At 48.2% G+C, this 236,100-nt stretch overlaps 1 protein-coding gene across 3 annotated transcripts; it reads right to left on the bottom strand.

The window, feature by feature from the left end:
- Window positions 1-87,921: 87,921 nt before the first annotated feature.
- LOC134936567 (volume-regulated anion channel subunit LRRC8C-like) lies at window positions 87,922-211,987 on the bottom strand. 3 transcript variants are annotated; one of them, XM_063931653.1, is made up of 4 exons: window positions 211,789-211,987; window positions 196,167-196,343; window positions 136,539-138,839; window positions 87,922-88,128 (listed from the first exon to the last, which is right to left on the bottom strand). In XM_063931653.1, exons 2-4 carry the CDS (start codon window positions 196,302-196,304, stop codon window positions 88,120-88,122), a joined length of 2,448 nt encoding a protein of 815 aa, XP_063787723.1. In that variant the 5' UTR covers window positions 196,305-196,343; window positions 211,789-211,987; the 3' UTR covers window positions 87,922-88,119. The 3 variants fall into 3 exon arrangements, with proteins under 3 accessions (XP_063787723.1, XP_063787722.1, XP_063787724.1); XM_063931652.1 differs by having other exon boundaries at window positions 196,167-196,347; XM_063931654.1 differs by lacking the exon at window positions 211,789-211,987 and adding an exon at window positions 185,378-185,417 and having other exon boundaries at window positions 196,167-196,319.
- Window positions 211,988-236,100: the final 24,113 nt, after the last annotated feature.

The following is a 236,100-nucleotide window of genomic DNA, read 5'->3' on the forward strand; positions in this document are numbered from 1 at the left end:
TTTTGCTGTCACCCTTTAATTCCTGCATGTTAGGTGCCACTCTCACTATCAGAGTGACAGTGGTATAGGGAGAGCGTGCGGTGATGTAGGGCTGTAACTAGGGGAGGCAGAGGCGGATTGGCCATAGGGTTCACATGGAAGATTCCCGGTGGGCCTGTTTTGTTTGAGGACATGTGGTCCTTTTTATAGACCTAATGAACAAGATACAAAATAATTTGCATATATGAAAATTACTTTGCCACTTAGCCTGTGATTGCAGATGATCTAGTGTATGCTCTGTCTGCCTGCTTGGCTGACATATAAGATTGAGTGAATAGTGATTGGGATACGGATGGTCTAATAAGCAAGAAAATATATCTTTCTAAACAATGATATACACTGCTCAAAAAAATAAAGGGAACACTAAAATAACACATCCTAGATCTGAATGAATGAAATATTCTTATTAAATACTTTGTTCTTTACATAGTTGAATGTGCTGACAACAAAATCACACAAAAATTATCAATGGAAATCAAATTTATTAACCCATGGAGGTCTGGATTTGGAGTCACCCTCAAAATTAAAGTGGAAAAACACACTACAGGCTGATCCAACTTTGATGTAATGTCCTTAAAACAAGTCAAAATGAGGCTCAGTAGTGTGTGTGGCCTCCACATGCCTGTATGACCTCCCTACAACCCACACAAGTGGCTCAGGTAGTGCAGCTCATGCCATCAATGCGAGCTGTGGAAAGAAGGTTTGCTGTGTCTGTCAGCGTAGTGTCCAGAGCATGGAGGCGCTACCAGGAGACAGGCCAGTACATCAGGAGACGTGGAGGAGGTCGTAGGAGGGCAACAACCCAGCAGCAGGACCGCTACCTCCGCCTTTGTGCAAGGAGGAACAGGAGAAACACTGCCAGAGCCCTGCAAAATGACCTCCAGCAAGCCACAAATGTGCATGTGTCTACTCAAACGATCAGAAACAGACTCCATGAGGGTGGTGTGAGGGCCCGACGCCCACAGGTGGGGGTTGTGCTTACAGCCCAACACTGTGCAGGACGTTTGGTATTTGCCAGAGAACACCAAGATTGCAAATTCGCCACTGGCGCCCTGTGCTCTTCACAGATGAATGCAGGTTCTCACTGAGCACATGTGACAGTCGTGACAGAGTCTGGAGACGCCAAGGAGAACGTTCTGCTGCCTGCAACATCCTCCAGCATGACAGGTTTGGCAGTGGGTCAGTAATGGTGTGGGGTGGCATTTCTTTGGGGGGCCGCACAGCCCTCCATGTGCTCGCCAGAGGTAGCCTGACTGCCATTAGGTACCGAGATGAGATCCTCAGACCCCTTGTCAGACCATATGCTGGTGCGGTTGGCCCTGGGTTTCTCCTAATGCAAGACAATGCTAGACCTCATGTGGCTGGAATGTGTCAGCAGTTCCTGCAAGACGAAGGCATTGATGCTATGGATTGGCCCACCCGTTCCCCAGACCTGAATCCAATTGAGCACATCTGGGACATCATGTCTCGTTCCATCCACCAATGCCACGTTGCACCACAGACTGTCCAGGAGTTGGCGGATGCTTTAGTCCAGGTCTGGGAGGAGATCCCTCAGGAGACCATCCGCCACCTCATCAGGAGCATGCCCAGGCATTGTAGGGAGGTCATACAGGCACGAGGAGGCCACAGACACTACTGAGCATCATTTTGACTTGTTTTAAGGACATTACATCAAAGTTGGATCAGCCTGTAGTGTGTTTTTCCACTTTAATTTTGAGGGTGACTCCAAATCCAGACCTCCATGGGTTAATAAATTTGATTTCCATTGATAATTTTTGTGTGATTTTGTTGTCAGCACATTCAACTATGTAAAGAACAAAGTATTTAATAAGAATTTCTCTATCGTCCTAGTGGATGCTGGGGTTCCTGAAAGGACCATGGGGAATAGCGGCTCCGCAGGAGACAGGGCACAAAAAGTAAAGCTTTTCCAGATCAGGTGGTGTGCACTGGCTCCTCCCCCTATGACCCTCCTCCAGACTCCAGTTAGATTTTTGTGCCCGGCCGAGAAGGGTGCAATCTAGGTGGCTCTCCTAAAGAGCTGCTTAGAAAAAGTTTAGCTTAGGTTTTTTATTTTACAGTGAGTCCTGCTGGCAACAGGATCACTGCAACGAGGGACTGAGGGGAGAAGAAGTGAACTCACCTGCGTGCAGGATGGATTGGCTTCTTGGCTACTGGACATCAGCTCCAGAGGGACGATCACAGGTACAGCCTGGATGGTCACCGGAGCCGCGCCGCCGGCCCCCTTGCAGATGCTGAAGTCAGAAGAGGTCCAGAATCGGCGGCTGAAGACTCCTGCAGTCTTCTAAAGGTAGCGCACAGCACTGCAGCTGTGCGCCATTTTCCTCTCAGCACACTTCACACGCAGTCACTGAGGGTGCAGGGCGCTGGGGGGGGGCGCCCTGGGAGGCAAATGTAACCTATATAAAGGCTAAAAATACCTCACATATAGCCCCCAGAGGCTATATGGAGATATTTAACCCCTGCCTGGATTCACTAAATAGCGGGAGACGAGCCCGCCGGAAAAGGGGCGGGGCCTATCTCCTCAGCACACGGCGCCATTTCCTCTCACAGCTCCGCTGGTCAGGACGGCTCCCAGGTCTCTCCCCTGCACTGCACTACAGAAACAGGGTAAAACAGAGAGGGGGGGCAAATTTATGGCGATATTTTGATATATATAAAGCAGCTATAAGGGAGCACTTATTATAAGGCTATCCCTGTTATATATAGCGCTTTTGGTGTGTGCTGGCAAACTCTCCCTCTGTCTCCCCAAAGGGCTAGTGGGTCCTGTCTTCGTTAGGAGCATTCCCTGTGTGTCTGCTGTGTGTCGGTACGTGTGTGTCGACATGTATGAGGACGATATTGGTGTGGAGGCGGAGCAATTGCCAAATATGAGGATGTCACCCCCTAGGGAGTCGACACCAGAATGGATGCCTTTATTTATGGAACTACGGGATAGTGTCAACACGCTAAAGCAGTCGTTTGACGACATGAGACGGCCGGACAATCAATTAGTGCCTGTCCAGGCGACTCAAACACCGTCAGGGGCTGTGAAACGCCCTTTGCCTCAGTCGGTCGACACAGACCCAGACACAGGCACTGACTCCAGTGGTGACGGTGACGAATCAACCGTATTTTCCAGTAGGGCCACACGTTATATGATTTTGGCAATGAAGGAGGCGTTACATTTAGCTGATACTACAGGTACCACTAAACAGGGTATTATGTGGGGTGTGAAAAAACTACCTATAGTTTTTCCTGAATCAGAAGAATTAAATGACGTGTGTAATGAAGCGTGGGTTGCCCCTGATAAAAAGCTGATAATTTCAAAGAAATTATTGGCATTATACCCTTTCCCGCCAGAGGTTAGGGAGCGCTGGGAAACACCTCCTAGGGTGGACAAGGCGCTAACACGCTTATCTAAACAAGTGGCGTTACCCTCTCCTGAGACGGCCGCACTTAAAGATCCATCAGATAGGAGGATGGAAAATATCCAAAAAAGTATATACACACATGCAGGTGTTATACTACGACCAGCTATAGCGACTGCCTGGATGTGCAGTGCTGGGGTAGTTTGGTCAGAGTCCCTGATTGAAAATATTGATACCCTGGACAGGGACAATATTTTACTGTCGTTAGAACAAATAAAGGATGCATTTCTTTATATGCGTGATGCACAGAGGGATATCTGCACACTGGCATCACGGGTAAGTGCTATGTCCATTTCGGCCAGAAGAGCTTTATGGACGCGACAGTGGACAGGCGATGCGGATTCAAAACGACATATGGAAGTTTTGCCGTATAAAGGGGAGGAGTTATTTGGAGTCGGTCTATCAGATTTGGTGGCCACGGCTACAGCCGGGAAATCCACCTTTCTACCTCAAGTCACTCCCCAACAGAAAAAGGCACCGACTTTTCAACCGCAGCCCTTTCGTTCCTTTAAAAATAAGAGAGCAAAGGGCTATTCATATCTGCCACGAGGCAGAGGTCGAGGGAAGAGACAGCAACAGGCAGCTCCTTCCCAGGAACAGAAGCCTTCCCCGGCTTCTACAAAAGCCTCAGCATGACGCTGGGGCTTCTCAAGCGGACTCGGGGACGGTGGGTGGTCGTCTCAAAAATTACAGCGCGCAGTGGGCTCACTCGCAGGTAGATCCCTGGATCCTGCAGATAATATCTCAGGGGTACAGGTTGGAATTAGAGACAGATCCACCTCGCCGTTTCCTGAAGTCTGCTTTACCAACGTCCCCCTCCGAAAGGGAGACGGTTTTGGAAGCCATTCACAAGCTGTACTCTCAGCAGGTGATAGTCAAGGTACCTCTTCTACAACAAGGGAAGGGGTATTATTCCACTCTTTTTGTGGTACCGAAGCCGGATGGCTCGGTAAGGCCTATTCTAAATCTGAAGTCCTTGAACCTGTACATAAAGATGTTCAAGTTCAAGATGGAGTCACTCAGAGCAGTGATAGCGAACCTGGAAGAGGGGGACTTTATGGTATCCTTGGACATCAAGGATGCGTATCTCCACGTTCCAATTTACCCCTCACACCAGGGGTACCTCAGGTTCGTTGTACAAAACTGTCACTATCAGTTTCAGACGCTGCCGTTCGGATTGTCCACGGCACCTCGGGTCTTTACAAAGGTAATGGCCGAGATGATGATTCTGCTTCGAAGAAAAGGCATATTAATTATCCCATACTTGGACGATCTCCTAATAAGGGCAAGGTCCAGAGAACAGCTAGAGATGGGATTAGCACTGTCTCAAGAAGTGCTAAAACAGCACGGGTGGATTCTGAATATTCCAAAATCCCAGTTAATGCCGACAACTCGTCTGCTGTTCCTAGGGATGATTCTGGACACGGTTCAGAAAAAGGTTTTTCTCCCGGAGGAAAAAGCCAAGGAGTTATCCGAGCTTGTCAGGAACCTCCTAAAACCAGGAAAAGTGTCTGTACATCAATGCACAAGAGTCCTGGGAAAAATGGTGGCTTCTTACGAAGCAATTCCATTCGGCAGATTCCACGCAAGAATTTTCCAAAGGGATCTGTTGGACAAATGGTCAGGGTCGCATCTTCAGATGCACCTGCGGATAACCCTGTCTCCAAGGACAAGGGTGTCTCTTCTGTGGTGGTTGCAGAGTGCTCATCTATTGGAGGGCCGCAGATTCGGCATACAGGATTGGATCCTGGTGACCATGGACGCCAGCCTGAGAGGCTGGGGAGCAGTCACACAAGGAAGAAACTTCCAGGGAGTATGGACGAGCCTGGAAACGTCTCTTCACATAAACATTCTGGAACTAAGAGCAATATACAATGCTCTAAGCCAGGCAGAACCTCTGCTTCAGGGAAAACCGGTGTTGATCCAGTCGGACAACATCACGGCAGTCGCCCATGTGAACAGACAGGGCGGCACAAGAAGCAGGAGTGCAATGGCAGAAGCTGCAAGGATTCTTCGCTGGGCAGAGAATCATGTGATAGCACTGTCAGCAGTGTTCATCCCGGGAGTGGACAACTGGGAAGCAGACTTCCTCAGCAGACACGATCTTCACCCGGGAGAGTGGGGACTTCATCCAGAAGTCTTCCACTTGCTGGTAACCCGTTGGGAAAGACCAATGGTGGACATGATGGCGTCTCGCCTCAACAAAAAACTGGACAGGTATTGCGCCAGGTCAAGAGATCCGCAGGCAATAGCTGTGGACGCGCTGGTAACGCCTTGGGTGTACCAGTCGGTGTATGTGTTTCCTCCTCTGCCTCTCATACCAAAAGTATTGAGAATTATACGGCAAAGAGGCGTAAGGACGATACTAGTGGTTCCGGATTGGCCAAGAAGGACTTGGTACCCGGAACTTCAAGAGATGATCACGGAAGATCCGTGGCCTCTACCTCTAAGGAGGGACTTGCTTCAGCAGGGTCCCTGTCTGTTTCAAGACTTACCGCGGCTGCGTTTGACGGCATGGCGGTTGAACGCCGGATCCTAAAGGAAAAAGGCATGCCGGAAGAAGTCATTCCTACTTTGATTAAAGCAAGGAAGGAAGTAACCGTGCAACATTATCACCGAATTTGGCGAAAATATGTTGCGTGGTGCGAAGATCGGAGTGCTCCGACGGAGGAATTTCAACTGGGTCGATTCCTACATTTCCTGCAATCAGGATTGTCTATGGGTCTCAAATTGGGATCTATTAAGGTTCAAATTTCGGCCCTGTCGATTTTCTTTCAAAAAGAATTGGCTTCAGTCCCTGAAGTCCAGACCTTTGTTAAGGGAGTGCTACATATACAGCCTCCTGTGGTGCCTCCAGTGGCACCGTGGGATCTCAATGTGGTTTTGGACTTTCTAAAATCTCATTGGTTTGAACCACTAAAGAAGGTGGATTTGAAATATCTCACATGGAAAGTGACCATGCTTCTAGCCCTGGCTTCGGCCAGGAGAGTGTCAGAACTGGCAGCTTTATCTTACAAAAGCCCATATCTGATTTTCCATTCGGACAGGGCAGAACTGCGGACTCGTCCGCATTTTCTCCCTAAGGTGGTGTCAGCATTTCATCTGAACCAGCCTATTGTAGTGCCTGCGGCTACAAGTGACTTGGAGGACTCCAAGTTACTGGACGTTGTCAGAGCATTAAAAATATATATTGCAAGGACAGCTGGAGTCAGAAAATCTGACTCGTTGTTTATATTGTATGCACCCAACAAAGATGGGTGCTCCTGCGTCTAAGCAGACGATTGCTCGTTGGATCTGTAGCACAATCCAACTTGCACATTCTGTGGCAGGCCTGCCACAGCCTAAATCTGTAAAGGCCCACTCCACAAGGAAGGTGGGCTCATCTTGGGCGGCTGCCCGAGGGGTCTCGGCATTACAACTTTGCCGAGCAGCTACGTGGTCAGGGGAGAACACGTTTGTAAAATTTTACAAATTTGATACTCTGGCTAAGGAGGACCTGGAGTTCTCTCATTCGGTGCTGCAGAGTCATCCGCACTCTCCCGCCCGTTTGGGAGCTTTGGTATAATCCCCATGGTCCTTTCAGGAACCCCAGCATCCACTAGGACGATAGAGAAAATAAGATTTTACTTACCGATAAATCTATTTCTCGGAGTCCGTAGTGGATGCTGGGCGCCCATCCCAAGTGCGGATTATCTGCAATAATTGTACATAGTTATTGTTAACTAATTCGGGTTATTGTTGAAGGAAGCCATCTTTCAGAGGCTCCGCTGTTATCATACTGTTAACTGGGTTTAGATCACAAGTTGTACGGTGTGATTGGTGTGGCTGGTATGAGTCTTACCCGGGATTCAAAATCCTCCCTTATTGTGTACGCTCGTCCGGGCACAGTACCTAACTGGAGTCTGGAGGAGGGTCATAGGGGGAGGAGCCAGTGCACACCACCTGATCTGGAAAAGCTTTACTTTTTGTGCCCTGTCTCCTGCGGAGCCGCTATTCCCCATGGTCCTTTCAGGAACCCCAGCATCCACTACGGACTCCGAGAAATAGATTTATCGGTAAGTAAAATCTTATTATTTCATTCATTCAGATCTAGGATGTGTTATTTTAGTGTTTCCTTTATTTTTTTGAGCAGTGTAGTTTCCTAAATTCTGAAGGTGTATCATATAATGTGCTCATAATATTTAATTTTATTTCTTTTTAACTTCCCCCTTGATGCTGGACATGACCACTATCTGGAAAGTCTTGGGGGGAGGGTGCTGCTGCCATGGCCCATGGCTAGACCTTACACCTCTGGTGCTACCCATGTGGGGCCACTAGTACAAATTTTTCCAGAGCTGCTTTTTGTTCCCAATCCGCCCCTGAGGGGAGGGGAGGGGGTTCGATGGCGCTGTTCATCTCCTGACTGCCCCTGTCTCCTACCCTGACCCCTTCTGTCACCAACACCTATAGAACATTCATGATCTCAACCTGGGATTTCTTTGTTATTCATACCCCTTTTACACTCGCAGGCTTGGGTCATTCCCGGGAATGTGTCCCGGGACACATTCCCGGGAATGACCCTTTTACATTAGCGGCCCGTCCCGGCATATTGCCGGGTTGGTGACGTCACCGCTGACTCTACCGGAGGCGGTGCTTGGAGATAATCTTCTCCAAGCACCGCCTCCTCCTATGCAGAGAACGGGTGCCGGGTCGCCTTGACACGGTATTCCCGTTCACATTGCACAGCTTCCCGGGATGGTCCCGGATTCAACCCAGCTCAGCACACATCTCTCCCCAAATCGGCCCGTGAATACGGCCCTTAAGAATCATAGCTGAGCTCTAATAGCAACATTTGTTGCTAGTGCTTGCATAAAGAGTAACCCATACTGAATACAATATTTACAAAGGCTGACTGCCAAGAATTATAGCTGAGTTCCAATAGCAACATTTGTTGCGAATGCTTGTATAAAGAGTAACACATACTGAATACAATATTTAACAGTCATTACTACATATATTTCTCATACGTCCTAGAGGATGCTGGGGATGCTTCAAGAACCATGGGGTATAGATGGGATCCGCAGGAGACATGGGCACTTTAAGACTTTAAAAGGGGTGTGAACTGGCTCCTCCCTCTATGTCCCTCCTCCAGACTCCAGTTACATTCTGTGCCCAGTGAGACTGGATGCACACTGAGGAGCTCTCCAGAGTTTCTCAGAAAAAATACTTTTTGTTAGGTTTATTATTTTGAGGGAGCCTGTTGCCACATCGTGGGACTGAGGGGAGAGAAGCAGACCTACTTCTGTGAGTTTCAAGGCTCTGCTTCTTAGGCTACTGGACACCATTAGCTCCAGAGGGTCTGATCGCTAGGTATGCCTAGATGCTCGTTCCCGGAGCCGCGCCGTCAACCCCCTTGCAGAGCCAGGAGACAGAAGACGGGTGAGTAAAAGAAGATCAGAAGACTTCAGTGATGGCAGAAGACTGCTTTTGAGGTGCCGCGCTGCGCGCCATGCTCCCACATACAGAACGGCACTGCAGGGCGCAGGGGGGGGCGCCCTGAGCAGCATAAATCCTCAAATAGCGACTGGCAAGAGTGTATAAAGTGCCTGGGCACTAATTACAGACCCCCGCCAGTATAAAAATGTGAAATGAAGTGGGACTGAAGCGCCCCATTAAGGGGGCGTGGCTTAGCCCTCACAGCTCTGACCAGCGCCATTTTCTCTTTACAGAAGCTGCAGAGACGCTGAGCCTGGCCTACCACACTACTGTACAAGTAACAGGGTGTAAAACGGGGGGGGGGGGAGGCACAAGAGATTTGGTGCTAATTTGTTGAAATTAAAAGCGCTAGTAGGTCTGGGCAGTATATTACTCGCTTCAGAACCGGGACAGGCGCAGGGTTGTGAGCTGGCAGAACTCCCTCTGTGTTTCTCTAACAGGCTGTGTTGTGGGTCTGTCTCCTATAGCCCCAGTGTGGTTGTGGGTGTCGATACGCGTGTGTCGACATGTCTGAGGCTGAGTGCTCTTCCCAGGAGGAGGCTGGAGTGGGGACAGAAAAGGCTGTGGGAGTGACCGTGTCGGCACCGCCGACGGCTGATTGGGTAAATATGTTGAGTGTTTTGAATGCAAATGTGGCTCGGTTGACTAAGAGATTAGATAAATCTGAGTCTAAGAACCAGACATGGAGGAAATCCATGGAGGATGCACAAGCTCAGACCCCTTCGGGGTCACAGAAACGTACATTTACCCAGATAGCAGATACAGATACCGACACGGACTCTGATTCCAGTGTCGACTATAGTGATGCCAGATTAAATCCTAAACTGGCTAAGAGCATTCAGTACATGATTGTGGCGATAAAAGAAGTATTACATATCACAGAAGACCCTGCTGTTCCTGATACTAGGGTCTGTATGTACAAAGGTAAGAAACCGGAGGTAACGTTTCCTCCCTCTCATGAACTGAATGCTCTTTTTGAAAAGGCTTGGGAAAATCCTAACAAGAAGGTACAGGTTCCCAAAAGAATTCCAGTGGCATATCCGTTTCCTTCTGGGGACAGGGAAAAGTGGGAGTAAACCCCCACGGTGGACAAAGCTCTATCGCGTCTGTCCAAAAAGGTGGCGCTTCCGTCTCCTGACACGGCAGCCCTAAAGGATCCTGCGGATCGTAAGCAGGAAAATACACTAAAATCCATTTATGTCGAAGACTTCCGGTGGGCGGGGCATCCAGCATGGCCGCATTTTAACTGAGCTCCTGGCAGTGGCTTCTATATCAGCATCCATCCAGCTCAATTTGGCTGAAGAATAAGAACTTTCTGTTATAGTGCAGAGATCTCTCTGCAAGGATCATTTTGTGACCACTCTTGTCTAGGAGCATCTCTATTACACCGAAGTCCGGCCACCGTTACTGATGGCCCTCGTGGCAGCTTGAGGCGCCGCGGATGGAAAACTCCTGAAGCTGCCGCACCTATCCGGCACATACTACCCCCCTGGCCCGTTTACACCCTGCCTGTATATTACCGTACCTCCTGCCTTCCAGGTTGTGGCAACTGTGGTACGGGGAGAGCGGCTGCTGGCGGCGCGGTGCGCACCCCTTCGGCCCTTACTCGCCCCCTGCCTGCGCTCGGCATTGCAGGGACGGAGGAGGCGACTTGGACCCGGAGACGCAGCGGCCGGGACTGGCGTTGTGAGCGCACTGCGGTGCGCGGATCTGAGGAGGTGCTGGACGTAACCGGCGGTGGAGAGGCAGCTCCGGGATCGTGGTGGCCGCGGTCGGCGGTGACCCGCAGTGTCTGCGTCGTGGAGGGAGTACAGGGAACTCTGCCCTGAGAATGATCGCAGCTGGACTGCTGCACGTTGGGAGCGATCGTGACTGCTCCTCTCCTCTATCCCTCACATTGGAGCTTACAGCCTGACACTGCTCAGCTTACATTGCCGAGGGAGATCCTGGAAGCTGTTCTATCTCGACCCCTGTGCCTTCACTGGCCCGCAGCGATACCCCAAGACATCTTCTGAACTTGGCTGATTGAGGCTGGGACAGTCGGATCTCCTTTACCAACGCTCCAGGTACTAACACTGTTTGTCTCCCCCACCACTTTTTACTAACAATCTCCCCTTTTCCTCTCTTACATTACCCCATACTTGGTTCCTTTCCCCCTTATGTGTGATCCTTTCCCCCCCTTGCAGTATACTCCTCCCCTCCCTGATGGAAGTTACCCTTGCTTACTCCCCTCTTTTTCTCCTTCTATTATATACCTACCATATGCACTGACAGTGTGTTTAGGTGCCTTCTACAAACACTGCGTGGCACCGGCTGCTGCTGCTCCGGCAAATCCTATTCTCAGAAGAGGACTTTCCACTTTGTCTATTTGACTGCCGACCACAGGCCTTATTTGCAGTCTCTGACTCATTATTACGTATCCTAATTTTATCCCACTATCTGCTGGTTCCCTTTGGAACTTATCTGTGCTGTTTGTTATATTTCACATTTTATCGAATGTCGTATTTTATTTATTTCTTCCTGCGGAGAATTTTATGTGACGTTTATTATTTTGTATACACCAAGGTTTCTATGTGATATATCTCTGTTCTTCTCATATGGGAACTTCTTTGTGACGTTTGTTATTTTCCTTCTTCGACGAATTCTGTGTGATATAACTTTCTTCTTTCCTTCATTTGCTGAGACTTGTATGTAACGTTTGTTATTTTCATTCGATAATTCTATTCTGTATTGCTTGACATTTCAAATTGTATTCAGATATATGTTTACGCCCCAGTTGGGGACTGCTGTGGCTTGTTGCCGGGGCCATCCTGAGTGCTTTTCCGCAGGTTACAGTATGTTCTAAATAATTTGATCTGGTTTCGCACTTCCGCCCGAGCTTCATATGTAATTACCTCTGTTTTACTATCATTGCCTATACCTGTGGGATCAGTACCTAAAAGTGACACTAACTGTTCCACGTCTCATTCCCTGGGGTATGGACAAATACCTCGACAAAGCCATGCCCCCGAAACAATCCAACACCTCCTATAAAGCAGGGAAGGGGAAAGACGTTCCCCCTAAATCAGGTCCACCCTCCCCAACTGGACATGGGTCGGAATCACCTAGCTTACCTAGTGATAAGGCGATTTGACGACCTACAGGCCCGCTTAGAAACGGGTTTAGCTCGCATAGACTCTCATGCGACGCGTATTTCCGCGTTGGAAATGAGAATGGGTGACACTGAGGACTTAGTCCAAACCTGTCAGGAGGGAGTATCATCCCAATGTAAATATATACAACAACTGCAGGATAAAGTTGAGGACCTGGGAAAAAGATCTCATAGGAATAACCTTAGATTTATAGGTATTCCAGAGTCCTTGACGGGCCCAGCCCTCTCCTCCTATCTTTCTGTAGACCTCCCAGCCTCGTTGGGAATCATAGATGATATTGAACTCCCACATATCGAAAGAGCTCATAGGCTGGGAGCGATGCAGGACGGGACACGGAAGCGTTCCCGGCCAGTCATCGCCCGCTACTTAGACTACAGGGCCAAGGAACAAGTTCTCACAGCTTACCGTAAAACTAGAGAATTGTTAGTCAAGGGCCACAAGATCTTGATATTTCGAGACTTCTCGGCAACAGTGGCTCAGAAAAGAAAGGAATTTTCTGACGTTTGTTCCTATTTACATAGTAAAAATATCCGATTCGCCTTGCTGTATCCAACCAAACTGCGGGTCTCAGAGAATGGAAATCAAATGTTTTACACAGACCCGGAGGTGGCGAGGTCTCACTTTCTGACTCATAGATCCCCATCAAGGTCGCCTATTAATTAGGATATCAGGCGGTGGGGTGCAATGGGTTGTTCGGTTCGGGTACTCCCGCCTCGGGCGGATGTGTGTTAACCTGCCTTATATTTCTTTTTCTCTTACGTCCTAGAGGATGCTGGGGACTCCGTAAGGACCATGGGGTATAGACGGGCTCCGCAGGAGACATGGGCACCTAAAAAGAACTTTTCCTAAGGGTGTGCACTGGCTCCTCCCTCTATGCCCCTCCTCCAGACTTCTGTTAGATTCTGTGCCCAGAGGAGAAAGGGTACACTGCAGAGAGCTCTCCTGAGTTTTCTGTAGAAAAATAATTTTGTTAGGTTTTTTATTTTCAGGGAGTCCTGTTGGCAACAGGCTCCCTGCATCGTGGGACCGAGGGGAGAGAAGCAGACCTACTTAACTGATAGGCTCTGCTTCTTAGGCTACTGGACACCATTAGCTCCAGAGGGAGTCGGAACACAGGTCTCACCCTGGGGTTCGTCCCGGAGCCGCGCCGCCGTCCTCCTCACAGATGCCGGAAGATAGAAGCCGGGTGAGTATCAGAAGATAGAAGACATCTCAGGCGGCAGAAGACTTCAGATCTTCGTGAGGTAAGGCGCGCAGCGGTACGCTGCGCGCCATTGCTCCCAGACACAACACACAGAGGCAGCACTGATGGGTGCAGGGCGCAGGGGGGGGGCGCCCTGGGCAGCAATAATCCTCAATTTTGGGCACAATAGAGTATGATTAGGCTGCGGAGGCAGTAAATCACAGATCCCCCGCCATTTTATTACAATTGCACTGGGACCGAAGCCCGCCGTTGAGGGGGCGGAGCTTGATCCTCAGCACTAACCAGCGCCATTTTCTCCACAGAAGCTGCATGAGAACGCTGGCTCCCCGGTCTCGCCCCTGCTGAACACTTCACAGGCTGGAAAAAGAGGAGGGGGGGGCACATTGGTAACGCAGTGAGTTGGAATTTGGATAGTATATAAAAAAGCGCTATCTGGTCAGTTTGTTTTTCCAGTGTTATTTGAGCGCTGGGTGTGTGCTGGCATACTCTCTCTCTGTCTCTCCAAGGGCCTGGTTGGGGATTTGTCCCGTTATAGGTATATCCCTGTGTGTGTGGGGTGTCGATACGTGCGTGTCAACATGTCTGAGGCGGAAGGCTTCTCCAAGGAGGAGGTGGAGCAAATGAGTGGTGTGTCCCCGTCGGTTGTGCCGACTCAGGAATGGATGGACATGTGGCATATGTTGAATGCAAGTGTGGCTTCTTTACATAAGAGGCTTGATAAGGCTGAATCAGGGGAGGCATCAGGGGGTCAATCCTCGGATTGGACCGACTCACAGGTCCCGTCGGGGTCTCAAAAACGTCCCTTGGCACAAATTGTGGACACTACTACCGACACGGGGGTTTATTTACTAAGGTCCCGATTTTGACCGAGATGCCGTTTTTTCTTCAAAGTGTCATCTCGGTAATTTACTAAGCAAAAATCACGGCAGTGCTGAGGGCATTCGTAATATTTTGGAAGTCCTAGGAAAAAATCACGAATCAATACACCATCGGTCAAATACGCCTGCAATTTGGTAGAAATCGGGAATTTACTAAAAAGTGCAAATCACAAACACTGCCGACAATAGCCAAACACTGCCGTGCAGAAATACAATTCGTAAAAAAGTGCTAAAAAAAAACAGACCTGCTTTTTTATCTTGTGTTTGGATAGGCATGCAGGGATCCATGAGATCCGTGCATGTTTATCAATGGGAAGGGGATGGGAAAGTGTTCATTTTTTGAAAAAAAAATTGCCTGGGGTCCCCCCTCCTAAGCAAAACCAGCTTCGGGCTCTTTGAGCCAGTCCTGGTTGCAAAAATATGGGGGGGAAATTGACAGGGGTTCCCCCATATTTAAACAACCAGCACCGGGCTCTGCGCCTGGTCCTGGTTCCAAAAATACGGGGGACAAAAAGCGTAGGGGTCCCCCATATTTCTGAAACCAGCACCGGGCTCCACTAGCCAGATACATAATGCCACAGCCGGGGGACACTTTTATATAGCTCCCGGCGGCCCTGGCTTTACATAACCAACTAGTTACCCCTGGCCGGGGTACCCTGGAGGAGTGGGGACCCCTTCAATCAAGGCCCCCCCCCCCTCCAGCCACCCAAGGACCAGGGGTGAAGCCCGAGGCTGTCCCCCCATCCATGGGCTGCGGATGGGAGGCTGATAGCCATTGTGTAAAAAAAATTATATTGTTTTTAGTAGCAGTACTACAAGTCCCAGCAAGCCTCCCCCGCAAGCTGGTACTTGGAGAACCACAAGTACCAGCATGCGGAGGAAAACCGGGCCTGCTGGTACCTGTAGTACTACTACTAAAAAAATACCCTAATAAAAACATAAGACACACACCTTGAAAGTATAACTTTAATGCATACATACAGACCTCCATATACACATACTTACCTTATATTCACACGAGGGTCGGTCCTCTTCTCCATGTAGAATCCATGGTGTACCTGTGGAAAAAATTATACTCACATACTCCAGTGTAGAAGCCTCTTCTTCTTTTAATCCATTTGTAATCCAGGTACTTGTCAAAATAAAAAACCGAACACCCGACCTCGCACTGAAAGGGGCCCCATGTTTTCACATGGGACCCCTTTCCCCGAATGCCAGAAACCCCCTCTGACTTATGTCTAAGAGGGTTTCTTCAGCCAATCAGGGAGCGCCACGTTGTGGCACCCTCCTGATTGGCTGTGTGCTCCTGTAGTGTATGACAGGCGGCACACGGCAGTGTTACAATGTAGCGCCTATGCGCTCCATTGTAACCAATGGTGGGAACTTTGTGGTCAGCGGTTGACCGAAAGTAACCTCACCGCTGACCACAAAGTTCCCACCATTGGTTATAATGGAGCGCATAGGCGCTACATTGTAACACTGCCGTGTGCCGCCTGTCAGACAGTACAGGAGCACACAGCCGATCAGGAGGATGCCACAACGTGGCGTTCCCTGATTGGCTGATGGAACCCACTTAGACACAAGTCAGAGGGGGTTCCTGGCATTCGGGGAAAGGGGTCCCATGTGAAAACATGGGGGCCCTTTCAGTTCGAGGTCGGGTGTCCGTTTTTTTATTTTGACAAGTACGTGGATTACAAATGGATTACAAGCAGAAGAGCCTTCTACCCTGGATTTTGTGAGTATAATTTTTTTCAACCGGTACACCATGGATTCTACATGGAGAAGAGGACCGACCCTCGTGTGAACATAAGGTAAGTATGTGTATATGGTGGTGTGGATGTATGTATTAAAGTTATACTTTCAAGGTGTGTGTCTTATGTCTTTATTGGGGTATTTTTTTAGTAGTAGTACTACAGGTACCAGCGGGCCCGGTTTTCCGCCGCATGCTGGTACTTCTGGTTCTCCAAGTACCAGCTTGCGGGGGAGGCTTGCTGGGACTTGTAGTACTGCTACTAAAAACAATATTCAACACTTTCAACAAAGGCTATCAGCCCCCCATCCGCAGCCCTTGGATGGGAGGGACAGCCTCGGGCTTCACCCCTGGCCCTTGGGTGGCTGGAGGGGGGGGACCCCTTGATTGAAGGGGTTCCCACTCCTCCAGGGTACCCCAGCCAGGGGTGACTAGTTGGGTATTTAATGCCACGGCCGCAGGGCGCTGCATAAAAGTGACCCCCGGCTGTGGCATTATCTGTCCAGCTAGGGGAGCCCGGTGCTGGTTTAAAAAATACGGGGGACCCCTACGCTTTTTGTCCCCCGTATTTTTGGAACCAGGACCAGGCGCAGAGCCCGGTGCTGGTTGTTTAAATATGGGGGAACCCCTGTCAATTTTTTCCCCATATTTTTGCAACCAGGACCGGCTCAAAGAGCCCGAGGCTGGTTTGGCTTAGGAGGGGGGACCCCATGCAATTTTTTTTCTCTATCGTCCTAGTGGATGCTGGGGTTCCTGAAAGGACCATGGGGAATAGCGGCTCCGCAGGAGACAGGGCACAAAAAGTAAAGCTTTAGGATCAGGTGGTGTGCACTGGCTCCTCCCCCTATGACCCTCCTCCAAGCCAGTTAGATTTTGTGCCCGGCCGAGAAGGGTGCAATCTAGGTGGCTCTCCTAAAGAGCTGCTTAGGAAAGTTTAGCTTAGGTTTTTTATTTTACAGTGAGTCCTGCTGGCAACAGGATCACTGCAACGAGGGACTTAGGGGAGAAGAAGTGAACTCACCTGCGTGCAGGATGGATTGGCTTCTTGGCTACTGGACATCAGCTCCAGAGGGACGATCACAGGTACAGCCTGGATGGTCACCGGAGCCTTGCCGCCGGCCCCCTTGCAGATGCTGAAGTAAGAAGAGGTCCAGAATCGGCGGCAGAAGACTCCTCAGTCTTCTAAAGGTAGCGCACAGCACTGCAGCTGTGCGCCATTTTCCTCTCAGCACACTTCACACGGCAGTCACTGAGGGTGCAGGGCGCTGGGAGGGGGGCGCCCTGGGAGGCAAATGAATACCTATTTTGGCTAAAAATACCTCACATATAGCCTCCGGAGGCTATATGGAGATATTTAACCCCTGCCAGAATCCGTTAAGAGCGGGAGACGAGGCCGCCGAAAAAGGGGCGGGGCCTATCTCCTCAGCACACAGCGCCATTTTCCCTCACAGAAAGGCTGGAGGGAAGGCTCCCAGGCTCTCCCCTGCACTGCACTACAGAAACAGGGTTAAAACAGAGAGGGGGGGCACTAATTTGGCGATATGCTTATATATATATTAAGATGCTATAAGGGAAAACACTTATATAAGGTTGTCCCTATATAATTATAGCGTTTTTGGTGTGTGCTGGCAAACTCTCCCTCTGTCTCTCCAAAGGGCTAGTGGGTCCTGTCCTCTATCAGAGCATTCCCTGTGTGTGTGCTGTGTGTCGGTACGTGTGTGTCGACAGGTAGGAGGACGAGGTTGGTGAGGAGGCGGAGCAATTGCCTGTAATGGTGATGTCACTCTCTAGGGAGTCGACACCGGAATGGATGGCTTATTTAGGAAATTACGTGATAATGTCAACACGCTGCAAGGTCGGTTGACGACATGAGACGGCCGACAAACAATTAGTACGGTCCAGACGTCTCAAAAACACCGTCAAGGGTTTTAAAACGCCCGTTTACTTTAGTCGGTCGACACAGACACAGACAGGGACACTGAATCCAGTGTCGACGGTGAATAAACAAACGTATTCCTTATTAGGGCCACACGTTAAAGGCAATGAAGGAGGTGTTACGTATTTCTGATACTACAAGTACCACAAAAGAGGGTATTATGTGGGATGTGAAAAAACTACCATAGTTTTTCCTGAATCAGATAAATTAAATAAAGTGTGTGATGATGCGTGGGTTCCCCCCGATAGAAAATTATGGGCGGTATACCCTTTCCCGCCAGAAGTTAGGGCGCGTTGGGAAACACCCCTTAAGGTGGATAAGGCGCTCACACGCTTATCAAAACAAGTGGCGGTACCGTCTATAGATAGGGCCGTCCTCAAGGACCAGCTGACAAGGCTGGAAAATATAATAAAAAGTATATACACACATACTGGTGTTATACTGCGGCCAGCGATCGCCTCAGCCTGGATGTGCAGAGCTAGGGTGGCTTGGTCGGATTCCCTGACTAAAAATATTGATACCCTTGACAGGGACAGTATTTTATTGACTATAGAGCATTTCTATATATGCGAGATGCACAGAGGGATATTTGCACTCTGGCATCATGAATAAACGCGATGTCCATAACTGCCAGAAGATGTTATGGACACGACAGTGGTCAGGTGATGCAGATTCCAAACGGCACAGTATGGCCGTATAAAGGAAGAGGACTTGTTTGGGGTCGGTCCATCGGACCTGGTGGTCACGGCAACTGCTGGAAAATCCACCGGTTTTTACCCTAAGTCACATCTCTGCAGAAAAAGACACCGTCTTTTCAGCCTCAGTCCTCTCGTCCCTATAAGATCATATCTGCCCAGGGATAGAGGAAAGGGAAGAAGACTGCAACAGGCAGCCTATTCCCAGGAACAGAAGCGTTCCACCGCGTCTGACAAGTTCTCAGCATGGCGCTGAGACCGTACAGGACCCCTGGATCCTACAAGTAGTATCCCGGGGGTACAGATGGGAATGTCGAGACGTTTCCCCTTCGCAGGCTCCTGAAGTCTGCTTTACCAAGTCTCCCTCCGACAAGGAGGTAGTATGGGAAAAAATTCACAAGCTGTGTTCCCAGCAGGTGACAATTAAATTACCCCTCCTACTACAGAAAAGGGGTATTATTCCACACTATATTGTGGTACTGAAGCCAGAAGGCTAGGTGAGACTTATTCTAAAAAAATTTTTTTGAACACTTACAAAGGTTCAAATTAAGATGAAGTCACTCAGAGCAGTGATAACGAACCAGGAAGAAGGGGACTATATAGTGTCCCGGGACATCAGGGATGCTTACCTCTATGTCCCAAATTTGCCCTTCTCACTAAGGGTACCTCAGGTTCGTGGTGCAGAACTGTCACTATCAGTTTCAGACGCTGCCGTTTGGATTGTCCACGGCACCCCGGGGTCTTTACCAAGGTAATGGCCGAATTGATGATTCTTCTTCGAAGAAAAGGCATCTTAATTATCCCTTACTTGGACGATCTCCTGATAGGGGCATAGTCCAGGGAACAGTTGGAGGTCGGAGTAGCACTATCTCGGATACTGCTACAATCAGCACGGGTGGATTCTAAATATTCCAAAATCGCAGCTGATCCCGACGACACGTCTGCTGTGCCTAGGGATGATTCTGGACACAGTCCAGAAAAAGGTGTTTCTCCCGGAAGAGAAAGCCAGGGAGTTATCCGAGCAAGTCAGGAACCTCCTAAAAACAGTGCATCATTGCACAAGGGTCCTGGTAAAAATGGTGGCTTCCTACGAAGCAATTCCATTCGGCAGATTTCACGTAAGAACTTTTCAGTGGGATCTGCTGGACAAATGGTCCGGATCGCATCTTCAGATGCATCAGCGGATAACCCAATATCCAAGGACAAGGGTGTCTCTCCTGTGGTGGTTATAGAGTGCTCATCTTCTAGAGGGCCGCAGATTCGGCATTCAGGATTGGATGCTGGTAACCACGGAGCCCAGCCTGAGAGGCTGGGGAGCAGTCACACAAGGGAAAAATTTCCAGGGAGTGTGATCAAGTATGGAGACTTTTCTCCACATAAATATACTGGAGCTAAGGGTAAATTTATAATGCTCTAAGCTTAGCAAGACCTCTGCTTCAAGGTCAGCCGGTATTGATCCAGTGGGAAAAACATCACGGCAGTCGCCCACGTAAACAGACAGGGCGACACAAGAAGCAGGAGGGCAATGGCAGAAACTGCAAGGACTTTTCGCTGGGCGGAAAATCATGTGATAACACTGTCAGCAGTTTTTCATCCCGGGAATGGAAACTGGGAAGCAGACTTCCTCAGCACGACCTCCACCCGGGAGAGTGGAAACTTCATTGAGAAGTTTTTTCCACATGATTGTAAACCGTTGGGAAATACCAAAGGTGGACATGATGGCGTCCCGTCTGAACAAAAAACGGGACAGGTATTGCGCCAGGTCAAGGGACCCTCAGGCAATAGATGTGGACGTTCTGGTAACACCGTGGGTGTACCAGTTGGTGTATGTGTTCCCTCCTCTGCTTCTCATACCTAAGGTGCTGAGAATTATAAGACGTAGAGGAGTAAGAACTATACTCATGGCTCCGGATTGGCCAAGAAGGACTTGGTACCCGGAACTTCAAGAGATGCTTACAGAGGTCTTATGGCCTCTGCCGCTAAGAAGGGACTTGCTTCAGCAAGTACCATGTCTGTTCCAAGACTTACCGCAGCTGCGTTTGTCGGCATGGCGATGGAAAGCCGGATCCTAAGGGAAAAAAGGCATTCCGGAAGAGGTCATTCCTACCCTGGTCAAAGCCAGAAAGGAGGTGACCGCACAACATTATCACCACGTGTGGCGAAAATTTGTTGCGTGGTGTGAGGCCAGGAAGGCCCCACAAAGAAATTTCAACTCGGTCGTTTCCTGCATTTCCTGCAAACAGGAGTGTCTATGGGCCTCAAATTGGGGTCCATTAAGGTTCAAATTCGGCCCTGTAAATTTTCTTCCAGAAAGAATTGGCTTCAGTTCCTGAAGTCCAGAAGTTTGTCAAGGGAGTATTGCATATACAAACCCCTTTTTTGTGCCTCCAGTGGCACTGTGGGATCTCAACGTAGTTCTGGGATTTCTCAAATCACATTGGTTTAAAACCAGTCAAATATGTGGATTTGCAGCATCTCACATAAAAAGTGACCATGCTCTTGGCCCTGGCCTGGACCAGGCGAGTGTCAAATTGGTGGTTTTTTCTCAAAAAAGCCCATATCTGTTTGTCCATTCGGACAGGGCAGAGCTGCGGACTCGTCCCCAGTTCTCTCCCTAAGGTGGTGTCAGTGTTTCACCTGAACCAGCTTATTGTGGTGCCTTGCACCTACTAGGGACTTGGAGGACTCCAAGTTGCTAGAAGTTGTCAGGGCCCTGAAAATATATTCCAGGACAGCTGGAGTCAGAAAATCTGACTCGCTGTTTATACTGTATGCACCCAACAAGTTGGGTGCGCCTGCTTCTAAGCAGTCGATTGCTCGTTGGATTTGTAACACAATTCAACTTGCACATTCTGAGGCAGGCCTGCCACAGTCTAAATCGGTTAAGGCCCATTCCACAAGGAAGGTGGGCTCATCTTGGGCGGCTGCCCGAGAGGTCTCGGCATTACAACTCTGCCGAGCAGCTACGTGGTCAGGGGAGAACACGTTTGTAAAATTCTACAAATTTGATATCCTGGCAAAAGAGGACCTGGAGTTCTCTCATTCGGTGCTGCAGAGTCATCCGCACTCTCCCGCCCGTTTGGGAGCTTTGGTATAATCCCCATGGTCCTTTCAGGAACCCCAGCATCCACTAGGACGATAGAGAAAATAAGAATTTACTTACCGATAATTCTATTTCTCGGAGTCCGTAGTGGATGCTGGGCGCCCATCCCAAGTGCGGATTATCTGCAATACTTGTACATAGTTACAAAAATCGGGTTATTATTGTTGTGAGCCATCTTTTCAGAGGCTCCGCTGTTATCATACTGTTAACTGGGTTTAGATCACAAGTTGTACGGTGTGATTGGTGTGGCTGGTATGAGTCTTACCCGGGATTCAAAATTCCTCCCTTATTGTGTACGCTCGTCCGGGCACAGTACCTAACTGGCTTGGAGGAGGGTCATAGGGGGAGGAGCCAGTGCACACCACCTGATCCTAAAGCTTTACTTTTTGTGCCCTGTCTCCTGCGGAGCCGCTATTCCCCATGGTCCTTTCAGGAACCCCAGCATCCACTACGGACTCCGAGAAATAGAATTATCGGTAAGTAAATTCTTATTTTTAAGTTTAAACATTTTTTTTTTTTTTACAAGGTGCACAATGAAGCCCAGCACGGATCTCTCAGATCCGGCCGAGATTCATTGTATTAAAGTCGGCAGTGTTTTACAAGTCACTCACGTAAAACACTGCCAAAAAAAAAACCGAATGACATCGACATCGGTAAAACGGAAAATGCAGAATACGACAGCTTAGTAAATTAGCCGTAATAAATTCAAAAAGTTGCAAATTTACACTTGCGATGTCATTCGTGATTGAACTTTGACCTCAAACGGGAAAATACGAATCTTAGTAAATTTACCCCACGGTCTCTGATTCCAGTGTCGACTATGATGAAGTAAAATTGCACCCTAAGGTGACAAAAAGCATTCAGTGTATGATTGTGGCAATAAGGGATGTGTTGCATATTGCTGATGAACCCTCTGTTCCAGACACGAGGGTACACATGTTTAAGGGAAAGAAACAGATTATAAATTTTCTCACATCTCATGAACTAAATGAGTTCTTTGAAAAGGCTTGGGAAACTCCGGAAAAGAGACCGCAGATCCCCAAATGAATTTATATGGCATACCCCTTCCCTAAACAGGACAGGGTGCGTTGGGAATCACCTCCCACTGTGGACAAGGCCTTAACGCGCCTGTCCAAGAAAGTGGCACTACCGTCTCCAGGCACAGCGACCCTCAAGGATCCTGCGGATCGCAGGCAGGAGACTACTTTAAAGTCTATTTATTCGCATGCTGGAGCTGTGCTAAGACCGACAATTGCGTCGGCATGGGTGTGTAGCGCAATTTCAGCATGGACAGATGATCTAACGGCTGAATTTGGTACCATGGATAGAGATACTGTATTGTTAATTCTAGCCCATATTAAAGATGCAGTCTTATTTATGAGAGATGCTCAAAGGGATATTGGATTGCTGGCTTCCAGAGCCAATGCCATGTCTATCTCAGCGAGACGATCCTTATGGACTCGCCAATGGACGGGTGATGCGGATTCAAAAAAGCATATGGAAGTCCTACCCTATAAGGGAGACATATTGTTTGGGGATGGGCTGACGGACCTGGTTTCCACAGCTACCGCAGGTAAATCAAATTTTTTACCATTTATTCCCCAACAGCAAAAGAAAATACCACCGTATCAGATGCAGTCCTTTCGATCGCAAAAGTCCAGAAGAGGTCGGGGGTCCTCCTTCCTTGCCAGAGGTAAGGCTAGAGGGAAAAGAGCACCCGCTTCGGACGGTGCCCAGGAACAAAAGTCCTCCCCGGCTACTACAAAATCCTCGGCATGACGCTGGGGCTCCCCTGCGGGACTCCGCACCGGTGGGGGCACGTCTTCGACTTTTCAGCCAGGCCTGGGTCAGCTCAGACCTGAATCCTTGGGTGTTGGAAATAGTTTCCCAGGGTTACAAACTGGAATTCGAGGAGGTGCCCCCGCGCCGATTTTTCAAGTCGGCATTACCAGCTTCTACACCAGATCGGAATGTAGTGTTAGCTGCAATTCAAACGCTGTGTCTACAGCAAGTAATTATCAGGGTTCCCTTGAACCTGCAGGGAAGAGGCTACTACTCAACACTCTTTGTGGTCCCGAAACCGGACGGTTCGGTAAGACCTATTTTGAATCTAAAATCCCTAAACCTGTACATGAAAAGATTCAAATTCAAGATGGAATCGCTCAGGGCGATTATAGCCAGTATAGAGAAGGAGGGGGAGTTTACGGTATCACTGGACATAAAGGATGCGTACCTTCATGTCCCCATATATCCCTCCCGTCAGGAGTACCTGAGATTCGCTGTACAGGATTGTCATTACCAATTTCAGACGTTGCCGTTTGGGCTTTCCACCGCCCCAAGGATTTTCACCAAGATAATGGCGGAAATGATGGTGGTCCTGCGCAAGCATGGAGTCACAATTATCCCATACTTGGACGATCTCCTGATAAAGGTGAGATCAAGAGAGAAATTGCTGAGCAGTGTAACGCTCTCTCTGAGAGTGCTCCAGCAACACGGTTGGATTCTGAATCTACCGAAGTCACAGTTGATTCCGACAACTCAACTAACGTTCCTAGGTATGATACTGGATACGGAACAAATTAAGGTTTTTCTCCCGTTGGAAAAAGCCCAGGACATCCAGAACATGGGCCCTCATTCCGAGTTGTTCGCTCGGTATTTTTCATCGCATCGCAGTGAAAATCCGCTTAGTGCGCATGCGCAATGTTCGCACTGCGACTGCGCCAAGTAACTTTACTATGAAGAAAGTATTTTTACTCACGGCTTTTTCTTCGCTCCGGCGATCGTAATGTGATTGACAGGAAATGGGTGTTACTGGGCGGAAACACGGCGTTTCAGGGGCGTGTGGCTGAAAACGCTACCGTTTCCGGAAAAAACGCAGGAGTGGCCGGAGAAACGGTGGGAGTGCCTGGGCGAACGCTGGGTGTGTTTGTGACGTCAACCAGGAACGACAAGCACTGAACTGATCGCACAGGCAGAGTAAGTCTGGAGCTACTCTGAAACTGCTAAGTAGTTAGTAATCGCAATATTGCGAATACATCGTTCGCAATTTTAAGAAGCTAAGATTCACTCCCAGTAGGCGGCGGCTTAGCGTGTGTAACTCTGCTAAATTCGCCTTGCGACCGATCAACTCGGAATGAGGGCCATGGTCAGAGACCTGCTAAAACCGAAAAGGGTGTCAGTTCATCAATGCACTCGAGTTCTGGGAAAAATGGTGGCGGCCTACGAGGCCATCCCCTTCGGCAGGTTCCATGCGAGGACGTTTCAATGGGACCTTCTGGACAAATGGTCCGGGTCGCTTCTGCACTTACATCGGAAAATAACTCTGTCCCCAGGGTCCAGGGTGTCTCTCCTATGGTGGCTGCAAAGTGCTCACCTGCTGGAGGGTCGCAGGTTCGGAATTCAGGACTGGATCCTGGTAACCACGGACGCGAGCCTCCGAGGGTGGGGAGCAGTCACCCAAGGAAGACATTTTCAGGGACTGTGGTCAGACCAGGAGTCCTGTCTACACATCAATGTGTTGGAACTCAGAGCCATATACAATGGCCTTCAACAAGCGGAGAGTCTTCTTCGAAACCTACCAGTTCTGATTCAATCAGACAATGTCACAGCAGTGGCTCATGTGAACCGCCAAGGCGGGACAAGAAGCAGAGTCGCGATGGCGGAGGCCACAAGGATTCTTCGCTGGGCGGAAAATCACGTAAGCGCTCTGTCGGCGGTCTTCATTCCGGGAGTGGACAACTGGGAAGCAGACTTCCTCAGCAGACACGATCTCCATCCAGGAGAGTGGGGACTTCATCAAGAAGTCTTTGCAGACATAACACGTCTTTGGGGAATTCCTCAAATAGACATGATGGCGTCACGCCTCAACATAAAGCTTCGGAGGTATTGTGCCAGGTCTCGGGACCCTCAGGCAGTAGCAGTAGACGCCCTGGTAACGCCGTGGGTGTTCCACTCGGTCTACGTGTTTCCTCCTCTTCCTCTCATCACAAAAGTGTTGAGGATCATAAGGCGAAGAAGAGTACAGACGATACTTGTTGTTCCAGACTGGCCTCGAAGGGCCTGGTACTCAGATTTTCAAGAGATGCTCACAGGAGATTCCTGGCCTCTCCCTCTGAGGGAGGACTTGTTGCAACAGGAGCCCTGTATATTCCAAGACTTACCGCGGTTACGTTTGACGGCATGGCGGTTGAACGCCGAATCCTAGCGGAGAAGGGGATTCCGGAGGAGGTCATCCCTACTTTAATAAAGGCTAGGAAGGAGGTGACGGTAAAACATTATCACCGTATCTGGCGAAAGTATGTGTCTTGGTGTGAAACCAAGAACGCGCCTACGCAAGATTTTCATCTGGGGCGTTTTCTCCACTTCCTGCAGACAGGAGTGGATATGGGACTGAAATTAGGTTCTGTTAAGGTACAAATTTCGGCCCTTTCGATTTTCTTTCAGAAGGAATTGGCTTCTCTTCCAGAAGTCCAGACGTTTGTAAAGGGAGTGCTGCACATCCAGCCTCCTTATGTGCCTCCAGTGGCACCGTGGGACCTGAACGTGGTGTTGCAGTTCCTAAAATCACACTGGTTTGAACCACTTAACAAGGTTGAGTTGAAATTTCTTACCTGGAAGGTGGTCATGTTGTTGGCCTTGGCATAGACAAGGCGAGTGTCAGAATTGGCGGCCTTGTCTCACAAGAGCCCCTACTTGATTTTTCATGTGGATAGAGCGGAATTGAGGACACGCCCTCAATTTTTGCCTAAGGTGGTTTCTTCATTCCATCTGAACCAACCTATCGTGGTGCCTGTGGCTCCGAGTGACTTGGAGGATTCCAGGTCCCTGGACGTAGTCAGGGCTTTGAAGATTTATGTAGCCAGAACGGCTAGACTTAGGAAAACAGAAGCACTGTATGTCCTGTATGCTGCTAATAAGATTGGCGCACCTGCTTCGAAGCAGACTATTGCTCGCTGGATCTAATACGATTCAGCAGGCTCATTCTACGGCTGGATTGCCGGTTCCAAATTCGGTTAAGGCCCATTCCACTAGGAAGGTGGGCTCTTCTTGGGCGGCTGCCCGAGGCGTCTCGGCATTACAGCTTTGCCGCGCGGCGACTTGGTCGGGGTCAAACACCTTTGCTAAATTCTACAAGTTTGATACCCTGGCTGATGAGGACCTAGCTTTTGTTCAGTCGGTGCTGCAGAGTCATTCGCACTCTCCCGCCCGATTGGGAGCTTTGGTATAAACCCCATGGTCCTTACGGAGTCCCCAGCATCCTCTAGGACGTAAGAGAAAATAAGATTTTAAACCTACCGATAAATCTATTTCTCCTAGTCCGTAGAGGATGCTGGGCGCCCGTCCCAGTGCGGAAACTCTTCAAGACTTGTATATAGTTTTTGCCTACATAAGGGTTATATTACAGTTGGAATCGGTCTTGGACCGTCACTGTTGTTGTTCATACGGTTAACTGGTTATGTATGTTCCAGGTTACATGGTGTGATTGGTGTGGGCTGGTATGAATCTTGCCCTTGGATTTTTAAATCCTGCCTTGTATTGTCCATCTCCTCTGGGCACAGTTCTCTAACTGAGGTCTGGAGGAGGGGCATAGAGGGAGGAGCCAATGCACACCCATAGAAAAAGTTCTTTTTAGGTGCCCATGTTTCTGCGGAGCCCTTCTATACCCCATTGTCCTTACGGAGTCCCCAGCATCTTCTACGGACTAGGAGAAATAGATTTACCGGTAGGTTTAAAATCTTATTTTTTTTTATTCTAGTTGATACTGTAATTTACTATAAGTATCCAGTCTTACTAATTTTGTAACTATTTTGTTAGTGTTCAGTGTGAGCACCACTAGACCTAGTTGGTGCCCACAGTGGTTTTGGTTGTTAGGAAAATGTTAGAAAATAGAGTTATGAGTCATTATGGTTCACTATTGATATCTCAAATACTAAGATGGTGCTATGCATTTCATGTTACACTGGTGTTTATGCTGTTGAAACCAATGCTATCCTGGGGACCTTGGGTTAGGAGGGGAGCCACCACTGTCCGGTTGAATTTATTGCTTACCTGTCAAATATCTCACTGCCCTGTGGGGCTTGGGTAGCTATGCCGTCAGCAGTTTCTTCCTCATCTGAGGTAATACCCCCAAAACCAATACAATTCATTTCTTGGAATGTAGGAGGGCATAATTCCCCAGTCAAGCGACGACGTGTGGTCACGCACCTTAAACGCTTTCACCCGGATGTGATTTTCTTACAGGAAACACACTGGCTGATGGGCGAGGAAAATGTATTGAAAGCTCCATGGCTTGGTTCTTGTATCGCTGCTCCTTTTCGCACGAAAGCCAGAGGGGTAGCCATACTTTTTCAAAAAAAATCTCCCTGTTACTGTTTTGACAGAAATTATTGATCCCGAAGGCAGATATATCATAATGGATATAGAGCTTTTTCATTCTAAATTCACCCTTGTCAACTTATATACCCCGAATATTAATACACACATTTATTCAGGACATCACCCACATTCTTCTAGGCAGAACTAACTATTCCCTGATAGTGGGTGGAGACTATAACATGGTGGACGACCCTACAGTTGACAGATCGCTGACTATGTCAAGAACCACTGACTCCCAGAGCAGACACTTGTTGGCATTTCGAGACTCCTTAGACCTCTCTGACCCATGGAGATTGCTACACCCAACTGACATGACGCACACCCATTTGTCGCTGGCACATGGAATATTGTCTCGTATTGACAAGTTCTTAATCGCCGATGACTTGATGTCCCAGATTGCTGGGGTGGATATACTTGACATATTGATCTCTGATCATGCCCCGTCACTCTGGCACTAACCCATCCCCATATGCATTCGACAGATCGTATTTGGCGATTCCCACAATACCTGGCAGACTCAGAGGACTTTAAACTATATCTCACATACCATTGGACCAATTACGTTGACGAAAATATAGATTACTGGGATAGACCCGACATTTTTTGGAATGCCTCTAAGGCAGTGATGAGGGGTCACATTATTAGTTATGTCACCCGGAAAAAAAGGGATTCCAAAATGGAATACACTGAGTTAAAAGCAACCATGTCCATGGCCTTTCGAACATATACTTCTAATCCAACGGAGACTACCCTCACTGAATACAAACAGACTAGGCGCCTGCTTGAAACTTATTTAGCTACCCAGGCGAAACACTCCTTAGACTTTACCAAAAATAAATTCTATAGATGGGGCAATAAGGCTGGCAGATTACTGGCAGTCGTTTCCCGACCTCCCAAAAAACAGCACGTTATAACCGCTATACACCACCCCAGGTCCGGTCATGTTATCACTAAATCTCAAGAAATAGTGGAACAATTTCAATCCTATTTTCAATCCTTGTTTCGATCGGCACAAATAGATACTGATATACAAACACAGTTGCTCACAGATGAGGTACTGCCCCCCCTGACTAGGGACCAGAGAGAAGCCCTTGTGGGACACATAATGGCGGAGGAAATGAACACTGCTATCTCCAATTTACCTCATGGTAAGTCTCCAGGTCCAGATGGCCTGTCGGGAGATTACTACCGCATGTTACAGGCCCATATTGTCCCCGCCTTATTGGAATTGTTTCATGCCATACATGAGAGGAGTTCTCCATCTCCTCTCTTTAATGAAGCATTTATTACACTTATCCCTAAACCTGGTAGGGACACCAATTTTCTTTCCTCATACAGACCAATTAGTCTCTTAAATGTCGACTATAAACTATTGGCCAAGATAATGGCGACGCGGCTTCAATCCATTCTCCCTGATATCCTCACCATGACACAAATGGGTTTTGTGACTGGCAGACATGCGGTTAAAGCAATCCGCATGGCACTAGCGGCGGTGGCGGCGTCCCAGTCTCCATGTACAGACTCAAATATGCTTCTTAGCCTCGATGCCAATAAGGCCTATGATATGGTCTTGTGGCCACATTTGTTTGCTGTGTTGGAGAGAAGGGGGTTTGACACAGGCTTTATTAACTATATACGATATATCTACAACAATCCATCTGCCTCTCTGTTAATTAATGGGATCAGGGGCCAATGGTTCTTTTTAGAAAGGGGCACCCGTCAAGGATGCCCTCTATCGCCGCTGCTATTTAATTTGGCCCTCGACCCGTTGCTTAGGACACTACAGGATTGGTCTGTTTTTAGGGGTATAAAAGTGGGTGGTCAGGAAATCAAATTATCTGCTTTCGCTAACGATATCCTCCTTTATATATCTGACCCCGAACATTCCCTTACTTTGATCCTAGACAAGATCCAATTATTTGGCCACATTTCGGGTTTTAGTATTCATATGGACAAATCTAAAGCTTTATTGCTTTATGGCAATGTGACGTGTCCAAGCTGGACCTCACACTTTCCCCTACACTGGGTGTCCACATATATTATATATTTGGGTATTATGGTGCCACGCTATATTTCTGAACTATATAAACTCAACGTAAATAAGGCCATACATACTTTAACTGATGATATTAAGAGATGGGAACGTCTTCCACTGTCATATCTAGGCAGGGCTAACCTGCTAAAAATGGTGGCTATACCACGCATACTATACCCATTGCAAACGCTTCCCATACTGCTGACCAAGCAGGACGCACAACTGATTAACAAACTTATTAGAACCTTTATATGGAAGGGGGGCCGAGCACGTATTGCTTTGCGTAAACTTGCTCAGCCTAAATCTAATGGAGGTATCAACTTTCCAGATGTAGTAGTCTATAATCATGCTGCACTTCTGAGACATTTAAGAGATTGGCTGCAAAACAGTTCTATCTATACGAATACATCCCTCGAACAGGGCTTCCTATCGACTGTAGCTTTGACATGTTTGCTTCACCAACATGACTGGGAAATACCTGACCATGTTAGGTCTAACCCTCTCCTGTGGTCTACTAGGAAAATGTGGCACATACTGCGTCATGGTGCGAAATTGAATCCATACCACTCCTTACACCTACCCCTAATTAAAAATCAAGAATTTTTAGACGGCATGGCTGCCCACCCCTTCAAAATGGGGAGGGAGGATGGTATAACATCGATTCATTTACTGGTATCTGTATAAGACCACCGTCTGCTCACTCTTTCAGAAGTTTCAACGAGACATGCAATGGTCGCTTCGTCTCCCCTTCCATTTCTGCAAACACAATTCTACGTCAGGCATGTTCTTACACATTTTGCGGAAGGGGACTGGACCAACCCTCTAGATAGCCTCTTACTACAACCTGTACCGAGCCACAAGGCCATTTCCATACACTATACTTTCTTGAGAAAAATATTAGATCACGCTACTGTGACAGGTGGCATGTCCACATGGTTAGCTCACTTTCCTGAACTGACCATACCAACTATGGAAAAAGCACTACTTTAATCCTGAAAGGTCCTCCCAGCAAGCATGTATACTGAATTATTTCTTAATGTGTATCTTAACACTTATCTATCCCCGTTGCGACGCTTCCATATGGGAGCGACGGAAATACATTCTTGCCCAAAATGCCACCAGAGTGAGGCTGATACTTTCCATTGCTTGTGGGCATGTCCGATTGTGCAATATTTTTGGCATCTCATTAGGAGATACGCGGAGGCTAACTTAATAACCTATGTGCCCTTTACCCCCGAATGGGCAGTTTTGGGTATCATTGATCCTACTCTTCGCATGAAATCAGAATGTAAAAAATAAGAATTTACTTACCGATAATTCTATTTCTCGTAGTCCGTAGTGGATGCTGGGGACTCCGTAAGGACCATGGGGAATAGCGGCTCCGCAGGAGACTGGGCACATCTAAAGAAAGCTTTAGGACTATCTGGTGTGCACTGGCTCCTCCCCCTATGACCCTCCTCCAAGCCTCAGTTAGGATACTGTGCCCGGACGAGCGTACACAATAAGGAAGGATTTTGAATCCCGGGTAAGACTCATACCAGCCACACCAATCACACTGTACAACTTGTGATCTGAACCCAGTTAACAGCATGATAACAGAGGAGCCTCTAGAAAAGATGGCTCACTACAGCAATAACCCGATTTTTTGGTAACAATAACTATGTACCAGTATTGCAGACAATCCGCACTTGGGATGGGCGCCCAGCATCCACTACGGACTACGAGAAATAGAATTATCGGTAAGTAAATTCTTATTTTCTCTAACGTCCTAAGTGGATGCTGGGGACTCCGTAAGGACCATGGGGATTATACCAAAGCTCCCAAACGGGCGGGAGAGTGCGGATGACTCTGCAGCACCAATTGAGAGAACTCCAGGTCCTCCTCAGCCAGGGTATCAATTTTGTAGAATTTTACAAACGTATTTGCTCCTGACCAAGTAGCTGCTCGGCAAAGTTGTAAAGCCGAGACCCCTCGGGCAGCCGCCCAAGATGAGCCCACCTTCCTTGTGGAGTGGGCATTTACAGATTTTTGGCTGTGGCAGGCCTGCCACAGAATGTGCAAGCTGAATTGTACTACAAATCCAACGAGCAATAGTCTGCTTAGAAGCAGGAGCACCCAGCTTGTTGGGTGCATACAGGATAAACAGTGAGTCAGATTTTCTGACTCCAGCCGTCCTGGAAACATATATTTTCAGGGCCCTGACAACGTCTAGCAACTTGGAGTCCTCCAAGTCCCTAGTAGCCGCAGGCACCACAATAGGTTGGTTCAGGTGAAACGCTGAAACCACCTTAGGGAGAAACTGAGGACGAGTCCTCAATTCCGCCCTGTCCGAATGGAAAATCAGATAAGGGCTTTTACAGGATAAAGCCGCCAATTCTGACACGCGCCTGGCCCAGGCCAGGGCCAACAGCATGACCACTTTCCATGTGAGATATTTTAACTCCACAGATTTAAGTGGTTCAAACCAATGTGACTTTTGGAACCCAAAAAACTACATTGAGATCCCAAAGTGCCACTGGAGGCACAAAAGGAGGCTGTATATGCAGTACCCCTTTTACAAACGTCTGAACTTCAGGGACTGAAGCTAGTTCTTTTTGGAAGAAAATTGACAGGGCCGAAATTTGAACCTTAATGGACCCCAATTTCAGGCCCATAGACACTCCTGTTTGCAGGAAATGTAGGAATCGACCCAGTTGAATTTCCTCCGTCGGGCCTTACTGGCCTCGCACCACGCAACATATTTTCGCCAAATGCGGTGATAATGTTTTGCGGTTACATCCTTCCTGGCTTTGATCAGGATAGGGATGACTTCATCCGGAATGCCTTTTTTTCCTTCAGGATCCGGCGTTCAACCGCCATGCCGTCAAACGCAGCCGCGGTAAGTCTTGGAACAGACAGGGTCCTTGTTGGAGCAGGTCCCTTCTTAGAGGTAGAGGCCACGGATCCTCCGTGAGCATCTCTTGAAGTTCCGGTTACCAAGTCCTTCTTGGCCAATCCGGAGCCACGAATATAGTGCTTACTCCTCTCCATCTTATCAATCTCAGTACCTTGGGTATGAGAGGCAGAGGAGGGAATACACTGACTGGTACACCCACGGTGTTACCAGAGCGTCTACAGCTATTGCCTGAGGGTCCCTTGACCTGGCGCAATACCTGTCGAGTTTTTCCCAACGGTTTATAATCATGTGGAAGACTTCTGGGTGAAGTCCCCACTCTCCCGGGTGGAGGTCGTGCTGAGGAAGTCTGCTTCCCAGTTGTCCACTCCCGGAATGAATACTGCTGACAGTGCTATCACATGATTTTCCGCCCAGCGAAGAATCTTTGCAGCTTCTGCCATTGCCCTCCTGCTTCTTGTGCCACCCTGTCTGTTTACGTGGGTGACTGCCGTGATGTTGTCCGACTGGATCAACACCGGCTGACCTTGAAGCAGAGGTCTTGCTAAGCTTAGAGCATTGTAAATGGCCCTTAGCTTCAGGATATTTATGTGAAGTGATGTCTCCAGGCTTGACCATAAGCCCTGGATATTCCTTCCCTGTGTGACTGCTCCCCAGCCTCGCAGGCTGGCATCCGTGGTCACCAGGACCCAGTCCTGAATGCCGAATCTGCGGCCCTCTAGAAGATGAGCACTCTGCAACCACCACAGGAGGGACACCCTTGTCCTTGGTGACAGGGTTATCCGCTGATGCATCTGAAGATGCGACCCGGACCATTTGTCCAGCAGGTCCCACTGGAAAGTTCTTGCGTGGAATCTGCCGAATGGGATTGCTTCGTAGGAAGCCACCATTTTACCCAGAACCCTTGTGCATTGATGCACTGAGACTTGGCTCGGTTTTAGGAGGTTCCTGACTAGCTCGGATAACTCCCTGTCTTTCCCCTCCGGGAGAAACACCTTTTTCTGGACTGTGTCCAGGATCATCCCTAGGAACCGAAGACAAGTCGTCGGAACCAGCTGCGATTTTGGAATATTGAGAATCCAATCGTGCTGCCGCAACACTACCTGAGATAGTGCTACACTGACCTCCAACTGTTCCCTGGATCTTACCCTTATCAGGGAATCGTCCAAGTAAGGGATAACTAAAATTCCCTTCCTTCGAAGGAATATCATCATTTCGGCCATTACCTTGGTAAAGACCCGGGGTGCCGTGGACCATCCATACGGCAGCGTCTGAACTGATAGTGACAGTTCTGTACCATAAACCTGAGGTACCCTTGGTGAGAAGGGTAAATTTTGACATGAAGGTAAGCATCCTTGATGTCCCGAGACATCATGTAGTCCCCTTCTTCCAGGTTCGCAATCACTGCTCTGAGTGACTCAATCTTGAATTTAAACCTCTGTATGTAAGTGTTCAAAGATTTTAGATTTAGAATCGGTCTCACCGAGCCGTCCGGCTTCGGTACCACAACAGTGTGGAATAATACCCCGTTCCCTGTTGCAGGAGGGGTACCTTGATTATCACCTGCTGGGAATACAGCTTGTGAATGGCTTCCAAAACTGTCTCCCTGTCAGAAGGAGACATCGGTAAAGCCGACTTTAGGAAAACGGCGAGGGGGAGACGTCTCGAATTCTAATTTGTACCCCTGAGATATCACCTGAAGGATCCAGGGGTCTACTTGCGAGTGAGCTCACTGCGCGCTGAAATTCATTGAGACGGGCCCCCCACCGTGCCTGATTCTGCTTGTAAAGCCCCAGCGTCATACTGAGGGCTTGGCAGAGGCGGGAGAGGGTTTCTGTTCCTGGGAACTGGCTGATTTCTGCAGCCTTTTTCCTCTCCCTCTGTCACGGGGCAGAAATGAGGAACATTTTGCCCGCTTGTCCACGAAAAGACTGCGCCTGATAATACGGCGTCTTCTCATGTTGAGAGGCGACCTGGGGTACAAACGTGGATTTCCCAGCTGTTGCCGTGGCCACCAGGTCTGAAAGACCGACCCCAAATAACTCCTCCCCTTATTAAGGCAATACTTCCAAATGCCGTTTGGAATACGCATCACCTGACCACTGACGTGTCCATAACCCTCTACTGGTAGAAATGGACAACGCACTTAGACTTGATGCCAGTCGGCAAATATTCCGCTGTGCATCACGCATATATAGAAATGCATCTTTTAAATGCTCTATAGGCAAAAATATACTGTCCCTATCTAGGGTATCAATATTTTCAGTCAGGGAATCCGACCACGCCAACCCAGCACTGCACATCCAGGCTAAGGCGATTGCTGGTCGCAGTATAACACCAGTATGTGTGTAAATACATTTTAGGATACCCTCCTGCTTTCTATCAGCAGGATCCTTAAGGGCGGCCATCTCAGGAGAGGGTAGAGCCCTTACAAGCGTGTGAGCGCTTTATCCACCCTAGGGGGTGTTTCCCAACGCACCCTAACCTCTGGCGGGAAAGGATATAATGCCAATAACATTTTAGAAATTATCAGTTGTTATCGGGGGAAAACCACGCATCATCACACACCTCATTTAATTTCTCAGATTCAGGAAAACTACAGGTAGTTTGTCCTCACCGAACATAATACCCCTTTTTGGTGGTACTCGTATTATCAGAAATGTGTAAAACATTTTTCATTGCCTCAATCATGTAACGTGTGGCCCTACTGGAAGTCACATTTGTCTCTTCACCGTCGACACTGGAGTCAGTATCCGTGTCGGCGTCTATATCTGCCATCTGAGGTAACGGGCGCTTTAGAGCCCCTGACGGCCTATGAGACGTCTGGACAGGCACAAGCTGAGTAGCCGGCTGTCTCATGTCAACCACTGTCTTTTATACAGAGCTGACACTGTCACGTAATTCCTTCCAACAGTTCATCCACTCAGGTGTCGACCCCCTAGGGGGTGACATCACTATTACAGGCAATCTGCTCCGTCTCCACATCATTTTTCTCCTCATACATGTCGACACAAACGTACCGACATACAGCACACACACAGGGAATGCTCTGATAGAGGACAGGACCTCACTAGCCCTTTGGGGAGACAGAGGGAGAGTTTGCCAGCACACACCAAAGCGCTATATATATACAGGGCATACTTGCCTACCTGACCCTCTCCATGAGGGAGAAAATGCTATGTTCCTGGACTTTCTGGTAATGTATGATTGCCATCACCTGTGGTGAAACACCTTTCTTATCAATTAACTAGCTCGCCACAGGTGATGGCAATCATACATTACCTGGAAAGTCCAGGAACAGAGCATTTTCTCCCTCATGGAGAGGGTCAGGTAGGCAAGTATGATACAGGGATAACCTTATATAAGTGTTTTTCCCCTTATAGCTGCTGTATTGTTAATACTGCGCCTAATTAGTGCCCCCCTCTCTTTTTTAACCCTTTCTGTAGTGTAGTGACTGCAGGGGAGAGCCAAGGGAGCTTCCCTCCAACTGAGCTGTGAGGGAAAATGGCGCCAGTGTGCTGAGGAGATAGGCTCCGCCCCTTTTTCACAGACTTTTCTCCTGCTTTTTTATGGATTCTGGCAGGGGTTAAAATTCATCCATATAGCCCTGGGGGCTATATGTGATGTATTTTCGCCAGCCAAGGTGTTTTTATTGCTGCTCAGGGCGCCCCCCCCTAGCGCCCTGCACCCTCAGTGACCGAAGTGTGAAGTGTGCTGAGGAGCAATGGCGCACAGCTGCAGTGCTGTGCGCTACCTTGGTGAAGACAGGATGTCTTCTGCCGCCGATTTTCCGGACCTCTTCTGTCTTCTGGCTCTGTAAGGGGGCCGGCGGCGCGGCTCTGGGACCCATCCATGGCTGGGCCTGTGATCGTCCCTCTGGAGCTAATGTCCAGTAGCCTAAGAAGCCCAATCCACTCTGCACGCAGGTGAGTTCGCTTCTTCTCCCCTTAGTCCCTCGATGCAGTGAGCCTGTTGCCAGCAGGTCTCACTGAAAATAAAAAACCTAAACTAAAACTTTCACTAAGAAGCTCAGGAGAGCCCCTAGTGTGCACCCTTCTCGTTCGGGCACAGAGATCTAACTGAGGCTTGGAGGAGGGTCATAGGGGGAGGAGCCAGTGCACACCAGATAGTCCTAAAGCTTTCTTTAGATGTGCCCAGTCTCCTGCGGAGCCGCTATTCCCCATGGTCCTTACGGAGTCCCCAGCATCCACTTAGGACGTTAGAGAAAAATGCTGATAGCCTTAAGTGCGGCAGGAAAAAAGACGATACTACAGGGATGGATAGATAGTATGCCACCACAGATACCATTATTTTTGAATAAACTACATCATATTTTCAGGATGGACTGGGTGGAGGCTATTGTAGATAGAGGTAAACAAGTGGATCGATTTTTTAATCTCTGGGAATCCTATATCTCCACTTTGCCCCTTAATACGCGACTACACATTCATAACAGTCTCAAGAACACAACATGATACCTAACTAGATTGGCTACAGGACCAACCTATATCTTTGGTCTAAGAACGGACGATTGTGGCGGCTTCCCTCACGGTCACCTATACTTTGTATAATATCATCAATGTACTGAATGATTGATTACTCACAATGCTAAAGTCTTTATTGTTAGAAAACAAGGAATTTGATGTACAACTTCCAGTCATAACCCCCTTGTATTATTAAATTTATTTCTATGTACGTTTTATCCTATACTGTGATGTCCATCATGTCTCAATAAAAATTTTGTCGGTTGGTGCTGCAGAGTCATCCGCACTCTCCCGCCCGTTCTAGAGCTTTGGTATAAACCCCATGGTTCTTGAAGCATCCCCAGCATCCTCTAGGATGTATGAGAAAATAGGATTTTAATACCTACCGGTAAATTCTTTTCTCTTAGTCCGTAGAGGATGCTGGGCGCGCGTCCCAGTGCCGGCTGTATCTGCAGTTTGGTTTTGGTTACACTCATGTTGAGTTAAGTATAGTCAGTCTGTGGGTGATGTTGGTCATGCCGTTGCATGCGTTGTTGTTGAATGCCATGTTGTACGGCGTGTTTGAGGTGTGAGCTGGTATGTATCTCACCTTAGTTTAAAAATTAAATAAATCCTTTTCCTCGAAATGTCCATCTCCCTGGGCACAGTTCCTATAACTGGAGTCTGGAGGAGGGGCATAGAGGGAGGAGCCAGTTCACACCACTTTTAAAGTCTTAAAGTGCCCATGTCTCCTGCGGATCCCGTCTATACCCCATGGTTCTTGAAGCATCCCCAGCATCCTCTACGGACTAAGAGAAAAGGATGTATTAAAATCCTATTACCGTATTTGCCGGCGTATAAGACGACTGGGCGTATAAGACGACCCCCCAACATTTCCACTCAAAACATAGAGTTTGTTATGTACTCGCCATATAAGACTACCCCTGCCGTCTCCCTGTCACTAGCAGCTGTCTGGTCCGCCCTTGAATCCATATTATGGATACCTGTAGTACCAGTATTAACCCACCACATAAAGTTGTAAGCCCCCCTCACCTGCAGCTTCCCTGCAGTGCTGCCGCTGTCCCCCCTGCCTAAGCCGCTGTCCCCCCCCCCCCCTTCTTATGCATACCTTGATACTCCAAATCTCTTATACTGTAAGAGACATGTCAGTGCTGCCGCTGTCCGCTGTCCTCCCTGCCTAACCGCCTGTCACTGATGAATGTCGGCTCCTGCTCAGTGACATGAGCCGGGTGCTGCACTGTAACAATACGTGCAGCACCTGGCTCCTGTCCCTGTGTAGGAGCCGGACTTCACACAGCTTCACCCGCCGGCAGCGCCGTACACTCACCGTACACTCACACAGGTGAGATAGAGGCACTTCACAGGGGAAGTGGGGGGGGCAGCCAACATCATCTTCTTAACCCCCTGGATTGCTGAAAACGGGGGTCCGCCCGTGAGGCCACGCCCCCTTATGCTAGGCCACGCCCCTGTTTCGCGACTTCCCGCACCGGGTGTATAAGACGACTTCCCGCCCGGCGTATAAGACGACCCCCGGCGTATAAGACGACCCCCCGCTTGGAGGCATGTTTTTCAGGGCGAAAAAGTCGTCTTATACGCCGGCAAATACGGTATTTCTGTACATAGAAAGTAGACACAATAAAGACGCTAAGGCCGTATTTTTTTTAAAACAAGCTATATCTTTATTTTTCTCTTTAAGTCTCACATTGTCTGTATCTTATCACAAATATATATGTTTTTTACCAATATTTCGCATAAGTGTTGTTTTGTATAGTGTCATATACCATCCACTTTTAAGTGTATAAATAAACGTTATATTTTAATTTAAAGTGCACCCAAACAGATCACTTTCTCTTTCCCTTTTGTTCGTATATACAGATGGGTCCACGTTATTTTGGCTAGTTTGCTGCGCCTAGGCTCAACATGGTTTATTAACATGAACCCTTCATCTATTGTTCTCAGTTGCAATACAATACAGAGAACAATTCAGCAGGGGATTAAGTCATTACAGCAGGGGATTAAGTCCGAATGTCCAGTCTCAATTAATCCTATTAAAGGTCAAGATAAACATGGACCCATCTGTATATATACATATATATATATATATATATATATATATATACATTACATATATATATTTATATGTGGGAAGGGGCATCATAGCATGGGCTTTCTCTGGGATCAATCTTGTCATGTCCCTTCCCCATGAGGCAAGCGCCTTATGTCCCTATTGGGAAAAAAGAGGGGCCACCAAAAAGTCTAGTTACGTCTCTGTGGTGATGTAAGGGTCTATGGGGGTAATTCCAAGTTGATCGCAGCAGGAAATTTTTTAGCAGTTGGGCAAAACCATGTGCACTGCAGGGGAGGCAGATTTAACATGTGCAGAGAGAGTTAGATTTGGGTGGGGTGTGTTCAAACTGAAATCTAAATTGCAGTGTAAAAATAAAGCAGCCAGTATTTACCCTGCACAGAAATAAAATAACCCACCCAAATCTAACTCTTTCTGCACATGTTATATCTGCCTCCCCTGCAGTGCACATGGTTTTGCCCAACTGCTAAAAAAAATCCTGCTGCAATCAACTTGGAATTACCCCCTATATACTAATGGCTGAGATTTAAGGATCTGTTCATGTAGGAGTGAAAAGCTCAGTGATTACAGAGATTTTCATTGCTCTCCCCCATTCAGGGGTTACGTCAGAGATCTCAGATTTCCCCTGCGGTGCCTCTGATCAGTGGGAATATCACTTCCCTGTTTGTACACTAGTATGCGCTTCCCTATGTACAGTGGTGTCCAAAATTGCAGACACTTTTTGAAATTTGAATTTCTTTCAATTTCGAATGCTTATAAAAACTGTTACACTTCATGCAGTGCAATGATTCATATATCAAATGAAAGGAAATTTAACGCTAAATTCAACACAATGGCCCTCATTCCGAGTTGATCGGTCGCAAGGCGAATTTAGCAGAGTTACACACGCTAAGCCGCCGCCTACTGGGAGTGAATCTTAGCTTCTTAAAATTGCGACCGATGTATTCGCAATATTGCGATTACTAACTACTTAGCAGTTTCAGAGTAGCTCCAGACTTACTCTGCCTGTGCGATCAGTTCAGTGCTTGTCGTTCCTGTTTGACGTCACAAACACACCCAGCGTTCGCCCAGGCACTCCCACCGTTTCTCCGGCCACTCCTGCGTTTTTTCCGGAAACGGTAGCGTTTTCAGCCACACGCCCCTGAAACGCCGTGTTTCCGCCCAGTAACACCCATTTCCTGTCAATCACATTACGATCGCCGGAGCGAAGAAAAAGCCGTGAGTAACAATACTTTCTTCATAGTAAAGTTACTTGGCGCAGTCGCAGTGCGAACATTGCGCATGCGTACTAAGCGGATTTTCACTGCGATGCGATGAAAAATACCGAGCGAACAACTCGGAATGAGGGCCCATAAACAAAGGTCAAATATTTGCATTACAAGGGAAGTTATGCAGTGAAAACAACACTTAGGGTGAAAATCCCTGTGTACTTATGATGTCACTGTCTTATCAGTTAGTACAGGCATGTCCAAACTGCAGCCCTCCAGCTGTTGTGAAACTACATATCCCAGCATACCCTGACACAGTTTTGCTATCAGCGAATGCTTAAGCTGTGTAGGGCATGCTGGGATGTGTAGTTTCTCAACAACTGGAGGGCCGCAGTTTGGACATGCCTGAGTTAGTATTTAGTTGGGTATCCTTTATTTTTCAAGACAGCAGCACAGCGACGTGGCATTGAGCCAACCAATGTTTGGAGCTCTTCCTTCTTTTGTAATGTGGTGCCATGAGACAATTATAGCCTCAATTCTCTTTTATTGGATGAACGCCTAAGATGTAACAGTTTTTTCAAACAAAACCACATATGTTCTATGCATGCTTGCCTACTTTTGAAAACTAGTTTCAGGGAGATTCCAGGCAGCAGAATACGCCACGCAAAGCGTGGCGCGCCTTTGAGGGGGGGAAGGGGGTAGTGGCATGCTTCGCCCAAAGTGCGTGTTGAGGACTACCTATTAGCGTATTTATTGACACTCAGGGGCAGTGGCATAACTAGTAATTTTCCTCCCCCAAGACAAAAGGGGCGTGGCTTTGTTGAAATGGGCGTGGTTTCTCATAAAGGGGCGTGGCATTGCAGGAAAATACTACCTTATACCCCAGTTTTGCAACCTGCACGCCCAGACGTTGGCCACCACAGGAAAGAAAAATAATCCTGATTCATGCCCCTTACATTATTTGTCATTTTTCCTCCTTATAGTAATGCCCAGTATACATTATGCCACATACTGCAATGGCCCTTAGACATTATGCCACACACAATAATGCACATGACACAATATGCACACACCATAATGCCCCCGACACATTATGCCACACACCGTAATGCCTGTGACACATTATGCCACACACCGTAATGCCTGTGACACATTATGACAGGAATCGCAATGCCCGTTATACATTATGCTACACACTGCAATGCCCCTGATACATTATAGCACATACAATGCCTGTGACACATTATGACACACACCGCAATGACCCTGAGACATTATACCACAATGCCCGTGATATAGTATACCACACACCGTAATGCCTGACACATTATGACACACACCGCAATGTCCGTGATACATTATGCCACACACTGCAATGACCCTGAGACATTATACCACATACCACAATGCCCGTGATATAGTATACAACACACCGTAATGCCTGTGACATATACCGCAATGCCCGTTACACCCTATGCCACACACCGCAATGCCCGTTATACATTATGCCACACTGCAATGCCCCTGAGACATTATACCACATACCACAATGCCCGTGATATAGAATACCACACACCGTAATGCCTGTGACACATACCGCAATGCCCGTTATACCCTATGCCACACACTGCAATGCCCGTTATACATTATACCACACTGCAATGCCCCTGAGACATTATACCACATACAACAATGCCCGTGATATAGTATGACACACACCGTAATGCCTGTGACACATTATGACACACACCGCAATGCCCATTACACATTAAGTCCTACAGTAAGGCTTCTAATTACTTTTCTCTGACGTCCTAGTGGATGCTGGGAACTCCGAAAGGACCATGGGGAATAGCGGCTCCGCAGGAGACTGGGCACAACTAAAGAAAGCTTTTAGGTCACCTGGTGTGCACTGGCTCCTCCCACTATGACCCTCCTCCAAGCCTCAGTTAGATTTTGTGCCCGGCCGAGGTTGGATGCACACTAGGGGCTCTCCTGAGCTTCTAAAAAGAAAGTATATAATTAGGTTTTTTATTTTACAGTGAGACCTGCTGGCAACAGGCTCACTGCAGCGAGGGACTAAGGGGAGAAGAAGCGAACCTACCTGCTTGCAGCTAGCTTGGGCTTCTTAGGCTACTGGACACCATTAGCTCCAGAGGGATCGACCGCATGGAACTGGCCTTGGTGTTCGGTCCCGGAGCCGCACCGCCGTCCCCCTTACAGAGCCAGAAGCAAGAAGAGGTCCGGAAAATCGGCGGCAGAAGACATCAGTCTTCACCAAGGTAGCGCACAGCACTGCAGCTGTGCGCCATTGCTCCTCATACACACTTCACACTCCGGTCACTGAGGGTGCAGGGCGCTAGGGGGGGGCGCCATGAGCAGCAATAAAAACACCTTGGCTGGCAAAAATACCACAATATATAGCCCCAGAGGCTATATATGTGATAATTACCCCTGCCAGAATCCATAAAAAAGCGGGAGAATAGTCCGCGAAAAAGGGGCGGAGCTATCTCCTTCAGCACACTGGCGCCATTTCTCCCTCACAGCTCCGCTGGAAGGAAGCTCCCTGGCTCTCCCCTGCAGTCTACACTACAGAAAAGGGTAAAAAAGAGAGGGGTGGCACTAAATTTAGGCGCAGTATATATAACAGCAGCTATAGGGGACATAATTCAGTTAGTCCCTGCATTATATAGCGCTCTGGTGTGTGCTGGCATACTCTCACTCTGTCTCCCTAAAGGGCTTTTGTGGGTCCTGTCCTCTGTTAGAGCATTCCCTGTGTGTGTGCGGTGTGTCGGTACGGCTGTGTCGACATGTTTGATGAGGATAATGATGTGGAGGCGGAGCAGATGCCTATAGAAGGGATGTCACCCCCTGCGGGGCAGACACCTGAGTGGATGGACTTATGGAAGGAATTGCGTGCACGTGTCGACTCCTTACACAAAAAATTTGACGACATGCCAAATGCGGGACAGCCGGCTTCTCAGCTCGTGCCTGTCCAGGCGTCTCAAAGGCCATCGGGGGCTCTAAAACGCCCGCTACCTCAGATGGCAGACGCGGATGTCGACACGGATACTGACACCAGTGTCGACGACGATGAGTCTAGTCTAATGTACACTAAGGCCATTCGTTGCATGATTGAAGCAATGAAAGAGGTGTTACAAATTTCTGATATAAACCCAGGTACCACTAAAAAGGGTATTATGTTTGGGGAGAAAAAACTACCCGTAGTTTTTCCCCCATCAGAAGAATTAAATGAAGTGTGTGAAGAAGCGTGGCCTTTCCCTGATAAAAGATTGGTAATCTCTAAGAAGTTACTAATGGCGTTCCTTTTCCCGCCAGAGGATAGGTCACGTTGGGAGACACCCCCTAGGGTGGATAAAGCGCTCACACGTTTGTCTAAAAAGGTGGCACTACCGTCTCCGGATACGGCCGCCCTCAAGGAACCTGCTGATAGAAAGCAGGAGGCGATCCTGAAGTCTGTATATACACACTCAGGCATTATACTTAGACCAGCTATTGCGTCAGCATGGATGTGCAGTGCTGCCGCTGCGTGGTCAGATTCCCTGTCAGAAAATATTGACACCCTAGACAGGGACACTATTCTGCTAACCATAGAGCATATAAAAGACTCAGTCTTATACATGAGAGATGCACAGAGGGAGATCTGCCGGCTGGCATCTAAAATAAGTGCATTGTCCATTTCTGCTAGGAGAGGCTTATGGACTCGCCAGTGGACAGGGGATGCAGATTCAAAAAGGCACATGGAAGTTTTGCCTTATAAGGGTGAGGAGTTATTTGGGGATGGTCTCTCGGACCTAGTTTCCACAGCAACTGCTGGGAAGTCAGCATTTTTACCCCATGTTCCCTCACAGCCTAAAAAAGTCCGCCGCATGACGGTGGGGCTCCACAGGCGGAGCCAGGTACGGTGGGGGGCCGCCTCAAAAATTTCAGCAATCAGTGGGCTCGCTCACAGGTGGATCCCTGGATCCTGCAAATAGTATCTCAAGGGTACAAACTGGAATTCGAGGCGTCTCCACCCCACCGGTTCCTAAAATCTGCCTTGCCGATTACTCCTTCAGACAGGGAGGCTGTGCTAGCGGCAATTCACAAGCTGTATTCCCAGCAGGTGATAATCAAGGTGCCCCTACTTCAACAAGGACGGGGTTACTATTCCACACTGTTTGTGGTACCGAAACCGGACGGTTCGGTGAGACCCATTTTAAATTTGAAATCCTTGAACACATACATAAAAAAAATTCAAGTTCAAGATGGAATCGCTCAGGGCGGTTATTGCAAGCCTGGACGAGGGGGATTACATGGTATCCCTGGACATCAAGGATGCTTACCTGCATGTCCCCATTTACTATCCTCACCAGGAGTACCTCAGATTTGTGGTACAGGATTGCCATTACCAATTCCAGACGCTGCCGTTTGGACTCTCCACGGCACCGAGGGTGTTTACCAAGGTAATGGCGGAAATGATGATACTCCTTCGAAGAAAGGGAGTTTTAATTATCCCGTACTTGGACGATCTCCTAATAAAGGCGAGGTCCAAGGAGCAGTTGTTGGTGGGAGTAGCACTATCTCAGGAGGTGCTACACCAGCACGGTTGGATTCTGAATATTCCAAAATCACAGCTGGTTCCGACGACACGTCTACTGTTCCTGGGTATGATTCTGGATACAGTCCAGAAAAAAGTGTTTCTCCCGGAGGAGAAAGCCAAGGAGCTGTCATCTCTAGTCAGAGACCTCCTGAAACCAAAACAGGTATCGGTGCATCACTGCACGTGGGTCCTGGGAAAGATGGTGGCTTCTTACGAAGCAATTCCTTTCGGCAGGTTCCATGCCAGAATCTTTCAGTGGGACCTGTTGGACCAATGGTCCGGATCGCATCTTCAGATGCATCGCCTAATAACCCTGTCTCCAAGAACCAGGGTGTCTCTGCTGTGGTGGCTGCAGAGTGCTCATCTTCTAGAGGGCCGCAGATTCGGCATACAGGACTGGGTCCTGGTGACCACGGATGCCAGCCTTCGAGGCTGGGGGGCAGTCACACAGGGAAGAAACTTCCAAGGACTATGGTCGAGTCAGGAGACTTCCCTACACATAAATATTCTGGAACTAAGGGCCATTTACAATGCCCTAAGTCAGGCAAAATCCCTGCTTCTACACCAGCCGGTACTGATCCAGTCAGACAACATCACGGCAGTCGCCCATGTAAATCGACAGGGCGGCACAAGAAGCAGGATGGCAATGGCAGAAGCCACAAGGATTCTCCGATGGGCGGAAAATCACGTACTAGCACTGTCAGCAGTGTTCATTCCGGGAGTGGACAACTGGGAAGCAGACTTTCTCAGCAGGCACGACCTCCACCCGGGAGAGTGGGGACTTCATCCAGAAGTCTTCACGCTGATTGTAAATCGATGGGAACGGCCACAGGTGGACATGATGGCGTCCCGCCTAAACAAAAAACTAGAGAGATACTGCGCCAGGTCAAGGGACCCTCAGGCGATAGCTGTGGACGCTCTAGTGACACCGTGGGTGTACCAGTCAGTTTATGTGTTCCCTCCTCTGCCTCTCATACCAAGGGTACTGAGAATAATAAGAAAACGAGGAGTAAGAACAATACTCGTGGTTCCGGATTGGCCAAGACGAGCGTGGTACCCGGAACTTCAAGAGATGATCTCAGAGGACCCATGGCCTCTGCCGCTCAGACAGGACCTGCTGCAGCAGGGGCCCTGTCTGTTCCAAGACTTACCGCGGCTGCGTTTGACGGCATGGCGGTTGAACGCCGGATCCTGAAGGAAAAGGGCATTCCGGAGGAAGTCATTCCTACGCTGATTAAAGCCAGGAAAGATGTAACTGCAAAGCATTATCACCGCATATGGCGGAAATATGTTGCTTGGTGTGAGGCCAAAAAGGCCCCGACAGAGGAATTTCAACTAGGTCGATTTCTGCATTTCCTACAAGCAGGAGTGACTATGGGCCTGAAATTAGGCTCCATTAAGGTACAGATCTCGGCTGTCGATTTTCTTCCAGAAAGAACTAGCTTCACTACCTGAAGTTCAGACGTTTGTGAAAGGAGTGCTGCATATTCAGCACCCGTTTGTGCCTCCAGTGGCACCTTAGGATCTCAACGTGGTGTTGAGTTTTTTAAAATCACATTGGTTTGAGCCACTTGAAACCGTGGATCTAAAATATCTCACGTGGAAAGTGGTCATGTTATTGGCCTTGGCTTCAGCCAGGCGTGTGTCAGAATTGGCAGCTTTGTCATGTAACAGCCCTTATCTGATTTTCCATATGGATAGGGCGGAATTGAGGACTCGTCCCCAGTTTCTCCCTAAGGTGGTATCAGCTTTTCACTTGAACCAACCTATTGTGGTGCCTGCGGCTACTAGGGACTTGGAGGATTCCAGGTTACTAGACGTAGTCAGGGCCTTGAAAATTTATGTTTCCAGGACGGCTAGAGTCAGGAAAACTGACTCGCTATTTATCCTGTATGCACCCAACAAACTGGGTGCTCCTGCTTCTAAGCAGACTATTGCTCGCTGGATTTGTAGCACAATTCAGCTGGCGCATTCTGCGGCTGGACTGCCGCATCCTAAATCAGTAAAAGCCCATTCCACAAGGAAGGTGGGCTCATCTTGGGCGGCTGCCCGAGGGGTCTCGGCTTTACAACTTTGCCGAGCTGCTACTTGGTCAGGGGCAAACACGTTTGCAAAATTCTACAAATTTGATACCCTGGCTGAGGAGGACCTTGAGTTCTCTCATTCGGTGCTGCAGAGTCATCCGCACTCTCCCGCCCGTTTGGGAGCTTTGGTATAATCCCCATGGTCCTTTCGGAGTTCCCAGCATCCACTAGGACGTCAGAGAAAATAAGATTTTACTCACCGGTAAATCTATTTCTCGTAGTTCGTAGTGGATGCTGGGCGCCCATCCCAAGTGCGGATTGTCTGCAATACTTGTACATAGTTATTGTTAACTAAAGGGTTATTGTTGAGCCATCTGTTGAGAGGCTCAGTTGTTTTCATACTGTTAAACTGGGTATAGTATCACGAGTTATACGGTGTGATTGGTGTGGCTGGTAGGAGTCTTACCCGGGATTCAAAATCCTTCCTTATTATGTCAGCTCGTCCGGGCACAGTGTCCTAACTGAGGCTTGGAGGAGGGTCATAGTGGGAGGAGCCAGTGCACACCAGGTGACCTAAAAGCTTTCTTTAGTTGTGCCCAGTCTCCTGCGGAGCCGCTATTCCCCATGGTCCTTTCGGAGTTCCCAGCATCCACTACGGACTACGAGAAATAGATTTACCGGTGAGTAAAATCTTATTTTAAATTACCTGGTCGTTGCCAGGGGTTTCATGCTCTTGGTTCCATGCACGGTGCCAGGGGTTTTCATGCTCAGGGTGTCATGCTCGTTGCCAGGGGTTTCATGCACTGGGGGTCATGCTCGTTGCCAGGGGTTTCATGCTCTTGGTTCCATGCTCGTTGCCAGGGGTTTCATGCACTGGGTGTCATGCTCGTTGCTAGGGGGTAATGGTTGTTGCTAGGGCTGTGTTCCCAGTGCCACATACGCCCCAAGTGCCAGGTACACACATGCCCCCAATGCCAAATATGCCCCCCCCCAAGGGCCAGGTACACATATACCCCTCAGTGTCACATATGCCCCCTCAGTGCCACATATGCCCCCCAAGTGCCAAATAAGTTCCCCCTCCCCAGTGCCAGGTACAGCTCCCCCCCCCCCCCCCCCCGCTGATTTGTGAAGGAGGGACACGGAGAGCACAGCGCGCGCCTCTTCTGTGTCTCTCCTGCGTCTCCGGCGTGTCTGTTGAATGAAGTGCCGGTTCGTGAGCCAATCAGAGCTCACGAACGGGCACTTCATTTAATAGACCCGCCGGAGACGCAGGAGGGACACAGGAGAGGCGCGCGCTGTGCCCTCCGTGTCCCTCCTTCACAGCAGCGGCTAGGAAAGGATGGAGACAGCAGACTGACATGCAGACGGCTTGTCCGCATGTCTATCTGCTCTAAATCAGTGGCGGCGCCCCCCGCAGCCCTGCGCCTCCAAGCCACCGCGAGGGCTGCGGGGGCAGTAGTTACGCCACTGCTCAGGGGTGTGTCCTGCAATGACAGGTGAAAATTTGTACTAAAAGCAGCAAAAAATAAAAAATAAAAATAGGGTAATACTATAGGTACACTAGAGTAATAATACAGGTGCACTAAATTATGATACCGTGTACATTTCTGAGAAGAAACGGACAGTATATTACACCCAGTACACACAGCATATAATACATTATATTATACACAGCCCCCCTCCCCATATTGTACCCAGTACCATATTACATTACATTATGGCCCTCATTCCGAGTTGATCGGTCGCAAGGCGAATTTAGCAGAGTTACACACGCTAAGCCTACGCCTACTGGGAGTGAATCTTAGCTTCTTAAAATTGCGACCGATGTATTCGCAATATTGCGATTACTAACTACTTAGCAGTTTCAGAGTAGCTCCAGACTTACTCTGCCTGTGCGATCAGTTCAGTGCTTGTCGTTCCTGGTTGACGTCACAAACACACCCAGCGTTCGCCCAGGCACTCCCACCGTTTCTCCGGCCACTCCTGCGTTTTTTCCGGAAACGGTAGCGTTTTCAGCCACACGCCCCTGAAACGCCGTGTTTCCGCCCAGTAACACCCATTTCCTGTCAATCACATTACGTTCGCCGGAGCGATGAAAAAGCCGTGAGTAAAATTACTTTCAACATAGCAAAGTTACTTGGCGCAGTCGCAGTGCGAACATTGCGCATGCGTACTAAGCGAATTTTCATTGCGATGCGATGAAAACTACCGAGCGAACAACTCGGAATGAGGGCCTATATACAGCCTCACTCCCCCATATTACAGCCAGTACACCCGGTACCACATAACATTACATTATACATAGCCCCAGTCAGTGCCTTAAATAGACATTTTTTTTTAGCACTGTGTGCAAGAAACAGCATCGGTACCACCCTATAAAAAAAACTGGGCAAGTGTGTGCCGTAGGCGCGTGTGTGCCAAAAATGTAGGGGCGTGGCTTCATGGGGAAGTGGCGTGGCCACAGAGCTCCCTTTTGCAGATTACTGCAGGCAGAACTCCATTTTACGGCTCCCGGACCGCCAGCTAATGAGAAGCTGCCACTTGGCAGCTTCTCATTGGCTGGCGGTCTGCGAGCCGTGATTGGCTCACGCCAGATTTTAAAAAGCCGCCCCTATTTTTGATTGGTGCTGCAGCCGGTCCGCGAGCCGGGATTGGCTGGCGGCCGCTGCCACCATTACAATGCAGCAGGGACCTGATGCTGTGGCTGGGCGGAGACGGAACTGGTTCCGCCTGCAATTAGAGGTGACACAGTCCCCACAATATTACACCGAGCAGCACATTACATTTCACACAGCCCCCCCCCATCACAGATAGTACACAGCACCATATTACATTATATTATACACCGCACAACCCCCCCCCCCTTCCCCTAATATTACACCCGGTAGCACATTACATATCACACAGCTCCCCCCCCCCCCCCTATCACAGATAGTACACAGCACCATACTACATTATATTATACACAGCACAACCCCCCCCCCCCTAAAAACATACCCTCCAACATTTTACACTGAAAAATCGGTACAAATCAGAAAAGGGGGCGTTGCCACGGGGTAAAGGGGGCGTGGTCGCACCCCTTTTCCTATGGTAGATGCTAGAATCAAGTGGGCTAAGGGACCTTTTCCGTAAGGGGGAGGAGTTACGACGCAAGGGGGAGGAGCTAGGCCAGCGTGATAGTTCCTCTACTATCCACGCCACCAACTATTACCTTTAGTAATTAGGTGGTGAGCGAAGCGGAGCGAAGCGGAGCGGAGCGAGCCACCGTGCCCGAAGCGTGGCGAGCGAAGCGAGCCCGCGAGGGTACTTTTCGAGTACCCTGTTCGCCCGTAGCTCCTCCCCCTGGTGACGTAGCTCCTCCCCTCAATACGTCACAAGGTCCCTTCAGCCCCTCCGATATAGAACCAACCCTTTTCCTATACTTTCAATGGAAGTTTGGAGGCCAAAAATCGGTACAGACCATGAAAAAAAGGTACTGTACCTATTAAAAAGGTACAGTTGGAGGGTATGTAATATTACACCCGGTAGCACATTACATATCACACTGCCCGCCCTCCCCCTTATTACAGAAAGTACCATGTAACATTACATAATGCACAGTACACACTCCCTTCCCCTGACCACACTATACACATCCCCCCTTTCTCATAAACACCCCCAGCACATACAGCACCCACCTGGCTATGGCTGCTCCTTCCTATGAACTTAGAGCAGGGGCCGGGACAGTGTGGTGGAGGGAGGCAGCAGCACTGTGCAGGAACATGAGGAGGAGATGGGTTGTGTGTTACACGCAGCACTGAGTGTGGTGGGCGGGGCCAGCAGCAGTGAAGCAGAGCATTGGATGTCAGCAGACCAGCTGCTCTGCTGTTCCGCTCAGGCTGCCGGCTCTGTGTGCACACTGGACAGCAGGAGTCAGGACGGCCACCACGGACGGCTGTGACCTCTTACGTGCAGGCCCCGCCCCCCGCATTTCCGGACTCGCGCATGCGCAGTCCGGCTTAACAGGGAGCTCGTTTAAAAAGCGGGAGGGCAGGCAAGGTTTGCGGGGCAGCGGGAGGCTCATTGAAAAATCGGGAGCCTCCCGCTGAATCCGGGAGGGTAGGCAAGTCTGGTTCTATGGGGTTCAGGTCTTTAAATACCCAAAATAAAACACTATATATGTGTATTACAACCGCCATCTTTAAACACCCTAACATGGTATTAATATAAATATAGACTGCATTTAGGTATCCATATGAAAAATATATAATATTAATATCTCACTATCCTTTAATATGAATAATATATTTCTCTAACGTCCTAAGTGGATGCTGGGGACTCCGTAAGGACCATGGGGAATAGCGGCTCCGCAGGAGACTGGGCACATCTAAAGAAAGCTTTAGGACTATCTGGTGTGCACTGGCTCCTCCCCCTATGACCCTCCTCCAAGCCTCAGTTAGATCTCTGTGCCCGAACGAGAAGGGTGCACACTAGGGGCTCTCCTGAGCTTCTTAGTGAAAGTTTTAGTTTAGGTTTTTTATTTTCAGTGAGACCTGCTGGCAACAGGCTCACTGCATCGAGGGACTAAGGGGAGAAGAAGCGAACTCACCTGCGTGCAGAGTGGATTGGGCTTCTTAGGCTACTGGACATTAGCTCCAGAGGGACGATCACAGGCCCAGCTTGGATGGGTCCCAGAGCCGCGCCGCCGGCCCCCTTACAGAGCCAGAAGGCAGAAGAGGTCCGGAAAATCGGCGGCAGAAGACGTCCTGTTTTTAACAAGGTAGCGCACAGCACTGCAGCTGTGCGCCATTGCTCTCAGCACACTTCACACTCCGGTCACTGAGGGTGCAGGGCGCTGGGGGGGGCGCCCTGAGACGCAATAATAAACACCTTGGATGGCAAAAAATGCATCACATATAGCTCCTGGGCTATATGGATGCATTTAACCCCTGCCAAAATACATAAAAAAACGGGAGATAAGGAGCCTATCTCCTCAGCACACTGGCGCCATTTTCCCTCACAGCTCCGTTGGAGGGAAGCTCCCTGGCTCTCCCCTGCAGTCACTACACTACAGAAAGGGTTAAAAAAGAGAGGGGGGCACAAATTAGGCGCAGTATTAACTATACAGCAGCTATAAGGGGAAAAACACTTAAATAAGGTTATCCCTGTATATATATAGCGCTCTGGTGTGTGCTGGCAAACTCTCCCTCTGTCTCCCCAAAGGGCTAGTGGGGTCCTGTCCTCTATCAGAGCATTCCCTGTGTGTGTGCTGTATGTCGGTACTTTTGTGTCGACATGTATGAGGAGAAAAATGATGTGGAGACGGAGCAGATTGCCTGTAATAGTAATGTCACCCCCTAGGGGGTCGACACCTGAGTGGATGAACTGTTGGAAGAAATTACGTGACAGTGTCAGCTCTGTATAAAAGACAGTGGTTGACATGAGACAGCCGGCTACTCAGCTTGTGCCTGTCCAGACGTCTCATAGGCCGTCAGGGGCTATAAAGCGCCCGTTACCTCAGATGGCAGATATAGACGCTGACACGGATACTGACTCCAGTGTCGACGGTGAAGAGACAAATGTGACTTCCAGTAGGGCCACACGTTACATGATTGAGGCAATGAAAAATGTTTTACACATTTCTGATAATACGAGTACCACCAAAAAGGGGTATTATGTTCGGTGAGGAAAAACTACCTGTAGTTTTCCTGAATCTGAGAAATTAAATGAGGTGTGTGATGATGCGTGGGTTTCCCCCGATAACAACTGATAATTTCTAAAATGTTATTGGCATTATATCCTTTCCCGCCAGAGGTTAGGGTGCGTTGGGAAACACCCCCTAGGGTGGATAAAGCACTCACACGCTTGTAAGGGCTCTATCCTCTCCTGAGATGGCCGCCCTTAAGGATCCTGCTGATAGAAAGCAGGAGGGTATCCTAAAATGTATTTACACACATACTGGTGTTATACTGCGACCAGCAATCGCCTCAGCCTGGATGTGCAGTGCTGGGTTGGCATGGTCGGATTCCCTGACTGAAAATATTGATACCCTAGATAGGGACAGTATATTTTTGCCTATAGAGCATTTAAAAGATGCATTTCTATATATGCGTGATGCACAGCGGAATATTTGCCGACTGGCATCAAGTCTAAGTGCGTTGTCCATTTCTACCAGTAGAGGGTTATGGACACGTCAGTGGTCAGGTGATGCGTATTCCAAACGGCATTTGGAAGTATTGCCTTATTAAGGGGAGGAGTTATTTGGGGTCGGTCTTTCAGACCTGGTGGCCACGGCAACAGCTGGGAAATCCACGTTTGTACCCCAGGTCGCCTCTCAACATGAGAAGACGCCGTATTATCAGGCGCAGTCTTTTCGTGGATAAGCGGCCAAAAGGTTCCTCATTTCTGCCCCGTGACAGAGGGAGAGGAAAAAGGCTGCAGAAATCAGCCAGTTCCCAGGAACAGAAACCCTCTCCCGCCTCTGCCAAGCCCTCAGTATACGCTGGGGCTTTACACGCAGAATCAGGCACGGTGGGGGGCCCGTCTCAATGAATTTCAGCGCGCAGTGGGCTCACTCGCAAGTAGACCCCTGGATCCTTCAGGTGATATCTCAGGGGTACAAATTAGAATTTGAGACGTCTCCCCCTCGCCGTTTCCTAAAGTCGGCTTTACCGATGTCTCCTTCTGACAGGGAGACAGTTTTGGAAGCCATTCACAAGCTGTATTCCCAGCAGGTGATAATCAAGATACCCCTCCTGCAACAGGGAACGGGGTATTATTCCACACTGTTGTGGTACCGAAGCCGGACGGCTCGGTGAGACCGATTCTAAATCTAAAATCTTTGAACACTTACATACAGAGGTTCAAATTCAAGATTGAGTCACTCAGAGCAGTGATTGCGAACCTGGAAGAAGGACTACATGATGTCTCGGGACATCAAGGATACTTACCTTCATGTTAAAATTTACCCTTCTCACCAAGGGTACCTCAGGTTTATGGTACAGAACTGTCACTATCAGTTCAGACGCTGCCGTATGGATGGTCCACGGCACCCCCGGTCTTTACCAAGGTAATGGCCGAAATGATGATATTCCTTCAAAGGAAGGGAATTTTAGTTATCCCTTACTTGGACAATTCCCTGATAAGGGTAAGATCCAGGGAACAGTTGGAGGTCGGTGTAGCACTATCTCAGGTAGTGTTGCTGCAGCACGGTTGGATTCTCAATATTCCAAAATCGCAGCTGGTTCCGACGACTTGTCTTCTGTTCCTAGGGATGATCCTGGACACAGTCCAGAAAAAGGTGTTTCTCCCGGAGGAGAAAGCCAGGGAGTTATCCGAGCTAGTCAGGAGAACCTCCTAAAACCGAGCCAAGTCTCAGTGCATCAATGCACAAGGGTTCTGGGTAAAATGGTGGCTTCCTACGAAGCAATCCCATTCGGCAGATTCCACGCAAGAACTTTCCAGTGGGACCTGCTGGACAAATGGTCCGGGTCGCATCTTCAGATGCATCAGCGGATAACCCTGTCACCAAGGACAAGGGTGTCCCTCCTGTGGTGGTTGCAGAGTGCTCATCTTCTAGAGGGCCGCAGATTCGGCATTCAGGACTGGGTCCTGGTAACCACGGATGCCAGCCTGCGAGGCTGGGGAGCAGTCACACAGGGAAGGAATATCCAGGACTTATGGTCAAGCCTGGAGACATCACTTCATAAATATCCTGAAGCTAAGGGACATTTACAATGCTCTAAGCTTAGCAAGACCTCTGCTTCAAGGTCAGCCGGTGTTGATCCAGTCGGACAACATCACGGCAGTCACCCACATAAACAGGGTGGCACAAGAAGCAGGAGGGCAATGGCAGAAGCTGCAAGGATTCTTCGCTGGGCGGAAAATCATGTGATAGCACTGTCAGCAGTATTTATTCCGGGAGTGGACAACTGGGAAGCAGACTTCCTCAGCACGACCTCCACCCGGGAGAGTGGGGACTTCACCCAGAAGTCTTCCACATGATTATAAACCGTTGGGAAAAACTCGACAGGTATTGCGCCAGGTCCAGGGACCCTCAGGCAATAGCTGTAGACGCTCTGGTAACACCGTGGGTGTACCAGTCAGGGTATGTGTTCCCTCCTCTGCCTCTCATACCCAAGGTACTGAGATTGATAAGATGGAGAGGAGTAAGCACCATATTCGTGGCTCCGGATTGGCCAAGAAGGATTTGGTAACCGGAACTTCAAGAGATGCTCACGGAGGATCCGTGGCCTCTACCTCTAAGAAGGGACCTGCTCCAGCAAGGACCCTGTCTGTTCCAAGATTTACTGCAGCTGCGTTTGACGGCATGGCGGTTGAACGCCGGATCCTGAAGGAAAAAAGGCATTCCGGATGAAGTCATCCCTATCCTGATCAAAGCCAGGAAGGATGTTACCGCAAAAACATTATCACCGCAATTGGCGAAAATATGTTGCGTGGTGCGAGGCCAGTAAGGCCCGACGGTGGCAATTCAACTGGGTCGATTCCTACATTTCCTGCAAACAGGAGTGTCTATGGGCCTGAAATTGGGGTCCATTAAGGTTCAAATTTCGGCCCTGTCAATTTTCTTCCAAAAAGAGCTAGCTTCAGTCCCTGAAGTTCAGACGTTTGTAAAAGGGGTACTGCATATACAGCCTCCTTTTGTGCCTCCAGTGGCACTTTGGGATCTCAATGTAGTTTTGGGTTCCAAAAGTCACATTGGTTTGAACCACTTAAATCTGTGGAGTTAAAATATCTCACATAGAAAGTGGTCATGCTGTTGGCCCTGGCCTGGGCCAGGCGCGTGTCAGAATTGGCGGCTTTATCCTGAAAAAGCCCTTATCTGATGTTCCATTCGGACAGGGCGGAATTGAGGACTCGTCCTCAGTTTTTCCCTAAGGTGGTTTCAGCGTTTCACCTGAACCAACCTATTTGTGGTGCCTGCGGCTACTAGGGACTTGGAGGACTCCAAGTTGCTAGACGTTGTCAGGGCCCTGAAAATATATGTTTCCAGGACGGCTGGAGTCAGGAAATCTGACTCGCTGTTTATCCTGTATGCGCCCAACAAGCTGGGTGCTCCTGCTTCTATGCAGACTATTGCTCGTTGGATTTGTAGTACAATTCAGCTTGCACATTCTGTGGCAGGCCTGCCACAGCCAAAAATCTGTAAATGCCCACTCCACAAGGAAGGTGGGCTCATCTTGGGCGGCTGCCCGAGGGGTCTCGGCATTACAACTTTGCCGAGCAGCTACTTGGTCAGGAGCAAATACGTTTGTAAAATTCTACAAAATTGATATCCTGGCTGAGGAGGACCTGGAGTTCTCTCATTTGGTGCTGCAGAGTCATCCGCACTCTCCCGCCCGTTTGGGAGCTTTGGTATAATCCCCATGGTCCTTACGGAGTTCCCAGCATCCACTTAGGACGTTAGAGAAAATAAGAATTTACTTACCGATAATTCTATTTCTCATAGTCCGTAGTGGATGCTGGGCGCCCATCCCAAGTGCGGATTGTCTGCAATACTTGTACATAGTTATTGTTACAAAAATCGGGTTATTATTGTTGTGAGCCATCTTTCAGAGGCTCCTCTGTTATCATGCTGTTAACTGGGTTCAGATCACAGGTTATACGGTGTGATTGGTGTGGCTGGTATGAGTCTTACCCGGGATTCAAAATCCTTCCTTATTGTGTACGCTCGTCCGGGCACAGTATCCTAACTGAGGCTTGGAGGAGGGTCATAGGGGGAGGAGCCAGTGCACACCAGATAGTCCTAAAGCTTTCTTTAGATGTGCCCAGTCTCCTGCGGAGCCGCTATTCCCCATGGTCCTTACGGAGTCCCCAGCATCCACTACGGACTATGAGAAATAGAATTATCGGTAAGTAAATTCTTATTATTACCTGTAACATAGATAGTATATATGAGTATGTGGTGCTAATTAAAAAGCACTATCTAAACTTTAAAAAAACTTCAACAAAATGCCCTAAAAAAACTCAATGGGAAAAAGAAGAGGGGGGAGGGAGGAAAAAAAGAACGGAAAAGCCAGGGTTTCTGAGTCATATGTTTTTCACTTGTTTCTGTACTTATTTTTTGCTTTCTCTTACGTCCTAGAGGATGCTGGGGTCCACGTTAGTACCATGGGGTATAGACGGGTCCACCAGGAGCCATTGGCACTTTTAGAGTTTGAGAGTGTGGGCTGGCTCCTCCCCCTATGCCCCTCACACCAGACTCAGTTTAGAAAATGTGCCCGGAGGAGCCGGTCACAGCTAGTGGAGCTCTACAGAGCTTTTATAGTTAAAGTTATTTTTAGAGTTTATTTTTTTACAGGAGGCTGTTGGCAACAGCCTGCCTGCAACGAGGGACTAAGAGGGGGAGCAGTGTCCACCCTGCGGGGTCTGAGCCACTGTCTCCGCTGACTGGACACTGAGCTCCAGAGGGGTAGGATCGTTCTCCGCCACAGGGGACCGCTCACCCCAGCAGCATGTCGCCAACCCCTTACAGTGCTGAAGAGTGGTGAGTGAGACACCGACCCCCCGTAGCAAGCGGGGGGCCGGTGTGAAGATGGCGGCAATGGGGAGGGAGCGCAGTATTAACTGCACTCCTGTGAAGGTTCAGAGGCACATGGTGCGGCGCTGAGAGGGGCACCCTGAGCCAGCGCTTACCCCTACACTGGTCCACAAGGCTGTCGGGGTCCGCGGATCTCATTCAGCAAGTTTTACCTCAGGCTAGTATAATCTATGAAGAGCGGGAAGACAGCACCATTAAGGGGGTGGAGCTTCTCCTCAGAGCGGAACCAGCAGTGTTCCAGCGCCATTTTCCTGACTGCACAGCGCTGGATGGAAGAACAGGTCCCTCCACAGCAGCTCCAACTGTCAGTACACGGTACCAGGGGGCTGTAGAAGGGGGAGGGGAGGCTGTAAACCGACTGTGTCTCCTATTAAGGGACACAGTCTGCGCTGACAAGGGGTCTCCCTTTGCTGAAAGCGCTGTGGTTGGATTGGCTCCGATCTCTGTGTCTCTCTTGCCATTCTTGGGGGGGAACTCTGTCTGCCCCCACCTGTGTGTGTGTGGAGTATTTGATGGTCTCCTTTAGCTATGTCTAGGGACACTGTGTCATATGCTGCGGAGGATATGTCCTCCCAGGATGATCCCATTCCATGTAATCAGGATAGCACTGGTTTTGCACAGATTCCAGCAAGGGAACCAGAGTGGTTTCCCTCTATCAAATCTTGGATTTCTCAGATTTCTGACAGGGTTGCAAGTAATGAATCTGCAACCCAGGTATTACAGAGCTCTATGGCAGTATGGCCTGGTTCTGGTACCTCAGGACGCCCCGTTATATACCCCCACAAACGTGCGCTTGTGCATGTCACACAAGACGACATGGATACCGATTCTGACACCACAGATGGTGATGGGGATGTGTTGCGGGGGTCCGCATCTCTTGCAAAGGGGGTGCAATTGTTGATAGAGGCTATCAGGGATGTGTTAAATGTTAATGATACCACACCTGAGCAGGTTGAGGAGCCTTTTTTTCACTGAAAATAAAAAATCCTCGCTAACCTTCCCTGCGTCAAAGGAATTGAATGCTATATTTGAAAAAGCATTGGTAAACCCTGAGAAAAAATTCCAGATCCCTAAAAGGGTCCAGGTGGCGTTTCCTTTCCCTGTGGAGGATAGGAAAAAATGGGAAAACCTGCCGATTGTTGACGCCTCTGTGTCCAGACTCTCAAAGAAGGTGGGTTTACCTGTTCCAGGATCTACCGCCTTAAAGCAGCCGGCTGATAGGAAAATTGATAACACGCTTAAATCAATGTATACTGCTTCAGGAGCCATATTACATCCCACTATTGCTACTGCATGGATTGCAAAGGCAATCATAAAGTGGTCGGCTACCTTACTAGAGGATTTGGATACGATGGATAGGGATGACGTTGCATTGTATTTACGCAACATACATGATTCTGCAGGTTTTATGGTAGAATCCATGAAAGGCCTGGGTTCCATGGCAGTGGGAATATCTTCCATGTCTGTTTCAGCTCGTCGGGGACTGTGGCTGTGCCAGTGGTCGGCCGACGCGGAATCCAGAAGAAGTGTGGATTCTCTACCCTATACAGGTCAGGCTCTCTTTGGGGAAGCTCTACATGCGTGGATATCCACTGCTCCAGCGGGTAAGTCTCCGTTTCTTCCCTCAGCAACACCTGCTCCAAAGAAATCTTTCTCTTCATCTGCAACGCAGTCCTTTCGGCTTAACAAGCCTAGAAAGGCCAGAACTTCCAATACCTTCTTTAGGGGAGCTCGGGTTAAGTCCAATAAACCTGCCGCTGCAGGTTCCCAGGAACAAAAGCCTGCTTCGGGTACGCCAAAGTCCTCCGCATGACGGTGGACTGCACGCCCCGGTGGTGGGGCCAGTCATAGCAAGACTCAGACACTTCAGTCATGTCTGGGTATCGTCCGGCCTGGATCCCTGGGTGGTAGATGTTGTGTCTCAGGGATACAGGCTGGACTTTCAAAGTCTCCCTCCTCATTGCTTTTTCAAGTCAGGCTTGCCAACTCTGTTGGAGGACAGCACTGTATTACAAGACGCTGTCCAAAAGCTGTTAGAGGCACAGGTCATTGTGCCAGTACCACCTCACATGCTGAACAATGGTTACTATTCGAACCTTTTTGTGGTACCAAAACCGGATGGTTTGGTCAGGCCCATTCTGAACCTAAAATCAATGAACCCCTTTCTAAAGGAGTTCAAGTTCAAGATGGAGTCTCTCAGGGCGGTGATATCACGTCTGGAAGAAGGGGAATTCCTGGTATCCCTGGATATCAAGGATGCGTACCTCCACAGTCCGATCTGGCTGCCGCATCAGGCTTATCTCCGCTTGTCATTTCCAGTTCCAGGCACTGCCATTCAGCCTCTCCACAGCACCGAGGGTGTTTACCAAGGTGATGGCGGAAAGGATGATTCTCCTCCGCAAGCAGGGTGTGAACATCATTCCATATCTGGATGACCTGCTGATAAAGGCATCGTCCAAGGAGACGCTGCGGCAGTCCATTGTTCTCACAACGCGACTGCTCCAGAGTCACGGTTGAAATCTGAACTTTCCAAAGTCACATTTGGAACCAACCTAGAGGTTGTCATTTCTGGGAATGATCCTGGATACGGAAGTGCAGAGGGTGTTTCTTCCGCAGGAAAAGGCGTTGGTGATACAAGCCATAGTCCAGGATGTCCTGAAGCCACCCCGGGTGTCGGTTCATCAATGCATTCGCCTATTGGGAAAGATGGTGGCCTCATACAAGGCTCTCCAGTACGGGAGGTTCCACGCTCGGACCTTCCAACTGGATCTCCTGGACAAGTGGTCGGGATCTCACCTCCACATCCACCAGAGAATTCGTCTGTCGCCAAAGGCCAGAATTTCACTCCTCTGGTGGCTCCAATTGCCTCACCTTCTGGAGGAACGCAGATTCGGTATTCAGGCCTGGGTCCTTCTAACCACAGATGCGAGCCTTCGGGGCTGGGGATCAGTCACTCAAGGAGTAACCTTCCGAGGACGGTGGTCAAGCCTGGAAGCCGGCCTGCCCATCAACATCCTGAAACTAAGAGCCGTCTACAGCGGTCTTCTTCAGGCGGCCCCTCTTCTGAGAAATCGTCCCATTCAAGTGCAGTTGGACAACGTAACAACAGTGGCTTACATAAACTGACAAGGTGGAATGAAGAGCAGAGCGGCAATGTCAGAGGTGACAAGAATACTTCTCTGGACAGAAAAGCACGCATTAGCGCTGTCAGCCATCTTCATTCCGGGAGTAGACAACTGGGAAGCAGACTTCCTCTCCATCCAGGAGAGTGGGGACTCCATCCAGAGGTGTTCAAGGAAATAACAGATCTTTGGGGTTTACCCCAAATAGACATGATGGCCTCTCGTCTCAACAAGAAGCTTCGACGTTATTGTTCCAGGTCGAGGGACCCATAGGCAGTGGCAGTGAACGCTCTGGTGTCTCCGTAGGTGTTCCAGTCAGTGTACGTGTTTCCACCACTGCCACTCATCCCAAGAATCCTAAAGCTCATAAGGAGAACAAGGGTTCAAGCAATCCTCATTGCCCCAGACTGGCCAAGAAGGGCTTGGTACGCAGACCTTCTGAATCTACTGCAAGAAGAGCCGAGGCCTCTTCCTCTTCGGGGGGACCTGCTGCAGCAGGGGCCGTTCGCCTATCAAGACTTACTGTGGCTACGTTTGACGGCATGGAAGTTGAGCGCCTAACTCTTGCTCGGAAGGGCATTCCGAAGAAGGTTATTCCTACCCTCATACAGGCTAGGAAAGGGGTAACGTCTAAACATTACCATTGTATTTGGAAAAAATATGTCTCTTGGTGCGAGTCCAAGAAGTTTCCTATAGTGGAGTTTCAACTGGGACGTTTCCTCCTCTTCCTGCAAGCAGGAGTGGATATGGGCTTGAGTTTGGGTTCTGTGAAGGTCCAGATTTCAGCCCTATCCATTTTCTTTCAGAAACAATTGGCTGCCCTCCCTGAGATACAGACCTTTTTGAAGGGAGTTCTGCATATCCAACCTCCCTTTGTACCGCCTACAGCGCCTTGGGACCTTAACGTGGTGTTGCAGATCCTCCGGTCAGATTGGTTTGAACCTCTACAGGAGGTAGAGATCAAATTTCTTACATGCAAGGCAGTCACATTGTTGGCCTTGGCTTCTGCTAGATGTGTGTCCGAGCTGGGGGCTTTATCCTGTAAAAGCCCTTACTTGATCTTCCACGAAGATAGAGCTGAGCTTCGGACTCGTCCGCAGTTTCTTCCGAAGGTTGTGTCGCAATTTCATATCAACCAACCTATTGTGGTGCCAGTGGTTCCTGACTCCTCAATTACATCAAAGTCCTTGGATGTTGTAAGGGCTCTGAAGATATATGTAAAGAGAACTTCTCGTCACAGAAAGTCGGACTCTCTGTTTGTCCTCTATGATCACAAGAAAATTGTGTGTCCTGCTTCTAAACAGACTATTTCTCGCTGGATTAGGTTCACTAGCCAGCACGCTTATTCTACGGAAGGCTGCCGTGTCCAAAATCTGTTAAGGCCCACTCTACTCGTAAGGTGGGATCTTCCTGGGCGGCTTCCCGGGGTGTCTCGGCAGTGCAACTTTGCCGAGTTGCAACTTGGTCTGGGTCGAACACGTTTGCAAAGTTTTACAAGTTCGATACTTTGGCCTCTGATAATCTGAACTTCAGTCAATCAGTTCTGCAGGAAGAGAAAATAGGATTTTGGTTACCTACCGGTAAATCCTTTTCTCGTAGTCCGTAGAGGATGCTGGGCGCCTGCCCAGCGCTTCGTTCTCCTGCAAATGTTATTTGGTTTAGTACAACTTCGTTTTAGTTGAGTACTGCATTGTTACTTGGTAAGTAATGTATCAGCTGTTGCTGAGTAGTTCAAGTTAGTTGACTTGACGTGCCTTGTATGTGTGAGCTGGTATGAATCTCACCACTATCTGTATATAATCCTTCTCTCAAAGTATGTCGTCTCCTCGAGCACAGTTTCTAGACTGAGTCTGGTGGGAGGGGCATAGAGGGAGGAGCCAGCCGACACTCTCAAACTCTTAAAATGGCAATGGCTCCTGGTGGACCCGTCTATACCCCATGGTACTAATCTGGACCCCAGCATCCTCTACGGACTACGAGAAAAGGATTTACCGGTAGGTAACCAAAATCCTATTTAAATATTTTCCCTCATTCCATTGGATGTGGAAGATGTGGAATCCCTGGCTTTTCAGTTCTTTTTTCCTCCCTTCCCCCCTCCTTTTTTTCCCCTATTGAGTTTTTTAGGGCATTTTGTTGAGGTTTTTTAAAGTGTAGATAGTGCTTTTTAATTAGGACCAAATACTAATATATACTATCTATGTTACAGGTAATATATATTATTCATATTAAAGGATATTGAGATATTAAAATATTTCTCTTACGTCCTAGAGGATACTGGGGTCCATTTAGTCCATATCCTGCAATCTGACGCTGATGGGTCAGACTTGGAGGAGGGTGAGGTAGAGGGGGGGATGTGGCTCTTCACAGGGAATGGAGGCTATCAGAGATGTTCTGCATATTCCTGATAAGGTGTCAGAGGAGAGTGAGGAATCTTATTTTAATGTAAAGAAGACGTCCTCAGTTACTTTTCCTGTGTCAAAGGAATTGAATACCCTGTTTGAAGAACCATAGGTTAATCCTGATGAGAAGTTTCAGATCCCTAAAAGGTTGCTCTCATCTTTTCCCTTTCCTCTGGAGGATAGGAAAAAATGGGAAAATCCACCGATAGTGAACGCATCAGTCTCTAGGCTGTCACGTAAAATTGTATTGTCTGTTCCTGGTGCAGCCTCCCTAAAAGACACGGCTGATCGTAAAATTGAGACTACACTCAAATCATTGTACACAGCTGCTGGGGTGACCCAAAGACCCACTATTGCATGTGCGTGGATCACTAAAGCTATTGCGAAATGGTCAGGTAACCTAATTAAGGGATTAGATTCTGCGTACTTTATGCTGGAAGCCATAAAGGAAATAGGCATGCTTAACACACGCACCACCGCTATGGTAGTGTCGGCACGCTGGGGCTTGTGGCTACGCCAGTGGACTGCTGACGCAGACTCCAGGGAAGGCGTGGAAGGCCTACCATTCACAGGAGAGGCCTTGTTTGGAGATGAACTAGACAAATGGATCTCCACAGCTACTGCGGATAAGTCTATGTATCTACCTTCCGCAGCCCCCACGACCAAGAAGACTTATTCGGGCTTCTAAGTTACAGTCCTTTTGGATGGCCAAGTTCAAGGGCAAATCCAGATGTGCTTCTGCGTCCTTCAGCGGTGCAAGTGGTAAACCACGCAAACCAGCAACTGCAGGTGCTCAGGAACAGCTCAGGCTCTGCTTCCTCAAAGACTTCAGCATGATGGTGGACCAAAATGCCTGGAAGGCTGTCAGGTGGGAAACTGACTACAATTCTTCAGTCAGATCTGGTCAAATTCGTGCCAGAATCCCTGGGTCATAGATCTTATTTCCCAGGGCTACTGACTGGAGTTCCAAAAGCTCCCACCTCACAGATTCTTCAAATCAGGCTTGCCTATTTCTCAAGAGGCAAGTATAACTTTAAAGCAGGCCATCTAAAAACTGGTACAGACTCAGGTCATTGTTCCAGTTCCACCTCATCTACTAAACAAGGGGTACTATTCCAACTTGTTCGTAGTACTGAAGCCGGACGGTTTGGTAAGACCGATTCTGTACCTCGAGTCTTTGAACCTGTACTTACGAGTGTTCAAATCCAAGATGGAGTCTCTGAAAGTGGCGATCTCAGATCTGGGGGAGGGGGAATTCCTAGTGTCTCTGGATATCAAGGATGCGTACCTTCATATTACGATCTGGCCGCCTCATCAGGCTTATCTACGGTTTGCACTGCAGGGCTGTCACTACCAGCTCCAGGCCCTGCCATTTGGTCTCTCCACGGCACTGAGGGTGTTCACCAAGCTGATGGAAGAGATGATGTTTCTACTCCGCAAACAGGGAATGAACATAATTCTGTACTTGGACGATCTCCTAATAAAAGCACCGTTCAGGGAGAAGTTGCTGGACAGCATTGCTCTCTCAACCAAACTCCTCAAGGATCATGGGTAGATTTTGAACCTTCCAAAATCTCACCTAGAGCCAACATGGAGGCTCCCATTCCTCAGAATGATACTGGACACGAAGTCACAAAAGGTGTTCCTTCCTTGGAAAAGGCATTGGTAATCCAGTCGATGGTTCGGGATGTCCTGAAGCCAACCCGGGTGTTGGTGCATCTGTGCATTCGCCTTCTGGGGAAAATGATGGCCTCTTACGAGGCACTTCAATACGGAAGGTTTCACACAAGACCCTTCCAGCTCAATCTGTTGGACAAATGGTCCGGATCCCATCTTTACATGTACCAGAGGATCCGTCTGTCACCAAAGGCCAGGATCTCCCTACTGTGGTGGCTTCAGTCTTCTCACCTCGTCGCAGGACGGAGGTTAAGAAATCAGAACTGCGTTCTGTTAACCACAGATGCAAGCCTCAGAGGTTGGGGAGCAGTCACTCAGGGGTGCAGTTTCAGGGAAGATGGTCAAGTCAGGAAGTCATCCTTCCAATCAACATTCTGGAACTCAGGCTATATACAACGCCCTTCTGCAGGTCTCGCATCTTCTTCAAGATCAGGCAGTTCAGGTCCAGTCAGACAATGTGACGGCAGTAACGTACATAAACTGACAGGGCGGAACGAAAAGCAGAGCAGCAATGTCAGACGTTTCAAGAATTCTCTGGGCAGAAAGAAACGCTGTGGCGCTGTCAGCGGTCTTCATTCCGGGATTAGACAACTGGGAAGCAGACTTTCTTAGCAGATACGACCTGCACCCGGGGGAGTGGGGTCTTCACCCAGAAGTGTTCAGGTGCTTGACAAGTCGATGGGGATATCCACAGATCGACATGATGGCCTCTCGTCTCAACAAGAAACTCAGGCGGTATTGTTCCAGGTCAAGAGACCCACAGGTGGTGGCGATAGACGCCCTGACGACTCCATGGGTCTATCAGATGGTGAACATGTTTCCACCACTTCCCCTGATCCCAAGAATTCTAAAACGAATGAAAAGGGAAAAGGTTCAAGCAATACTAATTGCTCCGGACTGGCCAAGAAGGGCCTGGTATGTGGACCTTCTTGAGATGCTCCTCGAAGTTCCGTGGCCTTTATCTCTTCCCGAGGATCTTCTGTAACAAGGCCCGTTCGTCTATCAGGACTTACCGCTGCTACGTTTGACGGCATGGAAGTTGAACGGCTGATTCTGGCCAAGAGAGGGATCCCTAACAAGGTTATCCCGACTATGATCCAAGCCAGGAAGGGGGTAACGACTAAGCATTACCATCGTATTTGGAAGAAATACTTCTCTTGGTGTGAGAGCAGAAATTCTGCAGTGGAATTTCATCTGGGACGTTTCCTGCTTTTTCTGCAGGCAGGCGTAGATGTGGGCCTGCGTCTGGGCTCCATAAAAGTCCAGATTTCGGTCTGGTCCATTTAAAAAAACAAACAATTGGCTTCTCTCCCTGATGTCTAGACGTTCTTGAAGGGTGTTCTGCACATCCAATCTCCCTTTGTGCCCCCCACGTCACCTTGGGATCTCAATGTGGTTCTGCAGTTCCTCCAATCGGACTGGTTTGAACTGTTACAAGAGGTGGACGTAAAATTTGTTACGTGGAAGACCGTCACACTGTTGGCCTTGGCTTCAGCAAGACGTGTGTCGGTGCTGGGGGCTTTGTCTCACAAGAGTCCCTATTTAAATTTTTATGAAGACAGAACTGAACTCAGAACTCGTCAGCACTTTCTTCCTAAAGTGGTGTCCGCATTTCACATCAACCAATCTATAGTGGTTCCGGTTGTCACCGACACCTCTGCTACTTCAAAGTCTTTGGATGTTGTGAGGGCTTTGAAGGTGTATGTGAAAAGAACAGCTCGTCACAGAAAGACAGACTCGCTGGTTGTTCTTTATGATCCCAATAAGATTGGGTGTCCTGCTTCAAAGCAGTCAATTGCTCGCTGGATCAGACTTACTATCCAGCATGCTTAGTCCACGGAAAGTTTGCCATGTCCAAAATCTGTACAAGCCCACTCGACTAGGTCGGTGGGTTCTTCCTGGGCGGCTGCCTGGGATGTCTCTGCTTTACAGCTCTGCCGAGCAGCTACTTGGTCAGGTTCGAAAACGCTTTCTAAGTTGCTCTACAAGTTCGATACTTTGGCCTCTGAGTACCTTCAGTTTGGTCAGTCAGTTATGCAGGAACCTCAGCACTCTCCCACCCGGTTTGGGAGCTTTGGTACATCCCCATGGTACTAAATAGACCCCAGTATCCTCTAGGACATAAGAGAAAATAGGATTTTAATTACCTACCGGCAAATCCTTTTCTCGTAGTCCGTAGAGGATTTATGGGTGCCCACCGAGTGCTTCGTTCGTCCTGCACTGTTACTTGGTTAAGTAATGTTGGTTCAGCCGTTGCTGTTCCTGTTTCAAGTTTGGTTAGCTTGGCTTTCCTCTTGTTGTGTGTGCTGGTTCGGAATCTCACCACTATCCTTATCTATCCTTCTCTCAAAGTATGTCTGTCTCCTCGGGCACAGTTTCCTAGACTGAGTCTGGTAGGAGGGGCATAGAGGGAGGAGCCAGCCCACACTATCAAATTCTTAAAGTGCCCATGGCTCCTAGTGGACCAATCTATACCCCATGGTACTAAATGGACCCCAGTATCCGCTACGGACTATGAGAAAAGGATTTACTGGTAGGTAATTAAAATCCTATATTTTTGTACCTACGTTAAATCATTTTCTCTGAATCACAATGATGGGGGGGGGGGGGAGCAACATAATCTTTCACATATCAAACAGCTACAATGTGACGTACTGACAGCTGCTCAGCTGAGACACTACACCGACCACAAGGCACTCGCCTATCTGGTAGAATGTGCTTTTGCATTGTAAGAAATTTAAACGTGGGGCACCCTTCCCATGTATTTGTCTGTCTTTCAATAAAGCTTCTGCCCTCTCTTCCTTACCTTTATCATGCCCATTAATCTTTGTTAGAAATGTTCTATTAATTCAGTGATTAATGAATAGTGCCGTACATGACGTAAACCTAGCAGTCATTACATTATAACTACTAACAGGTGAAGTGAATAACATTGATTATCTTGTTACAATGGTACCTGTCATTGGGTGGGATATATTAGGCAGAAGGTGAACAGCCAGTGCATACAGTTGATGTGGAAGCAGGAAAAATGGTCACATGTAACAATTAGAGAGACTTTGACAAGAGCACAAGAGCCAAACTGTGATGTCTAGGTGACTGGGTCAGAGTATGTCCATAACGGGAATCTGGTCTTGTGGGATGTTCTAGGTATGCAGTCGTTAGTGCCTACCAAAAGGTGCCCAAGGAAGGACAACCAGTGATATGGTCATGGGCGCCCAAGGCACATTGATGCATGTGGGGAACAAAGGCTTACCCATTTGTTCCGATCCAACTTAATAACTACTGTAGCACAAATTGCTGAAAAAGTTATTGCTAGCTATGATAGACAGCTGTCACAAGACAGAGTGCATTGTAGCTTGCTGTGTCTAAGGCTACATAGCCACAGACTTGCCTAAGCTGACCCCTGTCCACCACCGAAAAGGGCCTACAGTGGGCACGTGAGCTTCAGAAGTGCATCATGGAACAATGGAAGAAAATAGCCTGGTCTGAGGAATTACGTTTTCATTTTCATCAAATGGATGGCTGGGTGCATTACCTAGGGAAGAGATGCACTATGGAAAGAAGGCAAGCAGACAAGGCCGGCTCTACCATTAGGCGGCTGCCTAGAGGCGCAGGCCCCTGGAGGGCGCCACTGAATTCATCTAGCAAAAAACTGAAGGATATCTCTATATGCGGCCTCCTTTTACACTGTGCTGGCTGCTGCTGCTGTGAGTCTAATCAGGTGCAGTTGCTGCTATCAAGCTATCCCAAAATAGGGGTACATGTACTAAGATGTGAGTTCTAGTTAAGATGGAATGTTGCCCATAGCAACCAATCAGATTCCAGGTATTATCTTCTAGAAGGTTCTAGATAAATGTGAAGTAGAATCTGATTGGTTGCTATGGGCAACATCCCATCTTAAATAGATCTCCCATCTTAGTAAATTTACCCCATAGTGTCTCAGCGCTTCCTCTGTACCGACATGTGTAACATCAAGTCATGTGAAGGCACATAGGAGGCGAATGTAAGTATGGCTCCTGAGGGGCACCCCCATTAGGACATTAACTTGAAGCTTGCCTTCTGCCAGGGACCACAGACCTTGGTGTGACTGTTAAACCAGCGCCGTAACTACCTGTGTGCCAGGTGTGCCTGGCACACAGCACAGTTACCCTGAGGGCGCACGGCCAGTGGCTTGTAATGAGTCAAATTGACCCATTACAAGCCGCCAGTTTTTTGCCGTGTGCCGCGCTGGAGGAGAGCAGCAGCGCCGGAGGCATAGAAGGAGGAGGAGGGAGGGGGACTGGAGCTGCAGCAGCGCTATGTCATTGGTAGTAGCGCCGCTGCAGCACTCCCCTCTCCTTCCGTATTGGCTATCCGGCGCTGCTGTGAATGCTGGGATGTGGTTCCTTCATCCCAGCATTCACAGCGGCGGGCAGCCAATGCGGAAGGAGAGGGGGCTGCTGCAGCGGCGCTACTACCAATGACATAGCGCTGCTGCGGCTCCAGTCCCCCTCCCTCCTCCTCCTTCTACCCCGCGGCTGCCCGGGATCTCTGCCAGCATGAGGAGCCTGACTGCCAGCGGGGAGTGATGGTAAGTATCTCTCTCTCTCTCTCTCTCTCTCTTTCTTTCTTTCTTTCCTTCTTTCTTTCTTTCTCTCTTTCTCTCTCTCTCTTTCTCTCTTCTGCCACAATGTGTAAAAAGGGGGACTGGCTGCCGTAATGTCTAAAAAGGTGGACGCTGTCTGCCGTAATGTGTAAAAAGGGGGATGCTGTCTGCCATAATGTGTAAAAAGGGGGATGCTGTCTTCCGTAATGTGTAAAAAGGGGGACGCTGTCTGCCGTAATGTGTATAAGAGGACGCTGTTTGCCATAATGTGTAAAAAGGGAGAGGCTCTCTGCCGTAATGTGTAAAAAGGGGGGCGCTGGCTGCTGTAATGTGTAATAAGGGGGATGCTGTCTGCCGTAATGTGTAATAAGAGGACGCTGTCTGCCGTAATGTGTAAAAAGGGGGATGCTGTCTGCCGTAATGTGTAAAAAAGGGGACGCTGTCTGCCGTAATGTGTAAAAAGGGGAACTGTCTGCTGTAATGTGTAAAAAGAGATGCTGTCTGCCGTAACGTGTAAAAAGGAAGACGCTGTCTGCCGTAATGTGTAAAAAGGGGGACGCTGTCTGCCGTAATGTGTAAAAAGGGGGACGCTGTCTGCCGTAATGTGTAAAAAGGGGGACTGTCTGCCGTATTGTGTAAAAAGGGGGACGCTGTCTGCCGTAATGTGTAAAAAGGGGATGCTGTCTGCGGTAATGTGTAAAATGGGGGACGCTGTCTGCCGTAATGTTTAAAAAGGGGACGCTGTCTTCCATAATGTGTAAAAAGGGGGACGGTGTCCGCCGTAAAGTGTAAAAAGGGGGATGCTGTCTGCCGTAATGTGTAATAAGAGGGACACTCTCTTCCGTAATGTGTAATAAGAGGACTCTGTCTGCCGTAATGTGTAAAAAGGGGGACTGTCTGCCGTAATGTGTAAAAAGGGGGACTGTCTGTCGTAACGTGTAAAAAGGGGACGCTGTCTGCCGTAATGTATAATAAGGGGGACACTGTCTGCCGTAATGTGTAACAAGAGGACGCTGTCTGCCATAATGTGTAAAGAGGGGGACTCTGTCTGCCGTAATGTGTAAAAAGGAGGACTGTCTGCCGTAAAGTGTAAAACGGGGACGCTGTCTGCCGTAATATGTAAAAAGGGAGAGGTTGTCTGCCGTAATGTGTAAAAAGGGGGACGCTGGCTGCCGTAATGTGTAATAAGGGGGACGCTGTCTGCCGTAATGTGTAATAAGAGGACGCTGTCTGCCGTAATGTGTAAAAAGGGGGATGCTGTCTGCCGTAATGTGTAAAAAAGGGGACGCTGTCTGCCGTAATGTGTAAAAAGGGGACCTGTCTGCCGTAACGTGTAAAAAGGGATGCTGTCTGCCGTAACGTGTAAAAAGGAAGACGCTGTCTACCGTAATGTGTAAAATGGGGGACGCTGTCTGCCGTAATGTGTAAAAAGGGGGACTGTCTGCCGTATTGTGTAAAAAGGGGGATGCTGTCTGCCGTAATGTGTAAAAAGGGGATGCTGTCTGCCGTAATGTTTAAAAAGGGGACGCTGTCTTCCATAATGTGTAAAAAGAGGGACGTTGTCTGCCGTAAAGTGTAAAAAGGGGGATGCTGTCTGCTGTAATGTGTAATAAGGGGGACACTGTCTGCCGTAATGTGTAATAAGAGGACGCTGTCTGCCGTAAAATGTGTAAAAAGGGGACGCTGTCTGCCGTAATGTGTAAAAAAGGGGACTCTGTCTGCCGTAATGTGTAAAAAGGGGGACTGTCTGCCGTAATGTGTAAAAAGGGGACTGTCTGCTGTAACGTGTAAAAAGGGGACACTGTCTGCCGTAATGTATAATAAGGGGGACACTGTCTGCCGTAATGTGTAATAAGAGGACGCTGTCTGCCATAATGTGTAAAGAGGGTGACGCTGTCTGTCGTAATGTGTAAAAAAGGGGACGCTGTCTGCCGTAATGTGTAAAAAGGAGGACTGTCTGCCGTAAAGTGTAAAAAGGGGACGCTGTCTGCCATAATATGTAAAAAGGGGGACGCTGTCTGCTGTAATGTGTAAAAAGGGTCTCTACCTGGTGTAGTGGTGCTACTGTGCAGCATAATTTGAATAATGGAGACTACTGTGCATCGTAGTATGAATTGGTATTATTTTGTGGCCACGCCCCTATATATTTTCTGCGCGCACTGCCCCTGTCTTACATAGGGGGGGAGCGCCAACCTGTCCGGGATTCCACAGCGAGAATAACCAGTCTACTAGCCGAGCCTCACCTGCATTCACCCTCCTTGCTGCCCGTCTGCCTGCGCTCACTCCCCGATCCTGCTGTGTAGCAGCAGCATGTTCGTCGCCGGTGCTCCGAATTTCTTCTGTTATCCGCTGACCACTTGGGTGTTATAGTTCTCCTTAATGACATTCAGTCAGTAGGGGTTCGAGCGCAGTTAGGTACCACATTGTATTTTGCATTGTGTATCTTTATTTCTCTTACGTCCTAGAGGATGCTGGGGACTCCGTAAGGACCATGGGGTATAGACAGGCTCCGCAGGAGACATGGGCACCTAAAAGAACTTTCTAGTATGGTGTGCACTGGCTCCTCCCTCTATGCCCCTCCTCCAGACCTCAGTTAGATCTTGTGCCCAGAGGAGATAGGGTGCATTACAGGGAGCTCTCCTGAGTTTTCTGTGAAAAGAATTTTGTTAGGTTTTTTATTTTCAGGGAGCTCTGCTGGCAACAGACTCCCTGCATCGTGGGACTGAGGGGAGAGAAGCAGACCCACTTCTTAAGAGTTTAAGGTCTCTGCTTCTTAGGCTACTGGACACCATTAGCTCCAGAGGGAGTCGGAACACAGGTCTCACCCTGGGGTTCGTCCCGGGGCCGCGCCGTCATCCTCCTCACAGATGCCTGAAAAAAGAAGCCGGGTGAGTATTAGAAAAGAAAGAAGACGTCAGACGGCAGAAGACTTCAGATCTTCCTGAGGTAAGCGCGCAGCAGTAAGCTGCGCGCCATTGCTCCCACATAACACACACACACATGGCACTGATGGGTGCAGGGCGCAGGGGGGCGCCCTGGGCAGCAATAAACCTCGTTTTGGCACAAAAGGATGTTATTAGGCTGCTGAGGCAGTAAATAAACGATTCCCTGCCATTATTTTCAGATACAGAACGGGACCAAAGCCCGCCGCTGGAGGGGGCGGAGCTTGATCCCTCAGCACTAACCAGCGCCATTTTCTCCACAGAAGCTGCAGAGAACGCTGGCTCCCCGCACTCTCCCCTGCTGAAGAGCTCAGAGGGCTGAAAAAAGAGAGGGGGGCACATAATTGGCGCAGTGAGTGGGGGAAATCAATTTATATATATATATAAAAGCGCTGTCTGGGTTTTCCTGGGTCAGTTTGGCGCTGGTGTGTGCTGGCATACTCTCTCTCTGTCTCTCCAAAGGGACTTCTTTAGGGAATTGTCCCCTTATAGTTATATCCCAGTGTATGTGGGGTGTCGGTACGTGTGTGTCGGCATGTCTGAAGCGGAAGGCTTATCCAAAGAGGAGGTGGAACAGATGAGTGGAGTGTCACAGTCGGCAGTGCCGACTCAGGATTGGATGGATATGTGTCATATGTTAAATGCAAGTGTAGCTTCACTACATAAAAGGCTGGACAAAGCAGAGTCCAGGGTGTCGACAGGTGTTCTATCTACGGATGGCACAGACTCACAGGACCCGTCGGGGTCTCAGAAACGTCCCTTCTCACAAATAGGGGACACAGATACCGACACGGACTCTGATTCCAGTGTCGACTATGATGAAGCAAGATTGCACCCCAGGGTGACAAAAAGTATTCAGTGCATGATTATTGCAATAAAAGATGTGTTACATATCACTGATGAGCCCTCGGTGCCCGACACGAGGATACACATGTTTAAGGGAAGAAACAGGTTATCAATTTTCCTCCTTCCCATGAACTAAATGAGTTATGTGAAAAAGCTTGGGAAACTCCAGATAAGAAGCTGCAGAGTCCCAAAAGGGTTCTTATGGCTTATCCTTTCCCTACACAGGACAGGGTACATTGGGAATCCTCTCTCACAGTGGACAAAGCCTTAACACGCCCTTCCAAGAGGCGCTACCGTCCCCTGACACAGCGGCCCTCAAGGACCCTGCGGACCGCAGGCAGGAGACTACATTAAAGTCTATTTACACACATACTAGTACTTTGCTTAGACCGGCAATTGCGTCGGCATGGGTATGTAGTGCAGTAGCAGCGTGGACAGATACCCTGTCAGCTGACCTTAATACCCTTGATAGGGATACAATGATGTTAACATTAGCTCATATTAAGGACGCAGTCTTATATATGAGGGACGCTCAAAGAGGCATTGGATTACTGGGTTCGAGAGCCAATGCTATGGCTATTTCGGCAAGAAGAGCCTTATGGATCCGCCAATGGACGGGGGATGCAGAATCAAAAAGGCATATGGAGGTTTTACCTTACAAAGGTGATGTATTGTTTGGGGACGGCCTCGCGGACCTGGTCTCCACAGCTACCGTGGGTAAGTCTACCTTTTTACTTTTTGTTCCCCAACAGCAAAAGAAACCCCCACAATATCAGATGCAGTCCTTTCGGTCGCACAGATCCAGAAGAGGTCGGGGCTCCTCTTTCCTCGCCAGAGGTAAGGGTAGAGGCAAGAGGACACCTGCTGCGGCTAGTTCCCAAGAGCAGAAGTCCTCCCCGGCTTCCGCTAAGTCCACCGCATGACGCTGGGGCTCCCCTGCGGGAGTCCGCACAGGTGAGAGCACGCCTTCGACTATTCAGCCAAGTCTGGGTTCAGTCAGACGTGGACCCTTGGGTGATAGAAATAGTCTCCCAGGGTTACAAGCTGGAATTCGAAGAGGTGCCCCACGTCGATTTTTCAAGTCGACCTTACCAGCTTCTACCCCAGAACGGGAAGTAGTGCTGGCTGCAATTCAAATGCTGTGTCAACAGCGAGTGATTATCAGGGTTCCCCTGAGCCAACAGGGAAAAGGGTATTATTCAACCCTATTTGTGGTCCCGAAGCCGGATGGTTCGGTCAGGCCCATTTCTCTAACGTCCTAAGTGGATGCTGGGGACTCCGTCAGGACCATGGGGAATAGCGGCTCCGCAGGAGACAGGGCACAAAAATAAAGCTTTAGGATCAGGTGGTGTGTACTGGCTCCTCCCCCTATGACCCTCCTCCAAGCCTCAGTTAGGTTTTTGTGCCCGTCCGAGCAGGGTGCAATCTAGGTGGCTCTCCTAAAGAGCTGCTTAGAAAAAGTTTTTTAGGTTTTTTATTTTCAGTGAGTCCTGCTGGCAACAGGCTCACTGCATCGAGGGACTTAGGGGAGAGAATTTCAACTCACCTGCGTGCAGGATGGATTGGATTCTTAGGCTACTGGACACCATTAGCTCCAGAGGGAGTCGGAACACAGGTCTCGCCCTGGGGTTCGTCCCGGAGCCGCGCCGCCGACCCCCCTTACAGATGCTGAAGATTGAAGGTCCGGAAACAGGCGGCAGAAGGCTCTTCAGTCTTCATGAAGGTAGCGCACAGCACTGCAGCTGTGCGCCATTGTTGTCACACACTTCACACCAGACGGTCACGGAGGGTGCAGGGCGCTGCTGGGGGCGCCCTGGGCCGCAATATATAATACCTTTTATGGCAAAAGAATACATCACATATAGCCATTGAGGCTATATGTATGTATTTAACCCATGCCAAATGTCTAAAACTCCGGGAGAAAAGCCCGCCGGAATAGGGGGCGGGGCTTATTCTCCTCAGCACACAGCGCCATTTTCCTGCTCAGCTCCGCTGTGAGGAAGGCTCCCAGGACTCTCCCCTGCACTGCACTACAGAAACAGGGTAAAACAGAGAGGGGGGGCATATTTTGGCGATATTTTTATATATTTAAGCGGCTATAAGGAACAACACTTATATAGGGTTGTTCCCATATATATTATAGCGCTTGGGTGTGTGCTGGCAAACTCTCCCTCTGTCTCCCCAAAGGGCTAGTGGGGTCCTGTCTTCGATAAGAGCATTCCCTGTGTGTCTGCTGTGTGTCGGTACGTGTGTGTCGACATGTATGAGGACGATGTTGGCGTGGAGGCAGAGCAATTGCCGATAATGGTGATGTCACCCCCCAGGGAGTCGACACCGGAATGGATGGCTTTGTTTATGGAATTACGTGATAATGTCAGCACATTACAAAAATCAGTTGACGACATGAGACGGCCGGCAAACCAGTTAGTACCTGCCCAGGCGTCTCAGACACCGTCAGGGGCTGTAAAGCGCCCTTTACCTCAGTCGGTCGACACAGACCCAGACACAGACACTGAATCTAGTGTCGACGGTGATGAAACAAACGTATTTTCAAGTAGGGCCACACGTTATATGATCACGGCAATGAAGGAGGCTTTGCATATCTCTGATACTACAAGTACCACAAAAAGGGGTATTATGTGGGGGGTGAAAAAACTACCTGTAGTTTTTCCTGAATCAGAGGAATTAAATGATGTATGTGATGAAGCGTGGGTTAACCCAGATAGAAAAATGCTAATTTCAAAAAAGTTATTAGCATTATACCATTTCCCGCCAGAGGTTAGGGCGCGCTGGGAAACACCCCCTAGGGTGGATAAGGCGCTCACACGCTTATCAAAACAAGTGGCGTTACCGTCTCCTGATACGGCCGCCCTCAAGGATCCAGCAGATAGGAGGCTGGAAACTACCTTAAAAAGTATATACACACATACTGGGGTTATACTGCGACCAGCCATCGCCTCAGCCTGGATGTGCAGTGCTGGGGTCGTCTGGTTGGATTCCCTGACTGAAAATATTGATACCCTGGATAGGGACAGTATTTTATTGACTATAGAGCAATTAAAGGATGCTTTCCTTTATGTGCGAGATGCGCAGAGAGATATTTGCACTCTGGCATCGAGAGTAAATGCGATGTCCATATCTGCCAGAAGGAGTTTATGGACGCGACAGTGGTCAGGTGATGCGGATTCCAAACGACATATGGAAGTATTGCCGTATAAAGGGGAGGAATTATTTGGCGTCGGTCTATCGGATCTGGTGGCTACGGCAACTGCCGGAAAATCCACTTTTTTACCTCAGACCCCCTCCCAACAGAAAAAGACACCGTCTTTTCAGCCGCAGTCCTTTCGTTCCTATAAGAACAAGCGGACAAAAGGACAGTCATATCTGCCTCGGGGCAGAGGAAAGGGTACGAGAGGGCAGCAAGCAGCCCCTGCCCAGGAACAGAAGCCCTCCCAGGGTTCTGCAAAGCCCTCAGCATGACGCTGGGGCCTTACAAGCGGACTCAGGAACGGTGGGGGGTCGACTCAAGAATTTCAGCGCACAGTGGGCTTGCTCACAGGTGGACCCCTGGATTCTGCAGGTAGTATCTCAGGGTTACAGGTTGGAATTCGAGAAGTCTCCCCCTCGCCGGTTCCTAAAGTCTGCTTTGCCAACGTCTCCCTCAGACAGGGCGACGGTATTGGAAGCCATTCACAAGCTGTTTGCTCAGCAGGTGATAGTCAAGGTACCCCTCCTACAACAGGGAAAGGGGTATTACTCCACGCTATTTGTGGTACCGAAGCCGGACGGCTCGGTAAGACCTATTCTAAATCTCACATCTTTGAACCTGTACATACAAAAATTCAAGTTCAAGATGGAGTCACTCAGAGCAGTGATAGCGAATCTGGAAGAAGGGGACTTTATGGTGTCCCTGGACATAAAGGACGCTTACCTGCATGTCCCAATTTGCCCTTCACATCAAGGGTACCTCAGGTTCGTGGTGCAAAACTGTCATTATCAGTTTCAGACGCTGCCGTTTGGATTGTCCACGGCACCTCGGGTCTTTACCAAGGTAATGGCCGAAATGATGATCCTTCTACGAAGAAGAGGCGTAATTATCCCTTACTTGGACGATCTCCTGATAAGGGCAAGATCCAGAGAACAGCTGGAAGACGGAGTAGCACTAACCCAACTAGTGCTGCAACAACACGGGTGGATTCTGAATTTTCCAAAATCTCAGTTGACCCCGACGACACGTCTGCTATTCCTGGGAATGATTCTGGACACGGTTCAGAAAAAGGTGTTTCTTCCGGAGGAGAAAGCCAGGGAGTTATCCGAACTTGTCAGGAACCTCCTAAAACCAGGGACAGTGTCTGTGCATCAATGCACAAGAGTCCTGGGAAAGATGGTGGCTTCTTACGAAGCGATTCCATTCGGCAGATTCCACGCACGAACTTTTCAGTGGGATCTGCTGGACAAATGGTCCGGATCGCATCTGCAGATGCATCAGCGGATAACCTTATCGCCACGGACAAGGGTGTCTCTTCTGTGGTGGTTGCAGAGTGCTCATCTGTTAGAGGGCCGCAGATTCGGCTTACAGGACTGGGTCCTGGTGACCACGGATGCCAGTCTGAGAGGCTGGGGAGCGGTCACACAAGGAAGAAACTTCCAGGGAGTATGGTCAAGCCTGGAGATGTCTCTTCACATAAATATACTGGAGCTAAGAGCGATTTACAATGCTCTAAGTCTGGCAAAACCCCTGCTTCAGGGTCAGCCGGTGTTGATCCAGTCGGACAACATCACGGCAGTCGCCCACGTAAACAGACAGGGCGGCACAAGAAGCAGGAGGGCAATGGCAGAAGCTGCAAGGATTCTTCGCTGGGCGGAAGATCATGTGATAGCACTGTCAGCAGTATTCATTCCGGGAGTGGACAACTGGGAAGCAGACTTCCTCAGCAGACACGATTTACACCCGGGAGAGTGGGGACTTCATCCAGAAGTCTTCCACATGATTGTGAACCGTTGGGAAAAACCAATGGTGGATATGATGGCGTCCCGCCTCAACAAAAAACTGGACAGGTATTGCGCCAGGTCAAGAGATCCTCAGGCAATAGCTGTGGACGCTCTGGTAACACCGTGGGTGTTCCAGTCAGTGTATGTGTTCCCTCCTCTGCCTCTCATACCAAAAGTACTGAGAATTATACGGCAAAGGGGAGTAAGAACGATACTAGTGGCTCCGGATTGGCCAAGAAGAACTTGGTACCCGGAACTTCAAGAGATGCTCACGGAGGATCCGTGGCCTCTACCTCTAAGACGGGACCTGCTTCAGCAGGGACCGTGTCTATTCCAAGACTTACCGCGGCTGCGTTTGACGGCATGGCGGTTGAACGCCGAATTCTAAAGGAAAAAGGCATTCCGGAAGTGGTCATTCCTACACTGGTAAAGGCCAGGAAGGAGGTGACTGCACAACATTATCACCGCATTTGGAGGAAATATGTTGCGTGGTGTGAGGCCAGGAAGGCCCCCACGGAGGAATTTCAACTGGGTCGATTCCTACATTTCCTGCAAACAGGATTGTCTATGGGCCTCAAATTGGGGTCCATTAAGGTTCAAATTTCGGCCCTGTCGATTTTCTTCCAGAAAGAATTGGCTTCAGTTCCTGAAGTCCAGACTTTTGTAAAAGGAGTACTACATATACAGCCCCCGGTTGTGCCCCCAGTGGCACCGTGGGATCTTAATGTAGTCTTGGATTTTCTCAAATCCCATTGGTTTGAGCCGCTCAAATCGGTGGAGCTGAAGTATCTCACATGGAAAGTAACCATGCTACTGGCCCTGGCTTCAGCCAGGAGAGTATCAGAATTGGCGGCTTTATCATATAAGAGCCCATATCTGATTTTCCATACGGACAGGGCAGAACTGCGGACGCGTCCTCATTTTCTGCCTAAGGTGGTGTCAGCGTTTCACCTGAACCAGCCTATTGTGGTGCCTGCGGCTACTAACGAGTTGGAGGATTCCAAGTTGTTGGACGTGGTCCGGGCATTGAAAATATATATTTCAAGAACGGCGGGAGTCAGAAAGTCTGACTCACTGCTTATATTGTATGCACCCAACAAGATGGGTGCTCCTGCTTCTAAGCAGACGATTGCTCGTTGGATTTGTAGCACAATTCAACTTGCACATTCTGTGGCAGGCTTGCCACAACCTAAATCTGTCAAGGCCCATTCCACAAGGAAAGTGGGCTCATCCTGGGCGGCTGCCCGGGGAGTCTCGGCATTACAACTCTGCCGAGCTGCTACTTGGTCAGGGACAAATACGTTTGCAAAATTCTACAAATTTGATACCCTGGCTGAGGAGGACCTTGAGTTCTCTCATTCGGTGCTGCAGAGTCATCCGCACTCTCCCGCCCGTTTGGGAGCTTTGGTATAATCCCCATGGTCCTGACGGAGTCCCCAGCATCCACTTAGGACGTTAGAGAAAATAAGAATTTACTTACCGATAATTCTATTTCTCGTAGTCCGTAGTGGATGCTGGGCGCCCATCCCAAGTGCGGATTGTCTGCAATACTTGTACATAGTTATTGTTACAAAAAAATCGGGTTGTTATTTGTTGTGAGCCGTCTGTTCAGAGGCTCCTAAGTTTGTCATACTGTTAACTGGGTTCAGATCACAAGTTATACGGTGTGATTGGTGTGGCTGGTATGAGTCTTACCCGGGGTTCAATATCCTTCCTTATTGTGTACGCTCGTCCGGGCACAGTATCCTAACTGAGGCTTGGAGGAGGGTCATAGGGGGAGGAGCCAGTACACACCACCTGATCCTAAAGCTTTATTTTTGTGCCCTGTCTCCTGCGGAGCCGCTGTTCCCCATGGTCCTGACGGAGTCCCCAGCATCCACTACGGACTACGAGAAATAGAATTATCGGTAAGTAAATTCTTATTTTTAAATCTAAAATCCCTAGACCTGTACTTGAAAAGATTCAAATTCAAGATGGAATCGCTCCGAGCGGTGATAGCCTGCCTGGAAGGGGGGGATTTTATGGTGTCACTGGACATAAAGGATGCTTACCTTCATGTCCCCATATATCCCTCTCATCAGGAGTACCTGAGATTCGCGGTACAGGATGGTCATTATCAGTTTCAGAAAATGATGGTGATCCTGCGCAAGCAAGGAGTCACGATTGTCCCATACTTGGACGATCTCCTGATAAAAGCGAGGTCAAGACAACTACTGGAGAACGTGTCACTCTCTCAGAGAGTGCTTCAGCAACAGAGTTGGATTCTCAATCTGCCAAAGTCACAGTTGGTTCCGACAACTCGACTGACGTTCCTAGGCATGATACTGGACATGGAACAAAAGAAAGTTTTCCTCACGTGGGGAAAAGTCCAGGACCTCCAGAGCATGGTCCGAGACCTGCTAAAGCCGAAAAGAGTGTCAGTTCATCAATGCACTCGGGTTCTGGGGAAAATGGTGGCAACTTACGAGGCCATTCCCTTCGGCAGGTTCCATGCAAGGACGTTTCAATGGGATCTTCTGGACAAATAGTCCGAGTCCCATCTACAATTATCAAAAAATAACACTGTCCCCCAGGGCCAGGGTGTCTCTTCTATGGTGGCTGCAAAGTGCTCACCTTCTAGAGGGTCGCAGGTTCGGCATTCAGGACTGAATCCTGGTAACCACGGACGCGAGCCTCCGAGGATGGGGAGCAGTAACCCTAGGAAGAAATTTTCACGGACTGTGGTCAGACCAGGAGTCCTGTCTACACATCAACGTGTTGGAACTAAGGGCCATATACAATGGCCTTCGACAAGCGGAGGGTCTTCTTCGCAACCTACCGGTTCTGATTAAATCGGACAATGTTACAGCAGTGGCTCATGTGAACCGCCAAGGCGGGACAAAAAGCACAGTCGCAATGATGGAAGCCACCAGGATTCTTCGCTGGGCGGAAAATCACGTAAGCGCTCTGTCAGCATTCCGGAGCAGACTTCCTCAGCAGACACGATCTCCATCCAGGAGAGTGAAGACTTCATCAAGCAGAGATAACGGGTCTCGGGGGAGTTCCTCAAATAGACATGATGGCATCATGCCTCAACAAGAAGCTGCAGAGGTATTCTGCCAGGTCCCGGGACCCTCAGGCAACAGCAGTAGACGCTCTGGTAACACCATGGGTATTCCAGTTGGTCTATGTGTTTCCTCCTCTTCCTCTCATCACAAAAGTGTTGAGGATCATAAAACGTAAAAGAGTACAGACAATTCTCATTGTTCCAGACTGGCCTCGAAGGGCCTGGTACTCAGATCTTCAGGAGATGCTCACAGAAGATCCTGGGCCTCTTCCTCTGAGAGAGGACCTGTTACAGCAGGGGCCCTGTCTGTTCTAAGACTTACCGCGGTTACGTTTGATGGCAGGGTGGTTGAACGTCGGATCCTAGCTGAGAAGGGTATTCCGGAGGAGGTCATACCTACTCTAATAAAGGCTAGGAAGGAGGTGACGGCAAAACATTATCACCGTATCTGGCGGAAATATGCCTCTTGGTGTGAAACCAAGAATGCTCCTACGGAAGATTTCCATCTGGGTCGTTTTTCTCCTCTTCCTACAGACAGGAGTGGATATGGGCCTAAAGTTAGGATCTGTTAAAGTACAGATTTTGGCCCTGTCGATATTCTTTCAGAAGGAATTGGCTTCTCTTCCAGAAGTCCAGATTTTTGCCTCCTTTTGTGCCCCCAGGGACACCATGGGACCTGAACGTGGTGTTACAGTTCCTTAAATCACACTGGTTTGAACCCCTTCAAACGGTGGAGTTGAAGTTCTCACCTGGAAGGTGGTCATGTTGTTAGCCTTGGCATCTGCAAGGCGTGTGTCAGAATTGGGGGCCTTGTCTCACAAGAGCCTTTACTTGATTTTTCATGTGGATAGAGCAGAAGTGAGGACTCGTCCTCAATTTTTACCTAATGTGGTGTCTTCATTTCATATGAAACAACCTATAGTGGTGCCTGTGGCTACGAGTGACTTGGAGGATTCCAGGTCCCTGGATGTAGTCGGGGCCTTAAAGATTATGTAGCCAGGACGGCTAGAATTCGGAAAACAGAAGCATTGTTTGTCCTGTATGCTGCCAACAAGATTGGCACGCCTGCTTCGAAGCAGACTATTGCGCGCTGGATCTGTAACACGACTCAGCAGGCTTATGTTACGGCTGGATTGCCGTTACCGCATTCAGTAAAGGCCCATTCCACTAGGAAGGTGGGCTCTTCTTGGGCGGCTGCCCGGGACGTCTCGGCATTACAGCTTTGCCGAGCAGCGACTTGGTCGGGTTCAAACACTTTTGCAAAATTCTACATGTTTGATACCCTGGCTGATGAGGACCTAGCATTTGCTCAGTCGGTGCTTCAGAGTCATCCGCACTCTCCCGCCCGATTGGGAGCTTTGGTATAAACCCCATGGTCCTTACAGAGTCCCCAGCATCCTCTAGGACGTAAGAGAAAATAAGATTTTAAACCTACCGGTAAATCTTTTTCTCCTAGTCCGTAGAGGATGCTGGGCGCCCGTCCCAGTGCGGAAAATCTGCAAGACTTCTATATAGTTTATTGCTTACATAAGGGTTATGTTACAGTTAGAATCGGTCTTGGACCGATACTGTCGTTTGTTCATACTGTTAACTGGTTATGTGTATTCCAGGTTATATGGTATGATTGGTGTGGGCTGGTATGAATCTTGCCCTTAGATTAACAAAATCCTTTCATCGTATTGTCCATCTCCTCTGGGCACAGTTCTCTAACTGAGGTCTGGAGGAGGGGCATAGAGGGAGGAGCCAGTGCACACCATACTAGAAAGTTCTTTTAGGTGCCCATGTCTCCTGTGGAGCCCGTCTATACCCCATGGTCCTTACGGAGTCCCCAGTATCCTCTACGGACTAGGAGAAAAAGATTTACCGGTAGGTTTAAAATCTTATTTTATAGCTTGTCCATTGGAAGAAACACCCTCTGCTGTCGCATGTCAAACAGTGGACCTAGGAAGACTAGTCAGAGTAGGAACCAAATTCCATTATGTTCTTGTGGCCGATTAGATACAAATTCCCATAGCCATGTTCCAAAATTTTGTGGGACTCCTTCCTAGATGAGTGGTGGCATTGCAGCAAAGGGAGGACCAATTTTATATTAGTGTCCATGTTTTTGAAAATTGATGCTTTCCAAAAACACATAAGGGTGTGCTGTATGGTTGTCCATATATTTTTAACCATATAGGGGTAAATGTAGTAGCCTACAACTTGCAGGCATCAGTGAGTCTGGCCGTTGTTTAAAGTGGCAATCATTTAAGAGGCAAAAGCAGGTTGTTTTTGCCTTTTAAATTATTGCACTTTAAAACATCAGGCAGTCTGGCCAGGATGTAGCTGATGCCTGAAAGTTGCAGAGTGGACCTGATTCAGGTCCTGATGTTACTGCGGTGCATGCCGCAAAGTACTGATGTTTGGTACTTTGCACATTCACCAGACCAGTTTCCCAAAACTGAGGTGTGTCACCGCAGTTGTGGTGGAGTGCCGAGGCCAGGATCTCCATTTCTTGATCACCTTGTTACATCTGTGGCAGCTGGCTTGTATAACCCCATAGGTCACGCAACCAGCCGATCATGTTGCAGATGATACGATGCTGTATCCTAGGATGCAGCTTGGTTTACATGCAGGAAATGTGATGCCTGTTTCTGCTGTGTTTACAGAGCACACAGGAAAATTACACAATTAGCAATGGTTGATCAAGGAGCCTGAGTCTGATTTGTACACAATGCCAAAGTACACACAATTAAGCGATTATCGGCAGACTATCGCACTGCCCATGCACCAAGGTACCTTTGCGATGCCTATCACAGTGAGTATTTAAACGCAGATTGATTGATTGATAGGTAGGTACCATTTAGGGGAGATAATAGGGAGTGGTGGCAAAAACACAGGTGTGTCAGTCATTTGTTTTTTTTGGGGGGTGGTTCTGGCTTCAGTTGCCATCATGTATGTAGAGAAACTTGGTGACAGCATTGCTACTGCCGCAGCCAGTTTGAGTGACCACAGACTCTATCAGGTATTTAATGCTCCTCGTATCTGCGTTGATGCTGTGTATTTGTACTGTAATAAAAGCACTGGGAAATTTATAAATGGGAGATATGTTTGTACTAGGTTTCTGACCTATATGTCTGTTTCTGCAAAACAGACTTGGTTGGATTTTGGGCTTTAGTGGTTGGATTTTGGGCTCTAGTAAACGACAGTTAAGGGTTCCTGGGGGTATGGATGGAGAGAGACGGTGCGCTCCATCCATTAGGCCCATTTTAAGTTTTTAGCCTGAGAGGAGGCTAATTAGTACCTGTACCTGTATCCTACCATATCCTACCACCGACCATGGGACCACTTTACTACTCAAGCTCCTACCACCAGCACCTGAATACCTCTTACTGCTGTGTTTGCATAGTCACACTGCTGACACACCTGATGTCGGTGATCGCCCACTGGTAATTAACCAGACCTTGCATCGGTAGCTGACAGAGAGCTTGGAGATGCCCAATTCAGGCAAAGAATGGGACTGAATGTGTTGCAATCCTGTGTGTCGCAAGCTGAAGAATCAGTTGTCTTGAAGGCAAGATGTTTATGGCTCCAATAGTGTTTAAAGAAGACTCATTCCCTTGTGCATGGGGGATACAGCATACAAGATGTTACAGCAGTTACATTTTTTTATGTCGCAGAAAGTATATACAAATCAGTGCTCACAGCCCTCTGTATCTTACTCCAACATACAGTACCACAGGAAGTAGCTCCGCATTGTTGTCTTTACCCAATCAAGTTAAGTACATGTGCCTTGCATGCCCAAGGCATGATCACCTTTAACATTGTCCCCTGTGATCACCTTTAACATTGTCCCCAATGGATCATTCATCTGTGCCTTGGCCCACCAGTGGTATTAGGAACAGCCCAGGTTCCGACTTGCTTGAGGTTAGGAAAAAGTTCCCTCCAAAACTACTTCCAGGAATTTGCTAAGGGATCAAGCCTGCTACTAATCCTGAATCCAAGCTTCAGAGATGGGCCACCAAGCTCCCCAGCCAGAGTCTTCTGCCCACGAGTTTTAAATCTATCATCTTATTAATCTTGCTTTTTTTTTAACAGATGCCTGTTGTCTAACTGAAGTTGAGACTGTGCTGCCATTGAACATAATCAACTTTCTTTTCAGGGAAGGCATACATCCTTCCTATACCCTTTGTGAAAGGAGGTCTGACAAAGGAAACTATATTACACACAGGAACAGATGTCATATTTCTTCTGTAGAGGACAGTGAAATGATAAGAGTCTTTAAAACTTGAAATAGTTTATGAAATAGGCCTGTTATATTAGCCTAAATCAAATTGTACAGAAATATTGGTAATAATATTCCTATAGTACAAGTTGTAATTTATTTCCTGTTTTACTACCCGTTAAAAATAATTTTGGTAATGTGTAACGGTACATGTCATCACTGTTTCCTATTTTGTTTTCTTGTTATTGTTTGTTCTGTTCTGTAAAATCAATAACTACCACTTGATTTAAAAAAAAATAAATTGCAAGGAAAATAAATTTTTATGATCATCCAAGAATAAATTAATCAGAATTCTATAATTTTTTGCCTTATGCATTAATGAAAATTAATTCTTGAAAGTCCTTCATTTAGTATGAATTATCCAATTATCCTTTGACTATGTGTTATAAAAAATCTGCGCATATATAGAAATATACAAATTCAAATACTCCCCTGGTGGGTAAATTGATATCTAATGGTAATTTTTGTTTATAAAAAGAGAATTTGAACTAAACATTAAAATACTTATAAGGGCAATCAAAATCCCATTATTTTTTCTTTCATAGCCTTTTAAAGTATACTGTAAGGTTCACTTTAATAAAAAAAGGGACATGATAACTCATCTGTCTTAGGTTGAAAACTTATTGAACCCATTTTTTTTTATTGAGCCCTCCAAAAAATAAGTATCAATTTAAGGAATGTATAATTACTCTCAGAGTCAGACAAGATTGATGAAACTTTTTTTTCTGAAGTGTCCATCTTTTGATTGACAAAGGGTCAACATTTCAAAGTAATATGTGGATTAGGCACTGGGGTATATTTACCAAAAGGTTAATTTTGAACTATTTCAGATCAATTAAAAGCAATTTTCATTGATGTTGGGCTACACACTTTGACTAACATTTAAAAATGAATATAAAAAAATCATGTTGGTAAATGTGTGTTTTATCCCTGTAAGCCCATTATAGATTTTAATTGATCAAAATTGACCTTTAGTAAATATACCCGCGAGAAGGGAATCTTTTTCCAGATACACCTCACAAAAAAATGAAACATCAGGCGAGGCATTTCCAAGTAATTTTTTTTTAAACTTTGACCCTCTATATCTCAAAAATGATGAGGCCTAGGGAAGAAAAAATGTACTTGTGTTTGTAGCTATGTGGTGGTATTTGGCCCTCCAAATAAATTCAGTTTGTGAAATTTTCCCTAGACAGATACCTTTGTTATGTTTCTTTACTATTAAATGCATAACTTTTCCAACTGTGCAAGCTAGTGTATAACTAGCCCTTTGGATGTCGCCGTCCGTTCATCCCATTGTTATGTTTTTGGAAGAGTAATGGACCATGTCACCTTCAAACTAAAACTATCCTCACAAGTGGTGGTACAGACTTGAACTCTTCCCAAATTGGGCAAAGGGGCATATTTAAGTTTACCCCACAGCTACTTGATGTCTGATAACCATGCAGCTTGGGAAAAGGCTATTCAATTAAATAGCCTTTCCCCGTGCCCAAAATCAGGGATTACCACATGGAAACTCACTGATTCTGTGCAAAAACTGAGGAAACAATGAGTTTCCCTGCTCCTGAACCCAAGATTTTGCCTAATTCTCAATGATGTTTCCTCACTGCTCCTGAAGCTGCAAGGAAAAGTACACCCTCGTGGGATTCACATGTGATTGAATGCTCGCTAATTGGATAGGGCCATGTGGTTAATATGCCCAATAGATGTCAAAAGTGGATAGATCCAGGTGCTCGGTGGGCAGGCTGAACAAATTAATGAAATATTTCTTGACAGCTATGTGGTGTGTATGTGCAGCCCTGGCCCAAACCAAAGCTTATTAATGCATTAGGTAATCCTTGTGAACTCATGCACATGGTCCGGCCAATTTGATATAAAAAAACACCCTAACTGACTGACCATCAATATGGCCACACATATGCCAAAATCATTAAGTAGTTAACAGAAGTTATGTTGCAAATCCTTTAGTCATTGGCTGTATGCTATGTACCAGATGTAGACACACTCATTGTGGCTACATCTAGGTGCATTTGTATCTAATTTTCTGCAGCCACGTACACTTCTAAGATGTTATGGGCAACACAACCACCTGTCTCTTTTAGAAGCTTTAGTAAATTGACCTCAAGTATCATGAATAATAAACTACATATATATTCATTTGTTTTTATTCTACTGAAAGAAATTACTGGTTTGAGATTTAAAACACAAGTAAACTATATACAGAAAGATCAGTTTCAGAGGTTTTTTTAGGCAAATAGAAATCAAATGTTGAGTTTGAACGTCTCGGTGTCTATAGTCTGCATTGCTTCTTCTGTGTGGAGTGAGATATTCTTCTGACTTCTGATTGCTAAGCACTCTGTAAAGAAATGAAGGTTTAGAAGCGGTTTTGCTATGGTGCTCTTCTCATATCATTAGCTTTCTTTAACTGCTGACTCTTAGGTGTATATATTTACTATTGGGCGGTTTGACAAAGCTGCTAAGACCGCTGTTTTTGCAACCCGCAATAGTAATTAATGCTAAAATGCCCTGATTTAGCATTATAATTATTTACTATTGCCCTTTGAAATACATTAGTCAAAGATGCCGATAACTGGCGGCTTTGTAAACCCAACAGACAGTAAATCTACCCTGTAGTCATTTTTATAGTCTGTCTTTATCTTTCTCATCACCCTCTTCATTACAAATATCAAATGCTAGCAGCTATTTAGTAAAGAGATCCTAATTATTCAAACATAATGGTGGCCTTGTCACTGGGATGATACATTATATTACAGTGGCTTATTCTTTCCCTTAGTACACAGTTAATGAAACCCTTGTTCCAACAGGCCATGTTTAAAAGTGAATTTCACCTTATGACCATCAGTCTATAGCAGCCAAGGGTAAGCGCCTCCCCTGTACCTAGAACACTCCAGTGTGGGAACTAGGGGCTTAAAACTGACACCCAGAGGGCCAGGAGAGACTTGAAATGGTATCAGCTAGGGACTACTGTATTGTGCTGGACTGTTGCTGTTACAGAGGAAGAACAAAGTGAGTGTAGTGCAGAACTTCCACGTTGTTACATTCTCCATGGTTATATTACCCTCTAAATCACTGCCCCAACTTATTAGTTTCTCTTGGACCCTACACAAAAGGAACCTCTCAGCATATGTCAATGGTTGTGCCATTGTTATGTGTTTGACCTAAAATAACAATGGTATTCCCACTTACCAGGCCTGTAAATTTCTGTATAAAAATCCGTGAGTCCGGGGCGACATCAGGCTACAATGGGGGAGTGACCATCATCATTATTAGTGCGCATTTGTGCTAGCCCTGTACTGTGTGCAAAATATCCGCCTGAAATCGCCGGATCTCTGCATATGCTCAACTCTGAATAGTCCGCCATTCAGCAGAGATGCATGTATATGCCTTGGGTGCCCTCTAAAGCATGCACAGATGCAGCTGCTTTGTGTGTTACTGATTCAGGCCTTTAGCATTTAAAAGGTGCATTGCATTTGTATTGGGTATACTACTTTCAGTCACAGCAGTGTAGCACCTGTTAATGTATTTGAAAAACACCAGTTCCATACTTACCCTTTCCACACCTCCATTCTCACATTGCCGTTGGGTGTGGTATATTTTATCTTGCCTAACCCTAACCTCCTCTCTCGTAGCTTAACCCTCCCACTACTGCCTATAACCCTCCCCTAGTGCCAAACTCAGTGGTTCTCAAACTTTTTTGAATCACAGCAGCCTAGAAAATCACAATTTTTTTCCCGGGGATCCCGGAATTTTGACCAAAAATTGCCCGGAATTCAATCCCGGGATTGGAGTTTTCAATCCCGGGGATTTCGGGATTGGCCATTTTCCTTTGTTTTTTCTAACTGGGCAGCGTTGAGCGTCCTCAGGAGGCTCAGACACTGCCCTGATCCCCCTTCCCAGCTCCCCTTGCACCCAAGTCAGCTTGATGACAGCCGCACGGATCTCACATGAGCAAGTGGACTCTCCCACCTACTCATCCAGAGGATTGTGAGTTGGCTGAGCTGTGCGAGGGGGGTAGAGGAACATTACAAACAAGTTAATTTACAGAGAACAAGCCAATCCCGGGAATCCTGGGATTGATCATTTCTCAATCCCAATTCCCAGGATTTAAAAAATGGCCTGGGATTGGCCACACTAACGGCACCCCTAGGCCAAAAGTTTCTTATTTAGAAATAAAGAAAAAAATAATTAATTCAAGTAAATTGTGTTTATATGTCATCCTTAGGTCAGTTATGTGGTGAGGGACAGGATTTGCTTCTGTTTGCCCACATATTTTATGACTGGCAGCCACAAACACTGTTTTTGCCTATTACATTGACCATAAATAATTTGAATTGGTCCTGGAACACCAATCCAAGGCACCCCTGCAAGAGCCTCGTGGCACGCCAGGGTGATATGGCACACAGTTTGAGAACCACTGGCCTAACTCTAACCTCCCATAGCCTAACCCTAACCCTCCCTAGTGTCTAACCCTATTTCTCCCCCTAGCGCTTATCCCTTCACCTAGTGCCTAAGCCTAACCTCCCCACTGTAACCTAACCCTCTTCCTGGTGCCTAACCCTAACTTTCCGTAGCCTAACCCTCCCTGTAGTACTTGTCATGGACCCCGGCCACCCCACTCCCCGGATACACCAATTTCAGAGTTGCGCCAGTGCCGGGCGAATCAACGCCGCCACCAGCAATGATTTTTCAATGTACTGCGGACGTTGCAGGTGTCCTTAGCTTTACCTGTAACCACAAATCTCAATATCTCATGAAAAAATAGGTAACATGGACTTCGCTTGGCTTGGATTCAAGAACACAGCAGTCAGAACTAAAATTATATTTTTATTATAATTAAGAAATATATTCGGGATTACAAGGGTAAAAAGATTACAAAGAATATAAGGAGTTTTAGAAAAGATTAACAGGTTACTAGCAATCTCAATAAACAAAAAGGGAATAAAGAAAATCAGAACCTAATTACTCTTACGTAGTGCATTAGTCCTGTGTGAGGAAGCTTCACAAGAAAGTAGACATTCATTCAGGCATTACAATATAGGAAAAAGGGTGCAGGTGCACCATACACCATTAAAATAATAACAACCGTAATATTCAAGGTTCCTGGCATATATTGGCCAGTATATGAGCCTGCCCACCTACTTTACAGTGACCCCGTTGGACAGGTCCCTAACACTATAGGGGTTCCCCTCTGGGGCGCAGAGCACCCCCAAACTACCCCAGCCATACCACCCCAGGGCATCACACAGAAAAGGGATAGAAGTGAGAGATCAGTGCTAGGCAAATGAAAGAGGCTGAGAGTGTTAAAGACAAAAAAACGGAGGACAGCAGTAAGGTGTCAGAGTGTTAGAAAGTGAGGTTAGCTGATCAGTGTTACAACTGACAAGTGTAAAAGATATGTGAAAAATGCTACATAAATGTAAAACAAACACAAGGTGATATCTGTGTTAAAAATAAATGCCCCAGGGGCGTGGCCACGGCGCTGAGCGAGTAGGAAGCAGGTTGGTGGAGCTCCCCGGACGGATAAATCCTGAACCCATCCTGGGGCCCCTTCTGAGGCTCAAACCCGGCCGGCATAGAGCGCTGTCTGTGGGGTGGCGGCGGGCATCATTTGCGGCCCTGTTCCGGAGCTCCCAGCCCGCGCCAGCGGCCGCCCGACTCCTGGGCCTAGGCCGCCAGAGGATCCCCGGGCTCAATTTGCACTACACAGCCGCGGGCGCGCGCGCACGCACGGACCCGTGGCGATCGCCGGGATTTGGCTACCCCTGTGCCTGGGTTGAGCGGCGCCCCTCACCTGTGTCCGCTGGTTGATTCTCCCGGCCGCTTCTGCCCCCCTGGAGCCTGGAATCGTGCTCCTTGTACAGGGAACGGAGAGACTGCATGATCCGTCGGCCATCTTGGCTGCAGCTTTCATCACATATCCTGCCTGTGTGACTCTATGCATTTGTGGGGACTGCAGGGCTGAGGGATCTGCTCTGGGCATGGACTGTCCTGTCCTCGTGGAACACTATATATCATACATTATCATATCGACCCGGGCCCCTTTGGCCCCCCCCTCCGCTGTACTCTCCTGTTGGATGCCCTGGAGTGCTGCTGACATTATACCTCCTCCCCTCTGCTGTGCTTTCTGACACTGAATACGGGGACCTTGAGTGCTACCTGAGCCTTGCTATCATGGTGAAGGGTGGCCAGAGTGCGGCGGCGGCTAAATTGGAGAAGTATGCCCGTCAACCGGCTGCTCAGTCGACTCCCCCGGCTGGGGTCGACTCAGGCGCGGACGTGCAGCCACCTCCTCCTTCCATTCAGCAGGTCCTGGAGGCCATAGCGGCCAGTGAACAGCGTCTGTCGGACAAAATGGAGAAGGTGCAGTGTGACCTATCCTTATTACGCCAGGATGTTCAGCGGGTCCGAGAGAGGGTGGGAGAAACGGAGACGCGGGTCTCTAATTTGGAAGACCTCAGCGGCCCCCTCCAACGATCTGTTTCTGCAGTCACACAGCAAGTCTCTACACTGCAAACTAAACTCCTGGATATGGAGGGACGACTTCGCAGAAACAACGTAAGATTTGTGGGCTTGCCTGAGAAGGAGGAAGGGGCATATCCTGAGGACTTCCTGGAATCCTGGTTGAAAGAAGCATATGGCGCTGAATCCTTTACATCCCAGTTTGCAGTGGAGCGGGCGCATCGGGTACCGTTCCGGCCTCTGCCCCCAGGCGCCCCTCCGCCGACATTTATAGCCAAGTTTTTACACTATAAAGACCGAGACTCTGTTCTGCGCCTGGGTCGCACGAAGGGCCCCCTGGTTCGAAATGGTGTCCGGGAGTCAGCATTTCCAGATTTCGCTGCGGATGTCCAAAAAGACCGGGCCCAGTTTCTGCCTGTCAAGCGGCGACTTCGCGACCTGAATCTCCCCTATTCGATGCTGTTCCCCTCTCGGCTGCGTGTGGTGGCGGACGGGGAAACTAAGTTCTTCAACACTCCGAGGAAGGCGGCGGCCTGGCTGGACAGATATGCTCCGGGTGCCCGCCAGCTGGCTCCGGACTGACGCCCAGCTACCTTTCTCCATGGGCCATCAATACGCAAGTATACGTCCGGGGAGTTTCCCCTGGTCATGGTTGTTCTGGACATTGTTGAGCAGTGACTTTACATACAGTATTAAGGGTTTCTTTCCCTTTGGGTCTGTTTGCTGCGTATAGCACTGTCGTAGGCTTTCTTGGGCTACCAGAGTTGGTGGTTTGTTAGGGATATGTGTATGCCACAGTTCGGGGAGGTATACGGGGAGGGGGGATGTTGTGGGGATGCTGTTTATTTTTCTGGCATGTTTTTATTTCTGTTTTGTATTGTTTTCTGTTTTTCATATGATGGCCTATTCTTATGCGAGGTGAGGTTGTGCTATTTAAGGGGTTATGGGTTCCGGGGCAGCACTTTACAGGGGCGGGTGGGAGCCCGGACAATGCGGTTGCTTGGGCTATCACAAGGCGCTGCGTCTCAGTATATGCATGGTGCGACATGTCTGCTTTAAAGATTTTGGCATGGAACGTCCGGGGCATTAATAATAAAGTAAAGCGGTCCCTGGTATTTAAAATTATTAAGAAATATGGCCCGGACGTCATCTGTTTGAGCGAAACTCATTTGGAGGGAAATAGGCTGTTGTCGCTCCGTAGGCCTTGGGTGGGCTGGGCGTATCATTCCTCTCACTCCTCCTCTTCCAGGGGAGTATCGGTAATGATACGGAGAACCGTACAGTTTGAATTGATCACGGTAAACACTGATCCATACGGCAGGTTTGTGTTTATGGAATGTAAGCTGAACTCCCGTGCTTTATTCATTTTGTCTATCTACATCCCCCCCCCCCCCCCCCCCGTTTTCATATGATGTCCTGCAGAAAGCTGCATCGTTTATTGCTTCATCCCCCCATATTCCTGTTATATGTCTGGGGGATTTTAATAACGTGCTGGATGTCTCCCTGGATAGATGGAGGTCCTCTCGAGATCCGGGGGCGGGAGGTGGCCAGTCGACTTCTCCCTCTAAGTTCGCGGATGTTATAGATAGCATGCAGTGGGTGGATGTTTGGAGAGTTCGGCACCCTACACTTAGACAGTACTCATGCTTCTCTGGTACGCATGGTACATTTTCCAGAATCGACCTGGCCCTGGTCTCGCCCGAGCTTCTACCTAGTGTAACGGAGGCGCGAGGGGTGTCTGACCACTCGCCCCTGTTGTTGTCTTTTGATGTGGAGTGCCGGAGGGGACAGTCTTACTGGAGGTTGCATCCATCCTGGTTGATTCAGTTAGGAGAATGCCCAGAGATACAGTCCAGGTGGGAGGGCTTTTTTGCGGATAATGTGGGCTCAGCCCCGGTACATGTTGTCTGGGACACATTCAAAGCATATCTGCGTGGTACGCTGATTGGTAAAATTGCTACCCGTAAGTTAGAGTACAGAGCGACGGAGCGACAGCTAGAGTATGACTATAGGGATTTAGAAACCAGATATTTGGCGGAGGGCACCTCCGCACTAAAGGTACGGTGGTTGTTAGCTAAGGAGGCTTGGCTGGCTTGCCTCGCAGACAAAAATGCACGATCCCTTTTGTTCAGGGCAACCAATATATATATGCAGGCGGACAGGCCAGGTAGTCTATTAGCTCATTTGGTGCACTATGACCGCCCTGGGAATACGATAGTGCAGATGTCTGGCCCCGACGGCTACATTGTGAGCAATACCCCTGACATGGTACAGCTGTTCCTGTCGTACTTTAGGGAGATCTATGATTCTCAGATGCCGTGCTCCGAGGGAGACTTAGATTTATACTTGTCTAATATAGCCCTTTCGAAGCTTCCCCCTGAGGCTAGGGACTCTCTAGACGCGCCCTTGACTTTAGAAGAAGTGACTGCGGCGATAGGAATGTGTCCCGGTGGTAAGTCTCCGGGAAGTGATGGTATTCCCACCGAGCTGTACAAACAGTATGTGCAGTTCTTTGGCCCAAAACTGCTTGAGACGTACACGGATATATTTGCCACCAACCAACTTCCTCCCTCAATGTCCGAGGCCGTTATTATAGTACTGCCAAAGCCCGGCAAGGACCCCGAATTGAAGTAGTCTTATAGACCAATCTCCCTTATCCCTACCGATGCCAAGATCCTGGCAAAAATCCTCGCGGTTCGGCTCAACCTGGTTATCCAAACTGTAATACATCGGGATCAATCTGGCTTCATGCCGGGGAAATTCACGTCCATCAATTTGCACAGGCTCTATACTGTATTACAGGCTCCACATGATTTCCCCTCGGACGCGGTTGTAGTTTCGCTGGATGCGGCTAAGGCCTTCGACAGTGTTGAATGGTCCTACTTGTGGGGAGTCATGAAATATATGGGCTTTGGTCCTAATTTCATACAATGGATCAAACTACTCTATCAGAACCCACGTGCCAGGATCTTGGTCAACGGCTATATATCCTTCTCCTTCACCTTGACTAGGGGCACCAGACAGGGATGCCCCCTTTACCCCGCCTTATTTGCCATAGCCATCGAACCCATGGCTTGTCTGGTGAGGTCGCACTCGGACATTGGGGGAGTTGTTACAGGCCCCTGCACTGATAAAATAGCCCTTTATGCGGATGACCTGTTGTTGTTCTTACATGACTATGCCGTGGATATGCCTGTAGTGCTGCAGGTCATAGAGACCTTTGGCGGCTTCTCAGGTCTCTGTATAAACTGGTCCAAATCATTTATAATGCCCATTATGGGTTCTCCTCCCCAGGTACCGAAGATACCCCTGCCGCTGTGCTGGACAAGCCAGTTTAAATACCTGGGGATCCAGGTTACTAATGACCCCTCGGACTTTATACCCTTGAACCTTGACCCTCTTGTACACATGATTGTACGCAAGTCGAGGGCCTGGTGTAAACTCCCACTTACAATGACGGGTAGGGTTAGCCTTATTAAAATGATAGTTTTGCCCAAGCTACTGTATGTTTTTTCACAATCCCCTGTGTACGTCTTTCCGGCCTTCTTTAAGAAATTAAACAGTATATTGACATCACTGATATGGGCCAATAAAAGGCCTAGAATAAAGTTGACTACCCTTACTAGACAAAAGGCAGACGGGGCCTTGGCTTTGCCTCACTTCCAGCTGTACTACTATGCGGCCCAGCTAGCTCACATTGGCATTTGGGTACGGGGTGGAGAGGAGGCTGATTTATGTCGGGCGTTTCTAAGGTGCTATTACCCGGACCTTTCCCCGGCGCAGATTCTTGTGGGAGGAAGCGCTTCCCGGCTGTCTCCTCCTATTATTTTTCAGGCCATGAAGATCTGGCTGGCCTTGACAGGTATGTTTGGATATGATGGTATGGACCCGGATACTCCTCTTTGGCACTCCGCATCGCTTTGTGAGATGGGGTCCTTGGAGGGTGTGGGGGGGTGTGGGCCCCATACTCGGTGACTTCCATATCCCAGCTGTATAGCGACGGTGCTCTGAAATCCTTTCAGCACTTAAAAGAGGAGTTTGGTCTCCCAAACTCTTACTTTTACAGATATTTACAGCTCCGTCACGCCTTACAATCACAGTTCGGGGATTCACCCCCGGCGCTCCTCCCCTTCTCCATCAAGATCTTTTTATGTGCATTGGGTCGGGTCAAGGTGATCTCCTTCACCTACTCGTACCTTCTTGCAACAATACATGCAGACCCGCTCTCGACCCTTCGGGAACGTTGGGAGCATGATTTAGGCCCTATAGATGTGGAGGAGTGGGGGGTCGCACTGGGGAATTCGAGCCAGGTCACCAAATCACTGCGGTTCCAACAAATTCAACTCTTTGTACTACACAGATCGTATATGACGCCGAGCAGGTTGGCCAGATTCGGGGCCGGTGGCGCTGCCACTTGTCCTAAATGTGGGACTGCTGGCGGATCATTCTTGCATCTAGTGTGGGAGTGTCCGTCCTTGCAGGTGTTTTGGGCTGGGGTCGGGTCGATACTGGAACATACGGGGGTACCGAGAGTCATGCTGACTCCGGGATTCTGCATTTTGGGGGTGGGAGGGCCTGATTCTGGGCTTCGATGGGAGGGATTGTATGCTCGTAGCATTTGCGCCCTTGCTAAGGTATGCATAGCGCGGACATGGATGGCCCCACATTCTCCTACGATGTCTGCATTTAAAGCCTTGGTGAATGACACCGTACTGAAAGATCGGTATGTCTATATGAAAAATAATGCTCTCTCTAAATACGGGAAAATATGGTCCTTCTAGGTCAATTCTATATACTCCTCCCCTGCCCTCAAGCTTTGAGACATTTTGCACCTTCACGGTGGCCTGGTTATATGGGACTTGTGTAAATGGCCTGGGCCCCTCCTCCCGTATTGGTATGTACATTATGCGGATTCTGTACCTCACCTCGCACGACTACGAGACTATAGGCTTGATGGTATTGATTTGTTTTATTCTGCTGATGTTTTTTGTTTATTATTTATTATTTATTTTGTTTTATTTCTTTTGATAATTATTGTTATTTTAGGCACCCTTGTTCGGTGCGCTAGGCCATGTTTGGCCTTATAGTTGGGGGGTTAATTGAGCTAGATTGGGGAGAAATTTGAAAATGTTTTACGAACGTGTTGATATTTACCTTCAGACTTCAGAAAAACTGTTTTTGTGGGTTGTTATTGAGATAGCCTTATGTCTGCCGGTCATGCTTAAACCTATGTGTATATGGTGTGGCGGGACTATGTAAATTGTATAAGTTGTATAATGTCACCCGGATTTCCCGGTATACACTGAAATGTCTGTAATTCTTCAATTTTTGTTGAATAAAAATACTCTATTAAAAAATAAATAAATAAATAAATAAATGCCCCAAAGTGGTACAGCCAGAGCAATCCAGGGAGTTCCACACCCCAAAAGTTCAGCCCAAACTGACTTTGAATATAATTGAAAGGATCTTACCTGTGCCTTGTGTGCAGTCAGCATGTGCTGGTTCCCTGTTTAAAAGCCTGAGAGGCAGTGGGTGGGGTGCTAATACAGAAATGAGGGTGTCCACTCCCAAGCCCTCAGGTGTGTATACACACACACATAATATAGACTATATTTTGGAGAGGGGGCCTGGACTGCTCACCCTTGCTTCTTATAATGGGATGTGCTACCTTGCTGGGACTTAGTACAGGTTGAGTATCCCATTTCCAAATATTCCGAAATACGGAATATTCCGAAATACGGACTTTTTTGAGTGAGAGTGAGATAGTGAAACCTTTGTTTTTTGATGGCTCAATGTACACAAACTTTGTTTAATACACAAAGTTATTAAAAATATTGTATTAAATGACCCTCAGGCTGTGTGTATAAGGTGTATATGAAACATAAATGAATTGTGTGAATGTAGACACACTTTGTATAATGCACAAAGTTATAAAAAATATTGGCTACAATTACTTTCAGGCTGTGTGTATAAGGTGTATATGAAAGATAAATGCATTCTGTGCTTAGATTTAGGTCCCATCACCATGATATCTCATTATGGTTTGCAATTATTCCAAAATACGGAAAAATCCGATATCCAAAACGTCTCTGGTCCCAAGCATTTTGGATAAGGGATACTCAACCTGTACTACAATATAGGAAAAAGGGTGCAGGTGCACCATACACCATTAAAATTATAACCTTGTACCCTTTCCTAATGCCCTTTCCTGATGTGGCTGCCTGCCCCTCACCCACACAGGCTCTGAGGTGGGGGCACCTTACACTGCAGGGAGGAAGGGAGGAGGAGGGGGGTTGGTTTGCTGGGAGCCACCTTCTCGACCTGTAGGGAATCCTGTCAGCTCATTATCTCTGATACCACAGACATTTTCAGAACTATTAATGATACCAGTATTCAACACAGTATTATCATCAGGAGCATGTTTCCCCACAGAAATTTCACGCTGAGTGAAAATAACGATCCACCTTTTACCTGGCTCCTGCTGGTCGCCATCATTGAGGCACATGGTGCTCCAACCAATCTCTGACCCTTGATTATTTGTTGAACTGACACCAGACAGCTCATTATTATCACAGACGCTTGAAAAAATAGGGTTATCACATATCGTTGCATCAGTAATGACATCACCATCATTCATGCAGGTGGAGTGCGTTCACCCCAAACCAGTTTCAAGTACTTCACTCTTAGGCAAGTTGGGTAACACACATATGGGGACAGGGTCCCCTATCCCCACCTCGTGGTAAGATGCCTGTGGAAAGACAGGGTTACATCCTATCACAATTATCAGGGTGGCACGCAGAGCCGGATTAACAATTGGGCGGGTGGAGCTGCAGCTCCAGGCCCCCTATTGTAAATAGGCCCACAGGACGCTGAACAACACCACAACCTGTCTGAAACTCTGCCGGCCTTGTCTCCCCCGAATCCGCCCAAGGCTCCACCTCTCCCATCTAAGGTTGCTTACCTCAGTTATGGACTGGGCTGCAGGGTGAATCCCCAGTGTTGCCCCCCCCCACACACCCAACCCCCGCTTTGTAACTCTGCCCACTAGCATCGGGGGCAGGGTCGGCTGGTGATTGACCCAGGAGAAGCTGTATACAGTACAGCACTCAGTGCTTCAGCTGCTGTGCAGCGCCCAGTTAACTTCTCTTCTGTAACACTGAGGAGATTCCTGATCAGTGTAGGAACTCCTCAGCAGTGTCTGCTGTGCTCCTATTGGCTGAGAGACGCACCACACACAGTCACTCAGCCTGTCAGCCTATCGGAGCACGGACACCAAACCCTCCCCCTCGCACACACTGACTGTCCAGACATGAGGATGCTAGATGAAATTGCGGGAAGAACAGAAGTTCAGGATGAGCGTGGATAATAATGGTTAGTCAAGCGTCAGTGTCAAACACTATATATGTGTTTAGTACTGTAAGTGTAATAAATCACTTTTATAAGTGTGATCTCCCTCACCCAAAACCTGCATGTTCCTTTCTATACTCTGGATGTAGCAATTCCCCCTGTAACCCCTGTTCTACAGTATGTAAGGTATATGTGTATATAGGTTGGCACTCGATATCCTGGCTGTCGGGATCCCGGCGCTCAGCATACCGGCGCCGGGATACCGACAACTATTTTCCCTCTTGGGGTGTCCACGAGCTCTTTTGCACTTGCCCCACTGCCGGCATTCCAGCGGTTGGGATACCGGCACCGGTATGCTAGGCGCCGGGATCCCGACAGCAGGGCAAGCGTAGTAGACCCTATCCATACTATGTATACAGTATGTTCACTGTATGTTATGTATGTGTATTCTATGTCTGTGTACAGTAGTATGCTATGTATATGTTATATACAGTATATATTAGAGATGACTGGGTCCAGCTTTCTCAGAACCGAGCCCACCGGAACGTAGGGGATCCAGGGCGATCTGAGCAACCACTCGGATGTTCATGCCTGCCCTTGGGATTCTGCTGTCGGATCTTGAGGTTTTGCCTCGGGTGCCAGTCCCATTGAATTCAATGGACTGACCGCTGATTGGCTGTCATGGCTCTCAGCTAATCATCACGTCCCCATAGACTTCAATGAGGCAAGCTGGCGGTCCCCTTACACTGCCGACACTCCCGCCCACACTGCCAACACTCCCACACTGCTGGCACCACCGGCACTCTCGCACCCCATGCACTGAGGACATCACCAGCACCCCCACAATGCCAACACCTCCACAGAGAGGACACAGCCCGCATCCCCTCACTGCCGACACAGCCAGTACCATGCACAGAGGACTCAGCTGGTATCCCCGCACTGCAGACACAGCTGGCACCCCCGCACTGCCGACATCTCCGGCACTCCCACACAGAGGAGACAGCTGGCATCCCCACACTGCTGACACTGTATTTCACTCACATTATATCTGACCCACACTGTATCCGACCTGCACTGCCTGTACCTGCACTGTATCCAACCCATGCTGTATCCGACCCGTACTGTATCCAACCTGCACTGTATCTGACCTGCACTGTCTGTAACCCACACTGTTTCCAACCTGCACTGCATCTGACCTGCACTGTCTGTAACCTGCACAGACCCCCAACTGTATCCGACCTATACTGTATCCGACCAGCACTGTAACCTGCACTGGATCCAACTCGCACTGTATCTAACCTGCACTTTATTCGACCTGCAGGTGTGGAACACTGTTTTTATCGTTGGGGCGATTTGGGGGAACTGCTCAACAAAAAGGCTGATTGATCGGGGCTTTACATGGGTGCAGAGTGCCAGTCATCAGTGACCCAGGGCCCCCAGGAGGGAGGTACAAATCGGGCACTGTGAATAGGCATGTGATGGGGGCCTGTGCACTTGTGTAGGGGGCATCCACTTCTGCTGTTGCTATTTTACACATGGTTTAGGTTTTCTTTGCTGTTTGTTAACTACTACTACTTTAGAGCAATGAAATTCCACTTATGATTCTTAGTAAATTTCTGTGTTGTCTTATTTTCTATTGAAAGTACTTGCGAGGTGGTTTGATTGTTTATTTCTAATACATTACTAATTTGCAAAAATGTTTAAACAGAAATAACTGCCGCGTGTTTGTGCTGCTGCTCCTCTGCTAAGTTTAGCCTCTCACATGATGGTCTTATTTAAACTACTACATACAGCAAGGCATAGGTAGCCTATGGCATTTTTCAGGGTACTCTATAGAGCTTTGTATTGTCCCTTCCTTTAGATGCCCACTTCACCAGTGCTGTAACAAGGTATTGTTACGTTCTGTGTAAGGTTCCAGTGCCAATGACACCTCTGCCGACTCCAGTAGGTAAACACTGCATGCAATACCTGTGATCCAGGTACCCTCACCCTTACACCCTGTCCCTGCATACTAGTACCCTCACTGCTACACCCTGTCCATGCATCCAGGTATTGTCATCCCTACACTCTGTCCTTTCACCCAGAGACTTTCACTCCTACCCAGTGTCCCTTCATCCAGAGACCTGCTCACACCCATAGCAGCACCCAGTCCAATATTCTCCTTGACTGCCTATTCCTCAGACCTCCATTCACATCCTCACTCCTATCTCCTCAGAGTCATCTCCTCTCAGTCTTACCCTGCACTGCCCTGTGTCACACACCCTGGCTGTGATGTCCTCTGTACAGTATTTTATGGTGGTCGCTGGAGTACTTTCTATAATATGGCATTTGTTGCAATGTTCTTTGTAGTGTATGTAGGTCACTTTATATGCTTGGTATATTATATGGTGATCACTGTGATGCTCTCTCTATTATAATTTGGTCACTGTAACGCTCTCTTTTTTATGTTGCAGTCACTGTGATGCTCTCTGTATTATATGGTGTTCACTGCAATGCTCGCTGTATTATATGGTGGTCACAGTGATGCTCACTGTATCATATGGCGGTCACTGATGGCTCTGTATTATATGGTGGTCACAAACTTTTTCTTGTTATAGCTCCATTATTACAGTAAGTTGATGAAGGTAGACACTAGCTCTGACCTCCATGGAGGTAGCTACAGCCATGGCACATGTCACACTCCCTATGTAGACCACACCCATACCGCACTGGTCACACCCTCGCAGCACTTGTCACACCTCCTGCCGAGGCACACAATAGGCCCTTCATAAATTTTAGCTCCAGGCCCATGTGGAACTTAGGGAAGAAACTTAGTGTTTAGGGTGCGCTATCAATAGCAGCTGGTATGGGGGTGGTAAGTCCCCCTGAATACTTAGAAGAACAACAGAAATTTACCAGCGCTTGCTGTTATGAACTAAATGAAAAAAAATGAATATCTGAACGGTTTATATAAAAAGAATGTACATTTATTAAATAAACAATTGTTAAAAAGAATTTAGTGGCCACATATAGACCTGCATAAAATGATGTTATATGGGATATTCCGTCCGTGCTGGCAAGGATTCACTGATTTCACTCTAATAAATTGGATTTCACTGGAAAGTACCTCATTAATCGGTTATTTGCACGTTCCGATGATTTAGCAGTGGGTTAATCTCAGTGGTCAGTGTGCAGTAGGTCCACCTTGTGGGGAATCACAGAGTTCATCCGGTTCCAATTGTATCCACAGTGGGTAAGGCACAAAAAAGCAATTCCAAAGTTAAGAGTGACCAAGTGTGCCAGCGTAGGTAGTAGATCCCAACAGGCAGGTGAATGTGGAGCAGGCTCAACGCGTTTCGCTGGTGTCTCAAGTCCAGCTTCCTCAGGAGCATATGTGTGATGGTTATCAGGTAAGCCATTTTATACTCTATTGAGTGGTGTAATTGATCGCACCTGACACACAACTTTAAAAATAAGAATAAACCGTTCAGAATAATGTAGTGCTAATAACATAAGGGGAATTCCCATTGGTCCCAATAATAGAAAGTACATGCAAATTCAAATAAATAACTTAAATAACAGATTTCTTTTATATTTATATGGGTATTATGTATTGTATATCTCCGATCATGTGACCAATGGGGTCACATGATCGGAGATTGCCCAATCATATCGAGAAGGACAATTTCATCATATTTAGAGCGGTCACGTGACAAGTATAGCGTGACCGAACCTTATTTGTACCGTGATGGATTCAATGTAGTATATACGGTCACGTGGTTATTCTTATTTTTAAAGTTGTGTGTCAGGTGCGATCAATTACACCACTCAATAGAGTATAAAATGGCTTACCTGATAACCATCACACATATGCTCCTTAGGAAGCTGGACTTGAGACACCAGCGAAACGCGTTGAGCCTGCTCCACATTCACCTGCCGGTTGGGATCTACTACCTACGCTGGCACACTTGGTCACTCTTAACTTTGGAATTGCTTTTTTGTGCCTTACTCACTGTGGATACAATTGGAACCGGATGAACTCTGTGATTCCCCACAAGGTGGACCTACTGCACACTGACCACTGAGATTAACCCACTGCTAAATCATCGGAACGTGCAAATAACCGATTAATGAGGTACTTTCCAGTGAAATCCAATTTATTAGAGTGAATCCTAGCCAGCACGGACGGAATATCCCATATAACATCATTTTATGCAGGTCTATATGTGGCCACTAAATTCTTTTTAACAATTGTTTTTAAATATGTTTATTTAATAAATGTACATTCTTTTTATATAAACCGTTCAGAGATTCATTTTTTCATTTAGTTCATAACAGCAAGCTCTGGTAAATTTCTGTTGTTCTTCCATGTGGAACTTAATCTGGCACTGGTGGCACGGGACACATTGTTGCATACAGCATTCAACCCAACTATTGATACAGGTGGAACATAATCTGCTAACTGCATCCCACACAACTCTATGGCCCTCATTCCGAGTTGTTCGCTCACTAGCTGCTTTTAGCAGCATTGCACACGCTAGGCCGCCGCCTTCTGGGAGTGAATCTTAGCTTAGCAGAATAGCGAACGAAAAATTAGCAAAACTGCTACTAAATAATTCTTAGCAGTTTCTGAGTAGCTCCAGACCTACTCCTAGATTGCGATCACCTCGGTCCGTTTAGTTCCTGTTTTGACGTCACAAACACGCCCTGCGTTCGGCCAGCCACTCCCTCGTTTCTCCAGCCACTCCCGCGTTTTTCCCTGGCACGCCTGCGTTTTTTAGCAAACGCCGTGAAAACGCTGAGTTGCCTCCCAGAAACACCCACTTCCTGTCAATCACACTACGATCACTCGAGCGTTGAAAAAACTTTGCTCGAGCTTGTGTAAATCTACTAAGTTCTTAGTAAAATAACTAAGCGCGAGCGCTCTGCGTACCATGCGCATGCGCAATTAGCAGCAAATCGCAGCATAGCGAAAATCGGCAACGAGCGAACAACTCGGAATGACCCCCTATATCAGAGCATGCACTTTTTGACAGAATAGATTCGGCCATGTGTAACGATAAAGAGTTATTTTCCAGATCACACAGGTTTGCATCACCCTTAAAATCACATACATTTGTAACAAGATGCCAATCAGCAGGTGTCACCTGAGGAAAAGAAGGGTTAGTTCCTGCAGCAACACATTTCATATCACTGATACTATCACAAGTCTCTGTCACAGTACAAAATGCAAAATGTTCACGGAGCACTACGTTTTTACCCAGAGTCACTTCTGTGCAAGATCCAGCAGTATCACATATGTCTGGAGCAGAGTCACAAGGTTCAATACATAAACAGAAATAGCAGGAATAACAGTTTCAGGAACATAATGGGAGATCACATGTCCACAGTCAGTATATAAGAACCCATCTGTGCGCATATCTGCAGACACTCCCACCTCTCTCCTCGACAGTCTCCTCAATAATTCTGTCCTTTTTTGCCACAAACTCTGCACGTCTTGTGGTAGTATGCTGCTCGCACCCTCAACTGCTCCTAGCAGGGTAAGCTGCGCCACAGGGGACGATATCTCAATAGCATAGTCCACACTGCCTGTAGCTTGTGGGGGTACCTTTTCCTCCTTGGGCACCTCGGCGGGCTGGGCTGTTACTTCTTCAGTTGCTGAAAGAAGCTGCAGTAAGGTTTGTCACTCTGCTTCCACGCGGCGACACTGATCTTGTCAGAATGGGGTATCGTCACTGCACGCCAGGCCTGGCAGTTGACACTCTTTAGTTAATTCCTCCATGCTCATCATGGTAAGTAGTTCATCTGTGTTTGGGTCATCGTTCCAACTTTGGTTCTCTGGTGATGTATTGAATTGCCGTTCTGCTGCCTCCCTGGCTGACTCATGTTCTGCAGTCTCCCTGGGTCTGGCAGTTGTCAGACCTAAGTTTGGTATCTGTTGTACTGTACAAAGCCAGCTGATTCTCCAAAACACAGTGGGCATTTGCTTGGCTGCCTCCGTCCAGTTGCAACACAGGGGAATCTTCTGACCAGGGCTTGCTAACAGGAGAGTTTCTGCCTGCAGACTGACATTTGAGCCTGGCCAGCTCCAGCTGGTATAGGCAGTCAGCCTGCCTTTCCTCCCTGACAGCCTTTACGTTCCAGAGCTGATTGGCATTCGGCATGGAACTGTTGCACCAGCTGCATAAGGGTTGCCATGCCTGGATATGTCTTCATATATTTAAGCACACTCTGTAAATACTTATCCAGGTCAGCATCTTCACTGTTGTTGTAAGAGGTGCCTGACCTCCGCTGGGTATTTGCAGTACTGTCCAAGTTCCCATAGTCAGTCATGCTAGGGACTTGTTTCCGGCAAGGTTTAATGGTGAGCTCCCTGATCTCATGGTGTCGCGAGCAATCACTTTCTTGTCGCGGTGCCATTTGTAGCTTGCATTCTCTCTCAGCTTGTCAATTTGCAGAACTCGTTTCTGCCATAGAACTCTTCCTCTGCACCAGGTGTGCAGCACTGGCAAGCTTCATCTCTCTCTCTCCTCTCGTGCACTGGAACACTTTCTCCCTGCCCAGCATGCAGCTCTGACAGTTTCCAGGAATGGGGGGATAAGATCCAAATTTGTGGCAGCCACTGCAGGCCTCACATCGATAACATAGTCCACATCAGAATCCAGCATCGCACTGTCACATCCCACAGTACATAACAGTCCAGTGTGTAATACATCTCCTACTGCCTCAGCAGCCCAGGCCGATGCATCATTCCCACGCACAGGTTTGCAGCCATCATGATGCTCTGTATCTTTTCCATACTTGATAGCAGTCGTAAATATTTATCCAAGGCCATATGCACAGGTCTCACATCGATAACAGAAGTCCACATCAGAATCCAGCATGGCACGATTACTTCCCACAGTACATAACAGCAGGGGTGTATCTACCCATTGGCCAGGATGGCACTCGCCAGGGGCACCAGGCAAGGAGGGGGCGCCGCCTGGCAGTGCCACCCGCGGCCAAATGGTAGAAAAGTAGTACTATCAGATTGTACCTGGTGAGATTCTGTTACTGCTGGAGCTGCGCCGGTGTCCGGCAGCACAGCACTTGTAATCGTACTCAAAATAATCTACAGCTCCCAGCAGCCCTTGTTGCTGGGAGCTCCCGGCAGCAAGGGTTACTGGGAACTGTAGTTTATTTTGAGTATGATTACAAGTACGGCGCTGCCGGACACTAGTCTGATCACTAGTGCAGTGCGGTGCTGCCAGACACTAGTCTGATCACTAGTGCAGTGCGGTGCTGATGGACACGCTGGCGGTAACAGACTCTCATCAGGTACACAGCAATTGTTATATAGCACAGTGCTGTAGATCTATTTGTTGTTGAAGATAATAAAAAAGTGGCAGTGTTTGGGAGAAGGGACTGTAGTACCTGGAAAACTACACGATTTTCATGCATGTTAGATGTAAGTAAGTAGTAAGTAAGCGAAAACTTTAACTTGTTGAGTGCATTAAAGAAAATAACGAGTTTTATGGTAAGAACTTACCTTTGTTAAAACTCTTTCTGCGAGGTACACTGGGCTCCACAAGGAATGGACAATGGGGTGTAGAGTAGGATCTTGATCCGAGGCACCAACAGGCTCAAAGCTTTGACTGTTCCCAGAATGCATAGCGCTGCCTCCTATATCACCCCGCCTCCCTGCACAGGATCCCAGTTTTTAGTTAACCAGTCCAATGCAGTAGCAGGAAAAGAGACAACAACGGTTAGTAGCCACAACACCACATTCTCACGACAGGAGATGTGTCAGCGGCTAATGCCATACCAACCCAAAGAAGCTAAGTGCGTCAGGGTGGGCGCCTTGTGGAGCCCAGTGTACCTCGCAGAAAGAGTTTTAACAAAGGTAAGTTCTTACCATAAAACTCGTTTTCTGCTGCGGGGTACACTGGGCTCCACAAGGAATGGACAATGGGGATGTCCTAAAGCAGTTCCTTATGGGAGGGGACGCACTATAGCGGGCACAAGAACCCGGCGTCCAAAGGAAGCATCCTGGGAAGCGGCAGTATCGAAGGCATAGAACCTTATGAACATGTTCACAGAGGACCACGTAGCCGCCTTGCACAATTGTTCAAGGGTCGCACCACGTTGGGCCGCCCAAGAAGGTCCAACAGACCGAGTAGAATGGGCCTTAATGTGATCAGGAGCAGAGAAACCAGCCTTCACATAAGCATGTGCAATCACCATTCTAATCCATCTGGCCAGAGTTTGCTTGTGAGCAGGCCAGCCACATTTGTGAAACCCAAACACAACAAAAAGAGAATCAGATTTCCTAATAGGAGCAGTTCTCTTCACATAGATACGGAGAGCCCATACCACATCCAAAGACCGCTCTTTCGGAGACAGATCAGGAGAAACAAGTGCCGGAACTACAATCTCCTGGTTAAGGTGGAACGAAGAAACCACCTTAGGTAGATAGCCGGGACGAGTTCTAAGAACCGCCCAGTCACGGTGAAAAATCAGATATGGGGAGCTACAGGACAAAGCACCCAAATCCGACACACGTCTAGCTGAAGCAATAGCCAGCAGAAACACCACCTTAAGGGAAAGCCACTTAAGGTCAGCTGAACCAAGAGGTTCAAACGGAGACTCTTGTAACGCCTCCAAAACCACCGACAAGTCCCAAGGAGCCACAGGCGGGACATAGGGAGGTTGGATACGCAACACACCCTGAGTAAAGGTATGCACATCAGGTAAGGTCGCAATTTTTCTCTGAAACCACACCAAGGCAGATATTTGAACCTTGAGGGAGGCCAGACGCAGGCCTAATTCCAGGCCCTGTTGAAGAAAGGCCAACAACTTGGCTATATTAAATTTGGAAGCGTCATAATCGCTAGATGCGCACCAAACAAAGTAAGAATGCCAGACCCTATAGTAAATCCGAGCCGAAGCCGGTTTCCGGGCCCGCAACATTGTTTGAATGACCGCCTCAGAAAACCCTTTAGCCCTTAAGACGGAAGCTTCAAGAGCCACGCCGTAAAAGACAGCCGGGCTAGGTCCTGGTAGACACAGGAGCCCTGAACGAGGAGGTCTGGGCGTTGTGGAAGTAGAATTGGACGCTCTGACGATAGGCCGTGCAGGTCTGAGAACCAGTGCCGTCTGGGCCAAGCTGGAGCTATGAGAAGCAGAATTCCTTTTTCTTGCTTGAACTTCCGAATTACCCTGGGCAGGAGTGACACTGGAGGGAACACGTACGGCAGCCGAAACCTCCACGGTACCGCCAGCGCATCCACGAATGCTGCTTGAGGACCTTGTGATTGTGTCGAGATGCCATCAGATCTACGTCTGGAAGGCCAAACCTTTCCACTATGAGTTGAAACACTTCTGGATGAAGGCCCCACTCGCCGGCATGTACGTCCTGACGACTGAGAAAGTCCGCTTCCCAATTCAGGACTCCCGGAATGAATATTGCCTATATGGCCAGTAGATGGCATTCTGCCCACTGTAGAATCCGTGAGACTTCCTTCATTGCTAGGCGGCTTCAAGTGCCGCCTTGATGATTTATGTAAGCCACTGTGGTGGCGTTGTCCGACTGTACTTGAACAGGACGGTTCTGAATTAAATGCTGGGCTAGGTTCAATGCATTGAAGACCGCCCGCAACTCCAGAATATTGATTGAGAGGAGGAACTCCTCCTTGGTCCACCGACCCTGAAGGGAGTGTTGCTCCAGCACCGCGTCCCAACCTCTTAGACTGGCATCTGTTGTCAACAGGACCCAGTTGGATATCCAGAACGGATGGCCCCTGCACAGTTGTTGGTCCCGGAGTCACCAGAGCAGCGACAGACGGACCTCCGGAGTCAATGAGATCATTTGAGACCTGATCCGGTGAGGCAGGCCGTCCCATTTGGCTAGAATCAGCCTCTGGAGAGAGCGGAAATTGAGCGTCCTCCACCATGTCGAATGCTGACACCATGAGGCCCAGCACCTGCATCGCCGAATGTATCGACACTTGCAGACGAGGTAGGAAGCAACGAATTCTGTCCTGAAGTTTCAGGACTTTCTCCTGAGACAGGAACAACCGCTGGTTGTGAGTGTCCAATAGTGCTCCCAGATGCACCATGCTCTGAGCAGGGATCAGGGATGACTTCTTCCAGTTGATGAGCCACCCGTGGGCTTGCAGAAACCGGACCGTCACATCTAGATGACGCAGGAGAAGTTCTGGGGAATTGCCAGGATTAACAAGTCGTCCAAATACGGCAGTATCCTGACCCCTTGACGGCGGAGTACCACCGTCATCACCGCCATGACTTTTGTAAAGACTCGCGGAGCCGTTGTTAAACCAAAAGGTAACGCCCGAAACTGGTAATGGCAGTTGCAAATCGCAAATCTCAGGTATTGCTGATGAGACACTGCTATTGGAATATGCAGGTAAGCATCCTTTATATCCAGGGAGACCATGAAATACCCAGGTTCTAAGGCCAGAACTAAAGAGCGAAGGGTTTCCATCCGGAACTTGGAAACCTTCACAAACCTGTTCAATGCCTTGAGGTTGAGAATGGGCCGGGAGGACCCATTCGGTTTCGGGACTAGAAACACCAGAAAATAGTACCCCCGGCCCCTCTGAGCAAGGGGCACCTGTACTACGACTCCTGTATCCAGGAGGGTCTGTACCACCGAATGTAAAGTGTTTGCCTTTGTCTTGTCCAACGGGACATCTGTCTGGCAAAATCGATGAGGGGGTCGGTTTTTGAAGGCTATGGCGTAACCTCGAGTGACGACTTCCCGTACCCAGGCATCTGAAGTGGTCTTCAACCATTCCTGGGTATACCCTAGAAGCTGGCCTCCCACCCTGGGATCCCCCAGAGGGAGGCCCGCCCCGTCATGCGGCCGGCTTATCTGTCTTGGAAGCTGGCTGACGGGCCGCCCAGGCTCTTTTGGGCTTAGGCTTACCAGGTTTGGAAGTGCGGGCCTGCTTGTTGTACGCCTGACCTTTTGCTTTACCTGAAGGACGAAAGGGGCTAAAGGAAGTACCTTTAGCCTTCAACACAGAAAAAGCAGTACTTGGCAGACAGGCAGTTTTGGCAGTAGCCAAGTCAGCCACAATCTTATTTAAATCCTCCCCAAACAGAATATCTCCCTTAAAAGGGAGTACCTCCAGGGTTTTTCTAGAGTCCAGATCCACAGACCAGGATCTCAGCCACAATATCCGGCGAGCCAGGACTGACGTAGCAGAGGCCTTGACTGCCAGGATACCGGCATCAGAAGCCGCTTCTTTAATATAACGAAAAGCTGTGACAATATAAGACAAGCATTGTCTAGCATGGTCAGAGGAGATTTCAGCATTTAACTCCAAGGCCCATGCTTCAATGGCCTCTGCAGCCCAAGTAGCTGCAATAGTGGGCCTTTGTACAGCACCCGTGAGGGTGTAAATCGCTTTAAGACAACCCTCCACACGTTTATCCGTAGGCTCTTTTAGAGACGTGACGGTAGTGACCGGTAGAGCTGAGGAAACCACCATCCTAGCCACATGTGAGTCCACTGGAGGAGGCATTTCCCAATTCTTAAACAGCTCCGGCGCGAGGGGATATCAAGCTAGCATCTTCTTTTGAGGCACAAACTTCGTACCCGGGTTTTCCCAGGGTTCCTGACGTATATCAATTAGGTGGTCAGAGTGAGGTAAAACTTGTTTAACCACCTTCTGACGCTTGAACCTATCTGGTTTCTTAGCAGGAACGGATGACTCAGGATCATCCGTAATCTGTAAAATTAACTTAATAGCCTCCAAAAGATCAGGAACATCCACACGTGAACCACCCTCCCCATCAGCCGTATCTGAGTCAGAACCTGTGGGGTCAGTGTAAGTGCCGTCTTCATCCGACGAGGTGTCAGTGACAGCAGTGTATTGTGAGGGGACAAGCGCTCGCTTAGAGGACCCCTTAGAGGACCCCTACTTTAATTGAGCAGATAAATCGTCCGCCCACGGCGGGTTAGCTGCAGGGACCACAAACGGTTGTACCGGCATTGGGGGTCCTATAGGGGGTGTTAGTTTATGAACTAGCGTATGCAGAAGCGTGGAAAAAGCGGCCCAAGGCGGGTCATTATTTGCCCCCATTGCCACCGTCCCACTGGGGGGCAAGGAGCCCCCAGAACCAGAGCCCAAAGCTGCTATATTCTCCTCATAGGTATCTGCGGCTTCAGCAACACCAACAGTGTGTTCAGCCCCAGAACCGTTACCCTCAGAAGCAGACATGATATAACTTGCAGTATCAGGTAACACAGTACAATTTGTCAGCAGCACAATACCTCTAGCCCAGACCCCTGTGCAGTGTAGTCAGCACCAGCAGAGATAAAGGAGAGATATGGTGACGAAATCACAGAGAAAAATACGTAATACAGTATATCTTTGTGAAAATCCTATATCAGATAAAACCTGACGCACCAAGCCCCCTCAGGTTATAGAATATAGGGATAGCAGGTTGAGTGAAAGACACAAAATGGATACCACTCAGCTATCAAATGCACACACAAATAGTCACAGTTTGTACAATGCAGAGGTTATTACTAACAATAATACTGCACTGGACTAGCTTACACAGCTATATAACAATAGATATAACAGTACACAGTAAGAACTGGATGTATATCACAGGGTAATTGTACTAGGAAACCCTGACTAAATGCACTCTTTCTTAACTAACACTGACTAAAAAGGCAGGTAGAATACTTAAGTGTCTTGTAAAGTCACAGCACTGACAACCAGGCGGCTTTACATAGGAGGATTTGCCCAAGCATTCCCAGGAACAGTGAGCTGAGGGATAATGGCGCCGCAGACACTGCCAGGGAGTGAGGGAGAGACAGATATGCAGCTCCAGGGCGGGAACATTTGCAGAAAATGGCGCCCTGGGGCTGGGGGAGGGGCTTCAGGTCCAAGCTCTTTCCCCCTGCTGGCAAAACCACCGGGTACTGCGGGCTCTAATTAAACAGTTTATAGAGAAAACCTGACCTGTCCCATGCCCTGGTGATCTAGTGGGATCGCCTGTACTGCCACAGTGTCCACCGCCAGCGCGCGCGGCCCGCCTCCCACTGACCGCGCTGGATCGCGATAAAGACCGGGTCCCGCAAGCGGGACCCACTTAACACCTCCCGAAGCGCGGCAACGCGATCCCGGAGAGCCCCCGTCGTGTGTGCCTGACAAGAAGAAAACCGGAGCCTCCTGCTGTAGTTACCCGGCAACCAGGGCTCGGGAGTGTACAGCGCCGCTGGGGAGAGCCGGAGCTGCAGCAGTGAATGTCCACTGACATGTAACACTGCTGCTGCCCTTGAAGTCTTCACTTTTTTCCTCAGAAAAAAAGCTCTTCTTAGGGCTGCCTGGAGCAGCCCCTCTGTTAAGTGCCTGCTACTGCAGCACCAACTACAAAACTGAGATCCTGTGCAGGGAGGCGGGGTGATATAGGAGGCGGCGCTATGCATTCTGGGAACAGTCAAAGCTTTGAGCCTGTTGGTGCCTCGGATCAAGATCCTACTCTACACCCCATTGTCCATTCCTTGTGGAGCCCAGTGTACCCCGCAGCAGAAACATATCTTACCTATTTCAAGCCCAGGTTCAAGGAAATGTATATCAGTTAATTGTATAATTGATCATTTTATCTTGGAAGTGATGGCACCCTGATGTTTCTTCTAACAGGAAGCACTTCTACCATCCAACTAATGGTGTTTGGTTAATGGCTGGGTCGATTTGAGGCTCATCTTACTTCATCTCATTAGCATTTCATTCGGGATGCAGTCAAGATGCCGGCGTTTGGCATCCCGGCGGTTGGAATGCTGACCGCCAGATCCCGAAACTGCTTGGAATGCTGATGCTGGCATCTCAACATAGATAGCGATGCAGAATGCCAAAATCCGGATCGAGTTGGTGCCTAATTCTCCACTGGCAAGCCACGTGGGAGGGTTAGGGTTAGGCTGCGAGGGTGGTAGGGTTAGGGTTAATCTGCAGGGAGGCAGATTAGGAAGGGTGGGTTAGGGTTAGGCACCACTGAAAAGGCTGGGGGGGCGGGTTAGGGTCAGGCTTTGGGAAGGGTGGGTTAGGGTTAGTGGGGAGGGATGGTGTAACATGAATATGAGACACTACACTGTGGTGTAATGTGAAAAAGGGACACTACTGTGTGGCATAATTTTGATTTGGAAGTTCTATTGTGTCCACCCCCTTCCCCCACAAGACCATGCTCCATTTCCAATACTCACACCTTATTTCAAATGTGTGTAGGGGGGGCGGGGTGCCAGCCCCGCTGTCACGATCCGGGTATCTGGACGCCATTACTTACCCTTCAGATGCCTCCTAAGGCTGGCTCAGCGTTCCAGGACCGGATCCCATCTGTTATACTGATGTCCACATTCCTGCCTCCTCTCCTGTCACTCTGAGACGCGATCACCGCGGCGCCATGTTACATCTGGAATGGCGTCTCCCGCGGCCTCCGCCGCTGTTCCTGAGTTTCTACATGTAGAATGTCAGAGTGGTGATTACGTCAGCCGCGGCCTCCGCTGTGCCCGCGTGGTTAAATGTGCACTTATCAGTCTGGCGTCTCCTGTCTCCTGTGGCCGGCGCCGCCATTACTGTTTTAATTCCCACATGGATTACAAACCAAACTTCCCTCCAAGTGTCTGCATGGGCGCAGCCATCTTGGATTCTGTCATCTGTTCATTTCCACCAATCTGCTGTTTGCAATGTTAATCTGCATAATTGCCTAGCCAATCCCTTCCTTGCTGCAGGTATAAGTATTCTGTGCCTGAGCAAGGAAGGCGTCAGTGCTTTGGTTGTCAAACCTAGTTCCAGTTTGTCTCTCTCCTGTGGTTGTTTTCCAGGTTCCGGTTCCTATCTCCAAACCTCCACTAAAGAGATCCGCACCAGCATTCCACCTGCGGTGTAGCCTGACTCTCCTATCCATTTGGATTCATCTGCTTCCAGCTACAGATCCACCTGCTTTCAGCATCCAGCTTCCAGCAGAGGTCAGCTCTTCTTAAAGTGCCGGTACCCTTTTCTGCAGAGTATCATTTATCACCGGCATTATTATTTCACCGCTCTCAAGCTCCAAACATCACTTTCATATTTCATCGCTCTCAAGCTACATTTATTATTTAACTGGTTTCAGCCAGTATTCACTCCGTGTCAACATCAGTCTGGTTTCAGCCAGTATCCACAGCAGCCGTTTTACCCACAGCAGTCCAGCTTTTCCTGGAACACCAGCTGGTACGATCCTGGGCTATTTCCATTGCTACAGTCGGGCCTGGTAAGGACTTTCCACCTAGAAGATTATTAAGAACTATCTCATACTACCAGAGCCCTGTGGCCCTTGCCACCCTGTAGTACCCAGGAACTGTATTATTTCCCTGCTGAGTTTTATGTTTTCTTATTTGCTGCTGTGTTACGGAGTATGTCATAATAAACATCATTGATTTTTATCCTGGTTGTCGTGGTCACGCCTACGGGCAGTTATTCTACATGTTACTTACATGTCTAGGGGTCTGATACAACCTCCCAGGTTCCGTTACATCTCAGCCCCTACAACTGAGGCTGCCTCCCGTCAGCTCAGGCCCTCAGTTGTGACAGTAAGCACTGACCATATGAATCCAGCCGGAGACCAGGATCAAGCGGCCAGGCCGATGCAAGAACTAGCAGCCCGACTTGAACATCAGGAGGCTGCACAGGGCCACATCGTCCGCTGTCTCCAGGATCTCTCTACTCGGCTGGATGGGATTCAGACAACCCTCCGTGGATCAGGCGCGTTCAGTGCGTCAACCACAGTGACTCCAGCTATAACCCCACCCACCTTACCCATTTCTGCTCCCTGTCTTCATCTTCCAACGCCAGCAAAATTTGACAGATCTCCAAGATTCTGCAGGGGATTTCTCAACCAGTGTGAAATTCATTTTGAGCTACAACCTGGCAATTTTCCCAGTGACCGTACTAAAATTGCCTACATTATCTCTCTTCTCAGTGGCTCAGCCCTTGACTGGGCATCACCGTTATGGGAGAGGTCCGACACCCTGCTATCCTCCTACACTGCATTCGTGTCAACATTCAGGCGTATCTTCGACGAGCCAGGCCGGGTAACTTCAGCTTCATCTGAGATTCTCCGTTTACGCCAGGGATCACGTACTGTAGGACAATATCTTATACAGTTCCAGATCCTGGCATCCGAACTGGCATGGAACGACGAGGCCCTGTATGCTGCATTTTGGCATGGCTTATCTGAGCGTATTAAAGATGAGTTAGCTACCAGAGACTTACCTTCCAAGTTAGATGAGCTAATCTCACTCTGCACGAAAGTTGATTTACATTTCAGAGAGAGAGCAACTGAGCGTGGAAGATCATCTGCTCCAAAATCTGCTGCTCCTCCTCCTCGCCAACTGTCACCATCTAAAGACGAGCCCATGCAAATTGACCGTTCCCGTCTAACTCCTGCTGAGCGCCGAAGACGTCTCTCTGAGTCTCTTTGTCTTTATTGTGCAGCTCCGTCTCACACCATTAATGCCTGTCCCAAACGTCCGGGAAACTCCAAATCCTAGCTCGCCAAGGAGAGGGCCGGCTAGGAGTAATGATCTCCTCTCCATCTCCTCATGATTGTAATCTCCCAGTCTCGCTTCAAGTTGCTCAACGTTATCGGAACGTCATTGCCCTCCTTGATTCCGGAGCAGCTGGGAACTTTATTTCCGAAGCCTATGTTAAACGGTGGTCCCTACCCACCGAGAGACTTCCTTCATCCATCTCCTTAACTGCCGTGGATGGCAGCAAGATTTTTGATGCAGTTATTTCTCTAAGGACTCTACCAGTTCGTCTGAGAGTGGGAGTTCTTCATTCCGAATTTATTTCTTTTTTAGTGATTCCAAGAGCCACACATCCTGTGGTCCTGGGCCTTCCATGGCTCCGTCTTCACAATCCATCTATTGATTGGACGACTACGCAGATTCTGGCATGGGGTACCTCCTGTGCTGAGACATGTTTGTTTAAAGTATTGCCTGTCTGTTCTTCCTCCCCCAGGTCGTCTGATGTTCCACCTCCTCCATATCAAGACTTCACGGATGTGTTCAGTAAGGCTTCTGCTGATATCCTTCCTCCTCATAGAGAATGGGACTGTCCGATTGATCTCGTTCCAGGGAAGGTTCCACCTCGAGGCCGAACTTACCCGTTGTCTCTGCCTGAGACGCATTCTATGGAGGAATACATTAAAGAGAACCTAGCAAAAGGGTTCATTCGACCTTCCTCTTCTCCAGCCGGCGCAGGCTTCTTTTTCGTAAAGAAAAAAGATGGTGGTCTGCGTCCGTGCATCGACTACAGAGGTCTGAACGACATTACCATCAAGAACCGCTATCCACTACCCCTGATTACTGAGCTCTTTGATAGAGTTAGCGGAGCTACCATCTTCACAAAGCTGGACTTGAGAGATGCATACAATCTCATCCGGATCCGTGAGGGTGACGAGTGGAAGACCGCCTTTAACACCCGTGACGGACATTACGAGTACCTCGTCATGCCCTTCGGATTGAGCAATGCTCCAGCTGTCTTCCAGCATTTTGTCAATGAGATCTTCAGAGACATTTTATACCGTCATGTCGTGGTCTATCTAGATGATATCCTCATTTTTGCCAACAATTTAGAGGAACATCGTTTTTGGGTAAAAGAGGTTCTGTCCCGTCTCCGTGTCAATCATCTCTATTGCAAATTAGAGAAATGCGTCTTTGAAGTCAAGTCCATTCCGTTTCTAGGTTACATTGTGTCCGGTTCCGGACTAGAGATGGATCCTGAGAAACTACAAGCAATCCAGAATTGGCCGATACCCTTAACACTCAAAGGGGTCCAGAGGTTCTTAGGGTTCGCCAATTATTACAGAAAGTTTATACGAGACTTTTCCACCATTGTGGCGCCTATTACTGCTTTAACTAAGAAGGGTGCTAACCCGTCCAAGTGGTCTGAAGAAGCTACGCAAGCTTTTCATCTCTTAAAACAACGTTTCATCTCTGCACCAGTTCTGAAACAGCCCGACATCGACTCTCCTTTCATCTTAGAGGTGGATGCCTCCTCCGTTGGAGTAGGAGCGGTGTTATCTCAGAGGGCTAAAGATGGCCATTTACATCCTTGCAGTTTCTTCTCTCGGAAGTTCTCCCCAGCGGAGCGCAACTATGCCATTGGCGACCAGGAGTTGCTAGCCATCAAGCTCGCTCTAGAGGAGTGGAGATATCTGTTGGAGGGAGCTTCTCATTCAATCACCATACTTACAGACCACAAGAACCTTTTATATCTGAAAGGCGCACAATGTCTCAACCCTCATCAGGCCAGATGGGCACTTTTCTTTTCCAGGTTCGACTTTAAACTCCAGTTCTGTCCGGGCTCTCAGAATCGCAAGGCCGATGCCCTTTCCCGCTCATGGGAGCAAGAAAATGAGTCAGAGTCTTCAGACAAGCATCCTATTATCAATCCGTTGGCATTCTCCACGGTAGGGATGGACTCTACGCCCCCACTAGGGAAAAGTTTTGTGAAGCCGGTACTGAGGAAGAAGCTCATGCATTGGGCCCATGCTTCCCGTTTTGCCGGACATACAGGTATCCAAAAAACCCTGGAGCTTATCTCTAGGTCCTATTGGTGGCCAACTCTGAGAAAGGACGTCATGGAGTTTATTGCATCTTGCCCAAAGTGTGCCCAACATAAAGTATCCCGCCAGTCGCCTGCGGGGCAACTGGTTCCACTATCCGTTCCCCGTCGACCATGGACCCATTTGTCGATGGATTTCATTACAGACTTACCCATGTGCAACAAGTTCAATACCATGTGGGTGGTAGTTGACCGGTTCACCAAGATGGCACACTTCATTCCTCTCACCGGTCTTCCGTCAGCTTCCAAGTTGGCTCAAGTGTTCATACAAGAGATCTTCCGACTCCACGGTCTGCCTGAAGAAATTATCTCAGATCGAGGAGTTCAATTCACAGCCAAATTCTGGCGAAGTTTATGTCAAGTCCTCCAAGTCAAACTAAAGTTTTCCACGGCTTACCATCCTCAGACCAATGGTCAAACTGAGAGGGTGAATCAGGACTTGGAGGCCTTCCTCCGCATCTATGTGTCTTCCTCTCAAGATGACTGGGTTCAATTACTTCCCTGGGCCGAGTTCTGTCATAACAATCAGTATCATTCCTCATCTTCTTCAACACCATTCTTCACCAACTTTGGATTCCACCCTAAAGTCCCTGAATTTCAACCGCTCCCAGCAACTTCTGTTCCAGCAGTGGATATCACCTTGCATCAGTTTGCAAACAACTGGAAGAGTGTACGAGCAGCTCTGCTCAAGGCATCATTCAGGTATAAGAAGTTTGCGGACAAGAAGCGTAGAGCGGTTCCTGCTCTCAAGGTGGGTGATCGGGTATGGTTATCCACGAAGAATTTGAGGTTAAGAGTTCCCAGTATGAAGTTTGCACCTCGCTACATTGGTCCTTTCAAAATTGAGCAAGTCATCAATCCTGTTGCTTACAGACTTCAGTTACCTCCCTTCTTAAAAATACCCAGGACATTCCATGTTTCCCTGTTGAAACCGCTGATCCTGAATCCGTTTCATTCCTCACTTCCTCCAACTCCGAAAGTCCAAACTCAACGAGGTGTTGAGTATGAAGTGGCCAAGATCCTGGACTCACGTCACCGTTACGGTCAACTACAGTATCTTATTGACTGGAAGGGTTACAGCCCTGAGGAACGCTCATGGACCAATGCTTCTGATGTCCATGCTCCTGCCTTGGTCCGGAGATTCCATTCCAAGTTTCCTCAAAAGCCAAAGAAGTGTCCTGGGGCCACTCCTAAAGGGGGGGGTGCTGTCACGATCCGGATATCTGGACGCCATTACTTACCCTTCAGATGCCTCCTAAGGCTGGCTCAGCGTTCCAGGACCGGATCCCATCTGTTATACTGATGTCCACATTCCTGCCTCCTCTCCTGTCACTCTGAGACGCGATCACCGCGGCGCCATGTTACATCTGGAATGGCGTCTCCCGCGGCCTCCGCCGCTGTTCCTGAGTTTCTACATGTAGAATGTCAGAGTGGTGATTACGTCAGCCGCGGCCTCCGCTGTGCCCGCGTGGTTAAATGTGCACTTATCAGTCTGGCGTCTCCTGTCTCCTGTGGCCGGCGCCGCCATTACTGTTTTAATTCCCACATGGATTACAAACCAAACTTCCCTCCAAGTGTCTGCATGGGCGCAGCCATCTTGGATTCTGTCATCTGTTCATTTCCACCAATCTGCTGTTTGCAATGTTAATCTGCATAATTGCCTAGCCAATCCCTTCCTTGCTGCAGGTATAAGTATTCTGTGCCTGAGCAAGGAAGGCGTCAGTGCTTTGGTTGTCAAACCTAGTTCCAGTTTGTCTCTCTCCTGTGGTTGTTTTCCAGGTTCCGGTTCCTATCTTCAAACCTCCACTAAAGAGATCCGCACCAGCATTCCACCTGCGGTGTAGCCTGACTCTCCTATCCATTTGGATTCATCTGCTTCCAGCTACAGATCCACCTGCTTTCAGCATCCAGCTTCCAGCAGAGGTCAGCTCTTCTTAAAGTGCCGGTACCCTTTTCTGCAGAGTATCATTTATCACCGGCATTATTATTTCACCGCTCTCAAGCTCCAAACATCACTTTCATATTTCATCGCTCTCAAGCTACATTTATTATTTAACTGGTTCCAGCCAGTATTCACTCCGTGTCAACATCAGTCTGGTTTCAGCCAGTATCCACAGCAGCCGTTTTACCCACAGCAGTCCAGCTTTTCCTGGAACACCAGCTGGTACGATCCTGGGCTATTTCCATTGCTACAGTCGGGCCTGGTAAGGACTTTCCACCTAGAAGATTAAGAACTATCTCATACTACCAGAGCCCTGTGGCCCTTGCCACCCTGTAGTACCCAGGAACTGTATTATTTCCCTGCTGAGTTTTATGTTTTCTTATTTGCTGCTGTGTTACGGAGTATGTCATAATAAACATCATTGATTTTTATCCTGGTTGTCGTGGTCACGCCTTCGGGCAGTTATTCTACATGTTACTTACATGTCTAGGGGTCTGATACAACCTCCCAGGTTCCGTTACATCTCAGCCCCTACAACTGAGGCTGCCTCCCGTCAGCTCAGGCCCTCAGTTGTGACAGTAAGCACTGACCATATGAATCCAGCCGGAGACCAGGATCAAGCGGCCAGGCCGATGCAAGAACTAGCAGCCCGACTTGAACATCAGGAGGCTGCACAGGGCCACATCGTCCGCTGTCTCCAGGATCTCTCTACTCGGCTGGATGGGATTCAGACAACCCTCCGTGGATCAGGCGCGTCCAGTGCGTCAACCACAGTGACTCCAGCTATAACCCCACCCACCTTACCCATTTCTGCTCCCCGTCTTCATCTTCCAACGCCAGCAAAATTTGACAGATCTCCAAGATTCTGCAGGGGATTTCTCAACCAGTGTGAAATTCATTTTGAGCTACAACCTGGCAATTTTCCCAGTGACCGTACTAAAATTGCCTACATTATCTCTCTTCTCAGTGGCTCAGCCCTTGACTGGGCATCACCGTTATGGGAGAGGTCCGACACCCTGCTATCCTCCTACACTGCATTCGTGTCAACATTCAGGCGTATCTTCGACGAGCCAGGCCGGGTAACTTCAGCTTCATCTGAGATTCTCCGTTTACGCCAGGGATCACGTACTGTAGGACAATATCTTATACAGTTCCAGATCCTGGCATCCGAACTGGCATGGAACGACGAGGCCCTGTATGCTGCATTTTGGCATGGCTTATCTGAGCGTATTAAAGACGAGTTAGCTACCAGAGACTTACCTTCCAAGTTAGATGAGCTAATCTCACTCTGCACGAAAGTTGATTTACGTTTCAGAGAGAGAGCAACTGAGCGTGGAAGATCATCTGCTCCAAAATCTGCTGCTCCTCCTCCTCGCCAACTGTCACCATCTAAAGACGAGCCCATGCAAATTGGCCGTTCCCATCTAACTCCTGCTGAGCGCCGAAGACGTCTCTCTGAGTCTCTTTGTCTTTATTGTGCAGCTCCGTCTCACACCATTAATGCCTGTCCCAAACGTCCGGGAAACTCCAAATCCTAGCTCGCCAAGGAGAGGGCCGGCTAGGAGTAATGATCTCCTCTCCATCTCCTCATGATTGTAATCTCCCAGTCTCGCTTCAAGTTGCTCAACGTTATCGGAACGTCATTGCCCTCCTTGATTCCGGAGCAGCTGGGAACTTTATTTCCGAAGCCTATGTTAAACGGTGGTCCCTACCCACCGAGAGACTTCCTTCATCCATCTCCTTAACTGCCGTGGATGGCAGCAAGATTTTTGATGCAGTTATTTCTCTAAGGATTCTACCAGTTCGTCTGAGAGTGGGAGTTCTTCATTCCGCATTTATTTCTTTTTTAGTGATTCCAAGAGCCACACATCCTGTGGTCCTGGGCCTTCCATGGCTCCGTCTTCACAATCCATCTATTGATTGGACGACTACGCAGATTCTGGCATGGGGTCCCTCCTGTGCTGAGACATGTTTGTTTAAAGTATTGCCTGTCTGTTCTTCCTCCCCCAGGTCGTCTGATGTTCCACCTCCTCCATATCAAGACTTCACGGATGTGTTCAGTAAGGCTTCTGCTGATATCCTTCCTCCTCATAGAGAATGGGACTGTCCGATTGATCTCGTTCCAGGGAAGGTTCCACCTCGAGGCCGAACTTACCCGTTGTCTCTGCCTGAGACGCATTCTATGGAGGAATACATTAAAGAGAACCTAGCAAAAGGGTTCATTCGACCTTCCTCTTCTCCAGCCGGCGCAGGCTTCTTTTTCGTAAAGAAAAAAGATGGTGGTCTGCGTCCGTGCATCGACTACAGAGGTCTGAACGACATTACCATCAAGAACCGCTATCCACTACCCCTGATTACTGAGCTCTTTGATAGAGTTAGCGGAGCTACCATCTTCACAAAGCTGGACTTGAGAGATGCATACAATCTCATCCGGATCCGTGAGGGTGACGAGTGGAAGACCGCCTTTAACACCCGTGACGGACATTACGAGTACCTCGTCATGCCCTTCGGATTGAGCAATGCTCCAGCTGTCTTCCAGCATTTTGTCAATGAGATCTTCAGAGACATTTTATACTGTCATGTCGTGGTCTATCTAGATGATATCCTCATTTTTGCCAACAATTTAGAGGAACATCGTTTTTGGGTAAAAGTGGTTCTGTCCCGTCTCCGTGTCAATCATCTCTATTGCAAATTAGAGAAATGCGTCTTTGAAGTCAAGTCCATTCCGTTTCTAGGTTACATTGTGTCCGGTTCCGGACTAGAGATGGATCCTGAGAAACTACAAGCAATCCAGAATTGGCCGATACCCTTAACACTCAAAGGGGTCCAGAGGTTCTTAGGGTTCGCCAATTATTACAGAAAGTTTATACGAGACTTTTCCACCATTGTGGCGCCTATTACTGCTTTAACTAAGAAGGGTGCTAACCCGTCCAAGTGGTCTGAAGAAGCTACGCAAGCTTTTCATCTCTTAAAACAACGTTTCATCTCTGCACCAGTTCTGAAACAGCCCGACATCGACTCTCCTTTCATCTTAGAGGTGGATGCCTCCTCCGTTGGAGTAGGAGCGGTGTTATCTCAGAGGGCTAAAGATGGCCATTTACATTCTTGCAGTTTCTTCTCTCGGAAGTTCTCCCCAGTGGAGCGCAACTATGCCATTGGCGACCAGGAGTTGCTAGCCATCAAGCTCGCTCTAGAGGAGTGGAGATATCTGTTGGAGGGAGCTTCTCATTCAATCACCATACTTACAGACCACAAGAACCTTTTATATCTGAAAGGTGCACAATGTCTCAACCCTCGTCAGGCCAGATGGGCACTTTTCTTTTCCAGGTTCGACTTTAAACTCCAGTTCTGTCCGGGCTCTCAGAATCGCAAGGCCGATGCCCTTTCCCGCTCATGGGAGCAAGAAAATGAGTCAGAGTCTTCAGACAAGCATCCTATTATCAATCCGTTGGCATTCTCCACGGTAGGGATGGACTCTACGCCCCCACTAGGGAAAAGTTTTGTGAAGCCGGTACTGAGGAAGAAGCTCATGCATTGGGCCCATGCTTCCCGTTTTGCCGGACATACAGGTATCCAAAAAACCCTGGAGCTTATCTCTAGGTCCTATTGGTGGCCAACTCTGAGAAAGGACGTCATGGAGTTTATTGCATCTTGCCCAAAGTGTGCCCAACATAAAGTATCCCGCCAGTCGCCTGTGGGGCAACTGGTTCCACTATCCGTTCCCCGTCGACCATGGACCCATTTGTCGATGGATTTCATTACAGACTTACCCATGTGCAACAAGTTCAATACCATGTGGGTGGTAGTTGACCGGTTCACCAAGATGGCACACTTCATTCCTCTCACCGGTCTTCCGTCAGCTTCCAAGTTGGCTCAAGTGTTCATACAAGAGATCTTCCGACTCCACGGTCTGCCTGAAGAAATTATCTCAGATCGAGGAGTTCAATTCACAGCCAAATTCTGGCGAAGTTTATGTCAAGTCCTCCAAGTCAAACTAAAGTTTTCCACGGCTTACCATCCTCAGACCAATGGTCAAACTGAGAGGGTGAATCAGGACTTGGAGGCCTTCCTCCGCATCTATGTGTCTTCCTCTCAAGATGACTGGGTTCAATTACTTCCCTGGGCCGAGTTCTGTCATAACAATCAGTATCATTCCTCATCTTCTTCAACACCATTCTTCACCAACTTTGGATTCCACCCTAAAGTCCCTGAATTTCAACCGCTCCCAGCAACTTCTGTTCCAGCAGTGGATATCACCTTGCAACAGTTTGCAAACAACTGGAAGAGTGTACGAGCAGCTCTGCTCAAGGCATCATTCAGGTATAAGAAGTTTGCGGACAAGAAGCGTAGAGCGGTTCCTGCTCTCAAGGTGGGTGATCGGGTATGGTTATCCATGAAGAATTTGAGGTTAAGAGTTCCCAGTATGAAGTTTGCACCTCGCTACATTGGTCCTTTCAAAATTGAGCAAGTCATCAATCCTGTTGCTTACAGACTTCAGTTACCTCCCTTCTTAAAAATACCCAGGACATTCCATGTTTCCCTGTTGAAACCGCTGATCCTGAATCCGTTTCATTCCTCACTTCCTCCAACTCCGAAAGTCCAAACTCAACGAGGTGTTGAGTATGAAGTGGCCAAGATCCTGGACTCACGTCACCGTTACGGTCAACTACAGTATCTTATTGACTGGAAGGGTTACGGCCCTGAGGAACGCTCATGGACCAATGCTTCTGATGTCCATGCTCCTGCCTTGGTCCGGAGATTCCATTCCAAGTTTCCTCAAAAGCCAAAGAAGTGTCCTGGGGCCACTCCTAAAGGGGGGGGTGCTGTCACGATCCGGGTATCTGGACGCCATTACTTACCCTTCAGATGCCTCCTAAGGCTGGCTCAGTGTTCCAGGACCGGATCCCATCTGTTATACTGATGTCCACATTCCTGCCTCCTCTCCTGTCACTCTGAGACGCGGTCACCGCTGCGCCATGTTACATCTGGAATGGCGTCTCCCGCGGCCTCTGCCGCTGTTCCTGAGTTTCTACATGTAGAATGTCAGAGTGGTGATTACGTCAGCCGCGGCCTCCGCTGTGCCCGCGTGGTTAAATGTGCACTTATCAGTCTGGCGTCTCCTGTCTCCTGTGGCCGGCGCCGCCATTACTGTTTTAATTCCCACATGGATTACAAACCAAACTTCCCTCCAAGTGTCTGCATGGGCGCAGCCATCTTGGATTCTGTCATCTGTTCATTTCCACCAATCTGCTGTTTGCAATGTTAATCTGCATAATTGCCTAGCCAATCCCTTCCTTGCTGCAGGTATAAGTATTCTGTGCCTGAGCAAGGAAGGCGTCAGTGCTTTGGTTGTCAAACCTAGTTCCAGTTTGTCTCTCTCCTGTGGTTGTTTTCCAGGTTCCGGTTCCTATCTCCAAACCTCCAGTAAAGAGATCCGCACCAGCATTCCACCTGCAGTGTAGCCTGACTCTCCTATCCATTTGGATTCATCTGCTTCCAGCTACAGATCCACCTGCTTTCAGCATCCAGCTTCCAGCAGAGGTCAGCTCTTCTTAAAGTGCCGGTACCCTTTTCTGCAGAGTATCATTTATCACCGGCATTATTATTTCACCGCTCTCAAGCTCCAAACATCACTTTCATATTTCATCGCTCTCAAGCTACATTTATTATTTAACTGGTTCCAGCCAGTATTCACTCCGTGTCAACATCAGTCTGGTTTCAGCCAGTATCCACAGCAGCCGTTTTACCCACAGCAGTCCAGCTTTTCCTGGAACACCAGTTGGTACGATCCTGGGCTATTTCCATTGCTACAGTCGGGCCTGGTAAGGACTTTCCACCTAGAAGATTATTAAGAACTATCTCATAATACCAGAGCCCTGTGGCCCTTGCCACCCTGTAGTACCCAGGAACTGTATTATTTCCCTGCTGAGTTTTATGTTTTCTTATTTGCTGCTGTGTTACGGAGTATGTCATAATAAACATCATTGATTTTTATCCTGGTTGTCGTGGTCACGCCTTCGGGCAGTTATTCTACATGTTACTTACATGTCTAGGGGTCTGATACAACCTCCCAGGTTCCGTTACATCTCAGCCCCTACAACTGAGGCTGCCTCCCGTCAGCTCAGGCCCTCAGTTGTGACACCCTTACTTTGCCAGGGGCGCTTGGACCCCTAGATACACCCCTGCATAACAGTCCAGTACGCAATACATCTCCTTCTGTCTCCGCAGCCCAGGCCGATGCACTAATCCTATGCACATTTTTGCCATCATCCTTCATCAGACACTTAGACGCAGTCATCTTGGATCTCACTTTCGCCAAAATAAAATAATAGAAAGAAAAAAAACAGGGATATGGGAACAGAGACTGCGTTACGGTATAATTTCCAACTATTGTCTTTTGTAAGCCCGAGTTCTGACTCTGGTGAAGTGGAATTACTCCCATTCACTCAAGTTCTTGTAAAAAGTTATTTATCTATCCCACCGCTTACCACCACTTGTCACGGACCCCGGCCACCCCTCTCCCCGGATACACCAATCCGAGAGTTGCGCCAGTGCTGTGCGAATCAACGCCACCACCAGCAAAGACTTTTCAACGTACTACGGATATTGCAGGCATCTTTAGCTTTACCTGTAACCACAAATCTCAATATCTTATAAAAAAATATGTAACATGGACTTTGCTTTGCTTGGGTTCAAGAACACAGCAGTCAGAACTAAAATTATATTTTTATTATAATTATTATCTTCGGGTTTACAAGGGTAAAAAGATTACAAAGAATATAAGGAGTTTTAGAAAAGATATACAGGTTACTAGTAGTCTCAATAAACAAAAATGGCTTAAATGGTCTGACTATGTAAAGCGATACGATTCATCTTGGTCACGTACAACATGTGTCACTCTTGGTAGTCTTGACTCACCTCCTTTAAGTTCATAACTTTTAGCTTGATTTTGTACTGGGTGTTCTTCAAAATCTTCGACATTAGCTTTAATACTGGAAACTAACTCTGTTGGTGTTCTGTATGCGATATACCTATCTTAGATAGTGATGTGCACCGGACATTTTTCGGGTTTTGTGTTTTGGTTTTGGATTCGGTTCTGCGGCCGTGTTTTGGATTCGGACGCGTTTTGGCAAAACCTCACCGAAATTTTTTTGTCGGATTCGGGTGTTTTTTTACAAAAAACCATAAAAAACAGCTTAAATCATAGAATTTGGGGGTCATTTTGATCCCATAGTATTATTAACCTCAATAACCATAATTTCCACTCATTTCCAGTCTATTCTATCTGAACACCTCACACCTCACAATATTATTTTTAGTCCTAAAATTTGCACCGAGGTCGCTGGATGGCTAAGCTAAGCGACACAAGTGGCCGACACAAACACCTGGCCCATCTAGGAGTGGCACTGCAGTGTCAGGCAGGATGGCACTTCAAAAAAATAGTCCCCAAACAGCACATGATGCAAAGAAAAAAAGAGGCGCACCAAGGTCGCTGTGTGACTAAGCTAAGCGACACAAGTGGCCGACACAAACACCTGGCCCATCTAGGAGTGGCACTGCAGTGTCAGGCAGGATGGCACTTCAAAAAAATTGTCCCCAAACAGCACATGATGCAAAGAAAAAAAGAGGCGCACCAAGGTCGCTGTGTGACTAAGCTAAGCGACACAAGTGGCCGACACAAACACCTGGCCCATCTAGGAGTGGCACTGCAGTGTCAGGCAGGATGGCACTTCAAAAAAATTGTCCCCAAACAGCACATGATGCAAAGAAAAATTAAAGAAAAAAGAGGTGCAAGATGGAATTGTCCTTGGGCCCTCCCACCCACCCTTATGTTGTATAAACAGGACATGCACACTTTAACAAACCCATAATTTCAGCGACAGGGTCTGCCACACGACTGTGACTGAAATGACTGGTTGGTTTGGGCCCCCACCAAAAAAAGAAGCAATCAATCTCTCCTTGCACAAACTGGCTCTACAGAGGCAAGATGTCCACCTCATCATCATCCTCCGATTCCTCACCCCTTTCACTGTGTACATCCCCCTCCTCACAGATTATTAATTCGTCCCCACTGGAATCCACCATCTCAGGTCCCTGTGTACTTTGTGGAGGCAATTGCTGCTGGTGAATGTCTCCACGGAGGAATTGATAATAATTCATTTTGATGAACATCATCTTCTCCACATTTTCTGGAAGTAACCTCGTACGCCGATTGCTGACAAGGTGAGCGGCTGCACTAAACACTCTTTCGGAGTACACACTGGAGGGAGGGCAACTTAGGTAGAATAAAGCCAGTTTGTGCAAGGGCCTCCAAATTGCCTCTTTTTCCTGCCAGTATACGTACGGACTGTCTGACGTGCCTACTTGGGTGCGGTCACTCATATAATCCTCCACCATTCTTTCAATGGTGAGAGAATCATATGAAGTGACAGTAGACGACATGTCAGTAATCGTTGGCAGGTCCTTCAGTCCGGACCAGATGTCAGCACTCACTCCAGACTGCCCTGCATCATCGCCAGCGGGTGGGCTCGGAATTCTTAGCCTTTTCCGCGCACCCCCAGATGCGGGAGAATGTGAAGGAGGAGATGTTGACGGGTCACGTTCCGCTTGACTTGACAATCTTCTCACCAGCAGGTCTTTGAACCTCTGCAGACTTGTGTCTGCCGGAAAGAGAGATACAACGTAGGTTTTAAATCTAGGATTGAGCACGGTGGCCAAAATGTAGTGCTCTGATTTCAACAGATTGACCACCCGTGAATCCTGGTTAAGCGAATTAAGGGCTCCAGCCACAAGTCCCACATGCCTAGCGGAATCGCTCTGTTTTAGCTCCTCCTTCAATGTCTCCAGCTTCTTCTGCAAAAGCCTGATGAGGGGAATGACCTGACTGAGGCTGGCAGTGTCTGAACTGACTTCACGTGTGGCAAGTTCAAAGGGTTGCAGAACCTTGCACAACGTTGAAATCATTCTCCACTGCGCTTGAGTCAGGTGCATTCCCCCTCCTTTGCCTATATCGTGGCCAGATGTATAGGCTTGAATGGCCTTTTGCTGCTCCTCCATCCTCTGAAGCATATAGAGGGTTGAATTCCACCTCGTTACCACCTCTTGCTTCAGATGATGGCAGGGCAGGTTCAGGACTGTTTGGTGGTGCTCCAGTCTTCTGTACGCGGTGGCTGAATGCCGAAAGTGGCCCGCAATTCTTCGGGCCACCGACAGCATCTCTTGCACGCCCCTGTCGTTTTTTAAATAATTCTGCACCACCAAATTCAATGTATGTGCAAAACATGGGACGTGCTGGAATTTGCCCTGATGTAATGCACGCACAATATTGCTGGCATTGTCCGATGTCACAAATCCCCAGGAGAGTCCAATTGGGGTAAGCCATTCTGCGATGATCTTCCTCAGTTTCCGTAAGAGGTTGTCAGCTGTGTGCCTCTTCTGGAAAGCGGTGATACAAAGCGTAGCCTGCCTAGGAACGAGTTGGCATTTGCGAGATGCTGCTACTTGTGCCGCTGCTGCTGTTCTTGCTGCGGGAGGCAATACATCTACCCAGTGGGCTGTCACAGTCATATAGTCCTGAGTCTGACCTGCTCCACTTGTCCACATGTCCGTGGTTAAGTGGACATTGGGTACAACTGCATTTTTTAGGACACTGGTGACTCCTTTTCTGAGGTCTGTGTACATTTCGGTATCGCCTGCCTAGAGAAATGGAACCTAGATGGTATTTGGTACCGGGGACACAGTACCTCAATCAAGTCTCTAGTTGCCTCTGAATTAACGGTGGATACCGGAACCACGTTTCTCACCGCCCAGGCTGCCAAGGCCTGAGTTATCTGCTTTGCAGCAGGATGACTGCTGTGATATTTCATCTTCCTCGCAAAGGACTGTTGGACAGTCAATTGCTTACTGGAAGTAGTACAAGTGGTCTTCCGACTTCCCCTCTGGGATGACGATCGACTCCCAGCAGCTACAACAGCAGCGCCAGCAGCAGTAGGCGTTACACTCAAGGATGCATCGGAGGAATCCCAGGCAGGAGAGGACTCGTCAGACTTGCCAGTGACATGGCCTGCAGGACTATTGGCTTTCCTGGGTAATGAGGAAATTGACACTGAGGGAGTTGGTGGTGTGGTTTGTAGGAGCTTGGTTACAAGAGGAAGGGATTTAGTGGTCAGTGGACTGCTTCCGCTGTCACCCAAAGTTTTTGAACTTGTCACTGACTTATGATAAATGCGCTGCAGGTGACGTATAAGGGAGGATGTTCCGAGGTGGTTAACGTCCTTACCCCTACTTATTACAGCTTGACAAAGGCAACACACGGCTTGACACCTGTTGTCCGCATTTGTGTTGAAATAATTCCACACCGAAGAGCTGATTTTTTTTGTATTTTGACCAGGCATGTCAATGGCCATATTCATCCCACGGACAACAGGTGTCTCCCCGGGTGCCTGACTTAAACAAACCACCTCACCATCAGAATCCTCCTTGTCAATTTCCTCCCCAGCGCCAGCAACACCCATATCCTCATCCTGGTGTACTTCAACAGTGACATCTTCAATTTGACTATCAGGAACTGGACTGCGGGTGCTCCTTCCAGCACTTGCAGGGGGCGTGCAAATGGTGGAAGGCGAAAGCTCTTCCCGTCCAGTGTTGGGAAGGTCAGGCATCGCAACCGACACAATTGGACTCTCCTTGGGGATTTGTGATTTAGAAGAACGCACAGTTCTTTGCTGTGCTTTTGCCAGCTTAAGTCTTTTCATTTTTCTAGCGAGAGGATGAGTGCTTCCATCCTCATGTGAATCTGAACCACTAGCCATGAACATAGGCCAGGGCCTCAGCCGTTCCTTGCCACTCCGTGTCGTAAATGGCATATTGGCAAGTTTACGCTTCTCATCAGATGCTTTCAATTTTGATTTTTGGGTCATTTTACTGAACTTTTGTTTTTTGGATTTTACATGCTCTCTACTATGACATTGGGCATCGGCCTTGGCAGACGACGTTGATGGCATTTCATCGTCTCGGCCATGACTAGTGGCAGCAGCTTCAGCACGAGGTGGAAGTGGATCTTGATCTTTCCCTATTTTAACCTCCACATTTTTGTCCTCCATTTTTTAATGTGTGGAATTATATGCCAGTATCAATTACAATGGCCTACTACTATATATACTGCGCACAACTGAAATGCACCACAGGTATGGATGGATAGTATACTTGACGACACAGAGGTAGGTAGAGCAGTGGCCTTCCGTAGCGTACTGCTATATATACTGGTGGTCACTGTGTCAGCAAACTGCAAAACTAAAATTCACCACAGGTATAGAATCTAGATGGATAGTATACTTAATGACGACACAGAGGTAGGTACAGCAGTGGCCTTCCGTACCGTACTGCTATAAATAGTATACTGGTGGTCACTGTGTCAGCAAACTGCAAAACTAAAATGCACCACAGGTATAGACTGTAGATGGATAGTATACTTAATGACGACACAGAGGTAGGTACAGCAGTGGCCTTCCGTACCGTACTGCTATATATACTGGTGGTCACTGTGTCAGCAAACTGCAAAACTAAAATGCTCCACAGGTATAGAATGTAGATGGATAGTATACTTGACGACACAGAGGTAGGTAGAGCAGTGGCCTTCCGTACCGTACTGCTATATATAGTATACTGGTGGTCACTGTGTCAGCAAACTGCAAAACTAAAATGCACCACAGGTATAGAATGTAGATGGATAGTATACTTAATGACGACACAGAGGTAGGTACAGCAGTGGCCTTCCGTACCGTACTGCTATATATAGTATACTGGTGGTCACTGTGTCAGCAAACTGCAAAACTAAAATGCACCACAGGTATAGAATCTAGATGGATAGTATACTTAATGACGACACAGAGCTAGGTACAGCAGTGGCCTTCCGTACCGTACTGCTATATATAGTATACTGGTGGTCACTGTGTCAGCAAACTGCAAAACTAAAATGCACCACAGGTATAGAATGTAGATGGATAGTATACTTAATGATGACACAGAGGTAGGTACAGCAGTGGCCTTCCGTACCGTACTGCTATATATAGTATACTGGTGGTCACTGTGTCAGCAAACTGCAAAACTAAAATGCACCACAGGTATAGAATGTAGATGGATAGTATACTTAATGATGACACAGAGGTAGGTACAGCAGTGGCCTTCCGTACCGTACTGCTATATATACTGGTGGTCACTGTGTCAGCAAACTGCACAACTGAAATGTACCACAGGTATAGAATCTAGATGGATAGTATACTTAATGACGACACAGAGGTAGGTACAGCAGTGGCCTACTGTACCGTAATGCTATATATTATATACTGGTGGTCACTGGTCAGCAAAACTCTGCACTGTACTCCTCCTATATAATATTATACTGGTGGTCCCCAGTCCCCACAATAAAGCAGCACACTGAGCACAGATATGGAGTGTTTTTCAGGCAGACAATGTATACTGGTGGTCACTGTCAGCAACACTCTGCACTGTACTTCTGCTATATAATACAGCTGCTCCCCAGTCCCCACAAATAAGCAGTGTGAGCACAGATATATGCAGCACACTGAGCACAGATATGGAGCGTTTTTTTCAGGCAGAGAACGGATAACTGGTGGTCACTGATCAGCAAAACTCTGCACTGTACTCCTCCTATATTATACAGCTGCTCCCCAGCCCTGCCCACAATTAAGCAATAATGCACAATCAAGTTCAACAATAACTGAGAGGACGCCAGCCACGTCCTCTCCCTAACATTTCCAATGCACGAGTGAAAATGGCGGCGACGCGCGGCTGCTTATATAGAGTCCGAATCTCGCGAGAATCCGACAGCGGGATGATGACGTTCGGGCGCGCTCGGGTTAACCGAGCCATACGGGAGAATCCGAGTATGGCTCGGACCCGTGTAAAAAGGGTGAAGTTCGGGGGGGTTCAGTTTCCGAGAAACCGAACCCGCTCCTCACTAATCTTAGATTGTACAAACTTCTGTCGGTATGTTGTACCTGAATATGATATACATGTCTACATGTTTGGCTCCCCTCCCTCTTTAATTTTGTTTGTATAATTGTACCGCTGATGTTATATCTCCTATATTGCTATATTTTCATATTCTTTTGTTATGGATGTTATTCATAAAATTCAATAAAAACTATTATTAAAAAAAAGGGAATAAAGAATATCAGAACCTAATTATTCTTATGTAGTGCACTAAGCCCTGTGTGAGGAAGCTTTACAAGAAAGTAGACATCCAGTCAGGCATTGGTAGCCACTTCCATCAGAATGAACAACACAGTATGTGTGAGAGGGGCAGATATAGCCCCCTCACAGCTGCAGCCCCCTCCCTTTCCTTAACTCTCTCAATGCTGTGTACCTGGGCAGTGAGAAACCAGATTTAATTTTTCAACAGCTGTCTTTTTTTTAAGTTTCAAGAGGTCAGGTTTCTTGACCTGGCCTGGCTTTTCGGTAATGTTTCTTCTAACTATAGTTAATAGCTTCTTAGATAAGGTAAGGGCTATAAACTAACCCCTGACTCCCCACTATACATCAGGTGTCCTCTACTCCCATATCTGTGTAGCTATGAGTTCACTTAAAGGACAGACTGGCATCCATGTTGTGTCACAGACTCCATTACATTAGACATTTAGACATTACGTATAAGTCTTACATTGCTGGATGCAAGGAAATGTCCCATTTTGCCACACCTAACCATTCCCCTAGTTCCTAACCCTTCCCCAACTGACTAACCCAAACCCTTCCCCTATTGCCTAGCCCTGACCCTCCCCATTGTGCCTAACCCTAACCTTTCCCCTAGCGCAGTGGTTCTCAAACTGTGTGTCATATCACCCTGGGGTGCCTCGGGACACTTGCAGGGGTGCCTTGGATTGGTGGTCCAGGACCAATTCAAATTATTTATGGTCAATGTAATAGGCAAAACCAGTGCTGGTGGCTGCCAGTCATAAAATAGAAGCAAATCTTGTCCCTCACCACACAATTGAACCTAAGGGTGACATATAGAAACAATGTACTTGAGCACTGGATAGTATGCAAATCAAGTTTGCTGAGCGAGGTTATCCCTTAGGTGAACTGCAACAAGCAAAAGCCAGAGCTCTGAAGGTTTCACGTACACAGGCCTTAAATCCCTCTGACAGTCAACGGAGGGCGTCCAGTCCCAAACTCCCTTGGGTCAATAGATTTTCGGTAGCCACTAATAAGAGGGTACGTAGGGCCAAATCATTGTGGCCCATTATTCAAACAGAGGGAGCCCTATCGTCCCTAGCTAACACGTCGCTTTTACCCAGTTACACCAGGGGTAGGAACATTGGTGACCATATAGTCAAACTGGATGTTACACGCATGACTGGCGTACAGGAAACACATTTTCTAAGAACTAAGTTGGGCTGCTTCAGATGTCTTGGATGTGCCACCTGCAACACGCTTATGACAGGTGGCTCGTTCAACCATCCCCTTACTGGGAAGAAGCTAGCCATTAAGTACCGCCTCACATGTACCTCTACCCATGTAGTGTATTTATTGACCTGTCCATGCGGTCTTGCTTATGTTGGCAAGACCGTACGCCAGTTTCGGGAACGTATGGCGCTACACAGAAGCCCAATAAAAAAAGCCTTTGAGAAAGGCAGTGGTGATCAACCTTTTGCTCGCCACTGCCTTGCGTTTAAACATGGGGTGGCCAGTATTCGAGCCATCCTGATTGATCACGTTCCTAAATCGATGAGAGGGGGAGACAGGGATCGAGCCCTCTTACAACGTGAATCCAGGTGGATTCATAAGCTGGGCACACTATCCCCTCGTGGTCTGAATGAAAACCTCGGTCTACAGTGTTTTCTCTAATCTAGCCCCCATCGGGTAAGCTAGTTAATTGTATTCTACTCAGACTACCACCATGTGTAACTGTCATTCTAACCAGTATGACTAGTAAGAGTGTGAGTCACCATTGTAACATTGTTCTAGTTAGTTCTAGTGACGCTTTCTCCTGTTTAAAATCTACCTGCGGTCCCATGCTTTTATACTATATATTTTCATTCCATCAAGGCTGGGATTGATCTACTTTGTGCATGGAGTTGTAACAGTTATTTTTCAATGTTTTTAATTTTATTTATGTCCTTTTCACTCTTTCACTCTTGCATTTCAGGTTGCTTAGCTACTGCCCTGCGATGCGCCGCCGGATGACGTCAAGGGCCGGCAGCGTGAGACCCGGGTTACAGCCCCTAGCGGCGAACGAGCGGGCCTTGGAGTTGTCATGGTGACGGATCCCAGGCTCAGCTTGATGACGTCACGGACGAGTGACGTGGGAGCGCTTCCGAGCGTCCGGACGACCAGGATGGCGCCGCTGAGCAGGTGAGTCACATTAGGGATTTCTGATTGTTTGTTAATGTTGGTGTATATATGTATCATCTGTGGTTCAGCTAGGGTTGTTGAGGCCCTGAGGAAGGGGTTGTGCCCCGAAACATGTCGGTCGATTAAAGCTGACCTTTTCAATTTGCTTATGAAGCCTGTCTGAGTGCCGCCTTTATTCCATATCCGAAACAATGTACTTAATATAATGTTTCTTCTTAAATTTCTCAATAGGAAACTTTTGGCCTAGGTGTGCCATGAAAAAATTCTGATACTCTAGGGCGCCGTGATTCAAAAAAGTTTGAGAACCACTGCCCTAGTGCTTAACCCTCTCCCTAGAACCTAACCCTTCCTCTACTGCCTAACCTCCCCTCCTGTAGCCTAACCCTAACCCTCCCCTAGAGCCTAACCCTAACCCTCCCCTATTGCCTAACCCTTATTCTTCCCATAGCCTAACCCTAACCCCCCTAGTGCCTAACTCTGACCGCCCCCAGTGCCTAACCCTCTCCATAGTGCCTAACACTAACCCTCCCCTAGTGCCCAACCCTAATTCTTCCCCTAGCCTAACCCTCTAGTGCCTACCTCTGACCCTCCCCCTAGTACCTAATCCAAACCCCCACTCCTGTAGCCTAATCCTAACGCTAACCTTCCCTCTCGTAGCCTAAACCCTAAACCCCTCTCCCTCATGCGTAACCCTAACCTCACCTCTGGTAGCATAATCCTAACCCTCATCCTAGTGCCTAACTCTAATCCTGCACCTGGTGTCTAGTCCTAACCTCCCATCCCGTAGCCTATTTTACTGCTGCTGGTCTGTGGAGAATATAGGCATTTCACAAGTCAACATTGTGAACATGTTGACACTGCAGATGCTGACATGTTCAATGTTGAAAGTTCAACATTGTGGTATAATGCCGACATTGTAAATGTCAACATTTTAACTACATCCATTGCCGTTCAATCTTCCAGGTTTGTGTGAACTATATGTATTATATTGTAAGATTACAGTGGTTCAATAATTCAAATACTTACTGCACCATTGTTGGTAGAAGTCTTCATCTTCTCCTTCACATCCTGGGGTAATGTGTCAAAGACCTCCTTCTCGACTAGCAGCTGATTCCTCTTGAGATAGGAGCATTTTTCTAGTTCTGCAGGCAGTTTCTCAAGTTTATTGTCCATAATATCTAGATATGTTAATTGTATTAACTCTCCAATAAGTGGTGAAATTACAGAAATGTGGTTATGAGAAAGTATCAGAGTCTGGAGCTTAATGCAGGAGAAAAGATGGTTGGGCAGTGAAGTCAGCCTATTGTGAGATACAGAGAGGTACTCCAGGTTTACAAGCTGTCCAATCTCGGTTGGTAGGATACAGATCTCATTATTAGACACATCCAAATGGGACAGTCTGGTCAGCTTGAAGACTGCTACAGAAATTTCTGTGAGTTGATTTCTACTTATGTATAGAATTTCTAGGCTGGCTAATTTAGCAATGTGTGGAGGGATAGCAGAGATCTTATTATTGGAAAGACGCAGACAAACCAAGTTCTTCAACTGCTGGAAGCTAGCAAGTTCCACCAGGGAGCTCAAGCTGTTATTGCTAAGGTCCAAATTCTGGAGTTTCACCAGGCTAAATACAGAACTGGGTATCCGGTCCAACTGGCAGTAGAGTAACCTAAGGTTTATTAGATTTGTGAACTTCTTCAGGTTGGTAACAGAGGACAATTTACAAGTTTCATTATGGATTGTAAGACTTCTAAGAGTATAGACCAAATCCAGTACAGCTGGAGGAATTATGGGTGTATAGAGCTTGAGAGAAAGAAATTTGAGCTGAGTAAGATCCTTGAAGGGCTGTAAAACAATTGTTATCTTATTTTCCAACTGTAGGCGGCCACTAATATATAGCTCCTGCAGACATGAAAGATTATACATCCATGATGGCACCTCATCTGGTTTGCTGAAATTCACTCTCAGAATTTCTATGTTCTTCTGTAGAAAGATCAGAGCTTGTGTTTCCACGTTCACTTTACTGTCAGTCACCCACAATTCCTTCAGCAATCTTAAATTGGAAATAGCTGCTGTTAAAGTCGTACTGCTGATGGTATCAAGCTTCAATACCTCAATCTCTACCAAATCAAAGACCTGTGTTGGGATGCCAGGCATCCTGCATAGTCGAAGCTCTGTTTTTCCCTGTGAGTTAATAGTCAAGCACTGCTTCAGTTTCTCCTGGTTCCAATAATGGTTTAGGTTAACTTGAAGCAACTTGGTCTCACTTACATCAGACAGGAAGACTGCAAATTTCCAGGAGTAAAGCTTATCATATTGGTCGATCAAGTGAAGGAGAAAGGCAAAGTCATTGGTTACATCAGGGATATCATCTATGCCTGACTCTTTCCGTATAGTTTCAAATGAGTATTCCTTTAGCTTGTAGTAGAAGATCCAGCTTACTGTATAAAAGCATATACAGGTGTAAATGCACAGTACAAACAGGTAGCCAATGGATAACATGCTGAACATTCTCCACAAACTATGGATACAATAATAATTGGTGTAGCCGGTAATATTTAATGGCTCTACACAGTGGACCACATACTTCATGCGTGGTGTATAATATGAAACATATGCCATAAACGCTGTTGCCTCCAGCAATCTGAGAATAGTTTGCCTCTTGTACATGCTGTAAAGTATGTCTTTTTCTTCTGTGTGAAGACGGAACTTTTTAACTTTCTCAAAAAGAGCCTTGGCCTGTTCACCTTCTTTCTTGTCCAGAATTTTCATAGTTTCTCCTGTGTCCACCACAGCTCCAGCAAGTGTCTTGGTACCATTAGACATCTCTTTTGGTTTCTCAGCTTCTTCAAAATGGATATAAGTTGTGTCTTCCTGTGAGATTGGTGGTGTTTCAGGCAATTCATTGATTTTGAGCATAGATGCAGATGGTATTACTGAAGAAGAATTGTCTACTTTGATAGATAATTGAGGCATTTGCTCATACACTGTCTCTGAAAGGGCTTTAATGGTCCATGGTGAGTTTAGACACTTTCCCAAACAAGAGATGAATTGATCGATTTTTGAACTTGTTCCTGGAAACTTAAACCAAAAGTTGCTGGTAATCAAGAAAATCATTGAGTTGGTCAGGATAAGATAAGGAAAGAACCTTGAGTAAGAAAGGACTACATTATCATAGCACCATTGATTGATCAGTAAATAGTACTGGAAATCCAGCTCTGTCTTGTAACGTGATGGGAACAGGTAACTTTGCACTCCACTCGATGAGGTAAGGTTAACAGCAATAGATCCTTGATGATGACTTGGTGGTATAGGAGTACACAGCATTTTCTCATATGAAATCGATTACATAAAAAAAAAAAATATATATTATTATTTGTGCAAGTGAGATGGACAAATTTTTTGTTAAAAGAAAACAATGGGGATTCAAAGGCAAGCAGAAAACAGTTCTTAAGTGGAGGTGGATGTATAAAACCTTCTAAAAACACATAGGCCCCCATTTATCAACGAGTTTCCTTGCTGGAAACTCGGTTTAGGTGGTAAATGGGACCAATTTCTATTTAAAGGCTAATAGCGCTGCTAACTAGCAGCGCTATTAGCCTTTCATTTTCCCTATACTGCTGCACACTAAAGTGTATTTAACAACGAGCGCTATTTCTGAAATAGCGCTCGCTTACCTAAAATGGCTTAGTCTGCTCTGGGCAGACGTTATGGACACCGCTGCAGTGGTGTCCATCCTGCGCTCCGGCTCCCCCCTCCCGCAGCAATCCCAGCATGCATCACGCCTGCTGGGTTGCTATAGAGACAGGAAAACCAAAATGGCCGCCGCGTCCGGAAATCACTACCGCGCATGTGCCGGGAATTAGCATAAACCGGTGCATGCGCGGTAGGAGGCCAGTCTGGGGACACAGTTCATTCGTCAGCGCTGATGTAAGGTAAACATCAGTGCTGACGCGGCAAATACTGCGTTTGCTTGCCGTGGCATAGGCTCTTCTTAAATAGAAGAGCGCGATGCCACTGTAGCACGGCAAGTGAAAATGGTATTTACCACTTCACAAAGTGCTGCTTGATAAATGGAGGCCATAGGGTGGTATTCAAATTATATATTATGCCCAATCTCCTTTTTAAAGTGATCCCCATTATCGCGCATATCGCGCCCATAGTAATCAGGTTTAGCTGCATAAAGGGTTGGGCGCCTCTCTACCCCAGGGGTAGCGAGATGAAATGATGTAACCACGCCCGTAGGCAGAAACAGAACAGGTATGGAAGGGGGTGAAAAGAATTGAATACCACCTATAACTTTGAAAGTCGGTGGTGTAAATCTTGTATTCCAAGTGACTTCCTCACATACAAGACTGTCTACCACTCTTATTGTAATGTCCTGGACACTGCCAAACAAACATATTTCCAAACTCTCATCTCTGCTCAAGCCGCTAACCCCAAATGATTTTTTTATACATTAAATCACTTCTCAACCCTCCCTCACCCATCCCACCAGCCACTAAAAAGGCACAAGATCTTGCTTCCTACTTTAAGGACAAGAGTGATAAGATCCGAGATGAAATGGTATGCTCTTCCTCAGTGACCTACTCAATTCCCTACCTCACAGGTTCTCAAACTCGGTCCACAGGACCCCACACAGTGCATGTTTTTCAGGTCTCCTCACAGAATCACAAGTGAAATAATTAGCTCCACCTGTAGACCTTTTAAAATGTGTCAGTGAGTAATTAATACACCTGTGCACCTGCTGGGTTACCTGCAAAACATGCACTGTGTTGGGTCCTGAGGACCGAGTTTGAGAACCTATGCCCTACCTGAACCCTCTAGCAACTTTCTCTTCATTTAAACCCACAAATGAAGATGAAGTATCAACACCCTTCTCGTCCTGCTACTCTACTACCTCTCCTTTTGATTCTATACCCTCACAAATAAGTACATTGCATGTCTACTGTGCTCATCCCAACCTTAACTAACATCTGTAATCTCTCTCTCTCTCTCTCTCTCTCTCTCACTCTCTACTGATATCTTTCCTGCACTGCTTAAGCATGCAGTGATTACTCCCATTCTTAAAAAAAAATTCTGACCCTAACTCTCTCTCAAACTACCATCTCATCTTTCAGCTACCTTGCCTCTCCAAGCTACTTGAGAGACTTGCCTACACTCGCCTCACACACTTTCTCAACTCACACAAATTATTGGACTCGCATCAGTCAGGCTTTTGTTCCCAACATTCCACAGAGACAAAGTAGTGAATGATCTGGTCACTGTGACGTCTAAAGGTCATTACTCACTTCTTATTCTTCTAGATACCTCTGCTGCTTTTGACATTGTTGACCACTCTCTTCTCATGCAAACACTAAAATCCATAGGTCTTCAGGACACAGCCCTTTCTTGGTTCCTATCCTACCTATCTAATGGCTCCTTCAGTGTCCGCTTCTCTGAATCCATCTCCACTTGCTACCTCTTTCAGTTGGAGTACCGCAAGGCTCAGTCTTAAGTCCCCTGCTTTTCTCAATCTATATATCATCTCTTGGTAAACTAATCAGCTCTTTTGGATTTCAGTATCATCTGTATGCAGATGTTACTCAAATCTACCTATCCTCCCCTGATTTGTCTCTATCTGTATTGGTCCGTGTCACTGAATGTCTTTCTGCTGTTTCATCTTGGATGTCATCTTGCCACCTCAAACTTAATATTTCCAAAAGAGAGTTAATTATATTTCCACCGGCCAATAGTAGTTACCAACATTATATCTCTATCACTGTTGAGAACTCGACAATCTATCCTACACCACAAGCTCGCTGCCTAGGTGTCATCCTTGACTCTAAACTGTCCTTTGTTACCCACATTCTATCTGTATCAAAATCTTGCTACAAGCATCTAAAAAACATATCCAAAATACAACTATACCTTACACAAGACACTGCAAAACCTCTAATCCATGCTCTCATTATATCCCGCATTGATTATTGCAATAGTCCTCTTACTGCTCTTACCAAAAAGAGACTCTCACCACTACAATCCATTCTGAAAGCTCTATCAGTCCTTCTATTGGTTACCTGTATTCTACCATATTCAATATAAAATGCGTTTACTCAGAGCTGCCATCAGAAATTGTGGGGCCCGGGATGAACAAAATAGACAGGGCCCTCCCACCCCCAAAAAAAAGATTCTGATGTACCGCTCCACCTCTATGTGATGTCATACATTGTGAAGTTACGTATGGGTGGAGCGTTACGGAGCTGCAGAAATAGTTCACAGAGAGCTGATGCACAGGGGAGGCTTAATTTAAGTAGTCCTCCCTACGCATCAGCCCGCTATTGTTGTACACACCTGGTGCAGCTCTCCAAGTATCGGCTTTAGGATAAAGTGGTGGGCCCCTCTCTCTGTTAGGGCCCAGGACACCAGTCCCCGCAGTCACCACCTGATGGCTGCCCTGCTTTAACTCACACACAAGGCCATTAACCAAATTACACCTTTGTACATCTTTTTGCTTATCTCAAAATATCTCCCAACCCAACCTCTTCGCTCTTCACAAGATCTACGTCTCTCATCCACACTCATTACTCGCTCCTATGCACGATTGCAGGACTTTTTTCGGGCTGCACCCACTCTGTGGAATGCCCTACCATGCACAATAAGACTCTCCTCTAGTTTCCAAACCTTCACACGTTCCCTGAAAACTCAGCTATTCAGACAAGCCTACCAAATTCCAGAACCGCTCACATGACCTTCATAAGCTTTTCTATCCAATTATATCCCCACTGTACAATCCACACATGTCCTCCTGACTCTGGTTCATCATTGCTGTGATGTGATATCATGCAGCTCACCGAGAACCTTTGCAATCTGGTAGACAACTATGCAATAGATAGCGCCTATCCTTTTGGATTTAATGCCTATTTCCCTATAGATTGTAAGCTTGTGAACAGGGCCTTCCTACCTCTATGGGGTATATGCAATTGCGGTCGAATTCCCGAAATTGTCGAATTTCGGGTCATTTTCGACCAAAAAAAAAAAACGCCTATGCAATTCAGTGCTTTCCGACCAAAAAACGGACTTTCAAAATTCGACTTTTTGAAATTCGACTTTTTGCAAATTCGACTTTTCTGCAATGATACAAGTGCTGCAATTCGACCAAAGCATATTCAATTCAAGTTTGGAAATTCGACAGCAGTGCTTTTAGACAGCAAATTCGTCATTTTCAATCCGCCACACTTTGGAGGGTGAAAACAATTCAAAAAATTTTAAACATGTTTTTTTTTGTGTTTTTTTTGGGGGGGAATAGCAGATCTATTTATATTAGAAGGGATTAGGTACTTTTTTTTTTTTTTTTGGAGGCACAAATATTATTTATATATTTTTTAAAATATTATTATTTTTTTTATTTTTTTTTATGCTGGAACGGTGAAATCATAAAAAAAAATGGCGTGGGGTCCCCCCTCCAAAGCATAACCAGCCTCGGGCTCTTCGAGCTGGTCCTGGTTCTAAAAATGCGGGGAAAAAATTGACAGGGGATCCCCCGTATTTTTAAAACCAGCACCGGGCTCTGCGCCTGGTGCTGGTGCCAAAAATACGGGGGACAAAAAGAGTAGGGGTCCCCCGTATTTTTAACACCAGCATCGGGCTCCACTAGCTGGACAGATAATGCCACAGCCGGGGGTCACTTTTATGCCGTGCCCTGCGGCCGTGGCATTAAATATCCAACTAGTCACCCCTGGCCGGGGTACCCTGGGGGAGTGGGGACCCCTTCAATCAAGGGGTCCCCCCCCCCCAGCCACCCAAGGGCCAGGGGTGAAGCCCGAGGCTGTCCCCCCCCATCCAATGGGCTGCGGATGGGGGGGCTGATAGCCTTTTGTGATAATAAAAAGATATTGTTTTTTCCAGTAGTACTACAAGTCCCAGCAAGCCTCCCCCGCAAGCTGGTACTTGGAGAACCACAAGTACCAGCATGCGGGAGAAAAACGGGCCCGCTGGTACCTGTAGTACTACTGGGAAAAAATACCCAAATAAAAACAGGACACACACACCGTCGACAGTAAAACTTTATTTCATACGTCGACACACACATACTTACCTATGTTCACACGCCGACATCGGTCCTCTTCTCCATGTAGAATCCACGGATACCTGAAAAGAAAAGATCAATATACTCACCTCAGCCATGGTCCAGAGATAAATCCACGTACTTGGCAAAAAAACAAACCGAACACCCGCTCCATGCCGGACTGAAAGGGGTCCCATGCTGACACATGGGACACCTTTCCACGAATGAGACCTGTCAGTGACAGCTGTCACAGAAAGGTCTCTAAGCCAATCAGGAAGCGCAACTTCGTTGCGCTCACCTGATTGGCTGTTCGCTGTCTGTACTGTGACAGCACATCGCAAAGCCGCTCCATTACTTTCAATGGTGGGAACTTAGCGGCTAGCGGTAAGGTCACCCGCCGGTCAGCGGCTGACCGGCGGGTGACCCCACCGCTACCCGCAAAGTTCCCACCATTGAAAGTAATGGAGCGGCTTTGCGATGTGCTGTCACAGTACAGACAGCGCACAGCCAATCAGGTGAGCGCCACGGAAGTAGCGCTTCCTGATTGGCTGAAGGGACGTCAGTGACAGGAGTCACGTGATGTCCCGGCATTCGGGAGAAAGGGGTCTGATGTGAAAACATTGGACCCCTTTCTAGTCCGGTATGGAGCGGGTTTTTGCGTGTTTTTTTTTTTAAACAAGTACGTGGATTTTACTCTCTGGACGTGGATTTATCTCTGGACGCTGGAAGGTGAGTATAATTTTTTCACAGGTACCCTCGGATCGTCGGAGACCGTGGCAGTCGGCGTGTCAACATAGGTAAGTATGTGTGTGTCGGTAGTGTGTAATAAAGTTTTACTATCAAGGTGTGTGTGTCCTGTTTTTATTTGGGTATTTTTTTCCCAGTAGTACTACAGGTACCAGCGGACCCGTTTTTCTCCCGCATGCTGGTACTTGTGGTTCTCCAAGTACCAGCTTGCGGGGGAGGCTTGCTGGGACTTGTAGTACTGCTGGAAAAAACAATATCTTTTTATTATCACAAAAGGCTATCAGCCCCCCCCATCCGCAGCCCATTGGATGGGGGGGGACAGCCTCGGGCTTCACCCCTGGCCCTTGGGTGGCTGGGGGGGGGGACCCCTTGATTGAAGGGGTCCCCACTCCCCCAGGGTACCCCGGCCAGGGGTGACTAGTTGGATATTTAATGCCACGGCCGCAGGGCACGGCATAAAAGTGACCCCCGGCTGTGGCATTATCTGTCCAGCTAGTGGAGCCCGATGCTGGTGTTAAAAATACGGGGGACCCCTACTCTTTTTGTCCCCCGTATTTTTGGCACCAGCACCAGGCGCAGAGCCCGGTGCTGGTTTTAAAAATACGGGGGATCCCTGGCCAATTTTTCCCCTGCATTTTTAGAACCAGGACCAGCTCGATGAGCCCGAGGCTGGTTATGCTTTGGAGGGGGGACCCCACGCCATTTTTTTTCCGGGTTTTTCACGTTTTTTTACCGTTTTTTAAAATCGCGGCAAAATCCGCCAAATCGGCCGATTTTCGCCCGCGACTCTGGCGAATCCGTTTTTCATTGAATATGGTGAATTCCGGAAGCCACCTTCCGGGATTCACCTGTCGAATTGAGTCGAATTAAAAAACGGCGAAAATTGCCGCGAATTCGACCGCAATTGCATATACCCCTATGACTGTTTGTTACTACACAGTTTTATTTTATCATTGTTTCCAATTGTAAAGCGCAACAGAATTTGCCACACTATATAAGAAACCGTTAATAATAAATAAATAAAGATGACAGTGGAGAAGTTGCCTACAGCAATCAATGCCTAGTGATTATTTATCAAGTACATTCTAAAAAAAATGATAGCTGAAAGCTGATTGGTTGCTCTGGGAATCATCACCTGTCCTTTTAGAAGGTTTGATACATCATTTAACATGAATCAGAGGAGACCTGATATGCACACAGTACACAACAGTCTCCAAAAAGGAAAAGATCTACCCATCACACTCTACCATATTATGAGAGGTGTATTTCTCTATTAAAAACAACAACAAAAAACAACAGAACATGCAAATTTGTATTTGAAAGCTTTTTCTTCTGAGCTGTACAAAAAGCTGTGATATCATGTATGCGTTTCCTAGTCTGCTCAAATCAACAGCAACATTAATTCTCAAAACTATTAGCAGATCCTATGATGGTAATAGGTGTCAGTGATGGTGGATAGTCCACATGGCAGTATAGGCAGAACTAGCACTGGTGCAGCCGGTGCTATGCACTGGGATCCGTTGCATAATGAGTTACACTGACTCACTATATGCTGCCTGCCACTGTGCCACAGGCTACCAGTGAGTCCCAGTAACTTGTAACATACAGTGAGTGAGCTGACTGATGTGGTTCTGCCAGAGGGGTCCCACCAATTCCTTCCTCCCTCATCTCCCCTTATTTCTGTCCTACCTGGCTCTTCCTGTTTGAGGCAATCCTTCCTGCTGGTGTTAATGAGGAGAGTAGGAGCCATTCTCCTTGCACAGCAGGTCTGGGTTCAGGTAAGTAAATTGCAGTATATCAGTCATGCACTGCCTGTCATCCACTGCTTCTCCCCAGCATCACCCACTACCTACCACCCACTGCCTGTCAGCCACTGCCTCTTCCCAGAATCACCCACTGCCTGTCACCCACTGCCTCTCCCTAGCATCATCCACTGCCTTTCACCCACTGCCTCTCTCCAGTGTGTCAGGCTCCGGAGCCTTACCTCCGGCGGGTGCTCCCGCGGGTTACTGTCCCGCTGGTTGGCGCGGCTGCGGCGGCAGGGAGCTGCTGGCAGCGGGTCCTCCTGGACGGATGTGCGGCTGCCAAGGGCCGGGGGCCAAGGGTCTGGAGAGCCGGGCGCTGCGGCGGGGATCGCTGCGGTAAGGTCCTCTAGTGGTGACACTGTATAGTGTGTCATAGACAGAAGCTGGCTAAAGCTGTGTGCTAACAGCTAAGTATGTCTCCTGTGCTGGGGGCAGCCATGTTGGAGACCAGAGTATTACCAATGAAGTTCCCAATCTGTGTCCAGCCAATCCTGCGTGTTCTCCCCTTACAAAAGGGGGCTGGATCAGAGGGAGTGTGCCAGTGCTTCAAGTTACCTCCTTGTGAAAGGTTCTCCAGCTCTGTGCTCCCAGGTTACTTCTGGTTCCCTGGTCCTGGTTGCTCTCATCCATCGGTTACCTAAACGCTGCTGCAGTCCTACTGTCTAAGTCCGTTGCCACTCGTGGAAGCGCTCATGGGGTCCCAGGTCGTAGAGGAGCTCCAGGTACTAACTGCGGTTCCCGCAGACGTCTTCATTTCTTCAAAGTCCAAGTTCTTCAGCCTCGTATTTCAATCACAAACCACAGTCTTCGTTTCTTCAAAGTCCAAGTTCTTCAGCCTCGTTTTTCAATCACAAACCACAGTCTTCATTTCTTCAAAATCCAAGTTCTTCAGCCTCGCCTTTCAATCACAAACCACAGTCTTCATTTCTTCAAAGTCCAAGTTCTTCAGCCTTGTCTTTTCAATCACAAACCACGTCTTCATTTCTTCAAAGTCCAAGTACTTCAGCCTCGTCTTTTAATCATAAAACACAGTCTTCAGTTCTTCTTTACCGGAGTTCTTCAACTTCACTCTTCTAGTCATTTAACAATAGACTCTAATTCTTCCAGTTTCTTCTATTTCTCCAATATTCGTGTACACCCTGATTATTCATTAAAACTACAGTTATCTTCCTACGAAGTCCTCCTTTTCTTTACGTCCTCCGGCCAACGTTAACACTTAGTTTGGCTTCCACCCCATGAGGAGGAATTACATTCAGCCACCTCATTTACTCTCCTCACAGGTAGCTATGCCTTCAGCCAAAACTCGGTTGTCGGAACCCCAACTTACGCCGAGCGTGACACAGTGTCACCTACTGTCTGTCACCTACTGCCTCTCCCCAGCATCACTCACTGCCTGTCACCTTCTCCCTGTCAACCACTGCCTCTCTCTAGCATCACCCACTGCCTCTACCCAGCATTACCCACTGCCCATCACCCATTGCCTCTCCCCAGCATCATCCACTGCCTCTCCCCAGTGCCACCCACTTCCTGTCACCCACTGCCTCTTCCCATGATCACCCATTGCCTGTCACTAACTGCCTCTCTCCAGCATCACCCACTGCCTGTCACCCTCTCCCTGTCACCCACTGCCTCTCTCCAGCATCACCCACTGCCTCTCTCCAGCATCATCCACTGCCTGTCACCCAGTGGCGGATCTTGCCACGGGCAAGCAGTACTTTTGCCCGGGGCGCCGCCTTCCGGAGGGCGCCGCACCCTGGCAAGATCCGCCACTGTGCCCCCCGCTTTCCCCGCCGCTGGTCCCCCGCTTTGAAGGGAACCAGACGCTACGCGTCTAGTTTCCCTTCATGGAGAGGACCTGTGCTCTGCGGTGCGCAATGACGTCATCGCGCACCGCACAGCAAAGGTCCTCTCCATGAAGGGAAACTAGACGCTATGCGTCTAGTTTCTCTTCATGGAGTGGACCTTTGCTGTGCGGTGCGCGATGACGTCATCGCGCACCGCACAGCATAGTGGCACAGACACTAGGGGTCATAATTGACCTCTAGTGTCTATGCTGTGCTATGGGAGAGACGTAATGACATCTCTCCCATAGATCCGAGGACTGGAGTAGAGCGGCGCCGGCGGAGGAGGAGGTCTGGAATCAGGAGCGGGGATTGTAAGTATACTTTTATTTTATTTTTATTTTTCTTCCAGCTGCGCTACAGGGGCACAAATGTGGGCGTAACTGACCACGCCCCCATATGAAGCCACGTCCCTATTTTTGCCCGGGGCGCCACAAGGGCAAGAACCGGCCCTGCTGTCACCCACTGCCTCTCCCCTGCATCTCCCACTGCTTCTCCCCAGCATCACCCACTGCCTCTCCCCAGTGTCACCTATAGTCTGTCACCCACTGCCTCCCCCAACATCACCCACTGCCTATCACCCTCTACCTGTCACCCACTGCTTCTCTCCAGCATAACCCACTGCCTCTCCCCTGCATCACCCACTGCTTGTCCCCACTGCCTCTCCCCAGTGTCTCCCACTGCCTTTCTCCCGTGTCTCCCACTGCCTCTCCCCAGGATCACCCACTGCCTCTCCCCAGTGTCACCCTCTGCCTGTCACCCTCTCACCCACTGCCTGTCACTCACTGCCTCTCTCCAGCATCACCCACTGCCTGTTACCCACCTCTTCTCCCCAGAATCACCCACTCTCTGTCACCACTGCCTTTCCCCAGTGTAACCCACTGCCAGGCCCCCACATAAAAATAGGTCCATCATCATTAAATCATGATGATGACCAGTCACCAAGCTGGCCACAAGTTTTGCCATAAACTATCAGTATTACAATTGTAGTACTTCTATGTTCCTGACAAAATAATGCAAGTTTCTTCGGAAACTCTCCTTTTCTCAATTTTTCACCTTGAAATTCAAAATCTCTACACCTAGAAAGAACCAGGGCAGAGTGAAAATGTAGCTGTCATATAACCTACACTGACCCGGCCTAAATTGTTTGAAAATAAATATGCGACAAAGCGCCAATTACAATAAGGTAAGAAACCTTAATATAACAATTAAATTATGATAGACTTATGAGGCTAGATGTAATAGGGTGCAATTTTTTAGGTGTCTAAAAAAATCACACCAAATCGCATGTTTGTAATCTGCGATTTTTTACTAAAAAGCGCAAATGTAATAGTGTGCGAATTTTAAGGTTAAAACGGAATTCACATGCGATTATTTGCAGTTTTTAGTAAATGAAAAAAGTGATTTTTTTAGTAATAAAAACATGCGGATTTTAGGTCATGGTTTTATTACTTAGTAAGAAGCATGCACAGATCAGTGAGATCCGTGCATGCTTCTGTCTGTAAAAGTAAAGAAAGTGTTAAAATATATATTTTTTTAAAAAGACATGCTGGTCCCCCCCAAAAGCATAACCAGCCTCGGGCTCTTTGAGTCAGTCCTGGTTGCAAAAATACAGGGAAAAAATTGATTGGGGGTTCCCCGTATTTAAACAACCAGCACCGGACTCTTCAACCGGTCCTGGTTCCATAAATACGGGGGACCAAAGAAGTAGGGGTCCCTCGTATTTTTGTGACCAGCACCGGGCTCCACTAGCCAGGGAGGTGATGCCGCAGCCGGGGGACACTTTTATATAGGTCCCTGTGGCAAAAGCATCACTCCCCCCAACTAGTCACCCCTGGCCGGGGTTCCCTGGGGGAGTGGGGACCCCTAAAATAAAGGGGTCCCCCTGCCTCTCAGCACCCAAGGGCTAGGGATGAAGTCAGAGGCTGTCCCCCCATCCCTGGGCGGTGGATGGACGGCTGATAGCCTTTAAAAGTGTAAAAAAAAGAATATTGTCTTTTTGCTGTGGAACTACAAGTCCCAGCAATGCTCCCCCACATGCTGGTACTTGGAGAACCACAAATAACAGCATGTGGGAAATTAACGGGCCCGCTGGTACCTGTAGTTCTACAATAAAAGGAATATTAAAATAAACACACAGACACTGTGACAGTAAAACTTTAATAAAACATACTTGCACACTCACACACACACTTACACATACAGTATTTACCTACATCCAATGTAGCCATTCACGTCAACTTGTCCCGTAGCATCCACGATTGATGTAAATAAAAATAAAATACTCACCTACCCCTTGTGTCTAATCTTCTTCTTTCCAGTAGGCATACATTATACTCTATGGTGGGAACCCTGTGGTCTACCACAAACCGCAGGATTCCCACTATAGAGTATAATGGAGACTGTGCTCTTCCATTATACACTATGGCCTCCGCATGACTGACAGGCCGGGACCCGCCAGCCAATCAGGAGAGCGCTATAATGTGGCGCTCCCTGATTGGCTGGCGGCTCCTGAAGTGACAGGAGTCACAGGGGATCCTGGCATTCGCGTAAAGGGGATCCATGTGTAAACATGGATCCCCTTCACTTCGAGGGACCGTGTTTTTTGTGCTTTATTTTTTTAAACCCATGGATGCCTACTGGCCTGCCCCGCGAACGCATATGTGTGCCGTCGCATCTCACTGTGTGTGCATGCGCACTGCAGCTTCTGCGCATGCGCACACCGCAGAAGGGCTTCAGCATGCAAACGCATCGTAGATGCGTTCCATGCTGAATCGAGCCCATAATTCTGATACCCATATGATAGTAATGAAGATAGGGAAGCTATTGCAATCCAGTATTAAATGGGGATTATTAATCGTGTAAAAATAGGAATATACAGTATGTCCCCATAATATCAAAGAATCATGGTGAATAAATATAATAACATGTCACTGAGAACAAACAAACAGGCATCAAGTGACTTTACGTAATCGCAGCCAGGAGGTAACTAAAAAGATATAGGGGGGAATTCAATTGAAAACGGCAGGTAACCTCAGGCTTTTTATGTCCGTGGCTGTTCGATTGGACTCCAGATTTCCCCTGATAGCCTTGTTAACGACCATTAAAGTGCTGTGTTAAAGGGCGTTAACATGTGTTAAGTGGCGTTAATGCACAGAATCCGTGAATAGTTCATGGATTTGTGTGTTAAAGCAGTCACTGGGGCAGGTGAAAAAATTCCAGATGACTGCTGTCTTTAGGGCTAATTGGACAGCCCCCGGGGAATCAATTAGCCCGCGGTAATCTACCGCGGCTAATTGAATCCCCCCATAGCGTATGTTCCATGACAGTTGATCTTTCCGTTCTGATCCTTGTGGGTAAATGGAAGAGTAAAATATAGGAGCCCTTAAAACAGAAGTTACATCTGCCACAAATCCCCCAGTGGACAGAGTAATGGGTAGTACTCAGTGGGAAAGCTCCCAACCCAGTATGAGTCGGGGAAGATGTAGAAACTGTAGAGTAGGTACCATTCACGGAGATTGGTCATCCAAGGGAACCTGTTCATGGTCACATCACTTAGCCCTGCTCCCTCTGTTTGGCACCATAATTCCAGTGACTTTCTCCCCATCCTGCCCGCTTCACTATGAAGTTGGTAGGATGCAGGAGACCTGCATACCCTTCTGTGGATACGGATGACTAGCCAAAAAAATCGGGAGTCTCCCATATCTTCTGGGAGACTAGACAAGTATGAAGCAGTTAGAACATGAAAACAGCCAATATACACTGGTAAGTAATGTGACCAATCCTAGCTATATTCATTTAGAAGATAAGACTCACAAAATGCCAAACAATGGGCTAAGCACAATGGAATATCTGCTGTCTAGTGTTGAAACAAAGCCTCATATAAACAATAGGGCTGAGCTAAAAAATAACATGTTTGTGAAAAGAAAATGCTTTGCACAATAATCATAAGTACCACTAGATGGCAGTGTAAGTACTCTAATAACTAGTGTGCTGAAATTTTACAATTCAATGCTTGTAGAAAAGAATTCAATGTCAATGAAAAATGCACATTACCATCCGGGGCCACATGTAATGGGATGCGGTTTTGCCAAAAATGCGAGTTTAGCGCTAAACTCTCACGTTTTGCCGATCTCGCAAATTCAATAGGATGTGGGAACATGCAATCTCGCATGTTTCCTGCAATCCCAAAACTCACAATGACACAACTTCGCATCCAGATGTTTTGCCATTACACACATACAACTCGGTCAATGTAATAGGATGCAAGTTTACAACTCGCACCTCAAACATTTCCAAAACTCACGAAAACAATAGACCAGTTTTTGCTTGGCAAGTTTGACAGAAGCACGCTATTTAAACAGTTCAGTGAGATCCGTGCATGCTTCTGTCAGGAAAAGTTTTCCTGACAGAACCCCCACCAGCACCAAATTGCAAATTCCCACCATAGACTTCAATGGGGATTTTCCCCCATTGAAGCATATGGGCTCCACTTGGGTGACAACTCAGGAGTGCTTAGCCAATCAGGAGAGTGCTTAGCCAATCAGGAGAGTGCTACTACGTGGCGCTCCCTGATTGGCTGGCAAGTCCCCAAGTGACAGATGTCACGTGGAGGCCAGCCATTTGAGAAAGAGAATCCATGTGTGTACACATGGATTGTCTTACGTCCACAGGATCAGATTATTATTATTTTTTAACCCTTGAGATGCCTACTTGGACCGAAAAGGACTGATCTACACTGGATTTTGTTTTTTAACAGGTTACCTATTGATTTCTAGTAAACAAAGGGGATGGTAGGTAAGCATGTGTGAGTATGAGTGTGTGTGTGTGTGTGTGTGTGTGTGTGTGTGTGTGTGTGTGTGTGTGTATATGTATGTGATTGTGCAAGGATGTTTTATTACAGTTGTACTGTCTAAGGTGTTGGTGTCCTATGTTTATTGTAATATTTGATTTATTAGTCAAACTACAGGTGCCAGCGGACCCTTTAATGCCCGCGTGCTGGTACTTGGGGTTCTCCAAGTACCAGCATGTGGGGGAGGCTTGCTGGGACCTGTAGTTCTACACGTAAAACACAATATTAATTCGTAATTTAACACCAAATTGGACTATGAACTCGACACCCACAGACTCGGTGTGGTGAGTATATCCTTCAGGCTTCAGCCCTGGCCCCCTGGAGGGGGGGACCCTTTTATTGTAGGGGTCCCCACTACCCAAGGAACCCCGAAAAGGGCTCACTAGTTGGGGGTAATGTTATGGCTGCAGGGACCAGTATAAACATGTCCCCAGGCTGTGGCATTACCTCCTCGGCTAGTGGGGCTGGTGCTGGTTTAAAAAATACGGGGGACCCCTCGTGTTCCCCCCCCCCCCCCCATATTTTTGGAACCAGGACTGGTTCAAGAGCCTGGAGTTAGTTGTAAAAAATACTGGGGAACCCTACAACCCTACTAAGTTTTTCCTTAGAGGGATCAGTGTTTGAGCTCCATAGAAAACTCCTGTTTGAAGGGAAAAAAAAGTGGAAAACCAGAGTAGAGAAGGGAAGGAGAGGAATAGAAGCAGAGTAGCACAAGAGGAGGGTAGGAAATAAATGATTAGGGAGGGAAGCAAATAAAAAACTGTTTAAAGGAGATAAATGGATCAGCACAGGAGTCCAATGGATCAGCACAGGAGTCCAAGTCCCACCAGTAGTAATGCGGCTCAAGTGCAGATCCCACTGAAGGCAATTAGCAGAACCAGCAGGAAATCCCAGCCACACCAACAGGACAATACAACTCTGGGGCAGCAGGAGCGGCAAATAGGTAGACCACTGGGCCAGGCCCATATTAATCCATGACTGGGCCCCTAGGCTTTCAGGTATTTTGGGCCCCCCTCCTCAGCACTTCAATCTTTCACTTCACTCATTCTTGCCTACCATTCCAGAAACTGTGAGAGTCTCCTGATTTCTGGGGTAGTCCCCCGCAGCCTCAGAAGGGTAGGTGATATTCCCGCATCCCGCCTGCTTCCCACTGAAGTGGGCAAGAGGGAGATAAAATCCCTAAAATATCGGCGTCTGTGTGAAGGGGGAGGGGCTAAAGACACCAGTGGCGTGCGGTGAGGTCAGTGGCTGGTGAGGCACTACAGCCATAATGTCCGCCGAATCCTGCCGATGACCCCTACCGCCGCCGAGCCAATGCCCGCTACTGCCTCTGAGCCGATGCCTGCTGCCACCGCCAATGGCTTACAAACTTGACCACCATCAACTGACCCAGCCCCCGCCACTAATTTGCATCTCAATCCGATGCCGCCAATGCCCGCTGCCTGCCTGCTCATCATACTTGTGATATATTGTACATTTTTATAGAAAAAAAATTTTAGTGTTTGGGACTGGGAAGGGAGTGGGAGGAGGACATGAATGCAATTTTATTGTCCAGGGCTTCCATTAACTTAATGGAGAAGGGTCTGAATGGGTTAAAAAATGTAAAAAAAAAAAATGCGTGAGGTCCCCCTTCCTTAGTATAACCAGCCTCGGGCTCTTTGAACCGGTCCTGGTTGTTTAAACACTGGGAAAAAATTGGACAGGGGTTCCCCGTATTTAGACAACCAGCACCGGGCTCTTAGACCGGTCCTGGTTTCAAAAATACGGGGGACAAAAGATGTAGGGGTCCCCCGTATTTTTAAAACCAGCACCGGGCTCCACTAGCCAGGGACATAATGCCACAGCCGGGGGACACATTTATGTAGGTCCCTGCGGCCGTGGCATTACCCCCCCAACTAGTCACCCCTGGCCGGGGGTTCCCTGGAGGAGTGGGGACCCCTTAAATCAAGGGGTCCCCCCCTCCAGGCACCCAGGGGCCAGGGGTGAAGCCCGAGGCTGTCCCCAGCACCCCTGGGCGGTGGGTGCCGGGCTGATAGCCATAAGTGTGTAAAAAAAGAATATTGTTTTTTGTTGTGGAACTACAAGGCCCAGCAAGCCTCCCCCGCTTGCTGGTACTTGGAGAACCTCAAGTACAAGAATGCGGGGAAATAATGGGCCCGCTGGTACCTGTAGTTCTACAACAACAAAAATACCCAAATAAAAACACAACACACACACCGTGAAAGTAAAAATTTATTAAAACACACTTACACACTCACACATACTTACCTACATCCCACGCCGGTCACGTCCACTTGTCCAGTAGAATCCAATAGGTGGTTCCTGTAAAAATGAGAGAGAGATTACTTACCTACATCCCACGCCGGTCACGTCCACTTGTCCAGTAGAATCCAATAGGGGCACCTGTAAAAATGAAAATTATACTTACAAACGAAGTAATCCACAGGAGGAGAGAGAGAGAGAGAGAGAGAGAGAGAGAGAGAGAGAGAGAGAGAGAGAGAGAGAGAGAGAAATAGAGAGAAATTAATGAATATTATACACTCGCTGACGCGGGAGGACGTTAGCACAGACAGGGGAGAGTGCTGCTGCTAGCTGGGATGATAGAGCAGGCTCCCCCAATAGTTGTGAGCCCAGTAGCTGTACCCCCAGTAGCTTTGCCCCCTGTAGCAGTGCCCCCAGTAGCAGTGCACCGAGTAGTTGTGACCCCTGTAGTTGTGCCCCCAGTCGCTGTGCCCCCTGTAGCTTTGCCCCTTGTGGCTGTGCCCCCAGTAGTTGTGACCCCTGTAGCTGTGCCCGTTGTAGCTGTGCCCCTTGTAGCAGTGCCCTGAGTAGTTGTGCCCCCAGTCGCTGTGGCCCCTGCAGCTTTGCCCCCAGTCGCTGTGCCCCCAGTAGTTGTGACCCCTGTAGTTGTGACCCCAGTCGCTGTGCCCCTTGTAGCTTTGCCCCCAATAGCTGTGCCCCCTAGCTGTGCCCCGAGTAGTTGTGACCCCTGTAGTTGTGCCCCGTCGCTGTGCCCCCTGTAGCTTTGCCCCCAATAGTTGTGACCCCAGTCGCTGTGCACCCTGTAGCTTTGCCCCCAGTAGCTGTGACCCCTGTAATTGTGCCCCCAGTTGCTGTGCCCCTTCTAGCAGTGCCCCGAGTAGTTGTGCCCCCAGTAGTTGTGACCCCAGTCGCTGTGCACCCTGTAGCTTTGCCCCTTGTAGCTGTGCCCCCTGTGGCTGTGACCCCAGTAGTTGTGACCCCTGTAATTGTGCCCCCAGTTGCTGTGCCCCTTGTAGCTGTGCCTCCAGTTGCTGTGCCCCTTGTAGTTGTGCCCCCCAGTTGCTGTGCCCCTTGTTGTTGTGCCCCCAGTTGCTGTGTCCCTTGTAGTTGTGCCCCCAGTTCCTGTGCCCCCAGTTGCTGTGTCCCTTGTAGTTGTGCCCCCAGTTGCTGTGCCCCCCAGTTGCTGTGCCCCTTGTAGTTGTGCCCCCCAGTTGCTGTGCCCCCCCAGTTGCTGTGCCCCTTGTTGTTGTGCCCCCCAGTTGCTGTGCCCCTTGTTGTTGTGATCCCCCAGTTGCTGTGCCCCTTGTTGTTGTGCCCCCCAGTTGCTGTGCCCCTTGTTGTTGTGCCCCCCAGTTGCTGTACCCCTTGTTGTTGTGCCCCTTGTAGTTGTGCCCCCAACACAAACACATAAAATAAAAAAAATACATACACACATACTTACCGCTCCTGCAGCGCTGTCCTCCGTCTCCGTCCGCCGGCTCCTCTCTGCTGTACTATGGGAGAGACGTCATGACTCATGACGTCTCTCCCATAGTAGCGCCGCTCAGACACTAGGGGTCAATTATGACCTCTGGTGTCAGTCAGCGGCGCTGGCTGCAGCGGGCGCCCACACAGCCCACGGCGCCTGCTGCAGCCGGGAATGGGGCTCGCTAGTAATTGGACAGCGGATCCAGCACTGGATCCGCTGGGCCAATCACATCTGGGGCACTGACAGGGCGTGCATTCATTGGAACTGAATGCACGCCCCTGTCATTGCGGCACCCGTATAGGTGCCGCTTCCCCGTTCATTTTCAATGGGCTTTCACAGCCCATTGCTGCGCCCCCCCCCCCTGCCCGCCCCCCCGCAGCCCGGACTTTAATGTTAGGTGCGGGAGGCACCTCTCCCGCTGCCACCCACCTGTCCCTCACACGCAGCCACAGGGGGGGGGGGGGGGATTATTAGAATAATAAAAAAAGATATTTATAACAGACTGTGTTATAAATATCTTCTTTTTATTATTTTAATGATTATGAAAGGGGAGGCACTGCCTCCCCTGACTGCACGTCCCTGAAAGACACATCGCACTGTTTAGTCCCGTACACTACCCTGGGACCTGCAAATCGCAGGCATTTCCTTCTCTTGGTGGAGGGTCCTACTGACATCAAAGTCCGGCCCTGCCCCCGAAGTACCTTGTTGCATCACCTCTCCGGGCTTCTCCCGGAGAGGAGACATAAAATAAGAATTTACTCACCGGTAATTCTATTTCTCGTAGTCCGTAGTGGATGCTGGGTACTCCGTAAGGACCATGGGGAATAGACGGGCTCCGCAGGAGACTGGGCACTCTAAAAGAAAGATTAGGTACTATCTGGTGTGCACTGGCTCCTCCCTCTATGCCCCTCCTCCAGACCTCAGTTAGGGAAACTGTGCCCGGAAGAGCTGACACTACAAGGAAAGGATTTGGAATCCAGGGTAAGACTCATACCAGCCACACCAATCACACCGTACAACTTGTGATAACTATACCCAGTTAACAGTATGAACAACAAATGAGCCTCATTAACAGATGGCTCATAACAAAACCCTTTAGTTAAGCAATAACTATATACACGTATTGCAGAGAGTCCGCACTTGGGACGGGCTCCCAGCATCCACTGCGGACTACGAGAAATAGAATTACCGGTGAGTAAATTCTTATTTTCTCTGACGTCCTAGTGGATGCTGGGTACTCCGTAAGGACCATGGGGATTATACCAAAGCTCCCAAACGGGCGGGAGAGTGCGGATGACTCTGCAGCACCGCATGAGCAAACTCAAGGTCCTCCTCAGCCAGGGTATCAAACTTGTAGAATTTTGCAAACGTGTTTGACCCCGACCAGGTAGCAGCTCGGCAAAGTTGTAATGCCGAGACCCCTTGGGCAGCCGCCCAAGAAGAGCCCCCTTCCTCGTGGAATGGGCTTTTACTGATTTAGGATGCGGCAGTCCAGCCGCAGAATGTGCAAGTTGAATCGTGCTACAGATCCAGCGAGCAATAGTCTGCTTAGAAGCAGGAGCACCCAGCTTGTTGAGTGCATGCAGGATAACAGCGAGTCAGTATTTCTGACTCTAGCCGTCCTGGAAACATAGATTTTCAGGGCCCGGACTACGTCCAGCAATTTGAAGGCCTCCAAGTCCCGAGAAGCCGCAGGCACCACAATAGGTTGGTTCAAATGAAACACTGATACCACTTTAGGGAGAAATTGGGGACGAATCCTCAATTCTGCCCTGTCCCTATGGAAGATCAGATAAGGGCTTTCACATGACAAAGCCGCCAATTCTGACACACGCCTAGCCGAAGCCAAGGCCAAATATATATATGACCACTTTCCACGTGAGATACTTCAACTCCACGTTCTGAAGTGGCACAAAACAATGTGATTTTAGGAAATTCAACACTACGTTGAGATCCCAAGGTGCCACTGGAGGCACAAAAGGGGCTGAATATTCAGCACTCCCTTAACAACGTCTGAACTTCAGGCAGCGTCTTTCCTAGCCTTTAACAGCGTAGGAATCACTTCATCTGGAACGCCCTTTTCCGTTAGGATCCGGCGTTCAACCGCCAAGCCTTCAAACGCAGCCGCGGTAAGTCTTGGAACAGACAGGGCCCCTGCAGTAACAGGTCCTGTCTGAGAGACAGAGGCCATGGGTCCTCCGAGATCATTTCTTGTAGTTCTGGGTACCAAGTTCTTCTTGGCCAATCCGGAACTACGAGTATAGTTCTTACTCCTCTTTTACGTACTATCCTCAGTACCTTGGGTATGAGAGGAAGAGGAGGGAACACATCAACCGACTGGTACACCCACGGTGTCACTAGTGCGTCCACAGCTATCGCCTGAGGGTCTCTTGACCTGGCGCAATACTTTTTTAGCTTTTTGTTGAGGCGGGACGCCATTATGTCCACCTGTGGCCGTTTCCAACGGTTCACAATCTACGTGAAGACTTCTGGATGAAGTCCCCACTCTCCCAGGTGGAGGTCGTGCCTGCTGAGGAAGTCTGCTTCCTAGTTTTCCACACCCGGAATGAACACTGCTGACAGTGTTAGCACGTGATACTCCGCCCATCGGAGAATCCTTGTGGCTTCTGCCAACGCCATCCTGCTTCTTGTGCCGCCTTGTCGGTTTACATGGGCGACAGCCGTGATGTTGTCTGACTGAATCAGCACCGGCTGGTTTTGAAGCAGGGGTTCTGCTTGCCTTAGGGCATTGTAAATGGCCCTTAGGTCCAGAATATTTATGTGTAGGGAAGTCTCCTGACTCGACCATTGTCCTTGGAAATTTCTTCCCTGAGTGACTGCTCCCCAACCTCGGAGGCTTGCATCCGTGGTCACCAGGACCCAGTCCTGAATGCCGAATCTGCGGCCCTCGAGAAGATGAGCACTCTGCAGCCACCACAGCAGAGACACCCTGGCCCTCGGGGACAGGGTGATCAGCCGATGCATCTGAAGATGCGATCCTCACTTGTCTAACAGGTCCCACTGAAAGTTCCTTGCATGGAACCTGCCGAAGGGAATTGCTTCGTAAGAAGCTACCATCTTTTCCAGGACTCGCGTGCAATGATGCACCGACACCTGTTTTGGTTTCAGGAGGTCTCTGACCAGAGATGACAACTCCTTGGCCTTCTCCTTCGGGAGAAACACCTTCTTCTGTTCTGTGTCCAGAAACATGCCCAATATCAGCAGACGCGTCGTAGGAACCAGCTGCGACTTTGGGATATTCAGAATCCAGCCGTGCTGTTGTAGCACTTTCTGAGATAGTGCTACTCCGATCAACGACTGCTCCTTGGACCTCGCCTTTATACGGAGATCGTCCAAGTACGGGATAATTATAACTCCCTTCTTTCGAAGGAGTATCATCATTTTGGCCATTACCTTGGAACACACCCTCGGTGCCGTGGACAGACCAAACGGCAACGTCTGGAATTGGTAATGGCAGTTCTGTACCACAACCTTGAGGTACTCCTGGTGAGGTGGGTAAATGGGGACATGTAGGTAAGCATCCATGATGTCCAGTGATACCATGTAATCCCCCTCTTCCAGGCTTGCAATAACCGCCCTGAGCGATTCCATTTTGAACTTGAACTTCCTTATATAAGTGTTCAAGGATTTCAAATTTAGAATGGGTCTCACCGAACCGTCTGGTTTCAGTACCACAAACATTGTGGAATAGTATCCCCGTCCCTGTTGAAGGAGGGGAACTTTTATTATCACCTGCTGGAGGTACAGCTTGTGAATTGCCGCCAGTACTACCTCCCTGTCCTGGGGAGTAGCTGGCAAGGCTGATTTGAGGTAACGGCGAGGGGGAGATGCCTCGAATTCCAGCTTGTATCCCTGAGATACCACTTGTAGAACCCAGAGATCCACCTGTGAGCGAACCCACTGGTCGCTGAAGTTCCGGAGACGCGCCCCCACCGCACCTGGCTCTGTCTGTGGAGCCCCAGCGTCATGCGGTGGACTTAGTAGAAGCAGGGGAGGATTTTTGTTCCTGGGAACTGGCTGTCTGGTGCAGCTTTTTCCCTCTCCCCCTGCCTCTGGGCAGAAAGGAAGCACCTTTGATCCGCTTGCCTTTCTGAGGTCGAAAGGACTGTACCTGATAGTACGGTGCTTTCTTAGGTTGTGAGGGAGCCTGAGGTAAAAATGTCGATTTCCCAGCTGTTGCTGTGGATACGAGGTCCGAGAGACCATCCCCAAACAATTCCTCACCCTTATAAGGCAAAACCTCCATGTGCCTTTTAGAATCAGCATCACCTGTCCACTGCCGGGTCCATAATACCCTCCTGGCAGAAAATAAGAATTTACTTACCGATAATTCTATTTCTCGTAGTCCGTAGTGGATGCTGGGGACTCCGTCAGGACCATGGGGATTAGCGGCTCCGCAGGAGACAGGGCACAAAAGTAAAAGCTTTAGGATCAGGTGGTGTGCACTGGCTCCTCCCCCCATGACCCTCCTCCAAGCCTCAGTTAGGATACTGTGCCCGGACGAGCGTACACAATAAGGAAGGATTTTGAATCCCGGGTAAGACTCATACCAGCCACACCAATCACACTGTACAACCTGTGATCTGCACCCAGTTAACAGCATGATAACAGCGGAGCATCTGAAAAGATGGCTCACAACAATAATAACCCGATTTTTGTAACAATAACTATGTACAAGTATTGCAGACAATCCGCACTTGGGATGGGCGCCCAGCATCCACTACGGACTACGAGAAATAGAATTATCGGTAAGTAAATTCTTATTTTCTCTGACGTCCTAAGTGGATGCTGGGAACTCCGTCAGGACCATGGGGATTATACCAAAGCTCCCAAACGGGCGGGAGAGTGCGGATGACTCTGCAGCACCGAATGAGAGAACTCCAGGTCCTCCTCAGTCAGGGTGTGCCCCTGACCAAGTATCAGCTCGGCAAAGTTGTAAAGCCGAGACCCCTCGGGCAGCCGCCCAAGATGAGCCCACCTTCCTTGTGGAATGGGCATTTACATATTTTTGGCTGTGGCAGGCCTGCCACAGAATGTGCAAGCTGAATTGTATTACACATCCAACTAGCAATCGTCTGCTTAGAAGCAAGAGCACCCAGTTTTTTGGGTGCATACAGGATAACAGCAAGTCAGTTTTCCTGACTCCAGCCGTCCTGGAAACTATATTTTCAGGGCCCTGACAACATCTAGCAACTTGGAGTCCTCCAAGTCCCTAGTAGCCGCAGGTACCACAATAAGCTGGTTCAGGTGAAACACTGACACCACCTTAGGGAGAAACTGGGGATGAGTCCGCAGCTCTGCCCTGTCCGAATGGACAATCAGATATGGGCTTTTTTGAGACAAACGCCGCCAATTCTGACACTCGCCTGGCCGAGGCCAGGGCCAACAGCATGGTCACTTTCTCTGTGAGATATTTCAAATCCACAGATTTGAGCGGTTTAAACCAATGTGATTTTAGGAATCCCAGAACTACGTTGAGATCCCACAGTGCCACTGGAGGCACAAAAGGGGGTTGTATATGCAGTACTCCCTTGACAACTTCTGGACTTCAGGAACTGAAGCCAATTCTTTCTGGAAGAAAATCGACAGGGCCGAAATTTGAACCTTAATGGACCCCAATTTGAGGCCCATAGACACTCCTGTTTGCAGGAAATGCAGGAAACGACCGAGTTGAAATTTCTTCATGGGGCCTTCCTGGCCTCACACCACGCAACATATTTTCGCCACATGTGGTGATAATGTTGTGCGGTCACCTCCTTCCTGGCTTTGACCAGGGTAGGAATGACCTCTTCCGGAATGCCTTTTTCCCTTAGGATCCGGCGTTCAACCGCCATGCCGTCAAACGCAGCCGCGGTAAGTCTTGGAACAGACATGGTACTTGCTGAAGCAAGTCCCTTCTTAGCGGCAGAGGCCACGAGTCCTCTGTGAGCATCTCTTGAAGTTCCGGGTACCAAGTCCTTCTTGGCCAATCCGGAGCCACGAGTATAGTTCTTACTCCTCTACGTCTTATAATTCTCAATACCTTGGGTATGAGAAGCAGAGGAGGGAAGACATACACCGACTGGTACACCCACGGTGTTACCAGAACGTCCACAGCTATTGCCTGAGGGTCTTTTGACCTGGCGCAATACTTGTCCAGTTTTTTTGTTCAGGCGGGACGCCATCATGTCCACCTTTGGTCTTTTCCAACGGTTCACAATCATGTGGAAGACTTCCCGATGAAGTCCCCACTCTCCCGGGTGGAGGTTGTGCCTGCTGAGGAAGTCTGATTCCCAGTTGTCCACTCCCGGAATGAACACTGCTGACAGTGCTATCACATGATTTTCCGCCCAGCGAAAAATCCTTGCAGTTTCTGCCATTGCCCTCCTGCTTCTTGTGCCGCCCTGTCTGTTTACGTGGGCGACTGCCGTGATGTTGTCCCACTGGATCCATACCGGCTGACCTTGAAGCAGAGGTCTTGCTAAGCTTAGAGCATTGTAAATTGCCCTTAGCTCCAGTATATTTATGTGGAGAAAAATCTCCAGACTTGATCACACTCCCTGGAATTTTTTTCCCTGTGTGACTGCTCCCCAGCCTCTCAGGCTGGCCTCCGTGGTCACCAGCATCCAATCCTGAATGCCGAATCTGCGGCCCTCTAGAAGATGAGCACTCTGTAACCACCACAGGAGAGACACCCTTGTCCTTGGAGATAGGGTTATCCGCTGATGCATCTGAAAATGCGATCCGGACCATTTGTCCAGCAGATCCCACTGAAAAGTTCTTGCGTGGAATCTGCCGAATGGAATCGCTTCGTAATAAGCCACCATTTTTCCCAGGACTCTTGTGCAATGATGCACTGACACTTTTCCTGGTTTTAGGAGGTTCCTGACTAGCTCGGATAACTCCCTGGCTTTCTCCTCCGGGAGAAACACCTTTTTCTGGACTGTGTCCAGAACCATCCCTAGGAACAGCAGACGTGTCGTCGGAAACGGCTGCGATTTTGGATATTTAGAATCCACCCGTGCTGTCGTAGAACTACTTGAGATAGTGCTACTCCGACTTCCAACTGTTCTCTGGACCTTGCCCTTATCAGGAGATCGTCCAAGTAAGGGATAATTAAGACGCCTTTTCTTTGAAGAAGAATCATCATTTCGGCCATTACTTTGGTAAAGACCCGGGGTGCCGTGGACAATCCAAACGGCAGCGTCTGAAACTGATAGTGACAGTTCCGTACCACGAACCTGAGGTACCCTTGGTGAGAAGGGCAATTTGGGACATGGAGGTAAGCATCCTTGATGTCCAGGGACACCATATAGTCCCCTTCCTGGTTCGCTATCACTGCTCTGAGTGACTCCATCTTGATTTGAACCTTTGTATGTAAGTGTTCAAAGATTTCCCATTTAGAATAGGTCTCACCGAGCCGTCTGGCTTCAGTACCACAATATAGTGTGGAATAATACCCCTTTCCTTGTTGTAGGAGGGGTACTTTGATTATCACCTGCTGGGAATACAGCTTGTGAATTGTTTCCAATACTGCCTCCCTGTCGGAGGAAGACGTTGGTAAAGCAGACATCAGGAGCCTGCGAGGGGGAGACGTCTCGAATCTCCAGTCTGTACCCCTGGGATACTACTTGTAGGATCCAGGGGTCCACTTGCGAGTGAGCCCACTATGCGCTGAAACTCTTGAGACGACCCCCCACCGCACTTGAGTCCGCTTGTACGGCCCCAGCGTCATGCTGAGGACTTGGCAGAAGCTGTGGAGGGCTTCTGTTCCTGGGAATGGGCTGCCTGCTGCAGTCTTCTTCCCTTTCCTCTATCCCTGGGCAGATATGACTGGCCTTTTGCCCGCTTGCCCTTATGGGGACGAAAGGACTGAGGCTGAAAAGACGGTGTCTTTTTCTGCTGAGATGTGATTTGGGGTAAAAAAGGTGGATTTTCCAGCTGTTGCCGAGGCCACCAGGTCCGATGGACCGACCCCAAATAACTCCTCCCCTTTATACGGCAATACTTCCATGTGCCGTTTGGAATCTGCATCACCTGACCACTGTCGTGTCCATAAACATCTTCTGGCAGATATGGACATCGCACTTACTCTTGATGCCAGAGTGCAAATATCCCTCTGTGCATCTCGCATATATAGAAATGCATCCTTTAAATGCTCTATAGTCAATAAAATACTGTCCCTGTCAAGGGTATCAATATTTTCAGTCAGGGAATCCGACCAAGCCACCCCAGCGCTGCACATCCAGTCTGAGGCGATCGCTGGTCGCAGTATAACACCAGTATGTGTGTATATACCTTTTAGGATATTTTCCAGCCTCTCAGCTGGCTCCTTGAGGGCGGCCCTATCTGGAGACGGTACCGCCACTTGTTTTGATAAGCGTGTGAGCGCCTTATCCACCCTAAAGGGTGTTTCCCAACGTGCCCTAACTTCTGGCGGGAAAGGGTATACCGCCAATAATTTTCTATCGGGGGAAACCCACGCATCATCACACACTTCATTTAATTTATCTGATTCAGGAAAAACTACAGGTAGTTTTTTCACACCCCACATAATACCCTTCTTGTGGTACTTGTAGTATCAGAAATATGTAACACCTCCTTCATTGCCCTTAACATGTAACGTGTGGCCCTAAAGGAAAATACGTTTGTTTCTTCACCGTCGACACTGGAGTCAGTGTCCGTGTCTGTGTCTGTGTCGACCGACTGAGGTAAATGAGCGTTTTACAGCCCCTGACGGTGTTTGAGACGCCTGGACAGGTACTAATTTGTTTGCCGGCCGTCTCATGTCGTCAACCGACCTTGCAGCGTGTTGACATTATAACGTAATTCCTTAAATAAGCCATCCATTCCGGTGTCGACTCCCTAGAGAGTGACATCACCATTTCAGGCAATTGCTCCGCCTCCTCACCAACATCGTCCTCATACATGTCGACACACACGTACCGACACACAGCACACACACAGGGAATGCTCTGATAGAGGACAGGACCCCACTAGCCCTTTGGGGAGACAGAGGGAGAGTTTGCCAGCACACACCAAAAACGCTATAATTATACAGGGACAACCTTTATATAAGTGTTTTTCCCTTATAGCATTTTAATATATATATACATATCGCCAAATAAGTGCCCCCCCCTCTCTGTTTTAACCCTGTTTCTGTAGTGCAGTGCAGGGGAGAGCCTGGGAGCCTTCCCACCAGCATTTCTGTGAGGGAAAATGGCGCTGTGTGCTGAGGAGTATAGGCCCCGCCCCCTTTTCGGCGGGCTTCTTCTCCCGTTTTTCTGAGACCTGGCAGGGGTTAAATACATCCATATAGCCCCCAGGGGCTATATGTGATGTATTTTTAGCCAGAATAAGGTACTATCATTGCTGCCCAGGGCGCCCCCCCCCAGCGCCCTGCACCCTCAGTGACCGCTGCTATGAAGTGTGCTGACAACAATGGCGCACAGCTGCAGTGCTGTGCGCTACCTTATGAAGGCTGAAGAGTCTTCTGCCGCCGTTTCTGGACCTTCACTTTTCGGCATCTGCAAGGGGGGTCGGCGGCGCGGCTCCGGGACGAACCCCAGGGTGAGACCTGTGTTCCGACTCCCTCTGGAGCTAATGGTGTCCAGTAGCCTAAGAAGCCAATCCATCCTGCACGCAGGTGAGTTCACTTCTCTCCCCTAAGTCCCTCGTAGCAGTGAGCCTGTTGCCAGCAGGACTCACTGAAAATAAAAAACCTAACAAACTTTTACTCTAAGCAGCTCTTTAGGAGAGCCACCTAGATTGCACCCTTCTCGGCCGGGCACAAAAATCTAACTGAGGCTTGGAGGAGGGTCATGGGGGGAGGAGCCAGTGCACACCACCTGATCCTAAAGCTTTTACTTTTGTGCCCTGTCTCCTGCGGAGCCGCTAATCCCCATGGTCCTGACGGAGTCCCCAGCATCCACTTAGGACGTCAGAGAAATGGACATTGCATTAATTTTAGATGCCAGCCGGCAAATATCCCTCTGTGCATCCCTCATATACAAGACGACGTCTTTAATATGCTCTATGGTTAGCAAAATAGTATCCCTGTCGAGGGTATCAATATTATCTGACAGGGTATCAGACCACCCTGCAGCAGCACTACACATCCATGCTGAAGCAATTGCAGGTCTCAGTATAGTACCTGAGTGTGTATATACAGACTTCAGGATAGCCTCCTGCTTTCTATCAGCAGGCTCCTTCAAGGCGGCCGTATCCTGAGACGGCAGTGCTACCTTTTTTGACAAGCGTGTGAGCGCCTTATCCACCCTAGAAAGGGTACGCCATCAGTAACTTTTTAGAAATTACCAGTTTCTTATCGGGGGAAGCCCACGCTTCTTCACACACTTCATTCAACTCATCTGATGGGGGAAAAAACACTGGCTGCTTTTTTTCCCCAAACATAATACCCTTTTTAGTGGTACCTGGGTTAATGTCAGAAATGTGTAACACATTTTTCACTGCCGTAATCATGCAACGGATGCCCCTTGTGGATTGTGTATATGTCTCATCCTCGTCGACACTGGAGTCAGACTCCGTGTCGACATCTGTGTCTGCCATCTGAGGTAGCGGGCGTTTGTGAGCCCCTGATGGACTTTGAGACGCCTGGGCAGGCACGGGCTGAGAAGCCGGCTGTCCCACGGCTGTTATGTCATCCAGCCTTTTATGTAAGGAGTTGACACTGTCGGTTAATACCTTCCACATATCCACCCACTCTGGTGTCGGCCCCGCAGGGGGTGACATCACTCTTATCGGCACCTGCTCCGCCTCCACATAAGCCTCCTCATCAAACATGTCGACACAGCCGTACCGACACACCGCACACACACAGGGAATGCTCTGACTGAGGACAGGACCCCACAAAGTCTTTTGGGGAGACAGAGAGAGAGTATGCCAGCACACACCACAGCGCTATTTAATCAGGGATTTTCACTAACACAGAGTGATTTTTCCCTATAGCTGCTTTACATATACAGTTTGCGCCTAAATTTAGTGCCCCCCCCCCTCTCTTTGTTACCCTTTGAGCCTGGAAACTGCAGGGGAGAGCCTGGGGAGCTGTCTTCCAGCGGAGCTGTGAAGAGGAAATGGCGCCAGTGTGCTGAGGGAGATAGCCCCGCCCCTTTCTCGGCGGACTTCTCCCGCTCTTATATTTATATTATGGCGGGGGATTTTTGCACATATATAGGTTTTTAGACTATATTATGTGCTGTTTGCCAATGTAAGGTACTCTAAGTGCAGCCCAGGGCGCCCCCCCCCCAGCGCCCTGCACCCATCAGTGTCCGAAGTATGTGGTGTGCATAGGGAGCAATGGCGCACAGCTGCAGTGCTGTGCGCTACCTTAATGAAGACCGGAGTCTTCAGCCGCCGATTTTCAGGATGTTCTTCTTGCTTCTGGCTCTGCAAGGGGGACGGCGGCGCGGCTCCGGGACCAGACGACCGAGGCTGGGCCTGTGTTCGATCCCTCTGGAGCTAATGGTGTCCAGTAGCCTAAGAAGCCCAAGCTAGCTGCAAGCAGGTAGGTTCGCTTCTCTCCCCTAAGTCCCTCGTAGCAGTGAGTCTGTTGCCAGCAGATCTCACTGAAAATAAAAAAACCTAACAAATACTTTCTTTACTAGAAGCTCAGGAGAGCCCCTAGTGTGCAACCAGCTCGTGCTTGTCACAGATTCTAACTGAGGTCTGGAGGAGGGGCATAGAGGGAGCAGCCAGTGCACACCAGATAGTACCTAATCTTTCTTTTAGAGTGCCCAGTCTCCTGCGGAGCCTGTCTATTCCCCATGGTCCTTACGGAGTACCCAGCATCCACTAGGACGTCAGAGAAAAGGGAGATACGTATGACCTCACTATAGCTGATGTTTGGGAAGCAGAGCTTATGCTATAATTTACACTTTCAGTATTTACATGGACACCTAAACTCAATTGAAATGAAGTCTGCTGATCTCTTTTGTCACATTATTGGTATAAAGCAATAGCAAAGAAAAAAGTTAGAACAAATAATACTAAAGTGAGTGAAGCCATACACATACGCTGTTTTGTCTCCATGTGCAGATCTTTTCATGAATGCTTTTACTTTATTAAATAGATCTGCATTTCAACATGTCACTGTCTACAGGGTATGACAAAGTTTGCTGGATTGGATGGATGAATCAGGGCGTTCCGAGACTAATACAGAAACAAAACCTAACCATTGCTGGACCGGTAGAGGGTTATGGAGTAATCAGGGGCGTCGAGAGATAGTGTGTGTGTGTGTGTGTGTGTGTGTGTGTGTGTGTGTGTGTGTGTGTGTGTGTGTGTGTGTGTGTGTGTGTGTGTGTGTGTGTGTGTGTGTGTGTGTGTACTGATTACCAGTGCGTGGACTTGTTGGAGAGGTGGCCTGGCAAAGCACCAGATCAGTTGCATGGGGAACATTGTCCCCCACTGCAGTGCTCAGTAATGTACTTGGTGGACTGGGTCAGCTACCCCCTTTACAGTATGCAGCGCAGCGCAAAGTATTTTTTGTTTGTTTGAGGGGTCATGGCGACACCTCCCAGATTTGACAACGCACCCTCAAGCCCTTGTCTGCTCTCGACGGCCCTGTCTGTAACACTAATGCTCTGCAGCTGAATATATGCCACTTTGTGCACCTTCAGGCAATTTAGAGTTGCATACGTCTTATACTATTTTCAGACAGAAGGCAGGGCTTGGACCCTGCTTTTTTCCAGGCTTTTGAAAATGGTTTGGAGGGACCCAGGTAACAGCTCCTACACCCTTTTAACACTGTAGCTTGGGCCCGGGTTATTAATGGGTTGAACCCTTTTACACTGAACCCGTGTCTACCCTGCATGTCACTGTAGACACTCCTTGAGGCAGGCCTCTAGATACACTGCAATCAGAGCTGGCCATAGGCAAACTAGGCAATTGCCTAGGGCATTTGATATGCCTATGGGCATCAGCAGCTTCTGCTGATTAAAATGATATGCGGCATGCCTATATTCTGTGTGTAGCATTTCATATGCAGATACAGTATATAGGCATGCTGCATATCATTTTAATCAGCAGAAGCTGCTTGTGCATCCTAGCCACATAGCAATGCAAGTAAGATGCATTTTCATTGAAAAAAAGGTGCCCGACGTTAGCATTGAGGCAAGATTTCTGAGGACACATCTGTATCCAAGCAGAAGCAGAGGTCACGGTGTTAGTGGCAGTGTGAGTGCTGTGTGCATGTGAGTGGGATGATTGTGCAGTAGTGTTTGGAATATGTGTAAGCAGCATTATGTGTGTCATGTAAAAATGCATTAATAATGTGCAACATATGTGTAAGGGGCACTATGTGTGGCATTATGTGTATAAGGGCATTAATAATGTGCGGCATATGTGCAACAGGGTACTACTGTATGTGTGTCATTATGTGTATAGGGACACTAATAATGTGCAGCAAATGTGTAGGGGGCACTATGGCCCTCATTCCGAGTTGTTCGCTCGCTAGCTGCTTTTCGCAGCAGTGCACACGCTAAGCCGCCGCCCTCTGGGAGTGTATCTTAGCTTAGCAGAATTGCGAACGAAGTATTCGCAATATAGCGAAAAGATTTTTCTTTGCAGTTTCTGAGTAGCTCGAGACTTACTCCTCCAGTGCAATCAGTTCAGTGCTTGTCGTTCCTGGTTTGACGTCACAAACACACCCAGCGTTCGCCCAGCCACTCCCCCGTTTCTTCAGCCACTCCCGCGTTTTTCCCAGAAACGGCAGCGTTTTTCCAAACACTCCCCTAAAACGGCCAGTTTCCGCCCAGAAACACCTACTTCCTGTCAATCACACTACGATCAGCAGAACGAAGAAAAAACCTCGTAATGCCGTGAGTAAAATACCAAACTTCATAGCAAATTTACTTGGCGCAGCCGTAGTGCGAACATTGCGCATGCGCAGTAAGCGGAAAATCGCACCGATGCGAAGGAAAATAACGAGCGAACAACTCGGACTGAGGGCCTATGTGTGTCATTATGTGTATAAGGGCATTAATAATGTGTGCCATATGTGTAAGGGACATTATGTGTAAAAGGGCATTAATAAAGGTTGTCATAATGTGTAAGGCGCATTATGTTTATAATAAGAATTTACTCAGCGGTAATTCTATTTCTCGTAGTCCGTAGTGGATGCTGGGAACTCCGTAAGGACCATGGGGAATAGACGGGCTCCGCAGGAGACTGGGCACTCTAAAAGAAAGATTAGGTACTATCTGGTGTGCACTGGCTCCTCCCTCTGCCCCTCCTCCAGACCTCAGTTAGGGAAACTGTGCCCGGAAAAGCTGACACAACAAGGAAAGGATTTGGAATCCAGGGTAAGACTCATACCAGCCACACCAATCACACTGTACAACTTGTGATAACCATACCCAGTTAACAGTATGAACAACAACTGAGCCTCATTTAACGGATGGCTCATAACAATAACCCTTTAGTTAAGCAATAACTATATACATGTATTGCAGAGAGTCCGCACTTGGGACGGGCGCCCAGCATCCACTACGGACTACGAGAAATAGAATTACCGGTGAGTAAATTCTTATTTTCTCTGACGTCCTAGTGGATGCTGGGAACTCCGTAAGGACCATGGGGATTATACCAAAGCTCCCAAATGGGCGGGAGAGTGCGGATGACTCTGCAGCACCGCATGAGCAAACTCAAGGTCCTCCTCAGCCAGGGTATCAAACTTGTAGAACTTAGCAAACTTGTTTGACCCCGACCAAGTAGCAGCTCGGCAAAGCTGTAAAGCCGAGACCCCTCGGGCAGCCGCCCAAGATGAGCCCGCCTTCCTTGTGGAATGGGCTTTCACCGATTTTGGATGCGGCAATCCAGCCGCAGAGTGAACCCGCTGAATCGTGCTTTAAATCCAGCGAGCAATAGTCTGCTTCGAAGCAGGAGCGCCAACCTTGTTGGCTGCATACAGAACAAACAGCGAGTCAGACTTTCTGACTCCCGCCGTTCTGGAAACATAAATTTTTAAAGCCCGGACTACATCCAGCAACTTGGAATCCTCCAAGTCCCTAGTAGCCGCAGGCACCACAATAGGCTGGTTCAAATGAAATGATGATACCACCCTAGGGAGAAATTGGGGACGAGTCCTCAACTCTGCCCTGTCCATATGGAATATCAGATAAGGGCTTTTACATGACAAAACCGCCAATTCTGACACACGCCTAGCCGAAGCTAAGGCCAATAGCATTACCACTTTCCACGTGAGATATTTTAGCTCCACGGTCTTAAGTGGCTCAAACCAGTGGGATTTCAGGAAATCCAACACAACGTTAAGATCCCAAGGTGCCACCGGTGGCACAAAAGAAGGCTGAATATGCAGCACCCCCGGAACAACGTCTGAACTTCAGGCAGTGAAGCCAGGTCTTTTTGAGAGAAAATGGATAGGGCCGAAATCTTGACCTTTATGGATCCTAATTTTAGGCCCATAGTCACTCCTGACTGTAGGAAGTGCAGGAATCGACCCCGCTGGAATTCCTCTGTAGGGCCTTCCCGGCCTCACACCAAGCAACCTATTTTCGCTATATACAGTGAAAAAGTCTTGCTGTCACGTCTTTCCTATGCCTTTATCAGTGTAAGAATAACTGCATCCGGAATGCCCTTTTCCGCTATGATCCGGCGTTCAACCGCCATGCCGTCAAATGCAGCCGCGGTAAGTCTTGGAACAGACAGGGCCCCTGTTGCAACATGTCCTGTCTGAGAGGCAGAAGCCCAGAGTCCTCTGAGAGCATTTCTTGCAGCTCCGGGTACCGAGTCCTTCTTGGCCCATTCGGAGCAAAGAATAATGTTCTCACTCCTCCTTTTATTACAATTCTCAGCCCTTGGGTATGAGAGGAAGAGGAGGGAATACATAGACCGACTGGAACACCCACGGTGTTACTAGTGCGACCACAGCTATCACCTGAGGGTCCCTTGACCCGGCTTAAAACCGTTTTTAGCTTTTTATTGAGGTGGGACGCCATCTAGTCCACCTGAGGCAGTTCCCATCAATTTGCAAACTGCGTGAAGACTTCCTGATGAAGTCCCCACTTTCCCGGGTGGAGGTCGTGCCTGCTGAGGAAGTCTGCTTCCCAGTTGTCCACTCCCGGAATGAACACTGCTGACAGTGCGCTTACTTGATTCTCCGCCCAGCGAAGAATTCTGGTGGCTTCTACCCTCGCCACCCTGCTCTTTGTGCCGCCTTGGCGGTTTACACGAACCCCTGCGGTCTGACTGGATCAGAACCGGTTGGTCGCAAAGCAGGATCTCCGCTTGACTTAGGGCGTTGTATATGGCCCTTAGTTCCAGGATATTGATGTGAAGGCAAGTCTGTTGACTTGACCACAGACCTTGGAAATTTCTTCCCTGTGTTACTGCCCCCCACCCTCGGAGGCTTGCATCCGTGGTCACCAGGATCCAGTCCTGAATGCCGAATCTGCGGCCCTCGAGAAGGTGAGTGTCACAACTGAGGGTTTTAGCTGACAGGAGGAAGCCTCAGTTGTAGGGGCTGAGAGGAACTTAAACCGGGGAGGTTTAATCAGACCCCTGGACATGTAAGTGTTAAAAGGAAACCCGAAGGTGTGATCATGACAACCAGGTAAAAGTAAATTAAAAGTTTATTGACAAACTCCGTGTAACAACAGACAGCAAATAATAAAAATGGCAATGATAAATAATATGATTCCTGGAGCACTCTGACCATGAAATGGTTTCACAGGACACTGGTAGGTTAAGAACAGTTGTTAAAGTCCTTAGATGGAATAACCTTACCAGGCCTAGCTGTAGTAGTGAAGATACCCAAGGAACATGCCAGTAGATGGAACAGATGAAGCTGGTAACTTGAATCAGCTGTTGTAATTGCTGGATGGAACCAGCCAGGTGGTAAGACACGGAGTGGATGCGGAATGGAATCAGCCAGATGATAAAGTCACTGAATGAATGCTGGGTGGAACCAGCCAGGTGATGAAACACGGAGTGAATGTAGTAGGATGCTAGGGAGCGTGGAAACAGAGGAGTTGAAGGATGATTACCGGTGGGTAGTGGATACTGCTGGAAGCAGATGAAATAGCTGGAAGCTGGAAACTGGATCAGCCACGGAGGACTGCAGAGTCAGGCTGCACCGCAGGATGGTAGGCAGCTGCGGGTCTCTTTAGTGGATGCTGGAGACAGGAGCTGGAACCTGGAAACACAACCACAGGAGAGAGACTGGAACAAGGTATGACAAACAAAGCACTGACCATTTGCTGGCCCAGGCACAGGATACTTATACCTGCAGCAATGCTGCAATTATGCAGATTTCCAGGCAGTGGATTGGAGGAACTGAAACATGTGATTGAATCCAACATGGCTGCGCCCATGTTAGAACTTGGAGGGAAAACTGGTTTAGGAAACCATGTGGAAACATAACTGCAATGGCGGCGCCGGCCGCAGAGGACAGGAGACGCCAGGCTGAGAAATGTATGCTGATACTCATGGATGACAACGGAGGCTGCGGCAGGCATGGAACACCACACTGACAACCTGCACCTATAACACAGGAGCGGCGGCGGAGGCCACGGAGAACGGGAGACGCCATGCAGGATTCAAACATGGCGCCGCTGTGACAGCATCTCAGCGTGACAGGAGGAATGTGCAGTATGTGGACACAGATGAGATCCGGCCTTGGAACGCTGAGCGAGCCTCAGGAGACATCTGAAAGGCAGGTAATGGCGTCCAGATACCCGGATCGTGACAGCACCCCCCCCCCCCTTTAGGAGTGGCCCCAGGACGCTTCTTAGGCTTTAGAGGAAACTTCGAGTGGAAATTCCGGACCAAGGCAGGAGCATGGACATCAGACGCATTGGTCCAAGAGCGTTCTTCAGGACCATAGCCCTTCCAGTCAATAAGATACTGCAACTGACCGTAACGGAAACGTGAGTCCAGAATCTTGGCCACCTCATACTCGATTCCCCGTTGAGTCTGAACTTTAGGAGTTGGAGGAAGTGCAGAATGAAACCGATTCAGGATCAGCGGTTTCAACAGGGAAACATGGAATGTCCTGGGTATTTTCAAGAAGGGAGGTAACTGGAGTCTGTAAGCAACAGGATTGATGACTTGTTCAATTTTAAAAGGACCGATGTAACGAGGAGCAAATTTCATGCTGGGAACTTTCAACCTCAAATTCTTCGTGGACAACCATACTCGATCACCCACCTTGAGAGCAGGAACCGCTCTACGCTTCCTATCGGCAAACTTCTTGTACCTAAATGAGGCTTTAAGCAGGGCTGCGCGGACATTCTTCCAGTTGTTTGAAAACTGACGCAAGGTGACATCCACTGCTGGAACAGAAGTTGCTGGAAGCGGTTGGAATTCTGGAACCTTAGGGTGAAATCCATAGTTGATGAAGAATGGTGTTGAGGAGGATGAGGAATGGTATTGATTATTGTGGCTAAACTCGGCCCAAGGAAGGAGTTGAACCCAGTCATCTTGGGAGGAAGACACATAAATGCGGAGGAAGGCCTCCAAGTCCTGATTCACCCTCTCGGTTTGACCATTGGTCTGAGGATGGTAAGCTGTAGAAAACTTTAACTTGACTTGGAGGGCTTGACACAAACTTCGCCAAAATTTGGCTACAAATTGTACTCCACGATCGGAGATGATCTCTTCAGGAAGACCGTGAAGTCGGAAGATCTCTTGGATAAACACTTGGGCCAACTTGGAAGCTGACGGGAGACCTGTGAGGGGTATGAAATGTGCCATCTTGGTGAACCGGTCAACTACCACCCAGATGGTATTAAACTTATTGCATATAGGCAGATCTGTAACAAAGTCCATCAACAAATGGGTCCACGGTCGACTGGGAACAGATGATGGAACCAGTTGCCCCGCAGGAGACTGGCAGGGAACTTTGTGTTGGGCACACTTTGGGCAAGAGGCAATAAACTCCTTGACGTCCTTCTTCAGAGTTGGCCACCAGTAGGACCTAGAGATAAACTCGAGGGTTTTCTGAATGCCTGTATGTCCGGCAAAACGGGAAGCATGGGCCCAATGCATGAGCTTCTTCCTTAACACCGGCTTCACAAAACTTTTCCCTGGTGGGGGCGTAGAGTCCATCCCTACCGTGGAGAATGCCAACGGATTAATAATAGGATGCTTGTCTGAAGACTCTGACTCGTTTTCTTGCTCCCAAGAGCGGGAAAAGGCATCGGCCTTGCGATTCTGAGAGCCCGGACAGAACTGGAGTTTAAAGTCGAACCTGGAAAAGAAAAGTGCCCATCTGGCCTGACGGGGGTTAAGACATTGTGCGCCTTTCAGGTATAAAAGATTCTTGTGGTCGGTAAGTATCGTGATTGAATGAGAAGCTCCCTCCAACAGATATCTCCACTCCTCAAGAGCGAGCTTGATGGCTAGCAACTCCTGGTCGCCAATGGCATAGTTGCGCTCAGCTGGGGAGAACTTCTGGGAGAAGAAACTGCAGGGATGTAGATGGCCATCTTTAGCCCTCTGGGATAACCCTGCCCCTACTCCAACGGAGGAGGCATCCACCTCTAAGATGAAAGGAGAGTCGGTGTCGGGCTGTTTCAGAACTGGTGCAGAGATGAAACGTTGTTTTAGAAGATGAAAAGCTTGCGTAGCTTCTTCAGACCACTTGGACGGGTTAGCACCCTTCTTGGTTAATGCAGTGATAGGCGCCACAATGGTGGAAAAGTCTCGTATGAACTTTCTGTAATAATTGGCGAACCCTAAGAACCTCTGGACCCCTTTGAGGGTTAAGGGTATCGGCCAATTCTGGATTGCTTGTAGTTTCTCAGGATCCATCTCTAGTCCGGAACCGGACACAATGTAACCTAGGAACGGAATGGATTTAACTTCAAAGACACATTTCTCCAATTTGCAATAGAGATGATTGACACGGAGACGGGACAGAACCTCCTTTACCCAGAAACGATGTTCCTCTAGATTATTGGCAAAGATGAGGATATCATCTAGATAAACCACGACATGGCGGTATAAGATGTCTCTAAAGATCTCATTCACGAAATGCTGGAAGACAGCTGGAGCGTTGCTCAATCCGAAGGCATGACGAGGTACTCATAATGTCCATCACGGGTGTTAAAAGCGGTCTTCCACTCGTCACGCTCCCGGATCCGGATGAGATTGTAGGCACTCCTCAAATCCAACTTTGTAAAGATGGTTGCTCCGCTGACTCTATCGAAGAGCTCTGTAATCAAAGGTAAAGGATACCGGTTCTTGACGGTAATGTCGTTCAGACCTCTGTAATCGATGCACGGTCGCAGACCACCGTCCTTCTTCTTAACGAAGAAGAAGCCTGCGCCAGCTGGAGAAGAAGAAGGTCGGATAAAACCTTTCGCCAGGTTCTCTTTGATGTACTCCTCCATGGAGTGCGTCTCAGGCAGAGACAACGGGTAAGTTCGGCCTCGAGGTGGAATCTTCCCTGGAATGAGATCAATTGGGCAGTCCCATTCTCTATGAGGAGGAAGGATATCAGCAGAAGCTTTACTGAACACGTCCGTGTAGTCTTGATATGGAGGAGGTGGAACATCAGACGACCTGGGGAAAGAAGAACAAACAGGAAGCACTTTGGACAAACAAGTCTTTGCACAGGAGGGACCCCATGCTAGTATTTGCGTAGTCGTCCAGTCAATCGACGGATTGTGGAGACGGAGCCATGGAAGGCCCAAAACCACTGGATGTGTGGCTCTTGGAATCACTAGGAAGGAAATAAATTCTGCATGAAGAACTCCCACTCTCAGACGAACTGGTAGAGTCCTTAGAGAAATAACTGCGTCAAAAATCTTGCTGCCATCTACTGCAGTTAAGGAGATGGACGAAGGAAGTCTCTCGGTGGGTAGGGACCACCGTTTAACATAAGCTTCGGTTATGAAATTCCCAGCTGCTCCGGAATCAAGGAGGGCAAAGACGTTCCTGTAACGTTGAGCAATTTGGAGCGAGACTGGGAGATTACAATCATGAGGAGATGGAGAGGAGATCATTACTCCTAGCCGGCCCTCTACTTGGCGAGCTAGGATTTGGAGTTTCCCGGACGTTTGGGACAGGCATTGATAATGTGAGACGGAGCTGCACAATAGTGACAGAGAGACTCAGAGAGACGTCTTCGGCGCTCAGCGGGAGATATACGGGAACGGCCAATTTGCATGGGCTCATCCTTGGATGGAGACGGTTGACGAGGAGGAGGAGCAGAAGATTTTGGAGCAGACGATCTTCCTCGCTCGGTTGCTCTCTCTCTGAAACGTAGATCAACCTTCGTGCAAAGAGAAATTAGCTCATCCAACTTAGAGGGCAAGTCTCTGGTAGCTAACTCATCCTTGATGCGTTCTGATAAGCCATGCCAGAATGCAGCATACAGGGCCTCGTCGTTCCATGCCAGTTCGGATGCCAGGATTTTGAACTGTATGAGATACTGTCCCACAGTACGTGTTCCCTGGCGTAAACGGAGAATCTCAGATGAAGCAGAGGTTACCCGGCCTGGCTCGTCGAAGATGCGCCTGAATGTTGCCACAAAGTCCGTATAGGAGGAAAGCAGGGGATCAGACTTCTCCCATAAAGGTGATGCCCAGTCAAGGGCTGAGCCGCTGAGAAGGGAAATGATATAGGCAATTTTAGTACGGTCACTGGGGAAATTGCCAGGCTGAAGCTCAAAGTGGATTTCGCATTGGTTAAGAAATCCCCTGCAAAACCTTGGAAATCCGTCAAATTTTGCTGGCGTTGGGAGATGAAGACGTGGAATGGAAATGGGTAAGGTGGGTGGGGTTACAGCTGGTGTCACTGTTGTGGACGCACCGGACATGCCAGGTCCACGGAGGGTCGTTTGAATCCCGTCCAGCCGCGTAGAGAGATCCTGGAGACAGCGGATGATGTGGCCTTGTGCAGCCTCCTGATGTTCAAGTCGGGCTGCCAGTTCTTGCATCGGCCTAGCCGCTTGATCCTGGTCTCCGGCTGGATTCATATGGTCAGTGCTTACTGTCACAACTGAGGGTTTTAGCTGACAGGAGGAAGCCTCAGTTGTAGGGGCTGAGAGGAACTTAAACCGGGGAGGTTTAATCAGACCCCTGGACATGTAAGTGTTAAAAGGAAACCCGAAGGTGTGACCATGACAACCAGGTAAAAGTAAATTAAAAGTTTATTGACAAACTCCGTGTAACAACAGACAGCAAATAATAAAAATGGCAATGATAAATAATATGATTCCTGGAGCACTCTGACCATGAAATGGTTTCACAGGACACTGGTAGGTTAAGAACAGTTGTTAAAGTCCTTAGATGGAATAACCTTACCAGGCCTGGCTGTAGTAGTGAAGATATCCAAGGAACATGCCAGTAGATGGAACAGATGAAGCTGGTAACTTGAATCAGCTGTTGTAATTGCTGGATGGAACCAGCCAGGTGGTAAGACACGGAGTGGATGCGGAATGGAATCAGCCAGATGATAAAGTCACTGAATGAATGCTGGGTGGAACCAGCCAGGTGATGAAACACGGAGTGAATGTAGTAAGATGCTAGGGAGCGTGGAAACAGAGGAGTTGAAGGATGATTACCGGTGGTAGTGGATACTGGTGGAAGCAGATGAAATAGCTGAAAACTGGAAACTGGATCAGCCACGGAGGACTGCAGAGTCAGGCTGCACCGCAGGATGGTAGGCAGGTGCGGGTCTCTTTAGTGGATGCTGAAGACAGGAGCTGGAACCTGGAAACACAACAACAGGAGAGAGACTGGAACAAGGTATGACAAACAAAGCACTGACCATTTGCTGGCCCAGGCACAGGATACTTATACCTGCAGCAATGCAGGTATTGGCTGGGCAATTATGCAGATTTCCAGGCAGTGGATTGGAGGAACTGAAACATGTGATTGAATCCAACATAGCTGCGCCCATGTTAGAACTTGGAGGGAAAACTGGTTTAGGAAACCATGTGGAAACATAACTGCAATGGCGGCGCCGGCCGCAGAGGACAGGAGACGCCAGACTGAGAAATGTATGCTGATACTCGTGGATGACAACGGAGGCCGCGGCAGGCATGGTACACCACACTGACAACCTGCACCTATAACACAGGAGCGGCGGCGGAGGCCGCGGAGAACGGGAGACGCCATGCAGGATTCAAACATGGCGCCGCTGTGACAGAATCTCAGCGTGACAGGAGGAATGTGCAGTATGTGGACACAGATGAGATCCGGCCTTGGAACGCTGAGCGAGCCTCAGGAGACATCTGAAAGGCAGGTAATGGCGTCCAGATACCCGGATCGTGACAGTGAGCACTCTGCAGCCACCACAGGAGAGACACCCTGGCCCTGGGGGATAGGGTGATTAACCGATGCATCTGAAGAGGTGATCCGGACCACTTGTCCAGTAAGTCCCATTGGAAGGTCCTCGCATGGAACCTGCCTAAGGGGATGGCCTCGTATGATGCCACCATCCTTCCCAGGACTCGAGTGCAGTGATGCACTGACACCTGTTTTGGTTTTAATAGATTCCTGACCAGTGTCATGAGCTCCTGAGCTCTCTCTATCGGGAGATAAACCCTGTTCTGGTCTGTGTCTAGGATCGTGCCTAGGAGAGGCAGATGAGCTGTAGGAACCAACTGCGACTTTGGAATATATAGAATCCAGCTGTGTTGCCGTTACACTTCCATAGAAAGTGATACGCTGTTCAGCAACTGCTCTCTTGATCTCGCTTGTATGAGGAGATCGTCCAAGTACGTGATAATAGTGCACCTTGCTTCCGCAGGAGCACAATCATATCCGCCATTACCTTGGTTATGACAATCCCGTACCGCAATTCTGAGGTACGCCTAATGAGGTGGATAAATGGGGACATGAAGGTATGCATCCCTTATGACCCGATTCACGATAAAGTCTCCCTCTTTTTAGGCTTGCCCTGACCGCTCATAGCGATTCCATCTTGAACTTGAACCTTCTCAGGTATATGTTCAGGGATTTTTAATTCAATATGGGTCAGACCGAACCGTCTGGTTTCGGGATTACAACATGGTCGAATAATAACACCCTCTTGTTGAAGGAGGGGACCCTTGACCACCACCTGTTAAAGATACAATTTGTGAATTGCAGTTAACACTGGCTCCCCCTCTTAGGGGGAAGCCCGCAGGGTCGTCGGTGAGGGGGCATCTTCTCACAGTCCAGCTTGTATCCCTGAGACACAATATCTATTGCCCAGGGACCTAACAGGGAGTGAACCCACTTGTGGCTGAACTTACGAAGGCGTGTCCCCACCGGGCCTAGCTCCCCCTGTGGAGCCCCAGCGGCATAGGTGGATTTTTGTAGGGGCCGGGGAGAACTTCTGTTCCTGGGAACTAGCTGTGTTGATCCCAGTTCTAACAAGAAAGGATGCACCTCAGACTTTCTTGTTTCTTTATTCGAAAGGCTGCATTTAATAATGTCGTGCTTTCTTAGGCTGTGCAGGAATATAAGGCAAAATAGCAGAATTACCAGCTATAGCTGTGGAGATCAGGCCCGAGAACCCTTCTCCACACAATCCTTAGCCTTCCATATGCCTCTTAAGTCGGCATCATCTGTCCAATGCATATTCTACAGGACACGTCAAGCAGAGATCGACATAGCTTTGACTCTAGGACCCAGTATACTCATGTCTCTTTGGGCATGCTTTATAACTATATATGTATCACTTAAGACAGCATCTTTAATATATTTACTAGGGTCTCAATCTCTGCTGATAAGGTACCTGTCCACGCTGCCATAGCGCTATAAACCCATGCCGACACAATCACCGGTCCGGGTAGTATACTAGAATGGGCACGCTATCTGCAGGATCCCTGAGAATAGCAAGTGCTACCGTCTGTGCAAACAGGACACCCTAGGGCAAGATTCTCAACACATCCTGGCCCTAGTGGGGAAAGGATACAGCCTGAAAATTCTCTTGTGGGAAGCTGCCGTCTCTTGTCTGGAGATTCCCGCTCTTTTTCCTCATGAGAGGAGGGAAATTTACCTCCGCATTCTTCCCCTTAAACATGTGTACTCTCGTGTCAGGGACAGATGAGTCATCAGTGATATGCAAATCATCTTTTATTTCAATATCATATATTGAATACCTTCTAGCCATCTTGGCTGTAACTTTGCATTATCGTAGTCGACAGTGGAGTTAAACTCCATGTCGATACCAGTGTTTGTTATTTTGGATAGTGAGCATTGTGAGACTCTGAAGGTCTCTGTGACATAGGGACAGACATGGGTAGATTTCCTGTCTGTTCCCTAACCATTTGTGCAATAAATTCACCTTAGCACTTACACATATCCAAACAGGTGTCGGTGTGTTGTTGACGGAGACACCCTCTCACACACATATCCGCTCTATCACCTCCTTAGAGGAGCCTTTTACCTCAGACATGTCGACACACGCGTACCGACACACCACACACACAGGGGATGCTCTATTTGAAGACAGTTCCCCCACAAGGCCCTTTGGAGAGACAGAGAGAGAGTATGCCAGCACACACCCCAGCACTATATAACCCAGGGATTACACTACAACTCAGTGTTTACCCAGTAGCTGCTGTATATACAATTTTTGCGCCTAAATTTATGTGCCCTCCCCCCTCTCTTTTCACCCTTTGTGTACCAGGATACTGCAGGGGAGAGCCTGGGGAGCTTCCTCCCAGTGGAGCTGTGAAGAGAAAATGGCGCTGGTGTGCTGAGGAAGAAGGCCCCGCCCCCTCAGCGGCGGGCTTCTGTCCTGTTTCTGACTAAAAATGGCGGGGGTTTTACACATATACAGTCACAGACTGTATTATGTGTATTTTTATGCCCCCCCCCCTCCCAGCGCCCTGCACCCTACAGTGACCGGAGTGTGTGGTGTGCAGTGGGAGCAATGGCACACAGCTGCAGTGCTGTGCGCTACCTTAATGAAGACCGGAGTCTTCTGCCGCCGATTTCATCTCCTTCTTCTGTCTTCTGGCTCTGCAAGGGGGACGGCGGCGCGGCTCCGGGAACGGACGATCGAGGTCAGGCCCTGTGTTCGAACCCTCTGGAGCTAATGGTGTTCAGTAGCTTAAGAAGCACAAGCTAGCTGCACGCAGGTAGGTTTGCTTCTCTCCCCTCAGTCCCACGTAGCAATGAGTCTGTTGCCAGCAGATCTCACTGAAAATAAAAAACCTAACAAATACTTTCTTTCTAGCAAGCTCAGGAGAGCCCACTAGGAGCACCCAGCTCTGGCCGGGCACAGATTCTAACTTAGGTCTGGAGGAGGGGCATAGAGGGAGGAGCCAGTGCACACCAGATAGTACCGAATCTTTCTTTTAGAGTGCCCAGTCTCCTGCGGAGCCCGTCTATTCCCCATGGTCCTTACGGAGTTCCCAGCCACTAGGACGTCAGAGAAAAGGACATTAATAATGTGTCTCATATGTGTAAGGGGCATTACTGTGTGGAATTATGTGTATAAATGCATTACTAATGTGTGGCATTATGTGTATAAGGTGCTCTACTATGTGGCGTTGCGTATAGAAAGGGCACTACTGTGTCGTCTAATGTGAATAAAGAGCAATAGGGTGTGGTGTAATGTGAATAAGGAGCAATTCAGTGTGATGTAATGTGAATAAGGGGCTCTACTGTGAGGAGTAACGTTTAAGGTAAAGTGATACTACTGTGGGATGTAATATGAATTATGGACACTATCGCATGATCAAATGTGAATAAAGTTGCAGTACTGTGTGGCGTAATTGGAATTGGGGTTACTATTGTGTGGCCATGCCCCTTGCCAGCAAAAACACACCTCTTTTTGGGCTGTGCGCCAAATGTGCGAACTGTTCCTATTTAAAATATAGGGGGTACAAACACCAAAATAAGGACTGCTATGGGTGAGGGGTGATGGTGCTGGGAAAGAGGTGCAAGGTCAGAGGCGGAACCAGCGGTTGTGCTAGGGGGCACCAGCCAAAATCTTGCCTAGGGCATCATATTGGTTAGGGCCGGCTCTGACCGCAATCAGCAGCTTTGAAAAGTAACCTGAATCGAAAAACCCTGGTCGATCTCTTTCAGACAACAGGAAACCCGGGTCAGACCCGAGAATAACCCTGGTAATGACCAGGGTCGAAACTGGAAATTTAGACCATATGCTTGGAAAATGGGTACTTAAAATAAGGACTCGGTAGGCAGTTATCTGGTGAATGCCAATGTTTTTACTGGCATCAGACACTGAAGTACAGCATACTCAGGCCTAGGCCTAGAAACACAGGTATAAACAGAAAATATGCACACAAACATAAACGGAGAATTCAAATGTTTGAAAAGTCAGTTGGGTGTTTGTTTTTTTCTATCTAATATACAGGAAAAAACAGACACCCAACCGACTTTTCAAACATTTGAATTTCCACAAAAAAGTCCCATCACCTCTTGCTCAGCAATCAGTCTGCTGCAATTGCTTGCAGAAACACTTGCCATGCTCTCCTGGCACGGCAATTGTCCTCAGTCCCTGGCACTACGGAGACTCCGGCCTACGAACTGGCCTCTAGCAGGCATCAGTGCACCATGCAGTGGGTGTATGGGAGTTTTAAACCCCTCTGCTATACATAAAATTAACTCCTCCTCACACACAAACAGCATGCCGGGGTGCACAAGCAGAAAGGGGTGTGGTATGAGTTGCGGGTGGCCGGGTCCCCGGCGGCCATCATACCGGCGCCGGGATCCCGACCACCGGCTTGCCGACAGTGGGGCGAGCGCAATGAGCCCCTTGCGGGCTCACTGCGCTCGCCACGCTGCGGGCACGGTGGTGCGCTATGCTATCTATTCTCCCTCCAGGGGGGTCGTGGACCCCCAAAAGGGAGGAAAGGTGTCGGTATGCCGGTTGTCAGGATTCCGGCGCCGGTATACTCTGCGCCGGGATCCCAAAGACCGGTATACTGAATACCAACCGCAGAAAGGAATGGGAGTCTGAATACCCAGACTCATCCGGTCTTATGGCACAACAACTGCAGACACAAGCGTGGATGCAATGTTTCGGAGTTTAATCATTGTTATGTCATAAGACCAGGGGTTTTCAATTCGGTTCTTGACAAAGCCGTCCAGGGCTGAAATGTCAATTGTGATTATGGTAAAATATTAAACTTTTTTGTATTTCTGAAGTAGGGAGTCCTCTCATTAGGCTTTGTGCCTAACAATGTGGAGTGTATACATATATACAGGGTGAGGTAAAAAAAATCTCCCAGATTTTAAAGGTTAACAAAAAAAGGCATGGCAAAATTTTAGTATGCTATCTAAAAGTGCAGGGAATACAGTTTATTTTCAATTGATTTTGAATATGATTTTGTCATTTCTTGGCGTATAGCAACCTTCAGTTCATTAATGGTTCTTGGTGGATGTTTGTAGACCTCAGCTCTCAAATGGCCCTGATGGCTGTGTAGAGGCCTTTCATGAAGCAGATGAGGATTGTTTTCTGCCCAGTAACAAAACTTCTGCTTGTTGACGTAGCCAGACACATGAACGTGAGCTTCATCAAGAACTTGCATTGATAAGGCTGGAAATGACCCACTGAGTGATGCCAAACTTCAGATATCAACTACAAATGTGTATCATGAATGAAGGCCACCATCTGGACGATATCATATTCAAGACCAATTGAAAATAGACTGTTTTCTATGCACTTTTAGATTATGTAGTAACATTCTGAATAGCATTTAACATGCCTTTTTTTTATTAACCTTTAAAATCTGGGAGGTTTTTTTTTGCCTCACTAACACAATTGTGATGTGCTATTGGCATGAATGACCTGTCATTTGGCATATACTCCTTTGTTTCATTGTTGTGATGTTCTTTGATCAGGGTCCAACAGATTTTGTACACCTGTTAGAATGTTGGCTGTATTTCTTCACTACCTTCTCCCAATTTTCCTTTGTGTGCTCCACCCGTCTCTCCCTATCATAAATAATATTTTCAATAAACAGTATTTTTTTTTTTAAATGACACATGAAATGTAATGTAAGACTTTACTGTATACAGATGTGACACGTAATAAAGGCAGTCCTGATGAAATCCTAGTCTTTTCTAAAGGGCCCTACACATAAGCCAATTGGCCGCTGAGTTGCCCGATGGCCGATACGGCTGTCGGACAACTTGGGGGGGGGGGGGGGAATTGGTTGTCCCTGGTGGCGGGGATTGTAATATGGACGAGATTGTCCATATTGGTTTGCATGTATAAACAAGCCGGCACCAACGATGAACGAGTGCAGGGCCACGCAGCTTTCATCGTTGGTGCCTACACACTGAAAGATATGAACAATATCTTGTTCATTAATGAATGAGATCGTTCATATCTTTCAGTGTAATCGGCCATTGTGTAGGGCCCATAAGTTATAAATTGGAAGCAGTTTTCCAGCACAGTCCATACTTGCCCACTTTTGAAAAAGCATTTCAGGGAGACTGTGAAAGTAACACCTATCAGCGCGGACATTTACTGCTACATCTGAGAGGCGTGTCATAAAAATGACTTACATCCAAATGTAAATGAGCCCCAAAGCAGTTAGTAAGATCCACTTGTTATTGAAAAGACAATGATGCTTTTTCAGGTGTTGCCCATGTTTTGTGTTTTACAAGTGGTTCCATATATAAGTTGCCACAAGCAGGGGTATTTTAACAGAGGAGGGCCCCAGTGTGCAGACTCCGGGTGGGCCCCTTCCTCTCCATGGCACAGTAGGCTCTGACATTGTGCAGGTATTCGGAAACATGGCGCCCACCATGTTACAGAGACTAACTTCCCTACTGCGCATATGCAGAGGCCATTTTAGCTGTGATTTTTGTCAAGTGCAGTGTGTGCGGTGTGGGCCTTCGCTGGACCTAGGGGCCCGTGAGCACCGCATCTTTTTTCCCCCCCAAGAATATAACAAATACATCATGGGGGTAATGTGCAATCAGGGATCAGAGATATATACATTCACTTGGGGACATTACAGCAATGTCCCTGCATTGGTTATAAGGCACAATGATCCCTATGGCTGCACCGTCCTCCGGGAGATGGCAGCGTCGTAGGCTAATGGGGGTGTGGCCGGCGGCAATGGGGGCATAGCCGGCGGCAATGGGGGCAGTATGAGGACGTGGCCGGGGGGGGAAGTGTACAGTCCGGGAGTGTAGCAGCATGATCGTATCATTGTGGCCCCGCCCCACGCAAGACAGTGCCGAGAAAACTGGCACAGTATAGCGGGGGGTGGAGCTATGATGATGAGACTCAGCGCGAATTGCGTCATCATATCCAACCTCGGACTGCCCACTTGTTCTCTGATGAGGGTGGCCGAGGAGGGGGTGGTTGCGGGGGGCTGCCTGGGAAAGCGGTAGATTTGCCCATCTTTCCGGAGAGTCCGGGAGGGACACCCAATTTTCAGGAGCTTCCCAGCCCTTCCGGGAGGGTAGACAAGTATGGTGAATGTGTAGCTTCATGGCCAGTGATCAGGGCCGGATTAAGGGAGGGGCGACCTCACACATTTGGGGCCCCCACACCCAGGAGCGTGATAGTCTCCCACCTCCCGGCGGCACAGCTCACCTGTTCATTAACTGCGCCGCCAAGGAGGTGTTCCTTGCATAGCATTTCATAGTCTCGCGGGATTCAATGCAGCATCCCGCGAGACTATGAAATGCTGTGCAAGAAACACCTCCTCGGCAGCGGTGTTAATGAACAGCTGAGCCGCCGGGAGGGAGGAGACTACTACGCTCCTGGGTGTGGGGGCCCTGACTCCGGCATCCGCTGCACAGCGAGACAGACAGGTAGCGTGCGCGCATATGTGTATGTACGTCTGTGTGTATGTTGTGTGTGTGTGTGTTTTGTGCAGCATGGAGGTGTGTGTGTTGTGTGCAGCATGGGTGTATGTGTGTGTGTGTTGTGTGCAGCATGCGTGTATGTGTGTGTGTGTTGTGTGCAGTATGGGTGTGTGTGTGTGTGTTGTATGCAGCATGTGTGTGTGTGTGTGTGTGTGTGTAAGGGCGGGCTCAGGGGTCTGTCATCTACTGTAGTGGGGGCCACGACAACTTCATTCCCCCAATGTTCACTGAATCATTCTATGAGGAAGCACCCTGGGGTGCGAAACATGTCAGGGAGTTACCCCTGTACCCCCAAAGGACTTGTACAGCTGCTGTGGACACCTGTCATTCATGCAGAGTATATCCAGAAAATCCTCCTGCATTCACGTTTGCTACTGAGACGCTGTATGCCAGAGGCGCTTATCGTGAAGGAGGTATTGGAGACCGGAGCTATCAGCTGAGCAGGAGTGTTAAAGCCGGACGCAGCTACAATATAGAAGCGCTACCCGGCGGTTGGAGGTCACCGACAGGAGACGCACCCGTCCCGGCCAGCAGTGGAGAGTATCACAGGTACGGCTGCACACTGCTCACTCCTGCTGGAGGACATTCGTTGTAATTAGAACATAGCCCATTACAGTTTCTTTCTCAGGGCTTAATTAAATAGGAACGGTGCATTGAACAGCACTGGTTTCCAGAACAAGGAATATAGGCCCTCATTCCGAGTTGTTCGCTCGTTCTTTTTCTTCGCATCGGTGCGATTTTCCGCTAACTGCGCATGCGCAATGTTCGCACTGCGACTGCGCCAAGTAAATTTGCTATGGAGTTTGGTATTTTACTCACGGCTTAACGAAGAAATTTCTTCGTTCTGGTGATCGTAGTGTGATTGACAGGAAGTGGGTGTTTCTGGGCGGAAACTGGCCGTTTTAGGGGAGTGTTTGGAAAAACGCTGCCGTTTCTGGGAAAAACGCGGGAGTGGCTGGAGAAACGGGGGAGTGTCTGGGCGAACGCTGGGTGTGTTTGTGACGTCAAACCAGGAACGACAAGCACTGAACTGATCGCACTGGAGGAGTAAGTCTCGAGCTACTCAGAAACTGCAAAGAAAAATCTTTTCGCTATATTGCGAATACTTCGTTCGCACTTCTGCTAAGCTAAGATACACTCCCAGAGGGCGGCGGCTTAGCTTGTGCACTGCTGCGAAAAGCAGCTAGCGAGCGAACAACTCGGAATGAGGGCCATAATTCATTACAATGGACATTGAGATACCAAGTTTCTAGTCCGGAGATACAATTTATTGAATGAGGACATATTTATACACTAGGTGCTTCATCGCGCCCTACGGGCGCTCTTCACACCGTCGCAAGGGGCTACGCCCCCTTAACCCTTGCATGCCTTTCTGGGGTTCAATATTTGTGTTATATGGAGTATCACCTGCATTCCTTTGTTAGTGGTTAAATATTGCACAATGAAAGGGTGTGCGATGGTGAAGGAGGCGCAGCCCCTTGCGACGGCGTGAACAGCACCTACAGGCCACAATGTACAGAATGTAGCGGGTGCGGGTGGTACTGCGGATGGTGTCTGTAGATGCTGCGGATGGAGGGGGGGGCGGAAGTGGGGGTGGGGCCCGGATGGGGAAGGGTTGGGAGGTGCTGCGGGTGGGGGAGGGGCAGAGGAGTGGGGGATGCAGATGGGGGAGGGGTCCGGAGGCACTGCAGGTGGGGGAGGGGCAGGGGTGCCATGGGTGGGGGAGGGGCAGGTGTGGGGATGTTGCAGATGGGTGAAGGGTTCCGGAGGTGCTGTGGGATGGGAAGGGACGGGAGTGCCACTGGTGGGGTAGGGGTCCGTAGGCGCCATGGGTAGGGGAGGGGCAGGTACGGGTGTTGCGGCAGATGGGGAAGGAGGTCCGGAGGTGCTGCAGGTGGTGGTGGGGCAGGTGCGGGGGTGCCATTGGTGGGGGAGGGGTGGGTGAGGGGGGGACCGCGGATGGAGGAGGGTGTCTGCAGATGCTGCGGGTGGAGGGGGGCAGGTGTGGGGGAGACATATAAGGGGGGTGAATGGTGGAGGGGGCCTGGAGATTGCTGGGGGTGGTGAAGGGGCGGAGGAGTGGGAGCCGCGGGTGGTGTAGGGGGTCTGGAGGCACAGCATGTGGGGGAGGGGTGGAGTGCTGCATGTGGTGGAGGGGAAGGTGCGGAGGTGTGGTGCATTGGGGAGAGGTCTGGAGGTGCTGCGGGTACTGTACCTGCCAAAAAGGTAGTTGGAGGGTATGCAGTAACAGGGCCAGGACAGGGGTGACAGGGTCAGAACAGGGTTGACTGGGCCAGGACAGGGGTGACAGGGTCAGAACAGGGGTGACAGGGTCAGAACAGGGGTGACGGGGCCAGGACAGGGGTGACGGGGCCAGGACATGGGCGACCGGGCCAGGACAGAAATGACAGGGACAGGATAGGGGTGACAGGGTCAGTGTAGGGGCGGCAGGACCAGGACAGGGGTGACAGGGCCAGTATAGGGTTGACAGGGCAAGCACAGGGGTGACAGGGCCAGGATAGGGGTAGCAGGGCCAGCATAAGGGTGACAGGGCCAGGATAAGGGTGAAAGGGCCAGGATAAGGGTGGCAGGTCAAGGCCAGGGGTGACAGGGACATGACAGAACACAGGGCACGGGAGAGATTGGTATTAGGGACAGAACAGTGGTGACAGACAGATGTGTCTTACCGGAGTCACTGCTGCTGGCTGCTGCTGTTCCACTCCAAGCTGTTGGCATCTGCTGCTGGTGGAGACTTGGCATGGCTGACTCTCTTAGGCTGTATTCCTGCTTCCTCTGCCCGTCCGCATCACTCCCCCCACTCCTCAGTCACACACCGCAGACCTCGCGCAGCTGCCGGGCACTGTGGTAAGGTGAGACTGGGAGTGACTGGTTAGCCCCCAGGAGATGCTGCGGCTGGAGGGAGGAGGGGGTCATAGCATGCACGTGGCGCGGACCTCACGGCTGCTGGGCACTATGGTAAGGGGAGACTGGGAGTGACTGGTTAGCTCCCAGGAGACGCTGATGCTGGAGGGAGGAGGGGGTCAGAGCCTGCAAGCAGCGCGGACTTCTGCAGCGCTACCTGCCGGCTAAAGTGTGTGAAGGAGCTGGGCGCAACTCACTGCGGGTGGCAGCGCTGCAGCTAGCGGTGGGGTCGCAGGGGCTGGAGATAACAGAGGCAGTACGGAAAGTGCACAGCGGCTGGTGACCCACAAAACTACAGCTAAGAAGCGTGGAGTGTGCCAGAATGTGACGCTCCTCCCCGCCAGAGAGACCCTGCTGAGTATGCTGATGTGGGGGTCAAGTATGGCATACCCCCTCACACACCCCCATACCTCCCAAATGTCCCAATTTTCGCGGGACAGTCCCATTTTTTGGGGTCTGTCCCGCTGTCCCACCCGCGGGTCGCAGTGTCCTGCGGTGGGGGGGGGGGGGAGCAGTTGGAAAGCTCCTGTACTCGCTGTTCTGCTTAGCAGAGCAGCGGTGAATAGTGGAGACAGAGGGAGAGGGGGCATCAGGGGGTACGGATTAAGGGGGGGTTCCAGCAGCAGAGCCGGATTAAGGGGGGGGGGGGGCAGGCGGTACGTACCGTTGGCCCCACAGTTTTAGGGCCCCCCCCGGCTCGAGTAGCTCTGTCCCAGCTCAGAAGCTCCCCCGTCCTGCCAGCAACAGCGGCAGCATTGTGCTACAGTCAGCACACGCTGCTGCGTATTGGCAGGTCTGTGGTGTTACAGGGAGGCAGCAGTCTCCCTGCTTTCTTCTCCCTGTGCGGGTGTGTAGGGGGAGCGACCACCTCCTCTGGATTTAGCCCTAGCTGAGGGGCCAAAATTCCATTAAAAAAAAAGAAATCCCGGAATTTGCGTAATGGGGCGTGGCCTCGCGTCCCGCGATTAGGCCACGCCCCCAACCCACAGCAGGCACAGCAATGAGATAGGGCTCCCCTGTCTCAAGTACCCTGTGCCCCCCGGACTCATAATCAGCCCCTGGGGGCATGCCAGCAGCTCACAGAGCGCTGGGCATGCCCCCTCACTGACGAAAACGGGGCCCTCCCGTGAAGCCACGCCCCCTTTTCGCTGTGTGTGTGTGTGTGTGTGTGTGTGTGTGTGTGTGTGTGTGTGAGTGTGTGAAAGCTGGGAGGTATGCACCCCTGCCTGTGCCATGTCCATACTATCTGCTTCTGCAGCTGCTCCTAGTGTCCTATAGATTTGGCCAGATCTGTGACTCATTTGACTAACTCCGCCCACTGTTGTGACTCCGCCCAGCGTTAGCAAATGAATCACAAGATCACAGATCTGGGCTATTATATAGGAGATTATATCTGGATTCAATACAGGAAGAATCACGTGGCTATACAAAAAATCCATTTGATAATATTTTTTATATATAACACTGGATGCCGTTTGAGGTTGTTTTTTTAAGTGATATTAAATGTCTGTTTCTATAAATTTTTTAATGTTTACATAAAATAAATTTTCTATATACATATTTCTATTACATTGATGTGGGCTCTAGTCATTTCATGCACCTGTATTAATAGCGCATAAAAGTCACAAGTAATATATTGTTTTTTTTGGTGCAGCTGAAGTCAGCTGCTACATTGAGCTGTGTGAACACAGACACAGCTAGACTTAATTGCTGCTTTATGTGTATATATATTTTCTAATAGATCAGACTATTTGTATGCAATTACTATTCACTAGCGCCTAGATAAGTTTGGTGACTATATCCAGGTTTGAAAAATGACAGTTAGGAGGTGATTGGCTGGTACGTAATCACCTTCCACTTATCACTGCTTTATCACTTCTCCAGGCTTAATACATCTGCCCCTTTGTGTCTTGTGTTCCTGGTCCCACTTATAAATGCCATTTCCAGATGATTTGTATTAGTTCATTAATCAAAAAAGAATCTCAGTTTATATATCTTTAAAATAGATTAATGTGTTGTTTTTCAACATTCATAACATAAAACAATTTGGATTCCAAACATCTCCTATATAATAGCCCAGATCTGTGATCTTGTGATTCATTTGCTAACGCTGGGCGGAGTCACAACAGTGGGCGGAGTTAGTCAAATGAGTCACAGATCTGGCCAAATCTATAGGACACTAGGAGCAGCTGCAGAAGCAGATAGTATGGACATGGCACAGGCAGGGGTGCATACCTCCCAGCTTTCACACACTCACACACACACACACACACGGCGAAAAGGGGGCGTGGCTTCACGGGAGGGCCCCGTTTTCGTCAGTGAGGGGCATGCCCAGCGCTCTGTGAGCTGCTGGCATGCCCCCAGGGGCTGATTATGAGTCCGGGGGGCACAGGGTACTTGAGACAGGGGAGCCCTATCTCATTGCTGTGCCTGCTGTGGGTTGGGGGCGTGGCCTAATCGCGGGACGCGAGGCCACGCCCCATTACGCAAATTCCGGGATTTTTTTTTTTTTTTATGGAATTTTGGCCCCTCAGCTAGGGCTAAATCCAGAGGAGGTGGTCGCTCCCCCTACACACCCGCACAGGCAGAAGAAAGCAGGGAGACTGCTGCCTCCCTGTAACACCACAGACCTGCCAATACGCAGCAGCGTGTGCTGACTGTAGCACAATGCTGCCGCTGTTGCTGGCAGGACGGGGGAGCTTCTGAGCTGGGACAGAGCTACTCGAGCCGGGGGGGGCCCTAAAACTGTGGGGCCAACGGTACGTACCGCCTGCCCCCCCCCCCCCCCTTAATCCGGCTCTGCTGCTGGAACCCCCCCTTAATCCGTACCCCCTGATGCCCCCTCTCCCTCTGTCTCCACTATTCACCGCTGCTCTGCTAAGCAGAACAGCGAGTACAGGAGCTTTCCAACTGCTCCCCCCCCCCCACCGCAGGACACTGCGACCCGCGGGTGGGACAGCGGGACAGACCCCAAAAAATGGGACTGTCCCGCGAAAATTGGGACATTTGGGAGGTATGGGGGTGTGTGAGGGGGTATGCCATACTTGACCCCCACATCAGCATACTCAGCAGGGTCTCTCTGGCGGGGAGGAGCGTCACATTCTGGCACACTCCACGCTTCTTAGCTGTAGTTTTGTGGGTCACCAGCCGCTGTGCACTTTCCGTACTGCCTCTGTTATCTCCAGCCCCTGCGACCCCACCGCTAGCTGCAGCGCTGCCACCCGCAGTGAGTTGCGCCCAGCTCCTTCACACACTTTAGCCGGCAGGTAGCGCTGCAGAAGTCCGCGCTGCTTGCAGGCTCTGACCCCCTCCTCCCTCCAGCATCAGCGTCTCCTGGGAGCTAACCAGTCACTCCCAGTCTCCCCTTACCATAGTGCCCAGCAGCCGTGAGGTCCGCGCCATGTGCATGCTATGACCCCCTCCTCCCTCCAGCATCTCCTGGGGGCTAACCAGTCACTCTCAGTCTCACCTTACCACAGTGCCCGGCAGCTGCGCGAGGTCTGCGGTGTGTGACTGAGGAGTGGGGGGAGTGATGCGGACGGGCAGAGGAAGCAGGAATACAGCCTAAGAGAGTCAGCCATGCCAAGTCTCCACCAGCAGCAGATGCCAACAGCTTGGAGTGGAACAGCAGCAGCCAGCAGCAGTGACTCCGGTAAGACACATCTGTCTGTCACCACTGTTCTGTCCCTAATACCAATCTCTCCCGTGCCCTGTCATGTCCCTGTCACCCCTGGCCTTGACCTGCCACCCTTATCCTGGCCCTTTCACCCTTATCCTGGCCCTGTCACCCTTATGCTGGCCCTGCTACCCCTATCCTGGCCCTGTCACCCCTGTGCTTGCCCTGTCAACCCTATACTGGCCCTGTCACCCCTGTCCTGGTCCTGCCGCCCCTACACTGACCCTGTCACCCCTATCCTGTCCCTGTCATTTCTGTCCTGGCCCGGTCGCCCATGTCCTGGCCCCGTCACCCCTGTCCTGGCCCCGTCACCCCTGTTCTGACCCTGTCACCCCTGTTCTGACCCTGTCACCCCTGTCCTGGCCCAGTCAACCCTGTTCTGACCCTGTCACCCCTGTCCTGGCCCTGTTACTGCATACCCTCCAACTACCTTTTTGGCAGGTACAGTACCCGCAGCACCTCCAGACCTCTCCCCAATGCACCACACCTCCGCACCTTCCCCTCCACCACATGCAGCACTCCACCCCTCCCCCACATGCTGTGCCTCCAGACCCCCTACACCACCCGCGGCTCCCACTCCTCCGCCCCTTCACCACCCCCAGCAATCTCCAGGCCCCCTCCACCATTCACCCCCCTTATATGTCTCCCCCACACCTGCCCCCCTCCACCCGCAGCATCTGCAGACACCCTCCTCCATCCGCGGTCCCCCCCTCACCCACCCCTCCCCCACCAATGGCACCCCCGCACCTGCCCCACCACCACCTGCAGCACCTCCGGACCTCCTTCCCCATCTGCCGCAACACCCGTACCTGCCCCTCCCCTACCCATGGCGCCTACGGACCCCTACCCCACCAGTGGCACTCCCGCCCCTTCCCATCCCACAGCACCTCCGGAACCCTTCACCCATCTGCAACATCCCCACACCTGCCCCTCCCCCACCCATGGCACCCCTGCCCCTCCCCCACCTGCAGTGCCTCCGGACCCCTCCCCCATCTGCATCCCCCACTCCTCTGCCCCTCCCCCACCCGCAGCACCTCCCAACCCTTCCCCATCCGGGCCCCACCCCCACTTCCGCCCCCCCCTCCATCCGCAGCATCTACAGACACCATCCGCAGTACCACCCGCACCCGCTACATTCTGTACATTGTGGCCTGTAGGTGCTGTTCACGCCGTCGCAAGGGGCTGCGCCTCCTTCACCATCGCACACCCTTTCATTGTGCAATATTTAACCACTAACAAAGGAATGCAGGTGATACTCCATATAACACAAATATTGAACCCCAGAAAGGCATGCAAGGGTTAAGGGGGCGTAGCCCCTTGCGACGGTGTGAAGAGCGCCCGTAGGGCGCGATGAAGCACCTAGTATTTAAATAATCACCTATTTCAGCGATTCCCAAATGCGGTCCTCAAGATATCCAACGGTCCATGTTTTAAGGATATCCATGCATCAGCACAGATGGTTAAATCAAATTGGTACTACTTAAGTCACCTGTGGCCAAGCATGGATATACTCGAAACCTGGACTGTTACGGTGCCTTGAGGACCGCATTTGGGAAACTCCGACCTATGTACAGTATATATAATATAAGGAAAGTGCCCGCTCTCACTCACGTGCTATAGAGATTTTTTACTAAATTTTATTTTGGCTGTGATACTTTATTATGGTATCCGGACTCTGGGCCGACACCAATTAGTTCAACAGTGGCTAGGTCGACACTAGAAATAGGTCGACCCGAACAAGGTCGACATGAGTTTTTCACATTTTAAAAAAAAACACTTTTTCATGCTTTACGATCCACGTGGACTACAATTGGGAACGGTAACCTGTGCTGAGCGCAGCGGTAGCGGAGCGAGGGACGCGGTGCACTAATTGGGGTTCCCGGTCACTTGACGGAGAAAACTACACCAAAAAACCATAAAAAACTCATGTCGACCTTTTTTCACATCAACCTTGTTCATGTCGACCTAATGTCCACGTCAACCTATTTCTACGGTCGACCTAGCCACTGCCAACCAATGGGTGTCGACCTAATTGGTGTTGACCCAGAGTCCCATACCCCTTTATTATATATGAATGCAGTCTTATTTGAAAGCATATTAAATTAATTTACATTGAATTATTGTGGCTGTTCACTTTATTAGAGTGTTCATCTTTAATATAGAGCACTGTGCTATTTTTTTAAATTAGTGGGACAATACGGCTTTCTTGCTGATAGTCTTTATACCAAGCACTATTTCTGTCTGTCTTGTATACTCACATGCAGACTGGCAGCAAACATGGATAGCATAAGCATAAAGATATTGATGTAATCAGACATAACATCCCACCATGGTTTCAAGATCCGCAGAGCAGGGTCCTGTGCACTGAAACTCTTGAGTTCAGACAATGGAATCATGTTCTACTGAGTTTTCCAACAGCGTTCTCCAATAGGTATCTGTCTACAGAAAAAAACGAGATTTATGGTAAGAACTTACCGTTGTTAAATATCCTTCTGCGAGGTACACTGGGCTCCACAAGGAAATACATTGAGGTGTAGAGTAGGATCTTGATCCGAGGCACCAACAGGCTCAAAGCTTTAGACTGTTCCCAAGATGCACAGTGCCGCCTCCTCTATAACCCCGCCTCCATGCCAGTGAGCTCAGTTTAGTTAACCAGCCCAATGCAGTAGCAGGAACCAGAGACGACAATCGCTCGTAGCCAATTTCACCACACACTCACAGCAGGAGAGGGCGTCAGCGGCTATGCCAATACCAACCCAAAAAAGCTAAGTGCGTCAGGGTGGGAGCCTTGTGGAGCCCAGTGTACCTCGTAAAAAGAGATTTAACAACGGTAAGTTCTAACCATAAATCTTGTTTTCTGCTGCGGGGTACACTGGGCTTCACGAGGAAATACATCGGGATGTCCCAAAGCAGTTCCTCACGGGAGGGGACGCACTGTAGCGGGCACAAGAACCCGGCGTCCAAGGGAAGCATCCTGGGAAGCGGCAGTATCAAAGGCATAGAACCTAATAAACGTGTACCTTGAGGACCACGTAGCCGCCGTGCACAATTGTTCAAGGGTCGCACCACGGTGGGCCGCCCAAGAAGGTCCAACCGACCGAGTAGAATGGGCTTTGATGGTAGCAGGAACCGGATGACCAGCCTGTACATAAGCATGTGCAATCACCATTCTAATCGATCTGGCCAATGTCTGCTTAGAAGCAGGCCAGCCACGTTTGTGAAAACCAAACAACACAAAAAGAGAATCGGATTTCCTAATGGAGGAAGTTCTCTTCACATAGATACGGAGAGCCCGTACCACATCCAAAGACCGCTCTTTGGAAGACAACTCAGGATAATTGAAGGCCGGAACCACAATCTCCTGGTTAAGGTGGAAAGAAGACACCACCTTAGGTAAATAACCTGGGCGTGTCCAAAGAACCGCCCGGTCACGGTGAAAAATCAAATAGGGAGACTTATAGGACAAGGCACCCAAGTCCGAGACCCTTCTAGCTGAAGCAATAGCCAGCAAAAACAACACCTTAAGGGAAAGAAACTTAAGGTCAGCAGAGGTAAGAGGCTCAAACGGAGACTCTTGTAAGGACTCCAAAACCACCGACAGATCCTAAGGGGCCACAGGTGGTACATAAGGAGGCTGAATCCGCAACACACCCTGGGGAAGATGTATTAACCTGGAGAAGGCATAAGGAAGTGATAAACCAGTGCTATGTGCAAGGTGATAAAGGACCAGCCAATCAGATCCTAACTGTTAATTTACATATCGGAGCTGATTGGCTGGTGCCTTTATCACCTTGCACATATCACTGGTTTATCACTTCCTTATGCCTTCTGCAGGTTAATACATTCGTCCCCCCGAGTGAAGGTATGGACATCAGGCAGGGTCGCAATTTTTCTCTGAAACCATACCGACAAGGCAGAAATATGAACCTTGAGGGAGGCCAGTCGAAGGCCCACGTCCAGGCCCTGTTGTAAGAAGGCCAAAAGTTTGGCCGTACTAGTAAACATCATGATTGTTAGATGCGCACCAAGCAAAGTAAGAATTCCAGACCCTATGGTATATCCGAGCAGAACCCGGCTTACGGGCCTTCAACATAGTTTTAATGAATGCTTCAGAAAATTATTTGGCCCTCAGTACGGAAGCTTCAAGAGCCATGCCGTCAAAGCCAGCCGGGCCAAATCCTGGTAGACACAAGGGCCCTGAACGAGGAGGTCTGGTCGTTGTGGAAGCAGAAGAGGACGCTCTAACGAGAGACCCTGAAGGTCTAAGAACCAATGCCGTCTGGGCCACGCTGGAGCGTTAAGAAGTAGGATTCCTCGTTCCTGCTTGAACTTCCTTATCACCCTGGGCAGAAGTGACACCGGAGGGAACACGTACGGCAGCCGAAAGTTCCATGGAATTGCCAGAGCATCCACGAACGCTGCTTAAGGATCCCTTGTCCTTGCTCCGAAGACCGGAACCTTGTGATTGTGTTGAGACGCCATCAGGTCTACGTCTGGCAGGCCCCACTTGTCCACTAGGAGCCAAAATACCTCTGGATGAAGGCTCCACTCTCTGGCATGTACATCCTGACGACTGAGGAAGTCCGCTTCCCAGTTGAGGGCCCCCGGAATGAACACCACCGATATGGCCGGTAGATGGCGTTCCGCCCATTGAAGAATTTTTGACACTTCCATCACTGCCATGCGGCTTTGAGTGCCACCTTGATGATTTATGTACAACACTATGGTGGTGTTGTCCGACTGTACTTGAACAGGCCTGTTCTGTACCAGATGGTGGGCCAGTTTCAGAGCATTGAACACTGCCCGCAATTCCAAAGAGATTCCTCCTTAATCCAGTGACCCTGAAGAGAGTGTTGCTCTAACACTGCGCCCCAACCCCTCAAACTGGCATCCATCATCATAGGACCCAGTTGGAGATCCAAAAGGGACGACCCCTGCTCAATTGTTGGTCCTGTAGCCACCAGGTCAGTGACAGACGAACCTCCGGAGACAAGGAGATCATTTGAGACCTGATCCGGTGAGGCAGGCCATCCCATTTGGTAAGAATCAGCTTCTGCAGGGGGCACAAATGAAATTGAGCGTACTCCACCATGTCGAAAGCCGACACCATGAGGCCTAGTATTTGCATCGCCGAGTGTATTGACACCCACGGACGGGAGAGGAAGCATCGTATCTTGTCCTGGTTGTGAGTATCCAGCAATGCCCCCAGGTACACCATGCTCTGGGCAGGGACTAGGGATGATTTCTTCCAGTTGATGAGCCACCCGTGGGCTTGAAGAAACTGGACCGTCAGATCCAAATGACGGAGGAGAACTTCTGGTGAGTTGGCTAGGATCAGCAAGTCGTCTAGATACGGTAGGATCCTGATGCCCTGACGACGGAGTAAGGCTGTCATAACCGCCATGACCTTGGTGAAGATTCGCGGAGCCATGGTCAGTCCAAACGGTAAGGCCCAGAATTTGTAATGGAGGTTTCCAATAGCAAATCGCAGGTATTGTTGATGTGACATGGCAATATGGATATGCAGGTAAGCATCCTGTATATCCCGGGATACCATATAGTCCCCTGGCTCCAAAGCCAGAACAATAGAGCGAAGGGTCTTCATACGAAACTTGGAGACCCTCACAAACTTGTTCAAAGATTTGAGGTTGAGAATGGGCCGAGAGGAACCATTCGGTTTGGGGACTAGGAACAGCGTTGAATAGTACTCCCTGCCCCTCTGAGCCAAAGGCACCGGCACCACCACTCCCGTGTCCAGGAGGGATTGTACCACTAACCGGAGGGTTTTTGCCTTCACTTGATCCGCAGGGACATCTGTCAGGCAAAAGCGAGGAGGGGGACGTGTCATGAAGGATATAGCATATCCGTGAGTGACGACTTCCCGTACCCAGGCATCTGAAGTGGTCTTCAACCATACCTGGGTGAACTGTAGAAGTCGGCCTCCCACCCTTGGGTCCCCCAGGGGGAGGCCCGCCACGTCATGCAGCAGGCTTGTCTGATTTGGAAGCAGGCTGACGGGCAGCCCAGGCACGTTTAGGCTTGGGCTTGGTGGTTTTGGAAATGCAAGACTGTTTCAGATACGCCTGACCCTTTCTTTTACCCGGAGGGCGAAAGGAACAAAAGGTAGTACTCTTAGCCAAAGGAGCAGTACTAGGAAGACATGCAGTCTTAGCAGACGCCAAGTCAGCAACAATCTTGTTGAGATCCTCACCAAAGAGGATGTTACCTTTAAATGGGAGCACCTCCAGAGTTTTCTTAGAGTCCAAGTCTACCGACCAGGAATGCAACCAGAGAATACGACGAGCCAAAATGGATGTCGTAGCAGCCTTGGCCGCCAGAACACCTGCATCTGAACCTTCCTCTTTAATGTAATGAGACATTGTCTGGCATGTTCAGAGAAATTGGATGGAAACTCAGCCTTAGTTTCTTGAGCCCACGCCTCAATGGCTTCTGCGGCCCAAGTAGCTGCAATGGTGGGCCTATGCGCAGCCCCTGCAAGGTTATAGATAGCATTTAAGCAGCCCTCCACCAGCTTATCCGTCGGCTCCTTAAGAGAAGTGACGGTAGTTACGGGCAGAGCAGATGACACCACCAGCTGAGTAATTTGTGAATCCCCCGGCGGTGGCTTTTCCCAATTTTTACTCAACTCAGCCACAAGTGGATAGCAGGCTAGCATCTTCTTGTGCGGGGTGAATTTCTTTCCTGGGTTCTCCCAGGATTCCTGGTGTATGTCAACCAATTGGTCAGAATGAGGTAAAACTAATTTATTAACTTTCTGACTTTTAAACCTGTCCGGTTTCTTAGCTGTAGTAGCAGGCTCAGGATCATCATCAATCTGAAGAATGAGCCTAATAGCTTCTAATAGATCAGGAACATCCACCTGTGAAACAGATTCCCCATCAGAAGCGTCATGGTCAGAGTCTGAAGAGTCAGTATACACGCCATCTTCATCAGAAGAGGTATCTGGATGCGTGGATTGAGAGGAAGGCACAGGCCGCTTAGAGAACTTCTTAGATTTAGGGGGACATTTACTAAGCAGTGATAAGAGCGGAGAAGTGAGCCAGTGGAGAAGTTGCCCCATCAACCAATCAGCAGCTCTGTATAATTTTATAGTATGCAAATTATAGATGTTACTTCAGTGCTGATTGGTTGCCATGGACAACTTCTCCACTGGCTCACTTCACAGCTATTATCACTGCTTCGTAAATGTCCCCGTTAGTCTTCGGCGGGCGAGGGTCAGTAACACTTTTACCCAAAGAGTCATTCAATTGCTGTAACTGAGTGGACAGAGCATCTGTCCATGGCGGATTAACCGCAGGGACCATAAAAGGCTGATAAGGCACAGAAGGTCCCATAGGGGGCACAAGTCTAGTTACCAGCGTAGTCAGTAAATTAGAAAAGGCAGCCCAGGGCGGACCTTGATGTGCCCCCGTTGTTACAAACTGACTGGGGGGTACAGAACCCCCAAAACCTGGACACTCCACAGCCATGTTATCCTCCAATTCATCTGGGACATCATAACCGTGCACGGCGGAATCAGCCCCAGACCCATCGACCCCTGTATCTGACATGATATGAAAGCTTAAACCACGGGCGACACAGTACAATGGGAGTCATTCCGAGTTGATCGATAGCTGCCGTTTTTCGCAGCACAGCGATCAGGCTAAAATTCGGCTGTTCTGCGCATGCGTATGGGCCACAGTGCGCACGCGCCAAGTACTTTCACACAAAACTATGCAGTTTTACACAGGGCCAAGCGACGCTTTTCAGTCGCTCTGCTGATCGGTGAGTGATTGACATGCCCCGTTTCTGGGTGGTAACAGACCGTTTTCCGGGAGTGTGCTAAAAAACGCAGGCGTGTCAGATGAAAGCGCAGGCATGCCTGGGCAAACAGGGCGTGTATGTGACGTCAAAACAGGAACTAAACTGTCTGCTGTGATCGCAAGGTAGGAGTAGGTCTGCAGCTGCTCAGAAACTGCATGAAAAGATTTTCGAGCAGTTCTGCTAACCTTTCGTTCGCACTTCTGCTAAGCGAAGATACACTCCCAGAGGGCGGCGGCTTAGCGTTTGCACTGCTGCTAAAAGCAGCTAGCGAGCGATCAACTCGGAATGAGGGCCAATATCAGCAAATATATTACCTAACCCAAACCCCCCCGTGCAGTGTACACCACACAAACAGAGGACTTCTGAGGTAAAATGTGACTGAAAAACACAGAGAAAAATACAAAATACGTATATCCTGTGAAATACCTATATTATCTAATAACCCTGACGCTCTGAGCCCCTCAGGTTACAGAATATAGGGATAGCAGTAGGAGTGAGATACACGGAGTAGAGATCACCCAGCAGCTATATGCACACACACATAGTCACATGTACAATGCTGGAATTATGACAAACAATAAAACTGCACTGGACTAGCAATACTATCACTGAGTAAAGCTATGTATAAACACAGATATATCAATGCACAGTAAAAACTGGATAAATATCACAGGGTACTTGTACTAAATAACCCTGAAGTATGCACTTGTTCTTAACTAACACTGTCTAAACGACATGTAGAATACTTAAGTGTCCTGTAAATGCACAGCGCTGATGATGCAGGCGGCTTTACAGAGGAGGCATCACCCAGCAGTCCCAGAATCAGCTCAGCTATGTGTAATGGCGCCCAAACGCTGATAGGAGAGTGAGGGAGACAGAGAGATGCAGCTCCAGGACGGGAACATTTACTTTAAATGACGCCCAGGGGCTGGGGGAGGGGATACAGGTCAGAGCCTTATCCCCTTGCTGGACTTCACCACCAGGTACTGTGGGCCTTAATAAAGTGGATTATAGCCTAATCCGACCTGTGCCCTTGCCCTGGTGGTCTAGTTGGGTCCCTGTACTGCCACAGTGTCCACGCCAGCGCGCGCGCGGCCCGCCTTCTAATGGCTGCGGCGGATCGCAATTTCCAGCAGGTCACGCCTGGGGGACCCTCTTACCTCTTCGGTTAGTGTGTGTGTGCCCTGTGAAGAACCGGAGCCTCCGCTGTAAGTACCCGGCAACCAGGGACTCGGGAGTATACAACGCCGCTGGGGGAGGTGATGGAGCTGCAGCAAGAGATATCAGCGTGGTATCTAGCACCAGAGTGCCTCTGCTGCAGCCCTTGAAGTCTTCTATCTTCTTAAAAATAGCTCTTCTTAGGGCTGCTGGAGCAGCCCTGCCTGTTAGTTAGCTGCCTGACTTACAAACTGAGCTCCTGTGCACGGAGGTGGGGTTATAGAGGAGGCCTTTAGCCTGTTGGTGCCTCGGATCAAGATCCTACTCTACACCCCAATGTTATTCCCTGTGGAATACAGTGTACCCCGCTGCAGAAAATAATATACAGCACAGGACAGCACCACTGGACTTATACGGTAGCACCACTGGACTGGACTTATACGGCAGTACCCCTGGACTTATACGGCAGCACCACTGGACTGGACTTATACGGCAGTACCTCTGGACTTATACGGAAGCACCACTGGACTGGACTTATACAGCAGCACCACTGGACTTATATGGCAGCCCCCCTGGACTTATATGGCAGTACCAGTGGACTTATACGGCAGCACCACTGGACTGGACTTATACGGCAGCACCACTGGACTGTACTTATACGGCAGCACCCTTGGACTGGACTTATATGGCAGCACCACTGGACTGGACTTATACGGCAGTACCACTTGACTTATACGGCAGTACCGCTGGACTTATAGGGCAGCACCACTGGACTGGACTTATATGGCAGCACCACTGGACTGGACTTACACAGCAGTACCACTGGACTTATACGGCAGTACTGCTGGACTTATAGGGCAGCACCACTAAACTGGACTTATATGTCCGCACTACTGGACTTATATGACAACACCACTGGACTGGACGTATACGGCAGTACCCCTGGACTTATATGGCATTACCACTGGACTTATACGGCAGCACCACTAGTCTTATATGGCAGCACCACTAGACTGGACTTATACGGCAGTACCCCTGAACTTATACGTCAGTACCGTCGGACTTATTCAGCAGTACCCCTGGACGTATACGGCAGCACCACTGTACTTATACAGCATACTGCTGGACTTATACGGCAGCACCACTGCACTGGACTTATATGGCAACACCACTGGACTGGAATTATACGGCAGTACCCCTGGACTAATATGGCAGTACTGTTGGAATTATATGGCAGCACCACTGGACTGGACTTATACGGCAGCACCACTGGACTGGACTTATACGGCAGCACCACTGGACTGAACTTTTACGGCAGCACCATTGGACTGGACTCACACGGTAACACCTCTGGAATGGACAGCAGCACAACTGGACTTATGGCAGCACAGAACACCACCACTGGACTTATGGCAGCACAGGACACTACCACTGGACTGATGCAACACAAGACACCACCACTGGACTGGACTTATACAGCAGCACTGGGCTTATTTCAGCACAGGACACCACCACTGTGACTGGACTGATGCAGCACAAGACACCACCACTAGACTGATGCAGCACAAGACAGCACTGGAATGACACAAAAGAGCAGGTCGCCATGCCACTTTCTGGCACAGACACTGAGGAGACATGTACTCTCGCTACACTCTTCAGGACTGGAGTGAAAATAGTGGTGATGCGCAGCTCCTTATATGGAGTCCAAAGCCCGCAAGAATCCGACAGCGGAATGATGACATTTTGCCTCGTTCTGGTTTCAGAATCTGGCGGGAAAACCCGAGCCGGACTCGGATCCGGACTCGGAGCGTGAAGTTTGGGGGGTTTGGTTCTCAGGAAACTGAACCCGCTCATCCCTAGTTTCGACACACCCTTCAAAATCAAAAGCTGGGTACACACTGGACTATATAAATAATTTGACCGAACGGTCTATATATCATGTGCAGGTCAGTGGGTGTGATCACCCAATATGTCTGTGAATGACATCACTCATAGACATTTTGCATCAGCCATGCAGTACAGTCTGCATATATATCGGTGCATCTGGCTGTGTTTACGGGCGACCCACCAACCACCCGTACACTTGCTGCAGAGACTGACGTCACAGGTGGAAAGGACAGATTAATATTTCCACCTAGCTGTGATATGAGGACCAACATGTCAAGTGGCCGATCAGTAACTAGCTTGCCCTGGGTGACAGTCCTGCCAAAGGGGACATTATTTGTATATTATTTATGATGAAAGCTCAACCAGAATTACAATAATCAGCGCCATATTTTCAACTGGAAGTGAGGAGATTGGATCCATGACAGAATCCACAGCAGGAAGACTGGAAGTGATTCTTCTCTCTACTTAGCTAATAGACCTGGCTGACATTGCTTCTTCATAGCTAATAGACCTGGCTGACATTGCTTCTTCGTAGCTAATAGACCTGGCTGACATTGCTTCTCTCTACATAGCTAATAGACCTGGCTGACATTGCTTCTCTCTCCTTAGTTAATACGCCTGGCTGACATTGCTTCATCTCTCTACTTAGCTAATAGACCTGGCTGACATTGCTTCTTCTCTCTACTTAGCTAATAGACCTGGCTTGCATTGCTTCTTCATAGCTAATAGACCTGGCTGACATTGCTTCTTCTCTCTACTTAGCTAATAGACCTGGCTGACATTGCTGCTTTTCTCTACTTAGCTAATAGACCTGGCTGACAGTGATTTATCTCTCTACTTAGCTAATAGACCTGGCTGACATTGCTTCTCTCTCCTTAGCTAATAGACCTGGCTGACATTGCTTCATCTCTCTACTTAGCTAACAGACCTGTCTGACATTGCTTCATCTCTCTACTTAGCTAATAGACCTGGCTGACACTGCTTCTTCTCTCTACTTAGCTAATAGACCTGGCTGACATTGCTTCTTCTCTCTACTTAGCTAATAGACCTGGCTGACATCGTTTCTTCTCTCTACTTAGCTAATAGACCTGGCTGACATTGCTCCATCTCTATACTTAGCTAATATACCTGGCTTGCACTGTTTCTTCATAGCTGATAGACCTGTCTGACATTGCTTCTTCTCTCTTCTTAGCTAATAGACCTGGCTGACATTGCTTCTCTCTACTTAGCGCATAGACCTGGCTGACATTGCTTCTCTCTACTTAGCTAATAGATCTGGCTGACATTGCTTCATCTCTCTACTTAGCTAATAGACCTGGCTGACATTGCTTCTCTCTACTTAGCTAATAGACCTGGCTGACATTGCTCCATCTCTCTACTTAGCTAATAGACCTGGCTGACATTGCTTCTCTCTACTTAACTAATAGACCTGCTGACATTGCTTCTTCTCTCTACTTAGCTAAAAGACCTGGCTGACATTGGCCCTCATTCCGAGTTGATCGGTCGCAAGGCGAATTTAGCAGAGTTACACACGCTAAGCCGCCGCCTACTGGGAGTGAATCTTAGCTTCTTAAAATTGCGACCGATGTATTCGCAATATTGCGATTACTAACTACTTAGCAGTTTCAGAGTAGCTCCAGACTTACTCTGCCTGTGCGATCAGTTCAGTGCTTGTCGTTCCTGGTTGACGTCACAAACACACCCAGCGTTCGCCCAGGCACTCCCACCGTTTCTCCGGCCACTCCTGCGTTTTTTCCGGAAACGGTAGCGTTTTCAGCCACACGCCCCTGAAACGCCGTGTTTCCGCCCAGTAACACCCATTTCCTGTCAATCACATTACGATCGCCGGAGCGAAGAAAAAGCCGTGAGTAAAAATACTTTCTTCATAGTAAAGTTACTTGGCGCAGTCGCAGTGCGAACATTGCGCATGCGTACTAGGCGGATTTTCACTGCGATGCGATGAAAAATACCGAGCGAACAACTCGGAATGAGGGCCTTTGCTCCATATCTCTACTTAGCTAATAGACCTGGCTGACATTGCTTATTCTTTCTACTTAGCTAATAGACCTGGCTGACATTGTTTCTTCTCTCTACTTAGCTAATAGACCTGGCTGACATTGCGTCTCTCTACTTAGCTAATAGACCTGGCTGACATTGCTTCTTCATAGCTAATAGACCTAGTTGACATTGTTTCATCTCTCTACTTAGCTAACAGACCTGGCTGACATTGCTTATTCTCTCTACTTAGCTAATAGACCTGGCTGACATTGCTTCTTCTCTCTACTTAGCTAATAGACCTGGCTGACAGTGGGGGTAATTCTGAGTTGATCGCAGCAGCAAGTTTGTCAGCAATTGGGCAAAACCATGTGCACTGGAGGGGGGGGGGCAGATATAACATTTGCAGAGAGAGTTAGATTTGGGTGGGTTATTTTGTTTCTGTGCAGGGTAAATACTGGCTGCTTTATTTTTACACTGCAATTTAGATTTCAGTTTGAACACACCCCACCCAAATCTAACTCTCTCTGCACATGTTATATCTGCCCCTCCTGCAGTGCACATGGTTTTGCCCAATTGCTAACAAAATTTCTGCTGCGATCAACTCAGAATTAGGCCCATTGCTTCTTCTCTCTACTTAGCTAAAAGACCTGGCTGACATTGCTTCTTCTCGCTACTTCGCTAAAAGACCTGGCTGACATTGCTTCTTCTCTCTATTTCAAAACTTACCTACATTTCTTTTCTCCTCTCAGGGAGATACCCGGAGAGGAGAAGCAGGTGGGCGGTGACAGGGGTGGGGCTGAGCCAATTATGTAATTAGGCCCCACCCATTGGATGTGAAAATACCACGATTGGGCGGTATTTGTATACGGGGGGGGGGGGCTTCAATGATGCAATTAGCATATAATTGCGTCATTAGGCCCACCCCCTCCGCCGGTTCCGCAATTTTGCCCTATTAAGCTTCCCATTCTGCCCACTTAACTAGGAAGTGGGCAGAATGCGGGAGGGGTGCCCACTCTTCCGGGGCTGTTGGGGACTACATGAGAAATCGGGTGTCTCCCGCAGTATCTGGGAGAGTAGGTAAGTATGCTCTACTTAGCTAACAGACCTGGCTGACATTGCTTCCTCTCTTTACTTAGGCAATAGATCTGGCTGATATTGCTTCTTCATACCTAATAGATCTGGCTGACATGGCTTCTTCTCTCTACTTAGCTAATACACCTGGCTGACATTGCTTCTTCATAGCTAATAGACCCAGCTGACGTTGCTTCACCTCTCTACTTAGCTAATAGATCTGCCTGACATTGTTTCTTCATAGCTTATATATCTGGCTGACATTGCTTCTTCATGGGTGTAGTATGGTATGCCGGCGGCCGGGCTCCTGGTGACCAGCATACCGGCACCGGGAGCCCGACCGCCGGCATACCGACAGCGTGGCGAGCGCAAATGAGCCCCTTGCGGGCTCGCTGCGCTCGCGGCGCTGCGGGCACGGTGGCGCGCTGTGCGCGGCATGCTATTTATTCTCCCTCCAGGGGGGTCGTGGACCCCCATGAGGGAGAATATTTGTCGGTATGCCGGGTGTCGGGATCCCGGCGCCGGTATACTGTGCGCCGGGATCCCGACATTCGGCATACTGAAGACCACCCCTTCTTCATAGCTAATAGACCTGGCTGACATTGCTTCTTCATAGCTAATAGACCTGGCTGACATTGCTTCTTCATAGCTAATAGACCTGGCTGACATTGCTTCACCTCTCTACTTAGCTAATAGATCTGGCTGACGTTGCTTCTTCATAGCTGATAGACATGGCTGACATTGCTTTTTCATAGCTAATAGACGTAGCTGACATTGCTTCACCTCTCTACTTAGCTAATAGATCTGGCTGACATTGCTTCTTCATAGCTAGTAGACCTGGTTGACATTGCTTCTTCATAGCTGATAGACCTGGCTGACATTGCTTCACCTCTCTACTTTGCTAATTAGATCTGGCTCACATAGCTTCACCTCTCTACTTAGCTAATAGATCTGGCTGATGTTGCTTCTTCATAGCTAATAGATCTGGCTGACATTGCTTCTTCATAGCTAATAGACCTGGCTGACATTGCTTCTTCATAGCTAAAACATCTGGCTGACGATGCTTCTTCAAAGCTAATAGGCCTGGCTGATATTGCTTCTTCTCTCTACTTAGCTAATATGCCTGGCTGACATCAGAGCTGGATTAAGGGGGGGCTGGGGGTAAGTACCCCAGTCCCCCCTTTCTAAAAGGGACCCCTGTCACCTGCCACAGATCGGACCCCCCGTAGGTTGCCCTGGCAACCTAACAGCCGCCGCCGCATAGAAGTACAGGATACAGGACAGCTGAGCGACGGCTCAGCTGTCCAATGGTGTGTAGAGTAGCAGCCTGCGGCTCAGTGATTGGCTGGGCATGCAGGCTGCAGTTAGGAAGTGTGGAGCCAGCGGAGGGTGCATGGAGGTACGCACTCTCGCTCTCCTGTCCTGTGTCACAGTATTTTTTTTAAATTATTATTATTATTTTTATCATGCTGCTGTTAAATTGTAATTTTTAGCTGTGTGTGTGTGTGTGTGTGTGTGTGTGTGTGTGTGTGTGTGTGTGTGTATGTATGTTTAGTGTGTGTGTGTGTGTGTGTGTGTGTGTGTGTGTGTGTGTGTGTGTGTATGTGTATATATATATATATAAATGTATATGTGTGTGTGTATATATAAATGTATGTGTGTGTGTGTGTATATATATAAATATATATATAATTCATCTACCTGCCACACTGTTTAAAGTGCCCCGGGCGCCCCATAGCCTTAATCCGGCTCTGGCTGACATTGCTTCTTCATAGCTAATAGACCTGGCTGACATTGCTTCTTCTCTCTACTTACATAATGTTGGCTTTTAGCTACACCATTAAGAATTTGTCAAATAAATCTTAAAGTGCATAACAGCATAAATAGTTTTTACTTTGGAGCACTTTTAACAAAAAATGTGTAATCTCATTAACAGTTCTAATGCAGCATAAGCAAAGAATTAACATGTGTGTTGGGATATTGATTGCCTAGGCTGAATTGATCTATGGCGGTACATACCTGAATTAGAAAAACAAATACTGTTTTATAATTATCATTTGAATACAACACTTAATTATTTGGGTATCTATACTACAAGCAATTTTAACCTACAATAAAACTTTCCTTATTTGCCAATATAAAAACAGATCTGCAACAGATTATATATTGTTTTCTATAAATACAATCATTCCCAGAACATCCTCATCTCCTCTTGCCATGGCTCCTGTGTGTATCCACCAAAAGCTGGGGAACATTTGGGACTGATCACAATTTTGCTGGCAGGAGGAGTTCTTGGTACGGTGACTAAGGGGTCTATTTACTAAGCCTTGCTGAGTGATAAAGTGGGTGGAGATAAAGTAGCAGCCAATCAGCTCCAAACTGTCATTTTTCAAACACAACCTGTAACATGGCAGTTTGGAGCTGATTGGCTGGTACTTTATCTCCGTCCACTTTATCTCTGTCCAAGGTTAAGTAAATAGACCCCTAAATCTGGGTACACACTAGAATGATGTTTGTCTTAGCGATGGTGCGATGCAATGTAACGAGACATTGTGCTGCCATACACACTGTGCGATCCATTGTAAGCCTGCGTGATGTATCATTACGGAATACATGTGACTGCATACTGTCATTCACTGCATCGTCCCATCTGACATGGAGCACATCACTACGACCACTACACAATGAATATGATATATTGTTCTGTTACCTGTTGGAAAGATATAAAATACAATATATCACTTCGTGAGATTATAAGGTCATGTCGAGGGAGCTCCGCCATCAGGCCCAGGAAGAAGCTAAGCACCCAGAGAATCCTTATGACACTTTGGTTGTCTGTCTGGGCTGCAGGGTGCTTATCTATGGTGCAACAATGGTGCTATCCCCTAGGCCTTGCACCAGTGACGTGCGGTGGGGTGAGGCAGAGCCTTTCCTATCATACTAACGTTTGTACCAGAGATTTCACTGTATAAAGTATATAAAAAATACAAAGAACATGTTTGACATATCTTCTTTGTATTATTCTAATCACTTTTATAGCCAAAACTCTGGAGTAAAAAGTCTATGACAGGTGAGGCAGTGCCTATCTTTTCCGCACATCTCTGATCAAAACTCACCAAATTTTTAGGAGTTTAAACTGTTGCTCCTGTGTATAATGCAGAGATGTACCCTTTGGCTCATATATAGGGTGTAAATCTGGCTCTGGTGCTAGCCAGTGCCTCCTGAGCCATTTAGCTCACCGCACGGCCCTGCCTTGCACTCCCCTAGTTACTGCCCAACAGCGAGAGATGCTATGGAGGTGTTGCAGGGTTGAACGTAGGCCCATTTGTGGAGGGTAACTTGTTCATTTTCAGCCCTGTGCACACTCAGTAAATAAGCACACAAAAGCAGGTGTAATGCAGGGCCATATGCAGTTTAATCACATGTACACTTACGACTTCTCATATAGGCAAAGTTCAGTGTATTTACATAACTGAGACCCATGCAGATCAGGATGTAAGTGATGCCTTATTGGAGGCCCATCTTCTGCAAGTGCATGCAGCTGCTGACTAGTAGCAAACAGCACATACACACCGGACGCATCTGCAGATACTTACAGCTCCGCATATGGCTGAACATACACATTTTTCCTGCACACGCTACATAGTACGTACTATTTATTTCCAACTCTGCATCTTTCCCTTAAGCCCTCCATTCAGAGGGCTTCTATAAAAAGTTTGCAAAGGTTCAGTGTATTCTGGTTTCTGAGAATCATTTCCTACTTAACACATAGTCAAAGTACAGTGCTCCATGATGCTGTGGTACTACAAGTTCCTGCATGCCCTCTCTGCCTCAGAACTGCAGGGATGCTGGAACCTGGTAATTTAATAGGCATGGTGCCACATTTGGGTGACAGGAGATGATGGGACTAGTAGTGCAGCACTACCAAAGTTTACCACCTACCTCAGCACTACTGGAAACAGCAATGGATGAATAGCGTGTTTCCTCCTTATGTGTTAGGTTACTATGTCTCACCAATCATCTCTTATCTTATTTACTAGCTGATATTATCACTGAAATGAAGCAGTCTATTTGCCTGCGTCTTCTCCAGTCCTGGGACGTGGCTCTCTCTTCCCTAACTGACACCAACTGTCAAAGATGGCCGACATCCTGTCTCCTATCACCATGGCAACACCATTCGAAGCTAGGCCCAGATTTAGCTCCACCCCCACAGGATACAATGCTGCTCTATCTTCTCTTTCCCATACATACAGAGCTCTTTAGTACCAACTTTTAACAGGTCTCATCCACATCAAATCCATACATTCTATCAAAATTTAAAGATGATTACTGAATTATGTAAGCAGGTATACACTAGATCACAGGTTCTCAAACTCGGTCCTCAGGACCCCACACAGTGCATGTTTTGCAGGTCTCCTCACAGAATCACGAGTGAAATAATTAGCTCCACCTATAGACCTTTTAAAACGTGTCAGTGAGTAATTAACACACCTGTGCACCTGCTGCGTTACCTGCAAAACATGCACTGTGTGGGGTCCTGAGGACCGAGTTTGAGAACCACTGCACTAGATAAAAATGATCAAACAATAATGAAACAATTAACGGATCATGTCAAAGACAGATTCATATTAAGCAAAACAGCTACAAGATACTGAAAATACGTATCAGACCTGTTTAAAAAAAACAAAAGAAAAATAGTACAAACACAGAGTATAAAACAAATATAAAAGTAATAGGAATTGGCAAATTCCATGATAGATCTTTAGGGGTAAATTTACTAATCATCAAGTTTTTTTGTTTTGTGCTAATTTCTGTCGGATTTGCAATGAGGAGATTTACTGAAGGCAAATCCAATGGAAATTCACTGAAAAAAAAACAGGCCTTAGATGACAATAGACCATTAGACCAATGATCAGTTATTTTACATAGACAACAATAGAAAGATCAGACTTCGGGGGTCATTCCGAGTTGATCGCTCGCTAGCAGTTTTTAGCAGCCGTGCAAACGCATAGTCGCCGCCCACTGGGAGTGTATTTTCACATTGCAGAAGTGCGAACGCTTGTGCAGCAGAGCGCCTGCAAAAGCTTTTTGTGCAAAACAAGACCAGCCCTGTAGTTACTCTTCGTGTGTGTTGATTCTAACGATGGAGGGACGGCTTTTGATGTCACACACCCGCCCAGCGAACGCCCAGCCACGCCTGCGTTTTTTCAGCCACGCCTGCGTTTTGCAAAACACTCCCTGAAAACGGTCAGTTGCCACCCAGAAACGCTCTCTTCCTGTCAATCTCCTTGCGATCGGCTGTGCGTTTGGAATCGTCACTAGAACCAGTGCAAAACCACAAAGGACTTTGTACCCATACATCGCGTGTGCGCATTGCGGTGCATACGCATGCGCAGATTAGCCATTTTTTCACTGATCGCTACGCAGCGAACAACGGCAGCTAGCGATCAACTCGGAATGACCCCCTTTATACTTGGGATCCTGATAGTGTACAGGAGAAGAGTGTATGCTATCAGGACCCCAAGTATAAAACTTATCGGTTTTTTTCAATTAACCTGGGGAGCACTAACAACAATTAACACTTCACTGGTGGGATCTCCTACCACATTTATTATTACTATTACATATTGTTGGTCATCAGATGCCATAATAACAACAACAACAACAACAACAACAACAACAACCATATTTCTGAGATGTACAAGGCATTGAAAAGTGATAAAGTGGAGAGTGATAAAGTACCAGCCAACCAGCTCCTAACTGCCATGGTCCAGGCTGGGTTTGAAAAATGACAGCTAGGAGCCGATTGGCTGAAAGTTTATCACTCTCCACTTTTACACTTTGTATGGCTTAGTTCATCTGGCCCACTGTCTGGTGCCGGTCAAACTCCCCCTACCTCCCTTGATAAAGATCAAACTTTTAAAGCATTGGGTGTAGAATCCACAGCAAACCCTCCCAAATATTAGATCTGCTGGTGGGAGGAGAGTTGGTGTGAAGCACTGCACAGATCACTATCATGGCACTTATCGAACCATAAGTGCCAGCATGGCCAGACATCAAGGTCCCACTGGCACTAGTACTCTTGTGGAACAAATATTAAACAAAAGACAGTACACACACCAAGGCCCAGATTTATCAATTCTTGGAGAGTGATAAACTGCACGGTGATAAAGTATCAGCCAATCAGCTAACTGCCATGTTACAGTGTGGGTTTGAAACATGACAGTTAGGAGCTGATTGGCTGGTACTTTATCACCGTGCGATGTATCACTCTCCGAGGCTTGATAAATCTGGTCCCAAGTATTTTAATGGAAAAAACCCCACCCCCACACAGCCCTTGTTTATCCATTTATCACTCTTCTTATTTTCCAATGCCAGCCTAGTCTCAGAGGCCCGGGGACCATTACTGATTTGTTAGGGGTATTACGCAAGAGGAAACAGGAATCCAACAGGTTTTAGAGACAGTCTATGCAATGGACATTGCCGTCTGAATTCATTTGACGCTCAAATCCGATGTTTATTAAATACTTGATTTTCAGACTGAAATACGATGTCCATTGGATTGCAGTACATGGCAAAACTGATCCTTGGTAAATTTACCCCAACCTATCAAATATTTAAAACATACAACAAAATATCACAATAAAAGGATGCAGTCACTTTGTTTGACCTTTAGTTGTTGTTTTTTTTTTTTAAAGAATTAAAGACCTTCAGAGATGTTTGATGTTTCTCCGCCAGGGTCCACAGGATAACAATGGGATATGATGGAGCGACAGCAGATTGGCACCAAACGATCAAAAGCTTTCTGGCCTCCCATGATGCAACGGGCCCGTCCATATATCCCGCCCACTGGCTCAGGCAAATCAGTTTTTTGTTTGGTGCGGCAGGAGCCGGACCATGGTCAGAGAGCTGCTGGTTTTTTAGCAGCCCTAAGCTTTCTTATGTTATTTTTAATAGTCTACTAGTTTTTGAGTGATCTTTATAAACAGCGTCTTATACATTAAGAAAGAATCACTCCAACAACTCCCTGCCGGGTCAGGGCAACGCTTACCCATGAGTACAGTGCTGTTTCGGTGGGCGTCTGTGTCGGATATACTAGCAGGTCCAGCAGACATTACCAGGCTGTGGCCGGAGCACGGAGAGAAGGTAAGGCATCGGTTCCGCTTAGTAGATGGGATACGGACACAGGCGCACTGTATTGGGAGGAGACTACCAAACAGTAGCTGACACGGCTGCCACCGCGGGTGCATCAGCGCTAGGCCTTAGGGATCTTAGGCACCAGGCATAGCATGAGGCCGCGATCCCTAGGGTTGATGTCAGCAGGGGGAGTCAGACGCTCTCCTGGTCGCCCCTCCCCCCGGTTCATGACCAGTTTCCGCCAAGTCTCCCACCATGAACTGATTCCTCGCTTCCGTCTCAGACGCTACCACGAGGGGACTCGGTCGCAGCAGGCCACTGCGTCGGTGTTCACTGAGCGCTACCACGAGAGACCCGGTCACAGCATAGGCGGCTGTGTGATCATTGCGTCTGTGTTCACTGAATGCTACAGTGAGGAGACCCGGTTGCAGCATAGGCGGCTGTGTGACCGGTGCGTCTGTGTTCACTAAGCGTCTGTGTTCACTATAGGTGCCTGGAGCGGCAGTGTACACTAGTAGCGTCTGGATCCACTCAGCGTTCACAAATGTATTGATCGATCTTGGAAGCGAGGTAAGTCTCCCTGTCCCAATCTACTGAGTATGGGCAGTGCCGTAACTAGACATTTTAGCGCAGTGTGCAAGAAACAGCAACGGCGCCCCCCCCATATACAAATCAGGGCCAGTGCGCACCGTAGCTGCGCGTAAAATATATAGGGGGCTTGGCTTCATGGGGAAGGGGCGTGGCCACAGACCTCCCTTTTACACATTACAGCAGGCAGAGTCCACATTATGGTAGCAGAGCCACCTTTTTTACGCTTTAGGCAGGCAGAGTCCCCCTTTTTTTACACATTAAGCAGGCAGAGCCTCCTTTTTACACATTACAGCAACAGAGTCCCTCTTTTTTACACATTACAGCAACAGAGTCCCCCTTTATTTACACATTACAGCAACAGAGTCCCCCTTTTTTTTTACACATTACAGCAACAGAGTCCCCCTTTTTTTACACATTACAGCAACAGAGTCTCCTTATTTTTTTTAACACATTACAGCAACAGAGTCTCCCTTTTTTTTTTACACATTACAGCAACAGAGTCCCCCTCTTTTTACACATTACAGCAACAGAGTCCCCCTTTTTTTACACATTACAGCAAGAGTCCCCCTTTTTTTTACACATTACAGCAACAGAGCCCCCCTTTTTTACACATTATGGCATGCAGTCCCCGTTTTTACACATTATGGCAGGCAGTCCCAATTTTGTACACATTGTGGCAGGCAGAGCCCCTTTTTAAACACATTATGGCAGGAAGTCCGAATTTTGTACACATTATAGCAGGCAGTCCCCCTTTTTTTTTTTTTTACACATTATGGTAGGCAGTCCCCATTGTTTTTTATGGATTATGACAGGCAGTCCCCCCTTTTTACACACTATGGGAGGGAGGGGAGAGACAGAGGGAGAGAGAGAGAGAGTTATACTCACCTGCAACGTGCCAGCATACGTTCCCTCTGTCCGCTTTGCCGGCTTCTGTTCCCCTACTGGAGGTGCTGTGGGGGGTGTGGGGGGGTGGACATGGGAAGCACACTCTCTTTGTGCAGGGAGGTGGCGGAGCCGGAGCCTGCGGACGGGCAGCTGCAGCGCTGCCCGGTGTCATGTAGAACTACATGATGTGCGCCGCGGGAAGCGCTTAGCGGGACATGAGATAGTGAGTGGGCCTAGCTTCGGGGGGCGGAGCCTGCATACACTATGTCCGTGCAGCAGGACATGGATGTGGGGGATTTTCGTTGCCGGCTTCTGTTCCCCTACTGGAGGCACTGTGTGTGTGGGGGGGGGGGGGGGGACACACGGGAAGCACACTCTCTCCATGCAGGGAGGTGGCGGAGCCGGAGCCTGCAGACGGGCAGCTGCAGCGCTGCCTGGTGTCATGTAGAACTACATGATGTGCGCCGCGGGAAGTGCTCAGCTAGCAGCAGAGGTTTTGGAGCTGCCTTAGACAGTAGCGGCCCTGCCGGTTGTGCCGGTGGTCCTGCGCCCACAGTGCACATGCGCTGTGTGCCGGGCACCGCTGGCACATACCTAGTTATGGCACTGAGTACGGGCTATACAGCACTAAATTTCTATCTACTTTTTCAGTATGAATAGTTAAGATAAGTGCCTATTACATATGAGTCTGTGTACATTTACTGTGGTTTTCTTTGCATTGCGTCTGAATACGTTAGATCTGTTTATACATGATTCAATGATTCAATAAATGTTTGCCTACATACTTAAAAAAGTGTTTGTAGTTGATGATATGCTCATATGACTAATATATAACATGTGACTGACTGCTAGTGTGATTGCTAACTTTAATATATGTTTGTCAGTTGTTTCTTCTAAACCTCAATGCTGGTGCATGGGTAGGGTCAGATTGATATCACTTTAGAAGGTTAAAGTGATTACAGTCACAAATTGTGTAGTACACTGTGAAAGTGCTGATTATTTATCATGTCTAAGAGCGGCAAAGGTGACGAGGGTACACTTACAGTAATACCAACACTCATATCATGTTTGTCTTGCAAAACTGTATTATCCTCTCAGGACCTGGTTCAGGATGGTTTATGTGCAGATTGTTTTGCTTTTCGGCAGAATACCATGCAGATCCCTGTACAACGTCAGGTACAGATGGATCCACCTTGGGCTATGTTTGCACAGACTTTGTCCAGTATAGCTGAATGGATAATTCCTACAGCTTCGGTACCAGGAATGGGGTACCCATACATGCAGCTCCCTACCTACGGTATATCACTTCCCCCAACAGCTTCTCAAATGAAACAAGCTGATAAACTGATGGTAAGTAAATCTTCACCTTCACAGGCTACACAAGACGATTCATCGGAAGATGAAAGCTCAGTTTACTCTACTTCAACATATGAAGAGGAAGAGGAAGAAGCTCAGTGGATATAGCTGAATTAATTAGAGCAATGAAGGCCATTCTATCCTTAGAAGATTCAGCAGAGCCTGTGTTAAAAACCAAGGCACCTGTGTTTAACGTCCCAAAACAGTTAAGACTGAGTTTCCAGGGTCAGACCAGCTGACAGAAATTATGGAAGAGGCTTGGGCAACACCCAATAAAAAGTATAGAATTCCCAAAAAATGGGATTCCAATTATCCTTTTCCAGCCGGGGACTGTTTATAAAGGGAGGTGGCTCCTAAAGTAGATACACATGTGATTCGACTAGTGCGAAAATCTATATTGCCTTTGCCGCCAACATCATTAAATGATGTCATGGATAGGAGAGTGGATGGTTTTCTAAAAGCCATATTTTCCCTGTCTGGAGCAGTCATAAGGTCAACCATGGCTTGAGCTTGGATGGCAAAGGCAGTGGCTGCCTGGGCTGATGCATTGGAAGGTGATTTTTCATCAGTTTCTAGAGAGCAAAAATCCTATATAGCTCATATTAAACAGGCTGCAGTATTCTTGGAAGAAGCTGCATTAGATATGGGTACTATTGCTTCAATGGCATCAGCGTCAACAATTGCTGCTCGCAGAGCAGTTTGGTTACTTACGTGGAAAGCTGATTCAGAATCTAAGAAGGTTTTGGAATCTTTGCCCTTTTCTGGAAATATTCTGTTTGGTAAAGAATTGACAGATATTCTGGAGTCAGAAGCAGACTCCAAGAAGGTCAAGATTCCTTCCACATATAACCCCAAACCTAGGGGTCCGGTTTTCCAGCCCTTTCGATCTCAAGGAAAAGCAAAGGGAAAAAGTGATCGTAAGCAGCCCCAATACAGTAAGTTTGGTAAGTCAAAAAAGCATTGGGCTACCAGAGGACCAGCTTCTAAACCGGAAGATAAGCCATCAGCCTGATGGTGCGGGCCTCCTCCTGGGGGACCCCAGGGTAGGTGGCCGACTTCTTCAGTTTGCACAGATCTGGCGACAGTCTACAACAGATGCCTGGGTGCAAGAAGCGGTATCTCTAGGTTATGTTTTTCCCTTCAAGAAGCATCCTCCTCGAAGGTTCTTCTGCACCAGCCCGTCTCGGGTAGAGACGAAGGCCAGGGCTTTGCAAGAAGCAGTTCAGAAATTGCTTCAGTCAGGAGTAGTAATTCCAGTACCCCCTGCACGAAGAGGACAGGGTTTTTACTCCAACCTGTTTTTGGTTCAGAAGCCAACTGGGTCATTCCGGCCCATTCTCAATCTCAAAATGCTAAACAAATATATTTGGGTACCGAGGTTCCACATGGAGACATTGTGCTCCATAGTTTTGGCCATGGAACCAGGTGATTATATGGTATCCCTGGATATTCAGGATGCTTACCTACATGTTCCTATAGCACTGTCCCATCAGTGTTATCTCAGGTTTGCCATCCTCCAGCAGCATTTTCAGTTCCAGGCCCTACCCTTTGGGTTAGCCACAGCCCCCAGAGTATTTACCAAGATTATGGTGGTTATCGCAGCTTATCTCCGCATGCAGGGGATAAGAATTTTTCCATACCTCGATGACCTTTTAATCCTGGCACAATCACAGGAATTGCTCCTGTGCCATCTCCAACAGACAATTACATGTCTGCAGAGACACGGGTGGCTCATAAATTGGGCAAAATCGTCTCTGGTGCCGTCACAACGGATGACTCACTAGGGGGCTGTACTGGATTCAGGTCTGCAGAAAGTATTTTTACCTCGGAACAAGATATCCAAGGTACAGTCAAAGATTCAGGACTTGTTACACAGTCAAAAGGTATCCATTCACGTAGCAATGCGAGTGATGGGTTTGATGGTGTCAACATTCGGCATGGTGGAGTATGCACAATTCCACTCAAGATTCCTGCAGCGTCTGATTCTGGCCAGATGGAATGGAGTACATCAGACAATAAAGAAACAGACTAAGGTACTTCCAGTAAAAGTAAGAAAGTCATTAGCCTGGTGGCTACAGACATCCCATCTATACAAGGGGAGACCCTTATGGATATCAGATTGGGAGATCCTGACAACAGATGCCAGTCTTCAGGGCTGTGGAGCAGTGTCCGGAAAATTATGGTTCCAGGGACAATGGACCAGAGAAGAAAGTTGCCTGCCAATTAACCTTTTAGAACTTCGGGACATATACATGGCACTGAATCAGGCAAAAGACATTCTTCAAGGAAAACCAGTCCAGATCCGCTCGGACAATGCGACGGCAGTAGCGTACCTCAACCATCAGGGAGGAACTCGCAGCTAAAAAGCAATGAAGGAGGTTAGTCACATACTAAAGTGGGCAGAATTCCATCTTCCATCCTTGTCCGCAGTATTCGTTCAGGGAGTCCTAAACTGGGAAGCAGACTTTCTCAGTCGACACACCATTCAAGCAAGCGAATGGGCTCTACACCCGGAGGTCTTTCAGACTCTAGTAGACAAATGGGGGTTGCCAGAGATAGAAAAAATGGCATCCCGTCTGAACAACAAAGTTCCCGCATACGGGTCAAGAACAAAGGATTCCGGAGCGATCTTTGTGGACGCCTTGGCGGTGAGATGGGACTTTCATTTGGCTTATCTGTTTCCTCCGATCACCCTGTTATCCAGGGTTGTGAGGAAAATAAAGCAAGCAAAGGGTGCTGTGATTCTAATAGCTCCGGCTTGGTCCAGAAGGCATTGGTACACAGATCTGCAGAGAATGTCGATGGATGCTCCACTTCTGCTCCCTCAACGTCCAGATCTACTGATGCAGGGTCCTTGCTATCACAGACATCTGGATCGACTGTCTTTGACGGCGTGGCTCTTGAAACCTCTATCCTAAAGTCAAGAGGATTCTCTAAACAGGTAATTCAACAATGCTCAGAGCAAGGAAACCCTCCTCAGCTCGCATTTATCACCAAATATGGCAGGCCTATGTAACCCCTGGTTACGTACATTAAGGTGTACTACGCTCTATTATACTTGCAATACACTATGCCTCCACCCAAGCTTAACGTAATATCCTTATTTTCTATACTCTACAGAGCTGGCTTGGGACAGCCTAATATATATTCTATTTATTCCTTATGCTAAATAAATTATTCACACTCCATTTAATAGTGTTTTAATTAGAATATAGTAGTTTAGCACCACATAAATAGTAATATAACAATAGATTATACGTTGTATGTTACACTTTCCCTTATAATCCTACCCTCAAGGCCTATACAGTTTACCTGCATGCATTACAAAAATTACCTTTTGGTAGCTACCAGAATTTGCCTAGGCAATGAAAAATACCCCTAGGTGTACACCTGGTTTTAAATGTCATGCATGACACACTTTCACATACATATAAACTAGTGAAGATAATAACTATAGGAAAATACATACATTTTTATACTACTCTTGTACCAAGGGGTATATGCAATTGCGGTCGAATTCCCGAAAATGTCGAAAAACGGGACATTTTCGCCAAAAAAAATAATTCGACAATGCAATTCAGTACTTTTCGACAAAAAAACGGACTTTCCAAAATCGACTTTTTGAAATTCGACATTTGTCAAATTCGACATTTCTGCAATGGTACAAATGCGGCAATTCAACAAAAGTATATTCAATTGAAGTTTGTAAATTCGACAACAGTGCTTTTAGACAGTAAATTCGTCATTTTCAATCCGCCACACTTTGCTGGCGGAATCTAATAAAAAAATTTAAAAACATGTTTTTTTTGTGTTTTTTTTATTGGTAATAGCATATCTATTTATATTAGAAGGGAATAGGTACTTGGTTTGTCTATTTTGGAGGCACAAGTATTATTTATATATTTTTAAAAATATTTTTAATTTTTTTTAATTTTTTTATTAAATGGAATGTTAAAAATCAGAAAAAAAATTGCGTGGGGTCCCCCCTCCTAAGCATAACCAGCCTCGGGCTCTTCGAGCCGGTCCTGGTTCTAAAAATCCGGGGGGAAAACTGACAGGGGATCCCCCGTATTTTTAAAACCAGCACCGGGCTCTGCGCCGGGTGCTGGTGCAATAAATATGGGGGACAAAAAGTGTATGGGTCCCCCATATTTTTTACACCAGCATCGGGCTCCACTAGCTGGACAGATAATGCCACAGCCGGGGGTCACTTTTATACAGCGCCCTGCGGCCGTGGCATTAAATACCCAACTAGTCACCCCTGGCCGGGGTACCCTGGGGGACCCCTTCAATCAAGGGGTCCCCCCCCAGCCACCCAAGGGCCAGGGGTGAAGCCCTTGGCTGTCCCCCCCATCCAAGGTCTGCGGATGGGGGGCTGATAGCCTTGAGAAAATTGAAAGAATATTGTTTTTTCCAGTAGTACTACAAGTCCCAGCAAGCCTCCCCCGCAAGCTGGTACTTGGAGAACCACAAGTACCAGCATGCGGGAGAAAAATGGGCCCGCTGGTACCTGTAGTTCTACTGGAAAAAAAATACCCAAATAAAAACAGGGCACGCACACCGTGAGAGTAAAACTTTATTTCACACATGTCGACACACACATACTTACCTATGTTCACACGCCGACCTCTGTCCACTTGTCCAAGTAGAATCCACGGTGTACCTGTGAATAAAATTATACTCACCTCAATCCAGTGTTCAGATCTTTTAAAATAATCCTCGTACTTGGCAAAACAACAAAACGAACACCCGGACCAAACGGACTGAAAGGGGTCCCATGCTTACACATGGGACCCCTTTCCCCGAATGCAGAGACCCCCCCGTGACTGCTGTCACTAGGTCGACATGGATGGAAGGTCGACAGGGTTTCTAGGACGACATGTGCTAGGTCGACAGGTCTAAAGGTCGACATGAGGATTTTTTTTTTTTTTGGTGTCGTTTTCTTCGTAGAGTGACCGGGATCCCAAATTAGTGCACCGCTTCGCTCGCCATGCTTCGGGCATGGTGTCTTCGCTCCGCTACCGCTTCGCTCGGCACACTTTACCGTTCCAATAGTAGTCCACGTGGATCGTTAAGTATGAAAAAATTCAAAAAAAGAAAAAAATGTGAAAAACTCATGTCGACCTTTAGACCTGTCGACCTAGCACATGTCGACCTAGAAACCCTGTCGACCTTCCATCCATGTCGACCTAGTGACTGTCGACCTATAGTGGTCGACCTAAACATTGTCGACCTAGACACTGTCGATCTTCAGACCGGATCCCGGATCCAGTATGTGTAGACAGCCTGGTAGTGCTCTCAGATTCTATAGTTACTTTGTTTAGCCAGACAGCACTGATACAATTAATGTGTCCTTAATGTTACCAAAGTCTTGTTAAACCTGTCTGGCAGTACACTTCAGATGACTCTCTTATCTGTGTAATATATTGGAAAATCACTCCTTATATTGTAGCTGGTCGCCAGATAGGGCTGCACATTGTAATGAATATGTCTGTGTATTTGGCTTATAACTTTCTTTGTACTAGTGCTTTAGTCATTAAAATGCAGCCCATAAAATGTCAAGTGTTCATGGATGCAGTGAGTGAGTGCAAGTTCAGTTCTCACCACTCCACGATTAGTAGGACTCTCTGCTCTCCCTCATTCTTTCAGGCTGTCTCTGGATGCATTTCTCTGGATGACATTGGCACTGTTTCTCCTTCAACCTTTTGCTCCAATACCGGCACCTCATCTGACCATGCTTGGCTTCCGCATACAAGAATGAATGTCGACCTACCACCAATCTCTGACATAGCCCGGAACTCTGTGGCTACATGCACAGTTGCCCAAGGAGAGTCCTATCCACTTGGCGTTAACATCTATAAGCAACCTCTGTTTTTCCTGCTGTGTATACAGCTCATAGATGCAGGATGTAAGAGGTGCCCAGCTCTTATGTGTATTTAGGAGGGTAGCATCCTTAACTCCACTATTGCCCTCTCAATGTTTACAGCTTAGGATGAGCGGCAGCAGGCAGGGTGTGGCAGGCGCTATACTACCTCCCAGGCAAGCATATAATGAAGTGGTCTCAGCCTCCTCCTGGCTCACTCATGTTTACAGCTTAGAGAGTGACAGCCAAAGGGAGAGACTTCAACAGCACTACCATTCAATGTGCCTTACACTGGCTTACAGCTCAGCTCCAGCTACAGTCCTGAGGCTTATCCTCCGCCAATGTTACAGCCAGCTCTTTGTGACGGGGAGTAGCAGTGTTGCCAACTCTGAAATGAAAAACAAGCAACCGATGACTGAAAAATAAGCCCAAACCAATCCTAAAAAGCCCCCAAAAAAGCCCAACTCAAGTTTTTTTTTTCTATATAAAAACAAACATTATTGTTTGTCTTATTAAAATACATATAATTATTTATATAATCTGCCTTTAAGGTCTTTACAATGATATTTATCAGCACAAAACTGGCTTTTAAAGAATACTGGAATTTTTATAAATACTATAGTTAGAGTTGTGAATTTAAGATACTATACTTTCATGTTTCTTCTAAAGAAAAATCTCAAGTGAAAATTGCCAACTGTATATACTGTATCTGTGGTCATTTGTATTCACTGTGAAATATTTATTCGATGGAAAGATAAAACAAATAATCTTACAACATTCAACTTTGTACTTCTATTAAATAAATAGAGGCCAAATCAAGGTAACAAAACAAAAGATTATTAAGACAATTCAAAATAATAAATGCATATTTAAATATTAAATAGTAACTCAATTCAATAAATAACAAAGGAATTACTGAGAGGTAAAGTGCATTGCAGATGGCAGACTGTGAGGTAAAGTGCATGGCACACTGTGTGAAGTATAGTGCATTGCAGATAGCACAATGGGGGTCATTCCGAGTTGTTCGCTCGTTGCCGATTTTCGCAATGGAGCGATTAAGGCAAAAATGCGCATGCGCATGGTACGCAGTGCACATGCGCTAAGTAATTTAGCACAAAACTTAGTAGATTTACTCACGCCCGAACGAAGAATTTTCATCGTTGAAGTGATTGGAGTGTGATTGACAGGAAGTGGGTGTTTCTGGGCGGAAATTTACCGTTTTCTGGGAGTGTGCGGAAAAACGCAGGCGTGCCAGGATAAAACGCAGGAGTGTCTGGAGAAACGGGGGAGTGGCTGGACGAACGCAGGGCGTGTTTGTGACGTCAAACCAGGAATGAAACGGGCTGAGCTGATCGCAGTGTAGGAGTAAGTCTCGAGCTACTCAGAAACTGCTAAGAATTATTTATTCGCAATTCTGCTAATCTTTTGTTCGCAATTCTGCTAAGCGAAGATACACTCCCAGAGGGCGGCGGCCTAGCGTGTGCAATGCTGCTAAAAGCAGCTAGCGAGCGAACAACTCGGAATGACCCCCACTGTGTGAGGTAAAGTGCATGGCACACTGTGTGAAGTAAAGTGCATTGCAGATGGCATACTGTGAGGTAAAGTACATAGCACACTGAATTACAAAGGTTTTATGTAAAATGGATATAAGCAAATTAATCTGAGCTGTCTCCATCGTCTATAGAAGCTTCCATGTTATACATTCCTGAGTTGAAGAAGTTGGTTTAAAATGCTTGCAACAAATACCCAAGCGTCTTAAACCATATCTGACATAAAGAATACCACATAAAGTGGTCCTGAATTGCTTCACTGTTGTGTGTCTGGTCAGTGTCTTTGTTGTTGTCATCGTTAAAAACAAATTAGCCCTACTGAATACACACAACCGGCAGTCGGCAACAATAGACATAATGAATGACTCATCATCATTTCTTTAAGACTCTATTCATCCACAACGTCTCACCTACAGTATGTCTGTGTGAGGATCTGTGTTATATGGATGAAAGACTAATTATCTCTGAAAGTTGGTGTCAGTGATACCTAAAAACAAAAGAAGCCCAAAAACAAGCAGCAAAAAAATTATAAACCCAAAAACAAGCAACAAGCAACCACCCAAAAAAATAAGCAACCAGAAGAAAAAACAAGCCTAATTCCGCTTGTTATAAGCTGAATTGGCAACTATGGGGAGTAGCACTCAGGGACTGTGCTCACACTGAGGGAACTGCAGACTCCCAATCAGCGCAGAAGAGCCTCTGTTATGTCCCTCTGCAGGGAGGCTCGCGCTGATCAGTAAGCTCTCATTGGTCCCTATTCTAAATTACCACCAATGGGCTCTCTCTCTTCCCCATAGCTCGAGCTCAGCGCGAGGAGCCTACACTTCCTGCCCTGCAGGCAATTGCATAGCGGCTCGCGATGAGCACGAGACACCCGCTTTGCAGTACTGCAGGGTATTACTTCTGCTGTGCGGCTCGCGGAGAAGCCTTCACTTCCCACCCTGCAGGAGATTGCCCCAGCATCTCGCGGTCAGCGTGAGGAAACTGCCTTGCCGCCAAACAGAGCATCACTTAGGCAGCGCGAGGGAACACACTCTTAAGGTAGAATAAGTGATCTCCCAATGACAGCTGTAACCGTCTCACGCAGCATATCCCTCCCGACATCAACAGCATGACATACAGTTCCAGCAACTGTCTCCTAAGCAACTGCTGCATAAGTGTACATATACATTAATTTCATATATACATATATATTTAAACCATATAGATTATATATATTATTTTTATTCTATATTTCTGGACAACCAATACGATATTTAAGCCCTGTACTTTATGGATTCTATATGAATAAACAGAGTTATTTTAATCTTGTATACCGTCACATATATTTATTTATTTATTTAATGTATTTATTTATTAATTAATTAATTATTAATACATGACTACACCTATATTCATTGGTGCAGTGAAGGTGGAATGGACCCAAAATCTTTTAGAGTTTCCAGGGTCCTAGCATTCCTTCAGGCAGGAATGGATAAAGGTTTGAAGGTGGCTTCCTTGAGAGTGCAGGTATCGGCATTGACTGTTTGGTTCCAAAAGAAAATTGCAATTTACAGGATGTTCGTACTTTTTTTCCAGGGAATGCTGCACATTCAACCTCCCTTTGTTCCGCCTACAGTAGCGTGGGACTTATGTTTAGTTCTGAAAGCCCTTCAAGTTGCCCCATTTGAACCACTTAACAAAGTGGATCTTAAATGGTTGACAGCAAAAGTACTCTTTCTACTGACTATGGCATCAGCTAGAAGAGTATCAGATTTAGGAGCGCTGTCATGTCGTTCCCCATTTCTGATTTTTTTATCCAGATAAAGCGGTTCTCAGAACTAGGTCTGGGTATCTTCCGAAGGTGGTGTTTAAATTCCACATTAATGAAGAAATTGTAGTCCCAGCTTTTCAGGTATCGGGACTTTCTGCGGGAGATGCATCGCTGGACGTAGTCCGGACATTAAGGATCTACGTGGATCGTACCAGTGCCATCAGAAAGACAGATTCTCTCTTCATTCTCTACGGATTTCACAAGAGGATGGCCTGCTACTAAACAGACGCCGGCAAGATGGCTTCGAATGACGATTTCAGAAGCATATTCTCAAGCTGATCTCCCTGTTCCGGCTAATGTCTCTGCTCACTCTACTCGCAAGGTAGGTCCTTCATGGGCAGCACAACATGGTGCTTCAGCAGAACAGATATGTAAGGCAGCCACATGGTCTTCCATTAACACATTTATTAGACATTATGCCTTGGATACTTTTGCCTCTCATGACGCTGAATTCGGGCGTAAGGTTCTCCTGTCCAGTCAGAAGCGTCCCCACCACTAAATTGCTTTGGGAAATCCCATTGTTATCCAGTGGATAACCTGTGGACCCTGCCGGAGAAATATACGTTATGGTAAGAACTTACCGTTGATAACGGTATTTCTCCTAAGTCCACAGGTTCCACAGGGATCCCACCCTGACGCACCTGATTTAAGGATCCTTCTACTCACTAACCGCTTCCTTCTTGTATGGAAGGGTGTGCATGTGTGTTCTTCTCGCCTGATTAGGGCTCTACATGATGCTCCTGCCTTGTGCTTTGGAATACAACTGATTTGCCTGAGCCAGTGGGCGGGATATATGGACGGGCCCATTGCATCCTGGGAGGCCAGAAAGCTTTTGATCGTTTGGTGCCAATCCGCTGTTGCTCCATCATATCCCATTGTTATCCTGTGGACTTAGGAGAAATACAGTTATCAATGGTAAGTTCTTACCATAACGTATATTTTTGGATCTGTGCACAGAAGCCACACTGCATGTACAGATCCATGGCTGCGATTTTGCGTACAATGCCCCACACGGCACAGCATAATTGACATGCGGCTGGTGTTTGGAGGCAGGAACAGACAGCGTTGCAGAAAACAGGAGTGTAGTCCCGCTTTCTGCGCGTGCTGAAACACGTGGCTGATTTCTTGGACTGCAGCTTCAATGGCTACAATAGCGTGAATTACCCAGTTATCCTATGTAACCTGAGGGTTTCTCAGACTGATGTCCAGACACAGCAGTGGATCACAAAGCCTGCAGTGGGAGTGTTTCTACTACATATGCATCCTGCTTTCGCATATTTTAGCACCGGTGCAGCAGCTGTGCTAACTGCGCCCATCTCTGAATCAGGCCCTAAATATGCAAAAGAGACTTAACAGGTGATGTTATACTTCTGCTGTATAGTGTGTATTTAACTTTAGCTGCCAAGATAAAGGGCGGATGTAATGAAGTTCGGCTCCCGGCCAAACTCTGACTTTTTTTTAAAGCGGCAATCATTTACAAGGCATGGGTTTGCCACTTTTAAAAAACATCCGAGTTTGGCCAGGAACCCGCACCTCCGGCCAACTCGGACTTCATAACATCCAGCCCAAAATCTCTGACAAAGTGTATCTTCTTGTTTACCCTTTACCCTGCCTCCATCTCTGGGGACTGGTTGTATGCAGTCTTTGTCTATGCCCAGTGATCAAGCTGACCAGACACCAGCCAAACTTTCGGCCAACCATCCAACTATTTGTCTGGTTTAAATGAAAATCTGGTAATGTATGGGAGCAAATGGCAATAAGCAATTTGCTCCCAAACACCGGAAAATGAATGAAAATGGTCAGTCAAGTTAGTTAAATCTGTTATATTTAAACAACTTGTCTGAACTACATTTTTTTTTTGTCTGCTCATAAGCAGACACTACCTGGATATACCATTCCATGATCAGAAATAAGGGGATCACAGTTTACAGCAAAACCATGCTGCTTAGTTAGTCCTCATACCCACTGGTATTAATTACATGGGTTCTATTAGTGAGTTTAACACTAGTAACCACAAGACACCGCCCCCACACAGAACCAGAGCCGGATTAAGACCATGGGGGGCCCGGGGTACTAAAGACAGTGGGGCCCCTATTCAAAGGGGTGGGTGTGTGTGCATATATATATATATATATATATATATATATATATATAGAATAAGAGATCCTTTTTGCGCTCTAAAATTGGACCTATACCTTTGATTGTACTCAATAATTTTATTAAGGGGCAAGCTTCTACACAGAGATGGTCCCCTGTCGAACAAGACCAAAAATAGAAATCAAGAAATAGTATATCTCTGTGGAGCGCACTTAATGACTGAAATAAATATATTTATGTATAATACAATTTAATATGGTTATATTGGTTTCTGACAAAAAGAGGATGACATCACACAAACACCCTTTAAACTTTAAAACATCTATTGCTTTTTATTGCTAAAATAATTAAATTTCAATACTGATAAAAAATGATGTACACTTTTACAATGTGTTATTGTTCATTACAGCCAAAAAATTGAATAACAACTTTTCCAAACAATAAAAGATTTTTACACTCAACGCGTTTCGTCGTATGTCGACTTCTTCAGGAGTGTTTTTTATGAAAAGGCAATTAATTAGTTTGAAACAGCTGTATTTTCACAAAATTATAATCCATATTTTACTAAGTATTATTATGTATAATTAACTTCCATAGTTTTGTAGTATTTAATGAATCTTCCTATTTGCGACCATCTGATGGTTAATATTAATCTTCCAAAGGCTTGTAATTAATTTGTCCAAATTTTTATTTAATTTACCTATAATACTTTCTCTAACGTCCTAAGTGGATGCTGGGGACTCCGTAAGGACCATGGGGAATAGCGGCTCCGCAGGAGACTGGGCACATCTAAAGAAAGCTTTAGGACTATCTGGTGTGCACTGGCTCCTCCCCCTATGACCCTCCTCCAAGCCTCAGTTAGATCTCTGTGCCCGAACGAGAAGGGTGCACACTAGGGGCTCTCCTGAGCTTCTTAGTGAAAGTTTTAGTTTAGGTTTTTTATTTTCAGTGAGACCTGCTGGCAACAGGCTCACTGCATCGAGGGACTAAGGGGAGAAGAAGCGAACTCACCTGCGTGCAGAGTGGATTGGGCTTCTTAGGCTACTGGACATTAGCTCCAGAGGGACGATCACAGGCCCAGCTTGGATGGGTCCCAGAGCCGCGCCGCCGGCCCCCTTACAGAGCCAGAAGGCAGAAGAGGTCCGGAAAATCGGCGGCAGAAGACGTCCTGTCTTCAACAAGGTAGCGCACAGCACTGCAGCTGTGCGCCATTGCTCTCAGCACACTTCACACTCCGGTCACTGAGGGTGCAGGGCGCTGGGGGGGGGCGCCCTGAGACGCAATAAAAACACCTTGGATGGCAAAAGAAATGCATCACATATAGCTCCTGGGCTATATGGATGCATTTAACCCCTGCCAAAATACATAGAAAAACGGGGGATAAGGCCGCCGATAAGGGGGCGGAGCCTATCTCCTCAGCACACTGGCGCCATTTTCCCTCACAGCTCCGTTGGAGGGAAGCTCCCTGGCTCTCCCCTGCAGTCACTACACTACAGAAAGGGTTAAAAAAGAGAGGGGGGCACTAATTAGGCGCAGTATTAACTATACAGCAGCTATAAGGGGAAAAACACTTATATAAGGTTATCCCTGTATATATATATAGCGCTCTGGTGTGTGCTGGCAAACTCTCCCTCTGTCTCCCCAAAGGGCTAGTGGGGTCCTGTCCTCTATCAGAGCATTCCCTGTGTGTGTGCTGTACGTCGGTACTTTTGTATCGACATGTATGAGGAGAAAAATGATGTGGAGACGGAGCAGATTGCCTGTAATAGTGATGTCACCCCCTAGGGGGTCGACACCTGAGTGGATGAACTGTTGGAAGAAATTACGTGACAGTGTCAGCTCTGTATAAAAGACAGTGGTTGACATGAGACAGCCGGCTACTCAGCTTGTGCCTGTCCAGACGTCTCATAGGCCGTCAGGGGCTCTAAAGCGCCCGTTACCTCAGATGGCAGATATAGACGCCGACACGGATACTGACTCCAGTGTCGACGGTGAAGAGACGAATGTGACTTCCAGTAGGGCCACACATTACATGATTGAGGCAATGAAAAATGTTTTACACATTTCTGATAATACGAGTACCACCAAAAAGGGGTATTATGTTCGGTGAGGAAAAACTACCTGTAGTTTTCCTGAATCTGAGAAATTAAATGAGGAGTGTGATGATGCGTGGGTTTCCCCCGATAACAACTGATAATTTCTAAAATGTTATTGGCATTATATCCTTTCCCGCCAGAGGTTAGGGTGCGTTGGGAAACACCCCCTAGGGTGGATAAAGCGCTCACACGCTTGTAAGGGCTCTACCCTCTCCTGAGATGGCCGCCCTTAAGGATCCTGCTGATAGAAAGCAGGAGGGTATCCTAAAATGTATTTACACACATACTGGTGTTATACTGCGACCAGCAATCGCCTCAGCCTGGATGTGCAGTGCTGGGTTGGCGTGGTCGGATTCCCTGACTGAAAATATTGATACCCTAGATAGGGACAGTATAATTTTGCCTATAGAGCATTTAAAAGATGCATTTCTATATATGCGTGATGCACAGCGGAATATTTGCCGACTGGCATCAAGTCTAAGTGCGTTGTCCATTTCTACCAGTAGAGGGTTATGGACACGTCAGTGGTCAGGTGATGCGTATTCCAAACGGCATTTGGAAGTATTGCCTTATTAAGGGGAGGAGTTATTTGGGGTCGGTCTTTCAGACCTGGTGGCCACGGCAACAGCTGGGAAATCCACGTTTGTACCCCAGGTCGCCTCTCAACATGAGAAGACACCGTATTATCAGGCGCAGTCTTTTCGTGGACAAAGGGGCAAAAGGTTCCTCATTTCTGCCCCGTGACAGAGGGAGAGGAAAAAGGCTGCAGAAATCAGCCAGTTCCCAGGAACAGAAACCCTCTCCCGCCTCTGCCAAGCCCTCAGTATACGCTGGGGCTTTACAAGCAGAATCAGGCACGGTGGGGGGCCCGTCTCAATGAATTTCAGCGCGCAGTGGGCTCACTCGCAAGTAGACCCCTGGATCCTTCAGGTGATATCTCAGGGGTACAAATTAGAATTTGAGACGTCTCCCCCTCGCCGTTTCCTAAAGTCGGCTTTACCGATGTCTCCTTCTAACAGGAAGACAGTTTTGGGAGCCATTCACAAGCTGTATTCCCAGCAGGTGATAATCAAGATACCCCTCCTGCAACAGGGAACGGGGTATTATTCCACACTGTGGTGGTACCGAAGCCGGACGGCTCGGTGAGACCGATTCTAAATCTAAAATCTTTGAACACTTACATACAGAGGTTCAAATTCAAGATTGAGTCACTCAGAGCAGTGATTGCGAACCTGGAAGAAGGGGACTACATGATGTCTCGGGACATCAAGGATGCTTACCTTCATGTCAAAATTTACCCTTCTCACCAAGGGTACCTCAGGTTTATGGTACAGAACTGTCACTATCAGTTCAGACGCTGCCGTATGGATGGTCCACGGCACCCCGGGTCTTTACCAAGGTAATGGCCGATATGATGATATTCCTTCGAAGGAAGGGAATTTTAGTTATCCCTTACTTGGACAATTCCCTGATAAGGGTAAGATCCAGGGAACAGTTGGAGGTCGGTGTAGCACTATCTCAGGTAGTGTTGCGGCAGCACGATTGGATTCTCAATATTCCAAAATCGCAACTGGTTCCGACGACTTGTCTTCTGTTCCTAGGGATGATCCTGGACACAGTCCAGAAAAAGGTGTTTCTCCCGGAGGAGAAAGCCAGGGAGTTATCCGAGCTAGTCAGGAACCTCCTAAAACCGAGCCAAGTCTCAGTGCATCAATGCACAAGGGTTCTGGGTAAAATGGTGGCTTCCTACGAAGCAATCCCATTCGGCAGATTCCACGCAAGAACTTTCCAGTGGGACCTGTTGGACAAATGGTCCGGGTCGCATCTTCAGATGCATCAGCGGATAACCCTGTCACCAAGGACAAGGGTGTCCCTCCTGTGGTGGTTGCAGAGTGCTCATCTTCTAGAGGGCCGCAGATTCGGCATTCAGGACTGGGTCCTGGTGACCACGGATGCCAGCCTGCGAGGCTGGGGAGCAGTCACACAGGGAAGGAATATCCAGGGCTTATGGTCAAGCCTGGAGATATCACTTCACATAAATATCCTGAAGCTAAGGGACATTTACAATGCTCTAAGCTTAGCAAGACCTCTGCTTCAAGGTCAGCCGGTGTTGATCCAGTCGGACAACATCACGGCAGTCACCCACGTAAACAGACAGGGTGGCACAAGAAGCAGGAGGGCAATGGCAGAAGCTGCAAGGATTCTTCGCTGGGCGGAAAATCATGTGATAGCACTGTCGGCAGTATTCATTCCGGGAGTGGACAACTGGGAAGCAGACTTCCTCAGCACGACCTCAACCCGGGAGAGTGGGGACTTCACCCAGAAGTCTTCCACATGATTATAAACCGTTGGGAAAAACTCGACAGGTATTGCGCCAGGTCCAGGGACCCTCAGGCAATAGCTGTAGATGCTCTGGTAACACCGTGGGTGTACCAGTCAGGGTATGTGTTCCCTCCTCTGCCTCTCATACCCAAGGTACTGAGATTGATAAGATGGAGAGGAGTAAGCACTATATTCGTGGCTCCGGATTGGCCAAGAAGGACTTGGTAACCGGAACTTCAAGAGATGCTCACGGAGGATCCGTGGACTCTACCTCTAAGAAGGGACCTGCTCCAGCAAGGACCCTGTCTGTTCCAAGACTTACCGCGGCTGCGTTTGACGGCATGGCGGTTGAACGCCGGATCCTGAAGGAAAAAAGGTATTCCGGATGAAGTCATCCCTATCCTGATCAAAGCCAGGAAGGATGTAACCGCAAAAACATTATCACCGCAATTGGCGAAAATATGTTGCGTGGTGCGAGGCCAGTAAGGCCCGACGGAGGAAATTCAACTGGGTCGATTCCTACGTTTCCTGCAAACAGCAGTGTCTATGGGCCTGAAATTGGGGTCCATTAAGGTTCAAATTTCGGCCCTGTCAATTTTCTTCCAAAAAGAACTAGCTTCAGTCCCTGAAGTTCAGACGTTTGTAAAAGGGGTACTGCATATACAGCCTCCTTTTGTGCCTCCAGTGGCACTTTGAGATCTCAATGTAGTTTTGGGTTCCAAAAGTCACATTGGTTTGAACCACTTAAATCTGTGGAGTTAAAATATCTCACATGGAAAGTGGTCATGCTGTTGGCCCTGGCCTGGGCCAGGCGCGTGTCAGAATTGGCGGCTTTATCCTGAAAAAGCCCTTATCTGGTTTCCATTCGACAGGGCGGAATTGAGGACTCGTCCTCAGTTTCTCCCTAAGGTGGTTTCAGCGTTTCACCTGAACCAACCTATTTGTGGTGCCTGCGGCTACTAGGGACTTGGAGGACTCCAAGTTGCTAGACGTTGTCAGGGCCCTGAAAATATATGTTTCCAGGACGGCTGGAGTCAGGAAATCTGACTCGCTGTTTATCCTGTATGCACCCAACAAGCTGGGTGCTCCTGCTTCTAAGCAGACTATTGCTCGTTGGATTTGTAGTACAATTCAGCTTGCACATTCTGTGGCAGGCCTGCCACAGCCAAAAATATGTAAATGCCCACTCCACAAGGAAGGTGGGCTCATCTTGGGCGGCTGCCCGAGGGGTCTCGGCTTTACAACTTTGCCGAGCAGCTACTTGGTCAGGAGCAAATACGTTTGTAAAATTCTACAAAATTGATATCCTGGCTGAGGAGGACCTGGAGTTCTCTCGTTTGGTGCTGCAGAGTCATCCGCACTCTCCCGCCCGTTTGGGAGCTTTGGTATAATCCCCATGGTCCTTACGGAGTCCCCAGCATCCACTTAGGACGTTAGAGAAAATAAGAATTTACTTACCGATAATTCTATTTCTCATAGTCCGTAGTGGATGCTGGGCGCCCATCCCAAGTGCGGATTGTCTGCAATACTGGTACATAGTTATTGTTACCAAAAAATCGGGTTATTGCTGTAGTGAGCCATCTTTTCTAGAGGCTCCTCTGTTATCATGCTGTTAACTGGGTTCAGATCACAAGTTATACGGTGTGATTGGTGTGGCTGGTATGAGTCTTACCCGGGATTCAAAATCCTTCCTTATTGTGTACGCTCGTCCGGGCACAGTATCCTAACTGAGGCTTGGAGGAGGGTCATAGGGGGAGGAGCCAGTGCACACCAGATAGTCCTAAAGCTTTCTTTAGATGTGCCCAGTCTCCTGCGGAGCCGCTATTCCCCATGGTCCTTACGGAGTCCCCAGCATCCACTACGGACTATGAGAAATAGAATTATCGGTAAGTAAATTCTTATTTTCATATGTCCAAAAAATATAAATGAGGATCCGGCAATGGGATAAATAATATTAAGCTTCTTTTATTTCCCAGCAGCTCTCCTTGTGTGTCCTCATACTCCTCAATTCCACTTTTGGATCTCTGTGTATGAGGACACACAAGGAGAGTTGCTGGGAAATAAAAGAAGCTTAATATTATTTATCCCATTGCCGGATCCTCATATATATTTTTTGGACATATGAAAGTATTATAGGTAAATTAAATAAAAATTTGGACAAATTAATTACAAGCCTTTGGAAGATTAATATTAACCATCAGATGGTCGCAAATAGGAAGATTCATTAAATACTACAAAACTATGGAAGTTAATTATACATAATAATTCTTAGTAAAATATGGATTATAATTTTGTGAAAATACAGCTGTTTCAAACTAATTAATTGCCTTTTCATAAAAAACACTCCTGAAGAAGTCGACATATACGACGAAACGCGTTGAGTGTAAAAATCTTTTATTGTTTGGAAAAGTTGTTATTCAATTTTTTTGGCTGTAATGAACAATAACACATTGTAAAAGTGTACATCATTTTTTATCAGTATTGAAATTTAATTATTTTAGCAATAAAAAGCAATAGATGTTTTAAAGTTTAAAGGGTGTTTGT

This window comes from Pseudophryne corroboree, chromosome 6 (genome assembly GCF_028390025.1).
Source record: "Pseudophryne corroboree isolate aPseCor3 chromosome 6, aPseCor3.hap2, whole genome shotgun sequence".
Taxonomy (NCBI): Eukaryota; Metazoa; Chordata; class Amphibia; order Anura; family Myobatrachidae; genus Pseudophryne; species Pseudophryne corroboree.

What these genes read in the sequence shown, in the direction of transcription:
- LOC134936567 (XM_063931653.1), bottom strand. Translation starts at nt 196,304, where the DNA reads ATGATTCCATTGTCTGAACTCAAGAGTTTCAGTGCACAGGACCCTGCT. An exon ending in TGTTTGCTGCCAGTCTGCAT is followed by an intron (nt 138,840 to 196,166) that starts GTGAGTATACAA and finishes ATTTCATATGAG; the next exon opens with AAAATGCTGTGTACTCCTAT.